The sequence below is a fragment of the Pipistrellus hanaki genome (genome assembly GCF_964339955.1).
Source record: "Pipistrellus hanaki genome assembly, chromosome: 2".
NCBI lineage: Eukaryota > Metazoa > Chordata > Mammalia > Chiroptera > Vespertilionidae > Pipistrellus > Pipistrellus hanaki.
Window position 1 is genome coordinate 134,146,423 of NC_140504.1, and position 272,524 is coordinate 134,418,946.

The 272,524-nt window shown below is 38.8% G+C and overlaps 5 protein-coding genes across 8 annotated transcripts; 2 read left to right on the forward strand and 3 right to left on the reverse strand.

Moving 5' to 3' along the window:
• Positions 1–9,163: 9,163 nt before the first annotated feature.
• RPAP2 (RNA polymerase II associated protein 2) lies at positions 9,164–100,863 on the reverse strand. The gene is made up of 13 exons (XM_084873419.1): positions 100,745–100,863; positions 100,041–100,086; positions 95,146–95,260; positions 93,467–93,565; positions 93,227–93,292; positions 88,939–89,027; positions 74,023–74,058; positions 70,993–71,929; positions 67,502–67,584; positions 65,256–65,336; positions 52,527–52,595; positions 20,520–20,669; positions 9,164–10,229 (listed from the first exon to the last, which is right to left on the reverse strand). Exons 1-12 carry the CDS (start codon positions 100,803–100,805, stop codon positions 20,528–20,530), a joined length of 1,824 nt encoding a protein of 607 aa, XP_084729545.1. The 5' UTR covers positions 100,806–100,863; the 3' UTR covers positions 9,164–10,229; positions 20,520–20,527.
• On the forward strand, positions 31,871–33,034 carry LOC311617161 (ADP-ribosylation factor-like protein 4A). Its single transcript, XM_084873443.1, has one exon. It carries the CDS (start codon positions 32,122–32,124, stop codon positions 32,722–32,724), a length of 603 nt encoding a protein of 200 aa, XP_084729569.1. The 5' UTR covers positions 31,871–32,121; the 3' UTR covers positions 32,725–33,034.
• Positions 100,864–100,974: 111 nt separating the features above from the next.
• GLMN (glomulin, FKBP associated protein) lies at positions 100,975–149,830 on the forward strand. 2 transcript variants are annotated; one of them, XM_084873420.1, is made up of 19 exons: positions 100,975–101,056; positions 102,091–102,163; positions 102,827–102,952; positions 111,326–111,442; positions 112,519–112,627; positions 114,223–114,463; positions 115,708–115,810; positions 122,913–123,100; positions 123,761–123,814; positions 126,197–126,227; positions 126,326–126,415; positions 127,350–127,391; positions 127,497–127,570; positions 129,548–129,632; positions 130,403–130,512; positions 131,366–131,429; positions 148,051–148,174; positions 148,795–148,877; positions 148,985–149,830. In XM_084873420.1, the coding sequence occupies exons 2-19, from the start codon at positions 102,125–102,127 to the stop codon at positions 149,099–149,101; spliced, it is 1,797 nt and encodes a 598-aa protein (XP_084729546.1). In that variant the 5' UTR covers positions 100,975–101,056; positions 102,091–102,124; the 3' UTR covers positions 149,102–149,830. The 2 variants fall into 2 exon arrangements, with proteins under 2 accessions (XP_084729546.1, XP_084729547.1); XM_084873421.1 differs by having other exon boundaries at positions 148,834–148,877.
• On the reverse strand, positions 149,667–168,170 carry LOC311617163 (protein SPO16 homolog; the record flags this gene model as incomplete). Its single annotated transcript, XM_084873446.1, has 6 exons — positions 168,052–168,170; positions 162,552–162,643; positions 154,291–154,384; positions 151,037–151,205; positions 150,371–150,449; positions 149,667–149,798 (listed from the first exon to the last, which is right to left on the reverse strand). The coding sequence occupies exons 2-6, from the start codon at positions 162,618–162,620 to the stop codon at positions 149,667–149,669; spliced, it is 543 nt and encodes a 180-aa protein (XP_084729572.1). The 5' UTR covers positions 162,621–162,643; positions 168,052–168,170.
• A 14,969-nt stretch (positions 168,171–183,139) lies between these two features.
• On the reverse strand, positions 183,140–267,820 carry BTBD8 (BTB domain containing 8). Of its 3 annotated transcripts, XM_084873370.1 has the most exons (19): positions 267,596–267,820; positions 259,596–259,793; positions 247,447–247,679; positions 240,978–241,095; positions 232,612–232,701; positions 220,380–220,460; positions 218,831–218,927; positions 212,693–212,781; positions 212,183–212,285; positions 208,534–208,629; positions 202,089–202,271; positions 201,296–201,433; positions 200,276–200,405; positions 197,546–197,607; positions 190,759–191,470; positions 190,431–190,518; positions 189,466–189,605; positions 185,281–187,560; positions 183,140–183,995 (listed from the first exon to the last, which is right to left on the reverse strand). In XM_084873370.1, the coding sequence occupies exons 1-19, from the start codon at positions 267,742–267,744 to the stop codon at positions 183,529–183,531; spliced, it is 5,454 nt and encodes a 1,817-aa protein (XP_084729496.1). In that variant the 5' UTR covers positions 267,745–267,820; the 3' UTR covers positions 183,140–183,528. The 3 variants fall into 3 exon arrangements, with proteins under 3 accessions (XP_084729496.1, XP_084729497.1, XP_084729498.1); XM_084873371.1 differs by lacking the exon at positions 208,534–208,629; XM_084873372.1 differs by lacking the exons at positions 208,534–208,629; positions 212,693–212,781; positions 218,831–218,927; ... (4 more) ...; positions 259,596–259,793; positions 267,596–267,820 and having other exon boundaries at positions 202,089–202,236; positions 212,183–212,230.
• Positions 267,821–272,524: the final 4,704 nt, after the last annotated feature.

Here is a 272,524-nt window from a genome sequence, read left to right on the forward strand (position 1 = left end):
ATTAGCAACCACACAGGGCGCACCCTTAGTCTCCGGGCTGCACTCAGTCGGGGGGCCTGGGCAGCAGCGGGCTCCTGGGCCGGCCCGCCTCCCGCCCTCGCTCCGGCTGCCTTGGCACATGGCAGTGGGCCCGGCGGCCTTCTAGACACTGCTGCTCTTCCCTTTTTCCTGGGCTTGCCATGGGAGGCTACTGGGCATTTGCAGACTTCAGAATGGCACCCCTTTCCTTGGGAGAAGGCAGCCATTCAGAGAACTGGTCCCGTTCTCCAGGGAGGAGGGCCAGCTGGTTCTGGACAGGACTCCACCGGGCGGAAGGTGCTAAATAATGCCCTGGGGAGACTCTGCTCAGTGGATTAAGTCTGGTTGGGGTTTTAAGTGTTTGAGAATCTCATGGGAATGGAATTATTCAAAGGGCAAGATTAAAAAACAAAATAGCTCATATATATATATATGCTATAAATATATATACCAGTGTATGAACTCATTTCTGAGATATTTAAATAGAAAGTGAAACTGAATCACACTGTTTACTTTGCACAGTGAAAATTCAAGTCTTCTTGCCGGAAAGGGCAGCAGGGTTTTCCTTCCACGTTTCTTTCCATTCTTGGAAATCTGGAGTTCACCAGAAAACCTGGGGGCTGCGCTTGCTGGAAGGTGACATTCACCGCAGCAGGGAGGTGTGCCGGGGCGGGGAGCGGCTCTGGGCGGGGGCGGGGGCTCTGAGTCAGCAGAGCACGTGGCCGAACAGCAGACTGGACCTGGGGACGCGAGCATCTTTCTCAAGAAAACAGAACGCGGAGGTTTCTCACGTGCAGGGTGGTGGGGCCGCTCTCCCTCCTCTCTGCTGGAAAACACGTGCTTGCTCCAGTAGAGTCCCTGTGGTTTCAGCCTGCTCCACGCCCTCGTGGTCTCCATCTTCCGAGTCATGCTTGTCACGTTCCTCGGTCTTCGCCAGCTGCGGGCTTGTCTTAAAAGAAAAACACACCCCGGGTCCCACCTGCCTCAGGGCCTTTCCTCAGGAGACACCCTGCCGGGGCCAGCCCCTCCATCCTGTCCCCTGGACGACCTCCACTCACCGCCCCCTGCACCCTCCAGCCCACTGCGAAGCCCCCCCGCCCCCCTCTCGGACCCCCACGGCGTCCCCTCTGCCTCTCAGGTGATGGGACCGTAGAGTTTAATGTCCAAACCACAACACTTCGGGAAGGAAAAGCTTGTCTTTGATAACGATGCTGAGCTAACGGGTATGAGCCAGGGACTGTCCCAGGCAGGCCAGGATGGGTGTTCCCTTTCAGGGTATTTACCCTCATGGTGCTGCCTTCCCACCCGCAGGCTGAGGATTCTGAGAAGAGTGACTGCCCTGTCTCCGAACCCTTCTCATGTCCAGTCAGTAGTTAAAATATATATATATATATATATATATATATATATATATATATATATATATATATATATATATATTCATTATTGATTTCAGAGAGGGAGGGCGAGGGAGAAAGAGATAGAAACATTAATGATGAGAGAGAATCCTTGATCAGCTGCCTCCTGTATGCCCCCCACTGGGGATCAAGCCTGAAACATGGGCATGTGCCCTGACCTCCTGGTTCATAGGTCGATGCTCAACCACTGAGTCAGACGGGCCGAGCCCAGCCAGTAATTAAAAAAGAAAAAAAAAAAAAAAAAGAAGACACACACACACCTTACATTTATATATAGAGATATATATATTTAAAATAAATTTTATTGATTTATTTTACAGAGAGGAAGAGAGAGGAATAGAGTTAGAAACATCGATGAGAGAGAATCATCAATCAGCTGCCTCTTGCACACCCCCTACCGGGGATGTGCCCTCAACCAAGGTACATGCCCTTGACTGGAATCGAACCTGGGACCTTTCAGTCCGCAGGCTGCTCTATCCACTGAGCCAAACCGGTTTCGGCACACCTTACATTTATAGAAAGTTGCAAAGATAGCACAGAGTTCCTGTACACCCGTCCCCCAGTTTCCCTATCACTTACACTCTGTATTTCCATGGCACATCTGTTAAAACTAAGAAACCACATTGGTTTATTACGATTGACTCAACTCCAGACTTTATTCAGATTTCCCCAGTTTTTCCATGAGTGTCCTCTTTCTGTTCCGATGCGGACCAGGACACGGTTCTGCGTTAGTTACGTGTCTCACTGGCGTGTGACAATTTTCCAGCCTGTTTTTCATGATCTGACGGTCCTGAGGGAGCACTGGCCAGACTTCCTGTAGAAATATCCCCCAAACTGGACTTGTCTGTTTTCTCATGACTAGACTGAGACATCACACAGACCAGGGGCACGCGCTGGGCACAGGACATCAGTCGGGACGGGGACCTTCAGCACGTGAACGTGGCGTTTCCCTGCCCCATTCTTGGGGGGCAAGTCACTGAGTTTAACCCACTCTCCAGCGGTGGGCCCTGCGCCACCTCCCGGGAGGGGTAGCATCTCCATGTAGTTTTATTCATTTGCTTCTTTCAAAACGTATTTATTTTCCGACAACTTCATTGCCATTTTCTGCTGAAGAGCCTGTGAAGAACAACTTGAGACCACCCAGCAGCTTCTCCTCCCCACTCAGTGGCCTGAGCAATGGGAGTGCAGGCCAGTCTCCAGCAGTAAGCACTTTGCTTCCTTTCTGGTGCGACAAGATGCTCCAGGTTTTTCTCTTGTTGCTGCGCCAGCCTTAGAACTAGCAATTTCCCCAAGAAACCTTGTCTCCTTTTATTGGAGAATGACATTTAGAAACCAAGATCCAGCACAGTTCTTTGGGCTGAACGGAATTCTGCTCCAGTCCTTCCCAGCTAACATAACTCCGGGAGGAGTGCGGGAGGCAGATGCAGCGCCCAGAACGCTGCTGGCCCTGTCAGTGACCTGGCGGCAGAGGTGGTGGTGGTCTATCTGGCTTCTTAATGCTTCTATTGTGAGCTACTGGCTCCTCAACTAGGGCCCAGACCTGCAGGGTGTGGGAAATAGCTAAGGTGGTGTCTCTGGGCAGTGGGGAGTGAGATACAGCCTATTCCCTTCTTTCCCCAGGAGAATTGTTACTAGTCAGAGGGAGGGGTCCTGGCAATCACTTGTGACTTTTAAACATTTATTTTTTAAGTTATTTGAGGTATAATCTATAATAATAAAAGTATAATACGCTAATTAGAACGGACAGCTGAATGACCTTTTTGATGTCATTCCAGAAATCCTTCCGAATGAAGCCGCAGCAGCAGGGGCAAAAGCAGAGGTGGTTAGGGACGATCAGGCAGGCAGGTGAGCAGTTAGGGGCAATCAGGCAGGCAGGTGAGCAGTTAGGGGCAATCAGTCAGGCAAGTGGTTAAGGGTGATCTGGCAGGCAGAAGTTGTTAGGAGCAATCAGATAGGCAGGCAAGTGGTTAGGGGTGCTGAGGCAGGCAGGTAGAGTGGTTAGGGGCAATTGGGCAGATAGGCAGGCAAGTGGTTAGGAGCCAGCAATCCTGGATTGCAAGAAGGATGTCCAACTGCTGGGTTAGGCCCAATCCTGCAGGGATCTTTGTGGGATTGGGCCTAAACCAGCAGTTGGATATCCTTTGAGTGGTCTTGAGTTGTGAAAGGGTGCAGGATGGGCTGATGGACCCCCAACCCTCAAGCATGAATTTCATGCACCAGGCTTCCAGTCTACATGTGTGCGTGTGCGTGTGCGTGAGCGTGTGTGTGTGTGTGTGTGTGTGTGTGTGTGTGTGTAGTGTCCCCATGGGAATTTGACTGGGAGACTGGGAGTTTGATTGCTTGCTATGAGGTGCGCCGACCAGCAGGGGAAGGTATGGAAGGAAGGAAGGCCCTGGCCAGCAACTAGAAGGCCCTAATCAGCCCTGACAGCCTGCCAGGCCTAGGGACTCTACCTATGCACAAATTTCATGCACCAGGCCTCTAGTTCAGTGTTTCCCAACCTTCTCTCATGATGAGAATCACCTGGTGGAGTTGTTAAAACACAGATTCCTGAATCCCAACTAAGAAGTGCTAAACTAGAATTTTTGAGAACATATAGGTAAAATTGCATACCTAACTTAGTGCTCTGTATATAAAATCTGTCTTAGAGCACTAGTTAAGTATACAATTTTACCTATATGTTCCCAAAAATTCTAGTTTAGCACTTCTTAGTTGGGATTCAGGAATCTGTGTTTTAACAACTCTACCAGGTGATTCTCATCATGAGAGAAGGTTGGGAAACACTGCTCTAGTTGACCTATATTAGTTTTAGGTACACAACCTAATTGTTTGATATTTGTATATATGGTGAAAAAATCACTAGAGAAGGAGTTAACAAATCCTTGTACATAGCTACAATTTTTTTTATGATGAGAACTTTTAAGATTTACACATAACAACTTTTAAATATGGAATATAGTATTAACTATAATCACATTGCACATTACATCCCCATGATCAACACTGATAAAAGAGTAAGATGCAAATTGACCGCACCTTTGTGACGCCCACCAACCAATCAGAAGTGAGTATGCAAATTAACCCAACAAATATGGTGGGTTAATTTGCATACCAATGTGCCAAGCAGCCTGGGGCAGGGCAGGCACTTGTGTCATTGCTTGGTGATGATACAGGTGTTCTGCACAACCCCAGCGACTCTGGGCCTCTGAGCAGCGTGGGAAGGTGGAAAGACAGCTCTGGTAGGAGTGAAGGTTGTGGCGGCAGCCAGGGCAAGAAAGGCCCATTCTTGCACATATCTTTGTGCATCAGGCATCTAGTTTATTAATGATTGGAAGTTTGTACTTTTTGACCACCTTTACCCATTTTTCCTACTCCCCACCTCTGGCAACCACCAATCTGTTCTCTATACCTATGAGCTTGAGCTTTTTCATTAATTAATTTTTTAGAATCCACATAGAAGTGTGAACATAGGATATATGTCCTTTTCTGCCTGACTTATTTCACTTAGCATAATTCTCTCAAGGTCCATCCAAATTGTCATAAAAGATAAGATTTGCCAAAACTGGTTTGGCTCAGTGGATAGAGCATCGTCCTCTGGACTGAAAGGTCCTGGGTTTGATTCCGGTCAGGGGCATGTACCCTGGTTGCAGGCACATCCCCAGTTGGGGGTTTGCAGGAGGCAGCTGATCAATGTTTTTCTCTCATCGATGTTTCTAGCTCTCTATCCCTCTCCCTTCATCTCTGTAAGAAATCAATAAAATATATTTTTTAAAGAGAGACAAGATTTCATTTCTATTTATGGCTGAATAATATGCCATTATATATATATATTTAAATCCTCAGTTGAGAAGTGAGGATGTTTTTCCATTGATTTCTAGAGTGGATGGGAGAGGGAAAGGAAGAGGGAGAGGGAGTGAGGAGGGGAGGGAGAGAGAGGGGAGAGAGATATCAATGTAACAGATACACATACCCCAACAGGGGGTGGGAATTGGACCTGCAACCTCCGGTAGGCACATGCCCTTGACCGGGAGTCAAATCTATGACCCTCCAGTGCACAGGCCAAAGCTCTAACCACTGAGAACATTGTTCAGGGCTCTATCATATTGTTTATCCACTCACCCATTGATAGACACATAAGTTGTTTCCATATCTTGGCTATTGTAAATAATGCTGCAATGAACATGGGAGTGCATGTTTTTTCAAGTTAGTGTTTTTGTTTCCTTTGGATAATTACCCAGAAGTGGAATTGCTGAATCATATATATATAGTAGTTTTATTTTTTTAATATTTTTAGGAATCTCCATACTATTTTCTATAGTGGCTGTCCCAACTTATATTTTACAAGGATTCCCCTTTCTCTACATCCTCTCCAACACTTATTTGTCTTTTTGGTAACAGCCATTCTAATAGTTGTGAAGTGATAATCTCATTGTAGTTTTGATTTGCATTTCCCCAATAATTAGTGATGCTGAGCAGTTTTGCATGTGTCTGTTGGCCATTTGTTGTCTTCTTTGGAAAAATATCTCATCAGATTTTCTGCCATATACAGTACATATATTTGATGTTTCTATCATATATATATATATATATATACACACACACACACACACACACACACACACACACTCTAAGGCTCAGTGCACAAAATTCGTGCATGGGGAGGGGGGATGTCCCTCAGCCTAGCCTACATTCTCTCCAATCTGGGACCCCTCGAGTGATGTCCGACTGCCCTTTCACAATCCAGGACTGCTGGCTACCAAATGTTTGCCTGCCTGCCTTCCTGATTGCCCCTAACCACTTCTGTCTGCTAGCCTGATCACCCCATAACCACTCCCCTGCCAGCCTGATTGATGCCTAACTGCTCCCCTGCCAGCCTGTTTGCCCCTAACTGCCTTCCCCTGCAGGCCTGGTTACCTCTAACTGCCCTCTCCTGCAGGCTTGATCGCCCCCAACTGTCCTCCCTTGCAGGCCTGGCCCCTCCCACCAACCCTCCCTTGCTGGCCATCTTGTGTCCACATGGGGGCAGGATCTTGTGTGTTGGAGTGATGGTCAATCTGCAAATTACTTTTTTATTAGATAGGATAGAGGCCTAGTGCATGGGGTAGGGGCCAGCTGGTTTGCCCTGAAGGGTGTCCTGGATCAGGGTGGGGGTTTCCTGGGAGTGTGGGGTGGCCTGGGTGAGGGGCCTGTGGTGATTTGCAGGCCGGCCACGCCCCCTGACGACCCAAGTGGTGGCCCTGGTATCTGGGATTTATTTACCTTCTACAATTGAAACTTTGTAGCCTGTAGCAGAGCCAAGCCATCTGCTCACTCCCTGGGCAGCCATTTCTATTTGGGTTTGTTTACCTTCTATAATTGAAACTTGTAGCCTTAAGGGGAGGCCAAGACAGGCCAGGACAGGTGGAAAGCTTGGCTTCCTCCATTGCCAGGGAAACCCAAGCCTTCCTCCTGCTCTCTCTGGCAGCAGCAACCTTGGTTAGGTTTATTTGCATATTTTCTCCTGATTGACTGGCTTTGTAGGTGTAGCAGAGGTATGGTCAATTTGCATATTACTTTTATTAGATAGGATATTTGATGTTTTATACACACACACACATTTATTGATTTCAGAGAGGGAGAGGGGAAGAGAAAGATAGAAACATCAGTGATGAGAATCATTGATGGGCTGACTCCTGCATGCACCTTACTGGGGACTGAGCCCACAACCGGGGCATGTGCCCCGACCAGGCATCAAACCGTGACCTCCTGGTTCATAGATCACTGCTCAGCCACTGAGCTATGCCAGCTGGGCTCTGCCCTTTTAAATAATGGATTGCTCTTCTTTTAGCTATTGAATTGTATGATTTCTTTATATATTATGGGTATTAACCCCTTATCAGAAATATGATTTGCAAATATCTTTTCCCTTTCTGTAGTTGCCTTTATACTTCATTAGTTTTCTTTGCTGTGCAGAAGCTTTTTAGTTTGGAGTTTAATGGTTTTGTGTCTTATATTCAGTACTTTAATACATTTTAATTGTGTATGACTGACGCATGTGGTTGACCAATTTTCCCAAGGGCACTTATTGAAGAGACTATCCTTTCTCCACTGTATATTCTGGCCCCTTTGTTATAAATTGACATACATACAGTATATATATATATATATTTACTTCTGAGCTCTGTATTTTGACCCATTGATCTATGAGTCTGTTTTTATGCCTATACCATACTGTTTTGATCACTATAACTTTAATATAGTTTTAAATCCAATTATATTCTTCTTTCTCAAGATTGCTTTGTTTATTCGGGGTCTTTTGTGGTCCCATACACATTTTAGGATTATTTATTCTATTTCCATGAAAATGACATTGAACCTATAGATTATTTTCGATAGTATGAACATTACCTGTAATTCTTAACACCTTTATTGAGATAATTTATATACATAACATTCACCTGTTTTAAGTGCACAAAGCAATTATATTTAAAGTTTACAAAGTTGTACAAAAATCATAATTTAATTTTAGAACATTTCATCACCCCCATTTGCAGACGATCCGTTCCCATCCATGTCCATGCAACCACAAATTGAGTATCTAGTTGAGATTTTTCTTTTTTGATATTTTATAAAATGAAATCACACCCAATATGGTTTATTGTGTCAGACTTATTTCACTTAGCATAATATTTCTGGAGTTTAGCTGTGTTATAGCATGTATCAGTATTCCACTGTATGGATTTTTTGTTTATCCATGTACCAGTCGATAGTCATTTGGGTTGCTTCCCTAATATGAACAATGATGCTATGAATATTTGCCTTATAAACAAGCTTTCATTTATTTTGTGGTAGGACACCAAGTGTAATTTCTAGGTCATATGGTGAACTTAAATTTAACTTAGAAACCTCCAGATTGCTTTTTGAATCTGGCTGCACCATTTTACATTCCCACTAGCAATGTTTCTTCATATCTCACCAAAACTGCCTTTTTTTTTTTTTTTTTTTGAGAGGGGGAGAGAAGGCTAGATAGAAACATCCATCAGAGAGAAACATCACCAATTGGTGGTCTCCTGCACGCCCCCTTCTGGGGATCGAGTCCATATCCAAGGCATGTGTCCTGATTTGTTTTTGGAATCTTATCTAAGAACTCTTTTCCTAAACCAATGTCATGTAGGTTTTCTCCTAAAAGTTTTTAGTTTTAGCTCTTATATTTAGGTCTCTGATTCACTTTGAATTTACTTGTATATGGTAGGAGGTAAGGGTCTAATGAGTCATTTTTGCATCTGATATCCAAATGTCCCAGCACCATTTGTTGAAAAGACTATCCTTTCTTCATGGAAATGGCTTGACACCTTAGTTGAAAGTCAACTAAGCACAAATATGAGGGCTTATCCTAGGTGCTCAAATTCTGTTCCACGATCTTTCTGTCTATCCTTATATCAATAGCACACTGTCTTGATTATTGTAGTTTTGCAGTAAGTTTTGAAATCAGGAAGTGTTCCTCATTTTTAGAACTGTTTGGGCTATTATGGATCCTTTGCATTTCCCTAGAAATTTTAGGATCAGCTTGCCAATTTAAAAAAAAAAAAAAAAGTCTGCTGGGTTTTGATAGGGTTTGCATTGATTTTTAAATAAACTTTTAAAAGACAATTGCCATCTTAATATTGAATCTTTTAATCCATGAACATGGAATACCTCTATTTACCTCCCTTAATTTCTCTGAATGTTTATAGTTTTCGCTGTACAAGTCTTGTACTTCCTCTGTTAAATTTATTTTTAAATACTTCTTTTGTTAATATTTTAGATGGAATGATTTGCTTTCTTTTTGGGGAGAGTATGTTTATTAAAACCGGGGACAATGAAACAAGGAAGGATGAGCATGCCTAGAATTGTTTTCTTAATTCCATTTTTGGAATTTTCATTGCTAGTATACAAAAACAACTGATATTAGTATATGAATATTGTAGCCTGTGACCTTGCAGAGCTTGTAGATTCCTGCTTGTTGTGCACCAGGCTGCTTTCCGGTCCTTTCGGTGGCTGGGCTTTTAGCAGCTGGCATTTCTTCTAGTGTCCCCGAGTATAGATCTGATTTTGTTTTGTTTTCCCTCCAGTAAAGCTGCTCAAATTGTCTAAGATCCCTTTAACTACCCTGAAGGCCCTGTTAACCTGTATGCTTCAATACACATTTTGAAAAAGCAGTGTAAATTCTAGAGATTGTCTCTCTTGAAAATAAACTCTAAATTCCACACTCTGCCCCTCCCCACCTCCTTGCCTTTTAAAAAAATTTCCTCGAGTCCAGAAACTTCTGGGACACTTCTGTTTGGACGTGTGAGGTTAACCACATTACAGCACAGTCATCTTTAGAAGACTAATGAACAGGCTTCCAAAGGGCTTTTTCTTCAACTGCATTTACTGACCGTTTTGCTGTTCTTTAGAGTCTAGAGTTTAGACTATGAGGCCAAAATAGGACTTTTCTCAAATTTTTTGTCAAGTGTTGTGATGGAATCATTCAAACAAACAAGCAAACCAACAAATGGTCATCATATTTCCTTAAATATTCATTTATTTTCAGATAAAAATCCTATGTCTTATAGCCAGGGATGCAGGACTTGTACATCCTTGTTGGAATAATGGTTCCCCACTAGAGGCCGGGGAAGTCACTCTGTACAGTTAGGGGCTGGGAGGGAAGGGGATGAAATCTAAGAAGATTTCTTGGAACAAAGCTAGTTGCCAGTCATCACCAGACCATTATTGTGGCTAGAATTTTGGAAATGGTATACAGTTCATTTTCTATTCCTTCTTCGTGAAATACACCTGTGAAGCAAAAAAAGACAGTCTGAATAAAACACCTAAAATATTTTACCAGCTTTTGGAAACACTGTGTTGTTTCCCAATATACACCAAGTGGCCAGATTATTATGACCACCCCATCAGTACTTTGATGGGCCACCTTTTGCCTTCAATACTGCGGCGGTTCTTCTTGGCATTGCCTCCACGAGATGCTGAAAGGTGATGCCAGGAATCTGACACCATGCCTGATGGATAGCACTGTCCAGTTCTGAGAGATTTGATGGTTGTGGAACCAGCTGCCTGATGGCTCTTTTAACTTTGTCCCACAAATGCTCAAATGGATTGAGATCTGGTGATTGTGGGGGCCACCTAAGCAAGGTAGAGTCTGCCTCATGTCCTTGAAACCACTCCTGCACAATACAGCACCGTGGCATGGCGCATTGTCTTGTTGGAAGAAGCCATCTCCATTTGGATACGCCATTAACATGATAGGATGAACTTGATCAGCAACGACACTTAGGTATGTTGTGCTATTCAGACGTTGTTCCACACAAATTAAAGGGCTCGAATCATGCCAGGAAAACATGCCCCAAACCATAACACTGCTCCCACCAGCTTGAAGGGCTGTACTCATGTATGTGTGGTGCATGCTTTCATGCTGCTTCCGCCAAATTCTCACTCTGCCATCTGCGTGATGCAACTGAAAACGTGATTCATCGGACCACATGACTTTTTCCAATGCTCGACTGTCCAATCCTTGTGTTCCTGTGCAAATTGGAGACTTTTTTTTTTATCTTGGTAACTGCAGACAGCAAAGGTGTTCAAACAGGCCTTGAGTTTCCATATCCCATACGATGCAGTGTACGGCTAATTTGCCTCCGAATGTCAGGTGGTCATAATAATCTGGCCATTCAGTGTACATTCCATTTTTCATTATATAGCAATAATGGTTGGAGTGGAATAGACCCAAGTTCATAATACAGGGGTAGGCTTTGACGGATCTAGGTTAATAAGAAAATCCTCCTCTGCCCCATCCCTTCATAGAAGGAGTGGGTTAGCTTATAGCATACCTGTGGCCACATGGATTGGTTCAGGGGTGCCCTGAATTTAGTGTGAAGCTCAAGATTTCACTTGGACAGTGTGGTATTATATATAGGATGGGGCAAAAGGAGGTTTACAGCTGTGAGGACACAAAACAGTTTATTAATTATTGTATTTCCCATATGAACGACGTTACTTATGCCCCACTCTGTATAAAGCTGGGAACTTTGCCATCTATATTACACAGCTTCTAAGTTGGCCCCCAATGATCCTTGCCTCTTGGTATTCATATCCTTATACAATCCCCTCACTTTAAGTGTGGCTAGACCTGGTGATTAGATTCTAGTTAGTCATGGAATACAGCAAAAGTGATGGGATGTCACTTCTGAGATTGGTTACAAAAAGAGTGTGGCTTCCACCTTGGGTACCGTCTCACTCTGAGGGAGCCACGTGCCACGTTGTGAGGTGCACTGTGGAGAGACCCATTGGAGGAAATGGCAGAGGCCTCTAGACAAGGGTCAATGAGAAACAGGCCCTGAGTTCAACAACCTCTGAGGAACTGATCCTGCCAACAACCACACGAATGAGCTTGGAAAAGGGGGTCTTCTTCCATTGGGCCTTCAGATGACATCACAGTCCTGGCGGATAGCTTTACTGCAACCTCGATGAGAGACTCTGAACCAGAGGCCCTATGCTAAACTATGTCCAGATTCTTGGCTCATAGAAAAGATACGGTTAAAAAAAAAGTTTGTTGTTTTAAGCCACTAGTACACCATAAAAAGAAAGTTTGAGTTGGATTTTTGCCCCCTGATATTTGTAAACGAAAACATATTTACATATATTAGTTAGAAGTAATTTAATCTTTAAAAGGTTCTTAGACAGCCCTGGCTGGGTAGCTCAATTGGTTAGTGCACTGTCCTGATAAACCAAGGTTGTGGGTTTGATCCCCAGTCAGGGCACATACAAGAATCAACCAATGAATGCATAAGTAAGTGGAACAACAGAATGATGTTTCTCTCTTTGCCCCCTCCCTTCATCTCCCTCTCTCTAAATTCAAGTAATAAAAGGTTATTAAACATTAACATCTTTATATTCAAATAAATTTACAGCTTAAAAATTCATGCAAACAGAAAAAATCCATCTGCCTACTCACAACCATCTCCATTTCTCATATGAGAAATTAAATAATAAGACTCATTTATTCAGAATTTCTTGTAATACTAACAAAGTCTGGGCTTAGGTTTACTTTGATTATTTACACAAATAATGTAAATAAATTATAACAAGGTAACTGTTAATTCCAGTTAAAATATATTGTTGGAAGTCCTTAAAAGAACTTTAACACAATCTGTTCATATACAAGTTTTAAATATACTAATTAAAGATGATTTTTAATTGCTACCTATTTGTTAAACTAGGTCGGGAAGGGCCTCTGGCTAGGCATTCTTTGTTTTTAGTCTATCTGGAAAACACCCCACCTTTCACTTCATGGAGAAAATATGTTATGAACCAAAGAGTATGATTAATTCAATCCTCTATACCTGAAGCTCAATAAAATAAAATAAAAACCTCCAACCTCACTATATTCTTAGAAGGGGTTTTGAGTTGATGCTTACACAGGCTATTTTGAGCTCACTGCTAAAATCCTTTGTTTTACAAGATCTTCAAGGAAGCGGGATCATTTGAAAAGGTCACTCTGGGTCTAAGTTGGGAGGCAGGTATAGTGCTAATTCCTTATGTTATTTCATTATATTTCATTTTTTAGAAAGTTCAATAAAAGAATACCATTCTTTCTTGCTTACCAAAAATACCTCTCTCAGTATTCTTTTCATGCATTTAAAGATTTGCTCGAAGGCCATGTTTTTTCTTTTACAAAAATTCAAAAAATAAAAAATAAAATGACAGATAACAAGTGTGCTTCTGGAAAGAAGACAGGATAGAATTGAAGGCAAAGTTGGGGGAGAATTTTCCTTTTTTAAATTGTTTTTTAAAATATATTTTATTTATTTTTTACAGAGAGGAAGAGAGAAGGATAGAGAATTAGAAACATCGATGAGAGAGAATCACCGATCAGCTGCATCTTGCACACCCCCTACTGGGGATGTGCCCACAACCAAGGTACATGCCTTTGACCAGAGTCGAACCTGGGACCTTTCAGTCCGCAGGCCAACGCTCTATCCACTGAGCCAAACTGATTTTGACTCTTTTTTAAATCTTATATGCAATTATTTTAACTTTTATAACAAGGTTGTATGTTTTTATAATTTTAAAAATAATTGAAAGTTGAAAAGAAAAAGAGAGAATGCTCCCTGAGAAGGTCTTATTTGTAATTTAGGATGAATTTCTTTAATCACAACATTAAATCAAAACCTATCAGGAGGGTCCAAACTAGTGGCATAGAAGGAAACTAAATTGCCTCTTCTGTGAACAAACCTACATTCAGAATAATTTCTCCTGAAAGATAACTCAGGGCCAACTGAAAGGCTTCTATACAACAAAGGAGAGAGGAGAGAGGAGAGAGGAGAGAGAGAGAGAGAGAGAGAGAGAGAGAGAGAGGACACGAACATGAAGGTTGAAGAACCATGACAATGCTCTGCAATCAGCAGTGCCAGGTGAGTGCCAACTTCCCCTCCAGCTGGATGCAGGGCGAGTGCTATGGTGGACCTACAGGCTACTGCAGTGAATTTCCAGATGCCCTGTCCAGAGCTTGTTTCAGTGAACCAAATGGTGCTGTAGTTGACAGCCAAGCCTGGACCACAGCTCTGGCTACAGATGACTGGATCAAGAGGGCTTTGCCTCATCCAGACCTTGCTCCTGTGGGAACTAAAAGGTCACCAAAACACGCATGCACTGGGGCTTCCCTGCCAGTGCTCTGCTCTGGCCAAGACAGCCAGACCAATAGGGAGCTATTGTATGCATGTGTGTGCACTGGGCCACCGCACCCTGGGCCAAGCACCTCCGAGGCAACTGACACCAGGCACTGCAGGCGTCCTTCCTGACTCCAACCACCTTGCCAAAACCCAGCACACAGTCTGTACCAGTCTGCCAAAGGCCATACAAAATTATCAACTTAAAAATTAGCCTGCTATATTTGGTCAAACATTTAATTAACTTGCCCCTAATGACTTTGCAGGGCCAGGCTAAATTATTTCCTGGGCCTTATGTGGCCCCTGGGCTGGATGTTCCCCACCCCAGGTATATACAGAAGTTGCTTCTACACAAGGCCATCTTTTTGAGATTGGAAGAGACGGGTATCACATCTACTTAACAGGAACAAACACAAAATCAAAATGAGAAATCAGAAACATGTTCCAAATGAAGGAACAACAAATCAAGGGGGGGGGGGGGGGGGGGAAGCTGAATGAAATGGAGATAAATAATTTGCCTGATAAAGATTCAAAGGAATGGCTATTAGCATTTTCACCAAATTTGAGAGCGGAAGAGAGGAACTCAGAACTTGAACAAAGAGTTAGAAAATAAAGAACTAATCATAGCTAAAGAACAACTGAAATGAAAACTACCCTAAAATAAATTAGCAGATTAGATAAAACAGAAGAATGGATTAGTGACCAAGACAGAATAGTGGAAATCATCCAATCAGAAAAGCAAAGTAACACAATAAAGGATAGTTTAAGAAATCTCTGGGACAACATCAAGCAATGAACATTTTGCATTGTAGGGATTCCAGAAAGAGAAGAGAAAGGGGCAGAATGTTAAGACGTAATGACTGAAATAATATGGGAAGAAACAGATATCCAGGTCCAGGATGCACAGAGATTTCCAAACAAGATGAACCCAGAGAGGCCAACACTAAGACATACTGTAATTAAAATGGCAAAAGTTAAAGAGATGATCTTAAAGGCAGCAAAAGGAAAACAACTTGTCATATATAAGGGAAACCCTATAAGGCAATCAGCTGATTCTCAGCAGAAACTTTACAGGCCAGAAGAGAGTGGTATGATATATTTAAAGCTCTGAAAGAAAGTAATCTGCAACCTAGAGCACTATACTCAATGAGTTTATTATTCAGAATTGAAGGACAGAGTTTCCTAGACAACCAAAAATGTGGTGTTTATAACTCTTAACCCATTTTTACAAGAAATATTAAAGGGTCTTCTTTAAACAGAAAACAAAGGTCAAAGGCCATAACAAGCAAAAAAAGATACATGAAAGGAAAAAATCTCACAGGCAAAGGATAATAGACATATCAAATTAGTCATTTAAGGAGCTAGTATGAAGACAAAAGTAGCGAAATTATAAATGATTAAGGAATACACAAAACAGATCTAAAATATGACATCAAAAACATAGAGCATGGACAGGAGAGTAAAAAGGTGGTGTTTTTAGAATTCATTTGAACATAAATGCTCATAGCCTTCCAAGAATGGGTGAGGAGGGAACAGAAAACCTGAATCGACCAATTACTAGCAATGAAATTTAGTAATAAAAAAAACTAACAAACCAAGCCCAGGACTAGATGACTTCACAAGCAAATTCTATAAAAAAAATTTAAAGAATTAATACCTCTCCTTCTCAGACTATTATAAAAAATTGAAGAGGAAGGAACACTCCAAATGCATTCTATGAGGCCAGCATTACCCTAATAACCAAAACCAGACAAAGACACGACCAAAGAAGAATTCCAGACCAATATTCATGATGACCATAGATGCAAAAATTCTCAACATGTTATTAGCAAATTGAATTTAACAATACATTAAAAAGTTCACACATCATAACCAAGGGAGGTTTATTCTAGGGATACAAAGCTGGGTCAACATCTGCAAATAATCAACATGATACACCATATCAACAAAAGAATAAAAATCATACAATCATTTAAAAGATGCAGAAAAAACATTTGACAAAATTCAACATCCATTTATGATAAAAACTCTCAACAAAGTGGGAATACAGGGAACATATTTCCATCATACTCAACGGTAAAAAGCTGAAAGCTTTTTTTGCTAAGTTCAGGAACAAGACAAGGATGGCCATCCTCACCATTTTTATTCTGCACTAGAGGTCTGGTGCACAAAATTTGTACACAGGTAGGGTCCCTAGGCCTGGCCAGCGATTAGGGCTGATTGGGGCCTTCCTTCATTCCGCACCACTCCCTGGTGGACAGCGCATGTCATAGCTAAATGAAATAAGCCAGTCAGAGACAAAAATCACATGATCTCACAAATATGTGGAATCTAAAGAACAAAATAAACTGATGGAAAAAATAGATCCAGAGACATAAAAGCATGGAGTCTGTCCAATCTTAGAGGAAAGATGGGAGTGGGTAAGTGGGGAGAGATTAAAGAATTTATATTCATACTAGAGGGCCGGTGCATAAAATTCATGCACAGGGGTGTGTGTGTGTGTGGGGTTGTCCCTCAGCCCAGCCTACACCCTCTCTTATCTGGGACCCCTAATTGGGATCAGGTCTAAATGGGCAGTCGAACATCCCTCTCACAATCCAGAACTGCTGGCTCCCAACTGGTATTTCTGCCTGCCTTCCTGATTGTCCCTAACCGCTTCTGCCTACCAGTCTGATCACCCCCTAACCACTCACATGCCAGCCTGATTGATGTCTAACTGCTCCCCTGCCAGCCTGTTTGCCCCCAACTTCCCTCCTCTGCCAGCCTGGTCACCCCTAACTGCCCTCCCCTGCAGAGTTGATCATCTCCAACTGCCCTCTCTTGCAGACCTGATCCCTCTCAACTGCCCTCCCTTGCAGGCCTGTTGCCTCCAAACTGCCCTCCCCTGCTGGCCATCTTGTGGTGGCCATCTTATGTCCACATGGGAGCAGGATCTTTGACCACATGGGGGCAGCCATCTTGTGTGCTGGAATGATGGTCAATCTGCATATTACTCTTTTATTAGATAGGATAGAGGCCTGGTCCATGAGTGGGGGCCAGCTGGTTTGTCCTGAAGGGTGTCCCGGATCAGGGTGGGGGTTCCCTTGCGGTGTGGGGTGGCCTGGGTGAGGGGCCTGTGGTGGTTTGCAGGTCAGCCACGCCCCCTGGAGACCCAAGTGGAGGCCCTGGTATCTAGAATTTATTTACCTTCTACAATTGAAACTTTGTAGCCTGTAGCGGAGCCAAACCTCCTGCTTGCTCCATGGCTGCCGCCATTTCTGTTTGAATTTGTTTACATACTATAATTGAAACTTTGTATCCTTGAGTAGAGGCCTAGGCCGGCTAGGGCCAGTGGAAAACTTGGCTTCCTCTGTTGCTGGGGGCAAACCTAGCTTGTTCTCTCCAGCTCTGTGGCTGCTGCCATTTTTCTTGGGATTTATCTTCTATAATTGAAACTTTGTATTCTTGAGTGGAGGCCTATCTCCTCAGTCAAGGGAAACAATGTAAAAATAAATGGATCTCATCAAACTAAAAAGCTTCTGCACAACAACGGAAACCATCAAAAAGAAAAGACAACTGAATGAATGGGAGAAGATATTCACAAATGATATATACAGTGTAGTTTATATCCAAAATATATAAGAAACATCAACATCAAAAAAACTCCACAAAACAATCTGATGGGAAAATGAACATAGACATTTCTCTGAAGAGGACATACAGATGACCAGCAGACAAAAAGATGCTCAGTACCAATAATCATCAGGAAAATATAAACCAAAACCACAATGAAATTCCACCTCATAGAATTACTATCATGAAAAAGTCAACAATAAGTGTTGGAGAAAATGTGAAAGAACAAGGAACCCTCGTGGAACCCTCGTGCACTGTTGGTGGGACTGTAAATTGTAGCAGTTCCTATGGAACACAATATGGAAATCCTCAAAATATTAGAAATACCATACAACCCAACAATGCCACTTCTGGGTAATTATCTGAAGAAAATAAAACACTAATTCAAAAAGATATAATCACCATTTTGTTCACTGCAGCATTATTTGCAATAGGCAAGGAAGCAACCTAGGTGTCCACTGATAGATGAATGGATAAAGATGTGGGACATATACACAATGTAATATTCCTCAGCCATTAATAAGAATGAAATCTTGCCATTTGTGACAACATGGATGGTCCTAGAGAGTATTGTGCTAAGTGAAATAAGTCAGACCAAGAAAGACAAATACTATATGATTTCCCTTATATGTGGAATCTAAAAAACAAGACAAAGGAACAAACAAACCAAGACTCATAAAAAGGGAGAATAAACTAGATGGTTGCCAGAGGGGAGAAAGTAGGGGAATTATTAAAAAAGGTGAAGGGAAATAATAGGTACAAACTTTATAAAATAAATAAGCCACAGAGATGTAGTATAGGAAATACAGTCATAATATCACAATATCTTGGCATGATGACTGGTGGTTACTAGCACAGTGTGGTGATTACATCATAAAGTATATAAATGTATAATCATTAAGTTGTACAGCTGAAACTAATATACTATTGTATGCCAACTAAACTTGAATAAAATTTTTTAAAAAAACTATCTGAGCACTTGAGAGTATGTAAAATGAGCAGCAAGGAGAGGAAAAGATGAAGAGTTATGATTAAAATAATACAGGCAGTTCTGAAAGAGGTGTAGAAGAGGGTCATGATTCAACAAAGCCAGACTTGTAAATATATCTGTTTATCTGCACATGAGATTACTAGGGTGTTGGCTGGGTTGGGGGTGATTTCTTTGAAGAGGGAAGTAAGATGAGGATGTTCTCAATGGATCATTGCAGTAGTTGGGTTGAAGTTAGTTGCTACTTCCTGGAAAAAAACTTACCAGGTGGGAAAGGGGGTTTAAGTATGAAAGTGATAGTGGATTGCAAGAATCAGAATTAACTGCAGTAAGCCTATAAAGGAGGAATAACAACAGCAAAGTAATAAAAGAGGATAGGAAGTGAGTGTGGCAGCTGAGAACTAAGGATGTCATTTTCTCCTTTAGCAAGCTGAGGATATTCTGATGTCTATACTTGGTTTTTATTTTTATACTAGAGGCCCAGTGCACAAAATTTGTGCATGGGGGAGGGGGGGTATCTCTTAGCCCAGCCTGCACCCTCTCCAATCTGGGACAGCCCTTTCACAATCCAGGACTGTTTGCCTGCCTTTCTGATTGCCCCTAACCGCTTCTGCCTGTCAGCCTGATCACCCCAGTCACTCCCCTGCCAGCTTAATTGATGCCTAACTGCCCTCCACTGCAGGCCTGATCACCCCCAACTTCCTTCCCTTTCAGGCCTGGTCCCTCCCAACTGTCCTCCCCTGCTGGCCATCTTGTGTCCACATGGGGGCAGGATCTTTGACCGCACGAGAGCAGCTATATTATGTGTTGGAGTGATGGTCAATCTACATATTATTCTTTTATTAGCTAGTATAGAGGCCTGGTGCATGGATGGGGGCTGGCTGGTTTGCCCTGAAGGGTGTCCCAGATCAGGGAGGGGGTTGCCTTGGGGCATGAGGTGGCCTGAGCGAGGGGCCTGTGGTGGTTTGCAGGCCAGCCACGCCTCCCAGCAACCCAAGCAGAGGCCCTGGTGTCTGGAATTTATTTATCTTCTATAATTGAAACCTTGTAGCCTGGAGTGGAGCCAAGCCTACTGCTCACTTCAAGGCGGCAGCCATTTCTGTTTGGATTTGTTTACCTTCTATAATTGAAACTTTGTAGCCTTAAGGGGAGGCCAAGACAGGCCAAGGCAGGCGGAAAGCTTGGGTTCCTCAATTGCCAGAGGAAACCCTAACCTCCTGCTCTTTCCAGCTCTGTGGCTGCTGCCATTTATGTTGGGATTTATTTATCTTCTATAATTGAAACTTTATACACTTGAGTGGAGGCCTGGGCCCGTCAGTGTGTGGAAAGCTTGGCTTCCTCCATCGCCAGGGAAACCCAAGCCTCCCTCCTGCTTGCTCCATGGCCGCAGCCATTTTGGTTGGGGTTAATTTGCATACTAGCTCCTGATTGGCTGGTGGGTGTGGCTGTGACATGATGGTGGAGCGGAGTGATGGTTAATTTGCATATTACTCTTTTATTAGATAGGATTGATGTTTTTAGAGAGAGGGAAAGGAAGAAAGGAAAAGGGGCAAAAGGGAGAGGAGGGAGGGGAGGGAGGGAGAGAGAGAGAGAGAGTTCAAAAGAGATAGATTTTTTGTTCCACTTATTTATGCAATCATTGGTTGATTCTTACATGTGCCCTGACCTATCTTGGTGTATCAAAACGATGTTTGAACCAATTGAACTTCCAGGCCTGAACTTGGTTTTCAAAATTTCCAAACTAAAAAAAGTATCTAAAGAGGCTCAAATGAAAAATAAACAAAAGTAAAGCACAATCCAACTCACCACTCTGTTTAACAGCTGGTTCTAAATATGATGGTTAAATTTTCAAGGTCTTCATTCTTTAAATGTAATTCTTCAAGCAGGGTGGCTAGAAACTGTGTAAACATCATATTTTCCTGAGAATGCTTCTGAATGCCAAGAATCGGGGTCAGTCTGAAATACCAAAAATAAATACATATCCATGAAATGGGAAGGAATAAGGGAGCTTCTGTCCTCAACATGTTTTTGTCATGGCAGAGAAGTCTTTCTGATTTATCAATATTCCCAGGGAGAGGCTTTCCTAATATAAGCAGAAGAGAAATCGCAGGAAAAAAACTGGAAAGACCAAACACATTATTAATTATTGAAAGAAGCCTAAAAGTCTGCATCTATAACATGTTCTTCATGCCAGCAAAACCCACAAAAATTCTGCTCAGAAAGAAAAATTAATGAAGTCTTTTCTTTCCACTTGGGGAAAGGAGGTTGTGGAGAGAAGCTTTAGCTGAGAATTGCTTTAAAAACATCTATAATAATAAGAGCATAATATGCTAATTAGACTGGACAGCCAAACAACCTTCCAGACAAAGCCATGGTGGCAGGGGCTGAGGCAGAGGCAGTTAGGGGCAATCAGGTAGGCAGGCAGACAGAATGGTTAGGGGTGATCAGGCAGGCAGGAGAGCAGTTAGGGGCATTCAGGCAGGCAGAATGGTTAGGGGAGATCAGACAGGCAGGTGAGCAGTTAGGGATGATCAGGCAGGCAGGTGAGCAGTTAGGGGGTGATCAAGCAGGCGGGTGAGCAGTTAGGGCAATCATGCAGGCAGGCAAATGGTTAGGGGTGATCAGGGAGGCAAGCAGAGTGGTTAGGGATGATCAGGCAGGCAGGCAGAGGTAGTTGGGGGAGATCAGGCAAGCAGGCAGAGGCAGTTAGGGGAGATCAGGCAGGCAGGCAGGCAGGCAGGCAGGCAAGCAGGCAAGCGGTTGGGAGCCAGAGGTTCCAGATTGTGAGAGGATGTCCAAAGGGTCCCAGATAGCGAGAGGGTGCAGGCTGGGCTGAGGGATTTCTCCCCCATCACCTCCATGCATGAATTTTGTGCACCAGACCTCTCATAATTTATAATGAATGTTTAGATTATATCACCTGGAAAAAGATAATAAATAAAAAAATAGGACTGCCTTTTAGATAAAACCTTAACATTTTTATTCTTAAAACACTAAAGAGATGAATTACATAAGGCACTTAATGCAAACTTTATACATAACAGTCTGCTTTTTTCTTTAACCATTTATAGTAAATATCCCTAAAGATTGATTGCATGTAAAATATTCTTAAAAGTAATTTAAATTTAAATGTGATTAGCAAGTATGATTTTTTAAAAGTGACTAATCTAATTACAAATACTCAAGACCATTACTTTCACAAATATTTTTTATCTCCAGAAATCATGATTTATAGAACCTTTGCAAATTACTCACATTCCTAGAAAGTTTTTTGGAGAGAAAATCATTTTTTTCCCTTAAATAGTCTTACACCTTGCACAAAGCTCTTCCAGATGCTTAATCTTTTTTAAAAAAAATTAATATTTTTATTGATTTTCAGAGAAAGAGAGAAAGAGATAGAAATATCAATGAAGAAAGAGAATCATCAATCGGCTGCCTCCTGTACTCCCCCTAATGGGGCTGAAGCCCAGCCCCGACTGGGGATTGAACAGTGACCTTCTGGTTCATGGGTTGACTCTCAACCACTGAGTCACACCGGTTGGGCAATGCTTACTTAATCTTGGTCATTGCCTCTGGGCACATAAAATATAAATAAGAAAACTGTGATTTAAATCATTAACAGTCAAGAAATCAGAGCAGAGCAATTCTGGAGCAGTGTGAGTAATATGGGAAAAGTTATTTTCCGAGAGACAGATTTAATCTTTGCTTAGCCTTTTCATAGAGAATACAAAAGTAAAAAATTGTCAAAATTGTTCACAGATGGCCAGGACTTTGAGAAGGTGGTAAATTCTCTATTTCCCTGAAGGAGTCTTAACCAGAACCAGAGGCTAAGTAACTCCAGTAATAAATACAAGCAGTCTAGTGAAATCCACAAAGTTCTAAATGGGAAAACTACTGTAATGTGTACTCTCTCCACCTCTCTGTATTGTGTAGAGGTAGGGGATGGAGGACCAGGTCTCATACTTTCTGAGCTTTGTCTGCTGATATTTCTCACAGGTAGTTCATACTGGGAAACAGGGCTACCTAAGCCTTCCAAAGCCTAGCCCAACCTGGGCACTTGGTTGAATGTAGGCAATTGCGGCCAGCTTTTCCTGAAGCATCTTGCTGTAGAGGAGATGGACTCTGGAAGTCAACTCTGCCTTTTCTCACTCTTAGGTAAGTTGATATTTAAAATACAAAGTTGTGCCGAAACCGGTTTGGCTCAGTGGTAGAGCGTCGGTCTGCGGACTGAAAGGTCCCGGGTTCGATTCCGGTCAGGGGCATGTACGTTGGTTGCGAGCACATCCCCAGTAGGGGGTGTGCAAGAGGCAGCTGGTCGATGTTTCTCTCTCATCAATGTTTCTAGCTCTCTCTCTCTCTCTCTCTCTCTCCCTTCCTCTCTGTAAAAAATCAATAAAAATATATTTAAAAAAAAAAGAAGTCTTTAAAAAAAATAAAAAATAAAATACAAAGTTTGCTACTTTCCCACAATAAGACCAAAGATACTGGGGATAGGATAATATCGGCTAAAATAAAATCAAGAAGTCAGAGGAGGTTTTGTGTGTATTTAAAATGGTACTTATATCACACATCTTAGACAACTTCTCTCACTTTCAAGGAGACTAATAATTGGTTCATATATGAAAACAATTTCTTTCTAAATTACTTCTTAAAGTGCCATGTTTTAAACTTAACCCTCAAATTAGAAGTAAATGGTGACTACTAGATTTTTCAACCCGTGTGCTCATGAGAGCAGAAAATGAAAAGATGATAGAGAAACAGCTTGTAAAAAAATGTTCCATCAATTGCCCTAGTTAGAAACTATTTTAGAAATAGTAATACTTCTTTAGCAAACTTATAAGGATATATTTACACTATAAACTAGTAAGTTCATTAAACGATGTGTTCAAATGTACCTAAATGTTTTGTTTATAAAAAAAACAAAACTGGAGTTAATGGGAAACTTTAGCTAGGAGTTAGAAAAAAGAAAAAAAAGAAAAGAAAAGAAAAAAGCAACAATGCAATCCTGCTCCATGCTCCTGGGCCCATGGCAAACAATGCTTATCAATCAGGCATTCTCTTCTTAATGAGCTGGACCTGCTTTGAGAATCTTCAAAAAAAAAAAAAAGCTCTGAGCATCCACTTTGAATGTTTTAGAGCTGACTCTTCAGATGAAACCTGTTCCCCCGTCAGTCTAACTGCAAGCACTAGAATGCTGTCTCTACGCAACACAGTTCTAATCCTAGATCTGCCCGGAATGCTTCTTAACAATTTTGGGCAAGTTGAACATAAACACCTTAGGTTCTATTATCTATAAAATGGGGCTAATAATACTTAAGTTCCTTAAAAGTTATTGCAAAATTCAAGTAGGATACTGTAGATGAATAGGCTTTAAAAAAAATAGTATGACATATCACTTCTGATGGTGACCACCTCCCCACAGCAACATGCCTCTCGCTAAGGACCTCCTTCATCCCTCTCCAGAAGAGAAGAGAAACAGAAGCAGCAGCTCCTGGTGTAGAGTCCTAATTCCCACTGCATGGATGTGAAACACCCAGGATGCTATAAAATCTTTAGCCATGCACAAACAGTAGTTTTGTGTGTTGGCTACTCAGCCTACTGGAGAAAAAGCAAGGCTTCCATAGAATGCTGCTTCAGAAGAAAGCAGCACTAAAAGCATCCCGAGCCATTCCAATAAACACATTTTGGATTAAAAAAATTAGTTATGGTAATGACTATCAATTAACACTTACCACATGTTATCTATAGATACTATTTACATGTTCTGAGCATGAATTATGGCTCCCATTTTATGGATGAGCAAATGAAGGCACCAAAAATTGAAGTACCTTCCTCCCTTCTCCCAGGTCACAAAGATAGGAAGTGGAAAGTCAGAGCTTTGCACCTCAGCAATTTATCTTAAAGAATCCCATGCTTCTGACTAATATGCTAGCTTTCATTCTTTGCAGGCTGTAGAGCACCCTAAGTTTAATCTTTACCTGACTGATGTGTACTGAGCCCTGGATGAAAATGCAAAAGGAACAGAAGGTTTTAAGTTTGCTATAGAAAACTAAAGGACTACCCATATAAAAAATGACAAGTACCAGGCAGGCAGGCAGAAGTACTGATAGAGAAATCCTACAAGGTCTGATATCTGTTGGGAGAGAAGATCAACCTGGTGCCTGGAGATTTCTGCAGCAAGCTATCAAATGGATAAACATCAATCCTTAGGCATCTGGAGCCTCTGAACACTGGATGCCCAAGTGGTGTTGCATAATTATACTCCTGGAAAGTTAGCTAATGAGATTTCCTTTAACCTTACTCCTTGTGTTTCTCCTTTAATCTTTAACTGAAAATACTAATTCTCCTTGCCAAAACCAGTTTGGCTCAGTGGATGGAGCGTTGGCCTGTGGACTGGGGGGGGGGGGGGGGGGGGGGGGGGGGAGAGGGGGGGGTAAAGAGGGGGAAGGGGGAGTCCAAGGTTTGATTCTGGTCCAGGACATGTATCTTGGTTTCAGGTACATCCCCAGTGGGAGGGGTGCGGGAGGCAGCTGATCGATGTTTCTCTCTCATCAATGTTTCTAACTCTCTATCCCTCTCAATTCCTCTCTGTAAAAAAATCAATAAAAAAAAAAGACTACTTTTTCCCCATCCCCCAGTTTCTAACACAAAATGTAAATGATTATAGAAATATATATTATTAACTTTCTAAAAATTTTAAATTGACTCAAAATAAATCCTTTTTGGAGTAAGGTGAGGTGTAAATGAATAAATGCTCTCAGTTCCTGTGTACCACTAAACATTAATAAGCAAGTGGAGAGTCATGTAAAAATTCTGTTCCCCCTTTAAAATCTTTTCTAGAAATCAGGCTCATGAGTACAAAAACCTGAAGACTGCTTTGACAAGTTATAAAGTTATAATGAATAATGTATCAAGAAAGATGATGAACCCTAAAAAATCTTACAGTATACTATCATTTTATGTCCGGTTCATTCAAAAGAATTGTGATTTGCTTCTATCTCTAAAGTAATTTACATTTACAGTAGAATAAGGACTATATATAATCTTTATGTTTTCCAGATTCCTCGGCTCATCTAACATGATTTATTACTTCATAGCAAATGACTACAAGCCCGCTCTAGTTCAGCCTGCTGCTCACTGGCCATCTGCTGACTTTCCATGTGATCTTCATAGCCAGAGGCTTTTGTTCCTACTTGCATGGATGAATCAGAAGCAAGATCAGAATGTTTTATCAGTTTATTATGGTTTTGGTCAATGATAAGATTGGTTATAGCCATTGCCAAGGTGCTACTGGGTTTTTGTTGTTTTTTTTTTTAGAATATACGATGCCCTAATGATAGGTGCTATTTGGCTGAGTGGAGTTTGAGGGCTGATGTGATGTAGAAGAGCACTGTACTGAGCTTGGAAACAAGGTTCTATTGTCTGCTTTTGTTAGGAGTATGGTCGAGAGCTTTGGAAACCACAAAGCACTAAGCAATATAGTTCCTACATATGTTACAATTAGGCCCGATTACAACTGAATAAAGACTTATTACAGGAATTGCTCCTTTCATGGCCAATAACAGTTTCTTAATTGGCACATCCAAAAGCCAGCTCTTAGTTCTCTTCCCAATTGACTCAATCTATTTTGTAGGTATTTCTTGTTTCAGCAGCCCATGAATGATAGGTCTTACCTAAGGTTTCATAAGGACCTTCTTTTTGTACTACATCCCATCTTATGACTTTGACTATCAATGACTCAAATCTGTAACTTACCTTCTAGAATTTTTCTCCCCCTGGGTATCTAAAAGGTATGTCAAATTATGTTCAAACCTGAAATTAGGTATTTTACATTATGTTCAAACCTGAATTCCTGACCTCTTATTTTCATAAAAATCTTACAGTATTAGAAACTAGTTATCTTTCTTAATGTAGTGATTTGGTTCCTTTACACAGACTGCAAGTCAACTATCTTGGAGGAAGGGGATTCTATACCTCTGTGTGTGTTATGTTGCAATGGTTAATAAACTTCTAGCCCTAAGGAGTTTGATTCAAAGGATAGACCGTTGGCCTATAGACTTAAGGGTCCCAAGTTTGATTTGGTCAAGGGCATATACCTTGGTTGCGGGTTTGGTCTCCAGTGATGGGTGTGCAGGAGGCAGCTGACTGATGTTTCTCTCTCATCAATGTTTCTAACTCTCTATCCCTCAACCTTCATCTCTGTAAAAAAAAAAAAAAAAAAAAAAAAAAAAAAAAAAAAATCAATAAAAACATACATATTTTTTAAAAATGAAAAAATTTTAAAAAAAACTTCTAGACATTGTACCTCATATATAATCTAAATATTTCTTACAGAATTTTATTTTCTCCTTCATAAAACAATTTTTGGGGCATGGTCTTAACAGTTATTTCTTTTCTGAATAATCTGTGTGAAATATTGAAGATCGCATCAGGCACTTGCCTGAAATGATGGAGCACAGACATCCTTTACTCTGGCCCTCCAAACTAAGAGAAGCAAACACTCGTGCTTAATCAGTTTGGCTCAGTGAATAGAGTGTCAGCCATGTGTCCTGGGTTTGATTTCCGTCAAGGGTACACAACTCGACTGCAGGCTCGATTTCTGGCCCTGGCTAGGATGCATGCAGGAGACAACCAATTGACATGTCTCCCTCACATTGGTGTTTCTCTCTCTGTATCTCTCCCTCCCTTCCACTCTAGAAATCAATGGGAAAATATCCTTGGATGAGGTTGGTAAAAGTGGCATTTAACAACAACAACAACAAAGTTATTCCTTTATATTCTTGAAAATGGTTCTAAATTAATAGTAAGTCCTTTTAATCTTTCCCCAGAGATGCCATCTGACGATGACTCATTTAGATTGGTATTATTCCTTATAACTTCTTCTAGCATCTTATTTTACTAAAATATAGTGCACCAGAATATAAATATTATTCAAATTCATTAATTTAAAACATAAAACAACGTATCTTCCACCCCACAGGATACCATGAAGTAAAATCTTGCTTGTCTAAGTTATTTCTAAAACACAATCTCAGAACCTTATCCAATACTCCCCTTTTTTGTTAAATTAACTCTCCAGACTCCTTTCCCCTTGACCCTTTACCCATACACTATTAATTATGATATGTTCATCACTTATCTGTTTAACCTTTTTATTAAAAAACAACTCCTACCTTATTATATATTGAAAAAGACTCTAGCATCTATTCTAGTCCTGCAACTTCTAGTAGTGTGTGTCAAAGAAAGCCACAATACACGGGCCGAAATAACTACTTCTACTTTAAAAACAGCAATATACCACAGATGGTATTTTAACAATGTGTCTTATGTAGGAAATACCTTTAAAATAACAGAAAATGTGACTGACCATGAGTAAAAACAAAAAAATTGTTATGTTTCAATTTATTTCTTTCAAGTACTTTTAAGAATGAATAAAAACTTCTAAAGATGGAACTAAAAGGATGGCTTACCACAAACAATCTGTATGCTGGAAAATATAATTTGAAAAAAAATGACATAACTTGCAATATATAAATCACAGATAAGAGAGGAAACTTTTCATGAAACGCCACTGATTCAAATCTCCATTCTGAAAAGACAAGCAACCTTCTATAACCAGTTCTTTACCATATGGTAAATGGCATGACAACACAAGCAAAAAGCCAAGTATCTGTATCTTAATGATAAGCCTTTATTTAGCTGACTGCTCCACATATGCTGCACATCAAAAAAAGAGAATGCAAGACAGGTTAGGACATGGACTCTCCATTTGTTATTACCGAGCTATCAAACAACATCTGGTTAACAGGAATTATTATGCACAGTAGTAAGAGGAGTTTCTAAATTTGACAACTGAAACAAGAGAAAGATTTTTAATTAGAAAGTGGCATTTAAAGAAAATAGAATCCTTATATCCAAGGATTTAGAGTTGTACAAATTCTTGATTAAGCCTCAGAGTAAGTTATCACTGGTATGTATCTTACCAACAGAGAAAGCAATATAAAGAGTTCCAAGTTGTGGTTTACTGAGCAAGTGGAGCTGAACAACTGATGGAATGATGGAACTCTGTTGTGCATCTCCCATACACAATAAAAATTAATGGAAAATATCTTTGGATGAAGTTTTTAACAACAACAAAATGATTTCTTCATATTCTTGAAAATGGTTCTAAATTAATTGTAAGTCCTTTAATCTTTCCTTATAATGCCCTCTGACGACTACTCATTTAAGTCAATAATGAACTTGGATTTTTAGATGGCCTTTTCAATAATAGACCCTGTTGCTTTGCGCACTGCCCTCTTTCTCCCCCGGGAAGTAAGCAGTGCAGCTCCCGGAACACTGGAAATCACAGCTCAGTCTGAATTATTCTTTTCTGAATAATCTGTGTGAAATATTGAAGATCGCATCAGGCACTTGCCTGAAATGATGGAGCACAGACATCCTTTACTCTGACCCTCAAAACTAAGGGAAGCAAACACTCTTGGAGTTTTCTGAGTTATTAATTTCCAAACTTGCAGAATCAAACTGCTAGGCTGTTGTAAAATGACAATGAACAACACTCCTCATACTCAATCTTAAGGGAAGAAAAAGCTGTGAGAACGTCAAGCAGACTAAATGTAACCAGAAAGCGTGCTTCTCTATGGTTTGGGGTTGGAGGAAGGGACAGGAAGTGAAAAGCCACACACTTTCTGTACCTATCAGATTTGAGAAATTGCTGGGTTCACATAGAGTTCTGTTGCAGGAGGGAAACCTGTTCTGCTGATTACCGTGCATAAAGGTGATGACATGCAGAGACTACCGAAGATAATGTTCAGCTTAAAAAAAATTTTTTTAACACTCTCTCGTCCTTTATCAATTAAAACAGAACACATAATACAATACTAGACATTTTGGGAGCTTAGAATCAAACAAAAACAAAAGTCTTATGGGAAAAATGAGGCATCCTTATTAATAACAGCCTGGGTAAATGAAGAATCTAAAAGATGAGGTTTAACTTCATAGTCTTATGAGGCTATCCAACTACCCCATTTCCTCAGGTGTGGCTTAGTCTCAACCTAGCTGGTTTTCCTTTGACAGCTGAAGTAACTGAGGTTTTGGACAGAGTAAGGGATTTATCAGGGTCACAATGGTTAAGAACAGTGCTAAAAACCGACACCTTTATCACAAAGTCATCTTATTATCAAGTCTCACTATTCCTTTCTTCCTGCATGGCAATAACAATCGTCACTTCACCTATACTTTGTCTTCTTGAGTTGGGATTTTCCTTCCTTCTCTATATGAACAAGTGCTAAATGGTAAAGGATTAAACCAGAACACCTCTGCACAAACATACACTCAAAACTGAAACAAAGAGCTGTGACCAGCAAGTAACACAATCGGTCAAAATGTCATCTATTTTCAGAAATCTGAGGGCCCACACAAACCTAAGACATTTTTGTAAAATGCCTCTCTCAGATAGCAACAAAAATTTTAAAAATTCTAGTACAAACTTTCAAAAGGAATTGTAGCTATGTATTCAAGCTCTTTATCATGCAAGTAATTAGGGTTACATATTTAACATACTTTTTTTTCATCTTGCTTTTTTCTTACTGGGGAGAAGGCAGAAGAAGATTCAATTCTGTCAGGATTCTCTAAAAACATTTGTCTAATCTGTGGCCCCTGGGCTTCCTCCCTGAAGCACCGCAGCCAGGGGCGGGGGCGCAGGGAACGAACAGAGCCGCCCTGTGGAGAGCTTTTCCTTTTCCAGTTAAGACTGGGGACTGGGCCGTGTACAGAGGTAACTACTTTCCTAAGCTGTGTTGATGTTGTTTTTAAGTAAAGAGTAAACATGCCTTTATAACTGACAAGGAAACAGATACCAGGTGGTCAGAATTTAAAAGGCAGATACTTTAAAATGGGTGGTGGGTAGGTTTCTAAATGGAAAGAAATGTATGTATTTCCTTTAAAGAATGCCAGTTCTTTTTCCCAGTTCCCTTTCTGGCAAGGTTTCAACCACTAAGTCAAACATAAGAAACATCAGTGATTTCCAAGTTTGTAAAAAGATTTTTTTCTTTTTCTTTATGAAACTAACTTGTTGATTGTCAACCTTTATGTGAAATTGCAGCGTGTTAAGTTCAGGAGACTTTCTTAAGGTCACGTAGTCAGTAACAGATGAGCAACTAACCCCAGAAGCACTCCCCACAAGTCTGCCCTCCTAACCACTATACCACATAAGCTCACATCTGATTCATTTTAAGAAGTGAGCATACCTTATGATTTCAAACGCTCACTTGTATATGTTCTTCAAATAATTTTTGAAATCTATCATTACAAAATAAAATGTGCCAATGAAAACTGACAATTCTATTGTTCCTAATTCATCCCTTCTCCTGACAGCCAAGAAGCAACTTCCAATACCAAGAATTAAGTGAAGACTTTAGAAGAAAGCTAATTAGTGCCTCTAAGCAAGCAAATCCTGGCAGCCATAGCTAAATTAACTGAGTTAGCATATCTCTACCTAATATGCTAATAATTGAACTACAATTAAGGATGGTGGTTCTCAATTGTGTCTGCACATATTACAATCACCTGGGAAAATTAAAAAAAAAATACCCATGTCCTGCCCTATCCCAGACCAATACATCAAAATCTTTGAATCAAAAATTAGCATTTAAAAAAAGCTTCTTATGTGATTCTAATGTGCAACCAGAGATGAGAACCACTGTTAAATTTTTGCAGTGAATAAATTTGTCAGTTCTGATCATTTGTCATACTTGTTGGAAAAAACTGAATAGCAAAGGAATCGAGATAATTACATAAATACCTATGTTGTGAAGCAGAAGATAATATGGTCCAAAAGAAAGGTCTCCTCTATAGGAATTTATACAAGTAAGGCAATACTTCTGCCTGTGGGGGGGTTAAAAAAGGCTTTTTAAAAAAAAACAAAAACTTTTATTGATATTTCACAGAGAGGAGGAAGGGAGAGAGATAGAGAGCTAAAAACGTCGATGAGAGAAACATCGACCAGCTGCCTCTTGCACACCCCCTACAGGGGATGTGCCCGCAACCAATGTACATGCCCTTGACCGGAATCGAACCTGGGACCTTTCAGTCCGCAGACCAACGCTCTACCACTGAGCCAAACCGGTTTCGGCTTAAGGAAGGCTTTTAAGGGAGCACCGTTAGGGCAGCCCGGCCCCGGCGCCCGCCCGCCCGCCCGGCCCCTGTCGCAGCGGCGTGTGGGCCCCTGCCGCCGCCCGGGCCTGGCCGGTGGCCTCTGGCAGGTCCCTGCACGCTCCCGAGCGGCTGTGAGCGATGCGGGACGCGGACGGCTCGTCAGCAGTCTTGTAGCTGGATCCCCTGGGAAGGAAAGTTGTAAAGCATCGAGAAGAAAGCCTTTTCCACTGGGAACACTGATTTGCACCTGGAAATGGGGAATGGACTGTCAGACCAGACTTCTATCCTGTCCAGCCTGCCTTCGTTCCAGTCCTACCACATCGTTATCCTGGGCTTGGACTGTGCTGGGAAAACGACAGTGTTGTACAGGCTGCAGTTCAACGAATTCGTCAATACTGTGCCCACCAAAGGATTTAACACCGAAAAGATTAAGGTGACCTTGGGGAATTCTAAGACTGTCACCTTTCACTTCTGGGACGTCGGTGGCCAGGAGAAATTAAGGCCCCTGTGGAAGTCCTACACCCGATGCACAGACGGCATTGTGTTTGTCGTGGACTCCGTTGACGTTGAAAGGATGGAAGAGGCGAAAACCGAACTTCACAAAATAACTAGGATATCAGAAAACCAAGGCGTCCCTGTACTCATAGTTGCTAACAAACAAGACCTGAGGAACTCGCTGTCTCTCTCGGAAATTGAGAAACTGTTAGCCATGGGGGAACTGAGCTCGTCCAACCCCTGGCATTTGCAGCCCACCTGTGCCATCATAGGGGACGGACTCAAGGAGGGGCTGGAGAAACTCCACGAGATGATCATTAAGAGGAGGAAAATGTTGCGGCAACAGAAGAAGAAGAGATGAATGGTGACAGCTTTCCTGTCTGTGTGGAGTCGATTTCCTCTGGTCTGATTTTGACAAATGGAAGCCTGTTTGCCCGCCTGTCCTTCTGGATGCCGTTAAAGCTTTGTGTTGTTGAACAGTCAGATGCCCAACTCTGTTGCCTTGTGGAAGATGAGCAAATGCAGTGCTTCTTAAAATGGTCTCTTCTCCCTCCCCCACAAATCTTTTGGTACTGCCATTTTGGGAAGCCAAGCAAGGATAGTAAATTGACCAGAAAACAGTTGTGGAAATTTGACCTGAAGTTAGAGAAATAAAACTTTGAAGAATGAAAAAAAAAAAAAAAAAAAAGGAAGGCTTTTAAGGAGGTGGTGACTTTTGAGCATTTGACATTTGAAGATTAGGAGAGACAGATACAAAAATGAAAGGCAACAAGAAATAAAAAATACATTCTCTGAAATAAAGAATATTATACAGAGTCCTAAAAACAGAATGGAAGATCGCAAGAATCAAGTCAAAGATTTGGAACATAAAGAGCCAGAAGATACTCCTCCGCAGAAGCAAGAAGACAAGAGAATCCAGAAAGTTGAAGATAATGTAAGAAACCTCTGGGACAACTTCAAGCGAACCAACATCAGAATTATGGGGGTCCCAGAAGAAGAGAGTAAGATACCAAAAACATACTGAAAGGAATAGTGACAGAAAACTTCCCCCACCTGGTGAAAGAATTAGACTTACAAGTCCAGGAAGCACACAGAACCCCAAACAAAAGGAATCCAAAGAGGACCACACCAAGACACATCATAATTAAAATTCCAAGAGCAAAAGACAAAGAGAGAATATTAAAAGCAGCAAGAGAGAAACAGGTAGTTACCTATAAAGGAGCACCCATATGATTGTCAGCTGATTTCTCAACAGAAACCATACAGGCCAGACGGGAATGGCAAGAAATATTCAAGGTGATGAATAACAAGAACCTACAGCCAAAAATACTCTACTCAGCAAAGCTATCACTCAGAATCGAAGGCCAGATAAAGAGCTTCACTAATAAAAAAAAGCTAAAGGAGTTCATCACCGCCAAACCAGAATTATATGAATTGCTGAAGGGGGTTCTTTAGGAAGAGGAAGAAAATAAAGATAAAAATTATGAACAACAAATACATAACTATCAACAAGTGAATCTAAAAGCCAAGGGAATTAAAAAACCTGATGAACTATATTAACTGTTGAATAGAATCAGAGGTATGGAAGGGGAGTGGACTGATGATTCTCAGGGAAAAGAGGAGTGGGGGGTGCGGGAAGAGACTGAACATAAACTGTGCACCTATGGATGAGGACAATGTGGGGGTGGAGAAAGGGCAGATGGTGGGATAGGAACCTGGTGGAAGGGGGGAAAAATGAACTTTTGTAATAATATGAACAATAAAGGTTTATTTAAAAAAAAAATCTCTTCCTTCGACTTACAAACTTACTTATAATCACATATTCTTCACTTTTTTTCTTTCTGTCTCTCCTGTTCAAGCTATTCCATCTGCCTGTGACCAGGATTCCATTTCTTTGTGCCTCATCTAGGACTCTGTTTTATATATATATATATATATATATATATATATATATATATATATATATCCCTCACCCCACCAAGCTTCACATTATTTTTCTTACTGGCTCCTTCCCCACACCCTATCAACATGCTTAAGCTTCTTATCCAAAACAAATTGTTACTGTTCAATCTCTCTGCTACCCTTATGGAGTTTCTAAAAAAAGAAAAAAAAAGAAAAAAAACTACATTTGCTAACTCTACTTCCTCATCTTAATAGGATATAAGGGTTCATATATCCCTTCAAATTATATAAATTGTTTTCCCAAATGTGCAATTTTTTCCCTTGAGGAAAGAATGTATATCTTTATTCCTACTTTCAGTGTATAACTATATATCTCAATGTATAACCTTAGCTATAAAGGATTTGTTAATGGCATTTGACTTTACAGTCTGGGGAATTTTGGAGCATGTGTAATGTAAGTCTTAGTGTTTCAGATAAGCAGCATTTCTCTGTTCGCTGAAACCATAGGAATTCTAGATACAACCTGGTGGTTGTTCTATTATTACAAAACTTTTTGCAGTGTAGTTGACTTGTCACTCACTGAAATTAAAAACCTCCAGGTGATGCACAACATCATAAAGTGGGGCCTGAAAAACTCAACGGAAAGAAAATCAGTAAATAAGGAAACTGAAATAGTGCAGGCAATTTAGTTACTGAAATGTGATTTCACCTCCACAGAAACTGCAGGTGTTCACCAAACAGTTTGTAGTAGTTTCCTGAGTACTTGTGCTCCATAGGAATACTGACATTAAGTCTTGTGTATTTTCATACGTCCTGTCTTTTAAAAAAATTTTTAAATATTTTTTATTGATTTCAGAGAGGTAGGGAGAGGGAAAGAGAGATAGAAACATCAATGATAAGAGAATCATTGATTGGCTGCCTCCTGCAAGCCCTCACTGGCAATCAAGTGCAACCAGGGCATGTGCCCTGACCTGGAAGCAAACCATGACCTCCTGGTTCAATCACTGAACCACACTGGCTGGGCCATAAGTCTCCCCTTTTAAGGCAGAGTATACTTGAGCTGTACTAAAATGACAAGGAGCCAACTCTGAAACTCTATTCAAAATAGATAATGGGACAAATATACATTATATATATATTAGAGGCCCAGTGCACAAATTGGTGCTGGGGAGAGGGCGATTGGTGTGAGCTGGCTGGGGGGAGGGGCCGCAGGCAGTTGGCTGGCTGGCCTTGCCCCTGGTAGAACTCCTGGTGGAACTCTTGGTCAAGGAGACAATTTGCATCTTAGCCTTTTATTACATAGGACACATATACATATATCTTCTATAATAATAAAAGCATAATATGCAAATCTGCTGAACGACCAAACAGCAGAATGACCGTCTGGACAACATTCCAGAAGACCACGCTATGACATGCACTGTCAGGATGAGTGTGATGCGATTGGTCAGGAGGCCCTGCTATCACCCCACGATCACCCCTGCAGAGGGAAGCCCAGGCCACCCTCTGTAGAACGATCAATCCGGGAGGGGAGGGAGGTTTCTGTGATTGATCACTCCAAAGAGGGAGACCCAGGCTACCCAGATGGCAGCTCTGGAGAAGGTGGGCGGGGCCTCCCTCGGTGCAGTGATGGATTACAGAGCCCCAGCCAGGTGGCGGGGCCTCCCTCTGCTGGGCAATTGATCGCGAGCCCCAGACTGCGAGAGGGCACAGGCTGGGCTGAGGGACCGCCCCACCCCTGAGTCCATGAATTTCATGCACCGGGCCTGTAGTATACACACACACACACACACACACACACACACACACACACACACACACATATTGTATGTGAAGTACACATATACATTCCTAACTCTGGTTTGTGGGTCATGAAAATGAGAAGGTAGGGAATGTAAAAAACAAAGAACTAAACAATATCAAGCCTCATTTTACCCTCCAGGCTTTACCATTTGCTCTAAACTTATGTAAAAATATTTAAACACTGAGTAAAATGGAAGCACTTAAATTTTGCTTACAAGAATCATATGACTTTATTGTTAACTAGGACTATCAGATTGAGAAGGGTTAGAAGCAGAAATAATATTTAAAAAGGTGTTAAGTCTCTATAATACACAATTTAAGTGGAAGTGTTTAAAGACAATAGAGGAAAGACACACTAGGCGAATAGGAATTTGAATTTAATAAGTACTCAATACACTCGAGAATAATCTTTTTTTTTTTCTCTTTATGACTTTCAAGTTTGCAAGACTAGTTAATACAATACATTCAGTAAAACTAGTTAAAGGAAGAGTTTGCCTTGAGAGTGAAATTTTCCATTAGAATCCATTAATATTTGATAAGTGCTTCCAATTCAATGAACAAATACTAATAAGTAAAACATTTAAAGGATTCTCCAGAATTGTGTCTGTGATGCATAAGATAAAGATTTAGTGCCATATGTACACTCTTGGTAATTAACTGCCTTTTCACCGAGTTTCTTATTTTATCATCAGCCCACAGAAGATAAGAGAGCAAGTCCATGATAGACAAGAGAAAAGTAGTATTTGGAATAAAGTTTTTAAATCAAAGAAACATTAAAGAAAATTAAAATGTTCATTAATTTTATAATTATGAGTTAAAAGATAATCTCACAGTTACATCTAGCTTTGTGTTAATTTTATTAAAGATTTTACAAAATTATATTTGAAAAAAAAAAAAGCAATGCTTGATTTGGTTAAAAGTGGCAATTATTTTTTAATTTTTTATTTGATTTTGAGAAAGAGATCAATTTGTTGTTCCATTAATTTATACATTCATTGGTTGATTCTTAAATATATATATATATATATATATATATATATATATATATATAAAAATTATTTTTTACAGAGAGGAAAAGAGAGAAACAGAGTTAGAAACATCGATCAGCTGCCTCCTGCACGCCCCCACTGGGGATGTGCCCACGACCAAGGTAACATAACCTTGATCAGAATCGAACCCAGGACCCCTCAGTCCGCAGGCCAACGCTCTAGCCACTGAGCCAAACCCAATGGGGCCATTGGTTGATTCTTGAATGTGCCCTGACCTAGGATTGACTCTACAACATTGTCGTATCAGGATAACGCTCTAATCAACTGAACTGCAAAAGTGGTAATTCTTGTTAGCCTAAATAGTCACATTCCTTAGACTATACCCACCCTGAAAAATATGAATCATTACAGAGACACAGGATCACTGTTCTCCCTTTCATTCATAATAGTAAGCAACTATTTTTGTTTTTCCCTGTATAATGAAATTTTACCAGTTTACCAATTCTGTGTTTAAGTCTGTGACATTAACAATAAGTTATCCAAGGCTGTCCTATCCATACATTCACTTGATTTATTTTACAAATATTAACTGAGAGCTTATGAAGTGCCAGATTAAGTGCTTGGCACCAGGGAGATAAAAGTAATCTAGGTAATGTTCTTGGCTGCATGGACACTATCCTATGTAACAAAAGCTTAATAAGCTAAGTGTCCAGTTGTCTGTTCAACCAATCAAAGTGTAATATGCTAATGATATGCTAAGACTGTTCAACCACTGGCTACACAGCATACACTGACCACCAGGGGGCAGATGCTCCAACTGGTAGGTTAGCTTGCTGTTGGGGTCAACTGATTGGGACTGAGCAAGACAGGCCAGACACAACCTGGAGTCCTCCCATGATCCCTTTCTGGCTGGCCAACCTCCTGCGTCCCTCCCTGGCTCCGAAAGTGCACCAATGGGGTCCTTTGGCCTGGCCTGCGCCCTCTTGCAATCCAGGATCCCCCAGGGGATGTCAGAGAGCTGGTTTTACCCAATCCCACAGCCCAGGCCAAGAGACCCCATTGGGGCGCCAATTCATGCACTGGGCCTCTAGTGTTTTAAAAAGACAATAGTTTCAAATTCATCTCACTGTAGATATCTTTCCTGACTTAGTACTGTTCAAACATTATCCAAACACATTTTTTTTTTTTGATGAGTGGAAAGTCTCTGATTCTCATGTAGAAATCTGTGTGTGTGTGTGTGTGTGTGTGTGTGTGAAGTACATGTATACGTCCCTAACAGTGATTTGTGGGTCATGAAAGATGAGAAGGCAGGGAAGATAAAAATCATACATATGGGGGAAAAAAAAGTCACCAGAATTAGACATTTAGGTCAAATGCTGCCTAAATTAATTCTTCTAGGGCAGATCACTGACCTGTGGATGAGGGGTAAGAATCAATCAGAGCAAGTAATGGAACAATAATACTAATATGGATTTTCAGAAGGAGACATAAAAGGTTTGGTTCATTCACTTTTTAAATTAAGTACAGGAGGCAAATGTTAGGAAATAACACTGACATTCAAGGTGAAAGGAAAGAAATGTGTGGAAGAAACAATGGGAAAGAAGATGGCTGACAGGGATTAGGGAAGAAAAATGAAAACCTAAATATATCTTTCTGGTTTCTTCGTGGGCCACATCCTGCCAGTCACCCTATGTCTTATGAGTAATCCCAACCCTACCTAACAACTCCTGCCCCTGCTTTCAAGATGCTCAAGCCTCCACTATCCTGAGAAGTCTTCTGAAGACCTGCCATGTCAGATCCAGTTATAATCGCTCTCTCCTTTCCTTTTCTGCCCACTAACGTGAAAAGAGTGGTCAACATTTGCCACATCTACTATTTTTACAGCTGTTTACTATAGCAGCCCTTGCAATTTACTATCATTCTATAGAAACTGCTTTCTTCAAGGTCATCTACGGTTGCCAAACCACAGCCTGTTTTCAGTCCTTCTCCATGTTGGCAAAGAATAAGTACTGCTTCTCAGAAAGATAGTTACCACCTCTCTTTTGAATCTCAAATCCACTTTGGATTCCTCGATAGTGTTCTGGTTGTACACATACCTTCCTGAGGTACACTGTGCAGTGGAAACTGCATGCATTTTGACCTTTGACTAAGTGCTTATCTTCCCAGAGTCTGTTTCCTGCCTCTGGGAGTCAAATATGACCACAGACCTCACTGATATGGGGATCAAATAAAATAGCTTGTATAGAGAATCTAGCTAAGTATTTGCACATAGTTGATGTTCAGAAAATGTCCATCTCTTCTGCTTCCTCTGTATCCTCAGGCATCCTTGGCATGGATGTGCATGTCCCACAGGTTCTACCTCATTTGACTCTTCACTTAACACCCTCTACCCCTGCCATCTCACCCATCACAATGCTTACTCCAAAATCTAGGTCTTTTATTTTTCTTACCATTCTTTAGCTCTAATTCCACATTTTTAAATTCCTACAAGGGAATCACCCAATTGGATAATCTGAACCTTAAACTGAACAAAAATGGTCCCAATCCTTGTAGAACAGGTATTAATTAGTTCTTCCTATTCACTTCCCTTCAGGCAACAGTATTTTTCCAGCCATCTGTCTTAAGTGTTGTGAAATCAGGGCTGACTCTCCCACACCCCTCTGCTAAACTGTATAGATCTGGAGCTACAATGACTCCCAACATTTAACATTTAACATTACTCTGAAATCGTTTTAGTTCACTGTCTCAGTGCTCTTTGGTTAACTAGGCTATTATAGCAGAAGCTTTAAAAAAATCCATTTTATAAATGGTATGGACAAGAGCCAGAATATAAAGGATTAATGAAAAGCAGACAATTACTGACAACAGACTAGCTCTCCAAGAAGTTTGGTTAATTGAATAGTCTGAGGGGCTAATGAGGTTAAGAATAAAGGACAGGTGTGTGCTTGCAGGCCGTAGGGAAGGAGTCAACAAAGAGCAAGAAATGACTGTTTCCTAATTAATCTCATTCATTCATTTTCTGCCAGATATTTATTATAAATCTATAATATTCTAGGCATAATGCTAAGCGTTGGGTATATAATGGTGAGTAAAATCAGATATGGAACCAGACCCTAAAATCTTCAAGTTGAGTGAGGGAGACAGACATCAATAAAGTAATCATTCAATTAAATGTGAAACTGAAAATAGGTCAAGTGCTAGAAAAGTTAAGTGCCTGGTTTTATGAAGGCCTATCTATAAAGATATTTAATCTAGTTTGGCAAATCAGGAAAAGTTTCTTGAGGAAGAAACACTTTCTCAACTTCTGAAAGATAAAGATAAATTAGTCAGAGGAAATGGAGAAGAAAAAACATTTTGGACAGAGGGAACAACCTGTGTGTTATGGCGAGAAAGAGTATGGTGAGAAGGACTGAAAGAAGGTACAAGTGGCAGGAATGGGGAGAACATGATAGGGTGATGTGAGATGAGACTAAAGAAGGGGCTGGACCACACAGGGCCACAATGGCAGCCTCTGAAGGAACCAGTACAAGGCAGAGGACAGGAGCATATCTGCCTCCAGATCTCTGGAAGACTGATCTTCCTAAAGCACAGGCTGCATAATGGTACCCTTTGCTCAAAACTTAATGACTCACTGTCCACTGAAATAAGTTTAAAGTTTCCATCTCTACAACAGACCCAACTTCCCAACCACTCTTTCCAATTATCTTATACTTTTACTACAGCTCTTCTTTTTTTTATGCTATAGGCACCCCCTAGAACAGCGGTCGTCAACCTGTTGACAACCTCTGCCCTACAATGCCCCCATCTTTTCATTTCTGTTTTTTAAAACCCATTCTATCTTTTGGGCCCATCACAAATGCTACTTCTGTGCAACCTCCTTTTGATGTTCCTAGTTAAGATCTTCGCTTCTTTGAACTCCTACCGCAGTTTGTGCTTCTTTTTGCCATTTAATACATTCAACTTTTTTATTGTAGTTACCTGTCCACAGATTGACTTCTCCTTTTCTCAATCTCCAGCAGGCTGTAAAGTGTTTAAGGGCAAGGGCTTTGTTTAACCTTTGTATCACCCACAGTGCCTAAGACACAGTCTTACACACAGCAGCTGTGCTAAAAACATTTGCTGGCTATTTTTTGAGTGAGATTTCTATGTATTTGAAACGTTGCCATTGTCATGTAGATGACAGCTTCTACACTGATTTATAGTTATGATGCTACAGCAAAGTGTGAGCCTCATTTCCTTTTTTGGTATACACGGGCACTACTTATGATGGTTTTCACGGCATGATATTAAAGAAAGAAAAAAAAAATCCAAATAAACTCTTTAGAAGAAAAACCAGCGCTGCAAGTAAGGTACTTATTAATCTGTTAGTTAACAATTCGATGGTATTATTTCAGAGAAGAAACTCAAGTTACTCTACCATACCTAGTTAACAGAAGATGTATTAATGAATTTTTGGGATATTTTCATCAATAAGAAAAAAAGTAGGAAGCCAAAAAGGAAAACGTCATTTTAGAATTATTTTAAAAATTTCCTTAAATGTGATCTGAACACAGAATCAAAAACTCACATAAATAGCTTTCAAGACATTTCTATTCATTGATAAGTTTATTTCTAGAATAAAAATAAAAATAATGTGGAATAGAGAAAAAAGGTTCATGATTGTGGTGAGAATTCTATAAGCAGAATATTTCAAAGTATATTTTCACATTAAAAGATCAACTTACATATTTCATTTTGCTCTTCACCACTTTAGTATAATGCTGAGGTACCAAACCACCCAGCCTCCTCTGCCTCTAGGGAAGATTCCCATCCTTGCCTCTCTCAGTAGCCGTGGACATTACTGAAAGCTCCTTACTTATACATCTCAAAGTTGAATTTACACTGCCAAGTTGATTTAACATGGGTTTAGTTCAACCCCTCATTTTGCCAACAAGAAAAATAAAGCATAGTGAGGTTAAGAAATTTGTGCAAGGCAAAAAACAGGATATTATACAGAATACGACTGAATTTAGGGTTTTTGCATAGCTAAGGTCGTTACTGGGGTTAGGGAATTACATCTAATAAAAATATAATGCTTGATAAAAATTATTTGTATAAATTTAAATTGCTCTTAATTTTATCGTAGGCACAAACCTAAAGTCCCCAAATTTGAAAACCAAGAGGCATGTGAGGCTATTACTATTAAAAACTTCTAAGAAAAATAAAGTAGACAAGAACATACCACCAAGAAATAGGCCATTATGGGCTTTCTATTTTAGAACTATTATGTAGAATATTGAGATAAAAACTTTGATTATAAAAGACTATGGATAGCCAAATAAAATAAAATGCTTTTGTTATAACAGATGGTTTATATCCTGATAATATTTGCATTTAATGCTTTAGGATTACCTATTAATAAGGAAGCAGGGATGCTTTCCATTGATATTTCTAATTCAAAAGAAACAGGTTCTTTGTAACTCACTTTGTAGTGGTATATTTACACACAGGTTTGTTTAAAGGGCTGGGCTGTGGGGACTTTAAAACTTTATATCTAAATCCTGTTTGTGACAGATCTATAGAGGAGCTTTGTAGATGAGTGTTGGAAAGCTTTTTGTCATAACTGTTGTTGTGTAACAATTTTCTCAGAATAGTGGCTCCAGCTTTTTTCCCTACGCTCTAAGATTGAAAGCCTGCTCACAGTCTTACAGGGCAGAACACGGAGGCTGAGGAGAATAGTGCCCATAAGGCTCATGCTTCTTGGCTGCCCTGCCCTCTCCCATCCTCTCCGTGAGCTCAGTCAGGATGTGAAGATGTCATGGTAGACATGGAAGCTGACTTCCTAGGTCAAGGCTGTGACTTGCAAGGGCAAGTGCTATTTACTGACACAGTGCTGCCGCCACTGCTGCTGAGATGGGCAGTTGGAGAGCACATGTTTTGGCTGAGGATTCTTGGGAACTTTAATATGTATTGTGGCCAAAAGTTAAAAACAAAACACCTAACATTACAAAATTGTCAAAAATATGGGGAATTCTGAGGGGGGAAAGGAAATAGCTATTATTTTTTCTTGAGAAAATATCTGGATTCCCACATAGCCCTGGTGGCTGAGGGCAAATTCTCAACAATGAATATAGGGAGTTTGAAAATAATCTAAGTATTGTTTAATCCTCAATAATAAACTTTACAATGAAAAAAGTACGTGATAGTATATACCATAAGATAAATCCAAGATTTACACAAGCAAGAAAAGCAAACAATAAAGGAATGTTATGGATAAGGAGGAATCCAAAATAAATACCACTAGTTACGGTTCAGACATTTAACTTATATGGTCTCATATTCAACACTATTATCTTCATTTCGGTATGTGTGGAGGTGCTCACAGGTACTCATTTTGCATATGTAATAGAAATTTCTACAACATAAGAATTTGTTATTATAAGCCCATGAAAGTCTAAAATCAATTAGAATAGGCATATTTAAATTTGAAAAAAATTGCAAATATAAACCTCTATGACAGTGGGTATGAGGCAAGAAGTGATGACCTTTAAAGTTCAATCATGGGGCCCTATATATTGCCAGTGGAAATTAAAAACAGTGCAGCCACTGTGGAAAACAGTCTAACACTTCCTCAAATGGTTAAACACAGAGTTACCATATGACCCCGTATTTCTGAAAACATATGTTTATACAAAAACCTGTACCAAAATATTCATAACACTCAAAAGGTAGAAACAACCCAAATGACCATCAACCAATAAATCAAATGCTGTATTACCCATAAAATGGAATATTAGTCAGTCATAAAAAGAAATGAAGTACTGTTATATACTACAATATAAAAGAACCTTGAAAAACATGATGCCAAGGGAAAGAAGCCAAAAACAAAACACCACGAATTATGATTCCATCTACATGAACTGTTCAAACAGGTAAATCTATAACAGATCAGTGGTTTCCAGAGGACGCAGGAAGGGGAATTGGGACTAAGCTAATACATCTGAGGTATCTTTTTAGGGTGACAGAAATGTTCTGGTTTCAGAGTATGGTCATAGTTGTATATATAGTATACTGAATATACTAAAAACCAATGGATTGAATATTTTATTTTGCTATATGAATTATAACTCAATAAAAATTCACTTAAATATAAAAAAATTCATAATTATAAGGCAACATAAAATTTCTTCCCAATGATCTTCTATTATGATTTCAAATACTCAGAACTAAATAGGGATGTTAAGAGAAAGGCCTTGGAATACTTTTGAGAACCAATAAATTTCTAAGGAACCATCTCTTCATATTTCATTTTGTGCTCACACATTTTCCCAAGGATATTAGTGATGGGTGGGGGGTGCTATAAAAAACAATATGCTGAGGCAAAAAGCCTTAGTCCCATCTTTCCATTCATGCCTGTACCCTAGGGAAGCAGCTCTCCCGAGTGCCTATCTGGATGATGGTTACCTAAAGTGGCTGCCCATGTCCAGGGAAGGCTGTGTTTAGTGATCATGGTTAAGTTGAGCTTGTTTAAATACCATTTCCCAGGACTAACATGCTACTCCCTGAATGACTGGAATTCTCAAAGCTTTTAGGGGGAATCAACTATTGCATGGTCTCTGCCTAGGAAGTGGGCCACAGTTCAAAGGAAGCAGACAGTTCACATAAATAAAATGAAAGCAGACATTTCTGAAGATGATCTTGAAAGCTTTCCATTAGAGAACATCAAAGTCATAAAACTAGTAATAGCATGTATCTATGTTTGACTATCAAAAGTCACTCTCTACCCTCTATTCTTTCTAAAACAAAGTATTAATCTCCTTCATTAGATAACCAAATCATTTCCATGGAACATAACATGTACCTCTCTCCCTGGCTACCCATTAAGAGACATTAAAAAAAAATCTTTATTGTTGAAAGTATTATAGATGTCCCTTCCCACCACCACCCCTTTGACTCCCTCCAGCTGACCCCTCCCCCCTCCCCAGGCCTTCCCCTATTGTTTGTGCATGGGCTATGCATATATGCAAGTAAGTTCTTTGGTTAATCTCTTCTAGCACCCCTTGCTCCTTCCCTCTTTTTTTTTTTTTTTTTTTTTTTTTTAAATATATTTTATTGATTTTTTTACAGAGAGAAGGAGAGAGGGATAAAGAGCTAGAAACGTCTATGAGAGAGAAACATCGACCAGCTGCCTCTTGCACACCCCCTACTGGAGATGTGCCTGAAATCCAGGTACATGCCCTTGACCGGAATTGAATCTGGGACCTTTCAGTCTGCAGACCGACCCTTGACCACTGAGCCAAACCGGTTTCGGCTGCTCCTTCCCTCTTAAACGTGTCAGTCTGTTGCAAGTTTCAATGGCTCTGGATCTGTTTTGTTCCTGTTTATTTTGTTGATTAGGTTCCACATATAGGTGAGATCATGTGATACTTGTCTTTCTCTGACTTATTTTGCTTAGCATAATACTCTCCAGGTCCTCCATGCTGTCTCAAAAGGTAAGAGATCCTTCTTTTTTACAGTTGCATAGTAATCCACTAAGAGACATTTGATACTTCTATCTACAATTAACCATAGATCATCAAAATACAAAGTAGTGGCCTATTTACATAGGTTCCATATTAAACTTGGGTGGAAAAGTTACATATTTAAATACAAGAAGTCAGGGGCTGGGAGGAGGGGAGTAAAGGAGAGAGAAATGGAGATATCTGTAATACTATCAATAATAGAAAATATTTAAAAAATATAAGAAGTCTTTGAGAAAACCGATTCCCATTTCTGGTATGTGGGCTGCACACAAAGAAAGTCAGGCTTGGTCTACTTGCTTCTCCATACACTTCTCCATTGGCTTCTCATGGGCTGTCAGCCTTGGCCTGAACCTCTCTCTAGACTTCTCAGCTTTAAGTCAACACCTGCATAGTCCCCTCTTGTGTTACAGGCTCAAGTATAATGACAAAGATCAAAGAAGACTGGGAAGACTAAGAGCAAAGGGAATATATATATATATATATATATATATATATATATATATATAGACATTAACTAGCTTTACACAGCAGAGTACATAGATGTTGTTTATAGCAGACTGAAATGTTTATAGCAGACTATATATATTTATACACATTTTTAATGAAAAAATCATGCATCAAGACTATGAAAAGACCTAATAATATGTGGAAAAACCAGATTCAGCTTTGTATTATTTCAACATATAGTATGTCAGAGTCAAGTTTGATCAAGTTCAATTGAGATATAAAATTACTACTATAATCAAGTGCTTATGCAGTAAATATCAAGTTGGTTTATTGCACTTGTAATCAATAATTTTTTAAAATATATTTTATTGATATTTTTACAGAGAGGAAGGGAGAAGGACAGAGAGTTAGAAACATCGATGAGAGAGAAACATCGATCAGCTGCCGCCTGCACACTCACTACCGGGTATGTGCCCACAACCAAGGTACATGCCCTTGACCAGAACTGATCCTGGGACCCTTGAGTCCATAGGCCAATGCTCTATCCACTGAGCCAAACCAGTTAGAACTGTAATCAATTATTTTAAAAAAAATAACAAAACAAATTAAAACTGGATCAATTATCGCTATATCTATACATAGACCCTAATATACAAAAAGACCGAACTATGGAACAACCAAACAACTGGTCGCTATGATGTGCACTGACCACTGGGGGCGTGCACAGAACATGACAGGCTGCAGTGGGATGGTGGAGCAGGTGAGCAGAGGTGTCAGACCAAGGCGGGGTGCTAGTCACTGTCATTGGGGCGAGGCTCTGGAGGTTAATGAAAATTCTTTGCTCTCACATGCCGTGGTCCTGCCCAGCACTCGCACCTGCTGCTGGTGCCAGCCCCATTTGCCCCTGCTGCCAGCACTGGAGCCACCACTTACACCCACTGCCAGAACCGGCCCCAACTGCTCCACACTGTTAGTGGGTGCAAGCAGGGCCAGTGCCATCAGCATGTGGGAGTGGCTGCCGGCAAACGGGGGGACAGGGGGGCCACAGTGGGAGGGGCTGGGTGGGGGCAAGGAGGATGGGCAGAGACCCGCCTCTGTGCCCACCACAGCCTTGTGGCCCACAGTTCCTTTCAAAGTGTGTGAATTCGTGCACTGGGCCGATAGTTATAGATATTCTTCTATGCATAAGGAGTTCTTAAGAATCTTTGCTAACTATAACATTAAACAAAAATTAGAGAATTTAAGGGACATTTATTCCTTTACTACCGATAAATAAATGTACACTGCTTCCCTATGTTATTGGTAACTATTTAGGGTTTGAATACATAGTATAAATATAAAAAATGTTACAGTTCCACTGGCTATTCAAATCCTATGAAAGTAAATGAAGTGGGAATGGGTCATAATATCTTTTTATAGCTGCATTTCATTGAGTGTGCAAAGATCAAGTATATCAATTTGATCAATTTCTTCCTTAGATTTTATGGATATAACATTTTCATCAGTATGTACTGATAAATTACACATTGTAGTTAAAATTTTTTAAAATGTTCATACATCTGTTAAAACACAAGGGAAGTAACCAGAAAAATATGATTAGCTATAGAAACGCCTCTTACTTTGTTTTGTTTTGTTAATCCTCACCTGAGGATACTTTTCCATTGATTTTTAGAGAGTGGAAAGGAGGGGGAGAGACAAAGAGAGAAAAGCATCAATGTGAGAGAGACACATCAATTGGTCTGCAACCAACGTATGTGCCCTTGACCGAAATTGAACTTGCAAACCCTTTAGTCCACAGACTGATGCTCTATCCACTGAGCCAAACTGCCTGGGCCTTATTTACTTTCAAAATGCAAATGTGAAAATTTAAGACCCAGCTTTCTTTCTTTCTTCTGGACTATTATGTTTTGCTAAAAATGTTTACTCCCCCCCCCCCCCCCGCTGCCCGATAAGAGTTAGACTTGAGCCAGTATAGCAACATATTAATAAAATTATGTAAGTGTATCCAAGGTAGGGTAAAGGTAGGCTTACAGTTGTTCTTATGGAACATAATACTATCCTATATAATAACTTATATAATAAAAGGCTAATATGCAAACTGACTGAACGGTGGAACAATGAGTTGCTATGATGTGCACTGACCACCAGGGAGCAGACACTCAACACAGGAGCTGCCCCCTGTGGTCAGTGCACTCCCACAGGGGAATTGCTGCTCATCCAGAAGTCGGGCTCATGGCTGGAGAGCACAGCGGCAGTGGCTAAGGATGTCCAACTGACGGCTTAGGGCCACTCAGGAGTGGGCCTAAGCCATCAGTTGGACATGCCCTAGGACTTTCGAACTGCAAGAGGGTGCAGGCTAGGCTGAGGGATCCCCCTAAAGCCCAAATTTTGTGAACCAGGCCTCTAGTAATCTATACTAATAAAAAGGTAATATGCTAATTAGATCAATCGTCTTCTGGAAGACCTTCTGGACCTCCTTCCTGACAAAGCCGGAACTGGGAGAAGCTGCCTGCCCGCAGTCCCGGGTGCCAGCAGCCAACCCGGGCAAAGCCGCCCTCCCATGTGGCTGTGGCTGTGGCCCAGGCGGAGCTGGCCCAGGCCCTGGGTACCTATGACCAGCCAGAGGGAGGGAAGGTCCTGGGTGCCTACGGCCAGCTGGGGGAGGGGATCCTGGGTCCTGGGTGCAGGGCCAAGGCAGAGGCAGTTAGGGGCGATCTGGCCAGCAGAGGTAGTTAGGGGCAATCAAGCAGGCAAGCAGAGGGGTTAGGGGTGGTCAGGCAGTCAAGCAGGTAAGCGGTTAGGAGCCAGCAGTCACGGATTGTGAGAGGGTGCAGGCTGGGCTAAGGGACCCCCGACCCCATTCGTGAATTTCATGCACCGGGCCTCTAGTCTTTCTATATAAAAGCCTAAGTGACCATTGTGACCAAATGACCAGAGTGACTGGTCGACCAGTCACTATGATGCACACTGACCACCAGGGCGCAGACGCTAAATGCAAGAACTGCTCCCTGGTGGTCAGTGCACTACCACAGCCAACCTCCATGGCCTTTCCCTCCCCCAGGCCTGCCAACCTCCCGCAGCCCCTCCCCCCCTATTGGTTAACCTCCCGCGCCTTCCCCCCTTGGCCAACATCCTAGAGCCCCTCCCCTCGCCAACTTTCTGCAACCCCCATGGCCCCAATCGCCAGCCAGGTGAGGGACCCCACCTGTGCACAAATTTGTGCACTGGGCCTCTAGTTAATAAATAATAATACAAGCATAAACTGTTTTATGTATTCATAACTATAAGCCTACTTTTGTCCCACCCTGTGTGTACCCTTTTCTAAGCTCTCATGAGAAATTTTGAAAACAGCTTTCATGTATTAAACAAATGCTAGTAATAAAAAAAAACTTTGCAATTTTCATATATAAAAAAGTACCATTGTTATAATATTGAACAATTATACTCATTTCAGTGACTACAATTGCCATTCAGAATCTTTTTCCTAGCTATAAAGACTTTTAAGTTTATTTTTAACATAAACTCCAGAAATGTCTACAAATAATGACTAAAAAAAAAAAATCCATTGAAAGTTTAAGAGTATATGCGAAGGTTTTCCAAAATCATAAGCTAATTATTTTTAAAAAGGATAATCCTATGTATGCCTATGTTCAATCTTAGTGGTGATAAGTTGAAAGGCTGAATGGCTGGGTTACTATTCCACAAATATATATGAGTGTATCACCCTCTTTCTCTGTATGTGTATGTCTCTTTGGGTGTCTAAAATCTCCCTACTTTTCACTGTGTATAAGGCTCTTTATGCAATGCTGGCCCTTATGCCTGCTTTTTATCTCCCCAATGAAGTTCTTTCTTAAGTAACTGTAAACTGTAATGGGAAGAAAGAGGGGTACCAGTATAAAGTATAATTATACTTTAGAGAAGTCAATAGGATTAGTTTTAACAAGATAGATATGTATTTTAATTTTATCCCCATTTCATATAGTAATATTTATTCTAAAAGGGTGATAAAAGGACAAGCTGAGAATGAAAGGGGTTTCAGTTGAGCCATACATTCTCTGGGGGGTGGGGGAATAGCAGGGGGAGAGAAATATGAAAAGCCAAAGGGGACTTTCTGAGAAAAGAGGAAATAAGAAATAAAATAATATGGGGACAGGAGATAGAAGTCTTAGAAGATGACAACCAAAGCATAAGGAGATTTAGCTAATGAAGATATAGAATGCAAATGCAGAATGGGAAGGATCAATAATAACTTATAATGAGGGCCTATAGTGAAAGTTAGAATTATGAGAAAAGATTTGAAAGACAAAAACTAAGAAAGTGGCATCTGACTTGGTATCTATAGTGACCGAAGATTAAAAAAAAAAAGATATAAAGGGTCCTAACTATAAAGTAGTTTAGTTGTATAGGTATCAAAAAAACCAAGGACTAAAAGAAGATGGGTAGCCGAAACCGGTTTGGCTCAGTGGTAGAGCGTTGGTCTGTGGACTGAAGAGTCCCAGGTTCGATTCCGGTCAAGGGCATGTACATTGGTTGCAGGCACATCCCCGGTAGGGGGTGCAAGAGGCAGCTGGTCGATGTTTCTCTCTCATCGATGTTTCTAGCTCTCTATTTCTCTCCCTTCCTCTCTGTAAAAAATCAATAAAAATATATTTTAAAAAAATTAAAAAATAAATAAATAAAAGAAGATGGGTATATCTAGCTGTAAGGGTTAGGAAGTAATGAAAGGATTCAAGGCAAGTGACAAAAAGAGAGCATTTACTGCTACAACCTCAAGATTGATTGCACAATGTGAAACATGCAATACATCTAATTGTTTCTTGAATTACTAGTAAGTTACTATTTTTATGAGACACTGACCCCCTGAAATAAGAGGTTCCCTACATTACATCCAAAGACAAATAGTGCATCAAAGGACTAGGAAAGCTTTCAGTGTTTTTTGCCACATGGATGCCTTTATTAAAATCAAACATTAGAGGTTTATTTTTTGTATGGAAAAATCATGAAATTTTATGGTTGCCTTTATTACTTAATTTTCCACATTTTATTTGTTCCTTGTTGTACATTTTGGAGATGTAGCAAAAGTTTGACAGACAAAAAGAAGTAGGACTTAACATGTGTCCTCAGTAAGCAGCTGCTCAATAAGATAATATTTCCAGTTACTGGCTTAGAAAGCAAGATTCTGAGATTACTGCTGGACGTAGGCCTCTGACTTGTCAACCAAAGAAGTTACTTCCTCTTCAGTATAATGAATTGCAGAAGTACAGTTAAACAGTTGTCTTTGAGGGTTTATTAGCAGGCATCGGATATGGTGGGTGAGCAGATACTGATTTTTTTTTCCGCCAGTGACCAAAATATTTACGAATTTCATAAAATGGAAAGAACTTTCTAAAAAATTAATAAGATCTGTTTCACAAGTAAGCAATTCAACTGGAACACTGAATAGTAGAAATGATAAAGATTTGTTCTTATGGTTCATAAAAAATTTATATCAGGGCAGTCAAGTAAAGTTATTTTCTGTGTTCTGATTTAATGAATCATGTGAGGTGTATCTGGTTGGGTGACACAAATGCTGGCTCAGTGAAGCCTACCCTAATGTCTCCCAGCACAGCCTTCCTTGGGACAGTAAATCCACAATAACATGTCTGACTAAAGTAATATAAGAGAAAGAGAAAGCAGCACTGGAGATGCTGGGAGGCTGGCTCATAACATTTCTTGACCTGTGAGTGTCCAGTATGTATTCAATGTCCTATGGGCTTCAATGACCTAACAAGTACCAAAAGCAACAGTAATGCAGTAATGAATGGTCTTCAAAAAAAAAAAAAAAAGACTTTTGCAATTCAAGCTGAAAAACACACACTTACTAGATGGATTTAACCCTGCTGAAAGACATCCTAAGAAACCACCAGCGATTTCTTTAACCCTTTGTATGCCGTAGACACAAGGATGGCTTCCGTTTTGGAAGCGTAGAAGTTAACTGGTTACGGGTGAGTGAATATTAAATGTTTTATATATGCTTGTGTAGTATCTATTTTAGTTCCTTTAAATATTTGATTTTAAAGATACACATTAATTTTGAAAATGAAACTTTTATTATACTATTGATGATAAAATATGTTGAAGAAAAATGAAATAGCATTAGATATTTTGATTACAAATATAGATTTAAAATAATGTGGTCCCATTTATTTTTAATAAAATACACTGTTAAAAATGAAACTAAAGGAACCTCTGCATATATCCCACATAGGGATGTTTTTCTCTTTCAAAAGATAAGTTATTTGCAAAGAAAAAGGCCATCAGGAAAAAAGACAGTTAAAATATAGAGAATGATTACAACTTATCAAAACATAGTATATCACTTTACATAAAAGTTATTTTATTATAAAGGAAATAAAAATAAGACACAAAATAGAGGTACAACATTTTCTAAGGATGTTTACAAAATCAATGAACAACTCTGTTTTTCCCTAATCAATGTTCTTTTTATTTAGTATTTAGTTAAAATCTGAAAGAGTACTTACAATGTCAGCAACACCATAGCAATTAAGGTCCATTCTGCAGGTTTGTGTATAATATTTCTATTTGTTAATCTGAAAGATAGTAAGATAAAATTTACCAAAGGATTGTTATATTTTTCTATTTATGGAAAAGTCAGAAATATGACATCCTGTGTCAAAGAGCACTATTTTTTTTTATTCTTGTTCGACTTGATAAGAGTCAATCCTATATAATAAAATGCTAATATGCAAATTGTTCCCTTGATCGGGAGTTCGATCAGGAGTTCAATTGGGAGTTCTACCAGCGGGCAGGGTTGGCTGGCCAACTGCCCACAGCCCCTCCCTCCCGCCAGCCTGGCCAGACTCCACCCGTGCACAAATTCATACACTGGGCCTCTAGTAGCATAATAATATAGCTTGATATTCACTATCTAATAATGACCATCTCAAAAGAAAATATTCCAGTCCTACAATTATGTATTTATAACAATAATACTATTACACATAATGGAAATAAAGGAACAACATGGGAAACTAAATGGCATGGTTTATTAAAATACACACATCCCTATAAACATATGCTTTATGTTTTCCCCAAACGTTTTATTAAAGCTAACAAGGTAAACAATTTTTTATTTTAATTTTAATTCATCTTTTGTGCCTTTCTACCTCATGCTAGGTTGCCAGTAGTCAATTAAGGGATGTTATACTCCATAATATACAGAAATGAGCATTCACTTAATACATTTTAAGGCAAGGTTTCTATTAAAAAAAACCTTAAGTTTTAAAAAATCAGCAGTAAATTCTACCACTTAGCAGTTGATGACAACAAAATGTTATAATTACCTTAGTTTCTCAGAAAGCATTTAAAAAGATTGCTCTAAATAAAAAATAGTATCAATCAATCAGGAAAAACCAGCCAATAATACCTGATAAAAGGATGTTATCTAAAATATACAAAGAATGCTTAACATGTAACAATAAGAAAACAAACAGCCCAATTAAAAAAATGGGCCAAACACCTTAATAGACACTTCACCAAAGATAAACAAATGACAGATGGCTCCGTATTATATGCCATCAGAGAAATGCAATTTAAAACAAGTTAACACTATATACCCATTAGAATGGCTAAAATCCTGAACATTGACAAAACCAAATGCTGATAAGCATGTGGAGCAAAAGGAACTCTCATACATTGCTGTGGGGAATGCAAATGGTACAGCCACTTTGGAAGACAGATTGGAGGTTTCTCACCAAGTAAACATACTTCTACCATATGATACACAATCACGCTCCTTGGTATTTACTCAAAGACGTAAAAAAATCATGTCTATACAAAAACCTACACACAACATTTACACAAGTTTTATTCATAATTGCCAAAACTTGGAGATAACCAAGAGACTTTCAGTAAGTGAATGAATAAATTGTGGTATATCTAGACAAGGAAACATTATTCAGCTGTGATAAAAAAGTGAGTTATCAAACCAAGAAAAGACATGGAGGTACTTTATATGCATATTACCAAAGTGAAAGAAGCCACTCTGAAAAGGCTACATACTGTATGATTCTAATAATACCACATTCTTGAAAAAGGTAAAACCATCAAGATAGTAAAAAGATCAGTAGTTGCCTTGGGGGAGAAAGGGATGGGGAGTGGGTTGGAGAGGGATAGATGAATAGGTGGAATTCAGAATTTTTAGGGCAGTGAAAATACTCTATGATACTATAATGATTGATACATGTCATCATACATTTGTCCAAACCCATAGAATATACAAAATCACTAGGTGATAATGATGTTGTCAATTTAGATTTACCAACTGTAGGAATGTTGATAATAAGGTGTACATCTAAATAAAATGTTACAAAATACTATATAATCCATTAATTCTGAGTAGAGAATATGTATATCTTTGTTAATCTGAATTTTTTTTCAATAGTTAAAATGTTTTACAAAATTTTAAAAATTCTAGATGATATAAAAAATACAGTATAGTGGCTAAAAGGTTTGACAGACATGGACTCAGTACACATATCAATCACTTAGTAGTGTTTTACCCTGGTCACACTCAACAGATGTAAAACTTTTTTTTAATTTAGTAAAATAGGAACAATGTACTACCTATCCCAGGGTTTTTGTTTTTTTTATGAGGATTAAGTGTACAAAAGACGTCCACGTTGCCAAATTCAACTGACATCTCTGAGTCCTCTTACTCTATCAGCAGCATTTGACACAGTTGATCACTCCCTTCTCCTTGGAACACTTTCTTCAGTTGGTTTCCAATTGCCTGATTTCCCTCTCTCTCACTAGCATTCTCTCCCAGACCTCTTTTTAAAAAATATATATTATTTTTATTGATTTCAGAGAGGAAAACAGAGGGAGAGAGAGATAGAAACATCAATGATGAGAGAGAATCATTGATTGACTGCCTCCTGCACCCCCTACAATGAGGTCATGTGCCCTGAATGCCTTCCCAGACCTTTTAATTTTGGTTTGCCCAGGGTCTCTGCCCTTGGGTCTCTGGTCTCCTCTATTTATGCTCATTCCCTTAGTGATGCCATTTAATCTCATAGCTTTAAATATTAAATAACTATGTGCTATACTGAAACAAATGTTGTATTTATTTCTTAAACATCTTCCTATAATCTATTATAAAGTTGAAATTAAATATAGAGAATGTTTTCACAGTTTTTTAACTCAAAATTTGCCAATCATTTTTAATACTAGTTTTTTCTTTTTTTAAGAAAAAGGGATTTCAGGACAGGCAGTACCTTCTTTTAAAATTTATCAACAAAGAACCATTAACTGCACAGTTGCTGTTAGCTGCCTGTTCTAAAACAAGCCTTTTTATTGAAACACAAATAAACTTTTCTGTAATATTTTATGGAATATAAAGAGACTTCAATTGTTTGACTTATTTAACGTGGCACTGTTAGTTTTTATTAATAAAACGCACATGGACATTTAAAAAACAAACAAACAAAAACTATGTGCTGACAATTCTCAAATTTATTATCTCCAGCCTGGGCCTTTTCCTTGAATTCCAGACTTCTGTATTTAATGGTCTACTTGACATTTCCACTTGAATGTAAAATAGGCTTCTCTAAACATAATACAGCCCAGACCGAATTCCTCATTTTCCCCCTACAAACTGGTCCTTCTGCAGACAGCTCCATCCCAGTAAATAGCTGCCCAATCCAGTTGCTCAAGTCAAAATTCTCGTGCTTAAACTTGTCTCCCTTCATGTCCTATGTCAAATAAGCCATCAAGTCCTGATGGTTCTATCTTCAAAAAGAATCCGATTACTTATTACCTCCACTCCTTTCATCTTGGTCCATATCATTTCTTGTTTAGATGACCAAAACAGCATCCTAAAAGGTCTTTCTGCCTCTGCCCATCTATTTTAATTCTGAAGTTATCAGCCAGAGTGCTGCTGTTAAAAATGTATCAGGTATTGTCATTCCTCTGTTCCAAATCCACCAACTGTTCTCCATCTCAGAGTAAAAGTAAAAGAATGACCATGGCTACAAGGTCTGTATAATCTGTACCATACCCACTCCCATCCTATATTTGTTTGACTGTATCTCTTTGTAGCTTTGCCTCTGCTCATTTCTTCAGCCTCATCAGCATCCTTAATGTTCTGTGAATACACCAGGCCTGCTCCTGCTCCAGAGCCTTTGTACCTTCTGTTTCTGATCTGTTGTATTTTCATAGATAGTAGCATGGTTTGCTCTTTCACCACCTCTTAGATCTTTATACAAATGGCATCTTCTCAATGAGGTATTCCCTGACCAACCTATTTAAAATGACTTCTTCCCTCGTCAGTACTATCCCCTTCTCCTTCTTAGGGGAAAGGGAGGAGAATGAACTGGGAAAGGGGATAGGACATATCACCACATAATAATAATATACATATTGTTTTTAAAAATTTACATATCCTTTTTATTAGATTAGTTCCATGAGAGAAGGAACTTTTGTGTTTTGTTCACTGCTTCATTGGTAGCAAAACAGAATCTAGCACATAACCATAAAAGGTTAAAGAATAAGCATGTGGGGGGGGGGGGGGAAGGCAAATACAGTTAAGTAGAATCCAAACATCTAAAATTAAAACAAATTTAAGATTTAATGAATTTCTTTATTCATTCAGCAAAAATGTATTGTGTACCTGCTTTATCTAATCTACTCCATTTCAGGCACCAAGGAAAGCATGACAAGGTCTTTGCTTTCACTTTAAATACTTCAAGTGGCAGACTCAAAAAATTTTATTTGCTCTCATATTTTTCCTTTTACTAAGTCAAATAATTTCAAGCACAGACGCTAAATATATTTATTATTGTCTGAGTAATAATTGCAATATGAAAATAGGAATATTTGATATAAAGCATTTAAAAAGCACGGTTTCAAAATATAATTTAAAATTCAATACAAACATTAGGAAAAAGGCTTGATTTATCACTGATGAGATTTAAAAATAACTTTTGTGTCAAAATGTAATTTTAATTCAAATCTGACTTAGAAAAGTCTCTTGAGTCAACACGGAGGACAGTGAACTATTACTGAACAACTTCAGATGGAACTACTATGACAGGTAAATCAATATAACATTCCGGATAAATGACTGTGATGCAATTCAGTGGAAAGGACAGCTCTAGTCACTGGGGAAAGATTCTTCAAAGAGCTGAAAAAGCTGTTTGATGTTTAAGTTATAACAGGCTTTCAACTCTGGCTGCACATAGGAATCACCTAGGGAGCTTTTAAAAAAAATACTAATGTTCAGGCGTCGAGTAGGAGGATACTGCATGGGCATGCTTCCAGCAACAACCTGGAATTACAACTTAAATATGGAAAGGCTTCCAAATAATCAATAGAAAACTCAAAAGAGAGAACTCTGATACTCAAGGATTGAAGGTGGAGACCACATAGAGACTGGTAGGAGGGCGGGTGGAAAGGGCTGGCTGGGCACCCACAGATAGCAACTGAAGTCTCGGAGAGCTATCTCAGCTGTGGGAGGAGGAGAGGTGCCACTGAGAACTCTGGGATCCAATCCCCGAGCTGGGCTCCTCAGCAGAGAGCACCAAACTGAGGGGGGTACCCACATAACAGCCTACCTAATAAAAGAGTAATATGCAAATTAACCACCACTCTACTACACCCACCAGCCATTCAAAGCCAGTAAGCAAATAAACCCAACCCAGATGGCTACACCCACAGAGAGCAGGAGGGAGACTTGGGTTTCCCAGGCAATGGGGGAAGCCAAGCTTTCTGTCTGCCCTTGCTGTCCTAAGCCTCCACTCAATGTTACAAAGTTTCAATTATAGAAGGTAAACCAATCCAAATGGAGTGAGCAGGAGGCTTGGCTCCACTTCAGGATACAAAATTTCAATTGTAGAAGGTAAATAAATTCCAGATAGGAGAGCTTCCGCTTGGGTCGCTAGGGGGTGTGGCCATCCTGCAAACCACCACAAGCTCCTAGCCCAGGCTGCCCAATGCTCTAAGGCACATGTGTCAAACACAAGGCCCGCAGGCCAAATCCAGCCCGCCAGGCCTTGCAATGTGGCCCGCACCGCGCTGTCATCACTGCACTCCGCTGTCAGTTTATGACTGTTCAGTAAACCATTCGGCCTGCGATTTAGGCTGGATTTTAGATTTTGGCCCCTTCTCTGATTGAGTTCGACACCCCTACTAAGGGAACCCCCACCCTGATCCAGGACACCTTTCAGGGCAAACCAGCGGGCCCCCACCCCATGCACCAGGCCTCTATCCTATCTAATAAAAGAATAATATGCAGATTGACTATCATTCCAACACACAATATAGCTGCCCTCGTGTGGTCAAAGATCCTGCCCCTATGTGGACACAAGATGGCCACCACAAGATGGTGAGCAGGAGAGGGCAGTTGGGAGGCACCAGGCCTGCAAGGAAGGGCAGTTGGAGGCAATCAACCCTGCAGGGGAGGGCAGTTAGGGGTGACCAGGCCAGCAGAGGAGGGAAGTTGGGGGCAAACAGGCTGGCAAGGGAACAGTTAGACATCAGTCAGGCTGGCATGGGAGTGGTTAGGGGTGATCAGGCTGGCAGGCAGAAGCAGTTAAGGGCAATCAGGAAGGAAGGCAAGCAGTTGGGAGTGAGCAGTCCTGGATTGTGAGAGGGATGTCCGACTGCCCATTAAGGCCCAATCCCAGTAGGACCTTCCTTGAGGGGTTCCAGATTGGAGAGGGTACAGGCTGGGCTGAGGGACACTTCCCTGCCCCTGTGCATGAATTTCGTGCACTGAGTCTCTAGTCTAGCTATGAAAAGCAGTGGGATGCTGTCTGCCAGGGAGTGGCAGCTGAAAGTTGGACACCCTCTTAAAAGGGCCAATGCACAATAATTCCCTGTGGAGCCACCCACCTTGTGCTCTGGCAGAAGGAGGGTGAAGTGGACTGGAGCTGTGAGAGCATAACTCAAGACTGGGGACTCAGGGAATAGAGCTAAGAAGGCAGGCACCCCAAGTTTCCTAGGCTGAGTCCATTCCCTTGGGCAGCAGAGAACATCTTGCCCACATTGACATTTGCCTTGCCTGGGGGAGACAGTTGATACACCCTATTGGGAAAAACCTTGCCCTGAGGCCACTTAAGAGATTAAAAGTAACAATTAGCCTCTAGGCAGAAGCAAATGCCCCACCTGTTGAAAAACTCCTGCCACACCTGAGGACAATTGCCTGGGGGCAATTCAAGTCAGAATCCTATCAGTCTGTAGACAGAGATGGTCTCTGGAGGCTTTGAGTCTTTGCCTGACCCAATGAATCAGAAACAGCCTTTAACACTATCCTGCATTAGATATTGAGAGGTATAGAGGACCTACCTAAAACAGAAGTCACAAACCCAAATAGACAACCAAAATGAGAAAACAAAGAAACAACCCCCAAATGAAAGAACTAGCAAATTCTCCAAAAGAAGAGATAAATGAAGCAGAGATAAGAAATTTATCTGAAACAGAGTTCAGAGTAATGCTGTTAAAAATACTCAACAGTATAAAAAAAAAAAAGACATAGTAACTATGAAAAAAGAACAGTCGGAGATAAAGAATGACATAACACAAATAAAGAATACATTGGAAGGAATACATAGCAGGTTAGTGGAAGCTGAGGATTGAACCAGTGAATTAGAAGACAGAGTTGAAAATATCACTCAATTAGAGAACCAAAAAGAAGAAAAAAATTAAAAAACAGGACAGTTTGAGAGCTGTGGGACAATGTGAAATGTAACAATATTAGAATAGTAGGTGTGCCAGAAGAGGCAGAAAGGGAGAAAGGGATAGAAAAGGTGTTTGAAGAAATAATGGTAGAAAATTTCCCTAACATGGTAAAGAAAAAAGTTACACAAGTTCAGGAGGTACAGAGAACCCCACACAAGAAGAACCCAAACAGACCCACACCCAAACACAACATAATTAAAATGCCAAAAACTAAAGACAAAATCTTAAAGACAGCACGAAAAAAGAAAACTGTTACCTACAAAAGATTACCCATAAGGCTGACACCTGATTTCTCATCAGCAACTCTACAGGTCAGAGGGAATGTCATGAAGTATTCACGTTAGTGGAAAGCAAGGATCTGAGACCAAATTTACTATATCCAGCAAGGCTATCATTCAAAATAGATGGTCAAATAAAGAGCTTTTCAGACAAAAAAAAAAAAAAAAAAAAAAAAAAAAGGCTAAAGGAGTTCACCACCACTAAGCCAGCATTACAAGAAATGCCAAAGAGATTGCTGTAAGGAATTGCTGAGAAAAAGAAACACAGAGAGAAAACTAGCCATACAGAATTAAAGTGGCTATAAATAAGTACCTCTCAATAATAACCCTAAATGTAAGTCGATCAAATGCTCCAATCAAAAGGTGTAGGGTAGCTGAATGGATAAAAAAAAACATGACCCTACTATGTGCTGTCTACAAGAGACCTAACCTCAAAACAAAAGACACACACAGGATGAAAGTGAAGGATGGAAAAAATTTTTCCATGCAAATGGAAAGGAAAAAAAAAGCTGGAGTAGCAATACTCATATCCGACAAAATAGACTTTAAAAACATCATGCTAGGTGAAATAAGCTGTTGGAGAAAGATAAATATATTATGATCTCACTCATTTGTGGAATATAATGAACAACATAAACTGATGAACAAAAACAGAGCCAGAGGGGGGGAAATATTCTAGAATATAATAGAAGTAATCCTGTTATTGGCAGATTTTTAACATTTCCTATAACTTTTGTGATATTATATTATGTTAATAGAGTTCTGATATTTCTATATTTAAAATCCTTGTATTCTTGAAATATTAATGTTTATTGAATGTAATATTATATGTAAGGTAATTTTTCTTAAATAATTGATATTTATTGCATGCAACATTATCATATTTAAAATAGTTTTTCTTGAGATATTAATGTTTATTGCATGCAACATTATTATATTTAAAATTGTTTTTCTTAAAATAAAATAAAAAACTGGAAAAAAATATTAATGTCCTAGCCCAACCCTAACTAAAGGAAATTCAATCTGCAGAGATGGAGCCAGACATCTGGAATGGTTAAAAGATCCCCAGGTAATTCTGATGCACAACTGGCTTGAGAATCACTGTTCTACAAGTTCCTATTATTGATTATCATTTCAAAGAGAAGGATATGGTTATTTATGTCAACTCTTTTCCAATGAAAGTATTGACTGAAAAGATGTCTCAATACTAGCTTCTGTCATCAATATGGCCTTTTTTTAGACTTCACTTATAAGCCCTAGCCTACGAATAGTCACATACTTGCTGAAGTCGTCCTGCCAGAATCTCAAGATCCCAAATGAGTTATTTTACCAGAGGTCATTCGGTACTCGTCTAAGTAACCAACATTGTTCTAAAAAACAGCAAAGGCTAAGCAATTTTTACCTGCAGGTAATAAATTAACATCAAGATTTTTATAACAACCCTACACCAAAATAATGCTTTGGGGGCTTATTTCTCCCAAACTTTTAATGAAAAACATATAAAAGTAGAGAGAATATAAAATACACTCCCATATACTCAGCACTACTTTGAGAATTATCAACTCGTGACCAACCATATTTTATCTATACAACCTCATATTCAATATCCCTTAATCTGGATAATTTTGTAGCAAACTACAGACATATCATTTAGCTAGGCTTTAATTTCATGCAAATTAACTTGAAAGAACTTACACAATAGTAATGACAGGAAAAAAGGTGATAAAACAACAGTTTATAGCCCGGCCAGCCTGCTCAGTGGTTAGAGCGTCATCCCTCATACCAAAGGGTCACAGGTTCGATCCCTGGCCCAGCTGGAGTGTATGCGGGAGGCAACCAATTGATGTGTCTCTCTCACATTGATGTTTCTCTTTCTCTGCCTTCCATTCTCTCTAAAAATCAATGGAAAAATATCATTGGGCGAGGATTAACAAAAAATAATAATAGTTTATAAATATAAAAGAAATATGACATTTGAAGTCTTCTCACAGGACTGATGAACACTGTGCCTGTGGTTTTGGCAGCTTAGGTGTCACAGAAGACTTAGTTTCATAACAGAACCCTCTTAAGTAGAGTTATTATTTGGGGTATAGAGAGATGATAAGTGAAATAACTATTTTGTTTTTACATCTTTGATACCAATGACTACCAAGACAACAAATGGTAGATTTCTTTTTAATTCTCGCACTCTCCTTCCAGTTTTACTAAGGTGTAAATGATGCAGAATAATTGTATACATTTAAGGTATACAGCTTATGTTATATTGTGAAATTATTATTATTATAGCCAAGCTAATTAATATATTAATTACCTCACATATAGTTATCCTTTTTTTTTATGGTGAGAACATTTAAGATTTATCCTCTTAACTTTGACTTGGGGTCTAAATCCAACTATTAGTTGTATGACTTGAGATTCCTGAATCTCTTTTCCCTCATCTGTAAAATGGGATAATATCACTATTTTCAGACATTAAATGAGATAATATATGTAAAGTGCCAAGGACAACCCGGCACACAGTGAGTAATGACCACAGGATTGACATGGGCTAAACATTATTAACAAAAGACCAAAAATAACATCCTGGACAGTGGTTTCTAACTCAAAATACCTAAATTCCTAGAGTATATTGTAGTAATAATGGGTCAATCTTGCAGTAGAAGTCTAACATTTTTTTCCAGTGGGTTTCTAGTAAGTGCTGAGAACTTGAAAGCAGTTTAAAAATACAAGCTATCCAATTAGATCTATAGAAAGATAGCTCTAGAAAATACAGTTTAACTAAATCAAATTGCTACTTAAACTATCCTTAGTGGGTGGAATAAAAAAATGAAGTACAGACTTAGTATTTGTAATATAAGATCAAAGGTATTATTCTAATATCTCTTCTGATATGTCTTCAGTGACTTTACCAGTTTATTCAGAACAATGAGTAAATAAACACTGTAAGAAACTGAATGGGAGATCCTTTTAAAATCAATGAAACAGGGCATCCAGTCTTTATCTCCCCTCAGCTAACCTTTCTGTTAATGATATTCACTTCCTGGAAATCCTAAGTGAAACCTAACCTTCAGTGCTTCCATATTGTATGTATCTATTCGAACTTTATCACCAATGCAGACAGTTGAAAAACAGCCCTCTCCCTGTTTTTGGACGCATGGTTCTGTGATAGGTATGAGAGAGCATCTAAAAAAGCAAGTTATCTCTCTCTTCATCACTAATAGGGATACAGAGAAGTTCTGCTTTAGTCTTGGTATTTGGCCCAAACTCTTTTTGACAAGGCATTTAATAAGTATTCCAAAGGCCTAAGCCAATTTGAGCATCACTTGTGGCATTCCTAAACTTGTATGTGATCAGTGATCTTGTGATTGTGTAGCTTCCTTGATATCTAACAATCTCAGTAATGAGAACAATCACATCATTCAGATTTACTGTTATTACCTGAACATTCACTTTCAGATATAAACATTCTAGATGAAATGAAGTGAAATGTCCTTACATGTTTGTGTTATCAATAGCAGAATAAAATGCTGCAGTAATTAATGATGTTTGCAAAGTTAATTTTATGTATAAAATAGTAAAATATTTCAATTATTTAGCAAAATAGATGGCTACTCAATAGGATTAATATATTTAATAGATTACTTTCTCAATAACATGTATCTTTAATTTTTTTATAAAAATTCAAATAATGTAACATAATAATTAGATTTAATAATAATTCAATCTTTGCAGAGTTGTATTATGTACTAACATTTATATATATATTAAAGAAAATAACATTAAAAGAGCTGTATTTAAATTTTAGTTACTTCCATTTAAGTCATAAATCTTTTCAGAAAAAGATGACTTAAAAATATCACCTCAAAATACCAAGAGTTGGATACTATATATAAATTATATAAACAACAGATTAATAATCCAAATATAATTTCTAATCAAAATAATAAAAGATGTTAAGGCCAAACTATTAGAGAAAACTGAGGTACACCAAATTTTTGGGTCAAATTTCAAAATAAAAACCTATAAGAATGTCTTAAGATAACTCCTAAAGTCTTGAGTCTATGAAGGCTAAACACATAAAATGTAAAATTTAATACATGATCCTTTTCTGTATTTGAAGATGAATTTTTGAGATTTGCCTAAACTGAATCCTAGCTCCTTCTAGTAAATACCGAGCTGAAAAATGTTTTTTTGAACTATTTTGTGGCACACAAAAAGGTTAGTGATGTTATTAAATGTGCATATTGAAAGTTGTCTATTTGGTATTTCTGATGTACAGTATAGTGATTGCAGTAGAAATCTAACAGCTTACAGTGAAGAAATTATTCCTGCACTATAATCTTAAACTTTTCAAGTCTTCCTATTACTGTTGACAACAATAAACCACAATGATAATTGATTTTTTTTGGATGAAATGATTCTTCTACCCTAAAAGTTCATTTTATGTTAGTGGTATCTGGCTATTTGGTACATCTGTACTATTAGGTATTTAATGGCCTATCTTTATGCTTCTTAGAGAACCTAGTCTTAGGTTGGTTGAATATTTTTACATTGACAGTTTTAGAAAAATCCCAAGTGCTCTACTTCACAATATTCTCTATTCTTTCTTTCTGTTCTACACAATTCAATATTAAATTATTACTGTTTGTACTGTTCACTGTGTTTATCTTATCTTCTCGCGGGAGAGTTTTTCTTCAAGGATGGCTAATTTAATATTGTATGATGCTTCTTTTGTATTACCCATGTGTCTAGCACAGTGCTGGTCATCTATTGATAATATGTATTTACTAATTCACTAAAATCCAAGATTAGTAGCAACCTTTGGGTTATAATATAATTTTCCTCCATAGTTTAAGCTATTCTATAAATAAACTAGTCAAAGCTAAATATCTCACTGTGTGAGCAAATGAAGGATTGCATTTAATAAAACACCAAAGTAATATTGTTTAGTGGTAGAGAAAATAGACACTATATTTAGATTTAAGACACTATAGGTAAGTCACTTACTTTTTTCATGCCTTAGGTCAGTGGTTGGCAAAATGCAGCTCGCGAGCCACAGTTTGCCGCTCTGCTGACTAATGAGTTTGCCAACCACTGGGATAGGGGTTTAATCACAAGGAACAACAACAGCCTGCAATTATTGGAATCGAGAGTCAGTAGCTCTACCTATGGTTTCTGCAAGGCAATATCATTATAGTTAAAATACTGAAAAATAATAATAATATTAACACCAACCTGAAAGTTCGAACAAGATTTTTAAGTTGTGTATAAATATCTCCTAATGTAATCTGAAGAGGCCCCAAAAGTCCAGGCAATCTGAAAAAAAAACACATTATATTTCTTTTAAAATATAATTTAATTATATAGATTTTTTGGGGTGGAACTTGCCTAAGTCTGGATTTTCCATAAGTAATAATGGCACTTAGGTGAAGGCAGTTAAGCTAGATTATAACTGGTAAGAAGTTATAAGGAAATATTATATTTTGTAATAACCCCACACTCAACTTTGTAGTCTATGCTACAGTGTGAGGCTATGAAATACAAAAATATTATTTTGGCTGCTATCTATATTCTTGTCTCTAGTTTTCTTATCTCTTTACTTTCAAACATTAAGCCAAATGGAAAGAATACTAGGCAAGAGGAAATACCCTCCAAGTGAGAGTAAAAATTGGTATATTTCTAGAGAGCAAGGTGACAACATATACACTAACATTTTAAATGTCGATATTCTGCTGAAACCGGTTTGGCTCAGCGGATAGAGCGTCAGCCTGTGGACTGAAAAGTCCCAGGTTCAATTCCAGTCAAGGGCATGTACCTTGGTTGCGGGCACATCCCTAGTAGGGGGTGTGCAAGAGGCAGCTGATCCATGATTCTCTCTCATCGATGTTTCTAACTCTCTATCCCTCTCTCTTCTTCTCTGTAAAAAAATCAATAAAATATATTTAAAAATAAATAAATAAATAAATAAATAAATAAATAAATGTGGATATTCTTTGACCCACTAACTTTTCCCCGCCAAAATATTTATTCTGCAAAAGTGATCAGATAAGCATAAAAAATATGCTTGTTGTAGGAATATTTTTAGTAATATTAAAGTGGAAACAATGTTCATCAACACATGATTGGTCAAATACATTATGACATACACATATATATAATGGAATATAACAGAATGTTTAAAATGATATGTGGTCCAGCTAACGTGGCTCAGTGACTGAGCATTGACCTATAAACCAGGAGGTCATGGTATAATACCTGGTCAGGGCACATGCCCGATTTATAGGTTCAATCCCCAGTGTGGGGCATGCAGGAGGCAGCAGATCAATAATTCTCATCATTGATGTTTCTATCTCTCCATTTTTGAAATCAATAAAAATATATTTTAAGAATGATAATGTGAATCTATTTTCTTTTTTTTAAATTATATTTTATTGATTTTCCTACAGAGAGGAAGGGGAAGGAATAGAGAGCAAGAAACTTCGATGAGAGAAAAACATCGATCAGCTGCCTCCTGCAGGCTGGGCTGAGGGACATCCCCCTCCCAGTGCATGAATTTCGTGCACTGGGCCTTTAGTATTTAACAGAAATGTATAAGTATGAGAACATATAAAAGGCAAAATTAATAACAGATTTATCATACTTGAAGAGCCTAACATATAAAAGGCACTCAACAAATATTAAAATTACGTATAATTTAAAATGTAAAACTTAGAGAAAGGAATAAGCTGCTCATAATACTATGGCTTCCAAAATGTTTTTGTTCGTTTGAATAAACCACATAATTAAGACTTCTCCACATATATAACACCTTAAGCAAGGACTAAAAACACCTTTCCATCTTTCCTACTAAAGAAAGAAAATGCAGGCTAAAAAGTTCAAAACAGCTCTCATAACTCTGGAAAAAAAGATTGAAAGCTTCTTTTGAAAGAGAAACCAAAGTTGCAATTTTTAAATGTCATTTATGACTGGGCTAATTACAAGAACAGTAATTTCCACCACAGGAAGCTTAAAACTAAAGTGCAAAGTTGAGTTGAACAAAAACTCAAGTTGCTGAGTGTGAAATTGTTCTATGAATATTTATGCAGAGTGAGTTAACAGACTGTTAAAACTTTATAAAGTCTTATTCCGTGTGAAACTGATGTGACACATTTACCACAAATCAGTAACTAAATGGGTCTAGCTTTGATATTTTCCCCCCTGACTTCACTGGATTATTTAGTTGAAGTGAGGTAGTTTGGTTTTCTACTCCCATAATCTCAACCTTCCTATTTACTATGTGCATCTTGTACACAAAACTTAATTTCAGTATTTCCTTGGTAGGATATCTTAAAAATCAAAATTTCTCAGGTGAAGAAATCCATGTAAACCTTTCACATTATTCTTCCCTGTTCAAAATCCAATAACACCTATATATTATGAACCCATAAAGACCTAGTTAACTTAAAAATATTGTAAAAGTGGAATGACAATTACATACTTACACTTTACTCAATTTTTCGAGAACGATGCGTTTTCTAATCTGGTTCTGAGAACTTGAATCTATCAGTGGAAAGGTGGGATCGTGCTGAGTCACATTTTTAAACAAAACAAAATAAAAACATGAATTTACATTCTTTTATAAGAATAATTAACATTAAAATACAAAAATTAACACCTGTGGTATGGCAGAATGAAACCTAGACTTGAAATTTATAAAATTTAAATTCTAGTATCAGTTCAGTCATTAGGTTTATGAAAACTTGCCTGAATCATGTGCCCACTTTTGAGTATTTCCTCATCTGCATTAAAAGGAATACTAATACCTTCTTCATTGAATGAGAAAATGCATACAAAAAGACTTTGTAAACTACTAAATACTACGTAAATGTAGGAAATTAAAGGATAAAATTAGCAAATAATATAAATATATTATGGGGAATTCCGCTTCTAGAAATGGCAAACAAGAAATGGCAAACCACTCCTCCTGCTGAGAACTGAAAAGGCTGGGGGAAAAACGCGTTTGAAAGCGTCAGACTGCTAACAAGGCAGTAAAGAATTATGGCTGAGATTCTGGAGAGGTAATTCCAGAGAGGCCACTGACTAATTTCAGAAGAGACAATTTAGAAACTGAGAACCCAAGCATTGCTCTTCTAATAGCCATCGGGGCATGCCAAGGAAGGAGAGGCACCAGCAACACGCCCCAAGTGAGGGACCAGGACTTAGAAGGATCACACTCTAGGAGTAAGAATGAATAGGAAACAGGCTGGCTCTTACAGGGACTGAAGCCCATCTCCAAATCATTATAACTCCTGATTGGATTAAGGAGATTTGGCACTAATACAAATCTGCCAGAAGCAAACATAAATACATTCTAGAGGAAGATGCGTTAGCCGAGGCCTCAAATTATCTCTGTAACTTCTACTATACAATGTTTGCTACATAATGAAACACTAAAACAATGTGACCGAAATAAGAAACATTAGTCCATAAAAGTCAATCCTCAGGGAATCCAGATAATGAAGTTATCAGTTTTATTTAAAATAAATGTTCAATATATTCAAAGAAATGAAACAGTGCTCAACTCATTAATCACCATAGAAATGTAACCAAAAAGCAATGCCACCAGAATGGTGAAAACTAACAATATCAAGTATTGTGAAAGTATGTAGTCATGGAAACTCTCATAGTATGGTAGGGGAATATAAACTGCCACAGCCATTTTGGTAAACCATTTATCATTATCTAGCATAGTTGCATGTATACCACACATTATGATCCAGAAATTCTAGTCCTAGATACATACCCAACAGAAATGCATGCGCATTAGCAGAGAGATATATAAGAAAGTTCATACAGCAGTTGATAATAGTCTCAAATTGAAACAGCCTAAATGCTCATAAATATAAATAAATTATTTATAAATAAATAATTTCTATAATGGAATACCATCTATACTAATAAAAGGGTAACATGCAAATCAGCCGGGACACCCTCACAGTAACGAACGAATAGCAGGCTGCATAGGGCGACAAGGCCAGCAGGGGGGTTAGTGAGGGACGACCAAATGACTGAACAGCAGGCTGCATGGGGGACCAGGGGAGCGGGGAGGGGGGGGGGGGGAGGGAGACAGTGAGGGCCAACCAAACAACCAAACAGCAGGCTGTGTGGGGCAACCAGGCTGGCAGGGGGGGCAGTTAGGGGCGACCAGGTTAGTAGAGAGGGGGCAGTTAAGGGTGACCAGGTCGGTGGCAGGGGGCAGTTAGGGATGATCAGGCCAGCAGGCGGAGGCAGTTAGGGCTGATCAGGCTGGCGGGGGAGGGGGGGGGAAAGCAGTTAAAGCAATCAGGCAGGCAGGCAGGTGAGCAATTAGGAGCCAGCAGTCTCAGATTGTGAGAGGGATGTCCGACTCCCGGTTTAGGCCTGATCAAGGGTTCTGGATTGGAGAGGGTGCAGGCTGGGCTGAAGGACCTCCCTCCCCATGCATGAATTTCATGCACTATGTCTCTAGTGTAGCAATAAAAGAATAAAACTAGAGTTAACAAATAAGTGATTCACAAACATAATGTTGCAAGAACTAAATTAGACACCAACGAACATATACTGTGTGAATTCATTTATATATAGTTCAAAATTGGCAAAACTTATCTGTGCTATTATAATAGTAATTCATTTTGGAAAGAGGTAATGCCTAGGAGAAGAGATAGCGTGGCTCTGGCTTACTCAAATTTTTGTCTGGGTAGTGCTCATTTATGATAATTCAATGAGCTACAGTATTGAGCTATACTTCAATGGAAAAGTTCTAAAACGTTATGCAACAGAGGAGCAGTCAAAGTTCAGGAATTAATTTTTCCTTCTTAAGGCTTGTAAGCACAAAAATGATAAAACAAGTTATGTACTAAGATAGGTTTATACAGCTGACAAAAATTAATGTTTCTTCAAACTTAAAATAAAAGTTATAGATACTGTCTAATAATACAGTTGAAGTGATTTCAAATATAGTACTGAGTTAGGTAATATTCTCAAGAAATATAAAAAATTTCTAAACTGTTACATTTTCACTTTCATCTTCTTTCTAAATCTCCAAATGTTTTCAAAGCCACATTTATTCAGAAGTCTTTAGTAACAAAGTTTTGTGGTTAAAACCAGATTATTGCCTACTCCTCTTTATATCAAATGACTTCAATTCCCAAACTACACATCAACCAAAATGGGGTATTAGAAATACTGAAAAATCTCCCTGAACCTCAGTGGCATACATTCAGTCTCCATATATAATTACTGTTTATTGAGTACCAATTATATGACAGGCACTGTGATAAATGCTTTATACTTATTATCTTTAAAACACGTAACAACTGAGCAAGAGAAGCTACTTACAATCCCATTTACAGATAAGCAATCAAATTCAAGAACTAACTTTTCATACAGCTAGTAAAGGACAGAGCAGATATTCAAATCTAGGTCTTACCTGAATGTGTTATTTCCATTTTCTCTATTATTTCCCAATAAGTCTCCTTTAATATATTATTTTCATTTATAATATCTTAAATGGGCATGTTTGCCAAATATTATACAAACAAATATCTTACCACTCAACTCCATTGCATACAGCCCCACTGAAAATAACACAAAGATATGTACTTCATGTAGAAATCGGAAAGAATACATATAAAGAAAAAACAAGCCTCTTTACAGGTTCTACATATATACGAACTATGTTTAAAGAAAGTTCTGTCCCACAATTAGAGCCTATTTCTACATTACAGAAAAATGTTCCACATTTATGAAAATTTTCAGGGGCAAACTTCAACTTATTTGGAAAATAGTAATGACATTACTAGAAATGGCATTTTAAATGAAAAGACTGACCAACTAAAAAAGCCTTCTGAAAATTTAACAGCTATCTCTCCAGTATTTTTCTTCCTGGTCTAAGATTTGCTATGAATGTTCCATATGTTAGCAATAAAGAAAACTCATCACCATTAAGACATACCTCTTGTGAGTCTTGCGATTTGGTGGTTTCTTCATTTAAAACGTATTGTCCTCTATAAAACTCTCTGATCCTTAGGTTTAATGTTTCAGTTTCCTTCTTCAAGCTCTCATAACTTGGCAGTGGTTTAATGGCTGTATCTGAGGTCCTGAAAGGCAAAGACGCATCCAAGCTGTCCTGAGATTCCCGCAAGGTGAGGGAATGACTATCTGGGTCAGAATTTATGTCATCTTCATCAAGCTCTTCTTCTTTAACCAGAGGGACTGACGAGGGTTTTAGACACACAGAAGCATAATTCTGGCCATACAAAAACTTCAAGGTTTCTTCTGTCTTCCACTCAATCAAAGTCTCCTTTAGTACTTTAAGTAAGTTTGTCTTTGCAACTTCAGGACACACCTGCACTGAACTAGAAGCTGTCCTGGAAACTTGGTTTGATTTGACAAATTTCCTCTTAAAATGCTCAGCACTTTTCTTACTTATGCCTACTAAAGTTATTTCTGAACTATTGTATTTCTTTTCAGGAATTTCTGAAGCATCTAATTTTTCTCTTGAAGGACTATTTAAAGAAACCTGAGTATTTACCTTCTGTAAAGGAAGTTCACAAGGAACAGCTTTCTCCTCACTATCTAATCTGCAATTGCCTAACTGCTCAGTAATATTTATTACTGCCTGTTCTTTGTCTTCTTGCTTGAAGTTAGATTTTTGACAAGCTTTCTTTTTCATGATGCTTTTTTTGTGAAGCTGTTGCCTTATACCCTTTGCGTTTGGTTTGTTTCCTGGTAGAATGGAGGAAACAAAGTCTTGCTCATTATCACTGCTACTATCGCTATGAGTGCTAGAAAAATTAGATTCATACTGCTTCTCAATATGGCCAGGATTGTCAACATCTGATGTTTTAATGGCCTTATTGAATAACTGTACTTCTTCTCCAGAATGGCCACTGTAAAAGAAAGAAACAAACTAACTGTAACAGAAAAGCAGAATGTCCCATGTATTTACACTTTGTACCTTTCAAGGTAGATATTTTTATTCCTTATGCAAAGCCTTATTTCTAGGCTTACATAAGTAAAAGCTTGTACACATACCAGTACACACACACTTCAGAAAAAAGCTATAATTACATAATTTCTTCAGTTCTTATTCGATATCATTATCTTCTTTCTTGTCCTTTCCCTATAATTATTTTTTAAATGTTAAAAGAGCCCAGACCAGTGTTGCTCAGTGATTAGCACATTGGCCTGAGCACTGAAGGGTCATGGGTTCAATTCCTGTTCAAGAGTACATACCTGGGTTGCAGGTTCAACCCTGCCTGGTTTGGGCGAGTGCGAAAGGCAACCAATCGATGTCTCTTTTTTACATTAATGTTTCTCTCTCTCTCACTCTCTCTCCAACCCCTCCCTCTCTTTCTTCCACTCTCTCAAAATAAATAAATTAATTAATTAATAAGAATAATAGCAACAACAAAACAACCTATTGAATTAGTTTTTATTTTAGCCTGATCCATTTCTGTTTCATATATCCTTTTTCTAAAAGAAGGGTTTCTTTTGAGAACTTCATTACTGGTTTCTCAAACAAGCAAAAAAGCATATATTTTTATATATGTACACACACACACACACATACACTTACATATTACAGGGAACTTTGTTTAGGCTTTGAAAGATATAAATATAAAAAGAGATGTTTAAACATTTTCCAACTCTAACTGATAATAATACAGAAAGTTCCAAAGAATGAAAAACACAAGGAAGTCAGTCACAATAAAAAATAAAGTTGGAAAAATCAACATTTATCAATGAAAGATATTTACATTTTAAACTCTAGAATTACAACATAATGCTAAAAACAAGTTTTCCCTTTGACTATATTTCTTCAATTTTCAGGTTTAAAAAATATTAAGAATTATGAAAGAGTGAAGGCAAAGAGTAGCTTTGTCTATACAATTTTGAGGTAAAGAAGGATAGATGAGCAGTTACTCTTACACAAATGCAACGATAAGAACTTTAAAGATCCAAATGAGGAGGATTCTGGATCAAGAAGCATGTACAGGGGAATGAGTGTATGGAAACTGCTTTCTGTGCAATTTTTCTTTAAACCTAAAACTGCTCCTCCAAAAGGCTATTACATTTTTAGAAATGATTTTTAAAAATAAAGTAAAAGAATGCAGCAGTTTAATAAAAGTATGTAGGATTGGGGAGTAAAAGAAGAAAAACAGAGTTGAAGGTAAGGTTGTGAATGGAAATGGAGAAAAGATGGCAAGTTTATTCAGTAGTAGATAAAATTTTTTATTTAGAATCTAGCCTATATCATAAGAGACTTGTCTCTTGTACATATAATTTAAAAAAAAAATAGAACAATTAAGCTTTCATATATTTCAGACTCTTCCCTGGATTTGAAGTTATTATGTTTTTCTGTACTACTTTGACTATAAATTAAAGAAATATATCAATAAGTCAGTATCTCTCACTTTATGGCTCAAGTCCATGTAACTAAGGTAATGACTAATAACCAGGAAAATTTATTCTCAGAGATAAAAGGACGTATTTTGAGAGATGATTACGATTGGGAAAGCAATATCATGAAGGGATTTTAGGGGGGGAAAAATCACAACTTGGAACCTCTATTATTAATGCTTTAGACACACTTTCAAATAATTAAATAACAGATACATTAATGTTTTGAAATTCTATAAGGCTATAAAAACCTTTCAACAAATGTTAATTGGCACAATCTGGTTGACAAAGCAGCATATTATCTCAGATGGAAGCTGTGTTTGAGTCATATTTCAACAGGTTCAATTAGACTTTCTTGGTAGAAAGAGCTGTACAATAAATCATACAGAGCAAACACATCATCTTACCATCAGAAAAGAAAAAGCTGTACAAGGCAAATATTTCTTTATGTGGGCTAGAATGGGCACTTACATAATACATCAGTACAGGAAGTCCCAGAGCCCATACCACCTGGTTTACTCTTAATGTTTTTATTAACATGAATATATATAGAAGGTAAGTGATACTGATTCAACCATACCTTTGTCCCTCCTGTAGCAGCTGAATATCAGGGTGCCTGTGACCAACACACAGAAATAGAAAATTGAAGGTAACTGATATGTCAAATATATTCAAGTGTTTACTATAATTACATTGGAGAGAAAATATAAAGAGTTTTTAAAGAAAAAAATTAATGGATAAAGTACTATGAAACTCATCCACAAGAAATCTGGGTTAATATCTCTACCCCAAATTTAGTAATAATTTAGTTCAAATTCCATGAGCCAAATAAAGTTTTCCCTGTCTAATCTGCTAATGTAAATCACTCCCTCCTCTAAATTGCAATGTACAATTAATATATATTAATTATGTCCTCTTTTATGACCTAATACTAGAATATTACCTAAATGTCTTACTTTTCATGTTTAATTCAGATTTCTTAAATAAACAACAAGCTCTTTGAGGGCAGATATTATAGAAGCTCTTGTATTTCCTTTATTGGTTAGTAAAATTTTTTGCCCTAATTTCTGATAAAGCAGTTATATTATAGTATAGATGTAAACTATGTATACAGATGGTTTAATTTAACTAGAAGAAAAATTTTGCTATGCAATACCAGTAATCACATTTGGCTGAGCATCATGATGTTAAAAATGGGGAAGAAAAAGCTCTTAGAAAGCCAGGTATACTAGTAAAAAGGAACAAATATAAAAGCAAATAAATCCAAGAAAACAAGAAACCTGTAACATACTTCTAAAGTGACTCAGAAAAAGTGCTTTCTGAAGACTATAAAATGGATTAAACAAAAGTAAGTTTACAAATAAATAAATAAATGAAATGATATTCCATGTTTATCAACAGGAAGACTCAATATTGTTAAGATGTCAACTTCATCTATAGATTCAATGCAATCCAACCATAATTTCAGCAAATTATTTTGTTGATGTCAACAAATTTATTCTATTTTTATTCTAATGTTTTTATATAGAGGCAAATACCCAGATTAGTTAACACAATATTGAAGGAGAACAAAGTTGGACAACTAACATTACCTGACTTCAAGTCTTACTATCCTACCTAATAAGAGTAATATGCAAATTAACCACCACTCTGCTACACTCACAAGCCACATCCAACAGCCAATCAGAGCAAGTATGCAAATAAACCCATCAAGATGGCTACAACCCCAGAGAGCAGGAGGGAGGCTTGGGTTTCCTAGGCAACGGGAACATCCTCTAGACTAGGGGTGTCGAACTCAATCAGAGAAGGGGCCAAAATCTAAAATCCAGCCTAAATCGCGGGCCGAATGGTTTACCGAACAGTCATAAACTGACAATGTCATAAACTGACAGCGGAGTGCAGTGATGACAGCGCGGTGCGGGCCACATTGCAAGGCCTGGCGGGCTGGATTTGGCCCGCGGGCCTTGTGTTTGACACATGTGCTCTAGACGCAGGCTGCTCCTAGCCTGTAGGCCCATAGGCCCTGAGCAGCAGGGGTCCCAGACGACCCCCTGGCCACTTGGAGCCTATGAGTGCAGGTGCCAAGCAGTTGGGGGTGGGGCGGGAACGTCCCTGCATCACTCTGCCCCCACCTGCAGCCACTTGGGAATGCTCCAGCACCAAGCGGCAGTTTGGATCCATGCCCCCAGCCTGGGGTCTCCGGCCAGCAGCAGCATGGGCACCCATGTGGCAATCGGGCCGCGCCCCCAGCCTGAGGTCTCAGGCTGGCAGAGGCATGGGGATCCACGGAGAGATTCCCTCGTGGCCCAGCCTGGGTTCACAGCCACTGAGTCACACCAGCCTGGCAGATATGGAGGAATCTTAATTCTTTTTATATATATATTTTATTGATGTTTTACAGAAAGGAAAGGAAAGGGATAGAGAGCTAGAAATGTCTATGAGAGAGAAATATCGATCAGCTGTCTTCTGCACAGTCCTCACTGGATATGTGCCCCCAACCAAGGTACATGGCCTTGACTGGAATCGAACCTGGGACCCTTGAGTCTGCAGGCCATTGTTCCATCCACTGATCCAAACCAGTTAGGGCTGTCCAATATGTTAAAGAAAAAACCCTAACTAATAAAGAGGAAATATGCAGGGGAGAGCATTTGGGGCAAACCGGACTGTCAAGGGAGGGCAGTTGGGGACGATCAGGCCAGCAGGAGAGCAGTTAGGTGTCAATCAGGCTGGCAGGGGAGTGGTTAGAGGGTAATCAGGCTGGCAGGCAGAAGCAGTTAGGGGCAATCAGGCAGGCAGGCAAGCAGTTGGGAGCCAGCAGTCTAGGATTGTGAGAGGGATGTCCGACTGCCTATTTAGGCCCAGCAATCCAACATCCCTGAGGGGTCCCAGATTGGAGAGGGTGCAGGTTGAGCATGAATTTCATGCACAGAGCCTCTAGTGGTCATATAAGAGACCCCTCTATTCTTAGGAAATACCCACTGAAATACTTAGGGGCAAAGGGCCATAATTTATATAGTTTACTCTCAAATACTGATGCAAATGGAAGTAAAATATTAACAATAGGAAAACCTGAGTACAGGGTATATGGATGTTCCTTGTACTTTTGTTAGTTTTAGAATTTTTGGTAAGTTATATAATAAATCACTTCTAAATTAAATGTCAAGGAAATACATGTAATTAAGTCACTAAGGTGTTGGGGTTTACTATTGTCACAGCATAGTCCATACTTTCTTGATGGAATTGGGAATTTATTGCAGGCTAGCAAGTTAATTTAGTGGATGAGGGAAGAGTTTCTAGAGGAAGATGGTTTGAAAAATAAGTAGGAATTAGCCAGTGAAGAGGGAGGAGCATTCCAAGCAGTGAAACTATATGAAAGCCAGCAGTAAGAGATAGTACATTCATGGGACAGAAAAAATTCAACATGGCAAGGACTTAGAGTTTGGAGAGGGAAGAGGTGAGAAATGAAGCTGGAGATGTGGACGGCCAGGTCCGTAAGGGCCATATAAGCATGTTAAGGCATTTGGACTTCATACAAAGGGCAACACAAAACCATGAAGAGTTTCAAGCATTTTAAAATGGATTGGTAGGGAAGAAGGCTACCTCAGAAAAGGTCAATGGGTATTGGCCACAGGGATGGAGAGGTGTGGGAGATGTGAGGTTTGAAAGCCAATGGGAGATGAAGTCTAATGTTCTGGGTGATTGATGAGTGAGAAATGGGAAGAGTGAATAATTCCCTAATCTGGCTAGGGGAATCTGGTATATGTTGCTACCATGTTTCCCCAAAAATAAGACATCCTCCGAAAATAAGACCTACTTACAGGTTTCCTTCTGAGTGAAATATAAGGCATCCCCAAAAAAATAAGGCCCCCCCTAGGAATCACAAGAAATTCACCAGGAAATTCAGGAATTGGATTGTTATAATGATGTTCCAGAAGATGAGGACATGATTGTCATTGAATAAATGAGTAAATTCTTGATACTGTAGGATTCACAGTTTGTCTGGTTTGTGTTGACAACTACCGTACTACCATACCGTATACAGGTAATAAATTTCCTTTATTTTCATTTAACAATAAATGTGTACCGTATTCTTCTTCATGGAAAAATAAGACATCCCCTGAAAATAAGACCTAGCGCATCTTTGGGAGTGAAAATTAATATAAGACACTGTCTTATTTTCGGGGAAACAGGGTACCATTCTCAGTGGTTGAGCACCAATCTATGAACCAGGAAGTCATGGTTCAATTCTCGGTCAAGGCACATGCCTGAGTTGTGGGCTGGATCCCCAGTTTGGGGCATGCAGGAGGCAGCCAATCAATGATTCATCGTTGATGTTTCTATCACTCTTTCCTTCTTCCTTCCTCTCCGAAATCAATAAAAACATTAAAAACAGAACAAAAACAAAAAAAGAAAAAGAGTCTTGGCTGGTGTGGCTTAGTTGGTTGGAACGTTGTCTGTACACTAAAAGGTGGCTGATTTGACCCCCAGTAGGGGGTGTGCAGGAGGCAACTGATTGATGTTTCTCAAATTGATGTTTCTCTCTCTCTCTCTTAGCTCCCCTTCTTCTCTCACAAAAAAAAAGAAAAAGAAAAAAAGAAAGAAAAACAAATATATACATATGGCAAACAAACATATACAAAGATGCTCTACATCATCTCATCAGAAAAATGAAAATTAAAATGAAGCACCACTATATACCTATTAGAATAGCCCACATTCAGAACACTGACAAAATCAAAGGGTCTAAATGTTTGTGTACCCCCCGCCCCAAATTGATATATTACATCCTAATGCCCAGTGTGATGGTATTAAGAGGTGAAGACTTTGGGAAGTAATTAGGTCATGTTGGCAAAGCCATCATATATGGGATTATGAACACCAGAAAGATCCCTTCCCATTCCACCATGTGAGGCTATATATAACTAGAAGTCTGCAACCCAAAATAGGGTCCTTACCTAATCATCCTGACATCCTGATCTCAGACTTCTAGTCTCTGTATTATAACTATGAGAAAAAATTACTGTTGCTTATATGACACCCACTCTGCACTATTTTGTTACAGTAGCCCGAAGAAACTAAGACATGCACCAAATACCTTAACAGAGACCTCACCACAGAAGAGATACATAGGCTAAATGAACATATAAAAAGATGCTCCACCTCATATGCCATCAGAGAAATGCAAATTAAAACAAAAATGAAATAGCACTCCATACCTATTAGCATAGCCAAAATCCAAAATACATCAAATGCTGAATTACTGGTAAAATGCAAAATAGTAGAGCACTTTGGAAGACATTTCAATGATTTCTTACAATACTGACCATACTCTTACCATACAACCCACAAATTATGTGCCTTGGTATTTATCCAAAGGAGTTGAAAACTTATATCCATATAAAAACTTGCACATGGATATGGATATTTATAATAGCTCTACTCATAACTGCCAAAACTTGGAAGCAACTAAAATGTCCTTCATTGGGTGAATGGATAAATAAGCTGTGCTATATACAGACAGTGGAATATTATTCTGCATTAAAAAGAAATGAGCCATCAACTATGAAAAGACATGAAGAAAACTTAAATGCATATCACTAAGTGAAAGAAGCTAGTCTGAAAGGCTATCTACTATTAATAATTCCAACCATATAACATTCTGGAAAGGGTTAAACTGTGAAGACAGTAAAAAGATCGGGAATTTGGGGTGGGGGTAGGGAGGGTGGAAGGACGAGGTGGAGCTCAGAGGATTTTAGGGCCTGATATTATCAATGGTGGACACAAGCCGACATACATTTGTCCAAACCATAGAATGTACAGCACCAAGAGTGGACCCTAATGTAAACCATGGACTTTGGTGATAAGAACATGTTGATGTAGGCTCATCAAATTTAATAAATGTATCATTTTGAAGGAGGAGGTTGCTAATAGGGGAGGATATGATTTATGTGGGGGCAAGAGGCATATGGGAGATCTCTGTACCTTCTTCTCCATTTTATTGTAAACCTAAAATGGCTCTAAAAAGTTAATTGTTAGCGGGGGGAAAGTAAATATAAGGAAGCAGAAAGCATTAAAGATAAGCTAAGACACTGAGCATAAATTCCATTTAAAGGGCAAAATAGGGCTGCAATAAAGATCATATTACAAAAACCTTCAATTAAAAAACATCAAGCTAAATGGCTAGATAGAACAAGAAATCATTTGAGTTATGGCATTTAAAGACAACCAGAGAAAAATGTCAGTTACAAGTATCCTACCTAATAATAGAGTAATATGCAAATTAACCAATATTCTACTACACCACAAGCCACACCCACCAGCCAGAGTATGTAAATTAACCCAACAAAGATGGCAGTTGATTTGCATATGCGGAGGAAGGGAGGAGTGAAGACAGAAGACAGCATAGAAGGAAGAGGGAAGGAAAGTGGAAAGCAAGGTGGCTGCTGGAGGGAAAGCACTGGCAGAGTGTGGGATGGGGCAGGTTGAAGCGCACAGAGGTGGCGCGTGGCTGCGGAGGCGGGGGAAGGCAGCGAGGACAGCGGGGGCAGTGGGGCGGGTAGGCGCAACGGTGGTGGCAGTGTGCGCAAGGCCATGGAGACAGTGGCAGAGGTGGCCATGGGCGTGGTGGGGCGGGTGGGACAGGGTGGGGTCCTGTCCCACCCCGTCCCACCCCACCCCACCCACCCTGCCCCTCTCAGCAGGAGAGGTGGGAGGGTGGGAGAGGTGGCGGTGGCAAGCCAGAGTCTTTCAAGAATATTCCAGCAACAGGTCACTAATCTATATATATAAAAGCCTAAGTGACCGAACGACTGAATGACCAGTCGACCGGTCCCTATGAAGTGCACTGACCACCAGAGGGCAGATGCTCAATGCAGGAATTGCCTCCTGGTGGTCAGTGTGCTCCCACAGCCAAGCTCCCTTGGCCAGCCAACCTCCCGAGGTCCCTCCCCCAAGTGAGCCAGCCCCGATCGCCCTGATGAGGACTGGGTGAGACAGCCCTGATTGGCCCAATTGCCGGCCAGGCCAAGGGACCCCACCCATGCATGAATTTGTGCACCAGGCCTCTAGTTTCTCTATATAATTAAAACATCACAGCATTAGGCATATAACTCTTACCTAGATAACCCACTCATCTTTTGTTCAGTTTCAAGCATAGGAGGCACTGCAGACTCTCTTGACAATCCTCTTCTTAGTTATGGGAGGCACTGCTAACTGACAAAGGCATTCTTTTCGACTATTCTCCTTTCCAGTGCCACACACCAGAGGCATACAAGATGAAACAAGGATTTGGCATCCCTGCTCTAGAGACTGCCCTGCAGTTCAGGAATTTTCCAAGAAAGATAATAAAAACATATAAAAGGAAAAGGCAGAATAAGGCAATGGCAGTGAGTTGCCTGAGAGTAAAAATTTAATCTATTTTTTCCTCCTTCCTTAAAGTCCCTCAGCCAATTGAGGAGTATGCTTTCCCAATCATCCAAATTATTCTGTTTACCCTACTTCTTCCCACTCACTAAAACTATAATCATAGAAGCTACCATGGTTTGGTCTTTCTCAAAGAAAACAAATGACACTGCTTGGGTGGTGATTAGCCTTGACTGCTACAGGGATATTTATAACTCCCTTGTAGAGGTTTTTTTTTGGCCTAAATAATATGCTAAAGTTTACAATTGTGTTTTATTCCCGGTTGACAACGTTCTCCCACTTCCACTTTAGTTCTCTCACTCTTATTATCACATTTCCTGGTCCAAGTCTTCATGCCTAAAATTATGAAGGTTCAGTACTATGTAGCTGTCTGGCATTTGGTCCTCTGGGGTCTGAGTATCACTGTAAGGAAGAAAGTATGTGCAGATACAGTGATTCTCAATTGGATCCTTACACTAAATGGCTAACCTGCAAATACAGAGTATATTCCATCATTCAACAAATTCCTAATTATATAAAATTATGAACTATTATATGTATGGACCATGAGGGGTATGGTGGTACAAAGAATAGTTTCCTATTCATCAGGATCTTATAATTTAGTAGAAGGAAAAACACATATTCTAAGAACTTTATAAATATTAATCCTTATAAGAATCATATACCTGCTATTATCATCCTATTACAGATACAAAGACTTAGTACCAAAGTCATTTGCTGAAAGTCACACAGCTCATAATTGGCAAAGCCAGCAATCAAACACCAACAGCATAGCTCATGAGAACTACACTGTTGCATCACTAATTTCATGAGTACTTGATAAGTAACAGGAGAGATGTATGAGCTGCCACAGGAAATTAGAGAATTTTTAAACACTTCCTGCTGAGCTAATGAAAAAAAGCTTCAGATTCAGCTGGGTCTATAAAGATAGATATAGTTTGTACAGTAAGGCATTTGAAGCTAATACTATGTATTTTACTTTGATGTTTTACTTCACTCTTCCTTTTCCTCTTTCCTTTCTTATGTTTTCCTTTTAGCAAATGTACCCCATCTTTTTAACCCTGTTCTTCAATTGTACAGCCCTGTCTCCTTTCAATAAAAGCCTTCTTTAAAGAAATCTGCACTCATCATTTTCTATTCAATCATCAACTCTTTGCCTCCTGGAATATATTTCCTCTATTTCAGTAGAGTAGGCATTTACTCTACTGAAATAACTCTCAATGACATAACTAATTACTATAGGACTACTAAATTTAATTGATATTTTTCAGGATTCTTTTGCTTTTTAAAACAGAAGAAAAAGAATCTATATAAAATATCTAGAAACAACAATTACTAGTTGTGCTATTGTTGTTTTTAACCATTAGACAGAAAAATGAAACAAAGGAAATTTGGAAAATAGTAGCTTGTAAACTATATTGAGTTTTTACAACAGGGGTTAAGCAAAGTTGGTATTCTCACAACTTTTGCAGTATTTTCTGACTTTGGTTAGAGGCAGCATGTTGTAGAAAGAGCTTAGACTTTGAAAGACCTAACTTCAGACCCTAGATTTACTACTTGTTAGCTGTAGTGATCTTAGGAAGTCAGCTAACCTCTGAAAGCTTCCATTTCCCCCTCTATAAAAAGTTATGTTATGTGAGGATTAAATGAAATGATACATAAAACCACGTAACAGAAAGTGTGGGAAGATGAAAAAGTTCGAGAGATGGATGGAGGTGATAATTACAGGGCAATATGATAGTACTTGATACCACTGAACTGTACACTTAAAAACGAAAAATGGTTAAAAGGGTAAAATTTGTTATATATTTTACCACAATTTTTAAAAATCTACCTACCATATAGTAGGCACTTACTATATTCTAGTTTTCCCCTTGCCTTCTTTAGAGATTAATTTTTAAAAATATATTTTTATTGATTTTTTACAGAGAGGAAAGGAGAGAGATAGAGAGCTAGAAACGTCGATGAGAAAGAAATACCGACCAGCCACCTTCTGCACACCCCCCACCAGGGATGTGCCCGCAACCAACGTACATGCTGCCTCTGACCGGAATCGAACCTGGGACCTTTCAGTCCGCAGACCGATGCTCTACCACTGAGCCAAAAACCGGTTTCGGCAGAGATTGAATTTTTTTTAACTCATTTTTTTTCTCAAAGAATATCAAATTGTGTAGCTGGAGATTTCTCATAAAACTATCTTGAATTGTAAGCATGATTTAGAATAAAGTTTACATTTTGATTTCCCCGATTCAGCCATACTTAAACCTCATTATTTGAAACTATTTGCCTCCAAAATCTTGAAATAAGAGTTTTCCGTCTCTGACCACAACCTCTATCTCATCTACAGCTATCACTCCTAAGTGTGCTTTGTGACCTCATTTTGACCTCCTGCCTCTACATTAGCTCTGTCCTTCTAGGTTGGCAGACCCTCATTAAATTTGTTTTCTTGAGTTCTACAATTATGAGTTACAGTATTGTCCTCTCAATAATCCCAGATTCTTTCTCCCTAAACCTTCTACAGTTCACATGTCATCCTTTTTTTTTTCTGAGCTTAGGTTGCTAAACATTATTGGGTAAGTCCTCAAATAAGACGTTTAGCACTTTAAACAAGCTGTCTTATTTAATTCAGTTCTCACAACATCTTTCTAAGTATCTTTTATTCCCTTAAAAGTTTTTGTTGTCCTGGAGATAATTCTCAATTTAACTGAAATAAGCTCACTTCAAAAACCAAAATTAGTAATCATGTTAGTTAAGGGTATTATTAAATACGCTTCAAGCTTGTTCTTCATAAATGTTTTCATATTATTTTACTAAAGTATAAATTAGATGATTAATAGTATAAATTAGATGATTAACTGTAACTTTAGCAAAATAAATCTAAAACTAGAAATAACATACTGAAAAATCTTTTGTATCTATGTTTGTATGTACATCTGTTTATCGCTTAGAATATGTATACTAGAGGCCTGATGTACAAAAATTCGTGCAAGAGTAGGCCTTCCCCCCCCCCCCCCCCCGCCCCCGCCCCCGCCCCCGCCCCCGGCCCCGGCTTCCCCTGGCACCTGGGACACAGGCTTTGCTTTGTTCCAGCCACCGGCAGACACCCAGGACCAGGGCGGCTTCCCTCCAGCCTGGGTCCCGCGCTTCGTCTGCAATGATGTCTGGAAGGACTTTCAGTCTATTTAGCATATTACCCTTTTATTGTTATAGATAAACCAACAGAAGTAACAGGCCACAATTGCTCCTTGTAGTGGGAATTTTTCAAATATAATTTAAGACATGTTAAACTTTGTTTTAGAAAGTCTTTATTCTGTATATCAAGCAACAGAGTTAGCAGTTCAGGAAGAGGTTATAAAAGTTGTTCTGCAGAGGTTTTTGGCTTCCGCACATCTGAGATTACACTATGTTTATTGCCAAGAAGTATGTGTGAAAATCCCCTAACCTGAGCCACATGATGGCGCTTTTAGCTCTGTCAGCATTAACCATTCTTTTCATGCCAATTTGATCTTTTAAATCACAATTTGATTCTGAACATATGTCCTTCTTAATTTTAACTCCTGATTTTTTTCTGTTACAATTCAAGAAATTTCCCTCTTTCAAAAATTTGTCAGAGCCTACAGTCAACCAAACAGAATTTATAAATACAACTATGCAACTACCTGAATGAATACACTGTCTCACAGCAACAAAACCATATGTGGTCTGTTTCTGGCTACCAAGTGGGTAAAAAGTCTCTAACATGAGAAGCATCATACTGCATCAGGAGCATTTTTGTCTCTGACGGGGCATCAGGAGACATTTTGTGAGAAGCACTACTTTTCTCCATGACATTAATATGCTCCACATATTTTTTCATACCTGAATAATAAAAATGAGGGCCTAGAAAACCTCTAAGGCCCTTTATGACTCCAAAGCCTTGATAGAAATATGGAGCTAGAATTCATAAATTTATCTACATGTTTCTATACATTTTTATTGTGACAGTGAAATTATGATATAAAACAATAAAAAATTTTGAGACACTATAGGTTTTAGTATTTTAGAATCTGGTGAATAAGTTTATATTTGCTTTCATAGTAATCTAAGAAAGACCAAACTCTGTCAAATTCAGTATTCTATTTCCAAGTGGTGTATAATATCATGGTGTTCCTGCAGATGTCAACTTCAAGTTGGACATAGAATAAAGCTCTCCTGGTTCCTCATAATTTAAAAACTTTGACCCAATCCTTTATCAGTCTTCATCTTCACAAACTGAAGTAACTTTTATTCTAAATTCTTAAATAAGAGAGACTTCCCTACAAGGACAAGATAGTATAAGTTTCTCTAGTCTTATGCTAATCATTTAAATTTTAATTATTTTTATAAAGGAGACATTTCCTTACTAGAAGACTTTCACTGTAGCAAGAGACTAAGTGAGAGCTGTAAAACATCAGAACTAAAGGGAACTAAGACCGCAAATGCAACTTTCTACTTTACAAATGAGGAAACTGAGGCTTAGTGTTGATAACAGACTTTGCTATAGTATAAGAAGAAACCCTAAGCTAGATGCAGCAAAGCAGTGCTCTTAAGACTGCAGATCAGGACTAACCAATTCAGTGCTACCAGCATTTTTAAAAAGCAACAGAGTACAAAATATCAGAGGCTTTTCATGTAGTGAAGATAAAGTATTGTTTCATAAAACTTTTGTTTCAGTTATATGTATGTGAGGAATCATAATGTAAAATGCGTTTATTATAGTAGTCAAAAGTTTTGGAAATCAGTGCAATAAAATATCAATTCTTTGAGTGGATTTTAAAATTTATTCTTATTTAAAAATTATTATTATTAAATAAGTACTCAATAAATAAATATTAATAAGATAACTATCATTAAAATTTGTGATTTATTATTTATTATGATAATTCAATTTTAAGCTAATAAAAAAATCTGCACTAAATACTAAATGCCACCATTTAAAAGAATTTTTCCTGCTTTAAAAGAAAATAGGTTCTGAATATTATAACCCTGTATCAATTTGAATAGACTTTCTTTAAAATATCACATTCCTGTTGAGCTTATTATATGTGCAATAGCTAGACAAACTCTTAAAATATTGAATTCTAGAATTCTGATCATTGGCACGTAAAAATATCACTCTCTGTGAAAACACAGTGACCTCTAGTGGACTCATTAAATAAACTGACATAATCCTTGCCCATAAGAATTTAGAAATCAAGGTAACTCTGATGCTTCTAGGTATAAAATACACTGATATGGTTATATACTAAAAAGCATTATACATGATTAAGGGCTATAGTTGCACTATGTACAATGTGACAGTGTATATTGGTTACTTACAATGTGACAATATAGATTTGTTACTTACAATCAAGTGGAATATGATGAAAGAATCCTGGCCTTGCTCAGAATCTATCAATAGCTTAAGAAATAAATACTCTTTCTGAGCTTATTTGATAGTGGTTGGATTAAATTACTTCTAAGGATCCTTTCTGCTCTTAAATTATGATCCTTTCTTTAATTTATTTTGTATACCAATGCCAGATTAAATTCGGTTCAAAAACATTTGATGGCTCCCCAGGACTTGAGGACATACCAAACTTAGCTTGGCCCCTTGTTATCTATCATTATCTTCTATTTTTTACCAAAACATAACCTTTTTTTCCAGTGAGCTAATGTCCTCACTATCTACTTCCAACATCCCAACCCACTCCTGCAACTTTATTTTCTCATATCTGCTTAGAGTTTCTTATTGTGCAATGTTTTATTCTCACTACTTACATAACAGGTCGCTATTATAGAATAAGTACAAATTTGTTTCACTCATGGGTATTTATTTGGCTATCCCAATAAAATTTAAATTTACAGGTTGGACTTTATACATGTGTGTAATCTGCCATGTACTAAGCACATACTACATATTTTGAATGTAAACTCAATTGATGCTTAGATTAGGGAAGCCAAGGCCATTTTCATGTTGCTATTTAATTTTTTAAATTTTTATTATTTCTTAAAATATATTTTTATTAATTTCAGAGAGGAAGGTAGAAGGGAGAGAGAGATAGAAACATAAATGATCAGAGAGAATTATTGATTGGCTGCCTCCTGCACCACTTTTTGGGGGTTGAACCACAACCTGGGTATGTGCCCTTGACCAAACCCGCTAGGGCCATTTTTCTTTTTTAGTGAGGTAAGGATGTATATATAGGTAAGGTAGAATTTCAAGAGCCACAAATAAGAAGTGACAGGGTTTCATATTTCAGAAAAAGTGGGCATACTGAACATACAATAGAATGGTAAGATTTTAGAAAAAGATTAGAGGGAAGAACTGTTTTAAATTAGCTAAAGGAAGTAACTATGACTATATTTGAAGAAAACAGATGACAGAAAAGGTGGTTTGGTAAATAGTTTTGAAGCAGATATGAAGATTGGCTAAATGAAAGGGCAAAATTTAAGTAGAGAGATATCTTTGGATGTAAGGGTAAAGACAATGTAAGGATACAGTGGTTTTAACAGTGGAGAATGGAATATATTGCTGATATAGGGCTAAGGAAGGTGATGGACAGCTCTGGTGATATAAATGCTAAGGAAGGAGATAAAGAGTAAAAGTTTAAAAGGTGCTCTCAGCTTCCCAGTCAACTTGGACAATGCTATAATCTTTTATCCTCCAAACAAGAAAGTCAGATGGCTGGTGTAAAACTGATTAACAGTTTAGTCTTCCTTATGTTTAATTCAATTAAAAAAGGCCATAGGGTAATTAATATATTTTACATATTCTAAACCACACGGGATGGATCATCAGGCAAAGGTGTCTGCCTACAAAGATACTGTCATCAATACAATTAGAGCTAACTGAACCTGCAGTATCATGGTATTACACCATTCATCAGGTAAGACCAAGAATTTTTTTTTTTTAAATATATTTTATTGATTTTTTTACAGAGAGGAAAGGAGAGGGATAGAAAGTTAGAAACATCAATGAGAGAGAAACATCGATCAGCTGCCTCTTGCACACCCCCTACTGGGGATGTGCCCACAACTAAGGTACATGCCCTTGACCGGAATCAAACCTGGGACCTTTCAGTCCACAGGACAATGCTCTATCCACTGAGCCAAACCGGTTAGGACTAGACCAAGAATTTTGTTTTGTTCTTTTTAGGTAAATATTTTTCATCAATTCGCATCTCAGTATATTTATGTCATTTACTCTATTTAGAAAAAATCCTAACTATTTTACCACAAATAACAATGCCTAGTGTTGTTATAATATTCGCCATCAAACATGAATTACTTAATATATTATCTCATTAAGCTTGTGTTTGGAATTTCTAGAAAATATAGTTTAATTATATAACAATAATTTTTGTTACTGATTTTTTATTTTATTATGCCATTTGTCCCTACAATAATAAATTTTATCTCAAATTCAGCAACTACTAAAACATTGTAAATGCTTAAACATTTCCCAAGAGGCAAAATCCCAGGAATGTCCATAAACCTTTTTGCTAAAAATGACTCTCAGTTGGGGTTCTTTAAATTTATAAAATATTATACTGATGTTTAATAAAGATTGACCAAATTAATAATCTGAACTTTTAAATCTTACAGCATAGTTTCCTAACAACAAACTGAGTTGAGTTAGATTCCAAAATCTAGTATCTTCTGAAAAAAGTTAAAATTCTTACTCCAGGACTACTATATTAATGGAAATATTGAAAGAAATAACTAGCGATAGCACCTTTCTATTCACTAGATGGGATGCTACCTGATTCATGAGTCACTGAATACATCCAATTATCTTTTAAAAAGAAAGAACGAACCAGTGTAGAAGGAAGCAAAGTTCAAATTTTGTGATTAAAGCTAAAACAACACACAAAACATTTGCTTGTATTAATTTTCTGATTTTAAGTGTAAAATCCTTAATAGTTATTCTTAAAATATAACAATTTCCCTACAATTAAAATGTATACAGTGGTAATATTCCAAAGAGACTTAGATCTATTTGCTATATACCTCAAAAAGCAGAAGGAAATTTTTAAAATATATGGACAAATGTATATACAATGATTTAAATTACCTTTCTTCTTCTCGAACCCATACTGGAGTTTTAGGAATTTGTGCTTCAAAAAACTTAGATGCTTTATAACAAAAATTGCTGCAAAAACACTGAAAAAAATGTAAACTAGTTAGTTTTTTTAATTGTGAAACACAGCATATGTACAGAAGAGAGTATAAAACATAAATATGTAGTTCAAAGAAAAAAATGAAAACCCATGAATCTACCACCCAAAATAAGAAATAAGGTAGAGTACCTTTGAAGGCCTCTATGTGCCCCTCTCTGATGGCACCACACTCCACATTCCCCAGAGGTAACCCGTATAAATTTTATTGCTCATTTCTTTGCTTTCTCTTAGTTGTGCTGCCTATCCATAATTCTATCCTATATACTAAGTATACCAGTTAATAATGCAGATTTTTTCCAATAGCTGGAGTTACACATGTGTTGATATATATGTGATTTGATATGTATGCTATTGTGTTGTATTAACAAGCTTCAAAACTTCATATGTCAAATTTGCTGAAGATGTTAATATCATAGATATTTTTACACTTAAAAATGTTGAATTTTGTGCCCCCCCAAAAAAGAATATTTGCGGGAAGTTTTAATTCATTACTTTACTTTGAAGAAAAGTGCTGCTGAATACTTTGGGAAGCTTATGGTGAACATGCTCCATCTCAAGATACTTGTGAACACTGACTTTAACACTTTAAAAGTGATGATTTCAAGGTGAAAGACAAAGACCATCCAGGTCAACCAAAAAAGCTTGAAGACCAACAATTACAAGCAGTATTGGATAAGGATGCGTGTCAAACTCAAAAACAACTTGCAGAAAGATTAAACATTGCTCAGCAAACAATTCCCAATCATTTACAAGCAATGGGAAAGATTTTAAAGGAAGGAAAATGGGTGCCACATCAACTGAATGAAAGACAAATGGAAAACCAAATAGTCATCAGTAAAATGTTGCTTCAACGGCATGAAAGAAAGTATTTTTTTGCCTCAAATTGTGACTGGTGATGAAAAGTGGATTTATTTTGAGAATCCCAAATCCCAAATGCACAAAATCATGGGATGTTCCAGGTCAACCATCAACGGAAAGAAGACAATGCTCTGTGTTTGGTGGAATCAGGAAGGTGTGATGCATTATGAGCTTCTAAAACTAGGTGAAACAGATAATACTGATAGCTACCAACAACAAATAATCAATTTGAACCATGCTTTGATCGTGAAACGACCAGAATGTTCCAGAAGACATAGCATAGTAATTTTGCTTCATGATGATGCACCATCACACACTTTAAAACCAGTTAGACACATTAAAAGATCTTGCCTGGGAAGTATTAACCCACCCGCTGTATTCACCAGACCTTGCTCCTTTAGATTACCACTTGTTCCGATCGATGGCACATGCACTTTCTGAGCAGCACTTCAAAATGTACATAGAAGTGGAAAACTGGGTCTCTGAATAGTTTGCCTCAGAACAAGAAAAAAATTCTATTGGGACGGTATCCACAAATTACCTGAAAGATGGGGAAATGTGTAGCTAGCGATGGACATTACTTTGAATAAAGCAGTTTTGATGTTTATCTTGAAATTATTGTGTTTTCTTTGATTATAAAATCCGCTATTATTAACTGGTACACCTAGTAATTAAAGGTTAATATGCAAATTGACTGAATGGCGGAATGGCCAGTCGCTATGATGCACACTAACCACAGTATTCAGACCTCCACGCAGGGGAGCAGGCCTAAGCCATCAGTCAGACAACCCCTGAGGGTTCCCAGACTGTGAGAGGGCACAGGCCAGGCTGAGAAATGTGTGTGTGTGTATATATATATGTATGTATGTGTGTATATATGTATGTGTGTGTGTGTGTGTGTGTACGCGTGTGTAAATATGTATATATATATGTATGTATGTATGTATTTTTATATATATACATACATACATATATACATATATATATTCTTATAAAAATCTATCAGTTTTCCCTACTTTTAAACTTTGCCTAAATGGAATCACATTGTTATATATTCTTATCATTTTTTAATGTGTTTTTATTGATTTCAGAGTGAGGAAGAGAGAGATAGAAACATCAATAATGAGAGAGAAACATTGATCAGCTGCCTCCTGTACACTCCTACTGGGGATCAAGCCTGCAACCCGGGCATGTGCCCTGACCAAGAACCAAATCGTGATCATCTAGTTCATGGGTCGATGTTCAACCACTTAGCCATACTGGCTGGACACATTCTTGCCATTTCTTATTCCACATTATATTTTGAGATTCTTTCGTGAAATTGTAGTTTATTCAGTTACACTATATGCAAGTACTCTACCCTTTATTGTTTATGACAATTGAGTTGTTTCTAATGTTTTTGCCATCAGTACAGTGTTATATAAACTTTTTTAAAACAAATTTTACAATTAAAAATGTAGTAAAATATGCCAAATTTACCATCTTAATCATTTTTTAAGTTACTTAATGTCACTGAATTATTAGTTCAGTGACATTAACTTTCTCACTGTTGTACAATCATTGCCACCTACCACTTGAACTCTTCATCTTGCAAAACTGAAACTCTTCATCCATTAAACAACTCCCCATTTCTGCCTCCTCTGACAACCACCATTCTACTCTCCCTCTATGAATTTAATTACTCTAGTTACCTCATATAATTTAATTACTCTACTCTCCCTCTATGAATTTAATTACTCTAGTTACCTCAAGTGAAATCAGGTATTTGTCCTTTTGTGCTGGACTGTTTCATTTAGCATGTCTTTAAATTACATCCATCCATGTTGTAGCATGTGTCAGAATTTCCTTTTTAACTTTTAAAGGGGGATAATATTCCATTTTATGCATATATAATATTTTGTTTATCCATCTAGGAACATTCATATACATAGCATGTCCCAAAATATGTATACACACTTTATCAACTGATGACTCAATTTTGAAAATGAAGTGTATTTTAATAAAGACTGGTTTTATAATTATTCAAAGTGTGTATATATTTTTTGGAGGACACCCTATATACTTGTGCACATGAGAAAGAATTTCCCCAGATATACACCAAAGAATAGAAAGACTTGGCCATAAGAGCATGAAAATTTGACTTTACCAGATAATGCCAAACAGTTTCTCAGAGGTTGTACCAATTTTTATTTTATCAGCAGGATACAGTTATTAATATTGTCAGATATTTATAATTGGTGGCAAGCTCAATCAGCCAATCAATATGTCTTTTTCACATCCCTGGTGGTCAGTGCACACCATAGCGACTGGTCATTCTGCCATTCGGTCAATTTGCATATTAGCCTTTTATTATATAGGATTCTCCCACATGTCTTTTTTTTCTAAATATATATTTTATTGATTTTTTAGAGAGGAAGGGAGAGAGAGAGAGCTAGAAACATCGATGAGATAGAAACATCGACCAGCTGCCTCCTGCACACCCCCTACTGGAGATATGCCCGCAACCAATGTACATGCCCTTAACCGGAATCGAACCTGGGACCTTTCAGTCCGCAGACCGACGCTCTATCCATTGAGCCAAACCGGTTTCAGCTCTCCCATATGTCTTGCCAAACGTTTGTCTTTTATACTTAGGTCCTTAATTAATCTAACAGGTCCTTAATTAATCTACGGTAACATTGAGATAAAGGTTGATTTTTATTTCTTACATAGGGTACCTAATTGTGCCAGTGCTATTTATTGAATAATCTATCCTTTCTTCAGCAATCTCTAATATTGCTGTTGTCATATATCACATGTCCAAAAAATATAAGCCTGTTTCTACTTCTCTATTCTGTTCCATGATTTACTTGCCTGAATTTATTCCAATAAGCACTTTTAACTTTTAAATGTTCAAAGATTAATTAAAGCATAAGCAAAGAGTTTTTTTTTTTAAACATCTTAATGAAAATCTATAAATGAAAAACTTTTAATGTGACTATTTTCTGAAAGGCAAAATTTTTAAACAGTTGTATGTGTGTTTTTTGTTCTCTTTTCTCTTTTTGTTAATCCTCACCTGAGGATATTTTTCCACTGATTTTTTAGAGAGAGAGGAAGGGGAGAGAGAGAGAAACATGGATGTGAAAAAGACATATTGATTGGCTGACTGAGCTTGCCACCAAGGTATAAATATCCTTGACCAGAATCAAATCCGGGACCCTTCAGTCAGCAGGCTGACACTCTATCCACTGAGCCAAACTAGCTAGGGCTAAACAATTGTTTTTAGAATCATTTAGTATAAGATTAAAAATTAAGTGCTAAATTGAAAATAAACTTTTAACTTACCTTTCTTTCAGTAATATCATAGACCTTATTGGTTTTGGTAGAAATTTTATATTTTTGTTTTGGTACCTAAAGAAAAAAAAGTATGGCTTACAGAAGAATTCAAGTAATAAATTTGAACTTATGTTACAAATTATCTATATATCATGTCATTCATTTATAACCTCAGTTTCTTGTTCTTTCTACAAAGCACTTCATTAAAGATAAAATTAAAGGTCTACTATATATTTTAAAATTACTTACAATTCCTAGCTTCTTGTGACATAAGGGATAACCACAGAGCTTGATAATAGAACGTTCATCCACAACATCACTGTAGTGAGCAGGTGTGATAAATTTCCCCTGTAATGAAATAAAAGGGGCATCCCCCAATCCCAGATTATTGAAAAAAGTTCATATCAGCTCTCTAGGCCCCATAAATCTCATCTGAAAGTACTGAGATAACAACACTACCTATCTCATAGGTTTGATGTTAGAATCGGAGGAAAATACAGAAAAAGAACTTAGAAGAGTGCTCAACATGTAGTAAGTATTCAAAAAAACGTTAGCATTATTTAAAAAGAACAAAAACATCTTTGTATATAGTTCATAAAATAAATCTGAGGTAGAAGGAAAAGATGGTGTTATAGTGAGTGTACCAAAGCAAAATACTGATAGTATATTTTATTTTAAAAATTATTATTATTAAAAAAATAAAGCACTTAAATAACAAGATATAAATTTACCTATTTTTAAAGCACAATGTAAAAAAAATAAAGTATAACAAAGGTCAAAGTGACTGCAAAACAAATTTTTGTGCAAAATCTTCCAGCTTCTGAAAAAACTGTACCAGAGAATGCTAAAGTGATAGTTATAAGCTAACACCAAATGTTTTCCATTGGTATCTTCCTCTTCAAATAATCTCTCACTTTAGAGATTTTTTAAGATGTTTTTCTGTATTAGCAGAGACTGAACAACTTTTTTTTTTTTAAAATACATTTTATTGAATTTTTACAGAGAGGAAGAGAGAGGAATAGAGAGTTAGAAACATCGATGAGAGAGAATAATCGATCAGCTGCCTCCTGCACACCACACACTGGGGATGTGCCCACAACCAAGGTACATGCCCTTGACCGGAATCGAACCTGGGACCTTCCAGTCCGCAGGCCGAAGCTCTATCCACTGAGCCAAACCGGTCTTGGAGAGACTGAACAACTTTTTATTGAGAGTACTATAAGGTACTTATTTCAAATGAAGCATTTCTAGTTTGTGTTTGTATTTAGAGTCATTATGGTACACAGATTTTGATGCAGTTACCTATATCAATTTAAATTTATCACATTTATATTCCTCTTATTTAGAAAAATCTATGAGCCACACTAAAAATTATATTTGCAATAGAAGCTCTAAGTTTTAATTTTCTATTTCTTTTTTATCTTAAGGATTATGAGGACATAATATAAATTTCCATTCACAAATTTAATGTAATAAAGCCATTAAAGAAAACAAGCAAACAAAAATGCAGATTATAATTTTCTTGTTAAGTGTTAAATCATAAAGGATCTATATTTGAGGTTTTAAAAAATCCAAATTAATGGAATTACATTAACAAATATAATTGGTTATTAAAATAGGACAATATACAGAACATGGAAAATGACATTGGGATCATTAGTGCAAAAGATGAAAATAAAATGAGAATAGCAGAGTGGTTAAAACAATTACTATTAAGGGTTGAAATATTTATGTTATTCTTCATTAGTGCATTTAAAGTCATTATAAAAGAAATACATGTTATTATTTTTAATGCAGGAATTATATAGCATGTTACCTGCACGTGGTGACTAAGAACAGATTTCAAGATTTCAATAATGCAAGTAAGTTTCACGTTGCACATATTTAAAGATTTTCTACTACAAAAATAATAATTTGTGAACACATACACACTCTATTAAGAATTCTTCTGTAATATTTTCTTCTAAAAGCTGTTCAACAATATGTAGAGCTTTTCTCTCAAACTCAATCTTCTTTCTCACAGTCTCTTCTAGTTCTGCTTTCCTAAAATTAAAAAAACATTATTTAAAATGTAACTTATTGTATTTATAAGTTTTACATAGCCAATTTTTTGTTTTAAAATACACTAAGAACTTACTATTTGCTACTTAAATTTATATTTTTAACTAGAGGCCCGGTGCATGAAATGCATGGGGGGGTATACCTCAGCTCAGCCTGCACCCTCTCCAATCTGGGACACCTTGATCTCCCCACTGGGATCGGGCCTAAACAGGCAGTCGGACATCCCTCTCATAATCCAGGACTGCTAGCTCCCAACAGCTCACCTGCCTGCCTTCCTAATTATTCCTTACCGCTTATGCCTGCCAGCCTGATCGATGCCTAACTGCTCCCCTGCTGGCCCAATTGCCCCTAACTGCCCTCCCCTACTGGCCTGGTTGCCCTCAACTGCCCTCCCCTGCAGGCCTGGTTGCCCCCAACTGTCCTCCCCTGCAGGCCTGGTGGCCCCCAACTGCCCTCCTCTGCCAACCCTGTCACCCCTAACTGCCCTCCTCTGCAGGCCTGATCACCCCCAAATACCCTACCTTGCAGGCCTGGTCCCTCCCATCTGGTTGTGGCCATCATGTGTCCACATGAGAGCAGACATCTTTGACTACACCCCCATGTGTGTTAGAGTGATGGTCAATTTGCATATTACTCTTATTAGATAGGATGTGGTTACTTTTGACTCAATACTTTTCAAAAAGGAAACAAGCTACTTGTCGTACTAGACACATAGGTCAGTCACAAAACAAGATTATTTGATTTCCAGAACCCAGAGTACAAAGAAGAACTCCAGAGATTCCTACAGAAAAGGAAATGAGGTGAAATCTTTTTGCCAGTTACAAGTTTATACTCTATTACTTTTGTGGGTAACTAAAAACGAAGGCTTTTCCTCTGAGATCTTTGTAAATAAGAAGAGATCAGAGAGGAAAAATATAATTTGGTTCTTCTTACAAGTAAAACTTTATTTGTGTCAAGTCTCAAAGGTCAACAGATGGCACAGTTTGACAAGAGAGAATCATATTTGCAAAGAAGTGTTTATTTACTTTTGTTGTAAGTTTTATTAAATGACTGTATTGATATAACTATGGGTTAAGGAAACAGCATCTTCCTAGAAAGGCTGGTCCTTGTCCTGGTACCAAAGGGGCTCTGTCAGCTTTTGCTTGCCCCACACATTATGAACATAAAGCATGGGTTATCAGATCAAACAATGGCCCCAGACAGTGGTTCTCAATCATGGCTCCATCTGATGAGATTTTTCAAAAAGATACTATGTCCAGGTCACACTGCAGGCTCATTAAATCAGAACCTCTGAGGGTGGGGTCTGGTTATTGGTGTTTTCTTAAAAGTGCTCCAAATAATCATAGTGTGTGACTGGATTGAAAATCACTGTCACAAGACCAAAGATACCAACTATCTTGGTGACGCATTTGGCTCCTTTCTAGCACTGGTTTCCACTTGCCTCTTAAACCAACCTTTGCTGACCTCCTGAATCTTGACTTGGCTCTTATATCTGGACATGGAATGTACTCATCTTTTTTCCCTACCTTCAAAATATTAGGTTCTAATTCCTTGCCTGGAACAATATGTTTTACAAAACAATTTGCAGGACTAGCACAGGATTGCTAACTAGAAACACATAGGACTTAAAATAAGAATAAATTTGCAACTAACACCTGTTCTCCCATCATTTTATAAAGGCCGTGTTTACATCAAAGAAGTATAAAAGACACAGATGCAGTTAAAAAGCAGTTCTTCATACTGACTATATTTATATTTAGCTTTATGAAAAACATTATTTTATTATTCTCATTTTGCTGCCTACCAATAAAAGCTATGTATGTCAGGTACTAAGATCAGTAAATAACCGGCATTAGGAATTGCTGATTTAAGCATCAACTATCTCAACCCACAATAATTTTTATTAACTGATAGATACTTACAGCGGCTTCCCATGGAGAGCTAAGTCTCACAGCTGCCCTCTGTCAGAAATATTGACAGGGAGTGTGGTATACAGCAGTGGTTTTTGGTCTCAACATTCCTTTACACTCTTAAAATTAATAGAACTTTTGCTTATGTAAATTATATCTGTTGAAACTTACCATATTAAAAGTGAGACAATTTTAAAGCATTTGTTAATAATATACTTGTTACATGTTAATATAAATATTTAAATATTTTTATTTCAGGGAGAGGGAGAGAAAGATAAAAACATCAATGAAGGGGAGAATAATTGATTGGCTTCCTCCTGCATGCCCACACTGGGGATGGAACCTGCAACCATGTGCCTCCACCAGGAATCAAACTGTGACCTCCTGGTTCATAAGTTGGCACACAACCACTGTGCCATGCTGGCCAGGCTATGTTAATATATTTTATATAATAAAACCATAATATACAAATTGACCAAATGGCAGACTAACGGATCACTATGACTTGCACTGACCACCAGGAGACACACGCTCAATGTAGGAGCTGCCCCCTGGTGGTCAGAGTGCCCCCACAGGGGGAGCACTGCTCATCCAGAAGCTGGGCTCATGGTTGGCGAGCACAGCAATGGCGGAGCCTCTCCCGCCTCTGCTGAAGGTGAGCAGCAAGGAGTGAGGGGTTCCGGACTGTGACAGCCCGGGACTGTGAGAGGGCACAGGCCGAGCTGAGGGGACCCCCCAACCTCAGTGCATGAATTTCATGCACTGGACCTCTAGTTTTTAAATAAAAAATTTAGTGTGAAAAGTGGAATTGTTTTATATTTTTGAAAACTTTATGGCTTAAAAGTATTCACATGGATCGAATGTGGATCTGCAGCCTCTGTGGCAGCTGTTGATCAGCCGTTGCATCTCTCTTTCTCTCCAGGCTTTCCCAGCAGCCTCACCTCTGTTTCTCTCCAGGTCTTTGTGGGGGCTGTTGATCAGGACCAGAGATGCTGACTGGCATAGAAACTGACCAATCAGAACCAAATCTGGGTGAACCATGAGGAGCCAATGGCTGCCTAGGAGGCAGAGCTTTTGATGCTGACTGGCATAGAAACCGACCAATCAAAACCAAATTGGCCAGCAAGGGAGGGCAGTTGAGGGTGAGATCAGGCAGGCAGAGAGGTTAGGAGCAATCAGGCAGGCAGTGGAAGCCAGCTGGGGGTGAGATAAGGCCGGCAGGGGAGAGCAGTTGGGGGTGAGATCAGGCCAGCAAAGGAGGGCTGTTGGGGGCAACCAGGCTGGCAGGGGAAGGCAGTTGGGGCAAGATTAGGCTGGCAGGGGAGAGCAGTTGGGAGAGAGATCAGGTTGGCAAGGGAGGGCAGTTGGGGGGCCTAAACTGGCAGTTAGACATCCCCCAAGGGGTCCCCGATTGGAAAGGTTGCAGGCTGGGCTGAAGGAACAGCCCCCTCCATGCACGAATTTCGTGCACTGGGGCCCTAGTAAATTTATAAAAGATCACTCCCCTCAACAACTATTTGGTTATCCCCGTGGCTTTTTCATTGTTTCATCGTCTTGAATGGTCTGTCAAAATACATTTCAGCTTGTCTATATTCTGCAAATTATAGTGCTCAAAATAAGACAACCTCCTTAGGTTTGTGATCAGATCAGTGTTAAAGACAGTTTCGATATTTCTTAAAACAAAGACAGTATAATCATGCTACGCTATGACAAAATGCAGGTATCCCTCATTTTACAACGCTTTATTGCACTTGACAGATGTTGCATTTTCAAGACCTTCACTAGCAAAAAAAAAAAAAAAAATTATGACTTGCTTTAATGCGGTGGTCTGGAACTGAACCTGCATTATTCATGTACTGAGATATGCCTGTACTCATAAAAGCAAATCTCAAATCCATCCAATTTCTCCATCCTAGATGATCTCCATTCTAGATGATCACCATCCTTAAAACTTTTAAAATTTAAATTTTATCACTTTATTGAAGTTTTCTCATTTGCACATAGAAAATCTAAATTGCTCACATAACCTACCAGGTACCGAATGAATGGAATCCTGCCTTTCTAACCTTTTCCCTATGCTCCGTTCTTGCCTTGCTCAGAATGCTGCACACCACCCGGAACCTCTCCCCTTTCTTTATGTGACCAAACCTTTTCTTGTCACACACACGGCATCTCTGGCTGAAGGTCTCTCCCCTCACTACTCTGTCTAGTTAATGCCTACTTAGCCTTCAGGACTCAGATTATTTACTTTCTGAGAAAGCCTCCCCTGAAAACCCACCACCCTCTCTGCCAACCTCCAGCTAAATTAGATTCCAGTTACGAGTTCCTACTACTTTATAGCGCTTATCACAATTTGTAATTATGTATTTCTTTGTGATAATTTAATTGGTATGTCTCTGATCCACTAGGTAGGAGCTGTGTCTATTCTATTCAAAATTATGTCCCCAGGACCTAATAAGTCTGGCATATCTTACACTAAGTAACTTGAAAAAAATTAGTAAATTAAGGTCAAAGCCAACACTTCATAAAATACCACAGATATGTATTTTTAAATTCATACTCACAGACTATTACTATTCTAGAAAACTTTTGTGACAAGAGATAAAGCCAAGAGACAGGACAGGAGAACTTTCTGCTGAAAATATGCACCTTTCATTAGAAGTCTAAAAGTGTCTGATTTTGGTTTTCTTAAAGCATGGAGCAGGGGGTTGTAATAGTCTATGTGAGAATTTATAATGCTCCCCAGATCTACCCTTCTCATAATAATTTTCTTTTAAGGTAGCATCCATTACTGTTTTTAATAATGGTTCAACTAATAGGAGATAGTCAAGTGAATACAGTAGTTCTCATACCTTTTAGAAGCATCTTCTTGTTTCAAGGTACTCCTCTGTTTAGCACCTAAAATTAAAACAAAAACAAACAAGAAACAGTAGGTTTCGTTCTACCCAAATACATTAGATTACAGGACAGATTCTTGCCCAAATAAAATACCATCTTTTCCTCCTTTCCACATATTCCATTTCCAATCCTGTGCGTAAATCAAGTGAAATGGAAAGGGAATCCAATTCGAATTTGTTAATTCCTCCAGAACTGTTTCTGGTTAACATGCATCTTTTTCGGGGTTGAATTTCCTCTTGTAACATAGTTGCAGTTATGCACTCCTGAGAATCTGGGATATGGGTACTTTTTAAGGGGTACCCTCTCTCCGTCCCCCAAATAATTCACTCCCCTAAGAGGAGAGGAGGCTCTCTGGTACCCCAGGGGAGCGGGGCCCCAAAGCAGCAGTGCGAATGGAAGGAGGACCCGGGCCAGGCTCCAGGGCGGCTGCCCAGCCTGGCCACCCCAGCTCTAGGCCCCCGGGGCCTCCACCGCCCTTTCCTCAGAGCCCAGGGCACAGCCCAGAACGCCAGGGTGAGGAGCTGGGCTTCTTTCCCGGGAGGCGCGAGGCAGCGGTGGGCGCTCCGGCCTTCTCCAGCCTTGGGAGCCTTTCCAGTCTGGAACTCAGGAGGGGCAGGCTCTCGGGGTCCGACTGGGGAGAGGCCCGCCTGGAGCCTACCTGCGGTCTTTCGCGAGGCGCGATGGGCCCGGGCCTGGACGCCGGCGGGGGACTCAGCCATGGGGCGCGCCGTCAGACGCTCGGGACGACCCGGCGTCTCTCTCCGAAGCCCCGCCCCCTGTCGTAGCGCGGGGCGGGGCTAGGGGCGGGTCAATGGGCGGGGCGGGCCAGTGGGCGGGGACCTGGGGCGGAACGGGGGCGGGCCAATGGGCGGAACGAGGGCGGGCCAGTGGGCGGGCCCAGGGGCGGGGCCCAGAGCGGCTGCGCGGCCGGAGGAGGTGGAGGAAGACGTAGAAGCGTGAGGCCCGGCTGGTAAGTGGGCGCTGACGGTGGTCCTCGGCTGCCGGGGCCCGCGGCAGACCTTGAGGCGCGGGGATGTGGCGCGACGGGCGGATTAGGCCCGGCGAAGTGGTGGGGCCGGAACGCCGAGGCCATGGACAATCGGGAGAAATGGCTTCCCTTGGATGTCGCCCGCACGCGCGCTGGGCTTTAGCCGCCCCGCTGCGGGGCCGGGGCCGGGCTTCCACGCCCGGGGAAGAATGGGCTGCGGGAATGGGACGGGGTTCCCCTGGGTTCACGGGCTGGGTTAGTCAGTTTGGGGACCGCATCTCCCAAGGAAAATGCCCCGATCGCTTGGCGTGGGGGGCATCTGAACTTTCCCCACCGCTAGGTGAGTTGTATGGACTTCAGTTTTTGTCAAGTGGGGACATTACAATATAAAAAACTCCCTATTGATTAGGAGTGATCTCAAGCCCAACTTTTGGAAGTAGTTTCAGAAATGAAATACTTTGCATTTTTAATGCACTTTGTATAATCTATATTTGCGATCCTTTTGGTAGTGCTCCAGATTATTTTTTTTTGTTCCAGTAGAACTTACTCTCAGCAAAACCATGCTTTTAAGAAAACCTAAAAGATGCATCAGGAGGTTTAAAAAAAAAAAAAAGATTTTTATTATCTTAGGCTAACGTATAACTAACTCTCAACAAAAGCATTTTAGCTTGGCCGAGACCGGTTTGACTCAGTGGATAGAGCGTTGGCCTGCGGACTGAAAGGGCCCAGGTTCGATTCTGGTCAAAGGGCATGTGCCTTGGTTGCGGGCACATCCCCGGTAGGCGGTGTGCAAGAGGCAGCTGATTGGTGACTCTCTCTCATCGATGTTTCTAACTCTCTTTCCCTCTCTTCCTCTCTGTAAAAAAATCAATGAAATATATTTTTTTTTAAAAAGCATTTTAGCTTGAAAACTTTTTTTCTTCATTGTACTTACTAATAATTTATCAGAATGAAATATAACATTAATACTTCAATGTAATATCTGTGGTAGTTAACAGTGTGCTTTCTATTGATAGATTTTAGCATCAGAACTAGGAAAAATAACAAGGAATGGCTGTGGAAGAACTTCAATCCATAATAAAGAGATGTGTAAGTAATTTCTTCTTTTTTTTCTTTTTGTAAAGTTAAATGCCTTCCAAAATACTATGGGAAGGGCACAGGTTATTTTTAATTACACTTTCTGTCATTCATATTGTTTATCTTCTTTAATCCTTGCTTATTTTGACCTATGGAAAAGCATGAGGACAAAAAGGCAGATTGGATTATTTGTCCACATGACATACTCCTCTAAATAACCTTTAAAATATTTAATACTGGTCCTTACAGATTTCTTTGACACAGAGGATTTCAAAATCATTCGTTAAAGTGTTTATTAGGCCGAAACCGGTTTGGCTCAGTGGATAGAGCATCGGTCTGCGGACTGAAAGGTCCCAGGTTCGATTCCGGTCAAGGGCATGTACATTGGTTGCAGGCACATCCCTGGTAGGGGTTGTGCAGGAGGCAGCTGGTCGATGTTTCCCTCTCATCGACGTTCCTCGCTTTCTATCCCTCTTCCTTCCTCTCTGTGGAAAATCAATAAAATATATTTTTAAAATAAATAAATAAATAAAGTATTTATTAGGCTAATCAGAATTTTCATATATGTGTTTATGTGCAACTTACCTAGAATTTTTAGAGATAAAATAAATCAAGTAGTTATTGCATTTTTATTTGCCTAAACACGTTTGGTTTTGTTTATTTTGTTTTTGCCAGCAAATCTTAGAAGAGCAAGACTTCAAGGAAGAAGATTTTGGCCTATTTCAGTTAGCAGGCCAAAGATGCATAGATGAAGGGCACATAGACCAGCTATTAGAAGTTATTCAAAATGAAAAGAATAAGGTAAGTATGATCTTTGTGTGTAGTTTTCAGTCTTTTACTAGGAAGGGAATAGTCACATGATATTGTTATTCATCCATTCATTTATTCATCAAACATTTAAAAATCAACTTAAGGCCGAAACTGGTTTGGCTCAGTGGATAGAGCGTCAGCCTGTGGACTGAAGGGTCCCAGGTTTGATTCCGGTCAGGGGCATGTACCTTGGTTGCGGGCATATCCCCAATGGGGGGTGAGCAGGAGGCAGCTGTTTGGTGTTTTTTTTCTCATCGATGTTTCTGACTATACCTCTCTCTTCCTCTCTATAAAAAATCAATAAAAAATGAAAAATCAACTTAAGCCCAGCTGGCATGGTTCACTGCTTAAGCATCGACCTATGAACCAGGAGGTCATGGCTTGATTCCCAGTCAGGGCACATGCCCGGGTCCAGGTACTTGCCTGGGTTGCGGGCTCAATCCCCAGTGAGGGGCTTGCAGGAAGCAGCTGACCAATGATTCTCTCTTATCATTGATGTTTCTATCTCTCTCTCCATCTCCATTTCCCTCTGAAATAAAAAAAATGTTAAAAAATAAAAATCAACTTAAATTTTCATAGTAGAAAGCTGGGAAAACAAAAAAGAATTAGGACTATTAGTGTATTTTAAGATACTTATAGTCTGGTGGAAGAGATAAACATGTAAACAACCAAAGAAAAACTGGAATAAGTGCTATAGTTAAAGTATAATTAAAGTACTTTAGAAGAGCAGGGATTAATCCTGGTTAAGCACCAAAAGTGGCATTTGGATCATTAATTTACTTTGAGAAATATAAATATCAGGAAGGCTAGAAATTCATTTTTGGTGATTAGCACATTCTTTTTAGCCAGTTATACATAGAAAACCAAATATCAAGTAATTTAGTTTTGACATGAGGAGAGTTGGAGCGTTGGATAACCTAACTGACCAATATCATCCAGCTACAGTTATCTGAGAAGTCCTTTCCCCACAATGGAAAAGTATCTTTTTGGGATCAGAAACAACTTTTTTTCAGACAGTTTTGGCAACACTGCCAAATATTGTGTCTTTGGACTTCTCTTACACAAGGGAAGACTATCTTCTTTCCAGGAACACACTTTTTTTTTTCTTTTTTTTCCAGTTATAGTGCTTTTATTTGTACAGAAGTTTTCTTTGTTGCCATCACAATCTAGTCATGCTGACCTGTGATTATATCCAGGGCACCTTAATTGTGTTTAGGGAAAAAAATTAGGACATTTTATTTAAAACATTTGTTTGTATTTAAATATATTTTTATTGATTTCAGAAAGGAAGGGAAAGGGGGAGAGAGATAGAAACATCAATAATGAGAAGCACTGATTGGCTGCCTCCTGCATCCCCCCCGCTGGGGATCAGATCCCGGAACCTTCAGTCCAAAGGCAGAGGTTCTGTCCACTGAGCCAAACCAGCTAGGTTTGGTACTTTATGTGTTTACAGTTCCTTTATAGCCCCAAATAAAGTAAATGTAATGTTTTCTTTAACTCCTCGAGGATAACCTTTGAGAGTACCTTACTTTTAGCTAATAATAATAAAATTAATAATAGCTAATTTTTATTATTTGCTATGTGCCCAACGATGTCTTAAGTGCTTTATATCTGTTCATTTAGCCTCTCCAGAATCCCATAATATACTACTATTAAATTCATCTAATCTAATACTAGAGGAATATGCAAATTTGTCCATTACAGTGTCATGCCACAACTGAATCAGCAGACTGCGTCCCCGCCCTCTGCTCAGGCAGCTGTGAGGCCTGGGGCAGAATAGGATCCAATAGGAGGGGATAAGAAAGGAGAGGGAGAGGAGGCAGGCCTGCATGCCGACAGGCCGAGAGGAGAAACGGAAAAACAGAAAGGGAACAAGAAAAAGACTCAGGAATGGAAAAGGGAAGGAAACCGCATGCAGAAGGTGGTGACTGCGGGGTTGGGGGCGCAGGGGGGAAGATGAAAGGGGGAGGGCAGAGCAGGTGCACCCTGCAAGGGGCAAGGCGCAGGTGGCGCCGAGTGGGGGGGCCCACCCAGACGTGAGGAGGCACCCGTGGGTCCGGGACAGAGCGGAGGGTGCTCCAAGGCCTTCGCCACAGCAACGCCCGGGCTGCCTGGGACGGGAAGGACAGCGGCGGGCGGCCGCGGAGGGGGTGCGTCCAACACCTGGTCAGGACTGAGCCCTGGGATGGGGGTTAACACCCCCCACCCCTCCCCTGCCGAATGGAAGCTTGAAGAAGGGAAGGAGGGAAGGACTTTATAAAGGAGTCAGTAGAGAGCAGAGTTAAAGAAGGAAAGAGGCTGTGTGAGTGAACTGTAGGAGCTATAATGAAAATCAAGTATAGTTGTGTACTGGGGACAGATTTTAGAAGTAGGAGTCAGAAAAGAAAAAAGATAAGTGATAGTGAATAACTAGGCAGGTAGATCAATATTAAAGAAGTAAGTAGAGAAGGATGTACATGAGAGAAAGAGGGAGGAAGAAAATAAAGGAGAGCTGATAGAGCTTAAAAGGAGAATGGGAAGAAGGAGGAAATGGGGGAGGGAGCAAAGCAGGGAGGAAGTAAAGAAAAAAATTAAGGTGGGAAGGAAGGAAAAGGGGAGGGAAAGAAAGGGTAAAGATAAAGGAAAAAAAAAGAATGTGGGGAGGGAGAGAGGGTAGGAGAAAGATAGGAAGAAGAATGATGGAACAGAAGTATGATATAAGAAGGAGCCGAAGCCGGTTTGGCTCAGTGGTAGAGCGGTGGTCTGCGGATTGAAAGGTCCAGGGTTCGATTCCGGTCAAGGGCATGTACCTTGGTTGCGGGCACATCCCTGGTGGGGGGTGTGCAGGAGGCAGCTGGTCGATGTTTCTCTCATCGATGTTTCTATCTCTCTATCTCTCTCCCTTTCTCTCTGTTAAAAATCAATAAAATATATTTTTTTAAAAAGTATGAAATAAGGAAAGAAGTTTATAAATGATGAGTTGGTAGGAAAAAGTGTTACATAAAGGAGAGAGAAAAAATGTGTGATAGGCAGAAGCCAATAAGGAAGTCAAATACAATTGTGTGTGAAAGGGATAAGATTAAAAAATAATAATAATTAAAAAAAAAAAAAGTAGAGGCAACCAGGCTGGCAGAGGAGGTCAGTTAGGGGGATCAGGCAGGCAGGCAAAGTGGTTAGGGCAGGCAGACAGGTGAGTGTTAGGAGCCAGAGACCCTGGATTGTGAGGGTGATCCCAGATTGGAGAGGGTGCAGGATGGGCTGAGGGAGGGACATCCCCCCTACCCCCTCCCATGCAGAATTTCGTGTACCAGGCCTTCAGTTTTGTAGATAAGGAAACAGTCGCTGAAAGGTAAGTGACTTGCCCCCAAATACAGGACTTAGACCTATGTAGCCTGGTTTCAGAACTCCTAACCACTCTGTTCTGCCTCCTTGCAAAGAAGTTTTCGAGTACACCAGAAGGGATTCATTGATTGTGGGGGTGAGAGAGAATGAGGCATCAAAGATGGCTGGGTTTCTAGCCTCTGAGAGGATAATATATCCCAAATAGAAAAAGGCAACCTGAGAGGGGAAAGTTTCCTGAAGGAAAACAAGTGAGATTACTTTAGAAATGTTGAGTTTAAGCTGTAGCAGGCAATTGAAAAATAGTTTCGAGGTCAGGAGAAAAATAGATTAAGATGTAGATTTGTGCATGACTATTAAGAGACTAGAGGCCGGGTGCACAAAATTTGTGCACTCTGTGGGGGGGTGCCTCAGCCCAGCCTGCACCCTCCTGCAGTCCGGGAGCCCTCAGGGAATGTACGACTGACGGCTTTGCATTGCCCGGAGGTGGGAGAGGCTCCCACCACCAACACTGTGCTCACCAGCCTTGAGCCCAGCTTCTGGCTGAGTGGCACTCCCCCTGTGGGAGTGCACTGACCACCAGGGGGCAGCTCCTGTGTTGAGCATCTCCTCCCTGGTGGTCAGTGCACATCATAGCAACTGGTCGTTTTGCCATTCGGTCGATTTGCATGTTAGCTTTCCATTATATAGGATTAGGTGTCTCTGATAGATTTAAGCATAATGAGGTTTATTTAATCTTAATAGCTTTAAAATCACCTTTGTAATGTGTAGTCTGCTAAGTTCAAAGGTTCAGATTTTGATGAGACGGTGTTTAAAACTGACTGCAGTTTGCCCTGGCCTGTGTGGCTTGGTTGGTTGGGCATTGTCCCTTGCATCAGGAAGGGTTACTGATTCCATTCCTGGTCAGGGCACGGGTTGCGGGCTATATGCCCAACTGGGGGTATGCAGGAGGCAGTAGATTAGTGTTTCTCTCCCTCTCCCTCTCCCTTCCTCTTTAAAAAAAAAATCAAAAAACAACAATAACAACAAAAAAAACCCGGCCCATGTGACCTATGACCTATGAACCAGGAGGTCATGGTCTGATTCCCCATCAGGGCATATGCCCGGGTTGCGGGCTCAGTCTCCAGTAGGGGGCATGCAGGAGGCAACTGATCAGTGATTCTCATCATTGATATTTCTATCTATCCTCCCTTCCTCTATGAAATCAAATAAATAAATATATTAAATAAATAAATAAATAAAACTGACTACAACTGAATTTTCTTGCGAGGTGACAGAGTTAAGATTAAGATTTACTATTAACCTGCTTTATGTGAAATGTTTTTCTGAGAAAGCCTTATGAATAGTTTGTCCTAAGACATTGTAGTGCCAGAGTTTTTCAATATTGGCACTATTGATGTTTTATAGCAATCCTTACCCTCATTAAATGACAATAAAAAATGTCCCCAGACTGCCACATATTCCCTGATAAGTGGGGAACAAAATTGCCGCCATTGAAAACCACGGGTATAGTGGCAAAAACATGGGCTTTGGAGCTGGACAGACTTATATGCAAATCCTGGTTCCACCACATGTTAGTTGTTGGACATGAGGCATGTCAGTAATCTCTAAACTTTAATATTCTCTCCTATCAATTAGGGATAATAATCTTACCCTATAGGTTTGTTAATATTAAATTAAACAAGTTTTAGGTCATAGATTGTCATTATTTTCCCTTCCTCAAAACTATTTACTATTTACATAATGAATGGATACCTTGCCGCTGAGATTATATTTGTAAGTTTATCAAACTTATTTTTTTAGCTCAAATACACAAATCTTATTCAAATCTTAAGTGTATCTTATAGTTAATTATGCTCTGAGACTCACTCATAGGATAGAAAGGGAAAGTACTTAATTGGCAAAGTAGTCTCATAACGACTAGTCAAGTTTTCAAAAAGTGAGATAGGCACTCATTTTTGGAATATAATGAACATTATAAACTGATGAACAAAAATAGATTCAGAGACAAGCATTGAACAGATGTCAAACTTCAGTGGGAAGGCAGGGGAGGGTAGAGGGTAGGAGGTAAGAGATCAACCAGAGGACTTGTATGCCCACATATAAGCATCAACCAATGGCCACAGACACTAGGGGGATGAGGGCATGTGCCAGGTGGTAAGGGCCACAGACACAGGGGGAGGTCAATGGAGGAGAAAGGAGACATTTGTAATACTATATGTAATACTTTAAACAATAAAATAAAACTTTAAAAAAGTGAGATGGGCTTATTTAATAAGTTAATGGTGGAATAAATATTTAGTAATTTAAAAAAAATTTACTGCATAACAAATTCCTGATTAGTAAGGACCTAAATATTAAAATCCAAGCTTTACACACACACACACACACACAACAACAACAACAAAAAAACACACCCAGAATAGAACAGAACAGAATATCAAATCTTTGATGGGGGATACTTTGTTACACTTAAAAAGTACAGACATTTTCACCTGTATTTATGGAATACATATTTTGTAATAAGCCCTACTCTAGTTGCTGGGAATAGAAATAGCAGAACAAAACTCAGTGACCCTGTGGATCTTAAATGCTAAGGAAGACAAAATATGTATAAGATAAATAAATTATATAGTATGTTAGAAAGTGATAAACACCATAGAGCAGTGTTTCCCAAAGTGTGGTACGCGTACCCCCAGGGGTATGGGAAGAGTTTGGTGGGGGTACGCGTTGCACCGGAGTTTGGTGGGGATAGGCACTGCACCGTGCTTAGCTGCGCCTAATTCTACGTTCTCATGAGTACGAGAGGTACTCAGCGTTACGAAAATTACAGAAGGGGTACACATATGTCAAAAGTTTGGGAAACACTGCATAGAGAAAAATAAAACATGGTTAAGGGGTTGCATAGAGATGTGAAGGAAGCAGGCATATAAGCTATGGGACTATCTGGAAGAAGAGAGCCAGGTAGAACTAACTAGTAGGAAAAGAATATTCAGAGAGATCAACTGGGCTGTCTTTCCCATTAAGTAAAAAGCATGATTACTATTAGCTTTTAAAATATTTAAGTCTTGCCCTAACCGGTTTGGCTCAGTGGATAAGAGTGTCAGCGGACTCAAGGGTCCCAGGTTCGATTCCGGTCCAGGGCATGTACCTTGGTTGTGGGCACATCCCCAGTAGGGAGTGTGCAATGTTCTCTCATCAATGTTTCTAACTCTATCCCTCTCCCTTCCTCTCTAAAAAATCAGTAAAATATATTTTAAAAAATAAAATATTTAAGTCTTCATTTTATACCCTAGTTCCAACATATCCTCATTAAATAAAAAGAAAGGTGAAATAACCTTTTTTTAAAACTTAAATGAATGTTTATAGATCAAAGAGGGAATTTCATTTTAAACCTAAAAGAAGAAAAGGGACCACCAACAACAAAAATCAATGTATTTTGCTATTTAAAAATAAGGACCAAAGCACCAAAAAATTATTTGTCATAAATAGATCTAAATGAATATTAACATCTAGGAAACTCATGCAAATTGATAAAAGGTTTTGTGTGTGTGTGTGTGTGTGTGTGTGTGTGTGTGTGTGTTTAATTGATTTTAGAGAGGGAGGAAAAGAGAGAGAGAGAAAAAAAACATTGATGTGAGAGAGACACATTGATTGGCTGCCTCCTGTGCCCCTGCCGAGGACTGAGCATACAACCTAAGTATGTGCCCAGACTGGGAATCGAACCCATGAGCTTCCCGTGCACTTGATGATGCTCCAACCTATCCAGCCACACTGGCCAGGGAGATAAGACAGTTCTGTTTTTTTGTTCTTTTAACTAAAATGTCCATTTAATAAATGAGCAAAGATGGAAACAGAAAATTTCCCCTCGTGAACTGTGTTCATGTACACTAACATCTTGTCACTCCTTCTCTAGGATATGCTAAGTCTTAGACCTTTACACATTCCTTTGCAGAGCCTTTAATGTATTTCCCACCTACTTAGACTTCTCTGTTTCTCTAAGAAGCCTTAGTTTAGCCATTGCATCTTCTGGGAAACCTCTCTTGCCTTCCCCAGATGGAAGTGACTATTCTCCTGCTATACCTTACACTGTACTGACATTACCTTATCAGGTTAGGGTGACAGAGGGGTATTGGACCTATTTGTCCTCTTTCTAGATACTTCTTTTTATTTTTATTTTTTTTACAAATGAACTAGAATGTAAACTGAGGAGAAATCTTAACAGATGTGTTCCTTGCTTTATTTCTAGCACGTAGAATATTCTAGGGACTTGACATAGTACATGTTTGATACATATTGATGAGTTGAAGTACTATGCTGGCCAGACAAGTGGAATATATTGCTGATAGTTTTGAAAATCACTGATTTTTATAATGAATGTGAACCACTAATTATGAAGATAAACTTTTACTTGTGTGGTAAGCATTCTGAAATATCTTTGAAAATGGAAGCACTATGTATAAAGGAGAGAAAATTAATGAAATGGCACCCTCTCCTTTTGCATAAGTTACATGATTAATAATATATTTAGAGTCCAGGGAACTTTAAGAGGTTTGTGATCATTGGCTAGATTTCTTTATGGTAAGAGAGTAAAATCCTCCATGAAAATGCTCATTTAAGCTAATGAATTCTCTTGTAAATAGAGGACTTATTTAAATCTTGGGAAAAACCAACTTACCTGATTAATAGTTCTTCTGTCTTTTCTCAGTGAAAGTTTTAAAATATTGATTATCTGTTTGCAGCCATTCTTAGGAATTCAGTGGTGAAAAGTAGTTTCTACTTAGAAGAAATTCTAAATTCCTCCAATTTAAGAAAGCTTTAAAAAAAAAATACATTTTTATTGATTTCATTGAGGAAGGGAGAGAGAGAGGGAGACAGAAACATCAATGATGAGAGAGGCAACCTGGGCATGTGCCCTTGATCCGAATCGAGCCTGGGACCCTCAGTCTGTGGGCTAACACTTCATCCACTTAGCCAAAGAAACCTCACTGTGAGCATCCTGTAGATGGAAGTATTTGCTTTACTCTGAAAATGTAATTATTCCAGGTCATCATCAAGAATATGGGCTGGAATCTTGTTGGTCCTGTTGTTCGATGCCTTTTATGGAATAATAAGGAAGATGATAAAGTAAAATATTTTCTGCTGCTTGATTTATTGGTAAAGGTAAGTTAACAAAACTGGGCTTTCTGTCACAATACGTATCAGTAATTTATAATTTTATTTACTCTTTAATACTTGTTTTGTTTTTGGTGAGAAAGCTTTTAGTTGATGAAAATATAGGAGGGAACTCTGAAGAAAGGTGCAACCTTATTGATTGGATGTACAGGTCCATTTCAGTTTCCCCAAATTTTCTGGATATAAGAAGTATCTAACCTTCAATTTTGAATCTCTATTTTTAATAAGTAATTTATTGTATAGATGTGAAACTCAAAGCTTAGAGAGGTATTCCAGGCCACACTGATCTTTTGGCAACACTGGAACTAGATTCAAATTTCAGTCTTTGCTCTGTGATACGTTCCCTAAAAGAATATGAAAAACCCAATCACAGTGAAAATAGGAATAGGGAGTACATTAGTTATGACTGACAACTTTAGAAAGCAGCTCTAAAAGTTTAGAATTATAAATAACAAATGCTGATCAAGAAAGAAAAATTCTGAGAAAAATGACGTTATAAGAATCTACTTAGAGATCAGTGCAAATAAATAAAAATATATACCTGGAAAGAGTGAACTCCATTTACATATTAACTTACTAACTAAAAAGGTTCTTTAAAACACAAAGCAAGTGAGGTCATAAGATACAGCCATGCTTAGAAAGAACAAAAGAGACTGTACATTTATTTAAATACCATGACAATGCGAGATTAAAAAAAAAAAAAGACCCACCTGCCGGGAGCTCTGGAGGCGCCTTCAGAGTAGACAACCAAAGCTCAAAGGAAACAGCTCTGGTGACCAGATTCCCTTCACATTCCTTTACCTTTTCCTTTAGCAAGGAATTTAAGTCTCCAAAATGTAGTTGTCTGTTATAGACCCTTTAACTTTTGACTTCTTGTTTTATATTGTTTTGACAATCACAGATTCGGTTTTCTGTTGTATTTTTTTAACAAATGTATGAGGTGTTTTACTGTTAAGCAAAAAATAATCATATTTTCTCAGTATATGCTTTCTTTTAAAAATAGTAATCATGTGGCTTTAAATACAACTTGTATTAAACAGGTTCAATTGTGAATATTTTTATAGTTATGTAATCCAAAGGAATTATTGTTGGGTTTGCTTGAACTGATTGAAGAACCCTCTGGAAAACAGATATCCCAAATTATTCTTCTTTTACTTCAGCCATTACAAACAGGTAATGAATATTTTGATATCTAAGTGCTTTTTATTTTCTGTGTAAGCACCATGATGTTATTCTAAAATGTCAATAATATTGTGGGGGGTTCTTGATCCAGCATATAGAAGGGTCCAGGAATCCGGAGATTAAATAAGAGTCCAGAGATGAAACATAATTTTGGGGGGCAGAGAAGATTTAGCTAAAGGAACTAAGTTCCCCTTGTCTCAGGACCCCTTGCTTTTTTATTAACACAAATTGTCCTAAGGCAAAGTAGATATACACTTCAAAGGCCAGGGAAAAAAACGAACAAACCCAAACAACAAAACGAAACCAAACCCAAGTCAGAGGAAAAAAGGGTTTCATACAATACAGTTATCAAAAAAGTAAAAGGAACACACTAAATGCACAAACTGGTGGCGAGTAAGCCCATAGTCTATTGTGATAGGTCCTACAGAATCCATTGTCAGATTATTGGCCATAACATGTAGATTAAGAAGCCCTTAGCTGTCTGGCAGCAAGCAATCAATTTATGCATCCTTTTCAGGCTTGGGGAAATGTCCTCATTCATTTCCAGATGACTTAGCCCTGCTTACCTGCTGGAATTGGCTTCCGACACAGTATACCAAAGTAAAGTTTATGTCTAATTATTGAATACTCTGCTTAAGCTAGTCATAGCAATGCCAAGTGGAATCCAACTGCTCATAGAAAAATAACAATACCTGACTCAGAGTGGGTACCCAGTAAATATTCTGTTGACAGGCATGCTGGTTTTCATGTACTGTGTTGTAATTTAAAGCTTTTTGTCTAACCTTATCTGCAAATTATATTCTAATATTCTCTCTGTAAACATATTTAAAAGATTGCCTCTCTGGTGTCTGCAGTGCTCAGTCTAACAGCATTGTGATAGTATGTTGGTTAAGAACAGTATCAAGCAGGGCATTGCTCACTCTCAGCATTGGGAGGTTAGGTTTGAGAACAGCAAGAGGACTCTGAGGAATGAAACAACAGGTGTGGAAAGAAAAGGCTTCATGGCTAAGTGCCGTAACAGTATTGGTAAGTAAGGGGTCTTGGCAAAGGCAGGCAGAATTTATCCCTGGAAAGAGACTGCTTTTTAATTTTATGACCTGCATATAATTTCAGAGTCTGATGGAAGGGCCCAGAATCAGAAATTAGAGTAAATTTGTTTTAAATGTGAATGCCCAGCAGTTTTATACCACTTGAAATATTCAGTATTCTAGAAATATTCAGTCTCACATTTTTACAGTGTCTTATAGTTTACAGTACACTTTCAGTTATTTTATACTTACAGCAGCCAAAATATGTGAGAAAACGTGTTTCTCTCTTAAGTATGTAACCTGTTGTAAACATACCTAAATGAGATTTCATGGCATCTGTTGTAAAGTGCCATAATTGTAACATGTTCCATTAATTTATGCATCATAAAGAAAGAGAATAAAAACACTGCCAATTAAGCTACCATGCCATTCTGATTCCAGACTTGTTCAAATATAAATAAATAAAAAAAGTGTTACAATTCTACATTAACTGGACTTTTCTCAGGTTCATTGTGCTTGATGAGGCTACCTCAGCTAACAACTCGGTCTCTGTTTTAGTGATACAGAAACTTCATAGCAACAAGTCGTATTCAGTTGGATTAGCATTGTCTACCATTTGGAGTCAGCTCTCTCTTCTTCCTGTTCCGTGCTCAAAAGAACAAATACAAGCAGATGACTATGGCCTTTGTCAGTGTTGCAAGGTCTTAATAGAGTTCATAAAGCCTTTTGTGAAAGAAGTCACTGATGACCAAGAAAACTCACTGGAAACTCAAAGGTTAAAGGATGAATTACTGAAATTGTAAGTATATTTTTAAGAACCTTTCACAATGGACTTCAGTTATCTTACGTTTCTTTGTTTTATTTGTTTGCAATGGAAATATAAACCTAGTTTCAAAATTTAAATTTTCAAAGAATATAGGGTTCAGTTGATATAACATGGACATTAATATTTTTTAAAATTAAAAACCAAAATCCATTTATTTCATTTGCTTTATATTTTATAAAATGCTTTTATTCATCAGAATAAGTGAATAATAGAAGCTGGGAAAATAGAGAGACGCAGCTCAAAGGAGCTGGTCTGCTTTGGGGAAATTTTGTTTTAACTCTCCCTTTGAAAGCAGAGGAAGCACCAGACAATTTAACATCTAACTTGACTGTAAAAACAGTGTGGAGCATTCACTCTGGAATATTATAGACTAATGATGCACTGTTCAATATGGCTTTCAACCACTTGATATATGGCTAATCCAAATTATGATGTGCTGTAAATATAAAATACACTTGGATTTCAAATACTGGTTATAAAAAAATATGAGAATACCTAAATTTTTATACTAATAGCATGTTGAAATGATAAAGTTATTTGGTTAATGATATTTGGTTAAAATATATAAATGATATTTGGTTAATGAGATAAATGATTAAAATTAATTTCTTTTGTTTCTTCCTACTTTTTTAATGTGACTGCTAAAATTTTTAAAATTATATATGAGGCTTGCATTCTATTACTGTTGGGCAGTTCTGGACTAAATTATTGAATTACCTGGACCAATAATTTTATTTTTAAAATTTAAGAGACTAAAACTACTTTTAGCTTTCTACTCTGTCAGGTTATGACATAAAAATGTATTTACTATTTATGAAACTCATTATTTCATGAGAGAAAAGATATTTTAACTAAAGAAATAGGGAAGGCCTAACCACAGAATAGTTTGTTTTTTTAAATAAATACAGCTTTATAAAACATTACTATATTGTTCTATTTTTCCCTCGAGCTAACAAAAACTACATCATGGACTAGCATAGGTCCTCAGACAAACATTCCGTATCCATTGGTATGGTCCAGACCCAGAAGTGAATCCTGTCACTTTGAGTCTGATTTTCTGAAAGAAGGATCTTACATCACCAGTTTGACAAGTCATTGAGTTGTTGGTGCTTATGTTATTTCTCATGTTAAGTTAACTTAATAGGTATTTTATATTTAGGAAGTATTTTATATTTAGGAAGTTCTATATTCATAGTTTCCCATTTCTTATACCTTAGTTGTTTCAAAAGCTTGAAATGCCCTTTGCTGACAGCACAATTCCTTGAACAGTCTGAAGAAGTTGAAAATGATCCTTTAAGGTCTTTTGCATCTGAAATAATAGTAAGTACATCTAACTTAATCTGTTATAAAATATTCTGTAATCTAGAATGTCATCCTGCTGAATACTCATGTACTTTACCTGAGCATGTAAGTTAATATATTTATTAGTAATATGTATTTTTGTGTGGAACACAGGAAAACAAAATAAACTAAATAATAATAATGTCATTACCCAAATGTAAATAATACTAAAGTACTGGTGCACGAATTTGTGCACAGGTGGGGTCAGGCCAGCCAACCCCGATGGGGATCGATCAGGCTGGCAAGGGAAGGAGGCATACAGAAGATTGGCCATCTGGTCTCACCTCCATTCCAGGTGCAGGGGACCTATCGGGGCCAGGCCAGCTGGGAAAGGGGCCATGGGAGGTCAGCTGGGGGAAAGGGCTATGGGAGGTGGGCCACTGGCCCCACCTCTGATCAGGGCCCAATCAGGGGTAGGGCCAGCGGGAAGGGGGGAAGGGACCTCCAGCAGTTGGCTGGCCAGCCCTGCCTCCAATCCGGCTGGGGGGAAGAGCCACCCCCTGATTGGGCTGGTTGGCCTGCTGCAGTGTATGTCATAGTGACCATTTGTTCCAGCATACCGGGCACTTGCTTTTATATATAGGTTAATACTTTCCAGACTTCTTTCTGGTTTTTATAGTTATAAGCAAATAAGCACTTACATAATATATATGTTTTTAAAAATTCTATCATATTGTACGTACTCTTTTATAATTACTTTGTTTCTTTTAGCATATTATGATTATTTCTCCATTGGTTTAGTACAGCGTTTTTCAACCGCTGTTCCGCGGCACACTAGTGCAGTGTTTTTCAACCTTTTTTGGGCAAAGGCACACTTGTTCCATGAAAAAAATCACGAGGCACACCACCATTAGAAAATGTTAAAAAATTTAACTCTGTGCCTATATTGACTATATATAAAGTAATTCTCTTGAATAGGAATCAAATAAACACAAAGAAAGTATTTTATAATTACTTTATTATGAAATATTAAGTAAACAAAATAGTGAAAAATTATAAAATTCTTGTCTTGTCTGCACCTACGGCACACCAGGCAACATCTCTGCCGCGGAACAGCGGTTGAAAAACGCTGTACTAGTGTGCCGCGAGATGTTGCCTGGTGTGCCGTAGGTGCAGACAAGACAAGAATTTTATAATTTTTCACTATTTTGTTTACTTAATATTTCATAATAAAGTAATTATAAAATACTTTCTTTGTGTTTATTTGATTCCTATTCAAGAGAATTACTTTAAAAGGTTGAAAAACACTGGTTTAATAGTATTCCATGGTATGGATTTAGCATAACATATTTAACCTGGGCCATGTAGTACAACATGTAGATTTTTGAAAATTTTTTGGTTATTATAAAATACTCCAGCCTAACAGGCATGGGTCAGTGGTTGGGCATCAACCTATGAACCTGGACGTCACAATTTGATTCCCATTCAGGTCACATGCCCGGGTTATGGGCTCAATCCCCAGTAGGGGGCATGCAGGAGGCAGCTGATCAATGATTCTCTCATCATTGATGTTTTTATTTTTCCCTTTCCCCTCTGAAATCAATAAAAATATATTAAAATAAAATAAAATACTCCAACTTTATTTTTTTAACTAAGTCTGTGGCAAGAATTTTTGCAACCAAATCTTCAAATATTTTTTGCGGGGATGTGTCTTTTTTGCATATCTCTTCAATTGTTAAATTCCTAGAAGTGGAACTTCTATGCCAAAGAATATCCTCACTTTTAAGGCTCATGATAAATATTTTCAAAATAACTAGAGAAAATAGTAAATTTTATTTTAAAAGCAACTCATCTTTATGCATAAACAGTATTTTAAAATGTTCTGAGATTCTGTATTAGGGAACTAACTGAAGTATAGAAAAATATGTACTTAAGATAGATAGTCATGAATTTCAAGTTAGAGCTTTAAATTGTGGTTGTTAGTTTTCTTTACCATGTTCATCTGCACAAATACAGGTGCAGTGTAGGAGGAAAGTTGGATTTAATTAGGTTGGGGTATTGAGAACTATTGAGTTCTACAAATCAAGGAGAGGCAAGAGCATTGAGCATGTATGCAAAGGATTTAAGCTAAGTAGGGAAGCTAGGACAAACTAAAAGTGAGAGACAGTGAAAAGATGATAGGATCACTAAATTGTAGGTCCTGATGTACTTCACAAGATGTTGGACTTCGGTTACTAAAAGGAGTGAGCTTGAATATATCAGTAGTAAAAGAACAGGATGCTTGAAATTAATATTTTGGAAAGGTTATTTACTAATAATAATGTCCAGATAAGACCATGGGAGTGAGCATTGCAAGGATAGGATGGAAACCAAGATCATTGAACTAGACACCAGTAAAGTGCCTGAGGTTCCAAGGTATTAGAGGCTCTTTGATTGTACATTTAAGTCACACAGAATTATAAAAGTAATGTCAGAAAGCCAGTTAATGGAATGGCCTTTGGGTCTGCTAGTGACTGCAGCAAAGAAGAGTAGAGGTGATATATTCACATGCAGTGTGTTTCAGAGCTAAGGGAATTTTAGAGAGGAGAGAGGAGAAAGATCTAGAAGCATCAATGAGAACAGATATTTTTATTTTAGGCTCAGTGGTACAATGAATATGGATGATAAAAATAACCCTTTGAAAGGGTTGCAGGGAAAACAGGTGTTTTCAGAGGACTAGATTTCATTTAGAGCAGAGGAGGTGAGAGATCTTTTATAGAAGAATGAATTTTGCTAATGATAATGAGTTTCACAGGCCATAATTAAAGGATATCTAAAATTTGAGGGGGCTTAAGAGAAAAAGTCAGAAGAGGAAATGCCAGATTTTTAGGGTTACTAGATTCTGAGGATGAGCAATGATTTGGTGACTGATATAAATAGGGATGTATACTTCAGTAGGGTGAATACTGGTGTCAAGATAGTAGTGAGGAGGTTGAGGTTATCAGTAATGAGGAGGGGGTGGGAAGGGATTTTCCCAGGAGCACGTAAGAGTATGGAGCCTCTTCATTGTATAATCTCCTGGATACAATATAAAAACCATCATATATATGTGCCCAATTTTGAGAGATGGCTGTGGAAGTTGGAAACAGTTAAAGGTTATTAAGCCTGGGAATGATGTAATTAAATTGTGTTTTGTATGCATCACTTTAGTGGAGAATGTACTTAATTGAGATAAGATTGGAAGTTAGTTATCTTTTTGGAGTTATGTAAGAACTAGAGGCCCGATATTCGTGCAAGAATAGGCCTTCCTTCCCCTGGCTTCACTCCCAGCCGCCCGGGAACCGGCAAGTCCCTGCTCCCAGCCAGACTGGGAGCTGGCAAGTCCTCGCCACTGTCCGGAGCACCGCTCCTGTAGCGTGCTCCGCCGTTCCCCTCCCCCTCATAGTCGGCATCCCACCCCTCTCCTGGGTGCTCCATGTCTGCGTATGCAAATTAACCCGCTATCTTTGTTGGGTTAATTTGCATACACACTCTGATTGGCTGTGGGCAGAGCAGAGGGTATGGTCAATTTACATGTTTGTCTATTATTAGGTAAGATGATGAGAGCCCAAATATGGAAATAGTGGAGACAAACAAAAGCAGGCAGATTTGAGAACCTAAGAGTAGGTAAAATAAATAAAATTTGGTCAGTGATTCAGTTTAGAAGAATAGTATAAAGGTTGAGTCATGGATAAGGTTTTTGCTTGGGAAACTGGGCAGGTGAAGCTATCAATATTTAAAATAGAAAATACAGAGCAAGGATCCAAGGGGATTTTGTGCTTTAAAAACATTTTTTAGTTATAGAAATTGTAAAAAGTTCAGAAATTAGAGAAAACAGTATAATGTACCCTCACATACCCATCATCCAGCTTTTAACAATTATTGTCAAACATCTTGTCAATCTTGTTTTATTCTCACTTTTTGTTTTGCTGTAGTAATTTATAGCAAGTCCTAGTTATATAATTTTATCCATGAGTCTTTAAGTATGCTTCTCTAATTGGTAAGGACTTTTTAAAAAACATAATCACAGTGTTGTTATGACACCTAACAAGATTAATAATAATTTCTTAATCTATATCTGATACCCAGAGAGAGCAGGTTTTTAATGAGTAAATTTTCATTAAGAGTAGATGAGATTATTTTAAAAAGAACATATAACATTAAACAAATACATTATTAAAAAAATTTTTTTTTAAAGAATAGATGAGATCACCTAAAGGGGTAGATCATTGTGAAAAGAGAAAAGGGTTCAGGATTGAACCCTGCAGAGTATCAACTAAGATGAGCCCACCAAAGTGACCAAGGAAGAAGAATAGAAATATTACAGAAACCGGGGTAGCAGAATTTCGGGAAGAAAGTACTTGATATGGTTAAATGAGCAGAAGGGGCCTGTAAAGTAAGAGTTGAAAAGCATCCATTGGATATCTCTATATATAAAAGGCTAAGTGTCCAGCCTTCCCTCCAACTGGGAGCTATGATGTGCACTGACCATCAGGGGGCAGAGTCTCAAAACAGGAGCTGCCATGACACACACTGGCCATTTAAAAATAAATGACACCATGGACCCAGCTCCTAGAAACCAACACTCAGTTTCCCCCAAGTAGGACACAGACCCACCACTACCCCGGAGTGACACCCCACCAAATTGAAACCAACACTGCCAAGACTCCATTGTGCAAATGCGGCCCCCAGCCCAGCCCGGGAACGGTTGCTGTGGGTGCCAGGATGGATTTAGTGCCCAAATGGATTAGAAGAAGTTAAAGTCACTAAATTTAGAAATCAAGAACCAGGAAGCTGGCCTATTAGAAGAGTTATCTGCATGAACATTCAACTTTTCCAGAATCCTAGCAGGAATTGGATAGAGAAAAAAGATTGTAAGCAGGTACCAAAGTTTTTGATAAATGTTGAGAAATGAACAGGAAGTCAGCATGTGACAGAGATAAGTACAGATAAAGGGCAGGATGGTATCTGCCTCAGAGGAAAATATGCTTTTCCTTGAGAGTACTGGAGAAACCAAAATAATACTAAGCCTTTACCCATACCACCCTTCTCCATTGCTACCTTCATAGCAATGTGTGATGTAAGGTGTGAGCAGCTCCTATCAGAAATCGGTCAGATTCAATTAAATAAGTGAGATAGAGCAAGCATCCTGTGCAGAGGTTGAGGGATATGGGAGAGTTCCTAAGATCATAGTGGAAAGAAGGTGAAATCAGGGTAAGAGATGAAGTAAGGAGCTGTGACATGCTTGAGATTGATGGTCTCAGCCACCCCTCCTTTGGTACATTTTAAAATATATATATATATTTATTGATTTCTGAAAGGAAGAAAGAGAGAGAATGCAATAGAAAAAATCAATGATGAGAGAGAATCATTGATTGGCTGCCTCTTGTACACCCCCTGTTGGGGACTGAGTCCACAACTTGGGAAGTGCCCTTGACCAGGAATTGAACTGGAACACTTCAGTCTGCAGGCCGACACTCTATCCATTGAGCTAAACCAGCTAGGGCTCATGGTACAAGTTATTTTGATATAGAACTGTTTGAATGTCCATGGACTACAGCATAGGAACATTTCTGAAATTTCAGGAGCTGACATGAAAAATTGTAGATGGCAGGTATGTCCTGGGATGAGCAAGACTGTCAAACGGTGTGTGGATAGGTAATGAAGGCCCTGATTTGAACACAGGTGGACCCCCGATATCCAGAGCAGCATGTAGAATCTGGTTGCATAGGATGATTTTCAAACAGGCTAACCATACTCTGGGAAAAAACATGTGTAGCATTGGCTGAAGAAGTGGAGCTTCATGATTCAGAGGACATTTGAAATCTGAACAAAGGAAACTTTTTATGTTATAGTTATAACAAGAAAGTATGGCTTTGAAAATCAGTACAGCAGTATCTATCTATATAAAAGGCTAATATGCAAAGTGTTCTCTCATGAGTTCGACTGGGAGACCAGGAGTTTGATTGCTCTCTATGATGTGTGCTGACCAATAGGGATCGGCAAGGAATGAAGGAAAGCCCCAGCCATTAGCTGTAAGGCCCTGATCTAGGGATCCTACCTGTGCACGAATTTTGTGCACCAGGCCTCTGGTAAATATGTATATATACTGGCAATGAAAAGTGGATTTATACTGAGAATTCCAAGCGCACAAAATCATGGGTTGATCTAGGTCAACCATCAATAATGACTGCAATGCCAAATAGCTTTGGAAAGAAGACAATGCTCTGTTTGGTGGGATCAGGAAGGTGTGGTGTATTATGAGCTTCTAAAACCAGGTGAAACTGTTAATACTGATTGCTACCGACAACAAATAATCAATTTGAAACATGCTTTGATCGTGAAACAACCAGAATGTGCCAGAAGACATAGCAAAGCAATTTTGCTTCATGACAATAAATATACAATTATGTTATATATATTTTATCACAATTTTTTAAGTGTTTCAGAGAATTTTGCAAACAATCTGGAAATGTGAGACAGACAGCTAACAGGAAGTCAGCATGTGACAGAGATAAGGACAGATACTTTACTGTTTTAACTATTTTGGGGTATACAGTTCAGTGGCATTAAGTAGATTCACATTGCTGTGCAACCATCACCACCATCCATCGCCGGAACTTTTTCATCTTTCCGCTCAGTTCTTTCAGAGTGTTGGCAAAATTTACTTTCTTGAAACTATAGGATTGAGTCCGCATTTTCTTGCTGGCTGTTGGCCGGGACCACTTCCAGCCCCTAGCGGCTGCCAGTAGTTCCTAGTCGCACAGCCTTCTCCATGGGCCCTCTCTTAATACAGCAGCTTAGTTCTTTAAAGCCAGCAGTGGTGAGTTTTTGACTCAAAGAGAGCCTGGACTCTGTTTTTAAAACCTTCTACCTGATTAAGTCATGCCCACAAGAATAGTCTCCCCATTTCCAGCACCTCAAAATCAACTGACTGGGAACCTTAATTACATCTGCAAAAATTCCCTCACTTCTGCCAAATAACATAATCTAATCATGGGGAGGCATCTTGCCATGTTCTTTTGGTTAAAAGCATCTCAAGGGGAGGGGATTATGCAGCATGTGAATGGAGGAGCACCCTAGAGTGTTCCTACCATGGCTTCCTTTTTCATCCTTTTCACAGGGTTTTTTATCAGCAATTGGATACCCTTTCCCCAAAATGATTCTTAATCATGGAAAGAAAAAGAGGACTTGGGATTATCTTGAATTTGAAGAAGAAGAAGACAAACAATTCGCAGACTCTCTGGCTTCCCTGGCATATCTAGTATTTGTACAGGGCATCAGCATTGATCAGCTGCCAATGGTCTTAAGGTAGGAGGTTGTGTTTGGTTTATTCATAGATTCTAAAGGGAATATCATCAATTTCATTTATCCAATGTCCAATATATGTTTATTGGTGTACTAATACCTTTTAAATGAAGTAGAAACAAAAGCTTTCTTTAAGTAATACTGTCTATAATCTATTAAAGCCAGTAGTCAAGTAGTGAAAAGGGGGTAAGAGTGGTGTTAAAATAGACATAAGGGAATGATAGGGACAAGAATGAGAAAGTTGTTAAGTTGGGCTTGGTTTTGAAGCTGTTGGGACCACCCTGGACTATAAAGGAGGGAACTAACCAGTTACTTCTGGGTGAGTGTAAATCAGCATCATCTTTTCACCGGATTAGTGATGTAATCCTGAGTGCAGGATTATATCACTAATCCGATAATATACCTTTTGGACATTAAGGTGCATAATAAGGATTACCTATATGCCTTGCATAGCATGGGTGTATTCCTTTGTATACATTTATATATTTATGTATGACTATACCCCAGATTTATTTGTATGTAAATATTACAAAATGCTACCACTTGCATGTTCACAATGTATTAAACACTGCAAACAAGCTTTATATATGTTACCTAATCTGTATAGTAACCCAGTGAAATAGAGCATTAATGCATGTGTATTTTTTTTCTCCCCTATTTTAGCCCATCATACCTTTTGCAATTTAATATGGGGCACATTGAAGTCTTTCTGCAAAGGTAAGATCATTTGCATGGCATCTCAGAATTAAGTAGTAATACTAAAATAGTCCTTGTCGAGATCAGGGGAAACTTCCTTCTCTTTGCCAAACCTTAATTAATTGGTTATTTTATAAAACAACTTAGAGGCCTAGTGCACGAATTCATGCATGGATGGGATCTGGCGGGAGGGGGAAGGTGGAAGGCAGTAGCCACCGGCCTTGCTCCTGACCAGAGTGGGGGACTTATGGGGGGGTGGAGCTGGCTGGGGGGAGGGGCTTAAGGCCTATGGGGGTAATGGGGGCTTATTGAAGTGGAGCTGGCCTGGGGGCAGGGTGGTGGGCCAGCCAGCCCCACCCCCAAATGGGGTGGGGGAGCAATCTGGGGCTAGTGGCTGGAGGGAGGGACCATGGGTTGTTGGCTGGCTGGACCACGGGGGGGCCGATGGGGACAGGGCAAGCTGGGGGGAGGGGCCGAAGGCGGTTGGCTGGCAACCCCACCCCCTATTGGGGTAAGGAGGGTGATGGGAGCGGGGCCAGCTAAGGGAAGGGGAGGGGGGGTGTTGGCTGGATGCCCCACTTTGGATCTGGCCAGTTTGCTGGCCGCAATGGGCATTGTAGCAACTGATAGTTCCAGTCATTACAGCATTCCGGTCACTGGATTTTTTTTTTTTTTTTTTTAACATTTTATTGATTTTTTAACAGAGAGGAAGAGAGAGGGATAGAGAGTTAGAAACATCGATGAGAGAGAATCATCGATCAGCTGCCTCTTGCACACCCCCTACTGGGGATGTGCCTGCAACCAAGGTACATGCCCTTGGCTGGAATTGAACCCGGGACCTTTTAGTCCGAAGGCTGATGCTCTATCCACTGAGCCAAACCGGTTTTGGCTGGATTTTTTTTAAAATTTCTTTATTGATTAAGGTTTTACATATTTGTCCTCATCCCCCCATTACTTTCCCAAACCCCTCCCTTCCACTCATGCAACCAAAGAACTTGTATACATGCATATAAGCCTAACTAGTGGACACAGACAACAGGAGGGTGATGGCTTTATATATGTGTGTGTGTGTGTGTGTGTGTGTGTGTGTGTGTGTGTGTGTGAGAGAGAGAGAGAGAGAGAGAGAGAGAGAGAGAGAGAGAGAGAAACATATATGCACAACAGAGACAGAAATGAATCAAAAAGGTTTTACATCAAAATCTCTTTCGTTTTAAACCCAGTATAATATAAAAATATTGTCTTAAAAGGGGATTTCCAATCTTCTGGTTTTGAGGTTTCTTCCCTTATTTCAAAAGTTGGTTAATTAAAACACCTTTATTCCACTGTAGCCTTCTCTGTCTAAGGAGAAATAACCAATAAAAGTAACTAATTCATGATTTTGCTTAAGGAGAAATAATCAATAAAAGGAAGGAAGTGCCTTGAGTCCACCTGTTAAAACTTAGATTATAATATTGACAGTGATATCATTCAACTTTTTTTTCATTTGAGATGCTAAGAAGCAAGGCTTCCTCTTTAAAAAATTACAAAGTGACAGGTGTTAAAGAATTTCCCAAAACTCTATATGCTTTGATTTCTTTTCCTATAGCAAGTTTAAATTATCTCTTGAGATCAGTCAGAGCCTTTCATTACTGTCCACCAGACATAGTAGTGACAGTTTATCAATCCCATCTCTCCCCAGGTGAAGGGAAATTTGTAACATGGCAAATAATCAAAACCTGGACCCATAAGGCAGGACTTTCCAAGAGTCTCCTGGCACAAGTGGTTATTAACTCTAAATCTGGGTCTTAAAGATTTTACATTCTTTTCCCTTAGTTTCTGTTATATTCATACAATGAATATAATCTCCCCCCAAAAATGTATATACTCTTTGAGTAATTATAAAAGCGGTGTTTATTAAAATACATTCACTTTACCTGAACTGGTTTGGCTCATCGGCCTGCAGATTGAAGGATCCCAGGCTCGATTCCGGTCAAGGGCATGTACCTTGCTTGCAGGTACATCCCCAGTAGGGAGTGTGCGGGAGGCAGCTGATCGATGTTTCGCTCTCATTGATGTTTCTAACTCTCTATATCCCTTTCTCCTCCTCTCTGTAAAAAACAACAACACGTCAATAAAATATATTTTTAAAAATTATTAAAGAACAAAAATAAAGTACATTCAATTTTTAAATGTAATAGAATAACATTAGCTTTGTGGGTGGAGGGACAGCCCTATATGTATGAACTTAAGATTTCCAAACTGTTTAGTCATTGAGCCAAAAACATAACTTCTAACTCCTTGCAGGGTTCGAATAGAACCTAGAGCCTGAGATAATTAAGTCTTTAAATTTCAATTTTTTGTTTATTTTTTCTAAATAAAGAAATGTAGAAAATAGTGTCAGTAAATTTTAATATTCTCTTCCAGAACAGAAGAATCTGTTTTCTCCAAAGGACTGGTAAGATTTGTTTACACCCATCGTAATTTAATTACATAGTCACGCCAACAAATAGAGCTGTTTACCATATATGTATGTATGCATATATTTTAATCTAGGATCTGTTGGAGAATAGTCTGTTGAGAATGGAAGACAATAGTCTACTTCACCAATACTTAGAAATCAAGAGTTTTCTTACTGTACCTCAGGTAAGTGAAATGTGGATCCTAATCTTCAAAATAACCCATTTCCTATTCTAAATTTAATTAAAGTAAAAGTCTTGTCAGATTCCTCTCCCACTTTCTTTTCAGTATCCTTTGAAAACTTTAGTGCCATGCTGTGCAATAGAACTTTCTGTGATGGTAAAAGTGTTTTATTACCTGTGTGGTACAGTATGAAAGCCATTAGCCACATTGAATACTTGAAATGTGGCTAGTGTGACTAAGGAAATGAATTTTAAATTTAATGTAATTTAAATTTATTTAAACTTAAATTTCTTATATGTGGCTAGTGGCTACCATAGTTGACAGCATTAGTATCCTGTGGAAAAACATACTTTCTTCTTAAACATTTTGTTTTTTTAGGGACCTTGGAAAATGAAGCTTCTTTACTTATATAATAACTGAGGTTCTCAAGGCTTCATCAAGGCATAGATGACTGCTTACTAGAAAGACATTTTAGTTTTCCCTCCTGTGATAAATTTTGCCTAGTACTGTTTGTTATCATAACAAGTAGATCTTTAGATATTGATGTATTGTAGAGACTTGTCCTTCCACTATTTAAAGAGAAAACCATGGCTTTTGTTAGTATATTAAGCCTAAATATTTTTATAATGGATTATATTTCTGCATGTTTTATATCATTTTTTGTCTACTCTAGACAAAATTGAAAATTAGCATTCGCTTCTAAATTTACAATTTTGCAATAATGCATTCAATTTCACTTAACCAAATGGATTATACTTAGTTTCCTAAAGATATAACAATGGAATAATAGGCTTGGGGGAAATTTACTTTAATTTTAAATCTTCTACTCTCACTTTTCTGAATTTTTAGTACCTACCATTGATGATATAGTTGTTTCTTTGCTGTCAATGTAATCTGTTCACATCTGAATTAATTTTTTTTTTTTTTTCATTTTCAGGGCTTAGTCAAAGTAATGACGCTTTGCCCTGATGAGACATTGGTATGTAAATGTTTTAGGACTAAATAATGAGTTATAATGAGAAATTTTAATAAACAGCTTGATCTTTATTCAGTTTATGTAACAATATTATTTCTTCCATTTTAGAGGAAAAAGGGTTTAGCTATGCTGCAGCTTTATATTAACAAGTTGGATTCTCAAGGCAAATATAAATTATTTAGGTATGTATCAAAATGGTTAATTGTGAAGTGTGTGATTTATTAAAAATCAAATTAATGCCATTTAATCCAGGTTATAGTATTTTAGTATTTTTTAAATGTAATTTACCTCTACTTGGAAGCTATCTATCTATCTATCTATCTATCTATGGCTAAGTGACCAGCCTACCAGCCAGTAGGTATGACATACACTGACCCCAGGAGGCAGACACTCAATGCAGGAGCTGCCGAGTGACAACAACTTCGCAGAGTGTCCTCTTGCACTCCAAGACCCCTTGGGGGATGTCGGACTGCCAGTTTCATCCTGATCCCTGCAGGCCAGGCCAAAGGACCACAGAAGGTTGGCACCAGGGTGTGCCTGGCCCATCTTACCCAGTCCCGCCCTGTCAGCCACCTTCTATTATAATTAATTTCCTTTCAATGTGTACGAATCTGTTCACTGGGCCTCTAATCCTATCTAATAAAAGGCTAATATGCAAATCGACCTAATGGCAGAAGTACCAGTGGCTGTGACACCATAACATGCAATGACCACTAGGGGGCAGACGCTCAGCACAGGAGCTGCCCTTGGTGGTCAGTGCACTCCCACAGAGGGAGCAGCTCAGCCAGAAGCTGAGCTCACAGCTGGCGAGCTTAGCAGCAGTAGCAACACACTAAGGATGTCCAACTGCCCACTGGGAGCCCCAGACTGCAAGAGGGTGCAGGCCAAGCTGAGGGAACTCCCACCCCCCCCACCCCCCACCCGGCCCAGTGCACGAATCTCGTGCACTGGGCCTCTAATATTATCATAATTGTCTTATCTGTGATGGATAGAGAAGGGTTAATTAAAAATTATGAACACATAGGTACATACATATATATTATGTGAATAATATATTTTATTCAGTTAATTAAATTACTCTAAAATTAAAAAGGACTTAAAAGATTAAACAAATTGATATGGCTCCTTCATGTGTCAGTAATTTCCATTATTCACATTTGAAATTAATGGCTCAGGAGTCATTGACAGGCTATTCGTTTTAAGTTAATAGTAAGCTTATTAATAGTGCTGCCTGAGGGTAAAAGTAACCATCCGAGTTAAAGAAGAACCAACTTTGTCCTGGCTGGTGTGGCTCAGTGGGCTGGAGCATCATCGCCTGCACCAAAAGATGGCGGGTTTAATGCCCAGTCAGACTGTGGGAGGCGGCTGATCAATGTATCTCAGTGATGTTTCCTTCTCTCTCTTTAAAAAAAATAAAAATTAGAAAAAGAGCCAACTTTCTGTAGAAGGCCAAATAGTAAATATAGGCTTTATGGGCCAGTCTCTATTTTAACTGCTCAATTTTGTCTTTGTATTGAGGGTAGGTATGTTCCAATAAACAGACAGCACGTTGAATTTGGCCTGCAGATCTTATTTTGTTGACACCGATGTAATAAAAATTAGTTGTTAAAAGTAGATTTGGGCATGTTAAAGTGCTAAGAAGTCTTCTTTGGAATTGGCCAAAACTAACATTCTTGAGTCTATTCATTTCTATTGATAGTCAGAGAAGGTTTATGAAATCTCTTCATACCTGTATTCCTAACAATAACCCCCCCCCCCCCTTTTTCCTTTAGCTAGTAAGATTGAATTATTTTCTTTGCAACTAATTTGTCTAACCAGACTAGTGTACTTTCACAGGGACTAATTTGGGGAGATTTTAGGTGATTATACCAATTCCCATTCTTGCCATATTAAGTCATTGCAACTATGTGCATAAAAAGATTCAAATATGATTTGATAGAAATTTCTTGTTGGAAAGATCCAGGTTAAATAGAATTTGCTAGTCAGAGCAATAACCATAATTAGGTGAGTTTGTAATTGGTTAATCATCTTGCTAATTTTCTTCACTGGTTTTTGTATTCCTAGAAATAACTCATGGCCTATTTGAATTTGTAAAACTTGTGTCATCATTATAATGCAATCCAGGATAATTTCAAATGCATTGTAATTTTGCTTTCAAGGTGCTTATTGAATACAAGTAATCACTCAGGTGTGGAGGCCTTCATTATTCAAAATATCAAAAATCAAATTGACATGTCATTAAAGGTAAGAGCATAGATAAGGTACCAACTACCAATTTATTTTATTTTGTAGGATGTATTTTTTGTGTGGAATAAATACATTGATATAGATTTTGACCTGTGGATTTTTTCCTCTTTCTAGTATTAGGTTATATATTTTTTTCTCATTTCTACTATTTCTTTTTCTTTCTTTCTTTCTTTTAATATTTATTGTTGAAAGTATTGCATAGGTCCTCGTTTTCCCCCTCATAACCTCTTCCAGCCCACTCCCATCCTCTCCCTTCTCTCCCCTCCCCCCCCCCCCACTCCAGTCTCTCGACACCCCATTGCCTATGTCCATGGGTTATACATATATGTATATATTTCTTTGGCTGATCTCTTCCCACCCACCCTCCCGTGCCTTCCCTCTGAGGTTCAACAGTCTTATTTCTTTTTTTTTAAACCTTAATTTTGGAACTTCCTTGATTATAGATTTAAATGGTGTTCTTTGTGCTGATAACATGATTTTTGTTGTTGTTTTGCCGTACACTGCTGAAATAGCAATGGAGACTGAAGTCTCATCTGTTTGTGAACACTCAGTGATTCCATATAAAAAAGAGAGAAAAAGAACACACCAGTGTTCACAAACTGGCAGTTTGCTCCAGATGTCTGGAAATAGTAAATGACAGAATGGAAATTAAAGTTAAAAAGTATATATTTTAAATGTGTAATAGCTTATTTTTGTAGTATCAAGGTATTAGAAAGCACATTTATCAAGCTGTTATAGCCTTTTTCAGTTTTTCTTTTGCTTTACAGAGAACACATAACAACAAATGGTTTACAGGACCACAGCTAATTTCCCTTCTAGATTTGGTACTCTTTCTCCCAGAGGGTGCTGAAACAGACCTACTGCAAAACTCAGATAGGTGAGGTGATGACTGCTAAGGTTCACATAGTAAACAGAAGTAATAAACCGTATTTTCCTATGATGTTATGTGATCTGTTGTTAATTCATAAACTTATATAAAGATTTTCATATTTAAGTAATTAGGTATTATGTAAAAACAAAATAAAAACCCCTTCTTTCCACTTTTTATTTATTCAAATTTGTTTAATACACTTAATACAACTTTTAAAAATAAAGATTATGCATTCTGGCTAAAAAAAACAAACAGCCCTTATTTCCAGAACTGTGACCAGCAGGGTAATGCTGTGCCTTTAACGTTCCCAGGTCCCAGTAACAGCTAATAGACATTTACAGCTGCAGCATTGGTGACTAAGAATTTCTGTGTACAGCTTATACAAAGCATATGTGTTTAGGTTTTATTGTTTTGTTTTCTATATGAAAAACATCATGTTTTTCATATAGAACATGTAATGTCACTCTTATTATACTCAAATGGATATAAAGAAATGGTTGTAAATGGAACCTTTAAATTCAGGAAACAACAGATGATACTCTCAAATATTAAGGATAATAAGGCTTCCTTGGGGGGAAAAAGAATAGTATTTTTCACAGCTGTATTTTGCGAACTTGGAGAACAAGAGTAATGAGCTATTACTACTCAAAAGCCTGTGGTGAGAGAATACATAGTTAGACACAGATTTTCAAGTGTGCGAAGTTTGGCACCCTGCACCCCTGCATCGTTCAGGGTGAATTGTGCTTCCAGTGACAAGCATGATTATAAAAATATATCCAAAGTTCTAGTTTACTTTTTCATTGAAATTGCTATTGATTTTCTACAACTGTACTGTAACACACATATTTTTATTTAACAGGATAATGGCTTCATTAAACTTATTGAGGTACTTGGTTATCAAAGATAATGAAAGTGACAATCAAGTAAGTGAATTTTTTGAAAAAGAAACTGTGAGTATATTAACAATATATAAGAAGTGTTTCAGATTTTTATATCAATATCCACCTAAGACAGTATTTCGTCTCTTACCCAGCTACAGAGGCTGGAGGACGTGCCAACAGTTATTCTGAAACCTGAAGTTCGTTCCCAAGAGCCCTTACCACCCCACACCCAGCTTCCCTTTCCTTCCCTTTTGTACCTTTGCTCTCTCGCTGCAAGCACTGCTTAGGCCTGGTAGGTAGGTACGTTAGAAGTCCTAAGCCAACTAACCTTCTTGTGCTCAACATATATTTATGTGGTATCTTGTTCAGTTGCCTCCACCTATAAGTCATAATTTCAGTCTGAGCTGTATAAAATAAAACTATCTGTTAATTTGATGTCCCCTCATTAGTCACGACAAACTAAAGCATTTTAAACACTAAAATCAGTTAATAGCACTTTTTGGATAATGTGTAGGAAGTTGGATTATTTTTAATAGTGTATCATTAGAGGTATTCAAGAAATTAGAAACTATTTGAGGGAGCTTTGTCATACACTAAAGTTACATTTGCTTTTTATCCTTTCTTCCTACCTACACTATTCGAATAGCTGGTTTCCCTGTGTGTCATGTCTATTAACTTTAGCTATCTGAATCTTATGTGTTGTTAATCTGTTTCTTTTTTTAGGAAGTAATAAGAGAAGAGAAAGTCATTAACTTATATTTATACTAGAGACCGATGCATGAAATTCATGCAAGAGCAGGTCTTCCTTTCCCCCCCCCCCCCCCCCCCACCGGCTTCCCTTTAGCACCTGGGTCCTGGCTTCCCTCTGGCCGCTGGCACACAGGACCCCAGAGGGAGGCCCCACCCACTGCAGCCCGCCGGTCAGTGGCCTGGACCTCCCTCTTTGGGGTGATTGTGGAGCCCCCCGATGGATCGCCCCGAGGCCAGTGCCTGGGCCTCCCTCTGCGGGGCAGTCATGGGCGATGGCTGGGCTCTGACCAATGGTAATGCTCCCGCCTTGGCTGGCCTGGCGCCAGTGGGTGTCGTAGCGTGGTCATCAGGAAGGGGATCCTGAAGGTTGTTTGGTCTAATTAGCATATTATGCTTTTATTATTATAGATAAGTTGCCAAATAGTTTTTTTAGTTTCTTTTTTAATTTAAATAAATAATCATTTGGAATGAAAATTTTATGAGAAAAGTAACATTTTGTTTCCCTTTTAATTAAATCTAATCGATTCAGTGATTTGACCTATTAATCATCCCTTGTCAGCCCAAAATACAGGGTGTCTTCCCAAAAATGTATACACATTTTAAATAATTATTAATTCCAATGGGTTAAATCTGAAAAGAAAGAAATATTAACTGAGCTACCAGCTGTAAAGTGTGTATACATTTTTGGGGACACCGTTATAGTTAATTGCTCTCATTGATTATTGCTGGGGTGATTTTTTTCATTTCTACTATTATAAAGTTTTTCAAACATACAGCCAAGTTGAAAGGATGTTATCTACTTATAACTGATTTGTCTACTTATTGTATTTTTACCTTGTATCTACCCATCAGTCTCTTAAATTTTTTTATGTATTTTAAGGTAAACTGCAAGCATTAGCATAATTTCCCCTAAATATTTCAGCTTGTATTTCATTAGAGTAAAATCTGTCTATAGTTCTTCTTTGAGTTAAAATTTGCAGAAAATCAAAAGCACAGATTTTACTTGTATATTAGCCAGTTTTAACAAATAGATCTATATTATCCAAATTCTTATCAAAGATAAAACATTGCTATCATCACATGAAGTTTCCTATTTCCCTTCCCAGTTAATTCTGACCTCATCACTCCACAGCCCTCCCCTCCCCCTGCCCATGGCAACCACTATCCCGGCCAGGTGCTGCGGATCATTTACCTTCACAATGCCATAAGCACTCTTTGTTTTTTACTTTTCATAGGAAATGGAGGCATAGGAAGGTCAAGTTGCATAAGGACACATCTAGTGGCCAGAACCTTTGAATCACAACTAACTCCTAAAGGAGTTTCTGATAGAAGTAGAAAATATAACAAGTAAAATTCAGCCTCAGGGGAGGCCCTTCTTTAGGAATGTACCCTTCGGGTGAAGTATCAGTTTTTACTTTTCCATAATCCAGTAAGGCCACATCTACAGATGGTCTCTTTGCCTGATTGGAAGACAAAAAATCCTCTTGAATAAGAGTTGACAGCCCCAAACGGTTTGGCTTAGTGGATAATGCATCTGCCTGCAGACTGAAAGGTCCTGGGTTCGATTCCTGTCAAGGGCATGTACCTTGGTTTCGGGCACATCCCCAGTAGGAGGTATGCAGAAGGCAGCTGATCGATGTTTCTCTCTCATCAATGTTTCTAACTCTCTATCCCTCTCCTTTTCTCTCTGTAAAAAATCATATATTTTTTAAATTAAAATAAATGAATAAATAAAATGTCATCCTACTCACCAATTAAAAAAAAAGGAGTTGACAGATGATCAGGTGTGGAGCCCAGGGGCAGCATATGGGCCTCTGCCTAGACAGGGAAGGCAGCGATTTACACTGCGGTGTCAGCTATGATAGTCACAGCTCATGCCTCACTTTTATTTGGCTTGAACATAGTATATGGTAAAGAAAAGGTATAAGCAGTTTATAAGATTGTTTCCTTATTTAATGGTTTTTAAATTTCTTTCTTAGGGGTCAAATATTCCAAAGTATCATTTCCATGCAAGTTATCATAAGAATTATCATACCTAGGAAATTAGCAAAAAACAACAACAAAAAAACAATCCATGATGGAAACCTGACATCTTTCAGGCAGTGTAAGAGCCCGTTTACCATGGAAGCATTTCCAGTGCAATAAGTCATGTGTATAAATGAGAGGCAGATCTGTTTGTTGTGGATAATTAAACAATGACAGCTTCTGAGTTTTTAGAAATTTTGATTAAAGGGGAAACCAGATATTCTAGTGATTCTGAATTGTGAGTAGTTCTATTCTAAAGGACTCCTACCAGAACTTATTTTTGAGCAGTAAAGTGTGCTGAGAAGGTAACTAGTCAGATGAAAAGCAGTTCAGAAAGGTGTATAGGAAAATTAAATAAGAACAGAATCATTCAATACAAAGCAACATGATTCATAATTGATTAATAATCCATTTCTTTTTCTGCTATTTTGGGTCACTGTCAACTTATTCTTTTAGTAAGCCATTCCCCTCCTCATCTTACCATTTCATGCCTCTATCTCTCTGCATAAATTATAGGCACCTTCTCCTACACTTTGGACCTTGCACCTCCATCTCTGCTGGTAAAATCAGCTTAGCTTTTATACCTAATGTCCTCTTTTATTTGGTAGGTGTCTTTAAATATGGGTTAGTTGTTTATTTTTTGTCTTTTTATTTTTACTTATTACTCACCCAAGAAGTGAGGGTATTTTTCCATTGATATTTTAGAGAGGAGGAGAGTCAAGGGGGAGAGAGAGAAACATTGATGTGAGAGAGATGTGAAACATCCATTGATTGCCCCCCACTCACACCCTGACTGGGGCCAGGGATTGACCCTGCAACTGGAATCAAACCCAAGACCCTTCAGTGTGTAGGCTGATACTCTAACCATTGGGCACACTGACCAGGTCTGGATTTGTTGTTTTGAATTACAATAATATTCTAATACATAGCCTATAGTAATTATATCTCTTACCTTTGTATTTTCTACTCAGACCCTTTCCAATCCTTCCTCTTACACCGTTCTTTTTGTTAAGTTGTGATTGTAATATGTAGAAAGAAAACAAAGTCAAGGGAGGCAATGTAAATTTGTGAAGGCCACAGGTATCAGGAATATTTAAAAATTCAATTAGGCAATATGTGCATAAATGCTTTTTATTTAGGGAAACTATAAATATCTGGTGTATATATATATATATAGAGAGAGAGATATATAGATATATATATAATCTATATAACCCATATTTTGGATTCTCATTTAAATTATTTCTTTCTCCAAGATTAAAGCATGCCTTTTTTTTTTTGTGATTTGCAAAGCCAAATTAGTTAAGGTGAAAAATGTTACTTAATATTAAAAGTGATAGAAGTTCTACAACAGTACTTCTTAAATAGCAAGTCACATACAAATTAGGAGAAAAGGGGAAATTGGGTTTCATGCATTTCCTTCTTTTGTCCTTTGCAAGGTCCTATTTGTCCTGGCAATAAATTTAATTGTGCTGTAGAACTGCCTAGTCTTCCTTTTGTAAGATAAGCTGTAGTGAATTTTGGAATATAGAGTTAAGCTTTATAACTGAAAAGATTTCAGAACTATTTCATCAGTGAGACTACTTGGTATAAAATTAAAAGCAAGTATTTGTGAACAGTTCAAATTTTTATCCACACAACTTTAAAATATTGTTATTTTTTCTAGACATTTGATAAAAGAAATTTTAAAATTATTTTCTTTGTAGTGTTTTAAAAGATCTAATACCCATAATGTTAAAGAGAAAATACTCTTTTTTCCATAGTTTCTTCACTCCTACATACTTCTAAAAATATTACTGTTGTTCATCATGTGAAGGATTGTGGAATTATGTTGAACAAAATTTAGCCTAACTTTGGCACGTTTTTATTACCTTATTTTAAGTTTTATGGTTATGAGCTATGTATTAAATTACTGCAATGAAAAACAACTAAGGTCTTAATAAAGACCTAGATTCTCACTGTCCAATATAGTAGACAGTAGCCACATATGACTATTTAGATTTTAAATTAATTTTTTAAATTTTAATTAAAGATTTAGTTCCTCATTGGCATTGGACAGGGCCATTCTAGATCATTGTTTCTCAACATATGTTCACCAGGTTATTGCTGAGTTCAGCCCAAATCTTATCAAAGCCTGTGATAAAGCACAGAAATATGCAATTTTAACTTAGTGAAGCTTGAGAACCTCTATATATTATGAATTTTAAATAAAATCTATTTTATGAGATAGTTTATATGATTAAAGAATATTAACTATTTTAACCGAATGATAATGAAATGCTGTGTGTTAAAACTTGTGGGATATGGCTAAGAGTGGTATTTAGAAAAAAGTTTCCAGCTTTAAATGCTTATTTTAGAAAAGAATATACAGTTACTAATGAATTCTGGCAAGATTTCAAACATTTACAAAGATACAATATGTTAATTAAAGAGTATAATTATTAATATAGTACAGATTGAAAAATAGTATAAAAATTACATGAAAATGTATCAGTAAATTTGAAAACTTCAGTGAAATGAAATATCTTAGAAAATATAACTTAAAACTGCTCCAAACAGTCTAAGAGAAATCACAAGGTCAGATAATTTTATCATAATTTAAAGAAACAGATAACTCAAATTTTATATAAAATGTTGGAAAGGATAGAAAAAGAATAATTTTTCTGAGTCTATTTAGTAAGATATGAATTTAATGCCAAAGCAGACAAGAATAGTAGTATATACTGTTACAGAAGACCGGAAAAAAACAAACAAGCCATGCTTAGAGAAAGGAAGTTACATTTTATTAAGGGCAGGGCCAGAGAAAAATGTGCCTTTCAAATTCTGGGCCCCCCCCCACATGGAGGAAACCTTTTCTATTTATACTTTTCCTAGCTCTTTTGTCTCCCAAATTTGGAATGAGACCTCCAGGCCTTCTGGGAAAGAAGGCCTACGTGCTGGGAAGGGGCCATGAGACCATCTCTCAAGGCCGGGCCTGGTGTCAGCACTGACAGTTCTCTCTGGGGCATAGTCCACGGCCTCTCTGGAATGGGCGTAGTCTTATTTTCCTTATTATTTAAGCAAGCAAGTGTTTACTGAAGCCAAAATAGCAGGGTTAAAATTTCAAACAGCAGTTTTTATATAAGATGGATGCTTCACTAACAACAACAAAAAGATTGATAAACATAAAAATTTTAATGAAATAGTATTTCATACCCATCAGAATGGCAAATGTTAAAAAGATAGCATAGATAAGGATATGGAATAGCAATGAAACAAATAGATATAATCACTTTGGAGAGCAATTTGGCATTATCCAATAAAGTTGAAGAATGACAACTCTCACTTATCAACTCCTATAGATATATAACTTAGAGCAGTGTTCTTCAAACTTCTCATCATAACCAAGCATATTAGTGAGACATTAAACCAGACCAGCAATTTTTACAAACTGGAATACAGCGTAATTAAAAACATCAGGTTGCTTGTTCATGTTCTTAATAAAGGTTATGGGTACTGCAACCAACTTTGTGGCCAGTTGCAGGGAACAATATGAGAAAGTGACAGATTGGTTAGGATAAGATTAAGATGTTCAGTGTGTTGCTTACCAAAACCTCTTATATGTTTAATGGTCAGCTTGACCATTACCAGAGAAGAAGAGCTAATATTGTACATTTTATAGTAATATAATATGTAGTTAGTTGTGAAGCTAAATCTACCCACTTTCTGTAAAATTGTTATTTACAATCAAATTATTTTAGTAATCTATTTTCAGGATGAATTTTATTGAGATACCTTTTTTCTCAAATTCATGACAATTGCAAAACTCTCATCCAGCATGTATAAAATTGCACTCAAATATTTCTATTAGAAGAAAAATAATAAGGAATAAAAAATACTGAACCATGTTCAAGATGAACTGTTGATCTGAAATTGTAAATAGTGACAATATTCAGAAATGTATTGACTATAATTAGTAAAAGTTGACTTCATTTGAGCCACATTTTAAAAAGAAAGAAAATAATTATAAGACTTTAAAGTTAAGATTATTAAAATAATTTCATCAAAACTAAATGTCCAGCCCAACTGGCATAGCTCCGTGGTTGAACATCAACCTGTGATCCAGGATGTCACAGTTTGATTCCCAGGATAGCCATATGCCCAGTGTGGGCAGTTCCCAGTGGGGGGCTTGCAGAAGGCAGCTGATCAATGATTCTCTCATCATTGATGTTTTTATCTCCCTTTCCCTTTCTCTCTGAAATCAATAAAAAGCATATTAAAAAAAACTAGCAGGTTTAGCTCAGTGGATAGAGTATTGGCCTGTGGACTGAAGGGTCCCAGGTTTGATTCTGGGCAAAGGCATGTACCTCAGTTGCAGGCTCCTCCCCAGCCAGGGCCCTGGTCAGAGTATGTGCAGGAGGCAACCAATTGGTGTGGTTCTCGCACATTGATATTTCTCTGTCTTTTCCTCATTTCCTCTCTCTTTAAAAATCAATGGAAAAATATCCTCGGGTGAGGATTAAAAAAAAAAAAAAAAAAGAACTAAATGGCCAATGAAAACGATAGGTAATGTATTATTGATCAGTGTTCTTGACAATATTTACTGAAATGGAAACAGGGTGGGTCTTTAAAACTTAAAATGAAAATTTTTTTACAGGAATTACAAGTGACAAAAGAACTGTAGCAATTCTTTTTTTTTTTTTTTTTAATCTTTATTGTTCAGATTATTACAGATGTTCCTCTTTTTCCCCCCCATAGCTCCCCTCCACCCGGTTCCCATCTCACCCCAGGCCCTCGCCCCTCCCGCTGTCTTCATCCATAGGTGTAAGATCTTTGTCCCATCTCTTCCCGCACCCCCCACGTCCCCTTTCCCCGAGAACTGTCCATCCGCTCCCTTCCCATGCCCCTGATTCTATTACATTCACCAGTTTATTCTGTTCATCAGATTTTTTTTTTTTAAAGATTGCTGATCCCTTTTAGTCATATTCTTTTTTTTTTTTATATATATATTTTATTGATTTTTTACAGAGAGGAAGAGAGAGGGATAGAGAGTTAGAAACATCGATGAGGAGAATCCAAGATGGCTGCTCGGGTAGGCACCTAGCCGCAGCCGCACGCAACAATTTCAATAAAATACAACTAAAATATAAAATGGACATTACCCAGAACTACAGGAAAGTCAACTGACTGGAAATTCTACAACGAGAAGCAAGGAGAAAACCAGAAGGAAGCACGGAGGAGCTGTAAAAGCCCAAGGTACGGAGACACGCGGCGCGCGCGGAGAGGACGGAGCCGGAGAGGAGGGAGGCCGAGTGCCTGGCGGGCGTTCCCTAGCGGGAAGGAGATAAACACTCCGACTGTGCTGGGCCCCCAACTGCTCTGAACCCCCGTTCTAGGCCAGACCCCGGGGACCCAGGCTCATCCAGAGGGAGCTGGGCTGTAAGGCGGTACTCGGGGAAGCGGCATAAGGAGGTCCCAGAGGCGCGCACACAGCGCGCAGAGAAGGGCCGGCCGGCTGTGCCGTAGGACTGCCCTGGCGGGAAGGAGACAGGCTCCAGACTGCTCTGAACGCCACCTCCAACTCCACTTCCAACTGAACTGAACCCCAGTTTCGGGCCCATTGCGGGAGAGCTTACACTGTTTGGTAGCAGGCGAAAATCGAGGGCACCTTTCTCTCAGAGGCGCTTGCAACAAGTACTGAAAGACCCTGAGTCTCAGGAGTCGCATAGGGCGGGGCTGACGGAAGCCAAGGCTGTAGGCTCCACCCTGAAACTCCGCCCCATCAGAAAAGCTGCCTGCGAAAATGCCTAAACCAAATAGATCACAAACGAAAGAAATGGAGGACAAAAAGCGACTGGATATAGAGTTCAAAACCACACTTATGGGGTTTTTCAAGAGACTCCTAGAAAAGGCCGATAAAATAAATGAGACCTATGAGGATATGAAAAGGGATCAACAAGAAATGCTAAGGGATCAACAAGAAATAAAGAATACATTGTCTGAAATAAAAAATATTCTACAGAGTCCTAAAAACAGAATAGAAGATCGCAAGAATCAAGTCAAAGATTTGGAACATAAAGAGCCAGAAGACACTCCTCTGCAGAAGCTAGAAGGCAAGAGAATCCAGAAAATTGAAGATAATGTAAGAAACCTCTGGGACAACTTCAAACGATCCAACATCAGAATCATGGGGGTCCCAGAAGATGAGAGAGAGCAAGATATCGAAAACATACTGAAAGAAATAGTGACAGAAAACTTCCCCCACCTGGGGAAAGAATTGGACTTACAAGTCCAGGAAGCACACAGAACTCCAAATAAGAGGAATCCAAAGAGGACCACACCAAGACAAATCATAATTAAAATTCCAAGAGCAAAAGACAAAGAGAGAATATTAAAAGCAGCAAGAGCTAAGCAGGTGGTTACCTATAAAGGAGCACCTATACGATTGTCAGCTGATTTCTCAACAGAAACCATGCAGGCCAGACGGGAATGGCAAGAAATATTCAAGGTGATGAATAGCAAGAACCTACAGCCAAAAATACTCTACCCAGCAAAGCTATCACTCAGAATCGAAGGTCAGATAAAGAGCTTCACTAATAAAAAAAAGCTAAAGGAGTTCATCACCACCAAACCAGAATTATATGAATTGCTGAAGGGGGTTCTTTCAGAAGAGAAAGTAAATAAAGATAAAAATTATGAACAACAAATACGTAACTATCAACAAGTGAATCTAAAAACCAAGGAAATTAAAAAAAAAAATCTGATGAACAATATTAACTGTTGAATATAATAGAATCAGAGGTATGGAAGGGGAGTGAACTGATGATTCTTGGGGAAAAGGGGAGAGGGGAATGTGGGAAGAGACTGAACATAAACTGTGCACCTATGGATGAGGACAATGGGGAGTGGGGAAAGGGCAGAGGGTGGGGTGGGAAAGGGGGGGAAAGGAACACTTGTAATAATATGAACAATAAAAATTTATTAAAAAAAAAAAAAAAAAAAAAAGAAACATCGATGAGAGAGAATCATCAATCAGCTGCCTCTTCCACACCTCCTGCTGGGGATGTGCCCGCAACCAAGGTACATGCCCTTGACCGGAATCAAACCTGGGACCTTTCAGTCCGCAGGCCAATACTCTATCCACTGAGCCAAACAGGTTTCGGCTGTTTATCAGATTTTTTTATTCTTTTGATTTTTAGATTCACTTGTTGATAGATATGTATATGTTGTCACTTCGTTGTTAAGAATTTTTTTATCTTTACCTTTTTCTTCTTAAAGAATACCCTTCAGCATTTCATATAATACTAGTTTGATGGTAATGAACTCCTTTAGCTTTTTCTTGTCTGTGAAGCTCTTTTTCTGACCTTCAATTCTACCTGTAAAGTAAAAATATTCTCCTGTATTTCTTCTCTACTCTCAATACTTGACTCTAAAAAAAAAAAAAAGTGAATGTGTTGTTTACTAGTACATTTGACAAAATGAGGTGCAAATACAATAAAAGCATGTTTTCTCTGTACTCTTCTTTGTGTTTGGGTGTGTTTTGAGGGTTGTCAGTGCTACCTTTGTAGCCATGAAAGCCTTCAGTTATACTGGTTAGTAGTAATTGGTTCTTTCTGTAAGCTTAGAGATAAAGGGAAAGAAGAAGGTTTAAAAAGGGGGATAGAGAAATGTAAAATACTGGAGAGAGGGATGCACAGACAGCTGAGAGCAGTGAGTAACATGCACGATATCCTCTGTGGCTGCACTGGTTGATGAAGTGCCTGTTGCGTTACCACATAACCCACGTTTTCCATAAGAAGACAAGAAAACTTTCTATAATAGAAAAGGAAGTTTAAAAACTATTTAAATGTTTTTTAAAGCATACAATTAAAATAGGTTTATTGTTTTAAAATCAGGTTAAGTAAACAAAGCAAAAGTGATAATCAAAATCCCACTATCCATTTTTGATATTATGGTGTATGCCATAGGCTTTATGCCAGCACATTTGTACATATTTTTTTCTTTTTATAAATGAGATCACACTTTAGGAATTGTATTGTTTGCAATCTTTATTCACTCACCAATATGTACCAAAGAACAATATTTTAATAGCTGTGTAGTTTCCTATTGTGTAGATGTATTACAGTTTACTTAACCAATCTTCTATTGTGAAATATTTCCAATTTTTCATTACGTAAACATTTTTTAAACATTTCTGCTATGGAATCATTACATCTTTAATTATTTCCTCAGGATAAGTTCATATATGCTGAGTGAAAACGAGCATATGTTTTTGAGGTTTTTAGGTTGTTAATAGTTCCTCCCAAGAACTCCAATTTTCCTAGCATTCTAAGAGTAATGAGAAAGGTCATTTAAATTAAAATTATATATGTGATAGTCACTGAAGTTATCAATTATTCTGTGTAGATATGGGTAGATCTTGTTTGAAGGGCTATATGTAAAATGTCATACTACTTGAATCAAAATAAGTTCATTATAAAATGATCTTCTAGTGATCCAATTCTAGTTAAGAATAAGTGGTTTTTTAAGTTTTCTTTTTATTTTACATAATTTTTTTCTTTAGTTACAATTCACACACAATATTATATTAGTTTTAGGTGTATTAGACATTATATAACTTTTTTTTTTTTTAGACATTATATAACTTACTAAGTTATCACCCCAATAAATCTGGTATCCATCTGACACCATAGTTATTACAATACTAGAGGCCCAGTGCATGAATTCGTGCATGGGTGGGGTCGCTCAGCCTGGCCAGTGATCGGGGCCCATTGGGGTCAGGCTGGACGTGGGGAGGGACCTCAGGAGGTGGGCCAGACGGGAGGGGGCTCCAGAAGATTGGCCAGCCAGCCCCCTCCATCAGGCCGATCAGGGGCGCTGGCTAGCTGGGGGGGGGGGGGGGGGCGAGAGGGGAGAAGGGGGCTGTAGGAGGTTGGCTGTGGGAACACACTAACTACCAGGGGGCAGCTACTGCATAGAGGCCCGGTACATGAAATTCATTCATGGGGGAGGGGTTCCTCAGCCCAGCCTGCGCCCTCTCCAATCTGGGACCCTTCAGAGAATGTCTGACTACCTCTCTAAATCCGGGACCACTGGCTCCTAACTGCTCATCTGCCTACTTGATCGCCCCTAACCCCTCTATCTGATTGCCCCTAACTGCTCCCCTGCTGACCTGATCACCCTTAACTGCCTCTGCCTACCACTGTATCCAAGACCCAGGTTTCCCTCCTCCAGCTGGTCACAGGCACCCAGGACCCAGGGTTAGCTTCACCAGCTTCTCCTGGGCCACAGCCAGAGGCACCCAGGACCACGGGGCATGTGACTAGTCCCTCTCACAGGCTGCAGGCACAGCCGCTGGTGCCTGGGACTGCAGAGTGGGCGATTGTCCCTCTCCTGGGCCGCAGGCAACAGGTGCAGCCGCTGGCCCAGGACCATGGGGTAGGTGGCTTGTCCCTCTCCCAAGCCACAGCCTGGCTGGTCCCCATTCCTCTCTCCCCGGTGTTGAGTGAGCTGTTAAAGCGTGAGGGTGTGATGATCATTTGCATGTTAACTCTTTATTGAATAGGATTATTGACTTTATCCCCTGTTCAGTACTTTATATTCCCATGACTATTTTGTAACTACCAATTTGTACTTGTTGATTTTGAGAGAGGGGGGAAGGGAGAATAGAGAAATAGAAACATCAATGAGAGAGAAACATCATTAATTGGCTGCCTCCTACATGCCTCCTGCTGGGGATCAAGCCTGCAACATAGGCACATGCCCTGATTGGGAATTGAACTGGTGACCTCTTGGTTCATGGGTTGATGCTCAATCACTGAGCCAAACTGGCTGGGGCCAGTTTGTACATCTTAATCCCTTTTTAACCTATCTCCCCAAACCCTATTCCATCTTAAAGAAAACCTTTAACATTTTTTCTAATACTAGTTTTGTGGTGGTGAGCTCCTTTAGCTTTTTCTTGTCTGGGTAACTATCTGTTCTTTGATTCTAAATGAAAGCTTTGCTGGGTAGAGTAATCTTGGTTATAGATCCTTGCTTTTCATCCCTTTGAATATTTCTTGTTAATCCCTTTTGGCCTGCAAAGTTTCTGTTGAGAAATCAGCTGACCATCATATGGAGGCTCTTTTCTAGGTAACTGCTTTTCTCCTGCTGCTTTTAAGATTCTTTATCTTTAATCTTTGTCTATTTTAATTATGATGTGTCTTGGTGTGGTCCTCTTTGAGTTCATCTTATTTAAGACTCTGTGTTTCCTGTATTTGTATGTCTGTTTCCTTCACCAGGTTAGGGAAGTTTTCCATCATTATTTTTTCACATAGGTTTTCAATTCCTTGATCTCTTCTTTCTGCACCCCTATAATGCAAATGTTGGTACACTTGAAGTTGTCCCAGAGGCTCTTGACATGATCCTCATTTGGGGGGATTTTTTTTTTTCTTGTTCTAATTGGGTGTTTTCTGCTTTCTTATCTTCCAAATCTCTGATTTGCTACTCTGCTACATATACTCTACTGTTGATTTCCTGTAATATATCCTTCATTTCAGTTAATGTATGCTTTGTTTCTGATTGGTTATTTTATGTTTACTAGTTAGTTTCATTTTTATGTTTCCTATCTCTTCATTGATATTCTCACTAAGTTCATCTATTCTTCCTGTAAGTTCATTGAGCATTATTATACAGTGTTTTGAATTCTTCCTCTGGTAGATGGCTTATCTCCATTCTGTTTAGTTCTTTCTCTGGAGTTTTGTTCTGTTCTTTCCTTTAGGAAATGTTTATCTCCTCATTTTGCCAGTCTCCCTGTGTTGGTTTCTATGTATTAGAGTTGCTCTATCTCTAGGACTTGGTAGAGTGGCCTTATATAGTAGTTGTCCAGTAGGGTCCAGTGGCACAGAGACCCTGATTACCCGAGTTGGACACTCCAGGTGCACCCCTTCCCATATGGACTGTGTACACCCTTCTGTTATAGTTGAGTCTTGATTGCTGTTGGCACATCAATGGGAGGGATTTATCCCCAAGCTTATTGGCTACACTCACTGTGGAGGATCAGCTATGCAGCAGTGCCACTGAATCTGCCTCTTGAGTGTATTGTTAAGGAGATGGCTCTCGGCATCCTGGGAGGTGCAGACCAAGGTCAGCCACCACCTGTGTCCTTCTCGGGACTACCCAGCATGAGCTACAAAGGATCTGCGGATGGCTTCTGTTTGTGTTGGACATGAGGTGCCCACGATAAGCCAAGCTACTAACCAAGGCCACTGCCCCTAGTGCCAGGCTTGGGAGCACTTAACAAGTGGTCTAGGGCAGTGTTTCCCAACCTTCTCTCATGATGAGAATCACCTGGTGGAGTTGTTAAAACACAGATTCCTGAATCCCAACTAAGAAGTGCTAAACTAGAATTTTTGAGAACATATAGGTAAAATTGCATACCTAACTTAGTGCTCTGTATATAAAATCTGTCTTAGAGCACTAGTTAGGTATACAATTTTACCTATATGTTCCCAAAAATTCTAGTTTAGCACTTCTTAGTTGGGATTCAGGAATCTGTGTTTTAACAACTCCACCAGGTGATTCTCATCATGAGAGAAGGTTGGGAAACACTGGTCTAGGGCATACTGAGGGCAGACGCTGCTTGAGAGATTTTAGGAAATTGAAGAATGAGCCAAGACAGCCTGTCTTTATGGAAAAGCCACTGGAAACAGGTTGGGTAGACCCACAAGTTGGGTGAAGCAGGGTCTCGGAATCATCAGGGTAAGGCAAACAGTGTCAGCCAGGTTAATGGTGCCTACTTGTTGGCTCTGTGGGGGAAGGGCTCAGAAAAGGAATAATGGCCTCTGCCGGCACTTTTATCTGGAAGAATGCTGCCTCCCCACAGCTCTTATGCCAGACAATTAAGTTCCTCTTGTATGTCCCCGGCCCTTTCTAGCTGCTGCCCCAGTACTGGAACTAGAGCCACCGAGTCCACAAAGTCCATGCACAGGCCCTTTAAGAGAAACACCTGGGACTCCAACAGCCTTTCCATCTCACTCAGCTATAATCCCTGCTGGTATCTATAACCAGAGGTTAAGGGGACTTCTTTTCCTGGTATTAGAACCCTGGCCTGGGAGAGAGGCTAGGGGACCTGGTGTGGGTGTGGGACTCCTCGCTCCCCATGGAGCACCTCTTCAGCCAAGATCTCCCTCCCAGTTTTTATCTGCTACATATTGGTGTGGGACCAGCCCGTTCCAATTTTCCACCCCTCCTACAGTCTTAACGTGGCTTCTTATTTATAATCTTAGTTGTAGGACTTCTATTCAGCTAGAACTCAGGCAGTTCTGAATAGTTGTTCTGTAATTCAGTTGTAATTTTGATATAGTTGTGTGATTCAAGTACTGTGTTTACCTATGCTACCATCTTGATCAGAACTTCCTAGGTTTCCTTTTTGTTTACCTTTTTGTCTAAGATATTTTCCTTTGTAAAGAGTGCCTGGAAATGTAATAATGCCATGAACTTTATGATTCTCCACCTTTAGTACCATGGGAAGAAATGCTCTTAGAATAAATCTAATATGTAATAGCAAATAAACCTAAGCTGTTGTAGGCAGGTAAAATCTCCATCTGCACTTAACATGAAGAATGTCCATATCAGCTCTGTGTTGGAAAAGTTTCCATCAACAAGGAAAGGAAAGAATCTTCTAGAACTAGATCTGTGACCAGGGTATCAATTGTAAGATCAAGAGTTGATGGGATATATCAGTGTTTTTCAACCTTTTTTGGGCAAAGGCACACTTGTTTCATGAAAAAAATCACGAGGCACACCACCATTAGAAAATGTTAAAAAATTTAACTCTGTGCCTATATTGACTATATATAAAGTAATTCTCTTGAATAGGAATCAAATAAACACAAAGAAAGTATTTTATAATTACTTTATTATGAAATATTAAGTAAACAAAATAGTGAAAAATTATAAAATTCTTGTCTTTTCTGCACCTACGGCACACCAGGCAACATCTCTGTGCCGCGGAACAGCGGTTGAAAAACGCTGGGATATATAAGGTAGAGTCATTGTGGGAATGTTTATAGGAAAGAGAAGTGTCTCAGACATGTGTAACTTTCTCATGGATAAAACATGTAAGTTACTGATCTCAGAACCAAAAAACTGCCCAAATGGCACAGCAGTGAGTGTACTGACCAAAGTTTTGTTTTGATTGGTAGTCACATAAAATACCAGATGTAGTAATCAATGTGTTATTAAACCGTAAACTACCTTGAAAGGCAAGAATCATGTGATTAATACTTGTTTCTCCAACTCTCAAACACATCTATAATAATAGAAGCATAATGTGCTAATAGACCAGACAGCCAAACGACCTTCCAGGTGTTATTCCAGACCAAGCCGCAGTGGCAGGAGCTGAGGCGTAGGCAGTTAGGGGCGATCAGGCAGGCAGGCAAGTGGTTAGGGGCAATCCAGCAGGCAGGCAGAGGCAGGTATAATCAGGCAGGCAGGCGAGAGGTTAGGGGCAATCAGGCAGGTAGGTGAGTAGTTATGGGCAATCAGGTAGTCAGGCAGAGTTAGACCAGACTGCTGAATGGCCTTCAGATGAAGCTGAGGCAGCGGTGATTAGGGGCAATCAGGCAGGCAGGCGAGAAGTTAGGGTGGGCAGGTGAGTGGTTAGGGTAATCAGGTAGGCAGGCAGAGTGATTAGGGTGATCAGGCAGGCAGGCAGGCAGGTGAGCGGTTAAGTGCCAGAAGCCCTGGGTTGTGAGAGTGTTGTCCTCCTGCTGGTTTAGGCCTGATCCCCCGAGGGTTCCTGGATTGTGAGAGGGTGCAGGCTGGGCTTAGCCCCTGAATTTCATGCACCAGGCCTCTAGTATTTAATAATATGAATCAATAAATTTCGAACCTTATATCTAATTCTTTCATCAATTCTTCTGAACAGACTGGATTATGGACAGAACTTGGAAAGATTGAGAAAAATTTCTTAAAGCCACTCCATACAGGACTTAATATGTCAAAAGCACATTATGAAGCAGAAATTAAAAATAGCCAAGAAAATACCCAAGGTTGGTAATGTGCAATTTCATTTTTGCTTAGGTCTAACAATAAAATAGTCATTTTTTTTTTAACTGCAATTTATATTAAAAATAAAGAACTTCTTAATCTTATACTTGACTAATTTATAGCAAACAAGGAACCATGACAGCTAAGTCATTTTATTTATAATTAAAATTATTCTTAGCAGATCTATAAGCCAGTTAATACTGAAATTGGATTAACAAATATTTAAACCAAACTGAAACATATTCTGGTTTTAAAATCTCAAGTCCTAATTAGGAATCTAACTGTATTAGAGGTATTTTTGTTTGAATATCATTGTATTTCTTTTGTTATTGTTTGTTCCACCATCCCTTTATTCCCCCCCACCAAATTTATAAGTTTTAATTCATCCTATACATGCCAAAATAATGCTAGTCACTTAAATAAACATGTTAGAATTTTGATATTTTTATTTGCTAATTGCTTGATTTAAGCATACCCTGAGATATTAAACATTAAGACTTAATTTATATAAATAAAGGACATATTTTAAATGGAATGATGAAAGCTTACTTAACTTATTACTGAGATCTGAGAGTTGTTTTAAGATTAAAAACATGACACAAGATTTTTTTTTCTCTTACAGAAGTCCAGAGGTCTAAAGATTTTTGTTCTGTAACCGTAGGTGGAGAAGAGATGCCTAATATGCCTCCCGAAATGCAGCTTAAGGTAGGTCTGAAAATTTTCTAAGCTACATCCACTTGAAGTCTTCTCTTTTTTCACTTTGCTTTGTTTTAATGCATACTTAATGACTCCAAAATTTCTTGGCATTGTAGGTCCTACATTCAGCACTTTTCACATTTGATTTGATTGAAAGTGTTCTGGCTCGAGTAGAAGAACTCATTGAGATAAAAACAAAGTGTACCTCTGAAGAAAACGCTGGGATAAAGTGAAAGCTCCAGCTCCTAAATAACAACTAGTAAAAAAATGTGATTTAACACCTTCACAAATCTTTTTCTGTAAAACACCAATAGAAAAAAACACATCAGTAGAAAAATAAATGCAGCCTTTCTCATCTGTTTCTGTAATGACACATTATGGATGAATAGCATTTGGTTTCAAAAAGATAATCTCCATGATAAAGAATGTCCATATATAATAAATGCTACTGTAAAAATTCAATACAAATTAATAATTTTGTATTATAAGTTTATAAAATATAGTTGAATTGCCTTCATTGGTATAGTTGTAATGAGTTTATAAAAATGCTGATGCACTTTATGTTCCAGTTTGAATCTGTGTTACATTTTAGAACTCCTAGTGATAAACTGAATTATCACTCCAATTTTTTGTGAGAACATTATTCAACAAAACTCCTGAAAATAAAATCTTTTAATTGTATATATTTTATTATTTTAAAATTTTTAAGTCTTTGAAGTAAATATATATTTGAACATTATAATTCAACCAGTCTAATTATTTTAATAATCTTCCAAAAGAAAATTTATAATTGATACTCTAATTTGGGTTAAATGAGTCACTGAGATTTATCTGTTGAAGTGTTTTCCAAACAGGACTTTGCTCAATGATGTAAGCTTTAGTTGTTATCATTCTGTAGCAGATGCTATCTATGTATGGTTTGGAGGTAATCTGGAAAAAGATAAAAATATGCAACATTATATTATTCAAGTATTGATCACTTTCTGTGTGCTCAACACAACATATGACTCATTAGAATAATAGATACCTGGTCTCTGTCTCATGTCTTTCAAACATGCAAGCCAAAAAGTAGACTGCTGTAAGAATTGCTTTAATGGAGTTCTCTTCCAAGTGTAAGGGTCAGGAACACCTAACTGCTAGAGGAGTTGAGGGCACACTTCACACAGGAGGATAAGCATGAAATGTGTGTTTGCACTCTTGAAAACTACAACCTAACCAATATTTACACTTTAGAATTTGATGAAAAATTTAACCAATATGGCCAACCCTCATATGGCCAAATACTGTTTTGGCCCAAAAGAGTCATTCTCAGCTACCAGAAATAAACTGAAAAGACGTGAGAGGCTGAGGTCAGGCATGGGGAAGGGTTGCACACTGAAACAGCAGCTGCTCTGAGGGGAACTAAAGCAGAGTATGCTCAAGAGGGGATGCATTTGAAGTCAAGAACAAAGTATATGACTGTGTGTATGTAAGTGTCATTTTTTCCTTAGGTAAAAACTCACCTTAGCTATAGTGCACATAAGATCAATAGCATTTACTGTGTTGTGTACTGGAAGTATCCTTAAGTTACTACCCAGGAATCTGAAAAACAATTCATAAGTTCAACAAATCTTATGACTTTTTATACCATCTGCTATCTTAACACCTTGCTGACTGGTCACGAGATAACTTGTGTTTGCACTTACATTAAGTAATTTTAAGGTTTGAAAGCAATATAGAGTTTTAAAATTACTTAAATTAATGTAAGTGCAGACATGAGATATCTCATGACCAATGTCCAGACATGGAAACAAGTTATCTCATGACTGGTCAGCAAGGTGTTAAGTGGAAAAAAGAGACAAACCTCTTACTGCTTCTCTTTTGTTTACTCATTCAGGCCCTGCCTTATTTCACAGAGGAACTGATATGGCTTTGTAGTCAGAACTTTAATGAATAAAAAGTGTTTACTTTGGGTTTGATCTTGCAGAAGAATCCCAGAAATCAGCATGAACTCTGAAACTTGTCACCTTGATTCATAGAATAGCCATGTGGCCTGCATTTTATCAAATATGACAGGTTAACATTATAAAGTTTATCTTTGGGGAAAACATAACTCAGCTGCCTTAAAGAATCAAGAACAGGTAAACACAATATAATTTAACAAAAATAAATGTGGTGCTCTTCCATACCTCTGCTGAATCCTGAACATCAGTTTCCATTCCTCAAGTCCATGGAGGGCAGCAGACAGAACCAAAAAACTATTTTGGTGAATGTTAATAAACTTCTCAATTTTGGCTAAAAATACTTCTTCAGCTGACATAAAGCATTCTTTAGCATCCATCAGTAAAAATGCAACTCCTAGGAAAGGTGAATGTCACTTCATCATTAAAAATAAAAAAATGTAATAAAAACCACCTCAGTAAAATCAACAGAAATAGCTGTAGGTATAACATACCTCTAAGTGTCTAGATCCTAAACCATAAGAAGTAGAAATCACTAACAAAATTCTTAACAAAACAATTTAGGTGGTTCTCTGAAGTGCTCAGTATAAAAGGATTACTTACTCTAAATATTTAAAGGGGGGGAAATATTTTTTAGACAAAGGCACAATGAGAATAATACCTAATTTTACTTAAAAGTTAACTTTCCAAGTTATAATGATATTTATAAAATATTGTTTAGAGTACTACAGATGTCTCCCTTTTTTTTCTATGTTCCCCATAATGATTTTAAAAGCTGGAAATCAAGAAAGATAGTTTTAAGCAAGCCAATTATTTATTGGAGAAATCTTGAAACTATTGCTGTATATAAATTAATACTCAGTAAGCAGGTTCCTAAGATCTCTGAAATAGTATGAGCCCTATTAGAAGGGTTCCAAATAAAAACTTGATCTAATTAGCTCTTAAAAGATGATAAAATTAGTTCTTTAAGAGGTATCTAAGGAAATTGATCATGCTAATTGAGGAACTTGGTCAATTTATATAACCTCTCTGAAACTAAATTGCCTCATCTGTAAGATTGTAATAATAGTTCTTCAATAGATTTGTTGAATGGATTAAAAGTTAGATAATGTATATAAAGTGGTCAAGGCATACATTTAAAAATATTTTACTTCTCCCTTGAGGCATTTAAGGTGGTACTAATTAGTTTCATCCTGGCGGTCTATTTCTAGGAGCTTTTGAAAGCACCTGTCTTCCAAACCTGCTAGAGTACAGGTCCTATTTGCAATCCTTCTAATAAAATCACCTCCACCTCTTATTCTAATTAGGGGCTTGGTGCATGAAATTCATGCACTGTCCCTCAGCCCAGCCTGCCTCCTCTCACAGACTGGGAGCCCTCAGGGGATGTCCTACTGATAGCTTAGGCCCGATCCCTGTGGGGAGCGGGCCTCAGCTGCAGTCTGGCCTCCCTATGCGGAAGGCAACTGGGCTGATCAGGGGAAGATGCCAGCCCATCACCCCACTGGTGCAACCGCCAAGGTGTTTTCATCAACACGGACTCCCTTCACCATGAAAAAATACCTTTCTTTAGGATATAACTTTTTTTTTTATCCTCACCTAAGGATATGTTTCCATTGATTTTTAGAGAGTGTGGAAGAGAGAGGGAGAGACAGAGAGAAACATCAATATGAGAGGGACACTTTTATTGGTTGCCTCCTGCATGAGCCTTGACCTGGGCCCTGGCCAGGGAGGAGCCTGTAACCTAGGAACATGCCCTTGATCAGAATGCAGTTGGCAGGCTGAGGCTCTATCCACTGAGCAAAACTGGCTAGGGTAAGATATGACATTTCTTAGCCCCTCCAGCAGTGGACCTTTGTTTTTTCCTCTAGGAGTGAGGTGGAAAAACCCTAGATCAGTGATCGGCAAACTGCAGCTCATGAGCCACATGCAGCTTGTGAGCCGTGTTTTGCCGCTCTGTTGACTAACAAGTTTGCCAACCACTGTTATATACTACCTTTTACCTCTTTGCACACAATATGCCACAACTGCCTAATCCTCACAGCTTCCAACTACACAGTAGCATTTAGTCTAGCAGTGGTCGGCAAACTCATTAGTTAATAGAATGGCAAACTATGGCTTGGAAGCCAGAGCCGCAGTTTGCCAACCACTGCCCTAGATCACCTTCTTGGACTCTTATTACCTAAGTTACCAAGAACACTGCAAGTGGCGGCATACAGAGAGCTTAGCCAATGAGCCGTCAGAAAAGGTGTTTACACTGGAATTGGTTTGGCTCAGTGGATAGAGCATCAGCCTGCAGATGGAAGGGTCCCAGGTCTGATTCCTGTTAAGGGCATGTACCTTGGTTGGGGGCACATCCCCAGTGGGGAGTGTACAAGAGACAGCTGATCAATGTTTCTTTCTCATCGATGTTTCTGACTGTTTATCCCTCTCCCCACTTCTCTGTAAGAAATCAATAAAAATATTATTTTTTTTTTAAAGAAAAGGTGTCTTCTCTGCAGCTCATGAGCAGAGAACTCCTTGCATTGTGTCCACTGGGCTGGGGGCATGGCCTCAAGGCCGGCAGCCCCACATTGTGTCCGCCAGACTGGGGGCATGGACACAGGCCACTTGGTGCTGACGCATGCCATTTGGCACCTGCACCCATAGGCCCAGAGTGGCTGGGGGTGTTCTGGAACCCTGGCTGCTCAGAGCCGACGTGCAGGCCTACAGGTTAGGAGCGGCCTGGGTCCCGAGGATGTTCCCAGGACCCAGGTTGCTCAGCACCTGCATATGCAAATTAACCCACCATCTTTGCCGGGTTACTATTCATACTCACTCCTGATTGGCTGGTGGGCACCACAGAGGTATGGTCAATTTGCATCTTTCTCTTTTATTAGTGTAGGTTGTTTCCCAAGCACAAAAAGAGCTGTCTACTTCCCATGTCCCCAGCCTTCTCATATCCTAATCTAATTCCTCTAGCACTTTGCTCATGACTCACAGTTGTATGGTATTATGATTTAAGGAGCATTTGTATGTGTCCATTTGATTATTTTAGTTATTTGTTTATATTATATTCAGCAAAATCTTGTACAAAATTATGAAAAATACTCTCTATTGTTTTTTGTGTATAGATTTTGACCAATATTGTGATATTGGCTTTTTTGTTACTATGAGTAATACAAGTATTGATTATTGGGGAAGTGGCTTTGTTCTATTTTCATCTTAGTTCCAAAGCAAATAGTTTTTACCATCCTCTACCAGACTCCACTGGTTCAGCTTTAGTTCTACAATTGTAATCTTAAAAGAAATATTTTGTATTTTGTAATTGGCTAGATGTGCTGCTTTTGCAGCGGTAACCAACTTTTATACATTAACCTCTCCCAAAAGATAACACCTTAAGCTTATTACTTGGTTAATGAACTACCAAATTATTTGAATTTATACTTACATATTTTATTTTTTTAAAAAAACTTAAATCAAGGCCATTAGCAAATATACTGTACCAGTACGAGAAAATATAATTGATCCATTTTCCACTGAAGCTGAATACCGAACCTTGTGACTTCGGTTTTCCAGGGCAGTTGCAACTTCACAACTCTTCAAAAAATTTTTCAGAAATACAAACTTAAGACATGCTAAGAATAGTTTTTATTAAAGCTAATACGTTAGAATAAGTTTAACAGTTTCTTTTATGACTATACCACTTAAAGATCTGATCATCAAAACATACACTAAATGTTCTCTATGGAGAAAAAAATACCAAAAAAAAAAATTTAGGTCAGCTCAAATGCTGCAGGTTTGGAAATGAGTTGTGTACTACAGTTACATTATTTAGGAACATAAATTAAGGACATAATTAACTAAACTATGAAAGTTATAGTAAATGCAAACTTTAGAAAAAATCACAGAGATAGATTCTGATGTGCATTAATGTATAACAGAATGTGGGTGGTGGTGTGTTTCTTAGATGGTTAACAGAAACATGAAGTGCCAGGCACAGAATACAAAGACACCAATTCTCAAATTCATCTGTTTACAGTTATTTTTAGCATACTTTTAAAATGTCTTAATGCTTAGGTGAGTCAGAAAACAGCAACCAAACTTTTGGTTTCAATAATAACCATTCAATAATACATTCATCTCATTTCTGATTCTACCAAGTAATCAGATCATATTACCCAAGACATTAAAGTGGTTAATAGTTTTTCCTGATTGTTATTCTCAAAATATGTAAAAATCCCTGAGGTATATTAATTTTATATTTTTCTTCAGATCATGTATATTTTAAGGAATTAGGTATAAAATATATGCTCTCTTTCCTTCCTAAAGGAATATTTTGTGCCATTCAAACAGATCTTGATGTCAGGTTCAACTATGACACTTCCCCTGAGCTGATCCTGCTGTTTTAAAATTATACATTGCTTCCAGTGATTGCAGACTAAGTAATTTAGGCCAACCCTCCTGCTGAAGGCAACTGGGAAGCTGGACAATTTTTTTTCTTTCTTTCTTCCTTTTTTTTTTTTTTAAAGAGAACCTTTATTAAAGCAAGAGACAGTGAAACAAAAAGGGCCTGGGATAACAGGAGAGGGACTAGGTATTAAAATGAGCTTAGGCACCTGGCCAAGATGGGCCAGTGGTTGAGCATCAACCTATGAACCAGGAAATCACAGTTTAATTCCTGGTCAGGGCATATGCTCAGGTTACAGGTTCAATTCCCAGTGTGGGGCGTGCAGGAAGCAGCCAATCTATGATTCTCTCTTGTTGATGTTTCTATCTCCCTTTCTCTCTCCTCCCTCTCTGAAATATTTAAAAAAAGAAATGAGCTTAGGCTGGGTTGATTTGGCTCACTAAGAAGTCAGAGAAAAGGGGGCCTTAGGGACAGGTTCAGGGAGTTTGCCTAGACGAATTGCTGCTGCCCATTGCTATTCTGGTTGCAGATATTGTGGGATCCCTTAGAGTTTAGGACATGCACTTCTGTTGGGGAAGAAGAGGGAGGAGATCCTGGGAGGGAGAGCATGCCAAAGCTGGACAATTTTTTAAATCTGCTTGAATGCATTAGAGAGCTAACAGGATAGTGAAAAGTTACAAGATCAAGATCTACACAGAAATTTAAAGATCTGAGACCAGCATTTAGGCCATATTTTCCCTGAGGGCAACTACCTGCCAATTAAGGAAGAGATAGATGAAAGCCTGAACAGAGCCTTTGACAAAAGTAGAACAGCTCTCACAGGGATTGCAGCCTTGCTTCAAATCATTTCAATCCCTGAAATTGTATTAAGTTGATACTGTATTACTAATCCTCCTAAGCATCTTGCAGAAGCACTTTCTAGAGCAACCTTTCTCAAGCAGGTCTGCTCATTTGAACTACAGAACAAACATAACTATTTGGGTGACTATTTCCTCACTTCTCCTATACTCGTACCATTCTAGATGTACAGGAAATAAGCTCATTTTTACATATAATAAACACCTTATGGGTTAGGTTACTACCCTGTTTCCCCGAAAATAAAACAGTGTCTTATATTAATTTTTTCTCCCAAAGTTGCACTAGGTCTTATTTTCAGGGGATGTCTTATCTTTCCATGCGCTAGATCTTATTTTAGAAGGATGTCTTATTTTCGGGGAAACACGGTAGATTAACAAACAATATAATTTTTAGCATAAGTATGTCCCATGTAATATTTAGGATGTATTTATACTATAGTAATTGCTTATCTGAAACTTAAATTTAATTGAGTGTCCTGTATTTTATCTGGTAACTCTCTTAGGGCATTAGGGATTTAATTATCTTGCAGAATTTCTCTAGAGAAATAAAATACTATTTTAGGCCTCAAATTATTTCTAGAAATAATTGTTCAAATATAAAGTCCAGCACTAGCTGGTTTGGCTCAGTTGATAGAGCATCGGCCTGCAGTCTGAAGGGTCCCAGGTTCGATTCTGGTCAGGGACACATGCCCAGGCTCAATCCCCAGCAGGGGGCGTGCAGGAGGCAGCAGATCAATGATTCTCTCTCCCCAACGTTTCTATCTTTCTCTTTCACTCTTCCTTACTCTTTGGAATCAATAAAAACACATTTTAAAAACATTAAGTAAAATAAAATATATAAAGTTCAACACAATAAAAAGTAATCAGACATACAAAGAGATAATATTACATGAAAGAATAATCAGAAATATCAGGGGATATATATAGTGAAATTAGCAGATATACTAGAGGACCAGTGCACAAAATTCGTGCACTCAGGGGAGGGAGATCCTTCAGTGCCCTCTCGCAGTCCAGGAGTACTCAGGGGATGTCCGACTAATGGCTTAGGCCCTCTTCCAGGGAGCAGGCCTAACCTGGCAGTCAGATATCCTTAGCGTTGCCACGGAGGCGGGAGAGGCTCCTGCCACTGATGCTGTACTCACCAGCTGTGAGCCCAGCTTCTGGCTGAGTGATACTCTCCCTGTGGGAGCACACTGACCACCAGGGGGTATCTGCTGCATTGAATGTCTGGCCCCTGGTGGAGAATGCACATCACAGCAACCAGTCATTCTGCTGTTCGGTCATTTGTATGTTAGCCTTTTATTATATAGCACATGTGTCAAACACAAGGCCCGCGGGCCAAATCCAGCCCACCAGGCCTTGCAATGTGGCCCGCACCGCGCTGTCATCACTGCACTCCGCTGTCAGTTTATGACATTGTCAGTTTATGACTGTTCAGTAAACCATTCAGCCCGCGATTTAGGCTGGATTTTAGATTTTGGTCCCTTCTCTGATTGAGTTCGACACCCCTATTATATAGGATACCTTAAAATAGCAAATGTTCAAGAAGATAAAAGACATGGTTGAGAATTTTTACAAAGAATCAGAAAGTATATTAAAAGGGGTGTGTTGTGACAGATGTAAATCAGGAAAGTTTCATAAAATCTGAGTCAAATATTTAGTGGAAAGCAGTTTATTAAGCAGATAAGTGAAGGAAGAATACAAATGTGAGAACAGCCTGGACAGAAAGAATAACACAGGCAAAGGGGAAGAAACCAAGATAGCAGCATTGGGTTAGACACCTGAGTGCAGCCTACCACACCAAATTTGAATTTAGAACTGGAAAACAGGGGAAACACCACCCTGAAGTGCAGGACGGCTGGCGGAGAGGAGGCTCTACCATCTGGGAAGGAGAGAGAAGGCACGCTGAACATCATGAACTGTGAAGGTGCGGAGAACTGTGTGCGTGAAAAGGTGGCTGCCCAACTTTGCTGCCTGCTTCCTTGCGGAGCGCGGAGAGGGCGGGCCGAGTTCACTACTGGCTTACTCCCTGAGTGCGGAGAGGGCAGACAGCTAATGTGTGGCTGGCTTTCTTGTTCGGGAGGAAAACAGAACCACCCTATTGCTCTGATAGACGGCCCCAGACAGGGAGAGGCCAGACTGTCAGGCAGTGGGCAGAGATCTCTCGGAGGTGTGTGAAGCCAGCGGCCATTACTGCGGGACTCAGAAACCAGACCCTTGTAGGGAGGGGCTGAATAAAGCTTGTCTGCACCACCCAAGACTCCACCCCATCCAAGCGGAGCACAGAAGCCCTTCCAGTGGCTAGCTTTCTCGTTCGCCACTAATAGGACTCTACTAGGAAGAGACAGACAGGAATCCAAAGCTTGTTTGTGCCTATACCAAAGAGGTGCACACGCCTGCAACAAATCTTGTGGGATTCACCAAAACTTGGCTGTGCCACCCTGAGACTCTACCCCATCCAAGCGGAATACAGAAACCCTCCTAGCTGAGACACTTCTGACCCTCATAGCCAATTGACTTGAAGATCAACGCTTCACAGTGATACCAACAACAAGCAAGGCCTAACAACAAGACTGCACACACAGCTCACAAAAGGTTAAACCAAGACTGTCCACCTCAGGTAACTGGGAGGCTGATCCACTGAACCATATAGGACACCTTAGCACACAAAGCCACCCTACCAACTCAGGGAAGCTATGAAAATGCCGAGACAAGGAAACAGATCACAAACGAAAGAAATGGAGGACAAGAAGCGACTGGATATAGAGTTCAAAACCACACTTATAATGTTTTTCAAGAATTTCCTAGAAAAGGCCAATAAAATAAATGAGACCTATGAGGATATGAAAAGGGATCAACTAGAAATAAAGAATACATTGTCTGAAATAAAAAATATTATACAGAGTCCTAAAAACAGAATAGAAGATCGCAAGAATCAAGTCAAAGATTTGGAACACAAAGAGCCAGATGACACTCCTCCACAGAAGCAAGAAGACAAGAGAATCCAGAAAGTTGAAGATAGTGTAAGAAACCTCTGGGACAATTTCAAGCAAACCAACATCAGAATTATGGGTGTCCCAGAAGAAGAAGAGCAAGATACCAAAAACATATTGAAAGAAATAGTGACAGAAAACTTCCCCCACCTGGGGAAAGAAATAGACTTACAATTCCAGGAAGTGCACAGAATCCCAAACCAAAGGAATCCAAAGAGGACCACACCAAGACACATCACAATTAAAATTCCAAGAGCAAAAGACAAAGAGAGAATATTAAAAGCAGCAAGAGAAAAGCAGGTAGTTACCTATAAAGGAGCTCCAATATGATTGTCAGCAGGTAACTACCTGCTTTATAGGTAACTACCTGCTTTTCTCAACAGAAACCATGCAGGCCAGACAGGAATGGCAAGAAATATTCAAGGTGATGAATAGCAAGAACCTACAGCCAAAAATACTCTACCCAGCAAAGCTATCACTCAGAATCAAAGGCCAGATAAAGAGCTTCACTAATAAAAAAAAAAAGCTAAAGGAGTTCATCACCGCCAAACCAGAATTATATGCATTGCTGAAAGGGATTCTTTAGGAAGAGGAAGAAGATATAGATAAAAATTATGATAAACAAATATGTAACTATCAACAAGTGAAACTAAAAGCCAAGGGAATTAAAAAACCTGATGAACAATATTAACTAGTGAATATAATAGAATCAGAGGTATGGAAGGGGAGTGGACTTATGATTCTCAGGGAAAAGGGGAGTTGGGGGGTGCGGGAAGAGCCTGAACAAAAACTGTGCACCTATGGATGAGGACAATGGGGGGTGGGGAATGGGCAGAGGGTGGGGTGGGAACCTGGTGGAGGGGAGCAATGGAGGGGGAAAAAATTAGGAACATTTGTAATAATATGAACAATAAAGATTTATTTAAAAAAAAAACACAGGCAAAAGTATTCAGAACTGAAAATATGATACTGATACTGTAAATATGTAAGCTGTATATGAATCAGTTAATTTGAGGACAGAGTAACTGAGAACCCATGTATGCTATGCTAATGAATTTCAATTATACCTTATTGGGGGAGCCCAATTATAATAAGAAGAAATAATAGAAGAGTTTTAAAATATATATGTATAGATATATTTTTTAATAAAATGATATATTGTGCTCACAGAATGGGAAAAATAAAATTTTCCCTAATTCAATTCAAAACAAGTGTGGAAGTTTTATGAGCTTAAAGTGATTCTGAAGTTCACCTAGAATAAAGTTTGTCAAACTTTTTCAGTAGAAGATCAGACTATAAATATTTTAGGCTTTTTAGGATGCGTAAGATATGTCATATGTTTTCCTTTTCTTCCTTTCTCCCACCCCTCGTTTCCTCTCCTTCCACTTTCCTGTCCTATTTCCTTTCTATCCTTTCCCCCCTTCACTCTTTCTCTCTTTCCCTCCCTTCCTCTCTCTCTAACTTTTTTTTCCTCTTTCTTTTTTACAAGCTTTTAAAGATGTAAAAACCATTATTACTCATTGGCTGTGAAAAAGTTGGCCACAGTCATAGTTTGCTGATTCTCTGGTCTAGAAGAATACATATATTTTAATAAACATAACAGTAGTATGGAAAGAACATGCCTTACCAGGTTTTTATCACAAAACTACAATGAATTAAAGTGTGGCAAGGATTCAATATTTACTAAACAAATCAAACAAACAGTACAGAATGAGACTCAAGACTACATAATATATAATGGTTATTTATATAGGAACCTGAGTATATAAGTAGCACATATTTAAGCTTAAAATATGAAAATTTTATAATTAGAGCTATTTAATGAATCTCAAAAGAAAAAAAAAAGGTGTGAATCTAACTTTATAAGAAAATCAGCTGCCTTAATTTTTCAAGATTAAGTATAAATAAAAATTTGCAACTTATGTCATAAATATCAAATACTGAAAGGGAAAAACTTGAAAACATTTATAATCAATGCTATAATACATTTGCTTATTTTCTATTTTCTCTTTAGCTTTCATTGCCCTAAGAGCAGTATGAGTGAAGAAGTTCTTTCGTGATATGCCTGAGATTTTGCTGCCTGTGGATTCCTCTAGTATTTTTATGGTTTCCCGTCTTATGTATAAGTCCTGTATCCATTTTGAGTTTATTTTTGTGTATAGTGTAAGTTGGTGATCTAGTTTCATTTTTTTGCATGTATCTGTCCAATTTTTCCAACACCATTTATTGAAGAGACTATTTTGACTCCATTGTATGTTCATGCCTCCTTTGTCAAATATTAATTGAGCATAGTAGTTTGTGTTGATATCTGGATTCTCTATTCTATTCCATTGATCTATATGTCTGTTCTTGTGTAAGTATCAGGCTGTTTTGAGAACAGTGGCTTTGTAATACACTTTGAAATCTGGTATTGAGGTCCCTCCTACTTTATTCTTCTTTCTCAGGATTTCTGTGGCTATTCGGGGTCTTTTTTTTTTTTTTTTTTATCCCAGATGAATTTTTGGAGAGTTCTTTCTAGGTCTGTGAAATATGGCCTTGGTATTTTAATGGTGAATGCATTGAATCTATAGATTGCTTTGGGTAGTATGGACATTTTAATGGTGTTGAAAAAGGAACCCTCATGCACTGCTGGTGGGAATGCAGACTGGTGCAGCCACTATGGAGAACAGTATAGAGTTTCCTCAAATTATTAAAAATGGAATTCGCATTTGACCCAGTGATCCAACTTCTAGTAATATATCCCAAGAAACTAGAAACACCAATCAGAAAGGATATAGGCACCCTTATGTTCATAGCAGCACAATTCACCGTAGCTAAGATTTGGAAACAAGCCCAAGTGCCCATCAGCAGATGAATGGATTAAAAACCTGTGGTACACAATGGAATACTATGCTGCTGTAAAAAGGAAGGAACTCCTACAATTTGAAACCGCATGGATGGACCTGAAGAGCATTATGCTAAGCAAAATAAGCCAGTCAGAGGGAGATAAATATCACACGATCTCACTCATTTGTTGAATATAGTGAACAACATAAACTGATGAACAAAAACAGATCCAGAGACAGAGAAGCATAGAGTGTCAAACCTGAGGGAAGGTAGGGGATGGTGGGGGTTAGGGGGAGAGATCAACCAAAGGACTTCTATGCATGCATATAAGCGTAACCAATGAAAACAGACACCAAGTGGGTGAGGGCATGAGCGGGTGTGTTGGGGGGTGGGGGGGAGGCAATCGGGAGATAAAGACACATATGTAACACCTTACCAGGGGTCCTCAAACTTTTTAAAGTGGGGGCCAGATCACGGTCCCTCAGAGAGCTGGAGGGCCGGACTATATGAACTACTAATTCCTACTGTAACACCTTGGCTGCGCTCACTGCCCAAAAAACCTGGCAGGCAGGATCAGACTCCCCTGGGGGCTGCATGTGGCCCGCGGGCCGTAGTTTGAAGACCCCTGCCTTAATCAATAAAGGGAAAGAAAAAGATCAATGGCCCAAATGCCTCTTTACCTTAAGAGATGAACTCATAATAACGGTGGTTGTCCATTTTATATTTTCTTTTTCAGTACTTTCAGCCATCTGTCTTTGGATCAATCCAAATTCTAATGGTACCACAAACTAAGAAAAATAACAGCAAAAGAACACAAAAAAATGTCTGTTTGATAAATGAGTAAATGAAAGATAGAAATAAAACTAGAGTAATGAAGACATTCTTAAAACTATCTGAAAGTCAAAATTGGACATTGAAAAGTATCTGTCTTGTTATATATTAAATTTATTTAATACTATGCTTTCTATTAACAATTATTAAAAGCAATGATTCTGACAACTCACATTTTTCACCTTGAGTGTGATATTAGCTGTGGGCTTGTCATACATTGCCTTCATTATACAGTCATGCACCACAAAACATTTTGGTCAAGACAAACTACATATATGGTGGTGGCCCAATAAGATTATAATGGAGCTGAAAAATTCTTATCATGTAGTGCTGTCATAACTATTCTTTGGTTTTGCAGCCATAACATAAAGTTTGCAAAAATCAACAAGGCTGTGGTGACATGGCAAACAACTTTAACCTGGGCGTGCATGACATGACATTGAGGAGCTCCTAGAGGTGGCTCCTGAGGAATCGACTACTGAGGAGTTGTCCAAACAGGCAGAGGAACACATCGCTAAAGAATTTGCAAGAGCCGAAACTGGTTTGGCTCAGTGGATAGAGCATCAGCTTGTGGACTGAAGGGCCCCGGGTTCGATTCCGGTCAAGGGCACGTACTCTGATTGCAGGCACATCCCCAGTGGGAGGTGTACAGGAGGCAGCTGATGGATGTTTCTCTCTCATCGATGTTTCTAGCTCTCTAGCTCTCTCCCTTCCTCTCTGTAAAAAATCAATAAAATATATTTAAAAAAAAATATGCAAGAGAAAAGGAAACTACAGGAGAAGAAAAAGAACCTCCAGAAAATTGACAGTGAAGGGTTTAGCAGAAGCTTTTACATAGCTCAACAAGCCCCCTAAAAAGTTTAAAACATGGACTCCCAACAACAAAAGGTCTTGTCTAATAGACAAGAATGTTTGTTGCCTTATCTATATATATATATAAAAGCCAAGCGACTGGAATGACCAGAATGACGGGTTGCTATGAATGCACTGTGGGGCCAGCCAGCCAACATCACACGTCCCCTCCCCGCTGCCAGCCTGGCCCAATTGGCCCCCATTTGGGCAGGCTGGCCAGACCCCATCTATGTATGAATTCATGCACCAGATCTCTAGTATGCTTATAAACAAATGTTTGATAAAAAAAGAGAGAAAAACTAAGCAAACCATTATAGATGTATTTCTGAAAAGAGTGACATTTCCTTAAGAAGAGGAGCAACTTCCAATCCTGAAAGCTCCATTCATAGTAAGTGCCCTATACAGGTGGTACCATTTTTAAATCTTTTATTCTATACTTAGAGGCCTGGTGCACAAAAATTCGTCACTCAGCAGGGGTGGGGGGTATCCCTCCTTAGACTGGCCTGCGCTCTCTCACAGTTCGGAACTCCTCGGGGGATGTCCACTTGCCAGTTTAGGCCCACTCCCCAGGGATGGAGCCTAAGCTGGCAGTCAGACATCCTTCTGGCAGCCCGGAAGCCCTCAGGGGATGTCCGACTGACAACTTAAGGCTAAAATGATCCATGTGGTAATCAGTATGAACTCATTGGCAACATCAGTATGAACTCATTGTTAGCTTGATATACAGATGAATACACATAGAAATACTTATACATATATGTATATATATATCCATATATATATATATATATATATATATATATATATATATATGGATTAGTATACACTGGTATATATACATTCATTTCTTTGCTTTGTCAGTTGAGAGAGGTCTAAAAAAAATGATACGCTAACCAGACTTTGGTTTCTAATACCTTTCTCTGATAAAGGAATGATGGCTCCTTGAAGAAATGGTTGATTCTAGGGTGGGAACAGGAAATATGCATGATGAGTCTAGAGCATTTTGTAATACCAGAAATTAAGGAGGTGATTTAAAACAAAAATAAACACAGGAAAAAAAACCCACATTGAGAGGGGTATGTCAAGAATGGTGGAACAAACCGAAAGCGATCCCAATAGTCAAATCTCAGCAGCAAAATAAAATAAAAAATTATTACCTTATAACTCTATTAAAAATATACCCATAAGTGCATACTGATATAAATGATTAAATAAATAAATGGGAGACAAGAGATAAATCTGACACTTTCCACAAAACATTGGAGAAACCTGACAAACACTACCTCAGCCACATGGTCAAAATTATCATTAATATTCATAAATCATATTGGTAGTATGTACCCTTGATATGATGTATCTTTCCTTTAAGTAACCCCAAACCCTAGTCCCATCTTGAGAAAAACACCAAATTCCAGTAGTTGGGCATACTACAAAAAAATCCAACCAGCATTCCTCAAAACTGTCAAGATGATCAAAAACAAAGAAAGTCTGATAAACTGTCTCAGCCAAGAGAAATCTAAGGAAACTCTGCAACTAGTGATATACTAGTTGGAATCCTGGAACAGAAAACACACACACACACACACACACACACACACACACACACACACACAATGGAAAACTAAATAAACTATGGGCTTTGGTTAAAAATTGTAGTACTATTGGATCACTAATTGTAACAAATGTTCCATACTAATGTAAGATGTTAATAGAGAAAACTAGTTATAGAATATGTGGGAATACACTGTGCTATCCTCTCTCTCTCTCAATATATTTTATTGATTTTTTACAGAGAAGAGAGAGGGATAGAGAGCTAGAACCATCGACCAGCTGCCTCCTGCACACCCCCTACTGGAGATGTGCCTGCAACCAAGGTACATGCCCTTGACCGGAATCGAACCTGGGGCCTTTCAGTTCCCAGACCAATGCTCTATCCACTGAGCCAAACCGGTTTCAACTATCTTCTCTTTTTTTTTTCCCCTGCCAATCTAAACTGTTCTAAATATAAAGTCTATTAAAAAAATATTCTACCTCTCTTTCAAGGCCCGTTATAAGTCCTGCCTCCTGCAAGAAACTATCTCTGAGCCCCTCAAACTAAATAAGACTTGTCTTTCCTCAAAATTCACCTTACAACTCCTCTGTTGAGCACTTACCATACTTGCTTAACAAAATTATTTAAAAATATATTTCATTTCCCCTAATTCATAAGCTTCTTAATGTCAACCAAAATTATATTCACCATGTTACTCAATACAAAATTAAATCAAAGCAATATTTAGAAACCAACTAATCCAAATGAAAGTCACAGGTGGACGACCAGGTTTCAGTGATGGTGAGTTAATATCTCCTAGGTGGTTTTATGCTCCTTTTGAATAACTCTAATAATTAGAAAGTTCCTCCTGCTGAGTTGAAACCAGCTGCTCTATGATTTCCTCATTTATTGCATGAATGAATGAACAACAAGTTAACTGGCTCTAGGAGAGGAAGGCCACCTTCTGTTTAATCTAATACTGTATCTCCAACACCTGGTACACAGTAGACGTTCAAAAAATATTTGTTTTTGAGTGTTTTGCTAGCTACTTGGGGGAAGGTCTATAACTTTTATTCCCCTAGCCCCATTAAATTTAATAAACTGTTTATCTGATGACAATTTACTGTGTATCTGATGGCACAAGCATAACATATATTCATTTAAATCTTTTTAAAATATATTTTTATTGATTTCAGAGAGGAAGGGAGAAGGAGAGTGAGACAGAAACATCAATAATCAGAGAGAATCATTGATTGGCTGCCTCCTGAATGCCCCACACTGGTGATGGAGCCCACAACATGGGTATGTGCCCTTGGCGGGAATCGAACCTGGGATCCTTCAGTCCCCAGGCAGACATCCTATCCACTGGGATCCCTCAGTCCCAGGCAGACATCCCATCCACTGGGATCCCTCAGTCCCAGGCAGACATCCCATCCACTGGGATCCCTCAGTCCCAGGCAGACATCCTATCCACTGGGATCCCTCAGTCCCAGGCAGACATCCCATCCACTGGGATCCCTCAGTCCCCAGGCAGACATCCTATCCACTGGGATCCTTCAGTTTGCAGGCAGATGTTCTATCCATTGAGCCAAACTGGCTAGGGCTAAATCTTTTTTGATCTTTGTTGTTGTTGTTATCCCTCACCCAAGGACTGAGAGTATTTTTCCCATTGCTTTTTTAGAGTGGAAGGGATGGGGGGGGGGGGGTGGCGGGGAGGGAAGGAGAAGGGGAGGAGAAGAAGAAGAAGAGAGAGAGAGAGAGAGAGAGAGAGAGAGAGAGAGAGAGAGAGAGAGAGAGAGAGAGACATCAGCGTGAGAAAGACATCGACTGGTTGCCTCCTTTTCCCACCAGACAGCGCGGGGGATTGAACCTGCAACCCATATGTGCCCTTGACCAGAAATCCAATCCACCACCCTTTGCCTCCCCTTACTCTAACCACTGAGCTTACCGACAGTGCTGGAACATATATTCATTTAAATCTTTACACTCGTATATGTAGGGTTTTTTTAATGTATATATTTTGTATTGATTTCAGAGAGGAAGGGAGAGATAGAAACATCAATGATGAGAGAGAATCATTGATCCTGCCCTGACCCGGAATGGAACCATGATCTCCTGGTTCAAAGGTCAGGCTCAAACACTGCGCCCCTCCCGCCGGGCTGTATGTAGGTTTAATAAACAATTTTAACTAAAGCTAAAAGAGGTTAGGTCATGCCCTGCGTTAAAGGAACTGGGATAGGTAGATCCCCAAGCGGGTACGTGAACGACCAAGAATGAATCTTTAAACCAGGCTGAGGCCGGAGGCTCCCTCAGTCCCCGAACCGCCCCAGACCAGCAGGGGGCGCTCCCCGGGCTCCGCACCTCGGCGGCTCCCAGCTGAGGGCAAAGAGCTGGATTGGACCCCGTGGACCCCTAATCCTCTTGTTTGTTTCCCCCCAAGTTTTCAAGTTTAAATACATTTAATTCTGCGCAATAATCTCCCGTAAATCTTTATCCCGCTCAGTCGGCTCAGTTCTCAAATGAGGTTGGCCTACAAAGATCTTCATGGCCTCTTCCATTCTTAACTTTTTTTTTTCTGGGGGCAGGTGTGCAAGAGATTATGAGCAACATCTATACTTAAAATAAAAACATATATATATGTGTGTATACACACACACACACACACACACACACACACACATGTATATATGTGTATATATATAAATTTGCAGGTGGATAACTGGGTTTCTGAAAAGGTAGCCGGTCTACAAATCCTACGGGAAAAACCTGAGGAAACCCCTTTCCGGACACAAGACTCCGGAGGCAGAAAAGGGCGGGAAGGACCCTCTCGCACCCCATCCGGGCCCTGAGGCAAAGATCTGATCTTGGCAAGTCTGAGGAAACACACACACTGCCGGGAGATCAAAGAATTAAGAATGCAAAGTGCCTGGTCCTCAGAAGCCTCATCCCCGAGGATCCGAACATACCAGATCAGTAGGTCCTTGAAGCCAGCTCGCGGCTCCCAAGCTTCCAGAACCTTCTGTTGGAGCGAGAAGCGCTGCTGGCAGCGCGGACAGGCCCGAGCTTGTTCTCTGGCCGCTCTAGCGCACCAAGCACCTGCTCCACGCTCTGGGCTTCTGCGCAGCCGCAAACCCTGCCATCATGGCCCCGCCCCCTCTACCGTGGTCCCGCCCCTGTACAGTGACCCCGCCCCCTCTGTCGTGGCCCCGCCCCCTCTACCATGGCCGCTCCCCCCTCCATGTTTCTTGTACTTCAGGTCGCAAATTTGCACCAATTGTCCTGGGTAGGAAAAAACAGGGTGGCTTTTTTTGTTTTGTTCTGTTCTTTTTTCCGGTCAGACTTAATTGCGTGGAATTGATTTTTCACAATTTTTCTAAATTTTTGTCCTGCTGCTATAAACAACGGAAAACCAAATTGTGAAAAAATAAAGACTAACATATTCATTAATGTTTGCAACTATAACATAGAGAAGTCTGTGTGTTTGCAATTTGACACTTCATTGTTTTTAGGCCTAACTGAAGCTCAGCAAATTATTATGTGCTGGTGCTCAGAACTGTAAAGATTTAACAAGGAAGAAAAAAAAAAAATGCTTCAGTAACTTGCTTGGAGCTTAATAAGGTACAAAATTGTCTATGTGTCTAACTTTATAAAACATGTATTCCTGAAAAGGAAAAGAAAAAAGTGCTCCAGGAAAAATCCTTTGAAGTGCACTTGTAATATGGATTAATTATTCCCCAGGATACCCATTTTGAAAAGTTGGAGTTTGGTAACACTGATATATTAGAATTAAGTGCACGCTTTTGCTGCCCCTGTTGGACAGTTTGTTAGGACAGATCACACCTTCTGGGTTTGGGAACTCAAGGAACTGACTCAATGGCTGGTGTGGGCAGGAGAGGTCAGTGTTGCCAGAGGATTCTCTTTGGAAGGCCCTCTGTTTCAGAGCAGTGACCCCACCATCAGGGGAAGGCAATGCCCATCACACCTCTGTTGCTGCCACTGACCATAGCCCAAGCCTCAGACAGCCCTGGTTACCTGAGCCTTGGGTGACCCTGGGCGGCTGGGCAGCTGCTCTCTGAGGCTGGCCTGTGCCTCAGGCTGGCCCTGGGCAGCTGGGGGGCTAAGGGGACTGGGAGCCACCATTTTGTGGCTGTGGGTGCCACCATCTTTTGTGACTGCGTGAGGATCAATTAGCATATTTCCTCTTTATTAGATAGGATGATTAGATTTAAATGATTTATTGTTTTGAAAACACAGGCTTAATTTTATTAAAGCATAGGATGTTTTTGTTGTTATTTGGCTTCAAAACTTTTCTTTTTCCAAATAGGTTTGGGTATGCATGTAAATGGTTTATATAATCAAAGCAAAACATATTTATTTCTCTACTCAGGCACTAAGAAAAAGTTTTTTGCATTTTCCCACCTCACTGGTCCTGTTCATCCTCCTTGAATTAAGTCTCCCTGGTTCGCACCTGATTCTCAGCTGACTCTCAAATCCTTTGTGCTTTAACTACTGTTGGTTTGTTGTGATTATTGAACATAGCTGTAATTCAATGGTGAATTCCTCAAAGCTGACATTTTGACAGATTGTGTTTGAACATGGGAAGCTATCTTCATTCCTCAGACATAATGTAAAAAATTACGATGAAAACTCAATACACCAGCAAGCACTAAGTCTGAGAACATACAAATTCCTAAATTTAAGGCATATTGAACTGGTTAAAGAAATTCCTATCTAAGCTTCCCTTCAAAGCCTAGTCAGATCTTTATCATATAAATCAGACACCTTCTGAAAAAGGATAAAAGATACATAATATCTGTCTCTTTGTCCCCTGCCTCAGATCAAGGGTCTGCACCAACTAGAAATTCTGTGACTATTACTTTTGCAGAGACACATTGCTTTCTGAGGTAACCAGAGTGAGTAATTACCTCTTCCTCTCGCCCTCTTTTTACCTCCATTATTGCTCTTCTGTTGTTCTACATTGATAGAGAGAAGATCTCCAAGAACACAGCTGGACAGGCAGGAGGGCGCAGGTTGCATGTTGAGAAATGTAGTGCCTCAATGATAACATTGTATACAGGAGCAGAGAGTGGATGAGCTAAGAGCAATGCAAACCAAGAATCTTGTAGTTCTTCATGTGCTCCATCATTTCAAAATAACAAATAATCAGACTGTGGGATAGAAAAAGGCAGCAGAGAGAAACTGCAGTAGGTCAATGTCTAACAGACATGGAAATTGAAATAAGAAGTGGCATACATACAAGTGGATAAAGAACAGGACCGAGAAAAATAAACACATTCTGCCTGTTGACAAACATTAATTTTTAGGACCCTTACTTATGGAAAGGTGAATCAAAGAAGGAAAAAAGTCAACATGGATCATATGAAAACATATGTCAGAACAAGGCAAAGGAAACAGCATCATAAAGACTCAAGGAAAAAGCATCAGAATGATCTACTGCAGGATCCAAAAGAAAACTTCAAGAGACTCACATTCTGAAAAGAGTCCAAAATGTCACATAAGTTCTATAAGCATGCATCCATAAAGTGCGACAAGAAAGATAAGAGTACAGGCTGAAATGGAAAGTCAACAGAATGTAATGAATGAAATAAAGAAGGGCTGGAATGAATGATACAAAAATGATGCAACCACAGAATTAAAATCCACATTGGCAATAAAGAAAGACAATTCTGGAGAAATATGGAATCAATAATGAGGATTACTTGACACACTTCAGAATGAAGAGATAAAAGTTAAAGGTAGGTGGAGGAGATAAAGGCAAGAAAACTGAGAAAGATTATTTGTATTCATGTTTCATTTGTCACATGCTTACAACGATCTGCAAGAAGGGTAGAGAAATGTAGTCTTCATTCCGGGTAGCCAAGTGCCCAGCTATAAAATTTCTATTAGGAAGGAAAGGGAGAATAGATATTAGGGTAAGGTATTAGGGGTTGTACAATCAGGGTTTTCAGAGAAACAGTACCAATAGGATATACACTGAGTGGCCAGATTATGATGACCTCTGAAAGCATAATAATCTGGCCACTGAGTGTAGACTGACCTCAGAGTTGGGATTTTAAAATAAGGTTTTTCCATGTATAAGAACTGCATTGTGGGTAGTTAGAAAGAAGCAGAGGACTTACTAGCCAGAGGCTGGGTGCCACTATCTCCTGCTCCCTTGAAATACCAAGATTTGCAAGCTTTCCCTTATACCTAAGCACACTGAATGGCCAGATTATTATGCGTTCAGAGATCATAATAATCTGGCCACTCAGTGTATATCTTAAGAGGTTTATCTTAAAGAATTGGCTTAATGAATTGTGGGGACTGAAAGTTGTAGGGCAGCCTTCAAGCTCGGCAGGAGTTGATGCTTCAGTCTCAAGGCAGAATATTTTCTCTGGGACGCCTCAGTTTATACTCATAAGGCCTTCAACTGATTGGATGAGGCCCATCCAATTTACCAAAGACAATCTACTTAAAGTCAAGTGACAGTAGAGGCTAAATACCTCTACAAAATACCCTCACAGCAACTCCTAGATTAGTGTTTGATTAAATCACTAGGTACTATGGCTTAGCCAAATCTACACATAACACTCTCACAGCAGTCCTTATCGTAAATAGATCATACTACATATATGCATTAATATCTAGCTCCATTTTTTTATAAATCTTTATTGTTCATATTATTACAAAAGTTCCTCATTTTTCCCCCTCCACCAGGTTCCCACCTCACCCTCTGCCCTTTCCCCACCCCCGACTGTCCTCATCCATAGGTGCACAGTTTATGTTCAGTATCTTCCCGCACCCCCCACTTCTCTTTTCCCTGAGAATTGTCAGTCCACTCCCCTTCCGTACCTCTGATTCTATTATATTCAACAGTTAATATTGATCATCAGGTTTTTTTAATTCCCTTGGTTTTTAGATTCACTTGTTGATACTTACATATTTGTTGTTCATAATTTTTATCTTTATTTTCTTCCTCTTCCTAAAGAACCTCCTTCAGCAATTCATATAATTCTGGTTTGGCAGTGATGAACTCCTTTAGCTTTTTTTTTTTTATTATTAGTGAAGCTCTTTATTTGGCCTTTGATTCTGAGTGATAGCTTTGCTGGGTAGAGTATTTTTGGCTGTAGGTTCTTGCTATTCATCACCTTGAATATTTCTTGCCATTCCCATCTGGCCTGCATGTTTTCTGTTGAGAAATCAGCTGACAATCGTATGGGTGCTCCTTTATAGGTAACTACCTACTTTTCTCTTGCTGCTTTTAATATTCTCTCTTTGTCTTTTGCTCTTGGCATTTTAATTATGATGTGTCTTGGTGTGGTCCTCTTTGGATTCCTTTTGTTTGGGGTTCTGTGTGCTTCTGGACTTGTAAGTCTATTTCTTTCCCCAGGTGGGGGAAGTTTTCTGTCACTATTTCTTTCAATATGTTTCGGTATCTTGCTCTTTGTCATCTTCTGGTGTCATAATTCTGATGTAGGTTTGCTTGAAATTGTCCCAGAGGTTTCTTACACTATCTTCAACTTTCTGGATTCTCTTGTCTTCTTGCTTCTGCAGAGGAGTGTCCTCTGACTCTTTGTGTTCTAAATCTTTGACTTGATTCTTGCAATCTTCCATTCTGTTTTTAGGCCTCTGTATAATATTTTTTTATTTCAGAGAATGTATTCTTTATTTCTAGTTGATCCTTTATTATTTCTAGTTGATCCCTTTTCATATCTTCATAGGTCTTGTTTATTTTATAGGCCTTTTCTAGGAGATTCTTGAAAAACCTTATAATCGTGGTTTTGAACTCTATATCCAGACGCTTCTTGTCCTCCATTTCTTTCGTTTGTGATCTGTTTCCTTGTCTTGGCATTTTTGCTGCTTCCCTGAGTTGGTAGGGTGGGAGGATCAGCTGTATCTATGTCAGGAGACAGCCTTATTCGACTAGACTTGGAAAACTGCAAGAGCCTCTGTGCTTAGCTTGGATGGGGCAGAGTTTCAGGGTGGAGCCTACAGCCTTGGCTTTCTGTTAGCCCCGCCCTATGAGGTTCGTAAGTCTCAGTGTTCCTCAGTGTCCTTTGGTACTCGCTGCAAGCACCTCTGAGAGAAAGGTGCCCTAGAGTTTTGCCCGCTACCAGACAGTCTAGTCTCTCCCACAACGAGCCTGCAACTGGGGTTCAGTGCAGTTGGAAGTGGGGTTAAAAGCAGTTTGAAGCTGAAACTGGTTTGGCTCAGTGGATAGAGCGTCGGCCTCCGGACTGAAAGGTCCTGGGTTCGATTCTGGTCAAGGGCATATACCTTGGTTGCGGTACATCCCCAGTAGGGGGTGTACAAGAGGCAGCTGATCGATGATTCTAGCTCTTTTTCCCCTCTCTCTTCCTCTCTGTAAAAAAATCAATAAAATATATTTAAAAAAGAAAAAAAGAGCAGTCCAGAGCTTATGTCTCCTTCTCGTTAGGGCAATCCAGCGGCTCAATCAACAGGCTGTCCTCTGTGCGAAATGTGCGCGACTCCGGGGCTCTGCCTTTTGGTGCTCCCCTGAGCTTCTGTCTTACAGCCCAGATTCCCTCTGTATGAGCCTGGGGTCTGAGGGTCTCCCTCAGAACTAGGGTTCAGTGCTGTAGGAACTAGGGCTCAGCACAGTCCAAAGCTTTTGTCTCCTTCCTGGTAGGGCAATCTAGCAGCACAGTCAATAGTCAGTCCTCTGTGCACAATGTGCGTGACTCCGGGGCTCTGCCTTTTGCTGCTCCCCTGAGCTTCCACCTTATAGCCCAGATTCCCTCTGTATGTGTCTGGGTCCCTAGGGCTCATTCAGAACTTGGGTTCAGTGCTGTCGGAACTGGGGTTCAGCACAGTCGGAGCTTTTATCTCCTTCTCTCTAGGGAACGCCAACCAGGCACTCAGCCGCCCCTCCTCTCTGGCTTCCATCCTTTCGGCGCAGGCAATGTGTCTCCGTACCTTAGGCTTTTACAGCTCCTCTGCTTTTCCTTCTGGTTTTCTCTTTCCTTCTAGTTGTAGAATTTCCAGTCAGTCAACTTTCCTGTAGTTCTGGATAATGTCCACTTTATATTTTAGTTGTATTTTTTGAAATTGTTGTGTGAGGCTGCAGTTAGGCAGTTACCTATGCTGCCATCTTGGTTTATAGTGGTTGCACCTGTCTGCATTCCCAAGATGAGCAGGAGGTATGAAGTAAAACTTACTCAAGGAGCCTGACTGGAAAAAAGGCAGAGGTAGTGTGAAGATACTATTGTTTTTAAGATAAAAGTAACTTAAGCAGTTTGAAAATAAGTTGGAGATAATCAATGAATTAGGGACCATAGAGGAAAAGGCAGGAGGCAGAATAAAGCACAATGAGTACTCTCTAACTAAGGGCATTTCTAGGAACTTCAGGTGTCTAATTTAAGCACCAAATGCACGTGACTCAGCAGTGGTAGGTAAAGCTGAAAAAGTGCAGGCAGGCCAAAGACTGTGCGTCATGCCAACGACTGTGAGCAAGCCATTTAGGCAAACATATTTAAAAACTTTTTAATCAAATACATTATAGGACTTTAGCTGTATAGTGTGAAAAATATTTTGGAAAGTCAAGAGACTGGAGGAAGGAAGACCTATAAGGGAATTATTGGAATAAAAAGACGCTTTCTCATCACTGATGTTTCTCTCTCCCTCTCGCTTCTTCTCTGAAATCAATAAAAATATATTTTTAAAAAAAGAGAGAAAGAAAATAAATAGGCCCAAAATAAGGAAGTAATAGTGAGCAAAGAAATAAGGATGGATGAGAAATGCAAATCAAAACAACAATGAGGTACCATCTCACACCTGTCAGAATGGCTGTCATCAACAAACAAGTGCAGGTGAAGATGCAGAGAAAAAGGAACCCTCGTGCACTACTGATGGGAATGCAGAGTAAGTTTTACTTCTTACCTCCTGCTCATCTTTCAACCCACTTTAGTCTAGTTTTTCCCTTACTACTGCTTTAAAAAACAAAACATCCATTGGCAAAAACTACCAATAAAATCCTAATGTCCAAATTCAATGGACTAGTTGTGCACCTTGACACCTCAAATATAATTTGACACTGTTAACTGCTACTCCCTACCTGTAAAAACACCTACCTACTTATTTTTCTGTGCTTTCTGAAAAATATGTTAAAGGATAAAAATAATAAGCACTACTTAACCATTACCACCACTAATATTTTTATTTCCTTCAAGTCTCTTTTTCTATTTACCCAAAAGTATAAAAAATTGGATATTATATTTATAAATATACATTCTAGTTTTTTTCTTATAAATATCTTCCCTTGGCATTAAATATTTTGGAAATGATCTTAATCATTGCATAATATGTAGTATAGATGTACCATAATTTATTTAACCTTTCTCCTATTCACATTTAGCTACTTTTCAATTTTCACTAATGTCTAGTTCTCTGATAAACATATTTATAGACAAATCTTTGTCTCAGATGTGCCTGAAACCAAGGTACATGCCCTTGACCGGAATCGAACTTGGGACCCTTCAGTCTGCAGGCTGATTTTCTATCCACTGAGCCAAACTGGTTTCGGCAGAAACTTGAATCTTTTAAGATGACTCCCTCAACTCATCTCATCTCATCTCATCTCATCTCATCTCATCTCAGTCACTAAATTTTTCCAAACCACATCTTAAATCTCTCAAATATGTGCACTGTTCTCTATTTCCACAGCCACTGCCTGAATTCAATTCTTTATTATTGTAATACTCATCATCAGTGACCCTGCCTGCCAGGGTGTTTCCCAGAATCTAGAAGGGTTCTGGAATCTGGAGAAGGGCTGCATATAAATTAATAAAGAGACTAGACATGAAATATAAATTTGGAAGGCATTTTGGGGAGCCAGAGGAGGGCTTAGCTTTAGTAACCAAGTTCTCCGAGACTCTGGAACCCTCGTTCTTTATTAGCACAAATTGCCTGAAAGCAAAGAACATATACATATCAAAGGTTAAGGATTGGCATACAGTAGGCATTGTCAGATTGGGGGAACTGCCTTCGGGCTGTCTCAGTAGCAGGCAATAATATAGGCAAATCTTTAGGTTTGGGCAATTGCTTTTGGCTATTACATCAGGCAATAACATTTTTTCAGCCCTGCTGAAGCCTCAAGGTTCCATCAGCCTTTTGATGAAACTTCTCACATTTATGACATGCTGGAATTAGCCTCCGGCACCAGCCTTGTCACCCTGCTCCATTCCATCCTACATATTGCTTCCAGAGTGATCTTTCTAAAATGCAGACCTGACTCCTTAAACATCCCTATCCAACGTCATCTTTTGTCTTTCCCCTTCATTCCCTTCTCCTTTCCAGTCATAAGGAATAATCAGAATTCCCCACTACCTATAAAATCTTTTTCTGCCAACACTATGCATCTTCTTTGTCTTGTGAATTCCTATTAATCCTAAAATAGTGAGGTAGCCTATACAAGTGTCATTGCATCACTTCCTTCTCCTTTATCCACTGCTAAACTTTATACAGAGCTTTATTATAACAATTAAGATGACAATTTTTTACCAATTTCTCTCCCTCAACTGAGATACTCAAGGACTGATACTATGCCATTCATCTTTCAATCCTCAGCACTAGCAAAGTCTGGGAATATATTAGGCCTTAAAAATATGTGTAAGATAGTGTTATTTTTTAGAGCAATTAAAAAAAAATTCATTTCCATCTTCTCCCATCATCTAATCATTCACCAATTCTATAACCTCAGTCCATCTAATATCTCTATTAACAAGTCCTCTTCCATTCCCAATTTCTAAGGTTGACAAAATGATTTTATTTGCATTTTGAGATTTTTGTGCCTCTACAAAACATGCCATTTTCATTGCAGCTGTTGGTTATCTTTCTAACACACACGTGATTGTGATTATGTTACCTAACTACTTAAGAAACAACTTTGGTGACTATCCATTGTGACTTATAGGTGGTTATTTCCCAAGAAAAAGGAAACAGATTGTCCACTGAGAAGTAAAAATAAATGAATGCATAATGGAGAAATACATATTGCCTACCAAATCTAGAGCTTTGTCTGTGTAAGCATAGTATTAAATAACTTTTAGAATCCAACTCCAGTTCAGCTCTTTAGTCCTTTATCCAACACACATCCTAGTTAACAAACTTTTAATGTGTAGTTGTGGCTAGAATGCACTATCACCAAGCAAATTCCTATTTATCCTTGAAAGCTAGCATCAGATATTACCTGGTTGCTCCAAAAGATAGAATAAAGAAACATTAGACTCTCTCCACCATCTTCATCAATCCTCCCAAGCAACCCAAATCAAAATACAATTAATAAGATTACTTTTGGTATGAATTAGTTTTTACAATCTCAGGTAAACTAGTATAAAACCATCTTTTTAAAAACATTTCTATTTTTATTGACATGTAATATATAACCTAAGTAAAAGCGAAGTACTCTCTATGCAAGTGCATCTTCAAGAAAAGAGCTTGAGACAGGTGCAGCCACTGTGGAGAACAGTATAGAGTTTCCTCAAATAACTAAAAGTGGAACTCCCATTTGACCTGTGATCCCACTTCTAGGAATTTATCCCAAGAAACTAGAAACACCAATTAGAAAGGATATATAGCAGCATAGTTCACGATAGCTAAGATTTGGCAACAGCCTAAGTGTCCATCAGAAGATGAGTGGATTAGAGGAGAATCCAAGATGGCTGCTCGGGTAGGCACCTAGCCGCAGCCGCACGCAACAATTTCAATAAAATACAACTAAAATATAAAATGGACATTACCCAGAACTACAGGAAAGTCAACTGACTGGAAATTCTACAACGAGAAGCAAGGAGAAAACCAGAAGGAAGCGCGGAGGAGCTGTAAAAGCCCAAGGTACGGAGACACGCGGCGCGCGCGGAGAGTACAGAGCCGGAGAGGAGGGAGGCCGAGTGCCTGGCGGGCGTTCCCTAGCGGAAAGGAGATAAACACTCCGACTGTGCTGGGCCCCTGACTGCTCTGAACCCCAGTTCTGGGCCAGACCCCGGGGACCCAGGCTCACACAGAGGGAGCTGGGCTGTAAGGCAGTACTCGGGGAAGCAGCGAAAGGAGGTCCCAGAGGCGCGCACACAGCGCGCAGAGAAGGGCCGGCCGGCTGTGCCGTAGGACTGCCCTGGCGGGAAGGAGACAGGCTCCAGACTGCTGTGAACGCCACCTCCAACTCCACTTCCAACTGAACTGAACCCCAGTTTCGGGCCCATTGCGGGAGAGCTTACACTGTTTGGTAGCAGGCGAAAATCGAGGGCACCTTTCTCTCAGAGGCGCTTGCAACAAGTACTGAAGGACCCTGAGTCTCAGGAGTCGCATAGGGCGGGGCTGACGGAAGCCAAGGCTGTAGGCTCCACCCTGAAACCCCGCCCCATCAGGAAAGCTGCCTGCGAAAATGCCTAAACCAAATAGATCACAAACGAAAGAAATGGAGGACAAAAAGAGACTGGATATAGAGTTCAAAACCACACTTATAGGGTTTTTCAAGAGACTCCTAGAAAAGGCCGATAAAATAAATGAGACCTATGAGGATATGAAAAGGGATCAACAAGAAATGCTAAGGGATCAACAAGAAATAAAGAATACATTGTCTGAAATAAAAAATATTCTACAGAGTCCTAAAAACAGAATAGAAGATCGCAAGAATCAAGTCAAAGATTTGGAACATAAAGAGCCAGAAGACACTCCTCTGCAGAAGCTAGAAGGCAAGAGAATCCAGAAAATTGAAGATAATGTAAGAAACCTCTGGGACAACTTCAAACGATCCAACATCAGAATCATGGGGGTCCCAGAAGATGAGAGAGAGCAAGATATCGAAAACATACTGAAAGAAATAGTGACAGAAAACTTCCCCCACCTGGGGAAAGAATTGGACTTACAAGTCCAGGAAGCACACAGAACTCCAAATAAGAGGAATCCAAAGAGGACCACACCAAGACAAATCATAATTAAGATTCCAAGAGCAAAGGACAAAGAGAGAATATTAAAAGCAGCAAGAGCTAAGCAGGTGGTTACCTATAAAGGAGCACCTATACGATTGTCAGCTGATTTCTCAACAGAAACCATGCAGGCCAGACGGGAATGGCAAGAAATATTCAGGGTGATGAATAGCAAGAACTTACAGCCAAAAATACTCTACCCAGCAAAGCTATCACTCAGAATCGAAGGTCAGATAAAGAGCTTCACTAATAAAAAAAAGCTAAAGGAGTTCATCACCACCAAACCAGAATTATATGAATTGCTGAAGGGGGTTCTTTCAGAAGAGAAAGTAAATAAAGATAAAAATTATGAACAACAAATACATAACTATCAACAAGTGAATCTAAAAACCAAGGAAATTAAAAAAAAAATCTGATGAACAATATTAACTGTTGAATATAATAGAATCAGAGGTATGGAAGGGGAGTGAACTGATGATTCTTGGGGAAAAGGGGAGAGGGGAATGTGGGAAGAGACTGAACATAAACTGTGCACCTATGGATGAGGACAATGGGGAGTGGGGAAAGGGCAGAGGGTGGGGTGGGAAGGGGGGGAAAGGAACACTTGTAATAATATGAACAATAAAAATTTATTAAAAAAAAAAAAAAAAAAAAAGAAGATGAGTGGATTAAAAAACAGTGGTACATCTACACAATGAAATACTACGCTGTGGTAAAAAAAGGATATCTTAACATTCAAAACAGCATGGATTGAACTGGGGAGCACTATACTAAGTGAAATAAGCCAGTAAGAGAAAGAAAAATATCACATGATCTCACTCATTTATGGAATATAAGGAATAACATAAACTGATGAAAAACAGATCCAGAGATAGAGAAGCATCGATCAGACCATCAAACTTCAGAGGGAAGGTAGGGGAGGATGGGGGTAAGTGGGGGGAAGGGGGGGGGGATCAACCCAAGGACTTGTATGCATGCATATAAGCTTAACCAATGGACACAGACAAAGGGGGGTGAGGGCATGAGTGGGGGTAATGAGGGGGGTAAAGGGGGGATAAATACACATATGTAATACCTTAATCAATAAAGAAATTTTTTTAAAAAAAGTGCTTGGCCTACACTTCCAAATAGATTGCAGCCACTAAGCCCCTTCTTTAGGGAGATTCTGAAGCAGTCACTGAATATTCTTGCTCTGAGAAGCTTTCTGTAATCTCTTCCTGTCAAGCTGTTCATAGCTCCTCTCTCTAGGCTCCCACAACTCTGTTCATATACAGTTGTTATCTTACCAACAATAAGATAGTGTATTCTCTTTTAGTTTCTTTCACTAGGGTAGCTAATCCAGGGTAGGGACACTACAAATTCTCTCATGTGTAAAATAAAGATTAGACATATCTTAATAAATGTTATGCATATTTGAAGCACTTAGCACAGTGTCTAACATATAAATGCTAAATAAATGTTAGCTATTATTTTTCAATATGTGTTTGTTGAATGAAGAATAAGCAGTCCAGAGTCCCACAGCAAACAGACTGGTAGATGTGTCATTTACAAAAGAGCATGGTAAGAAAACACACATATCCTGAAATTACCTAAGGGATCACTACTTAAGCAAAGTTCTTCCCTATTACCTATTTAGAGATGTGAGATGAAACTGAATAGCTTTTTAATGTCTAGCAGTTTAAGAATAAAGTTTTCAAGACCTTAACACAGGGAAGGAGATGAAGTTTCAATGATAAATTTCTGAACTTCTGAGGTATTTTTATTTAAAAATAACAAAGCAGCCGAAACCGATTTGGCTCAGTGGATAGAGCATCGGCCTGCGGACTGAATGGTTCCGGGTTCGATTCCGGTCAAGGGCATGTACCTCGGTTGCGGGCACATCCCCAGTAGGGGGTGTGCAAGAGGCAGCTGATCGATGATTCTCTCTCATTGATGTTTCTAACTCTCTATCCCTCTCTCTTCCTCTCTGTAAAAAAATCAATAAAATATATTAAAAATAAATAAATAAAAATAAAAATAACAAAGCAATTTCACATTTGGAGAAAAAGAAAACACAATGCCGTGGGTATCTGTACTGTTTTTGACAATCATATACCTGGTATTATTTCTTTATACTACAAGTTATCTATGAATGTATTTGTTTCCAGGTTTTATGATAAAAATCAAATGAAGTGTGTTATGTTGAGGAAATACTATCAAACTGAAATAAGGAATACTGAATCGTATTCCAGCCCACAAATTAGCTGTGGGACCATGGGCACTCTTTTCATGCCTCTGGGCTCAGAGTCCTCCTTTGGAATTTGAAGGGATTAGAGTAATGTCTAAATTTCCATCCAGCTCTACAATACAAAGTTCTTATAGTACTGTATTTTAACCTTTTTCTTTTAAAAAAATGTTTTGACTTTTTAGAGAGAGGAAAGGAGAGAAAGAAAGAAGAGGGGAGAGGGGAGAGGGAGAGCGGGAGAGCGGGAGAGCGGGAGAGCGGGAGAGCGGGAGAGAGGGAGAGAGAGAGAGGGAGAGAGGGAGAGAGGGAGAGAGGGAGAGAGGGAGAGAGGGAGAGAGAAAGAATGAACTGAGGGTCCAAATCTGTAACCTGAGCATGTGCCCTGACTGGGAATCAAACTGGTGACTTTTCAGTGCAAATGACAATGCTCAACCAACCGAGCTGCACGGGCAGGGCTTAACCTTTTTTAAAAATATATATATATGGATTTTACCTTCAGTAGAAACTAAATTCTCTGAATGGGAGGGGGCAGGAATCAAACCTTATTCATCTTTGCAACTCAGTGCCTTGAACCAAGGCCTGTTTGACTTTTTGAATGAATGAGTCTTCTACAGAGCTTCTTGTTAAAAAAGAAAAAAGGCAGAGCAAATTTATGGTATAACAGGTTAGTAGCTAATTGTATTATATAAGAATAACAACTGGTGTGCAATCCTATGATTTTTTATACTCAATATACAGATTCAATTGTTGATCACTTGAAACTTTGTTCATTTAGAAAAGAAATTCTAAACTAAAATGTTTCCTTACTTCTGACATGTTTTAGATAAATTATTAGTTACAAAGCTTTTCGGAAAGGCTAATTCTACTAACTCTCATCATCAGAAGTGCAATGCCCACCAATATCAAGTAGGCATCCAAGTGTTCACTCCCCAGTATCATTTGCAGAAAAGATTTTTATGTTTGCCTTTGTAGCAAAACTGCAGACTGAAAGACAATTTGATCAGCTTTTCAAAGTAGAGTATATAGACACATGGAATGAGCAAGCAAACATATGCACGCACACACAGTTTAACTCTTAACTGTTTCATGTACCCATTTTCAAATTAATATTTAGAGCAGGCATTTACTGCAGGTGCAGTTCCAAAATATCTCTAATATAGAACGGAAAATGGGAGAAATTACCTAATTATAAAGGGAGTCTGTCTTGGTAAAACAGATGGAGAGTTTTCCCACTTCTTGTGAACAAGGGCAGATGTCTCTCTCTGGATATGTCCCCAAAATTTAGAGTTACAGGGGATTCCATTTCTCTGTTTTAATGACATGGCACTGAAACTTGAAATTCATCGTTTCCTAGACCTGAATTATTGGGAAGTGAAATTTTTTCTCTTTTTAAAAAATTAAAAAAAAAAATTTATTTTTTCAATTGCAGTTAGACATTTATTTTATGTCAGCTACAACATAGTGGTTAGACAATCGTATACTTTACAAAGTGAACCCCCTAATATTTCAAGGCACCATATATAATTATTTCAATGTCATTGACTATATTCTCTAGGCTATAGTTTACATCCAATTTTGTAACTACCAATTTGTAGTTCTTAATCTCTTCACCTTTTCATCCAGCCCCCAACCCATGTTCCCTCTGACAACCATCGGTTTGTTCTCTGCATCTATGAGTCTGCGTCTGTTTCGTTTGTTCATTTATTTTGTTCTTTAGATTCCACACATAAATGAAATCATATGGTATTTGTCTCTTTCTGTCTGACTTATTTCACTTAGAAAAATACCATCAAGGTTTTTTGTTTTGTTTTTAAATATTCAACTGTCAGCCTCAACCACACCAACCCATCAACCCAAGTTTGAACGTTACAGATTAACTCTACATAATTGACACAAGCACGATACGTTTTTTATTGTTAAATTACTATGTTACCATATGCAGAGCAAAAAGTAAAGGAACAAATCTACTTGTGCATTCACATTTTCAATTCTTGAATGGTAAGTGAACGAATGACCACTTAGGAAAGAAAAACTGAAGGGCTTCCTTATAGTCTTCTAATTTTTCTAATAAAACATGCTCAAAAATTTTAGAAAAACTTGTTTTCTATGAGTGATATAATATTAATAAACAAACTATGCTTACTTCAATAAATTGTAAAGACTCCCTCAATATTAAGGGTAGTGTATCTCTGGCTAATGTAATTATTTGGATACAATATAAACATCAAAAAATAAAGGGGTGGAATAGTTCAAAATTTTCCAAACTATTAGTACTCTTAATGCTGAGTTTCCAATTCCAGAATTGTCCATTCCCCTTGGGGTGAACAATCGTCAGAGGAAAAACTAGCCATGGTGATGCTTGCTGAGGAATCAAGTGGAGAGGTTAGTTCACTCCATCTGTTCAAAGTGTCAACATGTGCTTGACCCTGAGGTTTTGAGCTGTCTCGTGCTAAAAGTAGTGTCTGATTGATTAGATACTGTGCTAAATTTAAATCTTCAGGAACAGAATCTGTAATATTTAAGTTTGAATACTGTTCAGAGAGCAGTTGCTTTAATAGTGTCCAATCTTGTTTTGCAAAGTGTTGATCATCTTCAGAATCCATGTCTGTAATGTGTGTTTCTGATTCCATTTTCTGCTCAAATGCTTCTACTACATCCATCTCATATATTGGAGAGAGGTTTTTTGAAGGCCGATGGTCATACATGTAGTTTTGTGCCAGTGTATCACAATCATCTATGTCTCCTGAAATAATTCATAATACTACACAATGTAAAAATTGCACATGCTGGCACCCTCAGAGCTCTGTAGAACAGTACTTAACATTATAGTCAAAAAACAACAACATAGAATGGGAAAAATTACATTTATACAAAACTGACAAGATTTTTGAGGCAATTCTTTTTTTCTATCTTAAAAAAGTACACAACTCAAAGATAATGTTTAGCAGCAAAATAAAAATTGGTAACTAACAATAATTCTCATGCTTTAGTTTGAAAACTTGTGGTACAGAAAACAATAGAAATTATTTAAATATAAACCGAGAATATGCACATATATCTAATTCACTACAATAAGAACTTAAAGAAGAAAAAAGACATGGCTATTTGATGGTGACTTTTAAGTCAGTTCCAAATGGAGAATAAATACATTCTGTCTAAAGCCTTATTTGTATATTGCACATGCAAAGGAGAATGCAAGCAAGGACAAACAAAAAGAGTACAACTTTAAGGAGCTCGCCATTCTTGCGATTTTGCTCAATAGGGACCATGAATCGGTAATTTTTCTTAGTTCTGATATACAATAGCTACTCAGTCAGTGACTATTGCATATTTTAAATGTGGGTAATTAGTTCAAATTACTATAATAAGGACAACAAACACAAAACAATTAGACAGGAAATCATCTATACATATGAAACAAGCCTGGGCCTTTTCATATTATCATTGCTTCTAAATATAATCTCTTTTAGGAAATTTATCTTTTTACTTGAAAATTTTATAATAGAATTATAGTGATCCTTAAAGTTTTGATCTCTGTAAAATGTATATAAATTGTAATAATTAATGTAGTTAAAATAGTTCAGTGCATTAAGTTACATATTACTATAGTTATTGCACAGACCTCTTAGATATATACTAGTATAATCCATAAATTATATCCAATGTATAATAAAATTTCTAATAGTCAAGAATTCCTGTTAAATTAGACATAAATAACTAAATAATAGCAAACTAAGTTTTTCTCTTTATTCTTTTATGTAAAATCTCTTAAGAGTAAGTTAGCTCTAAGAAATCACCAAAATTTTTACTAGATATTGATTCTGCACTAGGATTTTAAGTGAACAATAAAGAGTAACTAGCTCATTTTAATACTACTAAGAAATTTAAGTTTTCGTTTAAAATTTGAATCTGTCGCTTAAGTAATTATTCTATCTGACTAAAATATAACATTCAGGGCTACAATACATTTTTTAAATTCTATAAACTAATTTTCTTATGGATTTAACATCGCTATTTCTGTACATTACCTGCAGATAAAGCAATATTAGCTTTTTCAGTGGCTGTAGAATGGCTCTCTTTCACTTGACTTTCCTGAGGCAGAAGCTGACTCCGATAGGAGTCCGGAAACTTTGTAGAGCTGTTCTTTGGTATGTCAGAACTGGGTTCTCTTTGATGGAGCTCCAAATGACATGGTCTCTCATGAGATTTTGTATCACTATCTGAGAGTTTGCTGCGTTGCTGAATGTCATTATCTATGTTGCTTCCATTGTTTACTTTTTTATTTTCTGGAAGAAGTTGTTTGTCTCCTTTGGACAGGACATCGATTGTATACGTTTTTTCTGTGGCTGAAGCATTCTGTTTATCTCTTCTTGAAGAGTCAATGCCACTCAAGCCCAAGAGAAAGCTTTCATTTTCACATACATTATTGCCTTTATCTTGCTTATGTTCTAAAAAACTGCCTTCACTTCCCTGTGAGTCTCTGGAATAGCAGGTCCTTCCGGGATGTTCACGAGAAATGCCACTGAACACATCCGAAGGTGAAAGAGAATCTATGGAAGGCTGAAAGGGAGTATGGACTTCCCCTTCATCAGACCCCAACTCTTCACATTCATCTACTGAAAGTAAAACTGACCTTTTAAAAATTTTAGTTGCAGAAAATGCGTGACTTTCATTTTCAGTTGCATCTTCAAAAGCTAAGTTAATGATCCCCTGAAAATGCTGAGGAGCTGAGTTAGACAGAGAGAAATTTTCTACAATGTTTTCAGCTTCAGATCTTTCATCTTCTGTTTCATCTGCTGAGGAGGAAACCTGGTCTACTTCCTGAGCAAAGTGGACACTGCCTCTCGGAATGCTTTCTCTTTCCCTAGGGTGGACTGTTGCAGATCGAGACCAAATTTCTGGCCTTTTCCTAGGAATCTCATCATCACTTGTCGAATTCACTTGGAAAAGATCGTTACTACTTTGCTTTTTCATTTTTACTTCAATTCTTAAGTTACTATCATATATTTTTAATTCTTCGGGAGTACTGGTGTCACTGCTACTTCTCCCAAGAAAATCATGGCACAGCATAGTGCCACACTTAGAAATACCTCTGTCATTTGAGCCATCATCATCCTGAGACCCGCCAGCATCATAGTCTTCAGACCTGGGCTTTATGTCGTCAGAGGACGTGGTAGCACTGCCAGTGTCAGACTCCGGACTCTCTCTCTGATGCAGAACACCAGTACTCACATTCCAGTGAATTGCAAATGAAGCTTCTGGATTTTCATGGCTCTCTGGAGTTTCTATTGTTTCCATATCTTTAGGAGAATTTTTCCCTGATATTTGTTCCAAAAAACACTGGGAGGAGTCTGTTGTAGCATATTTATCTTCATTCATAGCCTTGCCATCAGATAACTGACCAGGAACTGTCTGTCCTTCATGAAAATTAGATTTTATGTCATCTTGAATAGTGTGTGAGGTACCATTTATCCTTTCAGGAACACAAGGTGAAGCGCCTTTCATATATTTGATGCTTGACTTTTCGTTCAGGTCTTTTCTCCCTACAGGCTCCTCCTTACCTAACACTGAATGCATTTGCTGAGCGTTTGTTGAGTCTAAATCACAAACTAGATTAGAGTTCAAGAGGCTTTCCTTTGGGTTTGAAACCATGGATTTTATGGCAGTGGTGCTATGATATTCTGGATCCACACAGTCACTTCCATCAGAATGACCATGTAGTTTAGATGTGCTGCAATCGTCTGTTTCTTTGTGATTGGAAAACTGTGTTTCACTTTTATCTGAACCACTCTGTCTTGATTCCAATTCATGTTTTATTGCTTCATCCAGATTTGAAATATTTTGGCATTTCAGTAACAACTTCTCTCTCTCCTGATTGTTTAATGGCTTTTGTGAGTCAGGTGCGGGTAATGTTTCTGCACCACCGATTTCGGCTGTGAGGTTAGTCAGAGGCTTGTGAGGCTTCTGCTCAATAACACCGCCATTATTATTACTTTTTTGGACAACTGATATTTCACTTTTTAAAGGTCTTTGAGAAGAAGGCTGACTCTTCAATATGGCCTGTCCAGGAAAAATTTTATGTTTTGAATCTTTATTATTCAAAGTTTCACCTTTCTTAGTTAGGTTTTTAGGTACTGCCACTATTTTTGCATTAACCTTAGGCAAAGTTGTGTGCCCTTGCTTGACACCTATTTTTCTCTTAGGTATTTGTTTCTCTGTTGTACTGTGGTTCATCTTTGTTACACTTCCATCAGACTGCCTTGAAGAGACTGAAGATTTTACTGAATTGGGTGATTCTCCTTGGGAACCTAGAAAAAGAAAATTAAAAAATATAATATACCTTCCAATTTGTAAATAAAGTTCAATATTTTCAGTAACTTTAGAAGAAATAAAACAATGAATGGTAACATACCTATAATCAAATAAACAACTACAGATTAGGAATTAGTATCATAATGAAATAAAATAATATTTTTTCTATTGTAAATATAGAACTATTCCAGAATCTTAGTAAAATTATTAAAATAGGATCATTCTTCCTCAAGTAAAGAGCCTTGAACTTATGCCAGAATTGAATTTGCATAAATATATGGGGGTGGAAAATTCTAATTTTCTTATATCTAAAGAATAGCACAGGACTTCTTTTATAATCTTTTAGGGAAAAAAATGACTATATTCCACACAGTTGAAAAGGAGAACTGAGTAAAATATAAATGTTAAAATTGCTGCATTTTCCCCCCAAACATGAACAAAACTAATTTATTTCTCATAACAAGGTAATTATTATTGTAGCATATTAGGGTTAGCAACTTAGATATGCAGTTGAAACTAAAACTGGTAATGGAGGGTAAGAGGATTCATTTGGGGAGTCTATTTGTTTATACTGGTTAAAGTCCTAGAGATCACTATCAAACAGAATTATCAATACCAAATATTTCAAAACCTGAATAATTTTTCTCTGCCTTATTCTTTATTTACTTTCGGTATTAATCCATTATTTAACTCAAAGTTATTTTTAGGATTTTACAAACTGCTCCTAATGCATATTAATTTTTAAATCAGTTATTACATTAGCAAATTATGCATTTTGATCAGCAGGCTTTTCTTTCTTAGAACTTGGATAAACAACAGGCACAACAAAGATTCAGGAGGAAAAATTCTTCCTCCGATGTATTTCAGCTCTCTAGATAGTGCCGTTACTTTTTAAAGAACTCCCAGTTATCAAACTTTGTAGAAACATGAATATAACATATAAAATGACTAGAAATGCAGATAAAGTAGTGACTCCCATAATTATTTCTCTCACAAAATAACAATAAAAACCAAACCAACACCCCAGAATACCAAAATAGTCGTTTGAAAACTAAAGTATAAGATTTCATTTCTATAGCATGAAACGAATGTAAAATGAGTGAAACCATGTTACAGCTTATTTGTAACTAGAGGCCGGTGCACGGATTTGTGCATGGGCTAGACAGGATGTACGCGCCCTGGAGCCAACCTCCTGAGGTCCCTCCCTGGCCAGCTGCACCTGGGGCTGTGCCGGGGCTGGAAGGGTGTCTGCAGAGTGAGTGGGGTCTCTCCAGCAGGTTGGGTTCCTCAGCCTGGCCTGTGGGGATTGGGCCAAAACCAGCTTTCTGATATCCCCTGAGGGGTCCCGGATTGCAAGAGGGCGGTTCTGAGGTGACACATCCCAGAATTGAGCTTCCTTTTCTCTGGTTCCGGGTGTCACCTGAGAACTGCAGCTGCCAAATCACCAAAGCTCGGCAGCTCCCTCGGTGAGTGTCTGCCCCTGGTGATCAGTGTGCATCATAGCTAGTGGTTAGAGCTTCTGCCCCTGGTGGTCACTGAGTGTCATAGCTATCGGTTGGATGGCTGAACAGTCAGATGGTCACTTAGGCTTATCTATAATAATAAAAGCGTAATATACTAATTAGACCGGACGTCCTTCTGGATGAAGCTGGGGCTGTGAGGGGAGCCTGGGTCCTGGATGCCTGCTGGGGGCCAGAGGGAAGCCTGGGTTCCGGGTGCCAGAGGGAAGCTGGAGGGGAGGTGGTGCCAGCAGCTGGGAGAAGGCAGGCCTACTCTTGCACGAATTTTCGTGCACTGGACCTCCAATCTGTATACAGACTGCTTGCTGCTCAAGTTCCAAATCGGAGTTCAGCCTTTTCCACTTACACAAGGAAGGAACACCAGGACTTCGTTAGCTTTACCTTGAGTTTTAGCAAGATTAGATGGGGCATTCCTTGTCCTCTGTTGAGCTGCAGCACATCCATTGTCATTTCCTCTTTTCTTTACAATTGCCTGAGGTACTTGATCACTATATCCTTTGCTAGCGACCTTCTTTAGCGCACTAAGAAAAATGATTTTTATTGAGTATATTCCAAAACATAAGCTTTAAAACAGGGGTCCTCAAACTTTTTAAAGTGGGGGCCAGATCACGGTCCCTCAGAGAGCTGGAGGGTTGGACTATATGAACTACTAATTTCTACTGTAACACCTCGGCTGCGCTCACTGCCCAAAAAACCTGGCGGGCCGGATCAGACTCCTCTGCGGGCCGCATGTGGCCCGCGGGCCGTAGTTTGAAGACCCCTGCTAAAAGGTTCATACATAAAATACATTTTTTCTCACAGAAATAAAAATATAGCTTTTCTGAAAATAAAAAGCAGCCGAAACCGGTTTGGCTCAGCGGTAGAGCATCGGTCTGCGGACTGAAAGGTCCCAGGTTCAATTCCGGTCAAGGGCATGTACATTGGTTGCGGGCACATCCCCGGTAGGGGGTGTGCAAGAGGCAGCTGGTCGATGTTTCTCTCTCATCGACATTTCTAGCTCTCTATCTCTCTCCCTTCCTCTCTGTAAAAAGAATAAATAAAATATATTTAAAAAAATATATATTTTTTAAAAGCACACATATGTGCATATGTCTTTAAATTTATAAAACTGTAGGTCAAGTATGATAAAGCAATGCATAATCAAGTGGGACAAGTATAAATTACTTGCACCAATCATCATTTTGCATAACTATACTAACTTCTTTTAGTAAATAAGAAAAGTTTAAAATACCATTGTGTAAATATGTTACATTTTCTAACAAAAAAGATAATTAAAATATTTAGCTAGACGTTAGTAACTTTCAGAGAAAACTAAGGGATAGGTAAAATAATGAATGAAGACTTACCTATTATTTATATTAGTTTCTTGTTCGTGAATACTTTTTTTATTGGAAGTTCCATTGGTAACTTTCGAAAAAGGTCGAGATTTTACTGCTGTAAATTAAGGAAAAGTGAATTATGAGATGGAACACTAACCATGGAACAATTATGTAAAAAGTCACTGGTCAGGCAGTAAACAAAATTAAATATCGATGAGTGAAGAACTGGGTTTTCTCTGTTTGCATGAATACATGTAAATAAATACTTCTTTGCATGTGAAACTAAATAAAACAAGTTATTTTTTTCTAGGAACTTTGTCAGAAGCTTTTTTTAAAAAAGTGTGCTAAAACCCACCTACAGTGGATGTCTTGATTCTCTCTACAAAGTTTTTCTCTGTCTGTCCTGGAGACTCAGAAAAGGACAGTTCATGATCAGATGGCTTCTCTTCGCCTATTGATCCGTTTTCTTTTGGCTCATCCAGACATTCAGTGGGAACCAATAATTCCACACTTGAATTTGTAGATCTGCTGGAGGGTCTTGCGATGCCAAGGCATGGAGAATCTTTCCCTGTGGCTTTCTTCAAAGGCTTTGCTCTGGCTTGCCCATTTGAGTTGCCAGTGAGTACCTTGGGTCTGGCACCTGTAATTTGTCCTTCTTGATTTCTCACTCTTTTTCCATTTAGTGCAATTTTGTGTCCATTTGTTGCTGCTATTGCTGATCTTTCCATAACTTGTCTAGATGATATGTTTGCTGACTTTGCATTATCGTTGTTCTCTGTTCTGGGTTTTATTATAGCTTTGGGCTTTCCAGAAATATTTCCCCCACCAGATTTTAATTCTTTTGTAATCTTAGGTGCTATTTTTATACCATTCTTTTCCTTTAAGTCATCATGCTTCAAAGTTGTATTTATAGTATTTCTATTAGTACTTGATGAATGTCCAGATGCTCCTAATCCATCAGATTTCATCTTTTGGTTAGCAGAGGGGCACCTCCAGCACGTTTTCTTATTATTTTCTCTCAAAGATTTCTTTTTTATAACACCAGAGTCAGAAACTTGTCTCCTTTGCTACAAAGAAGAAAAAAAGAATACTTGTAACTTGACTAGAGTCTTTGACATATACTTAACATTTAAGTAAGCCAGTTTTGCAAAGAAAAAATCCCCAGCAAAGTTCATAATTTAGTTCCATTCAAACTTGAATTGTCTTTGGTCACTTTGAGCAATACTTTCAATTTTTTTTTAATCACATTACCTTAATCAAATCTAAAATACAGCACAAAATATTTAAAACCTATACTTCTTTAAAAGGCATATTACTTAACTTTATAAAGTTATGATAGAGAATTAGTACCTGACAGTGTCAGGATGGCTTGAGAGAATAACAACAACCTCTAATATCTTTGAAGGTCCACTCTCAGGTTCTGTGCTAAAACCCTTTTCATACATCATCTCACGTAATCTTAAAATAATACTATGGGATGGCTCCTGTTGCTATCTCTACTTCTTAAGCAAGACACTGGGGATTAAAGCAAGTATGTGATTTACCCATGATCATATGCTGATAAGGAATGGAACTAAGACTTGATTTCATAATTTACTACTTTAAGTAGGTGGTCATTTATATGGTATAATTTGAGAGATATCAAGCTTTTCATAAAAAATACCAAAATTTTTTTTAAATCATTATTTTGTTAATCTTCATTTAAGAATATTTTTCCATTGATTTTTTAGAGAAAGTGGAAAGTGAGGAGAAGGGAAAGAGACAGAGAAGAGAAAGAGAGAGAGAGAGAGAGAGAGAGAGAGAGAGAGAGACATTGATTGGCTACCTCCTGCATGTGCCATAACCAGAGTGGGGAGACACAGCGATTGTTTGCCTACTGCTTGCGCCATGACCAGGGCCAAGGATCAAACCTGAAACCCAGGCACATGCCCTTGATGGGGGATCAAACTCAAGATGCTTTAGGGTGAGGGCCAATGCTCTAACCACTGAGCACTCCAGAAAGGGCCAAATGCCAAAAGTTTTATCCACTGTGGTAAGAATTGTTTACTTCTTGGAGTCCTCATATAAAAAAAAAAAAAAAAAAAAAAAAAAAGAAAGAAAGAAAGAAAAAAAGCACTCATGAAAAACATAACACATCACATCTGAAAAGTTTTGTTTTTAAAAGAAACAAGATACTGCCCTGGCCGGCATGGTTCAATGATTAGAACATCAGAGCAAACACGAAAGGGTTGTGGGTTTGGTTCCTAGTCAAGGGCATGTACCTCGGTTGCAGGTTTTATCCTTGGCCCTGGTCATGGCGCAAGCAGTAGGCAAACAATCGATGTATTTCTTTCACATTTATTCTCTCCCACCACTCTTTACTCTCAAAAAAAAAAAAAAAAAAAAAAAAATCAATGCAAAAAAATACCATCGGATGAGGATTAATAACAACAAAAAAGGGAACAAGGTAGTAATACAGAAAAAAGATAGTAATACAGTTTTGGTTATCTGAAGAAAGTGGAGAAAAAAGAATCCTAAGAATAGGTAAAATAGGGAAAAGGGGAAAATAGAAAGGAACTGAAGACAAATGTACCTATTTCATCGTTTTGTTTAGAGCCAACCTTGCTATGGGAGGGAGTGAAAAAAATTTTAAATTGGTAGAAAATTTTAAATTATTTTGCCTTTTTATTTTATTTATTTTTTTAATTTTTTAAAATTTATTTATTTTTTAAATATATTTTATTGATTTTTAACAGAGAGAAAGGGAGAGAGATAGAGAGCTAGAAACGTCGATGAGAGAGAAACATCGACCAGCTGCCTCTTGCACACCCCCTACCGGGGATGCACCCACAACCAATGTACATGCCCCTGACCGGAATCGAACCTGGGACCTTTCAGTCCGCAGACCGACGCTCTACCACTGAGCCAAACCGGCTTTGGCTATTTTGCCTTTTAAAAAATTTTGAATGCTTTTTCCCTGCTTTGGAAAGCTGTATGAGATTGTAGAGGTGTGAGGTAGAGCTTGTGTTATCTTTATCTTTGTGTCCCTTAGCACTGTGTCCATCACATACTAAATATACAAAAAATATGGTGAATGTTGTTAAACCTGAGCATGTATGGTAAAGTTCAAAGTTTAATTATTTCTAAATGTAGAAAGCTTCCAATTACATTAAAATTTTGTCTAAGTTATAATTAACATCTATGTTTACACATCCATATATATAAAAGCCTAAGTGACCATTAAGACTGAACAATCGGAACGACCAGAACTACTGGTCAGCCAGTTGCTATGATGTGCACTGACCACCAGGGGGCAGACGCTCAATGCAGGAACTGCCCCCTGTTGGTCAGTGTGTTCCTACAGAGGAAGCGCTGCTCAGCCAGAAGCTAGGCTCACGGCTGGCAAGCGCACCTGCCACAGCATCAAGAGCTTCTCCTGACCCCGTGGCAGCACTACTGAGTGGTGGCGGCAGGCACAGCAGGCAGGGATAAGTGCCAGCGGCGTGGTGCCTGGCCCCAGCATGGACTCTCCCCTGGCTGTTGCCGCTTGGTGCACTGCTACATCCCTGGGGGATGTTCGATTGCCAGGTTAGGCCTGGGGATCAGTCCTAAACTAACAGTTGGACATCCCCCGAGGGGTCCTGAATTGCAAGAGGAGGCAGGCCAGGCTGAGGTCCCGTGCATGAATCCGTGCACCAGGCCTCTAATAAATAAATAATAACCTGGCTAAGTTTAGGAAAAAACAAGATATAAGAGAATCATTAGTTCTTGTCCTATCTTTGCCATTGACTTAGGATATTTAAGAAATCATTAACATCTCTAGGCCTCAAACTATGTATCCTGAGAGGGTGGAGACTGGTCCAATTCAGAGTAGTGTATAATATTTATAAAGTTCAAATAGGCTTAGCTCTCACTTTTTGTTTTCTTGATCAAATCTTAGTTCAAAAATATTTATTTTTTTAAAATTGGTTTGAGAGAGAGAGAGAGAGGAAGGTGGGGGGCGGGGGGAGAAAACACCACATCGATTTGTTGTTCTACTTATTTTTGCATTCACTGGTTGATTCTTGTATGTGCCTGGGATCAAATCCGCAACTTTGGCATATCAGGATGACACTCTAACCAACTGAGCTGACCTACCAGGACTCACTATCTTTTAAGAGACTTCTTTATTTTTATTTATTTATTTATTTTTTTAAAAAATATATTTTATTTTAACAGAGAGGAAGAGCGGGATAGAGAGTTAGAAACATCGACAAGAGAGAATCATCGATCAGCTGCGTCTTGCACACCCCCTACTGGGGATGTGCCCACAACCAAGGTACATGCCCTTGACCGGAATCGAACCTGGGACCTTTCAGTCCACGGGCCGACGCTCTATCCACTGAGCCAAGCCGGTTTCGGCAGACTTCTTTATTTTTAATACCTAAAACTAGGCAGACCTCTTCCCACCCCTAAAACGGATCCTCCTTAATTTATTATATCATTTAATCTATTTTAAAGCATCATGCTATGGGGGAGACCTATATAGTATATAGGGTAACTACACTCCTTTAACAATTTCACATTAACATTAACACACTACATCATGATGGAGTTTCAATTTATACACATTTCTGGCAGTCTCGACTTACGTCTGCAAAGTTTCCATATAGGACCCATATACAAATGGTCGACTTGGAATGGTCACATGTGCTATTGACAAAAATAAGGAAGAAGAGGGTAACCCTACAGAGCAATCTCCTTAGATATCCCTTTTGGTTTTAGTACTATTCCTTCTGGTTTTAGCTTTTTAATGTAGAAAATTTAAACAATCAAAAGAAGAAAACAGTATCATGAATCCCCATGTACCTATTACCCAACCTAGATAATCATCAACTCTGGGCCAATTTTGTTTTATAACTACCCCTGTTTTAGTATTATTATTATTAAATATTTCTATTTCAGAGAGGAAGGGAGAAGGAGAGAGAGGTAGAAACATCGATGAGAGAGAATCACTGGTCGGCTGGCTGCCTTCTGCACGTCCCACATTGGGGACCCAGCCCGCAACCAGGGCATGTGCGCTGACTGGGAATTGAATTGTGACCTCCTGGTTCCGAGCCATGCCAGTTGGACACCCCTGTTTTATTTTGAAGCAACCCCAGATATCATATGTTTACCCTTAAGTATTTTGATACTAGTAGTCTTCCTAAACTTTTCTCTGCCTATAAATGTGGAAGACACATTTATTCATTCCACACTTATTAAGCACTTACTATACACCAGATAATTGTACATAAATTATTTGACTTAATTTTCACAATAATCCTGCTAGGTTTTATCAACCCATTTTATAGATAAGCATACTAGGAATCAGAAAAGACACAAATAATAAATGTGAAGTCAAGATTTAAACTCTCTGATTCTATGTCCAGTACCCATTTTGGAGTATCACTGCCTTCCTGAGGGAAACATATTAATCTGTTTTTTTCTTTGTGGTTAAGAGTATAAACCCTTGCTCAACCTGAAAATCAGGGGGACACAGAAGAACAATCAGACTCTGCTCGGTTTTGCTGTAGGGCAAGGAAGGAGGGAAAGCCTGGTTGATAACAGTTAGTAGGACAGGGGAAAGGAAGGCAAATAGGACCTTAAAAAATCCACAGGGTACACAGAAAAAAATGTCCACAGATGCATTTCCTTGAGTATGTTCAGTATAACTATATAATAAGCCTACAGAGCACTGAGGGGGAGTCTAGTGGTGTTCTATGAATATAAAACTTGGGGATAATTTGGATAAAACTGAATTCAATAGTGTTCTTTATTGTAGTGCTTCTCAGAGCTTTTGCGTGCTAGTGTGCACCATTGGTCTCTAAGAGGAGCTATGCTGTGCAGCAATTCTCAAACTTAGTTGATGATACATATTGGTAGGTTGAACATGAGGGAGCTGGTATTCTGTGGAACACACTTTGGGAAATAATCCTAGGAATTTTACTGGCAAAACACTCCAGTGTCCCAGTTTTTCACAGAAGACATTTGGAGCTTGACCTCTACGTCAAGCCAGGGGAGCTCTCAGTTGTGGCTTAGAATTGTGTGAGTTCTTACCTACTGGCTGATGAGGAAGAAAAGACTCCCTATCCCACTCTGCAAGGGCAGTATGCTATTTGCATTCAAAACTGGAAATCTCAATGTATGTCTCCCTGTCACTGTAAAATGCACAATACTAGGTTAGTATAATTTCGTACTTCAAATATATTATCGAGTAACCATCTGTAAATTCGCTAGCTTGGACCTCTAACCATTGCTAATGACATTTTTGGAGAAGAAAAAAGTATTTCATGTTATAAGGAATATACCAAGTAATTTATGTGTGTGGTAAAAAACAAACAACATAAAATTTACTATATTAGCCATTTTAAGTGGGCAATACAATCATAACTACCGTGTTTCCCCGAAAATAAGACATCCTCCGAAAAATAAGAGCTAGCGCATGGAAAGAAGACATCCCCTGAAAATAAGACCTAGAGCAACTTTGGGAGAAAAAACTAATATAAGACACTGTCTTATTTTCGGGGAAACAGGGTATATGCTTCTTGTTGTGAATAAGATCCACAGAACTTTTTCATCTTACAAAACTGAAACTCTATGTCCTCCCAGGCCCTAACAACCATCATTCTACTTCTTATTCCTAAGGTTTTGACTACTTTAGATACCTCATATAAGTATACTAAGTAATTTTTAGAATATTCTAAGCAACTTTTTGGTACTAGCTGCCTTTTTCACACCAAATATTACATGAATTAAAATCTTAGTATAGAGAAAAGTGGGACAACCAAAATTTCCTTTTGTTAAGAAATAGGTTAATTAGAAAAACAGACATGAATTAGGTCTAGAATTCTAGACAATTTCTGATATACTGGAATAGCTCCAATATGCTAGCTGCCAAAAAAGTTTTCAAGGAAATAAAAAAGGTAGACAATATTACACTTTCTATGCCAGCTGGATATAAAAAATTCACATCATTAAAAAATTTATGAAATGTTCACTAGATTAAAAAAAGACCCAAAATTATTTCAATTAAGGAATAGCTTTAATTGAAGAATAGATTTTTAAAAATTATCTTGAAATAAAATAATAAAATTTAAATTATTTGGTATCGTTTCTCATCCTACAAAATTTTAAAAGTTTACCTGAGAGCTACTGAATATAGGCTTTTTACCAAGTCTTCGATCATCACCTTTGTCAAATGCAGCTGTAAAAAGAAACATGAATTTATTTTTATAGGAGGCACTATTATTAACATAGAAAAAGGGTTTGTCTTGATAGAAAATAATTTTAAAACACCTGAAACCCACCTAGTACACACAGACAATTCCCTATTATACTAAATTTTTCAAATCACATTTTGAATCTTATTTTTTGTTCCTTATGAAGTTTGTTATTAAAATTAATAAATAAGAAATACAAAATTGCACAGAGAAGATTCATACATTTTATAAAAAACAAATTTTTTAAGTTGCAAAATTTTTAAAATAACCGGTTTCATTTAGTATTTCTAATTTCAAAAAACTATAGATTGTGGCAAATGTGATATTTTATGGAATATTAAATATGAGAAATGTTTATCCTAAAAATTGTAAAAATAATATTGAAATTAATTACAAATATTTTCTGGTTTCACAAGTATATCATGAGGAAGGAGGAAAGAGAAAAAGATCCTATTGAAATGGAAAAAGAAACAATCCTCAAACTCATGTTCTTTTTAGAATCACATAATCATTTTATTGATTGGGTCTATATTGGGATACAGGAGAAGTCATGTTTATGTTCTTCAAATAAGAATTTGAATGACATCAGGAAAGCATCTAGCCGAAACCGGTTTGGCTCAGTGGATAGAGCGTCGGCTTGGGGACTGAAGGGTCCCGGGTTCGATTCTGGTCAAGGGCATGTATCTTGGTTGCGGGCACATCCCCAGTAAGGGGTGTGCAAGAGGAAGCTGATCAATGATTCTCTCTCATCAATGTTTCTAACTCTCTATCTCTCTCTCTCTTCCTCTCTGTATAAAATCAATAAAATATATTTAAAAAAAAAAAAAAAAAAAGGAAAGCATCTAGAAATAATGGTACAAGAGCTGCAGTACAGTTTACCTAATGCGTTTTTGCCTTTTGAAGCTTATGGGGTTCTAAATATATTTTGAAGAAATACATATACTTTCCAAAATTTATTTTCTTTTTGTTAAAACAACTAATGAAAAATTCATTAAATTATCTGTAACTCTATCATGCATCTTCTACTATCTCTATTCTATAGGATCTGAGCTATAAGACAAAGCAGAGTTGTAAAATGGCATTATCAGAACTGATTTATAGTTAGCAAATGACTTAGCACAATAATACACAGGAAGAAATTTATATATAATTTCTTCCAAAGGTCAGTAATTCAAACTAGAATAAAGAAATGTTATAAGAAAAACAACCTAGAATCACCCCTTTCTCTGGAGTTTCCCAATACAATAATTATCCACAAGTCAGGAATAATTATAACTCAGCACATTTAAGATTTTAAAAACATTATTTTTACACTGTAATTGAGTGAAAGTTTTTTTTTACAATTAGTTGGATTACCAATATTTTGTTTTAGATATGTGGGTGTATATATATACACATGTAATTTTAATTAGCATTTTAAAGAATTAAGATAAAGAACATTGTTTGAGGCTCAACTTCAGTATGAAATCCTCTAAAATGGAGAAAAATAAAGTTAACTGCCAATCAGAAGAGAGTTGAATGACACCTACTCTGGGAATGCTGATCTTATTTCTTCACATTATACAGATTTTATAATAAAGGTTAAATTTTCATTTAAAAATCAGTATAGATAGAGTAACAAGGAATGCATTTCTTAATTTCTGAAGACTTTGTGAATTTTGTTGTTCCATGATTTTGCTTGTTTTTGCTGTTGTTTTTGGAATTTCTTTGAAAAGTGTTCCTGAGATCACATCTAGCTACAATGTTATGCCTGTAGCACAAGACAGAGCAAATCATATTCTAATTAAACCATTAAAGAATTTAACATATCTATGTACCATAAGAATATATTATATCACATATGGCTTCCATGTTTTATAATAAAAAATGTCTGTCTCATAAAATACAGGCTCTAGTCTTTCTTAACTTAAAATGTCTCAAAGTACACTTGCTGAATCTGCCAATATATTTTCTAAAGCACCTGCTTTAACCCAAAAATAGTCATGAAGCCATTTTTAGTTCCATACTCTCAACATTTTATTTGAATATTTTTGAAACAAACACACATTCTGAGCTAAATACATCTTTTGTTTAATACTAATGTCTCAAATGTTATCTGTTAAATGTCAGAGACCGCTGTGTGGCTCCCGAGGGACACTCCGCAATAGCACACACCATATCACTGAACCAATCAATTGTGAAATTAACCCCCCTAATCTAGGCAAAACCACAGGAAAGGGTATCTTATGCAAAAGATGGAAAAGCTTATGAAAAAATATTTTAAAAGGAAGAGAAAGTATGATGTTTGGTAATCTGTTCTACATGGATTACATTTTCCTACACTTTAATCAGTCTTTTTAAGTAAAACAAGAATGCTTTTAAGCAAATTTGGCTGGAACATTGTTGTTAATATAAAGTAAGATAAAAAATTTATATATTGACATACATATAAAACATACACATATATATATATATGATATGAGTTTCATTTTCTAAGAATAGCATAAGAGTATGATTTATTAAAACTGCCTAAACATACTATCACTAGTTTTAATCAGCAAGCCATTAATGAACAGAAACAAACAAACATTAATCCTATCACTTATTAGAATCCCCTCAAAATATCCCTTGCCACAAAGGTTATAAGAATAAAAAATTTCAGGGTTAATATACCTGCTTGGATTTTCTGTTGATCATCTGTGCTCATCAGCTTCCAGCTTTCTGTATGACGAACAGCGTAGAAAGACTGAACCAGGAAGAGCCACAGCTTATCACGCACAGCCTGGATCTTGCACGTAAAACCCTGCGTTCAAGCAACAAATCAGCAGCTGGTGAGAGCCACATTGTCATAGCAACCAGTCATTATTCCTTTCCGAATCTACTTATTCCTAAGCTAGATCAATGATGTCATCACTTAGATTTTCAAGATCGTCGGGTACATGTTATTTATGAAGGCTTACTCTTCACAACAGAATTTTACAGTGAACATGAAGCTAAACCTTATCCTTTCAAACTAAACATTATTTTAAACCACCAACGGCCTTTACATGAATACCTTCCTCAGCCATTTCAAATCCACTATGACATTACAAGGTCAAATACTCTATGCAGTAGTAAAAATACGATGAAAATTTTTTTATCCCTTTTGTTAAATATAAAAAGTCAATAATTAGCAATTAGCTTAGTAATTACCATTAACTGCATTTAAAAATAAGTAACATTTTAATTTTGCTTTTACCCAGTCAATACTATTTTAATATGATTATTTTAAGACAAAAAGGCATTATGAATATACTACAAAAATAAAAGATACTGATGATTAAAATTTCTAAAAAATTATTTTAAATCGTGTTTAATATTTAGAAATTTAAAGTAGTGACCAGAGAGAAATACTAGAGCTATGCTATATCAATTAATATTGTTAAATACAAAACTATATCTAGAACTAGCCAGTAAAATTGCCAAATTCCAACCTTTTATAATATGTCCATTTGGAGAAAAATAAAAATGAAAGTATTTTTGTATTGTAAGATAATACCAAATATACACCAAAGTAGAGACTATAACCAATCCACATGTATCCATTACCTACTTTCAACCAAGCAACATTTAAAATGGGCATTTTTTTTTTTAAATCTTAAAACAGTTTAAACGTTAAACCATTTTAATGAACATTATTATTACATTCAATACCATTTCTTTTATACTGTCGGAGTTCAGTAACTTGTCCAGAGCCATAAAAAGAGAGCAACTATTCTCAGTGGTAATGTTTTCTTCGATTGCTTCTAAAATTTTGTCCAACAAATCAGCTGTGCTGCTCATTGCTTGTGACTATGAAACACAGAAATTGATATTTAATAGAAATATATGTAAAATGTGTAAGAAATGTGAAAGTCTGGCATTACAACAGACCATTCATCAAAACTGGCTGTTCGGAATCAATTAGAAATCTTACTTCCTCTGTTAAAATAATATAATTATAATTATAACAACTATTATTTAATAATCCCTTTCCGTTGTTAAAAATACCTTCACACATACACACACTTATCTTAAAAGCCAAAATCATCTTAAAAATAGAGTTCAAAAACAAAAGAAGTTCTTTATCCAATGACTACATTTAGAGAAAGTGGGTCTCCAAGAAAACAAAGAATTTTGCATGGACCATAATTGTATTAGTGGCCAAAACAATTTATGAATTTAGTTTCTAAAACTTGGCTTATGCTGATAGAAGGTCAGAGTTGGCTAGAGTTACATTGGGCTTTGCCAGGGCACACAAACCTGTCCCTTCCTGCCTTCATTATCTTGTGAGCCAAAAATTCTGTCCGTCACTGCTCCAAATCCTACGCAAACCTGCCATCTGCTATGGAATTTATTTAAGCCATACTAATTTAATCAGTGACAACCTGCATTTTAAAGTGTTGCATAATTATAATCTGAATGCAAAGATGGAACTAAACATAGGATATAATTTTAGACAGAGTACCTGTAAGAGAAGAGCAAAATTTTCACTCTGAATGATCTTGGAGAAGTTTTCTACAATAAATGCAATGCATTCTTCCTGTAGCCGAGATGCCATAGTGAGTGCTGCTTCGGTCCACTTCACTCTGGGCAAACTGATGATTAGCCTGTCACTTTCCATCAGAAGAAAAGCAGCATTCTTATCATTCTTTTTTTTTTAATTTTTTTTTTTTTTTTTATTGATTTCAGAGAGGAAGGGAGAGGGAGAGAGAGATAGAAATATCAATGATGAGAGAGAATCACTGATTGGCTGCCTCCTGCATGCCCTCCTCAGGGGATCAAGCCTGCAACCTGGGCATGTGCCTTGACTGGAACTGAACCTGGAACCCTTCAGTTTGCAGGCCAGCGCTCTATCCACTGAGCCAAACCAGCTAGGGCCTTATCATTTTTATAATTTGAAAAATATTGGAAAAAAGTTAGATTACTGCTCATAAAATCATTTTCTAAGCATATAAAATACTTCTGTTTTCTTATAATGCTTCCTGCAAAAAACCCTACAAAATTTCAGGTAGCTAATACCTTTATCATTAGTTTTACATGTAATATTTATTTATTCATTCATTCAGAATTACCCCAAAGGGCAAACTTTGAACTTGGAAGAAATCACCGTTTAAAGAAGCTAAAACAAACCTGAAAGCAAGTTATAACTATAAAGAAAAACTTACTTTTCCTGAGATTTTCACTATCGAATTAATTTTTTGCATTTATAGGTATCATTCATAATTGTATAGCTACACTAGCATAGCCTTAATTCTTTCATGACTATAAAATACACATTCTTTATTACAAATTTAGAATGGCTAAAATTACTTATAATCCCCAGTGATTTTTTTCCCCTCTTCTCTAATGAGGCAAGACCCCTCTTTTATGTTTTATTCATTTACTGAAGATTCATTTTTTTATACCATAGGAAAAATGTTCACAAAAACTAATCTCTATAGATAATGGAATGACAATATACAAATAACATGGGCTCCAAGAAAAAGAAGAAAAAAAAACAACTTATAAATTACATCTTAGTTATATTTGGTTTCTAGTTCTTTAAGAATTTTTTTTTTAAATATATTTTATTGATTTTTTACAGCGAGGAAGAGAGAGGGATAGAGTCAGAAACATCAATGAGAGAGAAACATGGACCAGCTTACTCCTGCACACCTCCTACTGGGGATGTGCCCACAACCAAGGTACATGCCCTTGACCGGAATCGAACCCGGGACCTTTCAGCCCGCAGGCTGGTGCTCTATCCACTGAGCACACCGGTTTCGGCTATTTGCATTTTTTTTTTAAATAAATTTTTATTGTTCATATTATTACAAATGTTCCTTCCCCCCCCCTCACCCCACCCTCTGTCCTTTCCCCACCCCCCATTGTCCTCATCCATAGGTGCACAATTTATGTTCAGTGTCTTCCCATATCTCCCTCTCCCCTTTTCCCCAAGAATCATCAGTTCACTCCCCTTCCATACCTCTGATTCTATTATATTCAACAGTTAATATTGTTCCTCAGATTTTTTTTTTTTAAATTTCCTTGGTTTTTAGATTCACTTGTTGATAGTTACGTATTTGTTGTTCATAATTTTTATCTTTATTTACTTTCTCTTCTGAAAGAACCCCCTTCAGCAATTCATATAATTCTGGTTTAATGGTGATGAACTCCTTTAGCTTTTTTTTATTAGTGAAGCTCTTTATCTGACCTTCGAATCTGAGTGATAGCTTTGCTGGATAGTTTATCTTTGGCTGTAGGTTCTTACTATTCATCACCTTCAATATTTCTTGCCATTCCCGTCTGGCATGCATGGTTTCTGTTGAGAAATCAGCTGACAATCGTATAGGTGCTCCTTTATAGGTAACCACCTGCTTAGCTCTTGCTGCTTTTAATATTCTCTCTTTGTCTTTTGCTCTTGGAATCTTAATTATGATTTGTCTTGGTGTGGTCCTCTTTGGATTCCTTTTATCTGGAGTTCTGTGTGCTTCCTGAACTTGTAAGTCCAATTCTTTCACCAGGTGGGGGAAGTTTTTTGTCACTATTTCTTTCAGTATGTTTTCGATATCTTGCTCTCTTTCATCTTCTGGGACCCCCATAATTCTGATGTTGGATCGTTTGAAGTTGTCCCAGAGGTTTCTTACATCATCTTCAATTTTCTGGATTCTCTTGCCTTCTAGCTTCTGCAGAGGAGTGTCTTCTGGCTCTTTATGTTCCAAATCTTTGACTTGATTCTTGCGATCTTCTATTCTGTTTTTAGGACTCTGTATTTTTTATTTCAGACAATGTATTCTTTATTTCTAGTTGATCCCTTTTCATATCCTCATAGGTCTCATTTATTTTATCGGCCTTTTCTAGGAGACTCTTGAAAAACCTTATAAGTGTGGTTTTGAACTCTATATCCAGTCGCTTTTTGTCCTCCATTTCTTTCGTTTGTGATCTATTTGGTTTAGGCATTTTCGCAGGCAGCTTTCATGATGGGGCGGGGGTTTCAGGGTGGAGCCTACAGCCTTGGCTTCCATCAGCCCCGCCCTATGCGACTCCTGAGACTCAGGGTCCTTCAGTACTTGTTGCAAGCGCCTCTGAGAGAAAGGTGCCCTCGATTTTCGCCTGCTGCCAAACTGTCTATGCTCTCCCCCAATGAGTCTGGTATTGGGGTTCAGTTCAGTTGGAAGTGGAGTTGGAGGTGGCGTTCAGAGCAGTCTGGAGCCCCTGTCTCCTTCCCGTCAGGGCAATCCCGCGGCACAGCCGGCCGGCCCTTCTCTGTGCGCACTGTGCGCGCCTCCGGGACCTCCTCTCGCCGTTCCCTGGAGTTCCGCCTTACAGCCCAGCTCCCTATGGGTGAGCCTGGGTCCCCAGGGTCTGGCCTAGAATTGCGGTTCAGAGCAGTTGGAGCTGGGCCCAGCACAGTCGGAGTGTTTATCTCCTTCCCGCTAGGGACCGCCAGCCAGGCACTCAGCCTCCCTCCTCTCCGGCTCCGTCCTCTCCCCGCGCTGCGTGTCTCCGTACCTTAGGCTTTTACAGCTCCTCCGCGCTTCCTTCTGGTTTTCTCCTTGCTTCTTGTTGTAGGATTTCCAGTCAGTCGACTTTCCTGTAGTTCTGGGTAATGTCCATTTTATATTTTAGTTGTATTTTATTGAAATTGTTGTGTGCGGCTGCGGCTAGTTGCCTACCCGAGCAGCCATCTTGGATTCTCTTTTCAAGAATTTTTTTTTTTTTAATTTTTACTTTTAGAGAAAGGGGAAGAGAGAGGAATAGACATCAATGAGAATGAAGCATCACTGCTTAGCTGCCTCCTGCATGCCCCTTACTGGGGATTGAGTCCCAAACCTGGGCATGTGCCCTGACTGGAAACTGAACTGGTGACGTCTTGATTTATGGGTCGACACTCAACCACTGAGCCACACTGACCAGGCTGATTTCTAGTTCTTAAAACAATGCTTGGTAATAACTATTATTGAAATATCCGATAGACTGTAGCAGATTGAAAAACATAGCCATAATTTTTTTATAGCTCCTTCCATCAAGAGGTAAAATCTATTTCCTCATCTCTTGTATTTAGACTTGCCTTTTCACTTGCTCACACAAATAGTGGTGTTGTGCAAGTTCCAGAGCCTAGGCCTTAAGAAGCCTTGCAGTTTCTTTTACCATAATGGAATTCTGGGACCATGAGGCCATACAGAAGCCTGGTAAGAATGACCATATGCAACAGGAGGCCCAGCCTCCAACTTAGCTATCAGCTGAAAGCAGTGCCGGATGGAGCTCAGGCAAGATCAACTAAAGATTCACCTCATCAATCCACAGAATTGTAAGAAATAATGAACTATGGTTTTAAGCCACTTAGTTTTGTGGTGGTTTGTTACACAGCAATAGATAATAAATCTGGAAATAACAGCCTGAAATCCTTAATGCAAGCTGCATGAGATAAACTTCGCATACCCTCTGTAGCTTTCAGATCTGAACTCAAGCACTATTTCTTCCCTGATGTAGGTTTCTGACCTACATCAGATTCCCTTTATATCTGCCTCAGAGAATCTGTCCCTTTTCTTGAAATCATTTCCAATCGTATCCTATATAATAAAAGGCTAAAATGCAAAATGTACCCTGGTGGTCAGTGCACTCCCAGCTCAGCCAGAAGCCCTGAGCTGGGCTCACAGCTGGTGAGCTCAGCATTGCTAAGGATGTCCGTGAAGCGGGTCTAAGCTGTCAGCTGGACATCCCCTGAGGGCTCCAGACTGTGAGAGGGCACAGGCCAGGTTTAGGGATGCCCCCTATGTATGCACGAATTTTGTGCACTGGGCCTCTAGTATTTAATAATTAACTATTTGATTAATATCCGTCTCTCCATTAGGCCGTATGTTTATTGTGTGTAAAACAGTATCTGTTCTTGGCTCACCATTATATCCTCAAAGCCTAGTACAGAAATGGATTATACAAAAAACAAAGACAAAAACTAACAAACAACAACAACAAAAAAAAAACACACAAAGAAATGGATCATAGCAGATACTCAAATATTTGTTTATCTCTTAGCAGTATCAGGGACTTAGAATCTCTAAGTGAATTCCTAAGTTTAATTATTGAATATCAAGATTTAAAGTGTTCACCCATTTATCAAGATTTTTTTTTAGGTGTATAGCATCATAGAGGGGGCCATTTAATTTTTTTTATTTTGTTTTGTTAATCCTCACCCGAGGATATCTTTCCATTAATTTTTTAAAATATATTTTTATTGATTTCAGAGAGGAAGGGAGAGGGAGAGAGAGAATGAAACATCTATAATGAGAGAGAATCATGGATGGGCTGCCTCCTGCACATCCCCTACTGGGGATCAAACCTAAAATCCTGGCATGTGCCCTTGACCAGAATCGAACCTGGGACCCTTTGGTCTGCAGGCTGACCCTCTATCCACTGAGCCAAACTGGCTAGGGCTCAAGAATTATTTTAAAACATCATATACTTCCCTTGCTTTATTTATTAGAGTAAAAAGAAACCATACTTTGATGTAAATCAAGTCTTTTAAAATTATTTTAGTACCATTATCATCCTTTTTTCATTTGGTGATGCCTTGAGTAACTGCAATTACTAAGAGTTTTAGGCAATAGCCCAATTTGTTATACTATAGAGATTTTTTTTTCTGGTAGTAGTGCCAAGTGTAGGGTATTCAAATAAACTTGGCAGGTATCTACAAAATGTTTACTACATACATATGTTATCTGCTCTGACAGTAATATCTTTTTCAAAATACAGATATAGAGTATAGTTATCACGATTTAACTTGCAATCTACTTAAAAAATTAAAATAAGTGTTATGTGAGCTTATTCCACACTTATCTGAATCCATGATGATATTAAATGTCAGAATAGCCTGAGGCTCAAAAGAAAATGTAATATACTTCTAGACCAAACACATACAATTTTAATTCAATAGTTAACAGAACACATGATTCAAACTTCAAACAAATATAGGGTAATACCAAGAAAAGTGACCCTCTCCTTCCTGCCCCAAGTCACCCATTTTCCCTTATCCCAATCAAGATTATTTTCTGTATCTTTCCAGAGTTATGTACTAGTGCATACAAACATAAATATATGTAATTTTTCCTTTATTTTCCTCAAACAGAGGCATTAATATGCTTAGTATTCTGTACCTTCCCTTTTACACTTAGCATATATCTGGAATATTTTTGTTATCAGAATGTAAAGAACCTTGTTACTGTTTTAACAATTATGTAATAATCCATAATATGGATATTTCATAAGTCATTCAATCAGTCCTCTTATGGACATTTACACTGTTAACTTTTTTTTGCTATTGTTGTAATAATGTTGTAGATAACATTATTTCACACATATATAAATAAATCTATAGGATAAATTCCTAGAAACAGAATTGTTGGGCCAATACTACTAGTCTTAGTCTGGGTCTGCCTGATAACTGAGCCTGAGAAACAGGCTTGCATGTTGCATGCACATAGTTTATTTTGAAAAGTAAGAAGACTGTTTGCTTTCTTTAATATTTTTGGATAACAATTTAAATTTTAATAGGAAAATAATAAAAAATATTCTATTATTTTATCAAAAGCTAAATATATATTTTATTTGGTAGTGAGTTATATAAGTTCTTTATATATTTTGGATATTAACCCCTTATTAAATGTATCATTGGCAAATATATTCTCCCATTCAGTGGATTATCTTTTCATTTTGCCAATAGTTTCCTTTGCCTTACAAAACCTTCTAGTTTGATGTAATCTCATTTGTTTATTTTTTTCTATTGTTTCCCTTACTCTAGAAAATGTATCAGAAAAAAATATGCCGTATTTTTTCACGTATAAGATGCTATTTTTTTCTAAAATTGTTAGACTGAAAATTGAGGGGCATCTTATACACAGAAGTCAGCCGTGCAGGTGTGTAGTTGCCCAAACCTTGTCAAACAGGCTTCCTCCAATCATGAGCCTTATTGTTAGTGGAGGTGGAGGTGGAGGTGGAGAATGCGCAGATGTAGCAGGGACTGGAGCGTTCTGAGCCCATGAATTTGTCAAAAATTAAAAAGATAAATACTGGTAAGAGGTTGTTTTACTTTGTAAAATTCAAAGTGAATGTAATCAGCTATGCAAAAGAGAATGGAAAAAGAGCTGCAGAGAGACAACGTGAACCTCCTCCCACTGAGAGTATGATCAGACAGTGGAGAAAACAGGAAGAACAACTCCTTAAGATACCAAAAAAGGTCTTAAGAGGAAAACCAGCAAAATTTCAAAATATTGATTTCTTAATTTGGGGTTGGCAAAGCAGATGGTGTCTTATATATGGGGGTGTCTTGTACATGGAAAACTACAGTAGCTTGAGACATATCCAAGATTTTACTGACTATGTTTTCTTCTAGGATTTTTATGAATTTAAGTCTTACATTTAAGTCTTTATTCCATTTTGAATTTAATTTTGTGTATGGTGTAAAAAGGTGGTCTAGTTCATTTTTTGGTACATATCTGCCCAGTTTTCCCAACACTATTTATTGAATGGACTATCTTTACCCAATTGTTTTTGCCTCCCTTGTAAAATATTAATTGACCATAAAGGCATGGCTTTATTTCTAGACTCTTTATTCTGTTCCATTGATCTTCATGAAGGCCCATACTTTTCTAAAAATAAAGGATGAAAGCAATTGGTTTGAAAACCTGGCATTATAATTTACTGGCACTGTGAACTTGAATAAAAGCACTTACCTCTCTGATTCTCCTTTCTCGTATGTGAAATGGAGATAATAGTACCTATTTTACACAAAATTTCAATAAAATAGCCCTAACCGGTTTGGCTCAGTGGATAGAGCATCAGCCTGCAGATTGAAAGGTCCCAGGTTCGATTCCAGTCAAGGGCATGTACTTTGGTTGCGGGCACATCCCCAGTGGGAGATGTGCAGGAGGCAGCTGATTGATATTTCTCTCTCACTGATGTTTCTAACTTTCCATTCCTCTCTGTAAAAAATCAATAAAATATAAAAAAAATTCAATAAAATAAAAGTACTTTTTGAACTATAAAGGTTTGAGAAAAAAAAAACCTACCAAATACTACTACTATTACTATTACCACTTGTCCTTCTCTGCCTCCTGTTCCTCCCCCTCCTCCTAATAGTAATAGTAGTAGTGGTATTGGTAGTGATAACGGTGGTGGTGGCATTCATATACATAAAGGAATTTGTTATAAGGTCCGAACTTATATAATTGTGGGAGATGGTTAAACCATCTTTGTAGATGATGTGGTAGTTTGAAGTCCACAGGGAAGGCAGTCAAGAAGGGAAGATGGACATAAAGTGAAGACCAAGGACAAGCTGATATTTAAGAGCAGAAGCTGTAATCCATAATGATGGACTCATTTCAGCTCCCACTGACTCCAACCTGGATGAAATGGGGGTCCTTCAGAGACGTTGGCATCCTTCATCAAGGAGGTAAACACATCCATGGCTCAGGAGAAAACCCAAAAGAGGATACAGGGCAAGGTGAAGCAATTGCAGGCTTGGCTTCTCTTCCTCACCAACAAGGTAAGCCAGTAAACAACCAAAATGTACAAGCTAAAAGTGCCTGCTCCAATATTCCTGGTATTAAAAAAAGGCTACTGCTGCTTCACATTTACCTTACAAATCTCATGCCAAATTCTCTTGTGGCCACTTAGAAATATACAAAGAAGGAAATTCTGGGAAGCATGGTTCATTCATGCTTCCTAGACAAGGTACCATGTCAACCTGGCACCCTTTAAATCATATTTAATTCCCAAATAGGGATAGTAAAATCACGCTTCTGCCTAACGTAACTATCTCCTATACAACAAAGAGGCTAACGCCTTACTTAAAAGAAAACAAAAATTCTCTTGTATTGCCTTTAAATAATGTTCACTGTTCTTCAGACTACACTCCTCTTTGAGTCAGTAACTTAAATATGGAGATATAAAGCTAATATTAACATTGCCTTATATTAGATAGTAGGGAAATAAGACTATAAAAAATACTTGGTTTAATATATATATACTAGAGGCCCATTGCACAAATAGATTCATGCAATAGGTCTTCCTACCTTTGCTTCCAGCACCAGTTTTCCTCTGGCACCCAGGACCCAGGCCTTTACTCCGGCCAGAGTCTGCCACGTTTGCTGCAGGATCTGGCCAGAGTCTGCCACCTTCGTCTTTGCTGCAGACTCCAGCCAGAGTCTGCCATCTTCACTGCAGATTCTGGCTGGAGTCTACCATCTATGTCACATGTGTCAAACACAAGGCCCGCGGGCCAAATCCAGCCCGCCAGGCCTTGCAATGTGGCCCGCACCGCGCTGTCATCACTGCACTCCGCTGTCAGTTTATGACATTGTCAGTTTATGACTGTTCAGTAAACCATTCGGCCCGCGATTTAGGCTGGATTTTAGATTTTGGCCCCTTCTCTGATTGAGTTCGACACCCCTACTGTAGACTGCGGCCAGAGTCTGCCGTCTCCGCTACAGACTCCGAAGTCTGCAGTCTTCATCTTCGCTGAGGCCGGAGTACCGCTCCTGTAGATCCCTTCACCCCTTGCCCTCCTTCTCATAGCAGGCATCCTGCCCCACCCCGCCACTATGCTCCTGGAGCAGCTGGGTGGCCGCCATCTTTGGCCTTATTTGCCTATTCCCTCCTGATTGGCTGGTGCAAGTAGCCGAGTGATGGTTAATTTGCATGTTTTTATTTTATTAGTATAGATATAAAAAGGGAAATGAATCACATTTATATAACTATTATAGTGCTCATTTCTGTAACTGTTCATTTGCTCATAGCTGGCATTTATATCTACCTTTTCCCACTACACTGCATATTCCCTTTGTTCTCAGCAAGTACCTCTGCTATTTGTAGTTTGTTATCCGGGAGTATAACTATACTCTATAATTATTCTTTAATTCCTAAAGAATCTGGGCCATTATCAGCGCTGCCTAAATTTGGTTGTTAGTTTTCCATTGATTTTAATCATAGGACATGGGAGCACAGCATTCCAAGTGTATATATCATTTGCTGTGGACTTCCTTAGTAAGAAGTGATGCTGTGTGAAATACCACGATGGTGGAAAAGGCATTTGTAAGTCCATGGATAGTGGCTTTGTCAGAAACACGAGGAGCAATGAAGGCAAATTCATATCCAGAGCAAATGTTCCACTGAGAAAAAAGCACTGCTTTTTCCACGATGTAGTCCAATGTAATTAACCTGCCACCAGGTAGGTAGACAGCTGTTTCTCCTGGGGAATGTTGCCATAGAGAAATTTCAGTGTTATATTCAAATCCATCTTAGTGAGTAAAAGTTCATGCTGTTGAGCCAATGATGACTTCCATCCCTAGTACCAAGTATCTTTTGTTCATAAACCAATACATATCTTCCTGCTTCTCTAACTGAAACTTGCCTAATGAATTTGGCACATGGGAAGAAACGTTTAAGGATAGGTTTTTCAGAAATGGCTCTGGGTTATCTGGAATATAGCTTTACCTTTATAATTGAAATATTGAAGGTATGTATATACAAGTGAATAAAGCTCTTGAAGTGAAATACAAACAAGAGTATTCAGGTTATACTTACTAAAGACTGAATCAACATGGTAAGACAATGTTTCTGAATCTCAGGAGGTACATTTGCAAAGTTTCTCTCAGACCAAAACCTTGCAAAATGCTTTACAATCCACCTAAATAAAAGAATCTCAAGTTAGAGAAATAGAAGTATTTTTCATTATAATATTAAAAAATATTTGTGTTTTCAGTTTTTACATATATATGTTTTGACTAACATATACAGTTAATTTTGTGAGCTCCACAGTGGACTTGACTATGCTCTTTTTGGTAAATATATATTTTAAATCCGCTTTGGTTTAACATAAGTAATAATGGTTGGGCTAAAATAAAATTGATCCCAAGCACCTTGAGCAATACCTAAATCAATATGTCTTTTTAATTATTACAATTAGGTAAGCATTAAGTTACATATATTGCACCCAAGAAAACCAGCCAAGTGTAAAATTTCCCCAGAAAATTAGGAGAACGAAAGAACAGATAACCTCAATTAATAGTAACAGCACTCCTTCAGATCACTTACTTCATGCAGTCAGCAAAAAGACTTTCCACTCCAACTGAATGAGCGATAATCAGACATTCTAGTACAGACGCCAAGCTTCTGAGTACAGGCTGAAATTGATAGAAAGCACTATTTTGTCCTTTTTCAACTTACAGAAGCTAAAAGTATTTGATTCATACAGATGATCTGATATATGTACCCAAGTTGCAGAATAAAATAACTGTAATTTAAAAATCTGTTATTCTTTTAAAAGAAAGTATTACTAATAACTTCTAGTTTTATAGAACAGCATTTGAGTTCTTTTAACTGCCAGAATGCACACAATTTCTATTCTAATTTCATTTAGCTTAAAATTTTAAAGCAAAAGTGGCATAATTTCTAGCACATTACATTGCAATATGATTATTTTATCTAATCTGCTTCCTAAAATACAAATATAACTTTTAAGTACCTGTGCAACGGAAGGTCCTACACTGACCTCAGATAATGACAGAATATAATTACATCAGTCGGACATCCTTAGTGCTGCCACGGAGGCGGGAGAGGTTCTCACCACCACTGCTGCGCTCACCAGCCATGAGCTCAGCTTCTGGCTGAGCGGTGTTCCCCCTGTGGGAGCACACTGACCACCAGGAGCAGCTCCTGCATAGAGCATCTGTCCCCTGGTGGTTAGTGCATGTCAAAGCGACTGGTCGTTCCACTGTTCAGTCAATTTGTATATTAGCCTTTTATTATATTAGATATATTTTACAAGCACATTTAAGAAGGAGCTAAAATAATAAATAAAATGTAGATACAAATGAAAACAACTCACTGCTCTTAACATTAAGCCTCTGTGCTACATGCTGCCCACTGTCACGTATTTTCAATTTGTTTGGACTAGTTCCTAAGCACATTTATTGCCCATTAGGGTAAACAAAGTTCAACTTTTCTTTGTACAAAGTAATTAATTGTGATTTAGGGTTTAGACAATAAAGACCAGCAATTAGCCAAATGTATATATAATCTCTAAATACAATACATCTTGAGATACCCTACTTTCAGAATAAAAGTTTCTTCAGAAATGTCTCCATCATAGTCCTAATAAGGTCAGTGATTTCCAGCCTCTTAAATTATGAATTGCTATTAATTTGATTGTTAAATACCCATTTTCTTAAAGTGTTATATTAGTGTTTAATAAATTTAGTATAACTATTCTGCTTTCCATATTAACTCAGCAGAGCTGAGTAACTGTGATAGCGACCACATGGCCTACAAAGCCTAGAATATTTACTATCTGGCCTTTACAGAAAAAGTTTACTGACCCCTGGCTTAAAGTGTTAACTTTAGCTTTCCGAGAATTTTACTTACATGGAAATGCTGATTCCCAAGTGTTTTGTATAAATGGGATGACTCACATTTAGTTATTTTCAAACCCTACTTGTAGAATGTGGAAAGACATATATTTAAATTATTACTTAAAAAATTTTAAATCAGTGGCAAAAAATATATAAATCCTACTATAACCCTATAAGTAGAGTCCCAAAGTCATGTAAAAGGCAAGACCATAAAGTTAATGAAATAACCAAAGCCAGCTTGCCAGGAGTTCCAAGTCAGTTACCCACTATATTACACCTAAATTTGCATTACTATGGAGAGTGTTATTAAAGGCTTACTATATTTAAGTCACTGCCAAGAAACTGCGGAACTGGGATCTAGATGTTAAAATTACATATTTAAAGATGTGTCACACAAATATATATTATCAAAATATATAAAGCAAATAATTTAAAGATCAGGTCAATGAAAAGAGAAATATGTTACCACAACAATACAGACTATATGAAAATAAGTAAAAAAAGTTTTCAACAAAATACTATGTTAATAATTTTTTAAATTTCCGTTTCTGTTACTTTAATGGCATCAAATATGCCTTTTGTGTTTTGAAATTGAGGGCATTACTGGAAGTAAAATATAAGAAGATGCATACAACCCATAAGACCATCCATAAAAGAGATTATTTTTTAAATGTTAGATGTAACTGGTCTATAAGGATTCTCAGTTCAGAGAAGATACTAACATAAAACTTCTTTTTCCCACTTAGTACTGTCAACCATGCTGTTTTTAAAATCTCCCTTTGTCTATCCCTTAATGCCTTATAGGCAAATTTCAGTAGCTTGTGATTACTTTTGATATTGAAATTCAGTATACTACTGTTAAGCATCTATCTCATATCTGACTTAAATCATTGACTACACTGATAGTAGAATGTATGGAATAGGGCAGTTGCCCTGCACCTCCATATTCTAGGTCTAACTCCTGTGGAAGAAGGCGATGGGTGGCTATGGTCACCTTAAGTAACTACCAGAGACCAACATGGTAGTAGGGAGATGTCCTTGATTTTTATCTATCAATAATTCAGATGTTGGTGTGTTGGTGGCCTAATCTGATTTGGTGGCTCTTTTAGGGACAGACTGAACTTCACCCTAGTCTTCCAGTGGATAAAGATTCTTCTAGTGGTTCATGATGCACAATGAGTCCCAGGTGGGAAACAGTGTCATCAGGCCCATCCGCTAATCTTCATGAACCACTAAGATCCTTCTCATTCAAAACTTCAGTACTGAATCTTTGTGACTCATGAGGCTTTCTTCCCCAAAATCATATTTATTCAGTTTGTAATGGAAAAAAAAAACCACAATGAATATTTAATATTAAAAGAGCATCTTTTACGTTGCTGTTATAATAGCAATAAAAGGAGAGCATATCCAGAAATTAGATGACCAAGTATAATTCACTCTCCAGTAGGATATCAGGTGTCGAGTAAACTCCCCATAATTTTTTCTATTTATGATAATAACTATTGTCCCTAATCACCAGGTTAGTACTGGCTTCTCCAGCAAGCCTCCTCCTTTTAAAAATCTCCACATTCAAATATACTCTTGTTGATTTCTGGGGCATATTCCAGGCTCTCCCCAAAAACCTCTTACCACTTCCTTTTTTACTTTAATAGAAGCTCCTGAGTGGGCTGGGTTTATAGTTATGGTAGACGTCCCTCTGGGGGATGAGAAGACATCTGTAGTCTTTATTTTTTATTTTTTTATTTTTAAATATATTTTATTGATTTTACACAGAGAGGAATTGAGAGGGAGAGTTAGAAACGTCAATGAGAGAAACACCGACCAGCTGCCTCTTGCATACCCCCCACTGGGGATGTGCCCGCAACCAAGGTACATGCCCTTGACTGGAATCGAACCCGGGACCTTTCAGTCCGCAGTCCGACGTTCTATCCACTGAACCAAACCGGTCCTGGCTGTAGTCTTTATTTGGGATATGCTTGGATCTCCCTCCTAACTTTCATTTGGCTGGGAAGATGGGGGAAGCAGATGAAAGAGAAGGAAAATATTTCACCAGAATTCTTCACTTTCTATAAAGCTGAAGTGACCACAGACTGCTAGCCCCTTTACTTATAGAGGCTGAAATAAAGAGTTGAGTAAAGGTAGCTGAATTTAACTGTTCCTCAGTAAATCCTGAGAGTGGTAGTGGTGGTGGTGCAGGACTCATCTGTTTATGGCTCTGTTTTAGTACATGGGGTACTTCCTTAGCTACAACATATAGAAAGCTAGGAAAAGTCCTAGCCAACACAAAAATCTAAATTTAAGTATTATTGAAATTATTAAAATGACCAAATTACAATTCATACAATGTATATTGTTGCCTCAAGTATCCAATAATAGGGGAATCCTATATAATGAAAGAGTAATATGCAAATTGACCATCACTCCAACACACAAGATGGCCACTCCCATGTGGTCAAAGATGGAAGCCCTCATGTGGACACAAGATGGTCTCCACAAGATGGCCAACAGGGGAAGGCAATTGTGGGTGATCAGGCCTGCAGGGGAGGGCAGTCAGGGGTAATCAGGCTGACAGGGGAGGGTAGTTGGGGGTGACTAGGCCTGCAGGGGAGGGAAGTTGGGGGCAACCAGGCCTGCAGGGGAGCAATAAGGCTGGCAGGGGAGAGGTTAGGGGGTGATGAAGCTGGTAGGCATAAGCAGTTATGGGCAATCAGGCAGGCAGGCAGGTGAGTTGTTGGGAGAGAGCAATTCTGGATTGAGAGAGGGCAGTCAAACATACCTTGAGGGGACTCAGATTGGAGAGGGTGCAGGCTAGGCTGAGGGACACACCCCTAACCCCACCTGTGCACAAATTTCATGCACTGGGCCTCTAGTATTGATATAAACAATTCTTCTAAGATATTTTGTTGCTGTTGATTATAAAAGTAATATATACCATTGTAGAAAATTTAGAAAATACAGAAAAGCATAAATCCTATATAATAATAGAGTAGTATGCAAATTAACCATCACTCCGTGACAAAATGGCAGCCCCCATAGCCACAAGATGGCGGCACCCAGTCAGCTCAGCGTCGCTGCTGGAGTGTCCGGCCTGTCCGCAGGATCCACCTCCCCGCTCCACCGTTGCTGCAGTGTCTGGGCCTCTCAGCTCCGCTGGGGTTGGCGGGGACCAAGCAGCGAGGCTTGATCCACCCCCAGACACTGCAGACATAGTCCAGACAGCAGGGCTTGGGGGCATCCTTAGCACAGTGGCAGCAGGGAAGACCCAGGCCCAGGAAACAGAGCCAAGGCAGCAGGGCTTAGGAACTTCCTTAGTGGCGGCTACAGGAGCACCCCCAGGTCCGGCAGTCAGAGCCCAGACAGCAGGGCTTGGGGGCTTCCTTAGGGCAGAGGTGGCAGGAACACCCCCAGGTCCCACAGACAAAGCCCGGACAGCAGGGCTTGGGGGCTTCCTTAGTGTGTCGGTGTCAGCGAATCCCCCGGGCCTGGCAGACAGAGCACACTGCAGGGCATTGGGGCTTCCTTCTCATGGCGCATGGCAGAGGTAGGCAGAGAGTGGAGGGCTGGGTATGGCAGCTTCACCTCCGTGGCTGCAGTGAAACCTTCAGGCCCGCAGAGAGCAGAGAACCATGGGGAATGGGCCTAAATCATCAATAGGACATTCCCTGAGAGCTCCTGGATTGTAGAGGGTACAGGTTGGGCTGAGAGACCCCTGTGCATGAATTTTGTGCACTGGGCCTCTAGTAAGAATATAAAAAATAACCTATAGTCACAGTATAAATTAAAACAATGAAGAATAAAAAATAATGTACAGCCTGGCCAGTGTGGTTCAATGTTGAGTGTTGACCTATAAACCAGGAGATTATGGTTCAATACCCGGTGAGGACACAAGCTCAGGTTGCGGGCTTGGTTCCCAGTATAGGGTGTACAGGAGGCAGCTGATCAATGTTTCTCTCTCACTGATGTTTCAAATCATCATTCATGTTTATTTCTCTCTCTCCCTTTCCCTTCCTCTCTGAAATCAATAAAAATATGTAAAAATAAAGTTAAAAACAATGTACAAATGGAATCTGTACCTATACACAGTATAGGATCTTTTTTTAGACAATAAATATATGTTTACATAAACTAACACTTAAAAGTCAATATTTTAGAAGAGAAATATATTCTACCCAAGTACATATTATAAAGAGAAGTGGTAGAAAAAAGGAGTATAATTTTAGGAAAGTATAATCTTGGCAGCACTGTGATAAATGTACCTTGGTAAATGTAGAAGGTAACCTGGATTCCTATTTCCTTTCTCTTATTTCCAAACCCTCAGTCCCAGGATGTACACTTTTCCATCTTGAATTGTATAGGACACTCCTGTATCCTTTCAACAAACCCCACCTCAATTTAATTTAATTTAAAATGATCTTAATGTCTGTTGTTGTTGTTTTTTTCTCTAAGTATAGCACATCAGTTATTTGTCAACTAAAGTTCCCACTAATTAACTTAATTTTTAAGATTTACCGTATTTTCCAGCGTATAAGACGACTTTTAAAACGAAAAAAAGTCAACCGAAAATCGGGGGCAAAAGACCAAAATTGCACAAAAATTACCTGCAGATCTTGACGGCAAAGTAAGTCTTTTCTTTGAAGTGGGGGTAGTTTTATACAGCGAATATAGGCCTAACCCTATGTTTTAACTGTAAAATTAGGGGGTCGTCTTAAACGCCGGAAAATACGGGTAAACACTTTACTGTCAGAGTTAAAAATTAGTAGGTAATAATGTGTGACTTTAAGGCATAAGTACTGGGTAAAGATTTCTGAAACTCAATAATTACCTTCTGAAAGAAATTACAGTAATCTCTTCTTAAAATATAGATTGCTACTTCTTTTAATCCTTCTAGTCCATACATATCAGCCATATTGAGTATTTTACTAAAATAAAAGTAGATATTGTGTTAATTCTCCATTTTAAAAACCAAGGCAAATACATAGTAACTTCCTACTAATATACGATGTGTTTTAAAAAAGAAAAATATAAATTATTATTATTAATTTAATTATAACCTTCTGCCCTATATAATAAAAAAAATCTTTATGGATTACAAAAAGGCCAAAAGTTGAAAGCACTGTCACAAGATTTGAATAGTGGAGAATATGAAGAAATAAATTTGAAAATGTTTCAATCAAATTCCTCTCAGATTTGCAGATATATCTCAAAGCCCAGGAAACTGCTTTGAAGGCTGCTAAAGTTATAAATGCTTTGCAATAAATCTGTATAATAAAAGTTTTGGGGTAACAAATTGATGCTTATGAGATTGAAATGCTTACAAATGACCCTAAGATTAGAGACATCATGCAATTATTCAAAAGGTTTTCAGTCACTTCTTTTATTGGGCAAATATTTCTGAGCACCCATACATACTTTAGGTACTTAAGAAACCAACAAGCCTGGAGAGCAAGATAAAATTCATATAGGTTTTCAGGGGGAAAAACTTCAGTACTGAATCTTTGTGACTCATGAGGCTTTCTTCCCCTAAGTCATATTTATTCAGTTTGTAAGTAAAAGAACCAATGAATATTTAATATTAAAAGAGCAGCTTTCACGTGATGTTAGAATAGCAGTAAAAGGAGAGCACATCCAGAAAATCAGATGACCAGGTACATTTCACTCTCCAATGGAATTTCAGCAGTTTATATGGCATTTCACTATAGAGCAATTAAGAATCACATCATGCTTTAACCGGTTTGGCTCAGTGGATAGAGCGTTGGCCTGTGGACTGAAGGGTCCCAGGTTCGATTTTGGTCAAGGGCATGTACCTTAGTTGTGGGCACATCCCCAGTAGGGAGTGTGCAGGAGGCAGCTGATCAATGTTTCTCTCATCAATGTTTCTAATTCTCTATCCCTCTTCCTTCCTCTCTGTAAAATATCAATAATAATTAAAAAAAAGAATCACATCATTGTTGGTCTTTAGGATGCCTATATTCTTAAATTAATTTTAAGGTTTTTCTTGTTCTAAGAGACATGCTACAGTTAAAAAATAAAGTAGTAAAATAACAGTTCAAAATTTAATAAAGGTTCAATCAATTTTGTTTTATAAAATCCTCTCATTTATTTTCCAAAATAAATATAAGGTTTTTCTAGCATACTTTAAGTCTAATAAAGACTTTTCTTAATCTTATTACTGTGAATTGATAGAACATTTTTTTCTTCTAAAAACAGTAACATTATTTTTAGATAATCCCAAATACACAAAAGATATGACAAAACAGGTGATAAAAGTGAAGCTTCTACTTCATTGATACTCTGAAACATAGCTCAACAAAGCAGAAGCCAAAAAATATTAATACTTTTATATTTAAAATAATCAAAAAAATAATACATACCCAACATTAGCTTTGTCTGGAAAGTCCAAAGTTCCTCCATATATAAAAGACATCATAACATTCATTTCTACATGGTTTATACTGAAAATAAAAAAAATAAAAAAATAAACGCAAATCCAGAAATTAAGGTTTAACTGATACTAATTATACATTCTATTTTCCCATAAACTTTTAGCCAAGATAAAGTTTTAATCTCACTTTTATCTAAAGAATATATTCTTCAAATAACATCCATGTAGGAATGCCATTAATTTAATATGAAGTATGATTGAAGCTATGGCCTTTTATATGTTTTAAAATATTATTAGCATATTATCACACCACTGATTTACTTATTATTTATTGTGGTTCAGCCTCACATTTTCTCTCATCAGTTCTATGACAAAATCCTTTTGATACCGTTGTAATAAACACAGTTATTAACAGGGAAGGAACAAAGGAAGGCAAATATTATAGGCATGCCCAGTAAAGTCTGGTGACACAGGGAAGGGTACTTGTCAGTCACACCAGGGAACAGGGCAGAGTAGGTGTGGTGGTCACCGCAAGCACAGGAAGACCTGAGATACATAGCTCCCAAACAAAGGAGTTCCCTCTCTTGCCTCTTGCTCGCTCTTGTGTGCTGCGCTCCTGGCTCTCTTGTTGCAAGGGGTACACTCCCCTGCATTTGCCCACACGATAGACTGACGGACTGGAACTAGCATGATGCTGTGCTGGATCCAATTCCAACATGGAATGGAAACTAGACTCTGGCTTTGCTTCTAGCACTGCTGAATCCCCAAGTTGCATATTTTCTTGGACTGGTTTAAGGGAAATGGGACTTTAGAAACTGAGGGATATAATTCCACACAAATAAAGCTTCCTACCACATCTCATCCTCCCAAAGGGGTCTCCGGAAATGCTTATTCCAGCAGCACCCCAAGAACCCCACTCTCACTAGCAACAGAAAAGGCATTCTCTGATAACACTCTCATATGGGTTTTTTGCCTAAAATAATCTCCTTGCTTTCTATTTCCCACACTGCCATTAGAGTGACTTTGCTAAAATATAAATCTGATAGAGTCCTTCCACTTCAACAATTCTCCATAGTCCACAGGAAAAAAAGTCCAAATTCCTTAGCGTAGTGTACAGTATTCTTTATCATCTGGCCTCTGGTTCTCCCTCTCTAGCAGATGTTCCAAGAAAAGTGAACTACTTATTTCCTATACCAGAACTACTTGTAATTCCTTATACATCCATGCCTCGGCACATACTGCTCACTTGGCTTAAAATGCTCTCCTGTCATCCGGCTGGTATGGTGCAGTGGTTGGGCGTCAACCTATGAACCCTAAGATTATGGTTCGATTCCTGGTCAGGGCACATGCCTAGGATGCCAGCTCAATCTCCAGTAAGGGATATGCAAGAGGCAGCCGATCAGTGATTCTCTCTCATCATTAATGTATCTATCTCACTCTCTCCTTCTCCCTTCCTTTCTGAAAGAAACAAAAATATACTTTTAAAAAATCCTCTCTATTTACTTCATCTTTCAGACACAAGACATATGATTCTTTATCTCTGATTGTTTCCTTAATGCCCTAAGGCAAAAAAAATCACTGACTGTTAAACACAATAATAACTAACATCTATACTGAGCACTTACTACGAGCCAGTCACTGAATTTTTATTTTGAATGCCATTAGCACATTTAGTCATCGCAACTCAATAGTAGGCACCATTATTAGTCTCATTTTATAATGAAAAAATAAAATTAAGTAACATGCCCCAGGTCAAATGGATAGTGATGGATTGGAATTTAAATCCAGACAGACAAGACTCCAAAGCCTGGGCTCTTTTATCAAACTGACTTGTAATATCTTTATCTAGACTGAGTTATGTGAGGTGAGGGTTTGAATTTTAGTTATCCTTGCATCTCTAGTAGCAGAATGTTAGCACTGATTCACCATCCCAGGATGCGAAGATTTCCCATTTCCCACATAGCACTGGAACTATGCAGTGGAATCAGGGTGGGGACAGTGCTGATAAGACACCCATAGTTTGTTAAGCATAGGACCTAAATATCTGCGAAAGGAATGACTAAAAGGAGGAAGGCAAGAAGACAAGAAATGGAGTCCCACAGGGCAGTACTTAGAAATGTGTTTGTTTTGATTCTATGGCCTTAAATAATACATGCTTAATAAATGTTTGATGAAACGTTTAAATAAATGGCTTATTAGGGCACTTATAGCATCTTTCAAAAACTGAGTTATAATATATGTAAATAATTTAAAATTAATTTTATAAATATAAATTTGTCCTTATTATGGCTAAGTACTGGTTTCTACTGATTCAAAATTCCAATCTTTAATACTTAGAAAAAAAGTCAATCCCTAAATGTTCTCATTTATATACTATGTATACGACAAGAATAATTTTGACATATTATCCATAGCCTATTATTCTAAATACTAGCATAATTACTAGAATGTATACTATTCCATACACTTTTCCTCAAATATCAAGAGCCATTCTTGTCAATGTTAATGAGAATTAGCCATTTATATTGAAAGAATGGTTTAAGACTTGACATATTTAAGCAAAAAATAATGATTAAATAAAAACAAAAGTAGTTTTGCCGAAACCGGTTTGGCTCAGTGGTAGAGTGTCGGTCTGCGGACTGAAGGGTCCCGGGTTCGATTCCGGTCAGGGGCATGTACATTGGTTGCGAGCACATCCCCGGTAGGGGGTGTGCAGGAGGCAGCTAGTCGATGTTTCTCTCTCATTGACGTTTCTAGCTCTCTATCTCTCTCACTTCCTCTCTGTAAAAAATCAATTATATATATATATATATATATATATATATATATATATATATATATATATATAAAGTAGTTTTATTAACATAAATAGCAAAATCTAGACATATGAGTCTATGTATCAATATATGTGATAGCTATAAAAACAGCAAGAAACCATTTTCCTGCTGTCTTGACAGGTGTTTTACTATCAGGTGTTTCTCAGTATTGTGTTGTAAGTCATTTGTATTTTTACTAAAAGAGTCTGAAAGATATGATCAACTGACCTAAAAGAGAAAGAAGTTACTCCAAGAGCACTCAGTTTAAATGGGAAGAGTTAAGCACTATTTCCATTTAAACATAATCAGAATAGAAGCTTATAGGAATGAAAACATTACATATACTCAGAATCAGAACAAAGAAAAATGTATGAGGACAGAACTCTAAGATCAGAGAGCAAACATACTCCTATTCTACTAAAATCTCTGTGCTTTCAAAAGTCCCAGATCCCTATGTGTGTGGGTTAAAGTAACATATGCACTCCAGTCATTCGTTCATTCATCTGTTCACATTCAATATTTATTGAATGATAGGTTCTATTCTAGACCTTGAGGATACAAGAAGCTTGCATTCTAGAAGTAGGACATGGGCAATAAATATGTAAACAAATATATAAAGAAGATAATTTAATAGTGAAAAGTATCATAAAGACAATATAACAGGATAATATAAAGGAGAGCAACTGGAAAGTTTGGCTGTAGCTGCTTTAGGGGATAGTCTGGGAAAAGCCCAGGGACCAGATCATGCAGGCTCTTGTGGGTTATGGTAAAGATTTGGATTTAATTCTAATTGTGATGAGCAGGCACTGAGGATTTTATCAGAAGAGAAATATGATCTGATTTATATTTCAAAAGATCATACTGAAGGTTCAGAGCAATCTCCAGAAATCTCCTAAGGGAGATGAGACAATCCAATTTCATGCTTCAAAGCCCCAAGCCACCACTGGAGGACATCTATGTATAAAAATGGAAATACGTGAGGTTTCTTTACAGAAATACTGCTGTGGTTCAGTTTCCAGTATAGGAAGTGGTAAATCTCTCCCTTCTTCCACCAGAACAGGAGAACTTCCAAGTATACCTTTCCACCTCCCAACTCTGGGACATGGGTAGAAGTAGGGTTGGTTGTAGGACTCTACTATTCCCACCTCAATTTATTGAAGGCTGTCTCACTGGAAAAATATTACATGCATTAATGTCTTTGAGTTACCACTCATTAAGAACACTGGTTCTTTTCTGTGAGGACAGACAGGATTTCATTCTAATCTGTTGCAGAAAACATCCTGCAGACATGTAACGCTGGCCCAGTTCCAAGAGAGGCTGAGGACCAAGCAAAGCAGGCATTGCTGTCCTGGTATCGGTAATGACCCTCACTTGAACCCATTTGTCTCTAGAAAATGAGAACAATCTAATTTGGGGGGTGGGGAGGGGGGGGAAGAAGGCAAATATTATTGAGCACTACATACTATGTACCAAGCACTATGCCAGATTGTTGCCTTGCTATATTTCATTTAATCTTTTCAACAACATCAGAAAGTTCAGGGCAAGTAAGGAATGTTCCTAAAGCCATATAAAAAGTTTGGACTGGATGTAGGAGTGCCTTTGAGAACACCAAAGCCCATTCTACTATACCACACAACCTATGGAAACACCTATCCAGATTTACAGTGTAAGTTAATATGAAAACAGAATTTGTTAATATATACAAATCCCTAAAAGATGTGATGGTTTTTTAAAAGTAAAATTTCTAAATTCCCTTTACTCTTCCAATGGCTTTTCTTTAATTATAATACTAATAACATTTTAGATAGTAATTTGAGACATTCTTCTTTCATTTTCGTGTTAGAAAACCTTGCTTTATTAATCAGAGTAAGAGAAATGGAATTTATTTTCAATGTGCTAGCATGAGAAGTGAAAAAGCCAATTGGGAGTGAGCCCCCAATGCTGATATGGCAGCACTGGGTAAGATGAACCAGTAGAAGCAGAGACTTACAACAGAAGTGAAGAGGAAATACTAAAAGAGGAGTGAGCCTGGTCATTGATGGCATTACTGCACCAATTTGGATGACACTTGAAACAAATTTGGTTTGCTCTATTTGGCCTTCCCTTGAATAAGCTGTTAAAGTCTGTCAGTAGTAGTCAAGCCGTATTATAAAAGTAAATATCCATTTCCGCCATCATAATCAAAGATGGGGAATTACAGGTGAGGGAATAGGGACCAATAGTTGTTGCCACTAATTTCTTTCTTGTCTACTGATCTCTTAGTAAAGAGACATCATTTTTTAAAAGCTGTGTATTTTGAATGTTTCATTAAACCCTCATGAGGGTTAAGGACTGCCTTTATTCCTATTGCTGAACTCAGAAGTAACCGTGAACAGTATAAACAGATAACGGTGGAGCTCTGCTTGAAGAGGCACCCTTTCTAACGGCCTTCCCCTTGGACCCAATCCCACACCTGTGCTCCCCAGCACACCCACCAGGATCTTTAGGGTCCCGTGAGATAAAGTTTGAAAGTCACTGATTTAAACAGTGGAGGGCTGGTTAGCTAGCTCAAAAGCACACGCCAATAGGGAACTTCTAATTTCTTCAGTGACTGTGATGGAATAGACTCTGAATTAAAACATGAAATGCATATTTAGCATAAGCACGTATTACCCATGGACCCCCAGGAACACATTTAACTTATCTGATCTTGTTTTTATTTATCTGCAATATGTGACTAGACCTGCTCTCTCAAAGACTGATTCTAAAAATGAAAGGGCAAACAAACAAACAAATAAATAAGTAAAATAAAAATGAAAGGGCATAGTAAATGTGAAAGAAGTCTAGAAAATATATGGTGTTATATTGTAAGATATTATTACTGCTGAGGACAGAATTTATTATTGCTGGAGACAGAAACAAATATATAAAACAAAAGGTATCAGGTAGTAAAAATTATCACTAAGTGTACAGGAACTAAGATTTCTTCCAGGAAAAAATTAGACATGTGCTTTCTGTAAAATTACTTTCCCCCTCTGTGGAATAAGGTTCCACAATCATATGCTTTTGTTTCAGAATTTACAAACAATATTTCAACTATGTTTAACAATAATTAGCACTACATAGTATTGTAGATTTATACCTAGACAAAAGGCCCATTACACAAGATTCGTGCATTGGGGTGGGGAGGGATCCCTCAGACAGGCCTTCACCCTCTCACAGTCAGGGATCCCTCGGGGATGTCTGCCTAAGCCAGCAGGTGGACATCCCCCAAGGGGTCCTTAGCGCTGCTGCGGAGGTGGGAGAGGCTCACACCACTACTGCTGCACTCGCCAGCTGTGAGCCCGGCTTCTGGCTGAGCAGCGCTTCTCCTGTGAGAGTGCATTGGCCACCAGGGGCAGCTCCTGCATTGAGCGTCTGTCCCCTGGTGGTCAGCGTTCATCATAGCGACCGGTTGTTCTGCAGATTGGTTGTTTTACATATTAGGGTTTTATTATATAGGATTGCAGATACTGTCACAATTTTTTATTTACAGCATAATTTTATAAAATTTTATTTTTCAATCACAATTTACATTGAATATTATTTAATATTAGCTTCAGGTGTACAGAATAGTAGGTAGGTATTTCCAGTTCCCACCTGATACCATACATAGTTATTACAATATTATTGACTATATTTCCTATTATGTATTTTACATCCCCATGACTATTTTATTACTATCAATTTTTATGTTTTAATCCCTTCACCTTTTTCACTCAGTCCCCCAAATCTCCTCCTCTCTGGCAACCATCAGTCTGTTCTTTGTATTATGAGTCTGTTTCTGTTTTGTTCATTTATATTGTTCTTCAGATTCCACATATAAGTGAAATCATATGGTATTTATCTTTCTTTGATGGACTTATTTCACTTTAGCATACCACCCTATAGGTCCATCAATGCTGTCACAAATAGTAAGATTACATTCTTTTTTATGGCTGAATAAAATTCCATTGTAAATATGTACCAAGCTTTTTTATTCACGTGTATACTGATAGGCGCTTGAGTTGCTTCCATATCTTAGCTATTGCACATAACAATGCAATGAACATAAGGGTGCACATATTCTTTTAAATTAGTGTTTTAGGTTTCTTCAGATATATTCCCAGAAGTGGAATTGCTGGGTCATAAGGCAGTTCCACTTTTAATTTTTTGATGAAACTCCAAACTGTATTCCTTAGTGGCTACAAATCTGCATTACCACTAACAATGCATTTCCCTTTTCTTCACATCCTCACAACACTTGATGTTCATTGATTTATTGATGATTGCCATTCTGACAGATGTCAAGTGATATCACATTGTGATCTTACTTTGCATTTCTCAGATGCATAATCAGATACTTCTTTTGACCTTTATCTCACTATACAGAATCACATGATTTTTAATGAATACCAAAAAGTTGTATTCTGAGTCAAATTAGTGTTTTCTCTCCATTTACTAGTACATTTTTTATGGAATTCAGTTCTAATGAGAATGGATTAATAGTTTTTAAAAATGATGTCTAAAACATCTGAAACATAATCCCTAAACAAGTTTCCAAAATTACACCCCAGAAATTATTCCTAGGATTGGCACACAGAAAGACTCTGGCCTCTGCTAGCACTATCCCTATATCCAGGGATATTTTAAGTTCACCAGAAAACAAGAGATCTTATCAGTAGGATACATATATCTTTCAGGTTGGTTTTCAACAGTGCAATTCATCCATCTACAATGTTACCAATTCATCCATCTACACATTCCTTTTATCTCAAGGATAAATTTTTTTTAGCTTGGTGTTTAAAATCTTCCATAATCAGAAACTACTTGATTACCACAGAAAGGGGGTAAAGAGGTAAACAAAATGGTTAAAGATGATTAAAAGATACAAAGTTATAGTTACAACATAAATCCTGGGGTTGTAATGTATGGCATGGTGTTTATAGTTAACAATACGTATTGCATATTTGAAAGTTGCTAAGAGACTAGATCTTAAAAATTCACATTACAAGAAAAAAAATTACAAGTATGGGTGGTGATGGATGTTATTATAACTATCATTTCACAATATATACATACTAGAGGCCTGATGCACGAAATTTGTGTATGGGAACGGGGGAGGAGGGTGTCCCTCAGCCCAGCCTACACCCTCTCCAATCTGGGACCACTCGAGGGATGTTAAACTGCCCGTTTAGGCCCGATTCCACTGGGATGGGGCCTAAACGGGCAGTCAGACATCCCTCTCACAATCCAGGACTGCTGGCTCCCAACTGCTCACCTGCCTGCCTTCCTATTGCCCCTAACTTCTTCTGCCTGCCAGCCTGATCACCCCCTAGCCACTCCCATGCCAGCCTAATTGATATATTACTGCTCCCCTGCCAGCCTGTTTGCTCCCAGCTTCCCTCCTCTGCCGGCCTGGTCACCCCTCACTGCCCTCCTCTGCAAGGTTGATCGCCTCCAACTGCTCTCATTTGCAGGCCTGGTGCCTCCCAACTGCCCTCCCTGCTGGCCATCTTGTGGTGGCCATCTTGTGTCCACATAGGTGCAGGATCTTTGACTACACGGGGGCAGCCATATTGTATTTGGAGTGATGGTGAATCTGCATATTACTCTTTTATTAGATAGAATAGAAGCCTGGTGCATGGATGAGGGCCAGTTGGTTTGCCGTGAAGGGTGTCCCGGATCAGTGTAGGGGTTCCCTTGAGGCATGGGGCAGCCTGAGCGAGGGGCCTGTGGTGGTTTGCTGGCCAGCCACACCCCCTGGTGACCCAAGCGGAGGCCCTAGTATCTGGAATTTATTTACCTTCTACAATTGAAACTTTGTAGCCTGGAGCAGAACCAAGCCTCCTGCTCACTCCATGGCCAGCAGCCATTTTGTTGGAATTTATGTATCTTCTATAATTGAAACTCTGTAACATGGAGTGGAGGCCTGGGCCAGTCAGGGTGTATGGAAAGCTTTGCTTCCTCTATTTCCAGGGGCAACCCTAGCCTCTCGCTCTTTCCAGCTCCATGGCTGCTGCCATTTCTGTTTGGATTTGTTTACCTTCTATAATTGAAACTTTGTAGCATTGAGTGGAGGCTTAGGCCAGCAAGGGCAGGTGGAAAGCTTGGCTTCCTCCATTGCCTGGGAAACCCAAGCCTCCCTCCTGCTCTCTGTGGCTGTAGTCATCTTGGTTGGGTTTATTTGTATACTCTCTCTGATTGGCTGGTGGGTATAGCAGAGTGATGGTTAATGTGTATATTACTCTTTCATTAGGTAGGATAGTGAATTATTCATTGTATGCTTAAGAATAATATGCTATATAATATCTCAATAAAATGTTTTTAACTAAATGAATAAAAAAGAAGCTCAGTTAGAAAGATAACAAGGTTACATAGATAAAACATTCCTTTTTCCTTTTTATTTTTGTTAATGCCCACCTGAGAACATTTTTTCCATTGATTTCTAAAGAGAGTAGAAGGAAGGGAGGATGGTAGGGAGTGAGGGAGGAGGTCAGAGAAACACTGGTGTGAAAGAGAGACATTGATTAGCTGCCTCCCACAAGTGGTCAAACCTGCAACCCAGATAACTGCCCTTGACCTAGGAATCGTACCTGCGACCCTTCTGTGCACAGCTTAACATTCTAACCACTGAACACACTAGCCAAGGCAGCAAACATTATTTTTTAAATATCATCAAAGCAATCATGTTATTTTTTGATAGTATATTAATGAAAAAATAGGAAAAAAAAAGAATTTTATGCATGTGGGGGACAAATTAGTTAGGAAGTTTATTTTAGTAGTAATATCAAGTAAAAACTTGGTGATTTTATATATATCCTATATAATAAAGAACTAATATGCTAACTAGACCGGTGCTGCAAGGGTGGAGCCCCTTGCACAAATTTCATGCATCGGGTCTCTAATAGATAGATAGATAGATAGATAGATAGATAGATAGATGATAGACAGACACACACCTAGATATTTATATCCTACATTATTTTTCTTTATTACCATTTCATTAGTATCTAGTCTTCTTTTTTCTTTAAAAAACACACACACATACACTGTAATAAAAGCATACACATGATTTCATGGATACATAACTGAAATCACTAACAGTGGCAGTTGCTAAAACTATACCCAAAAGTTAAGCTGCAAAATATATTGCTATATGTGTATTGAAATTGTGGTAATATAATTAAAATGTAACCATGGTGGCCCTAACTGGTTTGGCTCAGTGGATAGAGTGTTGGCCTGTGAACTCAAAGGTCCCAGATTCAATTCTGGTCAAGGACATGTACCTTGGTTGCGGGCACATACCCAGTGGGGGGTTGCAGGAGGCAGCTGATTGATTTTCTCTCTCATTGATGTTTCTAACTCTCTATCCTCCTCCCTTCCTCTCTCTAAAAAAAAAAATCAATAAAATAAATAAATAAAATGTAACCATGGTATGAAAGATAATGGTTTGGGCTCTTTTTTATACGCGTTTCATTTCTATTATGTGAATAAAATACAAAAAATAAAACACATTACATATTCTCACAAATGTTTAAAAATTCTATGCTTTATAGAGAGGGATTTGGGGCATATAAGATCTTCCAAATTTGGAAACTACCTGGTTGCCAGAAGCAGGAGGTATAGGATGAAGGTAGCCTAAGCAGGGGTCCTCAAACTTTTTAAAGTGGGGGCCAGATCACGGTCCCTCAGAGAGCTGGAGGGCCGGACTATATGAACTACTAATTCCTACTGTAACACCTTGGCTGCGCTCACTGCCCAAAAAACCTGGCGAGCAGGATCAGACTCCCCTGGGGGCTGCATGTGGCCCGCGGGCCGTAGTTTGAAGACCCCTGGCCTAAAGGTACTTTTAGTTGGTAAAGGGAAACAGATTATTGTAACCTAGAAGACTCAATATTATATGCCTGTGTGACAAATACAAATCCAGTAAGAAATCATGAATACTTTCCATGCATCCATTGTTAAAGAATTGCCAGTATCACCATTCCATACCTAAGCCTCTAACCAAAACTGACCCCATCAAGGAAACATCTATGGTGAAAATGATGCAGAACTGAGAAACTCCCTCAGAACTCCCAGGCAATTTTCCTACTGAGAAAGTCCTCTCTCATACTGTACACTATAGAATCTTGCACTTATCATCTGTGACCAAAACGCTCCATTTCACCATTTAAGGAAGTAGTACATCTTTTTCTTTTTTTTCTTTTTTAATGTTAAAGGCAATAAACTTTAATATTTCAAGAAAAACTGTTTTAAATATGTTACATGCAATAAACATGAATATTTCGAGAGGAAGTAGTTCATCTCTTAATAACTGTCTTGAAAGTTTAAATAAAGTGCCATTAATTATATAGATTCATCATTGTACTATTCTAGATCACTGAAATCCACCTTTCCAAATTATTCTTTAAAAAAGAAAAATAAGAAAATATATATATTTTTTAAATTTAAAAAAGAAAGAAAAAAGAAACTGTAGACAGAATATTTGTATTCCCCACCCTCTTAAATTCATATATTGAATCTTAACTCCCCAGTGTGACTGTATTTGGAGACAGGGCTTCTAAGGAAGTAATAACAAAAAAAGATCCAGACACAGAGAAGCATCCATCAGACTGTCAAACCTCAGAGGGAAGGTAGGGGAGGATGGGGATAAGGGGGAGAGATCAACCAAAGGACTTGTATGCATGCATATAAGCCTAACCAATGGACACAGACACCAGGGGGGTGAGGGCATGGGTGTGGCGGTGAGGGGATAAGGACACATATGGTATATAATACCTTAATCAATAAAGAAAAAAAAGGTTAAATGAAGTAATTAGGGTGAGGCTCTGCCTGATGTGATAAGATTAGTGTCCTTATAAGAAACACCAAAGCACTCTTTCTCCCTCACCTTCCTTTCACCTCCCCACCCCGCCCCCATGCACTGAGGAAAGGGAATGAGCATACAGGGAGAAGCTGCTGCCTGCAATCACAAGACTCATGGTAAGACCTCTCACTAGACACCAAAGGACCTCGTAGGCACTTTGAATTTGCAGAACTGTGAGAAAATTAATTGTTGTTTAAGCTGTCTAGCCTGAGAAGACTGATACACTATCTCTATTATTTCTAAACTAGAGGCCCGATGCATGAAATTAGTGCAAGGGACTCCGCCCTCACAGCCTCACTCCATCTAGAAGGTCATTCGGAAGGATGTCCAGAAGGTCGTTCAGCTGTCCGGTCTAATTAGCATATTATGCTTTTATTATGATAGATGTTCCCTACTTCCTCATGTTTTCAGAAAATGTACTTTGTAGATTTCCACAACATGAAAAATATTTCATTGAACTTACAGAAAAATCAGATTCACAAAAAGTGCTTCATATTATTTGTAATCGTTATAGTCAAACTTATAAAAATTATGCTTACCCTTGAAGAGTAATGTACTCTTGAGAACTCTCAGCCCAACAGCCACTCAGCATCGCAGCAAAATAACTACATCTGGAACTTAAAATGGCTCTAAAGAAAGAGGAGGAAAACACAGGTAAACATTTACATATTATGCAAACGTAATTTTTAATGAAACTCTTCATTTTTACCTTTTAAAATATGATAATCTATTTTTCTTGTTTGTATTCACTGATAGTATCATTATCATAAAAATTATATTTATACCCAAGTATTTTGATTGCTTGATTATAACATTAAACCCATTGTCCTTCCTATCTTTATAATTTTTTCTCTTGAAAGCTCTTTAATCTTAATTAAAAAATTGAAACTATTTCCATTAAATAAGAGAGTAAAATCATCTACAAATGGAGAAATAATGACCAAAGGGTGTAATTTTCTTGAGGAAATGTCACTAAGAGCCTAGAATTTTAAAGGACCCAAGTTTGAGTTCAGAACTCACCCAATTATGCTCAAGAATGACTGTATCTTAAGTTTGAGAAAATGACAGTGAAAACATTTTCTTTTGAATCTCCATTCTATCTTCTGAGGTAAAATATTAATTAATTCATTTTTTGTTTTATTTTTCCATCACCATTTATCTCCTCTTTCTCATCTTTCACTTCCACCTCCCTTCACTCCCCCTGCAATCACCACACTTGTCCATGAGTTCTCTCTTTTTCTTTTTTGCTCAATGTCTCCATCCACCCAACGTTCCCCCAGCTCTCTCCTTCATTTTTCAATTCCATAAATATCTATTAACTTCTATTCTGTGCTAGGCACTATTTTAGCTGCTGGAAATAGCAGTAAATGAGATACTATAAAGAACTATGTTACATTTTAGTAGAGAATGGGCTGGAATAGTGAAGGAGGAGAGCGAGAAGAGAGACACTTTTGGCAATGGCCTACTAGGTTTTCTCAGACCAATCCTCCTGCTGGAAACAGTTAGGAAAATGGGCAAAATGTATATCTTAAATATTAAAAAAAGAAATAAAGCATGACTTGAAGGCATCAGAAAGCTACTGTGATGGTAGCTTTTAAGACAAGTTATGAGAGAGAACACAAGTATTTGAGGTAACTTTTTTCACTGAGGCAATTGCCAAATCCAAAAGCAAAAGCAATGGCTGAGAGACTGAAAGCTGAGCATAGCTTCTAGCACTCTTCACTGGCTCACATGCACACAAATAGGAATTTGGTGTCCATCAAAGAGGGAAGCCTTTGGTGGGTACCCAGGATTACAGGTGGGCTCAGAAAGGCTACACAACAAGGGAGAAGAATGAGTGGGAAATGGACAAGCCTTATTAGAACTGTAGTCTAGCTTGAATCAGCTGAACTCCTGACTGAATTAAAGTGATCTAAATCCAGCTTAACTGCTGGTCAGAAGCAAAAAGAAGTCCTGTAGTCATTAAAATAACTTTACCCAGAGTGTCAAATTACTTTTATAAATTCTCAAGAAAATGTTCAGCAATTATCCAAGGACTATAGGCCAGGTGCACGAAATTTGTGCACTGAGGGGGTGTCCCTCAGCCCGGCCTGTGCCCTCTCACAATCGGGACCCTTTGGGGATGTCTGACTGCTGGTTTAGGCCCCCACGGGGTCCTGGATTGCGAGAGGGATGTAGCAGTGCACCAAGTGGCAGGTGGCCAGGGAGGAGCCAAAACTGGGGTTGGGTGCCTCACTGCTGACACTCATCCTGGCCCACCGCGGCTGCTGCCTCAGTAGTACTGCCATGGAGTCGGGAGAGGCTCCTGCCGCCGCCACAGCTGCGCTTGTCAGCCACTAGCCCGGCTTCTGGCTGAGCAGCGCTCCCCCTGTGGGAGTGCACTGACCAACAGGGGGCAGCTCCTGCCTTAAGTATCTGTCCCCTAGTGGTCAGTGCACATCATAACGGTCGCTTAGGCTTTATATATATATATAAAATCAAATAATAATCCACATCTAGAAAAAGAAGACATTTCATTTACACTGGTATCTAAAAGGTCAAGTACTTAGAACAAATAAACAAAAAAGTGTAATAGCTCTACATTAAAAGCTATAAAACATTTTTGAGATAAATTTTACAATGCCTAAGAGAGAAAGAACTAAACTGCACTCATGGACTTGGAAATCCAAAACATGACCATTCTACCTAAATCAATTTTTAGATTGCACACAATCTTGATTAAGTTCTTTTTAGTAGCAATTGATGACCTTATTTATTTTTTAATAAATCTTTACTGTTCAGATTACAAATGTTCATTTTTCCCCCTCCATTGCTCTCCTCCACCAGGTTCCCACCCCATCCTCTGCCTTTTCCCCACCCCCATTGTCCTCATCCATAGGTTCACAGTTTGTGTTCAGTCTCTTCCCACTCCCCTTTTCCCTGAGAATCGCCAGTTCACTCCCCTTCCATACCTCTGATTCTATTATATTCACCAGTTAATATTGTTCATCAGATTTTTTTAATTCCCTTAGCTTTTAGATTCACTTGTTGATAGTTATGTATTTGTTGTTCATAATTTTTATCTTTATCTTCTTCCTCTTCCTAAAGAACCCCCTTCAACAATTCATATAATTCTGGTTTGGTGGTGATGAACTCCTTTAGCTTTTTTTTATTTGTGAAGCTCTTTATCTGGCCTTCGATTCTGAGTGATAGCTTTGCTAGGTAGAGTATTTTTGGCTGTAGGTTCTTGCTATTCATCACCTTGAATATTTCTTGCCATTCCCATCTGGCCGGCATGGTTTCTGTTGAGAAATCAGCTGACAATCGTATAGGTGTTCCTTTATAGATAACTACCTGCTTTTCTCTTGCTGCTTTTAATATTCTCTCTTTGTCTTTTGCTCTTGGAATTTTAATTATGATGTGTCTTGGTGTGGTCTTCTTTGGATTCCTTTTGTTTGGGGTTCTGTGCACTTCCTGGACTTGTAAGTCTAATTCTTTCACCAGGTGGGGTCATTATTTCTTTCAGTATGTTTTCGGTATCTTGCTCTCTGTCATCTTCTGGGACCCCCATAATTCTGATGTTGGTTCGCTTGAAGCTGTGCCAGAGGTTTCTTACACTATCTTCAACTTTCTGGATTCTCTTGTCTTCTTGCTTCTGCGGAGGAGTGTCTTCTGGCTCTTTATGCTCCAAATCTTTGACTTGATTCTTGTTATCTTCCATTCTGTTTTTAGGACTCTGTATAATATTTTTTATTTCAGACAATGTATTCTTTATTTCTAGTTGATCCCTTATTATTTCTAGTTGATCCCTTTTCATATCCTCATAGGTCTCGTTTATTTTATTGGCCTTTTCTAAGAAATTCTTGAAAAACCTTATAAGCATGGTTTTGAACTCTATATCCAGACGCTTTTTGTCCATTTCTTTCGTTTGTGATCTGTTTCCTTGTCTCGGCATGTTCGCAGCTTCCCTGAGTTGGTAGCCTTAAAAGTCTCTGTGTTCAGCTTTGATGGGGCGGAGTTTCAGGATGGAGGCACCTCTATGAGAAAGGTGCCCTCAAGTTTCACCTGCTACCAAACAGTCTAGGCTCTCCCCCAATGAGCCCAGAACTGGGGTTCAATTCAGTTGAAAGTGGGGTTGGAAGTGGGGTTCAGAGCAGTCTGGAGCTTTTGTCTGAGCCAGAGGGTCTGGCCTAGAACTGGGGTTCAGTGCAGTTGGAACTGGGGCTCTGCACAGTCTGGAGCTTTTGTCTCCTTCCCGCTAGGGCAATCTAGCAGCAGAGTCAACAGTCCGTCCTCTGGGACTGCCTTTCACCGCTCCCCTGGGGTTCCACTTTACAGCCCAGACTCCCTCCTTATATATCTGGGTCCCCAGGATCTGGCCTAGAACTGGGGTTCAGTACTGTCGGATCTGGTGTTCAGCACAGTCCGGAGCTTTTATCTCCTTCCCGCTAGGGAACACCAGCCAGGCACTCAGCCTCCCCCTCCTCTCTGGCTTAGTTCTCTCTACTCACAACGTGTCTCGTACCTTAGGCTTTTACAGCTCCTCTGATTTTCCTTCTGGTTTTCTCTTTCCTTCTCGTTGTAGAATTTCCAGTCAGTCGACTTTCCTATAGTTCTTGGTAATGTCCATTTTGTATTTTAGTTGTATTTTATTAAAATTGTTGTGTGAGGCTGCAGTTAGGTGTTTACCTATGCCGCCATCTTGGTTTCTCTCTGATTACCTAATTTAAAAATATATATGGATGCCCTAGCCAGTTTGGCTCAATGGATAGAGCATGGCCTGTAGGCCAGTCCCAGGTTTGATTCTTGTCAAGGGCATATACCTTGGTTTCAGGATTCTCCCTGCCCCTGGTCAGGGCACATGCAGGAGGCAACCAATCAACATTTTTCTCTTTTATTCTCTCTAAAAAGATAAATTTAAAAAAATATCCTCCAGTGAGGATTAACAAAGAAAAAAAAGTAAAAGGATGGCTCAGACCTGCCTCCCCCCTCTTTCTCTACCCCCATCACCCATCCTTCTCTGCCTCCTCCTTCTCTATCCCCTCCTTTCTCTGCAGCGCTGCAGCCTGCTCGAGCTCCAGCTCCTCCACCACCTCTACATGACCTCTGCCCCTGAGAAGCAGCCGCACTGGGTCTCCCTCTGGGGCTCGGGCTGCAGGCCTGACAGATGGCAGATGGGGGGTATGGTAGGAGGTAGTAGGAGGGAGAGAGCGATAGAAACATCAATGACGAGAATAATTGATGGGATGCTACAGTACTCTGAAATACATACCACCTTGGTTCCAAGACCACCTCTCACTGGCTGTTCCCTGCCAGTCACTCGGCATATCAGGGATAATAAAATAAGCCTATTCCTGGGAGACAGGGTCTTTTCTGACAGGTGACTTTGGCTTAGGAACTTTCTACCAACCTGTCAAACTTTCCTCAAAACTGCACTGCAGTCTAAGATGCTTCTACCAAGCTTCCTTCTCTCTCCTGTCTCCCTTACTCAGGGTCTGAATAACATTTAAGTTTAACAGCTCTCCTAGTCACCTCTAGATTCTTTCCCAGGTTCTCTCACATGCATTTACACTAATAAATTTCTTGCAAGTCGAATTCCATCTTTATGTCTGCTTCTCAGAAGACTTGAACTAACACAGCAGCTAGCTTTTCCATCTAAGTATGAATAAAAGCATCTGGGGTTTAAACAATTACCCTCACCTGAAGACAGAAAATTAGAAAACATTCCCATTTAAGCAGGGAACAAGCCTCAGTTTAAAAAATAATGCTGTAGATTATTTTTAAAATCTTTGTCAGATTTTTCATTTTCCAATATGCCAAAACGATTTTCTCTTTTTGATTACATTTAATTTCAAATGACAAGGCTGCTTCTGGCTCTGTTGAGATGCCCTAATTTCCCCCTCGCTCTTGCTTTAGTACATTGCTATTCAATTCTTCCTGATGTTAGCTGAACTAGATTCACTACTCCAGGCAGAATAATGGCCTGGATTACTCAGAGAAGCTCTAAAAATGATTTTTTTTAAAAAGAACTGTTTTCTAAAATACTCTTGCTTCCAATATTTTTTTTCCTTTTTATTTCCACATAACGTCATAAGGATTAAATCCAGAGTAGTAGATCCAAACTTTTTGGAGCTGTCACTATTACACACACCACTTCTTGGCAAATATTTTAGAGAACATAAAATTTAAAAAAAGGAAAGTTAGCTTTCTTTTAAAACATCCACTTTAATATCCAATGACTATAGCTTTCAAAGGTTTTGCCTTTCCTAAGTTAAATAATTATTTGTAAAGTGTAGCAAGTGCCCTATTATCCAACACAATTAGAACTGATTGTTGCTTATTTAATAAAAAAATAAATCAGGGGAGAGTTTTAAAAATGATTTGTATATATCATAATCATTTTATTCTCATTCAAAATATAAATATGCATTCATTCACAAATCTTTTAACATAAGGCCAATCTTTTTTTAAATGTGGATTTATTGTTTGGAGCTTCATATTTCTTATAAGAAATTCATTCCCAGTCAGGGCACATGCCCAGGTTGTGAGTTCCATCACCAATAGGGGGCATGCAAGAGGCAATAAACCAATGATTTTCTCATCTTTGATCTCTTTCTCTCTCTCTCTCTCTCTCTCTCTTTCTCTCTCTCTCTCTCTCTCTGTCTCTCTCTCTCTTTCTCTCTCTCCCTTCCTCTCTGAAATCAATAAAAAATATATTTTAAAAAATAAAGAGCAGGTCTAGTAAAATTTAGTTAAGAGGCTTCTATAAGTAGTTTGTTTCCTTATAGGCTTCCAGTGGCTTTTACTTTGTTCCCCATCGCTACTGCCCACAAAGACCTATAGTAGCAAAGAATTTTGCCCCTCTTTCTTCTATGGTTCCCGCACATAATTTATCTCTGTTTTAAGCCACTCAAGTAGACCATTTATCACTAATAACTAGTATCAAGACTTTAGTAACTCACTTTATTGCATGGTAATTTGGAGTTTTATTATAATTAGTAGTGGCCTGGTGCATGAGTCTGTGCACATTGAAAGGAAATTAATTAAAAGAGAATATTTTAATAATGCTATTTGTCCTTTCTCTATAACAGAAGTGTCAACCAAATTTACAATTGACAATGACAGATCGAAACACATGTGTGTGATTGTATACTAGGCAACCGGCAATCAGGGGAAGGTGACATAATAATAAACACCTCTGCTGTTGCCACTGCTGGTAGGGCAAGTCTCGGCCAGCCCTGGTTACTTGAACCTCAGGTGGCCCTAGGCGGTTGGACAGCTGACATCTGAGGCTTGCCTGCACCTCAGACCATCTGTGGGTGGCTGGGCAGCCGCCAATCGAGGCTTGCATGCACTTCAGGCTGGCCCTGGGCGGCTGGGGAGCTGAAAGTACAGGGGAACTCTGGAGGCAGGCACATGGAGTGGCCAGACCTGCCTGGTAGTGGGTCCAACTGTTCCATGTGCCTGCCACCCAGGTGGGGCTGAGGGGACAGGGCACCGCCATCTTGTGGCTGTGGGTGTTGCCATCTTTGAGGGCGTGACAATCAATTAGCATATTCCCTCCTTATTGGCTATAGGTGCCACCATCTTTGTGAGGGTGTGATGGTCAGTTAGCATATTCCCTCTTTATTAGATAGGGTTTTATTATATATAATGAAGATTTTATAAATATTAGGAAAATGTGTATTAAAAATATATGTTCCCAGAGAGAAAAGTTCAAATTCTGAATGATAAATAGCCTGACTGAAACTGGCAATCCTAGAGTTTAGCAATGTAATGCTGTCAATTAGTGGGCAAAACCAGTATAATTTTTTTAAATCCTCACCTGAGGACATGATCCCATTGATTTCAGAGAGAGCAGAAGGAAGAGGGAGAAAAAGAGAGATAAATAAACATCAACATGAAAGAGAAACATTGATTGTTGCCCCCCATATGTGCCCTGACTGGGAATTGAACCCTTCAGTGCGTAGGATAATGCTCCAACCAATTGAGCCACACCTGCCAGCGCACCAGTATGATTTTTGAAAGCACACACATTACTACTGTTTGGCTTGATGAATGCCTGAAATCTAAACCCAATGCTAATATTATTAAGGCTGTGCACCCTTGCACCTCGAGGACTGCTTCTTGCCACTGAAAATAATCTGGTTCTTCCTCTTCAGGAGCACCAGAGTAACTTACCAACATTCTCTCTGAAACACAGAGGGGCAAAGAGAAGAACTGTCTGGGTTCCTCAGTTTTCTGGTTCTGATTCTAGTCCACTGTGAGGACCAGCTGTACTTCTGTCCCTTGGGTTCCAACAGAAAATCTGTATTTCTTATTAGAATTTTTTCTTCTTTTAAGCAGATTTTAATTACTTGCAAAAAAAGAACTGGACCAACACAGGCAGCAGAATTTAATTTGAACGTCTAAGCAACCTAATAGTAAAGCAGACTTTTTTTTGTAAGTACATTGAAATATTAAACCTCCTAATCAATGCTATTCACTAGAATCCATTTTGAATGAAAGACTGAATTGAAATGCATTCAGAGAAAATACATGTCATTCATGTAGAAATAATCATTCTTAATACTATAATGCCTATGAAATGAAAAACTGCATTTAATTACATTTTCTGTGACAGTGGCTTTCAAATCTATTTTAGGCAGGAGAATATTTTCTTCTAATGAAAGCTTAGGTTCATGCCCAATGCAAAACACAGATCTGCTCTGTCTGAAGCGTGTGCACATGCTGGGATTGAGGCTTGTGTGCACCCACAGGCAAAAAACCTGATGGCCAACCCCTCCCGTGTCAGAGACCCCTGAAGGATCAGCATGGAACCCCTGTGTAATCGGAGCCGGAAAGCTACTATGCTAGAAAAACAGTCACCCGTTTACACTTAATACTGCCACAACCAAGACACCAAACCAATCACATGCCTAGTTACCTGTGAGCTTTAAAACTTTTTCCATCCACGTAAATATCAATATCTGGGCAACAATGATTCATGTAAAGATTCAATAAGTCTTTTCCCAATTCAGATGCAGGTTCCAAGTCATGAATATCTTTAAAAGAGAAAACAAAACTAAAAATTAGTTTATTTAATAATATAAATATTTAAAAAATTATATTTTAACATTAACAAAAGTTTTTTCCACAGTTATCTTTTTTTAAATTATTTTCTTCTTTTTTTAAAAAAAATATTTTATTGATTTTGTACAGAGAGGAAGGGAGAGAGATAGAGAGTTGGAAACATCGATGAGAGAGAGTCATCCAGCAGCTGCCTCTTGCACACCCCCTACTGGGGATATGCCCGCAACCAAGGTACATGCCCTTGATTGGAATTGAACCCGGAACCTTGCAGTCCCCAAGCTGATGCTCTATCCATTGAGCCAAACCGGTTCGGCCACATAGTTATCTTGATTAGCTATTGAAATAGAGCAACAATAACTGGAATATTTAAGTGGAAAGTTAAAAATAAAACAACATTTTAGCCGAAACTGGTTTGGCTCAGTGGATAGAGCGTCAGCCTGCGGAGTGAAAGGTCCCGGGTTCGATTCCGGTCAAAGGCATGTATCTTGGTTGCGGGGCACATCCCCAGTGGGGGATGTGCAGGAGGCAGCTGATCGATGATTCTCTCTCATCGATGTATCTAACTTTCTATCCCTCTCTCTTCCTCTCTGTAAAAAATCAATAAAATATATTAAAAAAAAAACAAAAACAAAAAACATTTTAAATCATGTATACTTTCTGCTTTGAAATAAGTATTTCCACTTATATTTAAATATAGATATACCTTTAAATGTAGATACACATTTAAATATAGGTAATAGTATCATAAACTTATAAACCAAAATAGAAACCACTGCATGAACATCTGACATAGAAAATAAGAAAATTTTCCAATTTTGGTATTTTTCCTTCCTATTACTGGATTTATGGCTAGAATTATCAGTGATTTTAATTAAAATTCAACTGAAATAAATGGGATTTATAGAACACTTACTAGGAGTTTAGTACTAAACACAGTATGGAGAGGTATAGAACATCAATATTTTATAAATTAGCTCTACTTCAAAAAGTTCACAATTTAGGTAGTGGGAAGTAAAATATAAAACATGTATACAAAAAAGAAAAAAGAAAAACACTACTCTGTATGTCATAGCTTTGTCAGTCCAGAAACTTTCTTCTTCTTTTTTTTTTTTTTCTAAATTCTTTTTTTCTTTTTTTAAATATTTTATTGATTTTTCTTACAGAGAGGAAGGGAGAGAGATAGAGAGCTAGAAATGTCGATGAGAGAGAAACATCAACCAGCTGCCTCCTGCACACCCCCTACCGGGGATATGCCCGCAACCAATGTATATGCCCTTGACCGGAATCGAACCTGGGACCTTTCAGTTCGCAGACCAACGCTCTACTGCTGAGCCAAACCGGTTTCAGCCAGAAACTTTCATCAGTACATCTGGTGAGGATCAGTCACAGGAGACAGATTCCTACTAACCAAAATTACAAATTAAGTGTTTATAACCAGAATGCCAATATTGGCTCTACTTATCAAAGAGATCCAGAATCTGACCACTGCAAAGTGGCACCCCCAAACTCCTTAAGATGGCTTATGAGTAAGTGACCACATACCTGGTTAGCCTGGGACAGTCCCAGTTAATGCCTGTTGCTGCCCCAGAATAATTAACAACAGCAGTAATAAATTTTCACCTTTCACTCTCTCATGAGGGTCCCACACTAGCCAATAAAATAGAAGATCATCCTTTATATAAGGCTCTTCGTAATCTGGCTTCTGCTTATATCTCCAGGCTCGTTTCTTATTGTAACCATTTCTATCCTCTACTTACCTCCACCCTCACAACAAACCACTTCCAATTTTCCAAACATGCTATCTACCTGGCTCTGTGCCTCCAGACATGTTGTTTCCTTTGCCTAGAATATTCCCCTCAACTATTCTTCCTTTTAGGACTTAATTCAGACGTCACTTTCTCCAGATAGTTTTCTTTAGAAGCTTAAATCCAGGTAACATATGCCCTATTCGTGTCTTTATCACACTTTGTACATAATCCACCTATCTCCTACTGTTACTGTTGTACCTGTTATTAATATTAATAATAGGAAAGGAGCGATGTGGAGGCCAGACATTATAAGCATGGTCACCTGGTCAGCTTCACAAGGAGACTCAACTTCATATTCTCCAGGGAACCACGGGCCCATTCCCTACGATCACTAGGGGAAGAGGTCCAACAGAGGGGAAGATGGGTACGTGCACAATGAAGTTGGGGTGACACAGGAAAGGTGCTTACCTCTCAGTCTAACCTGAAACAAAGATAACTGGCTAGGGGGTGGAGCCACTGCAAGCCCACAATAATCTGGATACACATACTCCCCAGACAAAGGAATTTTCTTGGCTGCCTCGCTCCTCTTGCCTTGCTCCTGCTTCTTGCACTCACCCATGCTCCCTCCACAGCCATGTGGCCTAGAAACCACATGGCCCAGGCCCTGCGGACCCTACATGCAATGGATTGCAGCTGTGAACACAACATAACTAGCCTGATGCTGGAATGGACTGTGCAAATGTGGAGCAGAAACTGGGCAATGCCTTGATCTTAGCTCTGCAGAAGACAAAAATGGAACTTTTTCTATGGTGGGACGGAGGGAGACTGAACCTTGGAAATGCAGGGGTTTAACTCCACAGAAATAAAGCTTTCCATGATATCTCATCCTCCCACGGGGGCCTCAGGGAGTTCTTGTTCCTACGGCACACCAAGAAGTTCACTTCCATCAGCAACAGCACCCCACAGATAACACTACTACATTGTAGGACAGGAACACTACCTGTTTTGTTCACTTGTAAATCTTCAACTCCTAGCACAAAGTTGATACTCAATTGAATACTGTGATGAATAATTCAAATGACCTTCCAGGAACAAATAGCAAGTGCAAAAGCAAAGTGACTAAATATAGTTTTTGGGAGGGAAATACCAAGTAATTCAGTAAGACAAGAGCTAATGGGATACATGGGGGTTTTGAAAACAGGATGGTGTAAAGTTCTAGACAGGAGCCAGTTCACAAAATCCCTTTACACTGCAGGAAAGAATTTGAGATTTATATTAATGCTGAGTGACACCACTGGAGAATTTTTAGTAAGAGGAGTGCCACCAGCAGATTTGCAATCAACAGACATTGTTCTATATGATATAAATGGATGGCACAATGAGAGGCCTGGCAAGCAGCTGGGATGCAAATTCTCAAGGAAAATAGCGAAGTCCTAAAATAGAGAATTGGCAACATGATATATAAGAGAAGTTTTTACTTCGGAGGTAAATCAATAGACAGGTTAATAAATCAACAGAAGGGTACAAGGAGAGTAAACGAATAGAAACACAGTATAATACTAGGAGCCCAGCGTACGATGTGACACCGCCCACCATCGAGTCGCTCCCCAGATCCTGCAGCAGCCGCTGCGGGCCAGCCCTGCCTTGTTCTCTGGGCCCTGCCTCCCCCTCCAGCCCTTGAAGCAGCTGCGGCCTGCTGATCAGGCCCTCCCCTAGCACAGGCACGCCCTCGACGCTGTGCACACAACCTCCTCCTGTCCGGTTGACCCGTTCCGGTGTCCCAGTTAATTAGCATGGTTCTCTACTTTATATATGTAGATAATTCACACTGATGGGGTATTCAAATAAAGAGCAGGTTGGGAGAGGTGGATGATAAGGTCAGTTTGGGACAGGTTAAATTTTGAGATATTTAAGGTACACAGGGTGGAAGAAAAGTAGATTTACAGTTGTGAGTTTATTCTTGTATGATTATTAACTGTTGTATTATTTTTCATACAAACACCTGTAAACCTACTTTTGCTTCACCCTGTATTTAGATATATGAAGTTCAAAAAAAATAAGAACAGCAATTATCTAAAGGGCAGAAAGATGATGTGCTAGTTAAAAGAGAATGAGGAAAAACAAAGAAAATCAAGAGAGCACAATGTCATAGAACACAGAGGAAGAATCGAGGAGGGTGGTATTGGCAGTATGAAAGACTGCAAAGAAGTTAATAAAATATGGACAAGTGTCTGTGAAACTGGTAAACATGGGCATTTTCTAAGGAGTGATGGAGGAAGTGGTTAGAAGGCAGGGGGGTGAGGAGTAAAAGAACTCTTTTCACTTATACTAACTTGTTTGGCTGCTTTCCTTGGTTGTGGTGGGGCCACTGCAGAGCTCTAAACTACAGGCAGGAAAAATGGGTATCAAATACCAGCTCTGCCCAAGTCTATACGTATGGCTTTGGGAATGTCCTTTAATCCTGAGCCTTGGAATCCTGCCTATAAAAGCAGTCTGTAACCACTTCCATCTTAGTTTATCTGAGACCAAAGGAGATAAAAGATATGGATGGATATATCTCAAACCTAGAATAGACATTCATTCGTTCATTCTTATTTATTCACCACTAGAGGCCCAGTGCATGAAATTTGTGCACGGGGGGTGGGGTGGGATGGGGATGTCCCTCAGACAAGCTTGCCCCCTCTCCAATCCAGGCCCCCACAGGAAAATCCATAAACCGGCCATCAGACATCCCTCTCACAATCTGGGACCGCTGGCTCCTTACTACTCATCTGCCTGCCTGCCTGATTTCCCCTAACCACCTCTGCTTCCCTGCCTGATCACCCCTAATCACCTCTGCCTGCTAGCCTGATCTCCCCTAACCACTCTCCCCTGCTGGTCTGATAGTCCCTAACTACCTTCCCCTGCCAGCCTGATGGTCCCTAACTACCCTCACCTGCCAGCCTCATCATCCCTAACCGCCTCTGCCTTGGCCCCCGCCACTGTGGCTTGGTCCTGGAGGACCAGACGACTGGAAGATGTCTGGTCCACTGGGTCTAATTAGCATATTATCCTTTTATTAGTATAGATAATAAAGTATGGTGAATAATCAGAGTAATATAACTGAGCTAAAATCACTTTGTTATTATTATTGAACTAATCAGTAACAAAATCCTTTACTTACTGATCATTCCATATACATTCAATTCTGCTGTAACACTTGTTTTGAAAACGTAAGTTTGACCCAACAAAATTGATATATTAGGGAACAATCTTAGCATAACAGAAAACTTTCATTTGATTAGGTACAAGTTCATCCACGAGAAACACTAGGTCAATGCAGAAAACTGTACCAACTGAACTGAGCCATGGAAAAATACACAAAGCACACATAAACACCTAAAACATCCACTAGATACCAGTTCACCGCATGTTATGAGCCACACCCATCCATATCTGGTGTTACAAATTCCCATCTTATTTTAGGGGGAGTTCAACCAATATTTGGGAAACTACTTTCTATTAATATATTTACATTTCTACATGGTCTGGTCTTTCAGAATAGAGTGCTGGCAAATTTGGATAAAAGATTAACAGTCAATATGCCTTGGAAGCCAGAGATAATGTGATACCCCAAAAGATTTTGAGATGCTCCTCACCCCCAAACCATTTATTTCCTTACACTACTTTCCTCTCCCCTCACCAGAGATGTATTTACCTTCCAAAATAAAGTTCTATCTGTCTCTCTGTCTTTCTCTGGTTTGGAGGATGGGCAGATCTGCCGGAACACTATAAAAGTCACTGAATTTTCATGTTCCTCTCCGTGGTGCAATCCCACTGCATGTGAAGGAGAACATCCCGGCCTCACCACATAGCCTTATGGGAACTGGGGGTTGGAACTAGCACTAAAATGCTCTGTGCGTCATAAGCAGCTTGTTCTCTGACTCAGAGATCTCAAGTTTCCTGTTAGAACATTTATTATTTCTACATATCCGTATGTCTATAGCTATATCCTTAACATCCTCCTTCCCCACCATTCCACAGTTCACAAGCTGCAATTCCTCTGACATGCACTCTCACAAACAAGTAAAGGTTTTTTTTTCAAGTCAAATGCCCTATTTATTGAAGTATTTATATATTTCTTCACCTTTTAACATGTTTAAAACTAAGCTATCATTTTTTATTATGTTCCTATCTTTTAAAAATGTGTCATGGCAAAATTTCCAGTAATTTTTTGTGTCATGACAAAAAGTAACAGTTATTTTTGTGTTGCATGGTGTTTCTTAAGAAATGCATTACATTGTATAATAAAAGAACTGACTATGATTAGAATAAGGATAACAACATGTGGAGGCTTAAAAGGATAAATGTAAATTATATGTGTATTTATTTATAATAATTCCATCTCCAATTACTTGGGAATATGAGAGTTGACCATATTATTATTTTCATTTACCCATAAAATTTACTTTTGTTTAATTTATAAAAAGAGCACTAGAGCTTATATTTGAAGTATGCTTTTATCTAATTATATCAAAATATAATTACTTTCATGTCCACAAAATTTTATAAAAATTAACAAATAAAATGCCTTACCACTGGAAATAAAACTGTCCTCTTCATTGTTGATATCTGGAATTTCATGCTTCAGAAGAGAATAATCAGGTGATGTTTTATCTAAGAGCTCTAAAGATGGTCTTCCATCATTGTCAGTATACTTTCCAAAACTGAAGTCATGTTTAGTTTGTGGTAACACACTCTCTCCTATCTTTTTCCTAAGAATTTCCTTTTCATAGTTTTTTAAGTTTCTGTTTGATGAGTATACAATCCTAAAATACAAAATGTAAAATATTAATAGAAAGAATGATGATTCTTAAAAACTAGTTTCCTACTGTGCAGCTTTCATATACAACAACTACATAATTTAAAAACATTTAAGCCCTAGCCAGTTTGGCTCAGTGGATAGAGTGTCAGACTGCAGACTGAAGGGTACCAGGTTTGATCCAAGGCACATGCTGAGTTGCAGGCTCGATCCCCAGTAGGGGGTGTGCAGGAGGCTGTAGATCAATGATTCTCTCTCATCATTGATGTTTCTCTCTCTCCCTCTCACTTCCTCTCTGAAATCAATAAAAATATATTTTTAAAAATTTAAAATCTGAACTAACTGTAGAAAAGTCTATCTAAAATAGCAGAAAGTTTGAAAAGTAGTCTATAAATTTTTTTATGTTAAAGAGGAATATATAATGCCAACAAATTAGATAAACTAGAAGTGGACAATTCCCAGGAAGACACACCCTACCAAATCTGACTTAAGAAACGGAATAGCCAGGCCAGTGTTGCTCAGTGGTTGACCCACAAATCAGGTCCTGGTCTGATTCCCAGTCTGGGCACGGTTTGTGGGCTCTATCCCAGTGTGGGGTGTGCAGAAGGCAGCCCATCGATGGTTCTCATCATTGGTATTTCTTCCTCTTTCTCCCTCTCCCTTCCTCTGAAATCAGTAAGAAAAGAAGAAGAAACAGACTATCTGAGTAGACCTAAAATAGGTAAAGAGATCGAATTAGTAATCGAAAGTAAAACCCAGAACAAGTTGCCTTCAGTGGTGAATGCTACCAAATGTTCACAGAAGAATTAACAACTTTACAAATTTTTTCAAAGAGAAGTAGTTCCCAACTTATTCTGTGAGGTCAGTATTATCCTGATACAAAAGCACACACAGACGTCATAAGAAAAACAACCACCATAGACTGGTATCTTTAGTAATAAAAATGAAAACATCCTCAACAAAATAATAGCGAATGGAATCCAGCACATATAAAAAGAATTATACATCACGACTAATTGGGATTTAACTTAGGAAATCAAGGGTAGTTAAATATATGAAATCAATGTTATACGCCATATTCTATGGCCTGAATGTCTGTGCCCCACCCCCTGCAACCCATCAAAATTCAAATGTTAAAACTTACTGGTCAGTGTGATGGTATTAAGAGGTGGGATCTCTGCTAAGTGATTAGGTCATTAGGACAGAGCCCTCCTGAGTGGAATTATTACCCTTATAAAAGAAACTCCAAGGCTCTCCCTTGTCTCTTTCTACTATGTGAGGGCACAGTGAGAAGTCAGCAGTCTGCAACCCAGAATAGGGCCTTCACCAGAACCCTACCATCCTGGCACTCTGATCTCAGACTTCCAGTCTCCAGAACTGTGAAAGAGAAATCTCTGTTGCTGATAGGCCACCTAGTCTGTGGTATATTCATATAGCAGCCTGAATCCAGCCTGAATGGACTGAGACAGCATATCAACAGGACAAAACCTACATGATCATCTTAATAAACACCAGAAAATGCATTTAACAAAATCCAAAACCTAGTCATGACAGAACACTAAACAAACTAGGAATAGAAGAGAACATGCTCAGCCTGATTTAAAAAAAAAAAAAAAGAACACCCATAGCTAACATCATACTTATCAGTGAAAGACTGAAAGCTTTCCTTCTAAGGTCAGCAAAGATATCAGCTCTCACCACTTCTATTCAATATTTAAGTGGAGGTTCTAGTTGAGGCAATTAGGCAAGAAAAATAAATAAAAGGTGTCTGGATTGGAAAAATAATACAAAGCTTAGCTGGTGTGGCTCAGTGGTTAAGCCTTGACCCATGAACCAGAAGCTCATGGCTTGATTCCCAGTCAGGGAACATGTCTGGGTTGTGGGTTCAATTCCCAGTAGGGGGTGTGCAGGAGACAGCCAATCATGATTCTCTCTCATCACTGATGTTTCTCTCTCTCTGTACCTCTTTAAAAAAAAATAATAAAATAAATAAATAAATATATATATATATATATTTTTATATCATTGGTATTTTTTATATCAAAATATATATATATATTTTTTTAAAGAATACACAAAGCTATCTCTATTTACAGATGACAAACCCATACACAGAGGCTGAATTAATGAGTAATGTTCAATGATTTAATCATTTGTGCCTATGTAATGATGCCTCCATAAAAACCCTAAAGGGTGGGGTTCGAAGAGGTTCAGGTTGGTGAACACGTAAAGATATTAGGAGAGTGGTTTGCCCAGAGAGGGCATGGAAGCTCTGTGCCCTTTTCACATACCTGGCTCTATTCGTCTCTTCCATCTGACTATTCCTGAGTAAGATCCTTTATAATAAAACCAGAGGCCCAGTGCACGTAATTCGTGCACGGGGAAGGGGGCATCCCTCAGCACAGCCTGCACCCTCTCCAATCTGGGATCCCTCTCACAATCCAGGACTGCTGGCTCCCAACTGCTTGCCTGCCTGCCTTTCTGATTGCCACTAACCAGTTCTGCAGCCAGCCTGATCACTCCCTAACCATTCTCCTGCCAGCCTGATTGCCCCTAAATGACCTCCCCTGCAGCCTGATCACCCCTAATTGCTCTCCCCTGCAGGCCTGGTCTCTCCCAACTGCTCTCCCCTGCAGGCTTGATCGCCCCCAACTGCCCTCCCTTTCTAGCCTGGTCTACCCCAACTGCCCTCCTCTGATGACCTGGTCACCCCCAACTGCCCTCCTCTGCTGGCCTGGTCACCCCTAACTCCTCACAACTCCCCTCCCCTGCAGGCTATCTTGTGTCTATAAGGGGGCAGCCATCTTGTGTCTTGAAGTGATGGTCAATTTGCATGTATATAATTCTAGAGGCCCAGTGCATGAAATTCATGCATAAGTAAGGTCCCTAGGCCTGGCCGGCAATCAGGGCCAATGGGAGCCTTCCTTCCCCCAGCTGGTGGCTGCTGGCTGGGGCCTTCCTTCATTCTGTGCCATCCCCCTGGTGGTCAGCGCACAACATAGCAAGCGGTTGGACTCCCGATTGGTTGAACTCCTGAGAGGACAATTTGCATATTAGCCTTTTATTATATAGAATTAGAGGCCCAATGCACAAAATTTGTGCAAGAGTAGGGTTTCCTTCCCCCAGCTGCTAGCACTGGTCTCCCTCCAGCACCTGGAACCCAGGCTTCCCTCGCAGCCCCAGCAGCCCCAGCTTCGTCTGAAAGGTCATCCAGGACATCGGTCTAATTAGCATATCACACTTTTATTATTATAGATATACATCCTATAATAAACCCTAATATGCAAATCAACTGAACAGTGGAATGACCAATCACTATGATGCACACTGACCACCAGGGGCAGATGCTCAACACAAGAGCTGCTTCCTGGTAGTCAGTGTGCTCCAACAGGAGCCAGGCTCACACTTGGCAAGTGCAGTGGCAGCGGCGGGAGGTCCTGGACTGCGAGAGGGCACAGGCTGGGCTGAGGGACCCCCTCCCCCAGTGCATGAAATTTCGTGCACCAGGCTTCTAGTGTGTGACACTGACTAATATGTGTTTTTCTCCTGTCTTATTTGACTATATAGATGCAGGCTATGGAGTAGTAAAGGGTTGCACTTAAGGTTTAGAGTTTTGACATGCAAATAAGACAAATTCAGAGGGGTGGGGGAATAGAGGCTGTATGTAAAGAAAGTGACACAGTGATAGAAAGGAATGTAAGCAGAGTAAGAATGGAAATGAAAACATCAGCAGATAAAAAACAATAAAATTTTGTAAGATTAACTACAGGTCCTGGTGGAGTTAATGAATTATTAGAATTCGAGTTTTAAAGGAGTGAATTAGAAAAATAGGAGGCAGAAGTTGAGAGTGAGATGCTTGGAATCTGATTGTGGAGTATTGCAGTTATTGATAATGACATAACATTATTTGACTTGGTATTGAGTGGTCAACAAGATTACCAAAAAATGGGAATTAAGGAACTAAGAGGCCCTCGTATTAAAAAAACACAATCTATGCCCTGGCTAGTTTTCTCAGTGGTTAGAACATCAGCCCGTGGACCAAAGGGTCTCGAGTTTGGTTCCTGGTCAAGGGCACGTACCTTTGTTGTAGGTTCAATCCCTGGCTCTGGTGGCAGAGGGTTAGAGACGCTGGGCTACAAAGGTGATTTTTAGTTGTCTGGTATCTAGCCATGGAAAGATTAGAGCAGAGGCATATTGCTTTCTGGAGTGTAAGAACCAGATAAAAGACATGGGTGCCTGAATGAACTCTGGACTGGATGGTTTGCTTATCAAAGGCATTCTTTCAGGAATTAGCTAACTGCGGGGCCCTACTTCATCAGGGTCAGTAGGGCCCCAAATGCCAAAGTATCAAGAACACAGAAAATATAGTTAAGTATAATTAATTGAAGAGTATACCTATCCGCCGAAGCCAGTTTGGCTCAGTGGATAGAGCATCCGTCTGCAGACTGAGGGGTTCCAGGTTTGATTCTGGTCAAGGGGCATGTACATTGGTTGCGGGCACATCCCCAGTAGGGAGTGTGCAGGAGGCAGCTGGTCAATGTTTCTCTCTCATTGATGTTTCTAGCTCTTTGTCCCTCTCCCTTCCTCTCTGTAAAAAATCAATAATATATATATATATATATATATTTTTAAAAAGTATATCTATCCCCACCCACCTCCAGCCCTACTAGTCAGTATAAAGAATGTAGGAGAGAAAACAGCCAGCACCCGAAAAAAGATGCAGGGGAAATGGAATCCTTGGCTTTGTGTTCTATATGTTTACCTTATTGACACTTTATTTTAGTATTTCCCAGTTATTGATGTGAAACTTAAAATTCAAAGATCTTCCCTCTTTTCTTTCCTTTACACACACCTGCACACATATAAACATACATATACTCTCACAACTATAATATGGGAAGTCTTGCTGGGAAATTAAAGATTTTTATGACCCTGAGTTAAATTTTAATCATGAGATCATAAAGCAAACACTACTTTCCACTAATAATCATTTGATCCATATTTGAAGTCACTGTATATAAAGCAACTTTTCAAAAACTGTATTTCTAAATCTAACTCAAGTATACACCAAAATACTCTATATTAAATAGCAACATAACAGAATATTTCAAAAATGTTATTGGTTATTTAAATAGAAAGAATGTGTATTGAAGACCCTTATAAGGAGTGAATTTCACAAAGTAAAAACTCAAAAATCTTTTTATCAGTATTTTTTACTAAACAAAAAATTTAACCTCATATTTTACATTATAACCTTCTACTTATGCTTTATATTAATGTAGAGAAGTTTCCATGTAAAGTGCTAAAAAATGGGAGAGGGTACATAACAAACACTTTCTATTATATACGTAAGAGAATACATGAGATACCCTGGGGATGTTCACATCAATGAGATGATTTAATCTCAAGGAGCTTATATAACAGACAATCATGGCTAACCTACTACAAAACAGAATGTGACTAAGTGCTTAAAAGAGAGGACTGTGAAGCTCAAAGCCATTTACTCCAAACTCCTGTTCTAAATATGAAAGAAAAAAAAACCCCACAAGCTAACAGAAATCATAAAACAAGATAATGCACAGCCAGAAGGCAAATCTCTGTCTTGTTGCCAAATTCAATCAATGCTTCTTCCACTCTACCATTCTGTCTCTCATTCCATCTTTTTTCTATCCGTTTTTATTTATTTATTTTTTAACTGTATTATTATTCCATTATTAAGGAATTCACCTCTATTACTGACACGAAGTTCAGGTTGGATTAACTGATGAGTTTCTTGAGGTACCTAAACCTCACTCTGGACTTCCTGGTTATAACCACTTTCTATCTCAACTAAAAGCCAGACTCAGGAAGCCTCAATCCCTGCCCTCTCATTCCTGTGAGATGCCAAAGTCAACTATGGAGGAGCTTTTTTCAGAGGAGAAGAGGACTTTGTCTTTTCAGATGACAAGCCCTCTACTTTGCCTTAAAAGACAGATAGCAACCCAAACCACAAACAGATTGTGACCTCAAAAATCTCAATTCTACCATTTTTAATAACAAATAAAGAATAACATTGATGGAATTTCTCCTTTTCTCTAATAAATAAAAATTTGGTCTAAACCAAGCATCTTCTTATAAACATACACTCAATACCTAAAGAAATGTGTAATATCATAGGACCAACTACTATGAATTACACTTATTAAAATGTATTTAGTGCTTACGATATGGCAGGTCACTGTGCTAAGTGCTTTATGAGCATCTCATTTAACCCTTACAACAACCTCTGAAGTGGGTATTGTGGTGATGTCCATTTTTTTCAGGTGAGGCAACTAATGATAACTGTGCAAATTCATAGTTAGAAGTGGTGGATCCGGCTTGACTACAAAGCCTGCTCTTACAGCAATGCCACTATAACACCTAGTAGAAAATATATATATACATTTAAAATGGATAGTTGAAACTCAATGATGAGCCTATGATCTATACTGGAAGATAATAATGATTTTCTAAATTTCTCTTACAGTCTCTGTTTAAATTATATGTCACTGTTCTTATACCTGGGGAGAAGCTAAGATTAGGCAATTTCCCATTTATGCTTGTAGGAGCTTCATATAAGAAACTCTGAAATAAATAAGCCATTGAAGCAATGGCTGGAGCATAAAACGAAGAAAAAATAAGCCAAATCACAGAAATATAATTAAAATTTAATTACTCAAAAGTAATTTTTACACTAAAGTCAACATGATTTTGATTATAGGCAAGAAGTATGTCAGCAAACAGCTAAAAGCCTAGCATCTAAAAAACACCCAGGATCCAGAACATAAAAACAGAAAAATATGAGTTCTCATAAAAGTCAAACTGATAACTGGCATTAAGGACAGACGTACAGACCAATGAAATAGAACTGAGAGACCAGAAATAAACCCTAACATTTATGTGTCTGCTTAGACTGCCATAACAAAGCATCATAGACTAGTGGCTTAACTAAAATAAATTTATTTCTTACAATTCTGAAAGCTGGAAGTCCAAGATCAGGGTGCCACCATTGTCAGGTTCTGGTGAGAACTCTCTTTATGGCTTGTAGTTAGTCAACTTCTTGCTGTATCCTCACATGGCAGAGACAGAGCAGACTCCCTGGTATATCTTCTTACAAGGACACTATTCCCATCATGAGGGTCCCACCCTCATGCCCTCATTTAAATCTAATTACCACCCAAAGGCACCAAATATAGTCCCTGAATATCATCACACTGGAGGTTATGACTTCAACATATAAGTTTGGGGTAAAACAATTCAGTCCATAGCAATGGGCAATGGGTTTTCAACAAGGATGTAGAGGCAATCTTATGAAGAAAGAAGTCTCTTCAAAAATGGTCCTGGAATAACTAGATATCACACACAAAAGAATGAAGTTGGACTCTTCCTTATATAAAAAACAAACTCTAGGAGAGAATCCAAGATGGCTGCTCGGGTAGGCAACTAGCCGCAGCCGCACACAACAATTTTAATAAAATTCAACTAAAATATAAAATGGACATTACCCAGAACTACAGGAAAGTCGACTGACTGGAAATCCTACAACAAGAAGCAAGGAGAAAACCAGAAGGAGGCTCGGAGGAGCTGTAAAAGCCCAAGGTATGGAGACGCGGCGCTCGGAGAGGACGGAGCCGGAGAGGAGGGAGGCCGAGTGCCTGGCGGGCGTTCCCAAGCGGGAAGGAGAGAAAACTCCGACTGTGCTGGGCCCCTGACTGCTCTGAACCCCCGTTCTGGGCCAGACCCCGGGGACTCAGGCTCAGCCATAGGGAGCTGGGCTGTAAGTCGGAACCCCGGGGTAGCGGAGAAAGGAGGTCCCGGAGGCGCGCACACTACCCCCAGAGAAGGGACGGTCGGCTGTGCCGCGGGATTGCCCTGACGGGAAGGAGACTGGGGCTCCAGACTGCTGTGAACGCCACCTCCAACTCCACTTCCAACTGAACTGAACCCCAATACCGGGCTCATTGTGGGAGAGCATAGACTGTTTGGCAGCAGGCGAAAATCGAGGGCACCTTTCTCTCAGAGGCGCCGGCAGCGAGCACTGAAGGACCCGCATAGGGCGGGGCTGACGGAAGCCAAAGCTGCAGGCTCCACCCTGAAATCCCGTCCCATCTGTAACTGCGAAATGCGACAACAAAATAGATCACAAACGAAAGAAATGGAGGACAAAAAGCGTCTGGATATAGAGTTCAAATCTACGCTTATAAGGTTTTTCAAGAATTTCCTAGAAAAGATGGATAAGGCCTATGAGGATATGAAAAGAGACCATCAAGAAATGATAAGGGAACAACAAGAAATAAAGAATACATTGTCTGAAATAAAAAATATTCTACAGAGTCCTAAAAACAGAAGGGAAGATCGCAAGAATCAAGTCAAAGATTTGGAACATAAAGAGCCAGAAGACACTCCTCCACAGAAGCTAGAAGGCAAGAGAATCCAGAAAATTGAAGATAATGTAAGAAACCTCTGGGACAACTTCAAGCGAACCAACATCAGAATTATGGGGGTTCCAGAAGATGAGAGAGAGCAAGATATCGAAAACATACTGAAAGAAATAGTGACAGAAAACTTCCCCCACCTGGTGAAAGAATTTGACTTACAAGCCCAGGAAGTGCACAGAACTCCAAACAAAAGGAATCCAAAGAGGACCACACCGAGACACATCATTATTAAAATTCCAAGAGCAAAAGATAAAGAGAGAATATTAAAAGAAGCAAGAGCAAAGAAGGTAATAACTTATAAAGGAGCACCTATACGATTGTCAGCTGACTTCTCAACAGAAACCATGCAGGCCAGAAAGGAATGGCAAGAAATATACAAGGTGATGAATAGCAAGAACCTACAGCCAAAAATAAGCTACCCAGCGAAGCTATCACTCAGAATCGAAGGCCAGATAAAGAGCTTCACTAATAAAAAAAAGCTAAAGGAGTTCATCACCACCAAACCAGAATTATATGAATTGCTGAAGGGGGTTCTTTCAGAAGAGAAAGTAAACAAAGATAAAAATTATGAACAACAAATACGTAATTATCAACAAGTGAATCTAAAAACCAAGGAAATTAAAAAAATCTGATGAACAATATTAACTGTTGAATATAATAGAATCAGAGGTATGGAAGGGGAGTGAACTGACAATTCTTGGGGAAAAGGGGAGAGGGGGGCGTGGGAAGAGACTGAACATAAACTGTGCACCTATGGATGAGGACAATGGGGAGAGGGGAAAGGGCAGAGGGTGGGGTGGGAACCTGGTGGAGGAGAGCAATGGTGGTGGTGGGGGGGAAGGAACATTTGTAATAATATGAAAAATAAAAACTTATTAAAAAAATAAATAAATAAAATAAAAAATAAAAAACAAACTCTAGCCGAAACCGGTTTGGCTCAATGGATAGAGTGTCAGCTTGGGGACTGAAGGGACCCGGGTTTGATTCCGGTCAAGGGCATGTACCTTGGTTGTGGGCATATCCCCAGTAGGGGGTGTGCAAGAGGCAGCTGATCGATGACTCTCTCTCATCGACGTTTCTAACTCTCTCTCTCTCTCCCTTCCTCTCTGTATAAAATCAATAAAAATATATTAAAAAAAAGAATTAATAAGCCTTTAAAAAAAAAAAAAAAAACTCTAAATGGATTATAGAGGGCTAAATGTAAGAGCTAAAAGCATAAAACCAAGGATACGTTGCCATCTCCACCTAGAGCTGTTGCTTGTGGTTTAGACTTCATACCCCAAGACCTGGTCCTTTTTTGGCTAGTATATGGCTCCATAAACCCTTTCTTAAAAAAGATAAAATAAAATAAAAGCATCCTATCCTATATAATAAAAGGTAACATGCAAAGTAACTGAATGTCAAAACGACCAGTAGCTATGATGTGCACTTACCACCAGGGGGCAGACGCTCACAGGAGCTGACCCCTGATGGTCAGTGTGCTCCAACAGGGGGAGCACACTCAGCCAGAAGCCGTTCATGGCTGGCAAGCACAGCAGCCGTGGCAGGAGCCTCTCCCGCCTCTGCGGCAGCACTAAGGATGTCCTACTGACGGCTTAGGTCTATATGTCTGTCCTTAATTCAGTTTAAAGATCTGCTCTTCTTATCATCTGGAAATGACACTTTGAGGGCCCCCAAGAGGCAATACCTCATCCCTAACTCAGAATGTCTTATACCTCAGTCCCCTTTTCTATCTCTGCTCATCTCATATATGTGGCGTTCCCATGTGCACGAGATTAAATTTATTTACTCTTGACAATCTGCCTCCTGTTGATTTGATTATTTGGCCAGCCAAAAGAAGCAGAGGAGGGAAAGAGAAAAATTTCCCCTTCCTCACTTATTATCAATAACTGAAATAAAATACCACTAGCCAGTACATACCTAGCCCTTCACACATGACATTGCCCAAAATAGGGCACAATAAATATCTACTAAGTAAGTATATGTGAGGGTTGGTAGGGCAGAAAATCACTAAAATATTATTAGAATGATACTAACTTCCATATATTAGAGAAAGGGAAGAAATGATGGATGGCAGTATTTAAATTACTGAAATGAAATACAAATAAACATCTCAAGATTTATAAACATAAAAAACTTAGTTAACAATTTTTATAATGCTTATTCATATGCCAGGCATCTTACATTTGAGGAAATTCCAGGAAAATAGGGATTAAGTGTGAGGCACACATCTACCAAATGGCAGAGAAGGGAATTTGATTCCAGGCACTTTAGTCCTAGAGCCCATGTTCTTAAACACTCAGTCAGCAATTTTCAACCAGTGTGCTGTAAGAATTTCTAAAACATGTAATACCTGACTATCTAGTCGGGTCACTGGACTCTTTTTCCTTAGATTGTCAAATTTAAAAAATGACAACAGCCAACATAACAATAGGTAATCGGATGTGAATAAATAAAAATTATACTGATTTTTGTCAGATCGGCAAAAAACATTTTTAAAAATTTGTATGCTGTAGTATTGTAGTAATTATTTTATATGTGCCATAAGATAGAAAAGGTTGAAAATCAATGTACTAAGGTATTTAAGACCTCTCTAAAGTCCTTTAAATAGGTTCTTTAAAAAGAGATATAATTTTGAGTAAATACATTAGAAAGTACTTTCCCTTGGATACATTTAGCAAAAATTAGTGTCAAATAATTATACAATTGAACAGATAACAGCAAAGCATCTAAATTGAATTCTATTCGATTAGAAATGGGGATTAACATAAAGTACTTTATCCCATTATTTAACAATGACCATTCTCTAACTTCACCAAAAGCAAGTTCAATGGAAGTTCTATTTTCAAAAATGTTGACCACATACAAGTCAAGAGAATAAAATTTATGATCTCATATTTTTATAAACATACATAATTTACTTAAAGCTTTCTATATCAATAATATAGAGATTCTCAACAGAAGGCAAATTTACCCGGAGAACTTGTGGCAAGGTCTGGAGATATTTTGGTTGTCACAACCTGTGGGGGAGGAGCTCTAGGAAGGATGTGGAGGGGAAGTGCTACTGATATCTAGTGGCTACAGGCCAGGGATGCTGCTAAACATCCGAAAATGTTTAGCAGCCCTTACAACAAAGAATTATTTAACCCAAAATGTCAACAGTGCTGCTGTTGAGAAATTCTGGCATAGAGTAATTCATTCAAATTAACAGATAGCTCACTACTCATTTCTTCTCTCTCAGGATCAATCTCAAGTTAGTATGTAGCCTCTACCAATACTAAGTCTCCTGATACCCTAATACTAATACTTAGCCTCCACTAATACTAAGTTAAGATAATTTGGAATTTAAATGAATGGATTTTTCTTAGAAGTTTATAAAAATATATGACATGACATATAAATATGTTTTAAAAATGATTACACATTAGACTTAAATATAAGAGAAAAAAAGTAAAGAAAGCACTTACTGTAAAAATGTTCTAAATTCTGAAGCTTCAAAGTTCTCCACAGCAATAGGCTCATGATTTGTTAAATTATTTGATATTTGTCCAATACTATGAAAATAGAAGTCAGGAACCCTTGCAAAAAGGACTGCTCTGTGTGCTTTGAACACAGTACAACCTATAGAGAAAGTAACATCTGTATGGATTTCTTCCCTTAGAAGCCTGTCAGGAATAAAAAGGAACAATAGTTTAATTAGTGATACTCACAGATATATAATACTAGAGGCACGAAATTTGTACGGGGGTGTGTCCCTCAGCCTGGCCTGCACCCTCTTCAATCTGGAACCCTCCGGGGATGTCCAACTGCCGGTTTATACCTGGAGGATCAGGCCTAAACCAGCAGTCCGACATCCCTCTCACAATCCAGGACCACTGGCTCCTAACTGTTCACCTGCCTGCCGGCTTGATCCCCCTAACAGTTCTCCCCTGCCATCCTGCTCGCCCCTAACCACCTCTGCCTTGGCCCAGCCACCAAGGCTTTGTCTGGACAGACGTCCGGAAGGTCATCTGAAAGATGTCCGGTTTAACTAGAAAATTACTCTTTTATTGGTATAAATATCCATTTTTGTAAAGTAAGTTTTAAAAATAACACAAAATAAATGCAGAGGTAACATAAAATAAATATGTTAATATAAAATGAGTTTGTTCTTGGTCCATTTCGAAGAACACTATTTAATATTGGCTATGAGTCTAATTTTCCAAAAGTTATATGTGAAAATCAAAGTAATTTCACTAAAAGAGTAAAACTACTTTTTCAAAAAAATATTTTTTATTCCTTTTAATAATAGTAATACTTATTTCCTGCTATTTGTGTTGATTTTTTATTTTAGGTTTATTTTGAGAAAAACAAAGTAATAATATAGTTGACATTGTGCAGAATCAATTTTTTTTAAATCTTACTAAAACTGAAGTAAAAAAAGTAAACAGTCAACAATGCCAGCAAAACAGATATAACAATAGATAATACAGATTAGAAACCGGTACACTTTCTTCTGACCACTGTTAAATACCAAGTCTGAAATGCAGACTTGTCTTCAAGAATGTGACATTTAGCCCTTTTCCATCACCACCCCCATAACAAACACAACTAACCATACTCTGAACTATTATTAAAATGATTTTAAACCCATTCAAATTATTTTATTAATGTACAGACATAGCCCACTGATAATATGTATGGTAAGGTGAAAAAAGAACAGAAATCAGCATAATAGAAACTGTGATAATATAATCTTTGTCTCCATGGTAAGTTTTTATTTTACTTCATATTACTATAACATTATCATGAACAAGATATGTATTCTCAGAGGACTTGTATTTGCAGGGTATAATTGGCAATCACACCATTCACTATAGGAGTCCAAGTAATGGATAAAGATATCCATTACAGTGAAAGCTTAGAATGTTGCCATTAACACACTCCCCTAAGACCAAGCTAATGGCTCTTTTTCTGTTCCCATCGCACTCAGTACATATCTCTATTACAGTACTTCTGTCATTGCATCATCATATTTATGTCTTTTTCCCTATTAGACAATGAACTCCCCAAAGGAAAAATTCTGTATCTACGGTATATACTAAGAGTTCAATATCTGCTGTTAAATTTTGTTGTATTTTATCCTAAACAAGACAAATGCTTCAGAGCAAAGCTTTTAGAAAGTTGGAAATGATGAGCAAACAGATGCATTTTAGTCAACATTTTCATCAATAATTTATTCTCATAGTTGATTTTTAAAGTTATGCAAAAATATATTGGTTTCACAAAAATTAATACAAATTCAAATTGTACAAATAATTATTTCTTCCCACCCACCTTCTTTCCATCCCCCACTTCACCAAGGAAGTTGGTAGCCATATAACCTTCACTAGAGAATCTGTTTTGCTCATAATAGATGCTCATGAGTATTTAAAATATTTTAAAAATTAATGTGTTAAAAATTGTTAATGTGAATATATAGTTTTTTATTTTATAAAACCACTTGTATCAGTTACAAGTAACAACATCTGACTTGGACCTCTTAAGAGAGGTTTATTGGCTCAGCTAATAGTAAGATCTAAGGAAGGACGGGTTAGAACAGTGGTTGGCAAACTCATTAATCAACAGAGCTAAATATTAACAGTAAGATTGAAATCTCTTATGAGAGCCAAATGTTTTAAACTTCTTCTAACGCCACTTCTTCAAAATAGACTAGCCCAGGCCGTGGTATTTTGTGGAAGAGCCACACACAAGGGGCCAAAGAGCCGCATGTGGCTTGTGAACTGCAATTTGCAGACCCCGGGGTTAGAGCAAAGACTCAATGATGTCACGGCCCAGTTTCTCCCCACATAATTTCTCTACCAACAACTACTACTATATTAACCTATCTAAAGCATTTTAGACTGCTGATTGAACCTAATTATCACTAAAATATTTATTCGAGAAGTACTATTTACTAAGCACTGGGACATAAACATGCCTAAAACAAACATAGTATCTGCCCTCAAAGAGTATATAAAATAGTAGTAGTGAGGGCATGCCTGAAAATTATATTCAATAACATAAGTAAGTAAATTTGTCTGTTCAGAGACAGACATAAGAGAAACCTTATAGAGAACATGAAAACCAAATGGGATTTTCAAGATTGAGTAAGAGTTGGTCAGAGAAACAAAACAAGGTAGAAAGGAGTTCCTAATATATATGAGTGTAGAGCTACAAATTGGTCAGCAAAGTATTGAGATGAGAAATGAAAGATGAAGCTATAGGGATAAAGATGAATAAGAGGCAAAGAGCCTGGCTCAGTGGCTGAGTATCAACCTATGAACCAGGAAATCATGGTTCAATCCAAGTAATGGTCAGGGCACATGCTCGGGTTATGCGCTTGATCCCCAGTGTGGGGCCTGCAAGAGGCAACTGATTAATGATTCTCTCTCATTATTGATGTTTCTATCTCACTCCCCCTTCCTCTCTGAAATCAATAAAAATATATTTCTTTAAAAAAAAAAAAGAGGCAAAGAGGCTAACTCTATCTTACAGTTGAAGGGGAATCACCAAATGGTTCGAAACGTGAATAAATTTATTTTTCAAAATATCACCTGTTAGCTGTGTAGAACAGGAATTACGGGAACATGAGAATGAAGAATGAAGATGAGAAGACTACTATACAGCCCAGATGGATGATGTAAAGGAATTATGCCAGGAGAAAATGAAGGGTGACAGAAAATAAGGATATAATTAAAATATATTTAGGTAATAAAACTGGCAATAGTTGGTGACTGGATGTAGAAGGTGACGGGAATAAGCCAGGATCTCTCCATTGTTTGGTTTGGACAACTGGATGCTGGTGATGCCACCAACCTTTAATCTACATCTGTTCTCCCAATTTCCCTACTATACTCCAGACAGATTTCCAAAGGTCTCTTTGATATGGCTTTCTGAACATTCACCATGTTCCTCCCTTTCAAATGTCCTAATTTTAGGCATCATCTTCTATGTTTTCCTCTCCCTGTTCCTCCACATGTAACTGGTCACCAAGCTCATCGATTGCCATATGAATCCCTTTCACCTTTTCTATTTACGCCACCATTATGTATCTCCAACTATTACAAAATCTCCTGGCTGGTTTCCTTGTTTCAATTTCTCTTTCCTCAGTTCAAAACCTAAATACGTTGATCCTTTATTTAAAAATAAAAACCACCAATGGGTACACCTGAAACTAATCCTATCTAATAAAAGAGTAATATGCAAAATGACCATCACTCCAACACACAATAGCTGCCCCATGTGGCCAAAGATGGCTGCCCCCATGTGGACACAAGGAGGCCACCACAAGGTCGCCAGCAGGGGAGGGCAGTTGGGAGGCACCAGGCCTGCAAGGGAGGGCAGCTGAGAGGGACCAGGACTGCAAGGAAGGGAAGTTGGAGGCAATCAACCCTGCAGGGGAAGACAGTTAGGGGTGACCAGGCTGGCAGAGGAGGGAAGTTGGGGACAAACAGGCTGGCAGGGGAGCAATTAGACATCAATCAGGCTGGAATGGGAGTGATTCGGGAGTGATTAGGCTGGCAGGCAGAAGCGGTTAGGGGCAATCAGGAAGGCAGGCAGGCAAGCAGTTGGGAGCCCAGTGGGATCGGGCCTAAACGGACAGTCAGACATCCTCAAGGGGTCCCATATTGGAGAGGGTGTAGGCTGGGCTGAGGGTCACCCTCCCCCAGCCCCGTGCATGAATTCTGTGCACTGGGCCTCTAATATAAAATAATACTTGATGTTAAAACAAAACAAAAAAAAGCCCCCCTAAAACCAATGGCTTTTCACTGCCTCCACATATATTCCAAACTCTTTACTGAAAAAAAGGCCTCCATAATTTAGTGTCACTTTATCTGTTTACCTCATCTACTGTCACTCTGATTGCCTGCCAAACCCACAATCCCCTCCTAAATAAAGCTGCCAATTTGTTTATTATTTATATACTAGAGGCATGGTACATGATTTAGTACACCAGTGGGGTCCCTCAGCCTGACCTGCAGGGATTGGGCCGAAACTGGCTCTCTGACATCCCCCAAGGGGTCCTGGATTATGGAAGGGCACAGGACGAGGGATCCCACCGGTGCACAATTGGGGCTGGGGAGGGACCACGGGAGGGCTCCAGGATGTGTCTGGCCCGTCTCATCCAGTCCCAATCAGCTGGACCCCAGCAGCAAGCTAACCTACCAGCTGGAGCATCTGGTGGTCAGTACATGTCATAGCGACTGGTCAAACAGTCGGACACTTAGCATATTAGGCTTTTATTAGCACCACAGGATCCTAATACTCTTAACCACATCTGTACGGGCACAGACTGAGCCAAGGTTAGCCATAGCCAATGTGGTAGTTAAACAAGTAAACTCTGGCAGAAATATTCTATAGTAAACAGTGACCAACTGACCGCACTCTAAGTGTTGTGAAGCTGATCCAAAGTAGAGTAAGAAAAAGAAATGTGAGAAGCAAAGATGAAGGAACAAAGTTACTGGAAGACCAGTTTATATCAGAGAAAGCAGATTGGGTTCAAATTCTGGTCATGTCACCTTGGGCAAGTAACTCTAATATCTCTGGAGCCAGACTGTCAACATTCTTCTTCAACTCCATTGCTTGTTCTCTAATGCTCAGTTTCCTTGTATGATGACCGGTTTAGCTCAGTGGATGGATTGTCAGCCTGTGGATTCAAGGGTCCTAGGTTCGATTCTAGTCAAGGGCATGTACCTTGATTGTGGGCACATCCCCAGCAGGGGGTGTGCAGGAGGCAGCTGGTTGATGTTTCTGTCTCATCGATGTTTCTAACTCTCTATCCTTCTCCCTTCCTCTCTATAAAAAAATCAATAAAATATATATTTAAAAAAAATGAATGGGAATAATAAGATTTACCTTACAAAGGAGTATATAAACCATTATGTATCAGTTCAGGGTATAGCTAATAGTAGGATAGCAAGAAGTATTATATATTTTTACTACAATTTTCCTGAATAATGGTCCATTTCACAGTTGCTGTTATATCCCCAGCAACTTTCCAATTCTACATCAGATCTCAGATTTGGCTTTTTTTTTTATGTTGAAACTGTTTCCTGTTTTGCCTTACTTCTCCATATATCCTAATGCCTCAGGTAACCCAGAGGTGTTTCTATTCCTTGCTGTTTAGAAAAATCTAATACAACTTGCTTCCCGAGACTACATCAAGCTCTTTCCAATCTCCATTCCCCTCTGATTTCTCCCTTACTAATCTCTACCTAATCAATTTTAATCAACCCCCAGAGATCATTCAGATGCTACCTTACAAAGCTTTCTACATCTCACAGGGGTCCCAACATCACTTTAGTTTGGTTATTCTCTCTCTCACTAGAGTGTAAACACAAACACAAAAGCCATATCCTATGAATCTTTAATTCTACAGGAGTTTGCTCCTAACAGAGCCAGATAGGTGCTACCTACTTCATTACTATTTGTAAAATAAATCAACGATATTGCTGTGCTTGAACAATTTAGCATTTAAGGTGGCTGGGTGAGTATGTGAAGATTTTTTGTAATTAAAAAGATGCTGCACCTCTTTTTAATTTTTATTTGTTTAGAGAGAGTTGGAGGAGAGTGACAGAGAAGAGATGTATCAATGTAGAGGTACATGCCCTTGACAGGAACCGAACCTGGTACCCTTCAATCCAAAGGCCTATGCTCTATCCACAGTCAAACTGGCTAGGGCATGCACCTGTTTTGTTTTGTTTTTCAACTAGAGATCCGGTGCATGAAAATTCGTGCACTCAGGGGTCCCTCAACCCAGCGTGCATCCTCTCACAGCCCAGGACCCCTCAGGGTATGTCCACCTGCTGGCTCCCCAGGGGATTGGGCCTAAGCTGGCAGATATCCCTCTGGTAGCCTGGGAGCCCTAGGGGGATGTGCAACTGATGGCTTAGGCCTACTTCCTGCAATCACATATCCTTGGAGCTGTGGAGGAGGCAGGAGAGGCTCCAGCCACCACCGCTTACAGCCATGAGCCCCAATTGTGGCTGGGCAGAGCTCCCCCCCGTGGGAGCACACTGACCACCAGGGGGCAGCCCCTGCACTGAGCATCTTCCCCCTGGTGGTCAGTGCTCCTCACAGCAACCAGTAGTGCTGGTCTTTTTGCCCTTATGGTCAATTTGCATATTACCCTTTTGTTATATAGGATAAGAAGTTGGGAGCGCAGGGTCCTGTCCTTAACAGCTGCTAGAATGAAGATAAATTCTTCACCTGCTGTCCTTTGAACCTAATTTTCTTTATATAAATTAAATAAGTTATCTTCCTTAAATTCATGACACTTTCTGCTCACAATGCAGCCAGAAGAATAAAGTCACTGAGGAGGAGCACCTCATCCTTAGAGACTCACCCTAGAAACAGAACAACTTCAGACTTGTTTTCCCCATGTTTTCCATCCATCCACCACTGGTGGAGACAAAGGAGCATCTCTGGTGGATAGGCCCACCCAAATTAAAAGGAAATGTTTTTAACCTTATAAAGTTCATTTTATAGCTGCTGGAGCCTTTTAAGTGTGAGTGAAAGTGCTTTTTAAAAATGTTATTAGTAGTACAGCTGTTATTAGTAGTAACTAAGTTTACTCTAGCTCAGTAGTTCCCAGTGTGGCTCAGGCCAGCAGCATCAGCATCACCTGGGACCTTGTTAGAAATGCAAAAACTTCAGGCCCCACCTGGACTCAATGAATCGGACCTATGGTCTGGGTCTGGGACTCGGTACATGTAAATTTTAACAGGGCCTCCAGGTGATTTTGATGCAAGTTAAAGTTCAAGCATCAATGTTTTGGTGGAAACGGAAATTAGCTGGAGGATACTTCTAAGCTTCATTTTCTTTAGAAACTGAGGTGACTTTGGCTGGATTTACCGTAGTCTGGGTTAAGTGTCACAACAACCCTCCCTCTGCTTGGGTTTGCAGGGAGCTGCAGCCGCTGGGAGCTGTGGAGGGTTGTAGGTGAAGAGGGGAAGCAGGTGGCAATAGGGAAGTATTTCTATGTCAGCATTTGTGATGCATTGTTTAAAGACAGCTTGGAAGAAAGAGACCTCCACGGCTCCATCCAGTACCTTGTCCTATTTTTCCTCACTCTAAATATTCTTTTTCCTGCCTAATTTTATCATTTTTTCATAAAACTGCTTAAAGCTTAGCAAAACGTGTACGTCCCAGGACCGCGAACCCTGGAGGCACCCCGACCTTTGGCATCCATGGGTGCCGCACGTAACTATGGTATTGATTTTGGTTTTCTTTTGGAACCACTGGTACGCGGTCCCCGCGCAGCTCGGGCTGGTTCTTGCGGGGAGGCGAGCCGGAGCTCCGCGGGGAGGAGACCGCCGGACCCCGCGCGGCGGCCCGGGGCGCGGAGCACCAGGCGGGACGGCGCCGGCGAAGAGCCGCGGCGTGGTCGGGGGGCGGAGGTGGGCGCGCGGGGAACCGAAGCGGCTGAGTCCCCGCCGCCTCCTACCTGAGCAGGTCCTGGCTGAGCCGCTCCGACACCTCCGCCTGCAGCCGGCGCCGCTCGCACGGCCCCCTCCGCGGCGGCCCCGGGGTGCCCGCTGCGGGGGGCCCCGCCGGCGCCGTCGGGGCCGCGCCGCCCTCCCCGCGCCGGGCCATGTCCCGCGGAGGCTGGCGGCGCCGGCGGGCTCCCGGCGCAGCCTCACGCCCCACCTCCCGGGGAAAGGGGCGTCTCCGACCGGAACCCGCCCCCTCGGGGAGAAGGGGGCCGCCTCCCGTCGGTGTGCAGACGGTCGCAGACGGCGGAGCCCGGGACAACCCGGGGGCGGGGCCGCGCCGGCACGTGACCCGGGAGGCTGGGCGCAGGCGCAGTAGCTGTGTTTATCTCTGCCGGCCGGTACCGGCCCCTCATTGCTCCAGCGGCAAACGGTTCCCTCGGGACTAGCCAGCCCTTGGTGTTCCTCATCCCCGCTCCTCTTCGTTGCTTTCGGGTTGTTGCTGAGTCATTCATTTTCATAAATGTTTCATTGAGAGCTAAGATCTAATCAAACCTTGCAGCCTTTCTGTGCTATGAAGGATGTCAGAGCAATTCCCCCCCCCCCCACCCCTACACACACACACACAAAAGGTTCACAAGACCCTTCCAGCGGCCTGTGGCACTCACTTAAGAGGCTTTGTGCAAGAAAAGTTGGGGGTTGTGGGGTGCAGGGGAGAACATAAAATTAGCAGGTGTCAGAACACAGCCCTGAGTCCCCTGCAGAGGGTGTGTACAGCATCTAGAGCAGCGCATATAATTGCTCTTGGAGTTTGGCTGAGAAATGTTGGGTGATATTACAGCACTTTGCTTATAAAGCCACAGCATGACTATGAAGAGGGGAGGTAAAGTTGTAGGGGCAGAGCCTTTGAGTAGGGAAGTGGGAGGACTGAGGAGTTACAGAATTTTGAGTATTTTGGCCTGAAGACAATAGTAGAATCATTTTTAAAGTTTTTTTTTTTAATTTTAATACTGTACTTTCTCCAAGGGAAGAATGCTCATTCGTTCTGTTTGATTCAGAAGCTCTATACAAGGTAATGAATAAATTACTAATTGCTTGGGAAATACACGGACCTTGTATCATAAGATTGGACAAGAAGTAGCCATTTCTCCAAATAATGCCCTTCTCAATTGTTCAGACACCTTAATTAAATAACTGATTCTTATTCCTGTAGAAAAGAAGAGTGTCAGAGATAATATACACTGAGTGGCCAGATTATTATGATCTCTGAACACACACACACACAAACACATACTAGAGGCCCAGTACATAAATTTGTGCATGGGTGGGGTCCAGCCAGCCTGCCGGGGGGAGGGGACATGAGTAGTTGGCCAGCCTGCCTACTGGTCAAACTCCTTGTAGAGGGGACAATTTGCATATTAGCTTTTTATTATATAGGATATACACTGAGTGGCCTGATTATTATACGTTCAGAGATCACAATAATCTGGTCACTCAGTGAAATGGTTAATATTTATTGATTGCTTATTAGGTGAGAAAACTGCCCTACCTGCTTTATATCTATTAATTCAATTAATCCTCACAACCACCATTTAGGTAGGTACTGCTATGAGCTCAGTTTACATATAAGGAAACATGCACATTTAGATGATAAAAATGTAAAGAAACACAAGTGAGTGGAAATATGAAAGTCGGGAAAATAGCTTGATTTTGGGAGGAAGGAGATGATTGTAATTATGTTTGGGGGGCTGGGAAGCTGAAAAAGTTTTATGTCTTGATCCAAGTGTTAGTGACAAGAATGCTCATCTTGAAAAATATTACGTATATTAATGCTCTAGTGGGTTTGGCTCAGAGGACAGAGCATCAGCCTGCAAACCAAAGGGTCCCAGGTTTGATTCTGGTCAAGGGTTTGTACCTTGGTTGTCTGGGAGATCTTGTTGCAGGCTCCTCCCCAGCCGGACCCTGGTCGGGGCTCGTATAGGAGGCCACCAATCAATATGTTTCTCTCACGTTGATATTTCTCTCCCTTTCCCGCTCTCTCCCAAGCTCTCTAAAAATCAGTAGAAAAATATCCTCACGTGAGAGTTTAAAAATAATTAGAAGAAAAATATTAAATGTATTTAATATATATTATATACTTATGTATTAACTGTTAGCTACAGATTGGTTTGATCTGTATTTGTTTTACAATAAAAATAATTTTGTGTTACGTATCATGTTAAACATTTTGAGTAAAAAAGTAGAGTATAATAGCCCAGCCCAATGGTTCAGTGGTTGAACACTGGCCCATGTACCAAGAGGTCACCTGTTGGATTCCAGGTTAGGGCATATGCCTGGGTTGGGGGCTTGATCCCCAGTAGGGGGTGTGTACTAGAGGCAGCCAGCAGCTGATGGATGTTGATGTTTTCTCTCATCCATCCATGCTTCTATCTCTCCTGCTCTCTTCCTCTCTCTCTCTCCCCGCCTAAACTCAATAAAAACATACTACGTTTAAAAAAAAACAACAAACAAACAAAACAAAAAAACCCATGACCCGGAATTCCGCTTCTGGTTTGATGGAGGGGGCTTTGCTGAGGGTCATATTAAGCTTCGAGTGGTTTCAGGGGCGTCTTTAAGAGTCAGCAACATGGCAGAAGACATCAAGACCAAAATCAATAGCTACCCTTTTAACAGCCACTTCAGCCAGAAACTGTTAGCCAAACTACCTGGCCCTCCTCCACTGTGAGAAGGCAGTGACCGCTAGGGGGGGTGATGTCTCCATGTGCAAATGGCACCAGCCTGTGTGCAAGTCCCTCCACCCCATATCCTGGGACCACCGCGGGGCAAAAGGCAGCTTCCTGAGAAGATCTGAACTGGCTACATCCCACCCTGGGATCCTGAACCATGGGTTAACTAATATTAAATACTTGCTGGAAAAGTGAAAATAAATAAATGACTAATATTTTATATAGTTCATTTTCTAATTAGCGTTTTAGAGTTAATCAGATGTTTGAGTAATGTACCATTTTTTTTTTCCAATAAAGATATACCTTGGCATCTGCTTTTAAGCAAAAATCTCTTATTCACCTTACTATTTTCCAGAGCATCTAAAAACTTACTGTATTTGAATTACATGTGTGTACTATTACCATGGAAATATTTGTATCCTCCCCGAATTCAAAAATGGAAATCTAATCCCCCATGTGATGGTATTTGGAGATGGGGCCTTTAGGAGGTGACCAGATTGTAAGGGTGAAGCCCTCAGGAATGGGGTTAGTAACCTTATAAAAGACACTCCAGAGAGCTCTCTCCTGGTTTACTGAGGACACAGCAAGAAGATAGCCACTCATCTATGTACCAGGAAGCAGGCTCGCACCAGACACCAAGTAGGCCAGTGCATTGAACTTCCCAGCATCCAAGCTGTGAGAAATAATTGTTATTTAAATTACTTAGCTATAGTATTTTAGTTGTGGCAGCCCAAATGGACTGAGACAGAAAGGATTATGAAATATCATTTAATGATCCCCTCTTCTTGGGTGAGACCTACATGGGAATTATCTGAAAACAATCATTGGTGTTTTTCTTTCCCTTTCCTTCAGCTTTCCCCATCTGCTTAACTTTCTCCTATTCATTTCTTCTTTAAAATACCAGTAAGCTAACTAATGAAGTTTAAGCTTTAGGGGCCCTATTTGCACAAGCTCATTCCAAATCTAAGTAAGGTTCCTAGAAATGTGTCTACTTGAGTATGTTTTTTTTTTGGTAAAGTTTGCAAAACTAAGAGATGGTGACCACAAATGATCAAGACTTACTCCTTAGTCAAATGTCCCCTCATATCTGATGACACTGAGTGGCTACAGGCAATTTTGAGACTTGGCCACAATGAAACTAAGTTGGGGATACAGTAGTTTAGATTAGCAAGGAATATTTGTTGAATATTTATTGAAAATCACTTCCACATTTATGAAAGTTGCTCCCTGTTCTAGTGTAGGAATGTCTTCTAGGAATACTCATTGATTCATCCCATGTGGTGACATGAAGTGACAGAACCCAAAGTCACATCATTATGTGAAGATGTTTTATAGCAAAGGGTGCTGGAAGTATATGGGTAGTGAAGGGGATGCACAACAGTAAGTAGAGGCTTCAGTTCTCATTGGTGTCTAGTCAGAACAAAAGGATTATTCTCAGTAATGCAGAACATGCAGGTTTCCCTTTCTTTGAGAATCACACAAATAGAATTTGTCAGAATTCCTGTATTTATAACCTTTGTTTGTGATATTTGCTTTCCAGAAGTTGTAGACTGCCCCAGCCGGGTGTATCTCAGTGGTTGAGCGTCAACTCAGGAACCAAGAGGTCATGGGTTCAGTTCTTGGTCAGGGCACATGCCCAGGTTGCGGGCTCGATCCCCAGTGGGGGACATGCAGGAGGCAGCCAATCAATGATTCTTTCTCATCATTGATGTTTCTATCTCTCTCTCCCTCTCCCTTCCTCTCTAAAATCAATAAAAAAAAAAAGAAGTTGTAGTCTGTTGTGATTTTTTTCTCTCATTTTATATAATACTTCCATACCTAAAAAAATAATAATAATAATAATGGACAGCCATATCATATATAACTGTTTCAATGGTATTCCCAATACTATATCTTCCTCTTTATTTTTATTTCCTCTTATAGAATAAAAACATTTGGGCTACTTTGAGAAATGGTAAGGAGACATTTAGCCAGCAAATCTTTTTTTTTAGAGAGAATAAAAATAATTTAATGTATTTATTTATTGCCAGTGGAGCTCTTAATGAGATATTTTCTCTGCAAACATGAGGGAGAAATGATGGGCTATAATGTTCCTCTGGCCTTACTTGAGCAGAATAAAGGCACTTATTTTACTTACTGGAAGTACTTCGCAACCCCCACTGTTCCAGCCCATTTGGACTGCCATAACAACAATATCTGTGCCTTTATTTTACTCAA

Coding starts and splice junctions, on each gene's coding strand:
- RPAP2 (XM_084873419.1), bottom strand. CDS start 100,805: ATGGCTGAGTCCCCCGCCGGCGTCCAGGCCCGGGCCCATCGCGCCTCG. Junction 71,930..74,022: donor CTGCTACAGGAGGGACAAAG/GTATGGTTGAAT, acceptor TTTCTTTTACAG/TGGCCATTCTGGAGAAGAAG. Junction 52,596..65,255: donor AATCTTGTTCGAACTTTCAG/GTTGGTGTTAAT, acceptor ACTATCTTTCAG/ATTAACAAATAGAAATATTA.
- GLMN (XM_084873420.1), top strand. CDS start 102,125: ATGGCTGTGGAAGAACTTCAATCCATAATAAAGAGATGT. Junction 123,815..126,196: donor ATTGAAGTCTTTCTGCAAAG/GTAAGATCATTT, acceptor ATTCTCTTCCAG/AACAGAAGAATCTGTTTTCT. Junction 130,513..131,365: donor CTACTGCAAAACTCAGATAG/GTGAGGTGATGA, acceptor TTTATTTAACAG/GATAATGGCTTCATTAAACT.
- LOC311617161 (XM_084873443.1), top strand. CDS start 32,122: ATGGGGAATGGACTGTCAGACCAGACTTCTATCCTGTCCAGCCTGCCT.
- BTBD8 (XM_084873370.1), bottom strand. CDS start 267,744: ATGGCCCGGCGCGGGGAGGGCGGCGCGGCCCCGACGGCGCCGGCGGGG. Junction 220,461..232,611: donor GAGTACATTACTCTTCAAGG/GTAAGCATAATT, acceptor TTTTATTTTCAG/TATAAACCATGTAGAAATGA. Junction 183,996..185,280: donor TAATATTGCTTTATCTGCAG/GTAATGTACAGA, acceptor GAATTATTTCAG/GAGACATAGATGATTGTGAT.